Genomic DNA, 280,236 nt, shown 5'->3' on the forward strand with positions numbered 1-280,236 from the left:
ATAACCCATTTTCCTTGATTTTGTCCCTTTTTTCATCATTGCATAATCACAGCCATACTAAATTAAGTCAATATAGCATCATACTTTCGGTTTCAGTCACCCTGGTTGCTGCAAAGGTAGTAAATGGCTGTGGTCTGTGGTCTCCTTTGTTGCCTAAACATAAACCACTGGGTATGAAGTTGCCAAAGCTGCAGTGCACTGTGGTTTGCCTGCTCTTGTGTTCTGTACCTGGCAGCCTGAGATGTGAAAATAGCCCTGGGATTGGGCAGTGAGTTGGATCATAGGCTACAACACAAACTGATATCCACTACATAACCGACAATTCAGAGAAGAACGTGCTGGCTGATTGTTGGCACTGCTGTCAAGAGATGTCAGAGCTTAAATTTAGCCTGATTCCGTAATTTCTGATGACGCAAACTTATCATTTAACAAGTACTACAGAAAATATAATACATGTTTGTCCTTTAAAGTCATTGGGAACACTTTTATATATTGTATAACATTAAACTGGTGTTATGTTAAACATATGTGTGTTGTTATTCGTATTATTATTATTATTTATTTATTTATTTATTTATTTTTTTATTCATTATTTGCTTGTTTTCGCCCCGTCCCTCTCGCACACAAGCCCCTCCCCTTTCGCAAGCCAATCTCGGTATTGGGGGCGTGGCCTGAATAAAACGGGTGCTGAGAGGGAGAACCCATCACAGAATCATGGAGAAGGTCCCTCTGCTCAGAAACGGCGATGATCCGCCAGAGAGGCGAGAGGAAAGCCCCGGCTCGGTGAGTGGCGGTGCGAAGGGGAGCGCGCTGGGTTTTACCGGAGCAGTGTGGAGGGTTTTAGGGCTGAATTCGGGGCGGGGTGAGCGGGCTGACGGGCCGGACTGCTTTGTCTGGGTGAGGGCTGGTGGACAGCAGCGGCTCGGAGGCTCGGAGGGGGGCTAGGGCAGAGGGGGATCTGCGCACTGTGTGTTTACCGGGACATTCCGTCCGGATTGTGTAAATGGGCTGGATTTAGAGCGGCTCTGTCTGAACAGAGAGGGCTGGCGGGCGGGGGTTATTATATTATATAAGCGCAATAACATGTACCGTTACCTTTATACCCGTTATTTCAGACAGACCCCCACCCACCCTGCCCAGCGCTGCTGCTGCTGCTGCTGTAACGGCCTCCAGTTTATCTATAGCTATAAATCTACCCAGCCTTACATTAAACAGTTATCCTGCTACTGACCTAGCCATATTGTGTTTGGATTCAATTACTAGCTAGCAATATGCTAATTATAACATAAGAAATATATATTTTTCTCTTAACTTGCTTTTAATTTGCTTTTTATCTTTACTTATATTAGAATTGATGTCAATGTATTGTTTTAAATGCAGCCGATTATTATATCAATACTATTATGATGTTTGTTGATTAAGATGATAAATTATATAATATATCGAGATTAGTTATGTCATATTACAGTTATTATAACACTGAAATTATAAAGGTTGGCCTGCCATTATAAAAATGTTTTATTGTTTTTGATAATATATTGTCAAAAATATTAATGTAATTTCATGACCATTTTTATGCCACTGATTTAATTTTAATACTTTAATAGTATAATAATGCATCTAAATATTTTTTTTAAAGAACATTGAAATTATAAGAAATAATATTTAAACATTGCAATCAGAACATCCGAAACAAAATAAACCATATAATAAAATAAAACAACCATTTTTAAATAAAGTCTATTTTTTATTTTTTAATATTTACTAATAATTAATATTAATATGCTCGTTTGAGGTTATGACCATATAATGCATTATAACTCGAGAACATAATCATTGTGAGAGTCCTAGCTTTATATATATTAATATTGATATTAATATTATTAGCATAAACTACTATTAGTGCCAGTGTTAGAATTATTAGCATATCATTGGTGGTGGTGTTATTTTGTTTTGCTGTTATTAAGGATCCTATGCATAAGCAGCCTATGGTGAGATTTATGCTGTGTTATCAGGCCTGTTTGCTTCTTCTGAGCCCGCTCAAACATTAATCCAGCTCAGATTGGATTAGGCTCAGTACAGTCACATCAGATGTGGCTGCCAGTTAGCAGAAAGTGATTTGATCCTTCATGAGTGAGGTTTAGAAATGTAGCATTTTATTTTTTCATTTTATAAGGGTTTTAGAAGAATTTCAGCCAAAGCTAACACCATTAACATCCAGTGCGCTAAATTGGAGTCTGTTAAAAAAGGACATTTCTACTCTAACCTTGTCTCAAGTTAAGCAGCCATATGGTTATGTAGGACACTTATATTCTCTCTCTCTCTTCAGGCATAAAGTCTGCATCATGTGATAGTGGATCAGAGGCGGCAGAATGGGGCTGCGGTTGGTGGACAAGGTAAGAAAATATATGCATATAGATGAATTACAGTTTAAGCAAAACAACCGTTGATCTATTGCATAACATTTGCATTTATGACATTTCTCTAACGCCTTTCTCTAGAACTCTACCCACTACACTACAGTACTACATTATACCAACCTCAGTGCACTGAACTTTGGGCAGGAACCCTGTTAAATGTTCTTTGGATGTATTTCAAAAAGTACAATTAAACAAAACCACTTGATTTATATTGTAATACAAAGAATCATATACATATATAATGCCATAAGTTGGTTTCGGCACACCATTATTTCTTTTTCCAGTTTTCTTTTTTAATGGGTAATGATAGCCTGCCTTCACTTTCTGTAATTGGCCTGAAAGTCCAACCCATCAAAAAAGTTGAGGGATTGGTTCAGTTTGGTTTGTACCATGGTCCACTTGAGCCAGACTGAGACCACGTCTTTTGAGTAAACCAGGTTTGTGGTTTGCACCTGCTTGCTTGTTTTGGACCAAACTGACAGTCTGAACCAAACAAGGTAGAATTAAAAATACCCTAAATAATGATTTGTCCTCTATTTGATTCTTTAGGCTGAATGCAGCTGTATTATGTTGTCCATATGACTGAGTGGGAGAGTCTAACAAACAGCAAGATTTGTGGGTGTTTCAGGGTTTGTGGTGACAAACGGTTTAGTTGGCAAGACTGGGCATCACTATGGCAACTTAAACTACCCCCGCATTAGTAGCAGTGCCGGTGTTGTTGGAGACAAGGAAGCGTATCTTAAATGCTAGTTCACTCTTTTGCAAGTGAGTTTTGGCTCTTTGTAATGCTCTGCAGAAAGTGAAATCTTTCGGTACTAGTGCAGCTAGCAATTCTACATGATATGTTGAACAGTGTGTAGAATAATTATTTACTCGTAAAAAACTCAAAATTAGGAGCCATGTATTGTAGTTTTTACAAGTTCTTTTTTTATTTTAGAGATCCACTATGCAATATTTACTAGTAATAATTGACACTATATATATTAACATAACCTTAGTATAATTCTGACTAGTCATATACCACCACTGATTTACATGAACTCTCAGTCTTTCTTATCTATAATCACATTGCTAGTAGAAATTATAATTTCAGACACTTACACTGTAATCCACATATCTGTAAATAAAGTCTGACTAGTTGAATTCTTATTCCAGATATCTTTTATTTGTTTTTCAAATATGTGCAGTTTTAGATCCCTATTGTGTAAAAACAGGGAGACATAGTGTGTTAGGACATTCAAAAAAAGATAAGACATACAGAAGATGGAAGATGCGAGCCTGCCTTTGTACTCCCTTAAAACATATGTATACCCCTTTTTAAGTAGGGTAGAACATTCTAGAATAATCTATAGCTGGTGCTATCATCTGCCTGCCTTATTCATATAACGTGCGATGAAGTCATCTCCGAGTCTAAGGTTTAAAGTTTAAAGATCCTTTCAACCTTCAGAACTTTCCATCTCCTCTTCTTCTGTAAATTGCTTCACACGTACAATTTAAGATGTTTATGCATTAAAACTATCAATGTCTTCTCATAATAGATTGTTTCTTTGTATAGCCTAGTGATGTATTAGTGATTTAAACACAGTAATGCTACTGTTGAGTTCAAACACTAGTAACCTTTATTTTATTTTGAAATATGGAATAAATCTCTTCTTCTTATTCACAGGGGCACCACAGCCAGCGGATGGCGATCTTTGGGGCGGTCTTTATCATCACGACCCTCCTCATCCTCTACAGTTCCAATACTGGCAACGATCTGTATGATTCCTTTAAAGTGGGGGTTTACCACGAAGCCATCAAAACCACAAACCTGAAGAAATGGGCTGGCAAAGAAGGCTATATCCCTGTTTTCAGCAACAAGGTAGGGGTCTAACGTACTGTAAATTATAAAATGTTAACATTACTGTTTTTAGTAACAGTACTGAGAACTGCATATATTTAGGTACTTGTCACTTGGTGACCCTGGAAATGTGTTTGTTTGTGTTTGTCAGAGCATGGCCCTGCATTGTCGCCAGTGTGCACTAGTGATGAGCTCTAGCCATGTGCTAAGCAGCCATGCTGGAGAGGAAATTGACCACTCCGAGTGTGTAATCCGCATGAATGATGCCCCTACCACTGGATTCGAGGCAGACGTGGGGAACCGGACCAGCCTGCGTGTCGTTGCCCACTCCAGCGTATTCCGGGTCATCCGCAAGCCGCAGGAATTCCTCAACCGCTCAGAAAACCTGTCCATCATATTCTGGGGCCCTCCTACCAAAATAGGGCGGGATGCTAAAGGGACACTATACAGACTGATCCAGCGTGTCAGCATGACCTATAGCAACCTTTCCATCTTCACCATCTCTCCAAGCAAGATGCGCAAGTTTGATGCGCTCTTTCAGAAGGAAACTGGTCGAGACAGGTAACATCAGATTCTGACCATCAATGATTGGGTTTAGCAACCACAGGCTAGGTAGGTTGTCCATTTTCTGGGATTAAGGTTAAGACCTGTTAGGTGTCAGATGTGTGCTTCTTCAGTTTTAGAGAAGAACATTTTAATTTGCATTATAATATATGAACAGACGTTGCATCCCACATGCCCTTCAGCAGCACAGGATGACATATTTACTCACCTAGAATGAAGGGGCAAATGTTACCTTATCAGTGTAGCAATGCTTAAATAGCAACCTGAGGTAAACTGGGGATGAGGCAGTGTAGTGCTTCTGTGGACTCCTTAAGTTTAATTCCATAGTGTGCATAATTTATCTACTGTATTATGAACTGCAAAACGATTAAACCATTCTATTGTAAGCCTTTAACCTAGCATTGATTCCCTTCTGTTTTGTGGCTAGCTTTTCTCTCAGGTTTACCAGTAGCTACCTCAGTATGTTGGAGAGAATACTTGGTATAAGCTGTTTGGCTAGTGTTAGCCTAAAGCCTAGCACAGATACCCACTTGCTTCCACAGGTTTAGCTTCCCCGCTTGCTAAATTAGAGGTACTGTACATTTCTAGTGATAATAAAACAGGAAAATCTACAGTGACAGAAGTGCTAGTCTCAGAAAGATGTCTAAAAGTGTCAATATAGACTCCTAAAGTGGGCATTGTATTTTATTATGCTGCAGCTTTAGGGATTTAGCTTTAAAGTTTCTGAAATAAAAACATTCCTGAAGTAGACTGCATGATTATCGTACTGAATGTCTGCTAATTTGTTTCTCTTCTAATTTTAGACAGAAGTCTCAATCCTGGCTTAGCACTGGCTGGTTTACCATGGTGATCTCTATTGAGATATGTGATAACATCAAGGTTTATGGGATGGTGCCGCCAAACTATTGTGGGTAAGAAAAATGTCCTTTTTGTAATTTTGAAGAGTTCATTAGTTTTTATTGATAGTTGTTTAGTTAGCAGAATTTGTTTTGTTGCAGAGTGTAGTTAGCAGAGTTATTACTACTTGTGTAGTTAGCATAGTTATTGCTACTTGTATAGTTAGCAGAGTTGTTGCTATTTGTGTAGTTAGCATAGTTATTGCTACTTGTGTAATTAGCGGAGATGTTGCCATTTGTGTAGTTAGCAGAGTTGTTGCTGTTTATGTAGTTAGTGAAATTACTGCTATTTGTGCAGCTAGTATAGTTGTTAATTATTTTAAAGCTAGCAGAGTTATTGCTATTTGTGTAGTTAAAAATTGTTCCTGTTGATAGGTATTCCTGGTTGTAAAGCAACAGAAAAAAGTAGAGATGTCAGAGAATAGCAGGAATGTAAGTGTAACAGGTAGATTAATCTGTAGTCCAGTTGGAACAAATTGAATGTCATGTTTTTAAGAGATTATCCTAAGGACGAAATCAAAACGGTCAGATGACCGTGTTTTCTGAGCAGCTTCTGCTTTTGAAGCCTGTATTCGTGTAGAGCTGATCTGCTAATGTTTCATGAGGTCATTCGAGGTGATACTGTAACGGAATAGCCGTTGAGATAACAGTAGGGGTTTCCTCCAAGAGCAGCCTGATAAGGGTAAATTAAAACAGTACTGAAATACATTCTAGAGATCATTAAGAATGAGCTTAATGGTTATTTAGTTAGCAGGACTGTCAAGTTTGATAATGTTCAGCAGTGTTGGGTTCAAGTGTGGAGTTCGCTTGAGTTCATTGGAATAGACAGTATTTTTGTGTGTAAAGGTCTTATCAGTCAGGGTAGGGTATTTATTATTTGAATAAATACCATTGAAAGTGTGACAAGGGAAGAAAGCCATGAGTATATTGAGGTACACTTTTTTAAAATAAAAGATGTTTTATCAAATGGTCCTTTGAGCAGTGCCTTACAAGAACCACTTTTCAAATTTTGCTCACCGAACAAAAAATGAAAATTAGAGATGCACCAATTTGAACAATTAAAAAAAGCTTAAAAAATATCCTAAAGGACTACAATATAAATTAAATCATCATTTTTAGACGAACGAAAAATATGTTAAAAAAATGTTCATGCTCTGAGTGTTCCAGTGGGCTAAGCGCTGCCACTATGATCAGGAGATTGCTGGTTTGAGAAAGCACAATTGGCCTTGCTCTCTCTGGATGGGAAGATAGTGTTCTTTCCCCTCATCACTTCCGCAGCACAAGGCTTCTGTGAGCTGGTGTATCGGAACCGAGTTGCTGCGTTTTCCTCCGAGTGCGCTGTGATGCTACTCGACAATGCTGCATCAGCAGCCATTCGAAAAAAGGCGGTGGCTGACTTCAAATGTATCGTAGGAGGCATGTGCTAGTCTTCGCCCTACTGGTGTTGGGGCATTACTAGTGATAGGGGGAGTACGTATGAGTGGGTTGGGTAATTGGCCGTTTAAATTGTGGAGAAAATGGGGAAAAAAAGGTTTCACTCTCTCATATCTCTAAATTAAACATTTGTATTTTGTAGCATCGGTCAAAATGACAATTTAAAGCACATTTATTTTTAGGAATGTATATCCAAGATAGCCAAGACAAAGAATGCATCCTGAGCAACAAAGGAACCTTTCTAGAGTGTGACATTTTAAAATCTGTGTTGTAGGAAGCACCCGCAGCCCAAACGCATGCCGTACCACTACTACAAACCCAGAGGTCCAGATGAGTGTGTGACGTACCTGCAGAACGAGAAGGGACGCAGAGGAAATCATCATCGCTTCATCACAGAGAAACAGGTGTTTGCTCGCTGGGCCAAGCTCTACAACATCACCTTCACACACCCTGCCTGGTGAAAAACCCATCTGACCCAGCCACCAGCCAAGTGAGGAACTGAGACAGCAGTCCAGGCTGTTGAGACTGAGCCAGTGCGGCTTTTGAAAGTGAGATTAATCTAAAAACAGCTGCTGACACACTGATCCGAAACGGCTGAGCCAACAAAAGTGAGCCACCAAGGATCCCAAAAGTGGAGTCCGTTAGAAAGAAGCTGCAGTAGGAAATCTTCAGGAAAGATCTTTACATTCTTGCCTTTTTGTTTAAAAGAATAAAAAGTAAATAGAATTTTTCAAATTAACCTAACTGAACAATCACACATTATTTAGGTTTGATTTCTGATGTTTCTAAACTAACTCCAGTCCCTAAATTGCGATGGGAATTAGTGAAGTTGATTCCACACATTAACGCTCTCAATTCTTACTCAATACCAGAAGTGAAAACTATCAAACCTTAATTTCAGACCTGGAGTCCTAAAAAATATTAAGTATATAACACACTGTTGCTAGAAATGGAATGAACACTGAGGCCTCATGATGATGTAGCTTACTGTGCTACCATCAGATCTTCAGGGACACAACATATCAGCTTATATACTCGACCATAGCAAGTCGATGTAATATCATATAAGAGACACTGTTCAATACAGCCAAAATACAGAGTGCCTGAATATGTGCCTTGTGTTTACATGATAATAACATGTTACTTAAATAATGTTTGCTCAATTACAGAAGTATACTGATATTCAGGTGCGATGAACCTGAGTGATCAATTTCCAATACTTATTTCTGATATTTTCGACAGGATAAATCTTTCAGTAGGATAAAAGTATTCTGGATATTGGTACAATTTGGTTTGGCTATGCTATCTTACACAATCAACTGCAAAATTTACAACCCCTAATCTCCTGTTGAAAAAGATCCTTCCACTAAAGAGCATAAGATCTATTCTAATTTACTCTGATGTGGTGCATCCAGACGATTGTTTTTATCATTGATGGTGGTAATTTTGCAAAAGATGCTAAAAGAAAGACACAGACAGGAGAATTAATTGTACAGTTTCCAAACCCCATATCAAATTCGGTTTTTAAATACAGCCGGTGTACGGGAGATTTGTGTGTTGTGGAATGTTATCCTGACAGGTGGGAGTGAACTTTTGAACGTTACTGTGTGGAATTGAGTTGAGAATTCATAGTTATCAAACCTCTCAAAGTAAGAATGCAGACATAGGATCTTTTTTAGTAAGCACTGAATGGAACTGCACTGTCTGACCTTTGATCAGTGTTCTGACTCGAGAAGTTTGAGAAGTTTGAGTTAACACCCAAATCCCAAATGAGTGGAATCAGAAAATCATCTTTTTGAGATTAACCGGTATTGTTTAGTCACAAAAAGCTTTGTTGATTATTCTGATGCATTTCACTGTATTTAAACTCAATTTCATGTTTGTTCGGTCAACAAAAGAGGTAAATTATGATTAAGGTTTTATGAGATATGAAGAATTTTGCAATAATCAGCAAAGCACGGCTGAGTAAACTTTTATTTTTTTTGTAAAAAAAAAAAAAACAGAAATTATTTAAATGTTATTTAAAAAAAAGAAGAAGATATTTTTAAATATATATTTGAAAATGCCCTTAACTGAAAATGTAAGAACTTAGCAGGCTTCAATAATCATATTCTCATATTCCTTCACCATAAACTAGTCCAGTTAACACACCTTTTGTGTACTTAGGGTAAAGTTTCACTTGTGAGCTTCATCCCAACACACTTGTGCCAATTTTCTACAGCTTCCCAAAAGCACAGCAACCTTACAATCACCGTACCAGACACTGTTCAGGCACAACTATGTGATCTTAGCCCTACTGTGCTCTTCAACTGAAGCAACCCTTATCATTTCAGTGGGGGTTTTGGAGAAGCAGAGACAGTGTGCTATAGACCACGCTTCCTGACAGCACCGGCTTTAAAGCGAGATAAAGCAGGTGCACACAATACGTAGTGTAGGCCAGCTATTAACAACTTGTTGCTGTTGTATCAAAACCTTTTAATTCCCTTTTTCAGACTGTTTTTGCACCGTTTGGAAAACTGTTGCTTAGACTGATCAAAAGAATTGGTCCAGAATTATTTGGTATAATTGGTATAAAGTCTTACAGTAAGACCTGAAAAATGTATTATTAATATTCTATTCTATTTTATAGATGGGATATTTTATATTTTATAAGGCTTGAAAATTCTTCAGTAAGATTTAATTATCAGAATAGAACCTGAAAAGATCTCTGGTAAAGTTAATGTTTAACTTTATCACCTGTAAAATCTGAAGCCTGTTAAATGCCATGTAAAATTACTATTTTAGAGTAAGTCTCTTGTAAAGTTAATCATTTAGGGTAGAACCTGTGAAATCTCCTGTAAAATGCCTATTGTAAAGTAAAGCCTCTACAATCGTAAAGCGCTTATTATAGAGTATATAAAGGCTCAAATAATTTCCTGTGTAGCTTCAAGTTCAGTGTAGGACCTAAATTAACTATACTAAAGTAAGGCCCATAAAGTCCCTCTCTGTAAATTTACTGTTTTAGCAGTAGGGCCTGTAAAGTTAGTATTTATGATTTACTTGTTATTGGCTGATTGACATATATAGAGTTGCAAGGTTTTCGTACAACAGCAGCGACAATACGCCTTCACTGTACACTTGTTTTGCCATCAACAACTCCCCCTAGTTATATCATTAACATGGAACTAAAACCTGACAAGACTCTAGAATTCTGTCTTATCAAGCATTTCTGAATTCTACAATCTAAATTTTTTTGTTGTTGTTGTTTTATTTTGTTTTGCTGTGCCGAGACTGTAATGGATGTTTGTTCCAGATCATCCTGAGAAAGGGGAGAAAGAATGGACATCTAAAAAAGCCAAATATGTGGATTAAGAGTGTTTCCTTCAAATACCAACATATACATTGTTGGAGTGGGTAAAAGCCTTAACTTGGGTTTGCAGTTCCAGATTTTCTTGTATAGTTCCAAAGGCTGCGACTGCCAGCACATTTAGTACATCGATCTTTTAGTTCAGTGCAGCACCTTTGTGCACTCGCCCTGATTGTTATATAGATATATTGCTCATATAGATATATTTAAATATATATAAATATATTATAGATCTATAAATGTCATTATGCTGTCACTTGCTTCAAGTTTTCTCATTGTATAAATGAGGCTGCTTACATGAACACACAAGTTGCTCCAGGCATGCTGTGAGTGGACTACTTTATTTTTGAATGGAGGTTGATAAAGACCTTTTTTTATGGTTCGTTTTCCAATGTGAATGTTAATTTGGATCTATAAACCTGGAGGATTTCCATGGATCTGATTCACTTTGAAATGTCTATCAGACATGATGCGGATGAATATGATTCTTTAGTTTTGCACTGGGGCTGAAAAAATAAGGCTGCTAACAAACAATGAAATCTTACCTTGCCAGGTAAGAAAACTGCATGCCTAAATTATTCCACCCTGGCCTTATGAAGTTGTTTAGTTCTATTTACCAGATTTTCTAACACTGTAACAGTATGTCTTGCACTGGGATGAATGGGAAAACAGTGGATTTGTTCTATACTGGATTTGTTCCAAACTATTAACCAATTAAAACTCCAGAGACTCCAGTGCAGCCTGCCCATCCAGACTCCCCAAGCATGTGTATAAAGAGGCCTTGTCCAAATTCTGTTCCTGCACACTTTCTTTTTGATTGATTTCTAACCTTAAAGTTTCTGTGGTGAATTCACTGTGGATCGAGGCATGTTACATGCTTGTTGACATTCCATCCATCTGGCAACCATGTTCCAACCTCACTCACAAGAGTACACCTTACATCCTATACAGATGGGGGTTGTTCCCAAGCCATCCCCAGATATAATGCTTTATTAATTTACATACTGCTGACATGTTCCAATGACATAAAAATGCTTTACTTTTTAATCAGAACTAATTGTTCGTAAAACACAACAGCAGTCCACTTTAATTCAGTTTCACTGTAAAAAGCAAATAATTTCAACATAAACAAAATGTTTCATTTTGCTTTGAAAAATAAGCCCTCAATTTTTACTTTTGTTTTTTTATGTAAAATGTCAAAAAAGTTAAAATGTGGCCATTTTTAGTAAAAATTGATTTTAAAAAATTGCCAAAAAAGGTGTTTTGTGATATATAAACATGAGTATGTGGAAAAAAAAAGGTGTGCATAACAAAGGTGTTGCAAACAAGCCTCATCAAACTTAGTATTTTAGCACCAAATTAATCACACTGATTATCCTTTTATGTGGAGCTAGTATGAAAAGAAAAAAGTTCAGGAAAGAAGGGAGCAGGGATGGATTCTGGACAAGGCCTGAGGGACATGAATAATGCGTGGAATGTAACATGACTGATATGATGACATCACTTCTTGATTGTGTTCTTGTGCTTGTCACTCTTTAGGAATGTTCTGTACATAATGTGTCTTACAAAGATTATATACCTTTAAAAAAAATCACAGTCTCTTGAATTTTTTGTTCTTGTTTTATTTTTTATGTTTTATGTTTTATTTATCTCACTTGATTGATAGCATAATTTACACAACAGGAAAAGTTCATCTTGTTCTACAATTTTCTTTGACTGTGTCCCAATCTCCAACACGAAGTTTGTAATCGTATATCTTCAGTTTCACATTTGGTCATTGTTTAGCTTGGTCACAGAATCCAGTGGCGATTTTTTGACGCAGTAAGGACAGGGAGATCAATATGGCCTCCTGTGGAGTGGAATAATAAAGAAAAGGTTGTCACAGCTTAAATCACTGGCAGCTCAATAGGCAGAGAGAGGTTCAATTAAGTCTGTAAAGCCTGAAAGTTTCCCTTTCACAATTTGCGACACCAGAATGGAAGACTGGCAGGGAGCCATCTTTGCCCACAATGAGAGTTCTGCATGGTTTCAGGAAAACCTTTACACCTGGCTTCAGATACAGTTCATAGACAGTTCCAAGACCTAAAGAGCACACATTCTTTGTTGAGGCAGAGCTCTGTTCTGTTCTGGCTAAATACCCAGAGACATGTACCACTGTTATCACAAAATCCCCCCCAAAAAAACTGTATCCATATATAAACTATAAGAACTAGGGAGGGAACAGTATAATGTAAAACCCCAATGATACCACGCTGGAAACTAGTGTTGTTCTCCCAGCATGCTAAGCTCCAATGGTGTTGCATTAGCAGTAGCTTCAGAAGAGCAGTGGTAGTGTAGTGAAGTATCATGTACCACTGGCACTACAAATTAAAAAAAGGAGATTCTGAGCTCTCATTGAAATCTGAAATGCTGCACTGGGCAGTTTCATCGCCACCATCTTTAATAGGGCTGTGTAATTACTAGATCTATATGCATCACGATACAGGAAATACAATTCAAATATTGCAACATATTGCAATACTGTAAGCAATGGGATATAATGTGATTGTTTAAATTAAATAGAATTTTAACTTGCAATAGAAGTTAACTTTAACATTAGCCTGTTCATCTCAAAGAGTGATTTTGAAATTTATAATAACTTACTATATAACTTACTATAATTAGCCTTATATTGGGAAGATACTACAGTAAATTATGTAGAGAAGGATCTAATAGAAAAATCTGGATATATTACCATTTGTTAAACTGTATGAAACTGACTGACAGACTTTAACTGCCTCAGGATATTTTGTTGGCCATGATGAGTAAAACTTGTACAGTAAAACAGAACAGTTTCTCTTAGACTAATATTAACCTGTGTACACACCTTATCCACCAGCTAGCTTTGTGGGTCATGTGACTGTACCATACCAGACCTATCAGTGAGCTCAACCTTATATATAATGTTTACTTTTTGCAAAGGACTTGCATATTGGAAGGATTTTTACAGAATTTTAGCCAACAGCTCCCTTGCAATACTACTACCCCCCACTAGGTTAAAAACAACGGTCCTAAAAATGTGGGGATCTTAAATTATGGCTAAATTATCCTTAAACAATTGCAAGAACTACAACTTACTACTCAGCTGAACATAACACAAACTATTAACTACAGCTAGGGCTGAACGATTTTGGAAAATAATCTAATTGCAATTTTTTATCTATAAATTGCGATTTAAAATGCGATTTTTTTTGTCTTCAAGTATTTTTCAACAACAGAAGCAATAAATCAATCTGTTTAATAATAAACAATGTCAGATTTACTTAAAGCACAGATAACAATAAAGCAAAAAAATATTTGCTTTTCCTTTTCATCATTTGTTTTTTTTATAGAAAAATAAATAGATAAATAGCTTTTCCTTTTCACCATTTTTTTAAATTAGGAAAAACAATAGATATACAAAATTTTACTTACTGCTCTCCAGCTAGTAACATCATGAAAAATTACTGTGCAAAAAAACAAAGAGAATCTGCTTTAACCAACTCGTTATTTTCTGTATTTGAAGATGCAGCACTGGTCGTTGGCATTTTAGCCTTGCAAATACCACACGAGGCTTTGTGGTGTTTTTTTAAATGCTGAAAAAGGTTTGTAGTGTTACCTCGCGTCGTAGCAACAGTAGCAAGGCACGTTTAGCACAGTACCTGACGTTGAGCAGCATCTTCTTTTTTAAAGCCAAAGTAATTCTACACAACTGATGTGTTCTGTCGAGCCTGAAGCCATTGTGCAACAAGGGCGTTTTCACACCTGTAGTTCGTTTCTAATGAGTTTGTTTACTTGGAGCGTTTTCTCGCTCTGTTCGGTCTGGTTTCCCATAGGCATAAATGTAAACGCGCCAAAATGCGCATCAATAAACCACGCGAGCAGCCTGTGTCCTCTGATTGGTCAGAGTTGTCTGACACGGGAGTACATTAAATATAAACATACCTGTCAAGTCTCCCGTTTTGGCCGAGAAACTACCGTATTTTACTCCTCTTTCCCGCCGTCCTCCTGTATTAGTATTTTCCCGTAAATTTCCCGTATTTTATTAAAATAATAAAATATATATTATTGAGGAGACAGGGCACTGACCGCTCTGTGTCTCTTAACCAATCGTGGAGCCGGTTCAAGGAGAAAGTCCCGCCTTTCAGGAGAAACAGCCAATCAGCTTGCAAAGGAGGGTCAGTGTGGGGAAGCCCCCCGTCGCTGTGAGTTCAAGCAGCTAGTCAGAGCTGCTGATGTTAAAACATATCTGGATATTCAGCGATTTTTCTTAAAGAAAGGTAACGGTATAGGCTAATCATGGAAACTGTGATGAGATTTTTCTTATAGCTGCTTAAAAATACTCGTCTCCGATACAGCTTGTGAGAGGACCGAAATTATCTGAACTGATCAGGGGTGGAGTGATCAAAAGAAAGAAGTATTAATTAAAAGTTATTAATTGTGTAGGCCCCTTAGGACTAATTTTTACTGATGGAACATATCTGGTCCATGTCCTTTTAGTAAAAGCTCATGATACTATTTTTAGGTCACCAACAGTCATTTTGCAGAATTTGTGCACCCTTTGTTCAATTTTAAATCCATTAAATAAATAAAAAATATATCATATAAAAGAGTGCATTTATGCCAAAAAAAATCTTAACTTTTTTTTAATATCTAGAAAAGGGTTTTTAATTTGGCTGTATTAAAAGAATGACATATGTAGGAATGTCCACAACATTTCAGATTCTGATAATCTAATTGTAGTGTGTAGGTGGTTTACATGTGTCTTAAAATGTAAGGGATACTGAACCTTCGTTGGGCTGGTGGGACGGCTTTAAGCGGACAGAGGAAAATATCCCTTATTTTTAAATCTAAAACTTATATATACGAAAAAAGTAAATACAGCGAGAAGATTTTGTGTTCCAGCGCAAATATCTGTGCTTTAACACTGAACGCTGAAACGCTGCACTTTCAAACACAGTGTTTCTGCATGCAGCGCAGATTTATACATAATAAACAGAGTTACGCAGCTGTGAGCAGTGAATGCAGCGCAGATTTATACATAATAAACAGAGCAGTGAATGCAGCGCGTGCCTGGACACAGTGTTTGTTCACAGCTGTGGTAATTAGCGTTATCTGGCTAATATATCAGTTTAAACTGTGCTTGCTTTATCAGCAGTTTAGCTCAAATAAATGGCTTATATGTAATAGCTGGATCCAAACGAGACCGGATCACGTTCTCACCACAAGCGAACAGCTCCAGAGTTCGTTTGGTACCGGACCGAGACCACCTCCTCTAGCTGGTCTCGGTCCGGTTCTTTTGATCCGCACCCGAGTGCGATTACTGTTTTTACACCTGCTCAATCGAACCGCACTGAAGTTACAAACGGACCAGAGTTCGTTTTAACCGGACCAAATAGTGCTGGTGTGAAAACGCCCAAAAGTGCGCTGTGTTGACTTCACTTCTCCACCTCCCTGCCTTCTGCTCGGGTATGCTCCGCTCGTCCTCGGCTTGGCTCGCTCCCAAGTCACGTGACCAGTCAAATCGCAGCCAGTGCGGTTAGAGAATCGCGTTTTAAAATATCGCGAGATTATCGCAAATGCAATTAATCGTTCAGCCCTAACTACAGCCCAGGATATCCTGTCAGTGTGGGAAAAACCCTCAAGTGTCTGAAAAGCTTCATTGTTCTGGAGTTTGTTAGAGATCTAATCATAGCACCATGTGACTGGACTTCACAGCAGCAGCACTTTCCCAATTAGTTTTACAGAGTGTTCCCTCTCTTATCTGATCCAGATCTTATCCCCCCAGAACTTATCTAATCTGGGGTGGGACAATTTAGCCAGTGCTTTATGCTTCCACTTAACTTTATATAGATTCTGAAACTATAACTGTGTGCTGTCAAGTTCCTTCCAAATATAGAGAATATAACACGCACAGCACCAACCAGTGGTACATCGCCTTACCTCAGTGCGAATGGTGCGGCTGCCCTGGCCTGGGCACGTGTTGAGGTACTGATCAAAGAGCACACTGGGGTCGGTCACTTCCAGATTTGAATCTGCTTCTACACTCGCCTCCAGCCCCTGCAGACCTCCGAACACCACTAGCATGTGCCTGAGAGTAAGAGACCAGGAGAGAATCAACCAACCAAACCATGATCAACCAATCAAACTTCACTTTCATTCAGAGGTACATTAAGTAACTAACTAAGGGGTGTGCCATATCTTATTGTATGCAATATCATAAAACAATTTGATAAACCAAAAATATAAATCCATATTGTGATATCACAATATTCTTAAAAGCAATCCGTTTTGTAGGTTTTGCAGTTTACTGTGTTTACTTTCAGTTGGTTGTTTGCAATTAATACACATCCACTAAACATGCTGCACTTTAGTTCTGTGGTAGTTTTTTTTTTACATTACCAGGGATCTTGCACCATTTAAAAGTCAAATTTAATGCTTTTTAAGACCTTTTTAAGACCACAATAAATATAATTTAAGACCCAAAAATATGTTCTTTGGTAGAAATTAATTTGCTCTACTGGAAATCAAAACGCCGTTAGCGTTACTATGTTATCAATCTCGCTGCTAATGTTAGCTAGCTTGCCGCTAAAATTAGTACTCTTCCAGGTAACTTGACGCTAGCGTTACTATATGAGCTAGCCCTCCGCTAACCTAAGTTCTCTTCCGGTAACATAGCTAACTTGCCGCCAATGTTTTTGTTAGCATGTTAGCTAACGCGCTGCTAATGTTACTATCTTAGCTAGCTCTCCGCTAACCTTCTCTCCCCAGTAATGTAGCTAGATAACTCCCTGCTAAAGTTAGTATGTTAGCTAGCTCACTGCTAATGTTAGCTAGCTCTCCGTCAATCTTACTTCTCTTTCTGGTAATGTAGCTAGATAACTTACTGCTAAAGTTAGTATGTTAGCTAGCTCACCGCTAATGTTGGCTAGCTCTCCGTTAACCTTACTTCTCTTTCTGGTAATGTTAGGTAACTCACAGCTAAAGTTAGCAGGTGCTTTACCACTGAAAATGAAATACCTACAGCAAATTTACAGTAAATTTAAGACGATTTAAGGACCTGCAGGAACCCTGATTTATATTTTTGTTACATTTATTATTTTATATAAAAAAAGGTCTTAAATCAATCTCAAGTTCTGTTTAGAATTGATTAGTTTTACCAGGGAGGTGGGGTAATGTATATTTACTACAGAGCATCAGGAAATGTATGTCCAGTAAGATCGATTCTCGGCATAAATGACTGAGATGGGAGTGGCTATACCCGATTTACCAACTGAATGTAAATCATTTAAAAATCTGCTATTTAAAAACTAAAAGGTTAAGTAATTAAAACCAAGCTTAACCAAGCTAAATCTCTCCTTAATGTGATTTTAAATATTGAATTGCACAGAGCCTACATATTGCCTCAACTAGTTTTATTAAGTTTCTAGTAAAAAGTTGGTCTAACTAAATAATCTTTGTTGGCAAAATTTACAAAATATAGTTGAACCCTAGTTGAGGCGAATATTTTAACCCTTTAGTTGAATGAAGCCTAATGAGCAATTCTGCAGGGGTTTTCACCTGATGTTGGTCATGCTATTTGAATATTGAGTTGGTCCTCCCACCTCTCACTCATCATCAGAGTGTAATAATTCTCCACATGCTGCTGCCTTCTCTTTGGATTTATATACTGTGTGTGTTATAAAATAATTTACTGCCTGGCTTCAGTGTTAAAGGCTATTTGTGTTGATGAGTGTGACTATATGATGGCCAAGTCCAGCTTTTTACATTTGCATTGCTGCAAGCTTATATGATTTACAATACAGCAGATATGTGATGGTCATGAATTCAGTTCCTTACTACTAACTTAAATTGTAGTATTGCACACAGTGTAGGAATCTGATTAATGTAAACGGTCAGTGACAACTTAATTTTTAAATTTTAAAATCAGCAGAACATACACATTTCATAGAAAGAAATTAAATGAAGGCAACCTAAAACTGATTTTTTTAAGTTAGTAAGAATTAATATTTGAAGTTTTTTTATGCATATGAAAAGAAATTATCTGACTAAAGATTCTAGTTAGCACAACTGGTGTGGTTTTCCTTAAAAGTCAAAACAGTAGTGCAGCAAGTTGCCTTGAAATGTTCTGCTTTTTTTCCTTTTTATATTTTCACAGTGTATAATTAATACCAGCTTGGTGGTTTACTGTGACTAAAATAAGTTTTCTCAGTTCAGTAAAAAATCTTGGTATCTGCCAGCTCATCTACTTACTACAGCATGTCTGATAATTACCATTGTTTATAGACATCTTCCAAAGCAAACCAAGAGTAAGTAGATTACAGTAATAAAAAGCTGGAGAGAAGCTGTCTCTCACGGCTGCAGCAAGTCAACCCTGATCACTTACCTGAACTGAGGCAGAGGGGTCAGGTCAGCATTGCTTCCCTTCTCAGATGTCCCAATGGTCAAATCGTAGCCATCTTTAAATGGACACTCTGTCATTACAGCACCTGGGAACCACACACACGCACACATATGATTATGGTGTAAAAAAGAAAGGGTTTGCCCCTTCATGATTTCTTATTTTTTGCATGTTTGTTGCACTCATTTTTTTTTTGGATCATTAAACAAATTAAAATATTAATCAAAGACAGTGGTGTGTTTGGGTCATTATCCTGCTGCAGAACCAAAGTTCATTTCAGCTTGAGGTCACGAACAGATGGTTCTATTCATCACAGCAATTTTTCTAGGTCCTGAAGCAGTAAAACAGCTCCAGACCATCACAATACCACCACCATGTTTTACTGTAGGTATGATGTTCTTTTTCTGAAATGTGGCGTTACCTTTATGCCAAATAAAAAGGGACACAAATGTTCCAAAATGTTCAATATTTGTCTCATCAGTCCACAGAGTATTTTTCCAAAGGTTTTTTGTCTTGGCATTTTGCCATGCGTCATGCATTTTTGCCCAGTCTCTTTGTTACGTTGGAGTCATGAACAATGACCTTAACTGAAGCAAGTATGGTCTACAGTTCTTTGTATGTTGTTGTGGGGTGTAGGTTTGAATTTTTGTTCTCCTTTAACAATAAAACCTTCATTTAAAAACTGCATTTTGTGTTTACTTGTGTTGTCCTTCACTAATATTTACATTTGGTGACCTGAAACACTTTAATGTGACAAACATACAAAAAAAAAAAAGAAATCATGAAGAGGCAAACACTTTTACACCACTCTGTGATCTAAACAGTCATTGAGGGAGAAGCTGAACCACTCATTGCATATAATATATATTTATACAGTCACTGCAGGGAGGAGCTAAATCTCAGACTGAATGTAAGATATATAACCTACATACACTCACTGAGGAGAGGAGCTGAAACATTTGCTTTCTACATTATATGATGTATTCACTCTATGCAGTAATGGGAAGAGCTAAACCACTTACTGTTGTAAGGAAATTTAAAACTATAACCTCATTTAAAACCATACATTTAATTGAACACTGTTTTGAAATATATTTAACTGTGTTCAAACCATGTATGACATAAATATTTTAGATAATTTGCAGCATCCTGACGCCAAGTGTCATCTGCTGATAATAGGAGTCACCTCTGCGACCATTGTTTTGTAGTTTTGAGTAGCTACAGCCTCTGTAGATCTGTATCTGTCTCATACCTTCAGAATAAAGTTCTGATTCTGCTCATCTGTTACACCCTAACATTAGCCATAACCATTTGGTCACGTTTTGTAGGGTTAGGCAGAATTAGGAAGATGTATGGATTGTCCTTGAACGTTCCGTCCCAGAAAGGGGTATACAGATGGTTGTAAGGGAGATGAGAGCCAGAGCATACGTTTAACTTTCAATCTTCTGTATTTGTCTTGTATGTCCAAACACTTTATGTATGTCTTTGTCTATTCCAATAAATGTATTTCTTATTACAATGACTGGTTGGCTCGACTTATGTAATTTTTATCCCAACTCAGTGTCCCCTTTCCTCCACATTGTATATACAGAATGATTATTATATAATCTATACAGTTATTGGGGTGAACCTGAATCCTTGACTGTATATATGATCTACATGGTCATGGGGTGGAGCTTGCAGAGATACAACTAGCTAAAATCTAGCCTAAACACAAGTTGTTGGAGGTTGGCCAGGTGTGCTAAGGGCAAAAGCCATTTTTTATACACTGCCCTCTAGACAAAAAAAAAACTAAAAAACTACAGCTTTTACATTTAAATCCAAAGATAAGGAAATTTAACTCACTGAGGCAGGATGCCAGACGGACACTATAACCCCAGTACTGTCCAGCCTCTGTCCTGGGAACGTGAGGAGCCACCACTACACCCTTATACACCTTACTTTCTGCAATACAAAATGTACAAACACAAACACAGAACATCCTTTTTTGTTAGTAAGGAATTTCTTGTTATTTTTGATTGTTGGTAGGTTACAGGTGAGTTAGGCAGATTGCTATATATAGACATAAACATTGAGTGTCGCTATTATGAGACACTGGCACTCCGTAAGTGGTAAAAATGAAAAGCCACAAATAAGGTAAAGCATGCAATCTTAAAACTGAAATACTGAGTGGGGGAGGGTGATCTAGTATTTTAAAAAATATCACAATATTCCAGGGAATTTTTGCAAAAACACTATTCTTAGGGATATGACACAACACAAAATAATTCCTTAATTTCAAGAATATAATACTACAACAAACAAAAGGAAAATGTTTGTTTAGTATTGTAAAATCAGTTTAAATTTTTGTTCATCTCAAAATTATGTTTTTCTTAGAAAGCAAAGTCCATTAACTTGAAAGAGCAATCCATATGTTGACTCTAAAAAACAAGGTTTTGATATTGGGATATTCCACTGTCTGAATATTCCTAATTAGCATATTACTAATTCTTAATAAGTTAGATCAGTACCAGTAATACTAATACTGAATACCAGACACGTTTTTATTTTTGCAGGTTTCCATTATTTTTGACACTTCTTGCTTAATTTAATAATGAATTAATAATTAAATCGTCTAATGTACTTGTTTTTAAATGTACAAAATAAAATGCTAAATAAAGTTATTTATTGAACACTAAAATTTGCAAAACCATTAAGCAGACATAAATATTAATCTGTATAATATCTTGTCTATTTACTTATTTGTCCTTCTTTGCCAAAAAAGGAGAAAATGAGTGTGTGTGTGTGTGTTTGTGTGTGTACCTGTATTTTGATTCTTAATCATTCGTACAGTGACTCTCAGACCAGGCTGAAGCTGCTTATCAATCTTAACTTCCTGTGCACAAAAAAAACACAAAGAAACATGCAAAAAGGTCACTTCCTGCAAATGTGAGAACTGCCCTTCCCTACCTTCAAAGAACATCAAAGGAGTAAATGAATGGACAGAGCAGTGGTCAGTGGTTGCACTGTTAACACTGTTCTCTTGCTCACCCACAGGCACCCACAGGCACACACCTTTCTCATTCCACAGTTGACAAAAGAGCCTGCTGCTGCTTTACTTGGTCGATCCACCACTACACCCTCTCTAAACTCTGCTTCATCATCAATGCGCATGTGATGGGGGCTGTCCAGAGGATTCAACAAACCTGGAACACAGAGAGAGAGAGTGTTTTATAGCAAAATTAGGGCTGCACATTTTATCGTCTCACAAAGTGCACATGCACAATAGTCACGTCTAAGGATCACATCTGCTAAAAAAACAGTCTTAAACAGGATTGTCAAACATGTACAATAATGATGCTTATAGTAATCTTTAACAAGCCATAGGCGTAGATAGGATTAAAAAAAAAAAAAAAACCACACACACACATTAACCATGATTTTAAACTACAATACATGAGCTGAACAATATATTGTTTTAGCTTTGTCAATGCACAATCTGTGTTTTGACTAACGTGAATAGACACATTACATTTGGCTTGTGTGACATTGCAATCAAATGCAACAGCATTTTTGTTTATCCGAATCCTACATATTATGCAACATTTGTCGTTTCGTTTCATACTGTTTTAAAGGATTAAAGGAGTCATTATAGGGTGGAGGATTGTTCTCTTGGTCTCTAAATTCACAACAACAATAGCTACAGACGTGACTGAAACAGAAAAAACTGTGAAAGCCCATGTCTGAGCAGCAAAGAACAGAAAAGAGCTCTTGACAAGAGAGAGACGTCGCACGCGTGTAACCTTGGGCAAGCCTTTTCCGAATGGTGTGAGCTAAAAACTGACCATAAGTAATACTGGGATGATTTCTATTTTTCTGTGCATGTTTGTGCTTTTACTACAATAATTGTTGTTTGTAAAGATGTTACACATTTTTTATGGATGTGGTCTTTTGCTAGATAGCTAAGTGGCTAGTGAGAATGTTCATTTAGATAGATAGTTAGCTAGCTAGCTGGCTAGGCAGAAATTGGTACAAGATCTAGTTGCGCTAGCAAGCCATAAAACTGTTTTACCATTTTCTCCCGGCCTGTGGGGGCAGCATCATAAAAAAAAAACCCAACCAAGGGTCGCATACCGTGCCTTTAATGTAGTTTTTGTTGAGTTGTCATGAATGCACTATGCAGTAGAAAGTAAGGCTTATCAATTAATTTAAATATAAACCCTTTAAAGTTGTTGGTTATTTTTCTTCCATTACCAAGAGAACAGCCAAGAATAGGCCAAAATAATGACAAAAATGTATAATATTTTACTATTCACTTTTGCAGCCTGGCATAGGTTTTAAAGGTAAACAGGCCATCGCCCCGTCAGAATAAGCCCTGGGTCTTTACAGGATTAAGGCACACACCCCTGTTACAAAAATAAACAATGTAGTACCCACCAGCAAATTGTAGGTCAGGGTGTTTGGGGAAAAACACTTTCCGCAAATACCTACAAATATGTAAAGGGACATAATAATCCACATAGCATTAAAAAGCATCACACATATTATACTGTTATACTGTACTATGAACTGTACGTTTGTAAAGTTAGACTGCATGACTACGTGATTCAGTTTATACACATTATGAGGTTACTCATAACACTTATTTTATATAGTGTGCCTAGTACTCCAGTGGTTCTAAACAGCATTTACTGGATAAACTGTGTTATACACTGCCTGGCCAAAAAAAAAAAGCTGCCACAAAAAAAAAAATTCACATTTTAATATTTCGTTGGACCTCCTTTGGGTTTGTTTGCAGCACATATTCACTGTGGCATTGTTTCAATAAGTGTCTGCAATCTCACAAAATTTATTTCAATCCAGTGTTGCATTCATTTTTTACCAAGATCTTGCAGCATTGATGATGGTAAAGTCTGACCGCTGCCCATCCCAAGACTTCTCTAGCACATCCCAAAGATTCTCAATGAGGTTAAGATCTGGACTCTGTGGTGAACTATCCATGTGTGAAAATGATGATCTCATGCTCCCTGAATCACTCTTTCACAATTCCAGACCCATGAATCCTGACATTGTCATCTTGAAATATTCCTGTGCCATCAGGGATGAAAACAATCCAATGATGGAATAATCTGGTCTATATTCAGTATATTCAGGTAGTCAGCTGACCTCATTCTTTCAGCACAAACTGTTGTTGAACCTAGACCAGAAAAACTGCAGCAAACCCAGATCATTTGCTTGGTTAAATCCAGATGGCGTAGTAGTAGTAGTAGCAGTAGGTTTTTAACGCCGTGCCGACACACTAGGGTCATTTTTTACGGCGGTACTTAAGTCAGTTCTTCAAACTGCGTCATTAAAAAAATATAAATAAATAATAATAATAAAAAATAAATAAATAAATAAAAAATAAATAAATTAAAAAATATATTTATATATATATATATATATATATATATATATATATATATATATATATATATATATATATATATATATATATACACAAAAACAATTATAAAAGATGTTTTATATTTAAAAAAATTAAATATAAATTTATCATTTTTCCAGGTGCTGCAGTTTTAAGCACATTTGGCATCTCACTTTCATTAATCCAGATAGAGACTTTTTTTTTGGCCAGACAGTGTAGAAGCATAACAAAAACAACAAAACATCAAAATGTATCACAAATCATTCCAATGGCAAAAAATCTAAACAACCACATGCCAAAGATCTGATAACATAATTGCAGCGTGCAAGTGGGAAGGACCCGCTTAATGTATGCAAGCGCAGTAGAAATACCAAGCCAATCAAATCTTGTTTTGTTCATTAATTAGTTACAAATTATTAGGGCTGGCCCGAATAGCGTTTTTTGAGCTCCGGATATTCGGCACTGATTCGAAGCGAATATTCGAATATTCGTTTTTAAAAAAAGAGGTAAAAAAAATAAATAAAAAAAAGCAAATCACGGCCCCTTTAATCCACTGAACAATGTTCAATTTGCTCTGACCGACGAGACATATTCACCCCGGATTTTTGGTGTTTTTATCCCCCATATTTTTGTGTTTTCACCCCATATTTTTCTGTGTTTTTAGCCCAGATTTCTTTGTGTTTTCATCCCGGAATTTCTGCTGCCCCACACGCGGCTTATCCGCTGCGTAAGCAGGCTAGGAGGCTGCTGCACGGTTTCTCCGCTGCGCAAGCCAGCCCAGTAAATTGCTGTTTGTGTTTTCACACTTAGGCTATTTGCTTAAAAAAACAAACAAAAAAAACGTTTGTTCAGGAAGTATTTTATATTCTTAAACATTGTTAATTATATTAGAGGACAGTCATTGTAAACTGTACTTGGTCTATTTCGGTTAAAGGATTGTGCAGGGCATATTACTGATTTTGTATTTTTGCACTTGGGCTATAAGCTCAATATTAAATATTTCGTTTGTTTAGAAATTATTTTATATTTTTAAACCATGTTAAATTATATTAGAGTAGAGGAAAGTCATTGTTAATGACGTTATTGTACTTGGTCTATTTCGGTTTAAGCATTGTGCAGGGCATAGCCGTATTACTGATTTTGTATTTTTGCACTTGGGCTATAAGCTCAATATTAAATATTTCGTTTGCTTAGAAATTATTTTATATTTTTAAACCATTTTAAATTATATTAGATAAGAGGAAATTCGTTCAAACATCATTTTTGTAGGCCAGGCTTTTGTAACCGATTTAGCCCCTACTGTTGCCACATTACCCCTTACGTTTTATTATATAAATCAGTTTCGAAGAGCCTGCATTTTTTTTTTTATCATGTATAATAGAGGTCTGCGCGAGACTGATTTTTAAACCCATTTACAGCACAGTGTGAGACTTCATATGGAGGGTGACCCTGTAGTGCAGTGTTAGTGAGGAGGGAACATTCCTAATGAAACAGCAAGCATACATACAGTTAGTGTAGGGAACAGCACTCACTGTGGACACTCCAGATACTGCAGGATTCTGGCCAGCTGAACGCAGGCCTTGCCCTTCTTCCCCACACCTTTAAACTCTCCTTCCACTGTCCTTAAACAAAAACACATACACACAAAATTAATGCAAATACATCACCCACAGAGTCCAGAATAGTAGGGTCTGAGAGACACTGCAAATGCGCAGCTCTGTACCATAACAATGTGTTATTTTACATTATTGTGACAGTTAAAGCACATGATACAGGACAAACCACAGCATCAGCGAAGAAACTGAACTAAAATAAACCTTTGACTTTAAATGAAAGTAAGTGTTAAAATATTTTATTTTAAGTGTGAGCGAAATCAGCAGTTTACTCCTTTCTTAGTGATTATTATTTCATTCTTGGTAAATTGACTTTCCTACATTTGATTATTTGCAACCATTATATCCATTATATTACTTGCTTATGTATTCTACAGTATATTACTTTTATGTGTTTTACTCCTGATGTGAATGTATGTTTAATAAAGACCTTGTGTAAAGCCTAGTCTGGAAAGAACACCTTTTCTGCCTAAAAACAGATAAGAGGCCCACTGATACAGCATCTTTTTCTGAATGTTCAGTACATCATGTGTCTTATAATTTACACCATTACAGTGCAAGTTCTCAATTCCTGTTTTTAGGGGCATGTGTCAGGGCCAAAAGGGGGTGTTCAAGCTCTCTACTCCAGTTGGGGGGGGGGTGGGGGGTGGGTGGGTGGGGCTTAACTTATTTCCATTTTCGGTAACATCTTGCATTAACAGGCAGCTAAAGACAGAAAGACTGCTGCATGTACATGCGTTGCCGCACCCTTTTAAAGATATATAAGTGTCTTGTTGAGAGGAGGAGACAACGTGCTCACTCTTTTTTTGATTCTCAACTTCATTTTCTTGCTTATGCTTTTTCTTTTAATGCTTTGTACAAATAAAGTACCTTTCTTCAGCATCCTTAGTCATTTGTCAATTTCCACAAGTCATTATTGGAGTATTCTTTTGGAATATTCAACATAAAACTTTCACGTAACATCTAAAAACTACTTCCAGATTCTCCCAATGTCAAAATATGAAAACAATTAAAAATTGTAGCATGACTCCACAGAGTGAGTTTTACAAAAAACATTGTAGTTTCCTTTATGTCCATTTTAAATCTAATATGAATTTCATAGCACCAAACCAACCCTCACACAAGGTGGTGGTAGTTCTGCGATAATAAGGCTAGGCAATATGACCTCAAATCAAGATCACGGTTAACTGAACATTTTGACTCAATTACTATTAATAAACTATTATTTTCAGACAAAAGGGACACTGTATTTTTCTTTGGTACAAGCTGCTGAAGTTGCTCAGTTGGTTAGGTGTTAGTGTAGTAATAATGCTGGTAAGGAGACAGAACATGACCACTAAAAAGGAAATCTTTGAGGTCTGTCAATGTTTCAACTCATTTGTGATTAATTGCTGAAGACTATGCAGAAGTATGTAAAAACAAAAATCAGGAAGGTAAGATTTATTTGCGTGCTTACCCTGTGTCCTCCCCCTGCTCGTCGAATATGACCACCTCGTCCACACAGAACACAGTGCAGGCACGTGCGATCTGTCCGGCCAGGTACGTCCGCAGCTCAGGAGACTGTGCATTGTCCAGAACAGAGCCTGGTAGTGCAATACTCACTGTGTACAACCGACCTGTCAGTGACCGCAAAATAAAACGGATCAAAATGCTGACACTCAGATTCATTCATTTTTACACTACTCTCTCTCATAGCGTACATCTATTCCTTAGATTACTTCAATTAGCACACAGTTCAGTTTAAAGGAACAGTGTGAATAAAAATAAAATACCCATGTTGGATCATGGACAGTCCAAAGATATGTTTCTAGACATACCTGGTAAGTAATGTGCCCTTCTTTAGTTTAGAACAGGAGACGCTAGGCTAACGTTGCTAATAAACACAGGGCTTACGACTGTCAGCAAACTATTCTCTATAAACACATAGGCCTACTTAAAATGCATCCAGATTTTTAGACAAAAAGATCTCGGCTCAGAATCTGAATCCACTTTTCCAGAATAGTTCTAGGAAGTGAAATGGATGATAATGCAGTTTGAGTTTCAACTTAACCGTTAAATTAAGTCAAATTTCACATGCTGTTTTGAAATGAAAATTTTGTAAAGTTGCACAGGTTAGAATGGTTATATAATTAATTTAATATTATTTTAATCATGCAGCTCTGGCCTGTGCATTGCACACATGCAAGCTCTCCACTTGTTTACAGCTTTCTGCATGTTTAAAATAAATGCTCTGCATGTCGCGCAATCAGTGCATTGTGCACCTCGCAGGCAGTGATGCTACATCTGCAGTGGTTGTCTTCACATGTAGTGGAGAAAGGAATGTGCTAGCCTTCACCCTCCTTGTGTTGGGGGCATTGCTAATGATACATGTTTTTTTGACACATCTGTGTCAGCAATGGGTGCATTTACCAAATACAAGCCTTTCCATGCTAAAAACAATTTTAGTTTTTTAGTGACATCACAATACCATTGGTTTTCTGCTCTTCTTTAAGCTGCTGCTGCTCTTTCTCCTCTTCCTCCTTCGCCTTGTTGGCTTTCTCCAGCTGACTGATCAGCTTGGCCTCCTTCCATTTCTTCTTCTGTTCTTTGTCTAGTGGTTTAAGACAGGCTGTCATTACAATTACAGGTGCAAGTTACTCTAACATTTTATTAAATACTATCCCTCCTTCATATTGATTTGGAAAATTCTTCTAGATTCCCAATGTTTTACAATGTTCTAAAATAAGTCACTCTGTTCTTAAATAATCTGTCTTGCAGCCTGGGGTGACTTATCAACAGAAATGATCGATTTGTCCAAATTCTTGATTGCATGATGTACGCTGATGTGTCGCAAAGATTGTCACACACAAAGAAAACAGGGGCAGTGTCCAAAACCACACAGTAATACTAAATTATCTAACAATTGGTGAAGCACCAGTAGAAATGTCTTAATTAATGTAGTAAATGAAGTACAGACGTGTGTGTTTTGAAACACAGAAATGCATTTCTTTGTAGAGTAAGTTGTAGCTATACACAAGCCCTTGAAACACAAGCATCCTGGAGCCCTTTCTTCCATGTTAAAAGTAATTTCCGCAGAACTGCTGTAATGATAACGTAACATTGCTACATACACTATCTAACGTTGTTACTGGGCTGTTTTAAAGGTCACTGTTTAATTTATTGTTTCTTTCCAAAAGTGAGAATAGTTTAGGTTAACCACACAGTCAGTTACTACAGTCTGTTAAGCATTTTAATTGTTTTTCTTCCACTACACTGACACTGTTTTACAATTACTGCACTTAAAACAAATGACTCATGACAACAAATGTGGATCAGGGTAACCTAATGTTTTTTTATTTAACTGATTTCACAAGCTTTAATTAGAGTATCACCTTTCATTGACCCCATAAAACCTTAAACAAAAGGTATGATTGTAACTGTTGCTAAATAAATAACAAAAAAGTAATTTAAGTGGAGAGTTTTACATAGTTACATTTTCGTATGGATTTCTATTTAGATAGCCAAACTCCCTGACTGATTCTGTGTCCAAAACTACTACTAGGTAGCCACCGCGTTGTTCTGCTGTCTTATTAGCCTGTGTCTTAGAAAGCCATACCAAGCTTTCACACAAAATCTGAGAGGGGGTTGGATCTCTGCCTGACGGGAGACGGGCGGCAGTGGTGGGTCTTCGTGACGTCACCCGCCAGCCACTTTTTCATCGACCCGGCAGTGTCAGGCACGTACCCGGCAGTACTAAAAACTGTCAGGTAGCTTCCTGACAGTACGCCGGCACTACTAAAAACTGTCAGGGGGCTAGCTGACAGTACGCCGGTGTTCTGGCAGTATTAAAAATTGTCAGGTAGCTTCCTGACTGTACGCGGGCACTATTAAAAACTGTCAGGGAGCTAGCTGACAGTACGCCGGCACTACTAAAAACTGTCAGGGAGCTAGCTGACAGTACGCCGGCAGTATTAAAAATTGTCAGGTAGCTTCCTGACTGTACGCGGGCACTACTAAAAACTGTCAGGGAGCTAGCTGACAGTACGCCGGCAGTTTTAAAAACTGTCAGGGAGCTAGCTGACAGTATGCCGGCAGTTTTAAAAACCGTCCGGGGGCTAGCTGACAGTACGCCGGCAGTACTAAAAACTGTCATGGAGCTTGCTGACAGTAAGACCGGAGTCAAGCTATCCGCGCTTCGGAAATTCTCAGTCAAGTCATCCGCGCTTCGGAAATTCTCAGTCAAGTCATCCGCGCTTTAAATTTAGATGCGCGTATACGTGCGATTTTACGGTAAACAGCCGCGCAGGCGGAGAGCACGCTTAAAAAACACAGAGAACGGGAGACCGACACGTTTGTCTATTATATTAATTCAGACATACATTAAGCCCAGAAACGAGAAAAAACGGATTAAAATAACTCACCTCACTGTATATTTTGTGCAGTACATTATCTATTTGATATAATATCCCATCAGTGTTTAAGAGAGAGAGAGAGAGAGAGAGAGTTTTATATTAATATTACTTTTTTCAATCCATGCTTCAAATTAAATTTCTCATGAGTTTCCCAAAAAACCAAAACAGATCCAGTACCTTGTAAAAGAGTCCATTCTAGACTATCACTTCTGCAAGTGTGGGCAATTTTCACTGTATGGTTTATTTTATATTAATACAAAAATTGTATGCGTGTTTAAAATTAAATTTTTCATGATTTTCCCATAATGCCAAAACTGGTCCACTACCATTTGAAAGAGTACAACATAGGCTGTCACCTCTGCAAGTTTGGGCAAATTTCACTGTATTTTTTATTTTATATTATTATTATTATTATTATTATTATTATTATTGTTTTTTTTATTCATGTTTAAAATTAAATTTCTCATGATTTTCCCATAATGCCAAAATAGATCCACTACCATTTGAAAGAATCTGTCCTATGTCCTTTTTTTATTCATGTTTAAAATTAAATTTCTCATGATTTTCCCATAATGCCAAAATAGATCCACTACCATTTGAAAGAATCTGTCCTATGCTATGACTCCTGCGAGTTTGGGCAAATTTCACTGTTTTGTTTATTTTATATACATTTTATTATTTTTTATTTATACTTAAAATATGTTTTTTTCATGATTTTCCCATAATGCCAAAACAGGTCCACTGCCATTTGAAAGAGTATGTCCTAGGCCATGACTCCTGCGAGTTTGGGCAAATTTCACAGTTTTGTTTATTTTATATTAATTACAAAAATATATAGATATAAACATATATATAGTATATGCATATTTAAAATTAAATTTCTTGTGATTTTCCCATAATGCCAAACCAGGTCCACTACCATTTGAAAGAGTCCATCCTAGGCTATGACTCCTGCAAATTTGGGCAAATTTCACTGTTTTGATTATTTTATATGATTTTTTTTTTTTTATGCTTAAAATGACATTTCTCATGATTTTCCCATAATGCCAAAACAGTTCCATTACCATTTGAACGAGTCTGTCCTAGGCTTTGACTCCTGCAAGTTTGGGCAAATTTCACTGTATTGTTTATTTTATATTAATTTATTTATTTTTTATGCTTAAAATTTAATTTCTCATGATTTTCCCAAAATGCCAAAACAGTTCCACTGTTAGCATTTGATGCCAAAACATAGGCTATCACCTCTGCAAGTTTCGGCAAATTTCACTGTATTGTTTATTTTATATTATTATTATTATTATTATTATTATTATATTCATGTTTAAAATTAAATTTCTCATGATCTCATGATCTCTACAATTTGAAAGAGTCTGTCCTAGGCTATGACTCCTGCAAGTTTGGGAAAAATTCACTGTATTGTTTATTTTATATTATTTATTTATTTTTATTATTCATGCTTAAAATAAAATTTCTCATGATTTTTCCATAATGCCAAAACAGGTCCACTCCCATATGAAAGAGTCCATCCTAGGCTAGCTCCTTGACAGTTTTTAAAACTGCCGGCGTACTGTCAGCAGGCTCCCTGACAGTTTTTAAAACTGCCGACATACTGTCAGGAAGCTCCCTGACAGTTTTTAAAACTGCCGACATACTGTCAGGAAGCTCCCTGACAGTTTTTAAAACTGCCGGCGTACTGTCAGGAAGCTCCCTGACAGTTTTTAATAGTGCCGGCGTACTGTCAGGAAGCTCTCTGACAGTTTTTAATAGTGCCGGCGTACTGTCAGCAAGCCCCCTGGCAGTTTTTAATACTGCCGGCGTACTGTCAGCAAGCTCCCTGGCAGTTTTTAATACCTCCGGCGTACTGTCAGGAAGCTCCCTGACAGTTTTTAGTAGTGCCGGCATACTGTCAGGAAGCTACCTGACAGCTTTTAAAACTGCCGGCATACTGTCAGCAAGCTCCCTGACAGTTTTTAATAGTGCCGGCGTACTGTCAGCAAGCTCCCTGACAGTTTTTAATAGTGCCGGCGTACTGTGAGAAAGCCCCCTACTGTCAGGAAGCTCCCTGGCAGTTTTTAATACTGCCGGCGTACTGTCAGGAAGCTCCCTGACAGTTTTTAAAACTGCCGGCATACTGTCAGCAAGCTCCCTGACAGTTTTTAATACTGCCGGCATACTGTCAGCTAGCTCCCTGACAGTTTTTAATAGTGCCGGCGTACTGTGAGCAAGCCCCCTGACAGTTTTTAGTAGTGCCGGCATACTGTCAGCAAGCTCCCTGACAGTTTTTAATAGTGCCGGCGTACTGTGAGCAAGCCCCCTGACAGTTTTTAGTAGTGCCGGCATACTGTCAGGAAGCTACCTGACAGTTTTTAAAACTGCCGGCATACTGTCAGCAAGCTCCCTGACAGTTTTTAATACTGCCGGCATACTGTCAGCTAGCTCCCTGACAGTTTTTAATAGTGCCGGCGTACTGTGAGCAAGCCCCCTGACAGTTTTTAGTAGTGCCGGCATACTGTCAGCAAGCTCCCTGACAGTTTTTAATAGTGCCGGCGTACTGTCAGGAAGCTCCCTGACAGTTTTTAGTAGTGCCGGCGTACTGTCAGGAAGCTCCCTGACAGTTTTTAAAACTGCCGGCGTACTGTCAGCTAGCCCCCTGACAGTTTTTAGTAGTGCCGGCGTACTGTCAGGAAGCTCCCTGACAGTTTTTAATACTGCCGGCGTACTGTCAGGAAGCTCCCTGACAGTTTTTAAAACTGCCGGCGTACTGTCAGCAAGCCCCCTGTCAGTTTTTAGTACTGCCGGGTACGTGCCTGGCACTGCCGGGTCGATGAAAAAGTGGCTGGCGGGTGACGTCACGCAGACCCACCACTGCCGCCCGTCTCCCGGCAGGCAAAGATCCAACCCCAACTGCAAAATCTAGCTAATGCGGACCTTGCACCTAACGATTTTTATGTAATTTTACTGCTGCAGACAAATTTCCAGAGTTAAAAAAAATCATGAGAGTCTGGCTAGAGTCGAGCTGCAGTCGAGTTGTGGTCATGTCCTCTCGATCGTTGTTGTGAGGTGGTTAGGATTGAAAGTTTTAGTTAGTCTTTTCTTGTCCTGGTGCTCCAATAAAATCTGCTGTGTTTAATATTATCATAAGTCTTGGCTCACACAAAAAGTGACAAACAATGTCAACAACCAATAGGAGAACTACAGAAAGCAAATGATGCACGATCTTTACTTTTTTTTTAGCAAAAAAAAGGGGGTGATGAAGCTCACAGGACGAGTTGAAGACAAAATGTATTCTAATAAAAAATATCAAGATCAAACAGTGTGGTAGAAAAAATAAACTGTTGATGGGACAAAAGTTGCGAGCCTCTGATAAATCACAGTATTGATACATACATTATTTGTAACTTAATATGTAATATGTATTGTAATTACTTAAACTCCACCAGAAGCATGATGGGAAATAAAGAATCTAGATGCAGTCTTGCAGTTGGTGATCCCTTGTCTTGATAAAATCTTAGCCTGCGACTAAAAGGTCTGTGACGAGTCTTTAGATGTAAGAGGGTGTCAGACTTCAGTCTGTTAAAAGTCTTTTCAGAGTCTTTTTAAAGTCGTGTTGTATTTGGACAGCTTAAGCTACGACACTGCACTTCGCTTCAGAGATGGCTTGGTGCCTTCCTGACTAAATAGGGAGCGATGTTAGGATTTAGACACTGAGAACACACAGCCCCACGTGTAGTAATGAAAAGTGTGTGATTCAGGTCCGGTGTTACTTACTTTCAGCTTTTAGCTTCTTCCAGTTGACTTTCTCTTCAGCCTGAAAGATAAAATTATGTTTATATACGCAAAAACATACACAAAGCGACACACTACATATGTATACACACAGCTAATCTAGCTAGTTAACCTAACTAAAGTTAACCTATTAGCTAGTTAGCATTCAAGTGGCCCTGACTGCCTTTCTTCCCACCAGAGCCACTGTTTCTGAATGCATTTTACATGTTTTATAAAACTTTTACAAGTGTAGTTAATGCTGGCTGTGTATTTAAGAGTTATAAGACGATATAAAAGTAAAAGTGTCCAAACCGCGGCTGAGAAGAGCTTCTGTTTCTTCGCAGTGGGACTTTCCGACATTCTGCTGCTGCTCGGGTCTGAGCTTCGTTCAAATGAAACACGTAAAGAAGCAATAATACAGTGCAGCTCTCGTTCACTGTTTAACACACTGATTTTAAAAGAATACTTAATTGTAAATCAATATTTGACCGTATGTGAGGCTATAGGGGTAGTTTTGTTGTGTATCTGTACCTTTACCATGGGACTCTTATTTTATCTCGCTCCGACTGTTTTGCGTGACGCACTTCCTTTTAAGCGGGGCGACGGGCAAAGCAACATCGAGACCCGAAAGTCCGAAACAAAAAAGGAAAAAACGCCCTTTATAACAACAGAAATCAACCAACACACGTTTACAGCCTTTACCTTCTTTCTGAAGACGTGAAAACCACCGCCCAAAATGGTAAGGAGTCGAATATTGTCCTTGTTTGGTGTTTTGAATGTTTGGTGGAGAACTGTTAGCTAAGCTACGCTAAGCTAAGCTAGCTGAAACGTGCTCGGTGTTGTGAGCGGACGAAGCAACGCTGGGTTCCTCACACAAACAGTTATTTATAGCTACATGTTTAGTATAAAACCACACCAGATACGAGCTGGAACTGATATTTTATTAGGAACACTTAAATTTAAGATCTGTGTAGTTAGGCTAACGTTTTGTAGTAGAATTTCTTATTTCTAATACCAATGTAAACTTTAACCACAAACATGACCACATTTTTTACTGTAACTACGCTTCTATAACTAGCTATATTTATCTATTATCCATTTATTTCTTTTCTATTTCTATTTGTATTTTAATAAACTGAAGATATATGTGATGAATAAAGTTTGGTTTTATCTGAAATGTTTAGCTATTATTACTACTACCTATGTAGCTGAGTAGTCACGTTGCCGGGATGACGTAATTCATCAACGTCAATGTTACCTTTGGTTTACATGGACTCTTAATTTCATAAGATTGTAAAGGAAAAAGTCCAATTAAGGATGTAAAATATATATATATATTTTTTGTAAATTCCTGCTGTCAACATGCGATTCTGTTTTATAACCCAGACCACATATTTGTAAGGTACCTGTAGGTACCTGTAAGGTTTATGTAATTATTTGACACTTTAGTTATAACAATGAGATATGTGACTAAGTAAGGCTGTTTACATACAGTAAACAGTTATTTTATTTTGATCTAAAGTACATGGGGTCCTGGCAATATGTTTTTGTACTTATATTTTTTAATTATTATTGAAGGTGAAGTTACAGATTGTTTACCTTTTTATGGCTATACATACACACAGTACCAGTATCTATTTTTTTTTCAGCAGCTTCAGGAGGTAGAGTCACCTGACCGCTTTTCCTTTACCCTGTGCTCCAGCTCATCTTAGTTGGGTTTAGGTCAGGGATTGTGAAGGACAAAAGTTGTTTTGTTTACTAAATAATTCCATATTTAATCTGCAATGTAGATAAACAACAACAATGATGATGATGATAACCCAAATTGTATCCCCTATTTTGGAGCCTCAGCATTTTGTACTAGATTAACAAGAAGTCCTACATCTTCTAGAAATTGCTCAGCATGTAGTGTATTTTAGTAGCTACTTATGTACAGCGTTTTTACACCTCTGTCTTTTGTGCTGACATTTTTTGTTTTGCTGAATGTTTTCTACAGCCACAGAACGAGCACATAGAGTTACACCGCAAGCGCCATGGGTACCGGCTCGACTACCACGAGAAGAAGAGGAAGAAGGAGAGTCGAGAGGCGCATGAGCGCTCGCACAAAGCCAAGAAGCTCATTGGTCTAAAGGCCAAATTGTACCACAAACAGAGACATGCTGAGAAGATTCAGATGAAAAAAACGTGAGTACACTCACTGCTTTGAAAATTTTGCGTGGTCCATCGTACTGATGTTGTCCAAGTCAGAAGTGTGTGTTTGTGAAAACTGATATAAGTGTTCTGTTTTCGTTATGTTTTAAGCATTAAGATGCATGAGAAGAGAAGCACCAAACAGAAAGATGATGAGAAGACTCCTGAGGGAGCTGTACCAGCCTACTTGCTTGACAGAGAGGGGCAGTCTCGTGCTAAGGTTCTCTCCAACATGATTAAACAGAAGAGGAAGGAGAAGGCTGTAAGTTTGGCCCTATCATAAAGCTTCTAGGCTGGTTGTCCGAAAATCTTACATGTCCATCTTACAATTTTTTTTTATTATTATATTTGAGCTTCCAAACTAGGACGCATCTGTTCAAATCTGATTAAAATCGCATTTCTAACAGTCCCAACCTAGCATACTGTGTTTCATTTTTCTAAACATCTTTTAAAAATCTAAGATTTGATCTGAGTCTAGTCTCTGATTAAGTCTTGTTTTTTTTATGTGTTTGTAGGGGAAGTGGGAGGTGCCACTGCCAAAGGTTCGAGCTCAGGGCGAGACTGAGGTTCTGAAAGTCATCCGTACTGGAAAGAGACAGAAGAAGGCTTGGAAGAGAATGGTCACCAAAGTCTGTTTTGTAGGAGATGGCTTCACACGCAAACCGCCCAAATACGAACGTTTTATCAGACCTATGGTAAGACCTTATGCTTATTGTTATTTTAGCAGAATACTGATAAGGACATGCTGGGGACCGCAGTGGATTTTAGCAACATTGGATTTAACACAGGAACCTAAATCTGTGATAATTGTTTGTTAATCTTTGTTCACCATCTCCTGGAATTCATTTGCAGGGTTTAAGGTTCAAGAAAGCTCATGTCACTCATCCAGAGCTTAAGGCCACCTTCTGTCTGCCCATCCTGGGTGTGAAGAAGAACCCCTCCTCACCTCTCTACACCACACTTGGGGTCATCACCAAGGGAACAGTAATCGAAGTCAATGTCAGTGAACTTGGGCTGGTCACACAGGGTGGGAAGGTCATCTGGGGTGAGTGTTTCATTTGTTGAACCTGGAATCCAAAATCTGTAGATCTCCCCCACTGTAAAAATACTGTTCTATACATGTGTAAACTAGCAGCTGACTGTGTTCAATAAATGGAAATAGATTCCAAGAAATTAGGATACCCTGTGAAAAATGTTAAATCTGTACTTTTAAATGATAAATGTTAATTGTAACAATTAGATGGCAAAATATTCAATGTCAAATTTTGTGTGTGTGTGTATATACACACACACACAAAATTTGACATTGAATATTTTGCCATCTAATTGTTACAATTAACATTTATCATTTAAAAGTACAGATTTAACATTTAACACACATATATATATATATATATATATATATATAAAGTAAATTCTGTGTCAGAAGTCCTGGTCTCACCTGCAAACTTTATACTTACCCGGATGTTTTTTTTTCATGGAGTTCCCTAAAAACAATACTTAATGTAACTGAATCGAATAAACCTATTTAAATTACCCGATAGAAGGGGTGGTGCTTGTCAAATGTTGTGATCACACTAAAATATAAGTTTTTATATCCCATACCAACCAGCATGAAGCATCAAACCACAAAGGCTGAAAGACTATTCTAAAATGGGAATCTTTCTGTTGTTTGTGTTTTGCTCCAGGTAAATACGCTCAAGTGACAAACAACCCAGAGAACGACGGCTGCATCAATGCGGTGCTGCTTGTATAACACAACTCTGAACTGTTAAACAAACTGTGCCTGTAAGTGCAACTTGGACTGGACCCAGTAATCAACATTTCTATTGGACATGCTGAAGAATAACATTCCAGCATGTGTGGGAGGAGATGGATAAACGAGCCGATCGCTGCGCCTTGGACAACCAGAGTGGACTGCCAAAAAACATCGTTTGAAGGATTAAACCTAGTCTTAGACTACATTAATGCTTTCTGCTGAAAGTAACATTTAGTCTATGACCAGGTAAAATACTTGTTTTGGCAAATACAGTAACTGTTCCATTTCACACTTAATTCAGCTTATCGCTCCTCTTCAAGTTCTGGGGTGTGAGTGAAATGAAAACCAGTTTCTGTGGTTCTTCAGTTCTGGTGTTTGAGAATCTTGTCATTGTAACCTGTATAAATAAGAGCTTGTGAAATAAAAATTTCACTGTGTGGAATTGTGTTCAGTTAGTTTTATGTGGTGGTGAGAACATGTCTGGTTGCTGATGAAGTTTAACACAGGTTTGTTTTGCTATTAAGTCTACATGAATAGCTTATGCAGTGTACACACTACATAACTGGTAGAGTTACACAAGTACACAACTTATATTGTAATCAGGACTTTTAGTGGTTATTTGCACACTACATGGTGACACACTTGACTAAACTTTTTTCACCAGTTGGAACCCAAGATGAAACACGCACAAGAACTAATGTTTCAAACAACAAAAACATGGGTGAGCGATTTATCTTAATGATTAGTAAATACCCTGAGCTTCCCTACGCTCATATACAGATAGTAGGAGGGAGACCAGAATCAAAGCTTTATTCTGGTGTTGAGAGACAGATACAGATCTATAGAAGCTGTAGCTACACCATACAGCACAACACTGGTTGCAGATGTGATGTATTAAAAAAAACCCTGCCTATATTCAGCAGGTTACGCTTGATGGCAGTAGCAGCACAATGCAACCACAATTAGCTAGTGTCCAGCAGAGGGGAAAGGAGCCCAGCATACTATGTTCAATGTGGAAGTGCCTTGAAAAGGAACCTAAACAAGTTTTGTGTGTGTGTGTGACTCCACCTTCTCCTTGTGTATTGCATGCTCATTGGCTGTAGCTAGGTTTTGCAGAGATGATACTTTTCACACTAACGGAATTAAATTCGCTGGCAGATTTAAATATTAAACCTGCTAGATGTTGATCAGAGGCTTGGGAGGCATCAGTGATAACTTGAAGTGTGTTGTTCAGCAGATTATGTGTAGTGTGTAGGCTTTTGCCACTAATCTCCCAAAACAGTGCAAAAATTGCATATTGTAAACCTGGCATGCATATATATGTCCACTCAGGTCAGATACTGTCCCGGAAATAACTGTGGTCTTTTAATTCCACTGATATAGCACAATAATGCAATTTACTCTCTTATAAAACAAGCTTTTAATTAATAATAGGGAGATGACTTATTTTGGTAAATGGTTTTGTTCTGCCTGTTAAAAATGCAGCACAACTGCTTTTCTTAATGTGGGCTGTTTCTTTTAAATAAAATTTGAAAATGATGAATGCTGTCAAACCGATGAGGTTGATGAAATGAATGAGGAATACTGCACACTACAGGTTTTAGGCTGAATAAGTGGAATTCTTCATTTTCATCAGGATTGAGATTGGCATTAGCAATGCTTTTCACACAGGCTTATCCCCCAACACAGTTCCACCTTTTACATACAACACAAAACATGATCAATGACTGAGTGTTACAGTACCAAAAAAGCAGTGCGGTCAACTTTTTAAGAGTAGTAAGTAGTGCTGCCACAAAAAAGATTGACATTAGCATTCTCCTCCCATTGTATTGAATGTTTTTTTTCCCCCATAACGGTCAAAATCGATTTGCATATAGATGACAATTCAAGCTGTGACTCTACCTTGTGGATTTAACCAGACTTGATATGAAAACATAAAACATTTTACAAATTTAAAGGCATTCTCAGACTCAAAATTTACATTAAGGCATTGTGTTGCAATTTCCATTTACAGATGTAAATACAATACAATTAATGCCAACAATCCTAAAAATCTAAAAAGAATTACTGTTTATCAGCAGTGCACGACAACGCACAACTCCCGGTCATAAAAAATGACCATTTATGGGGTTTTTTTTCGCAATTCATTTACCCTGTTCTAGAGAATGTGATCCCCCCTTTAAAAACAAGGGGTTAAGCTGTCACAATTCTCAATTAATTAACTTTTTCTTAAAAACAGAAGGACCCTTGCGAGTGATTAAAAAGTACCCCCGCTGTATTCCCACCCCACCTTGCCCCTCCATCAGAAGCCAGCCATTTTTCCGGTTTAGAATTAGGTCCAGGCGAAGTTTTGGCTTCTTTAAGAAGGGTCTGTACAAGTGCTGAACATTTCCTGGCAGGCATGGTTCCAACACCCCCCCCTCTTCTGTTCCTTCATCCAAACACAATATGAAACATAAAATGCACAAAAATGGCACATTCCATTTAGGAAAGCAGTAGTGTTAGGCCTGTATTTAAGCCCATCCATTGTAAACCAGTGCAGTCCCACAGAGAAGTTCACACTGTTCCAAAGCATTCAGATGTAGAAGTCCAGTCTGCTGGAGATGACCTTGCAGCCTTGTCTGGCAAACACACGTTCCTCCTTGGGGAAGAAGCTCATGTCCCGAGCCATTTGGTCTACAACATCCATGTCAGGTGTCCGGCCTTTAGCATGCATTTCGGCCATGCCGCACTGAACCACATGTTTGTACTCCAGAGGGAGGAACGGTACAAAGTAGTCCACCAGGTTCTTGTCTATTAAACTTGTGTGCCAGAAACCACCTAAATAAGAAGACAATAGTACAGTGTCAAACATTGTTTGACAAGTTTCCATCTGTTGCAAAGAAATAAGTGAACCAATATATCAGATTGTAGTGAATCGTAGTGTTTACAGACAAATATTTCCTATTTTAGTTGTGTTTACTGAGTGTTTATTGACTAATATGATCTACTTTAGTCTACTAAAGTAGATCATATACAGTGTGGGAAAAAATAGAGACCACTTCAGTTTCTCTGATTTTGCTATTTAAAGATGTATGTTTGGTAAAATGTACATTGTTGTTTTATTCTATAAACTACTGACATTTTTTCCAAATTCCAAAAATAAATTGTCATTTAAAGCATTCATTTGCAGAAAATGAGATGAATGGCTAAATAAAAAAGATGCAGAGCTTTCAGATCTCAAACAATACAAAGAAAACAAGTTCATAGTCAAACTTTTAAGAGTTCAGAAATCAATATTTGATGGAATAACCCTGGTTTTCAATCACAGTTTCCATGCATCTTGGCATGTTCTCCTCAAACAGCTGCTTTTGGATAAATTTATGCCACTCCTGCTGCAAAGATTCAGCTTGGTTTGATGGCTTGTGATCATCCATCTAACACTTGATTATATTCCAGAGGTTTTCGATTTGGTAAAATCAAAGAAAGTCAATATTTTAAAGTGGTCTCTTATTTTTTCCAGACCTGTACGCCATAAACACAGTCAGTAAACACATCTAGAATAGAAAATATTTTTCCATAAACAATGTTTATAAACCAATATTTCCTATTGTAGTTGCGTTTGAGTGTTTATTATGTGTTTATACAGAATATATATAGAAACTATCATTTGTTTCTGTTAAAAGTGATAATCATGCAAAACAATAAAGAGCTGCAACAGTAGAAAGGCCTCAGTATAGAGAAATCATTAATGCATATTTTGTACATACTATTCTTGTTGTTAAAAACAGACAGAGACAGGGCTGTCTCCAGATGCTTCAGCTCGATCTCCTCTCGATCCCTTCCAGCAGTCCAGAAATCTAAAGCCACTTGTACGATATTCTCCCCTCCAGCATTGCTAAGGAGAAACCCATACACACAAATATAAGCAGAGCAAATCACGGAGTTTGTCAATGGCTGCAGACTTTGACATCATTATTCATCAATCTAAACCAAAACACAAAATTGATCCTCAATACTTAAAATTAACTCGAATCAGGACTAAATTGTTTTGAGTCTATCCAAGTTTAGCCCACATTATCACAGCCAAAGTGACGTCACACACCTGAGGAAGATGAAGATGGCTTGTCTGTAGGATACACCATCCAGGGTTTCGTAGTAGTCCAGGTACGGCTTTATGCTGTCAATCAGGCCAGGGTGCATCTTATCCATCTCGTCAAATATGAACATAGATCGAGGGCAGTTGGTCACATTACCCTTTATCCACTGCTGCAGTTGTGTCTGTTCATAAAAAGTAGAGTTAACTTTATGACAAACTTCAAACTTGTACTTCCTGGCCACTTTATTACAAACTCTTACCTTGTACATCCACTCCCTGGCTGCTTTATTAGAAACCCCAACCTTAGACTGTTTCATTTATTCAATGATGAAAAAAAGTAAAAATACAATAACCCGGTTTGATATTTGGCCTTTGGATCGCCAATAGCCCATCTGGTTTCCTTCTATCTTATAGGTCAATTTCTAACCACATGACCAACCCTGACTAGATATTATTTATATGAGTGTGGACTGTTCCTTGGACAGCAGTCACATTAATATGGCAGTACTTACCTTGTATGATTCCAGATGCATCTCATGTGGGAAATGGGCTGTGGCTGTGAACAGGTGCACAAATCCGCTGGACATTCCCTTACGGTAAATGCTCTCTGCAATCAGTTGACTCACAAAGTTCTTTCCCGTGCCGGTCCAGCCATGCAGGGAAAGCACCAGTGGTTTCTTGGGGTTCTCATTGTTCATGAAGCCTGAAACTGCCTTCAGGATGACCCGGGTGGCCACATGCTGTCCAAACAGCTTCGCCTGAAGGTCCACCTCCAGAGCTGTCAAACACATGCACAAACACACAAATTACACTGAATGAATCATGAAAGCTTGTACTGACAGCAATTTTAAGTTGTTTTTAATTTTAACATTATCCTTTCTTATTCTGTATCTTAACAAAGAACAAAAAAAAACTTTACACAATTCAAAAAAAAGAAGCTGACCACAACATTAACACGTTTGAACTGACAAACATTACTGCAAATGATCTGTTAATAATTTATGTTAAAGATTTTTCATGCATTGGTATAAACAGAATGATTATATGTGCATAGGTGTGTACTTTGATCCATGAGAAAGAAAACAATCTTGATGGATCAATGACCAACCCATGTAATAAAACTAATGCCCACAGGTGTTCTCAGACTGCCCTCTTGCTCCTTCACACCACTCCTGTGCTTCTAGTTAGAGTTAAAGGGAAATTTCACCAATGCTAATGCAAACACACGTTTGGAGAAATATTATCCATTCTACATAAAGTAAAAAATATTTTTCACAAACTTGTTGTGAAAGTGTCTTTAAATAGCCTGACACAACATTTTAAACAAATCTTTGTATTGGTGCTTTAAGATAGTAGGTAAAATGCTAAATACACCAATAGTAATAGGGTTCTACTCACCACTATTATAAAGAGGTCCTGTTAATGCACGATAAATTAATTACATCTACATAACCTAGCTACATAGATTACATTTCTTTGATATCGTAAGTGGAAGTATGCATTTTTTTAATTAATAGGAGTAAGAAAAAGAGCATAAAACCACAAAAAGGATGAAGAAATGCGATTATAGAAGCTTCCCTGTTTAACTAAATAAGTCCAGTATACTTAGAATAAGAAATCCAGTCCTAGGGGATAAGTCCTATGGGATAAGTCTAAATACAATATTGAACAGTCTACTGATGAGCATCAGAAAGGATAAAGTAATGTACAGTCATAGTGTTCTGAAGCGAACAGTCACCAAACACAACCATTTCCCCCTCGAATGTCCTTTTTTTGCCACAAAACATTCCGAATACAGATGTATGTTAACTGGTGATTTTAGATATAACGTAAAATGCTAATTAAACCAGTGGTCAAAGGGTTCCTCTCCTCAACACTGTAAAGAGGTCCCAATACGTTTAACCAACTATTAACTATTTACAACTGTTCAGCTTGCTAGGTTACATTTATATTTCCCCCTATGTAAATATGTGCTTTTTCGAAATGTTGAGTGAGCAAAACACAGCATAAACCCGCAGGAAGAAATGTACCTACAGGACCTTCCCTGTTTGGAGTTTCACAACCGGCAAATCGAAAGCTAAATGGAGGTACAGTTAACTGGTTACAGTCAGCAGTGTTCATATATAACCCTCATAATGCTGTTCTAAAATAACCTTTTCCGTTCAATGTTGTCTGTTCATACCGGAGGAGTTGAAGTTAATCCAGTTTCCATCGCAGTTCTCGTACAGGTAGTGGTAGAGCTTCCTTCCAAGCGCTGCGGCTCCCATCCCGGCCACCACCGCCGTGCTGACGGGCTCAAAGGCCCCGACCAGCGCGCTCGTTAACACCACATAGCGCAGTAACGTCGAGCCCGACGCCTTCATTTTTTATCACTTGATTAAGACATAAATACTAAAATATTAAAAACTCGTTTCTTAAACTCTTTCTGCAGCTCCAACTCACCACTGCTACCAACAAGCCTTCCTGATGACGCGCTGTAACGCGACGCGGGAATCAACCAATGAACCGACAACGTCAATTTTCCTGTGACCAGCTCCTCTTTGTGGAATATTTAAATAATAATAATAAAAGTCTAATAATTGTTATTAAATTACTGGGTTAATTTTACAAAATAATATTTTGGTAGTTTTGTTGGCAGCTGAAAAACGTATTCATCCAATGTAATGTGTATTTAAAAACCTCCTCTCTTTGAAAAAAAAAAAAAACATGCTAACAGGCTAACTGATTAGCTGTTAGCCGGACACAGCATTCAGTGAAGAAGTAGTTAGCCGGCTAGCGGTTAGTTAGCCGGCTAGCGGTTAGTTAGCTGTCTGTCTACGCCACCATTATTTATTTAGAAAAAAACTTTGCCGCGAGCTAATGCAAATGTACTATTTAATGTTTTTTTATCCAAGCATTAACAGACATGTTTACGTTTTACTTTTTTCACCAGTTCTCAGTGTTAGCACTAACTAGCTAGCTACCACAGCTAACACAACACACCTGATTCTCCATAATAAAAGTCCTTCATATTGTTAAACTGTGAGAGCAAGAGCAAAGAAAACAGGGATTAAAATATCACCACAATCCCATGACGAAAGAAGAAAAAGATTGCTAGCTAACTTAACTTTAACTAACTAACTAACTAATTAACAAAACTAACCTACGCAGAGCTAGCTATACTAGCTTAACCTACCTGTTCTATTGTAGGTGATCCACTCCGGTCGGCAGCACTCCTGGAAGTAATAAAGGATGTTTTGATACCGGGCCAGAAAACCGGTGACAGCGGCCGCTATGCCCACAGCCAAGCTGGTGGAGATCGGCTCTATCGCCGCAACTATCGTGCAGGTCCAGGCGGAGCAGAGAAGCAGAGCCAGGGTCCATGTCAGCCGCATCGTGTCTACTGAGAGTCCGACAGAGGGCGCGCTGGAAACCCCCCACTTCCCCCTAAAACCGCTGCTTCCTCACAAAAATCCGACCCGATTGTTTTCTTTTAAAAAAATCTTTTCAGGCGGGTCACAGCATCTTTAAGCCGAGAGGTTAAGTGGGTTGTTTATTCACACAGTTCTGTAATCTGACCTCAGGGATGTCGCTGTTGCGAAAAAGGGTTATAGCAGAAATATTTGTGGTGTTTAAAGAGACAGCAGAGTGTCCGAGACTTGTACTGAACGAGAAACTCCCCAAGGCCTTATCTGGGATGACATCACTGCAGTTTCACAGCCTGTCCTATATCTGTGTGCATGTTCAGTTCTGTCTGTCTGTTTGTCTGACGGATCAACTGCAATAGTGGACTTTGGCTTCTGACTTGAGTAGGGTAAAGCTGCAGACCCGGAGACTGCAGTTTTAGGACCGCTGCAGATTCAGGACCGCTGCAGTTCTAGGACCCTACTCTGCCGCCTAGCGACATGAGTGATTATTACACAGTAGGCGGGACCAGCGAGAGAGGGAGTGAGTGGGGTGCAGGTGTATGCTAAAGGCTTTTCTCCTCATAGCTGTTGTCGTCGTCGAATTGTGTGGCACAGTTTGGTGCACGATGGAGTACAGTCGGAATGTGAGTTCGGAATTTGAATCAAGTTTTATAGCCTAAATGTATTAAAATATTCCGATGTTTTGAATTAGATATCAATGTAATCTACACAGGATGTGAGTGTATATGTAGCCTAAATCAATTACAAGCACCTAACACTACTAACACCTTTTGTATCTCTTTCTCTATCTCTTCTTTCTTTCTCTCTCTCTTACAGAAGTCGTTGCGATCCAAGTCCCTGGATAAAAAAAAACAACGTTAATGTGTGAATTTTAATATTTGAATTTTGTTATTATTTCAAATACATTTTATAACCCCAAGTCTTCCTTGTGTCTCTGATATGTGGTTGGGAGTTCTAGGACACATTCTAAGACAAAGTAATATTTAGGTGATGATATTTGGGTGAAATACACATTAAAAGGTGTAATTAGTTAGTTAAATTGGTGATATTTGGGTGAAATAAACATTAAAAATTGCAAGTAGTTAGCTGAATTGGTGATATTTGGGTGAAATAAACATTATAAAGTGTAAATAGCTGAATTGGTGATATTTGGGTGAAATAAACATTATAAAGTGTAATTAGGTGAATTGGTGATATTTGGGTGAAATAAACATTGAAATAAGCCTTTAAGTCATTCATTTCGCTTATGTCGCTAGGCGGCAGAGTAGGGTCCTAGAACTGCAGCGGTCCTGAATCTGCAGCGGTCCTAAAACTGCAGTCTCCGGGTCTGCAGCTTTATACTATTGTCTGACTTTGGCTCATTGCCCAAAAAAGAAGCAAGCCTCACCAATGTCAGAGGTTTAATCATGAAAACCCCAGAGCCAGCATGTTACGAATTATATATATTATATTGAACATAGACATTTTGTGCTGTTCTACACGATAAAATAAAAAAAATATATTTTATTTTGTCCATTGTATCTAACTTATGTTCACACCTAAATCTTTTGTACATTATGTATTTGGAGAATAAAGTTTACTGTTTCAGATATATACTCTAGATGGCGGCAGTGTTCTTTTTTTTACTACAATGTTTTGAAAACTGTTGTGAGAACTTGATTGCATTCAGCAACAGAAGATTAATAAGGTCAGGATGTTGTTGGAAAATCATCACTACACCTCATCTCAGTCGGATAGACATTTTTTTCTTGCAACATACAAACTATGATTAAAACATATATAATTATTTAGTAAACAAAAGTGTTAAACCAGAACATGTTTTATATTTTAGATTCTCAAAGTAGCACCTCTTGCTTAGATGAGAGCTTTACACATCTCAGGCAGCTTTATGAGGTAGAGTCACCAGAAATGGCTTTACGTTAACAGCTGTGCTGAACTTGTCAAGAGTTAATTATCTGAATTTATTGTCCTCTTAATGTGTTTGAGAGCATCAGTTGTGTTGTGAAGAGGTAGAGTTGGTGGTATACAGTGAATAGCCCTATTTGAGCAATTTTCTAATCCGTTTAATGACAAGAATTACTCACCTAAGTAAAGAAAAAAAATTAAGAACTCAAGCGCAGTCGAAATGACCATCAAACACATTATGATTACACTGGCTCTCATCAGGATTACCCCAGGAAAGAAAGACCAAGAGTTCCCTCTGTTTATCAGAGTTACCAGCCTCAGAAACCGCAACTTAACAGTACCCCAGCTGAGAGCCACCTAAATGAAAGAAAACAAATAAAACCTTTGAATGAGAAGGTGCGTCCAAAATTTTGACTTGAACTGTAAAATCACAGTTTAAAATGCACAGGAGAAAAGTGCACCACCTTCTTGACTCCGACTCTCTCTCTCTCTCTGCGCTGTGCTGTAGAGTCTAACGGAGCGCAGTCGTCATTTCCTCTGCTGCCATTTTGCAGTAGGGAATCGTTGTTGAGCGGAGAGCTGAGAGCTGGGTGAGGGTCTGAACAGACTCAGATTAAGGGTTTATTTGACAGCTGTGTCGCTCTTGGACGGACCAGACATTTCATCCTCGACATGTCGGATTTTGACAGCAACCCGTTTGCGGACCCGGACTTCAGCAACCCGTTTCAGGTAAATACAAAAACGGCCGTTTCCCTTCGTATTAGCCACGTTAGCTTAGCTTACTCCCGCTAGCGGGGTACCTGCCTACCCAGCCCTGCTGCTGCAACTGCTGGGCGAGTGTGCGGATTAGCGTGTTATTTTTAATATTTAGATGTGTAATAAATACAGGGTCTAAGGGTGTTTAGTTCTACAGATAAGGTTTTTGTCGCCGAGCTGCATAATTGACAACGTTATATGCGTCCATTTTCTGAGAAAAACAACAACTAACGTTACACTCACTGTAATCTTCGTATCGTGAAGGGAAGAGAGATTGTTTGTGTCAGTGTAGTTTCTGCTTCAGTAACGGTAAAATAAATAATACACACATAATGCTAGCTATTTTTGTTACTAAACCTGGTGACAGCAATTTTTTATTAGTTCCAACACAGTGAGTGTTGCTCAGTAATAATGTTTAGCCCATTGTTTTGTCGTTCTTCTTGTTTTTTAAGTGCTTATGTGGAGAACGAAACGGTCCACCTGTGACAATGCTAACCTAGCTAGCTAACGCTAACATTGTAAACTAAGAGACTCATCAGCTCTCCTCCCTGAAGATATCCTGATTTTCTGACTAGCTAGCGTTAGCTTAGCTTAAGTGCTACAGTCATGTCCACACTTTAGGACACAGCATAAACACATTTTTTTTATTATTAAATTTTTTACATATTTAGCTAAACATATGGACAAATGATCTTCATTTGAGCAGTATTGGGGAAAATGGGGAAATATAACTGAACACATAGCTATAACTGAAGAATCTGTCTTTAATTTTTTAATCTATAAAATGTAGTTAATTACTTAATATTCAAGTGAGTGGACACCATGACCACATTCAGAGAGCTTTCTGAGGCCGTGAGAAAGAAACTTGTAGATTCAGATAAGCCTGGAATAGGGGTGTAACGATGCACTCTGTGTACGATTCGATTTGTTAATGATTTTGTATTCACAATTTGATTATTACACAATATTTGGAATACATTTTGAATAAGAAAACATTAGAAGACTTGGACTTGGAAAAAATTGACCTTCTATAAACTGTCCCTGTTACACTGTGCTGTTTTATTTCTCAATTGATTACTTGTTATTTATGCTTCACTCAAAAATCACTGACAGGCCCTTTGATTATGCCCACTTGTTCTTTGGCCTGCACTAGTGGGACTGCTGTGTTCAAAAAATGAAACTGCATAACAAACATTTCATTATCAGAACATGGAGTCGTATGTTCCAGGGATGCACATCGTCAATTTTATTAAATGAGATGCATCGTGATGCTTTGTTACACCCCTGGAATGGGGTTTAAAATCTCAAATTTTCAAATGATAAGAAACCACCATCCCCTCCTCAAGTCAGGCATTCCTAGCAAATTCAGACCAAGAGACATTCAGACCGCAAGACACATAAGGACATCTCTAGCAATTCTAAAATGTCATCATGGGACTTGCAGGTAGATCTTGCCACAGCTTGTGTCAAAGTACAGCTATGAAATGTGTACAGCTATGAAACATTAGTGGGATTTTTATAGGATGGCTTAATGTTTATGTCCTTATGTGCGTAAGCTTCCTGAAATAATACTTTAGTGCAAAACCAAAGATTTGTCTGTTCAAAGTGCACTGTTCAAGACGTTTTTTTTTTCTTCTTTTTTTTTTTCACAAGTGAGACACATTTTGGTTGGATTCATTATAAAACACTACTAAATATTTGTCAACCCAGTTGTGATAAACAGCAAGATCATTAGTTGAATGTTTTTTTGGAGATGTTTTGAAATTTGATGTTTCTCTCTTTATGACTATGTAATGCATTAGTAACAGTACTCAGTTCTTACTTTAAGACATTCGTGGCTTACAGACCAATTACAGACAGTTGATAATTCTTCTTTTAAACAGTAGAAGAAGAAAAGGAATCAATATTTTCCAGAGATCCGTCTCACCTTTACATGCATGTACAGCTAATGCTGGTGACTCCTGTATCTCTTGTAACTGTAGATTTACCCTCATTCTTAAATAGAACTGAAAGGAAAAAGAGGGGAACCCATCATGCTCATTCTGCTCTGTGATGCAGGTGCATTCAAAGGGAGCCTGGTGATGTTAGGGAGGCAGAGTTTGGCACAGCACCTTAAGAGTCAGCTTGTTGAATTGGTAACATTTTAAAGATGTGAAGTACATATAGGTGACGGATGATGACAGATCCTAGCAAAGTTCTTTGGTCGCTCCTCAACATGTAGTGTAAAACCAAATTAACCGGACTAAATGTACACAATGTAATATATACATGTTATTTAGTTAAGTTTCTAATAGAAATACATTTTGTCTTAGGTCCAGTCACTGTCTGATCTAGCTGGATGTGCAGAAAGAGTAGGGCCTTTAGTGAATGTAGGTTGTGACCCTGATGTTTACACTTAGTGTTTTCATGCATATCGAATGCATGTCTACCTCAGCAATGTTAACTTATCGGGTATGGAGAGCTGATGTAATGAATAACAGCCTAAAATGTCATCAAAGTTCAGCTTTTGTGGAGGTCTGAATGCTGGCCAATAAGCCACAGCTAGACCTGTGTTCATTTTCAGTATTGACATAACATACTACATAAACTAAGAGCTGTCTTTGAGTTGTCATAATTCTGTTAAGAACCATTACCTGTGTGCGCATTCAAATTCTTGGCATTGTGGCTCTGTATAGAGCTGCTGTAAAGTCTTTTAAAGATGTAAATATTAAGTTGATCGATGAGTCAAGGTCTAATATAGAACCACCAGTGTAGTATAGCATGCAGGTAAACTAACAGGATGATGTATCATGAAAGTGTCGTAAGAGTGTTATAATTTTACCAGACTTTCCACTCTATTGTCTGTGATTTTTGAAGGTACATTTTTGTTCTGTTTGCTTTAGTCATTCAGCTTTCTTTTCTGAGGAGAAGTTAAAACACATCTAATAGAATCACATCCAACCCTGAGACAATGCAGATAGCCCTGGACAACAGCAGCTACAGCGCATACAAATTTACAGGCGTTACACCAGGAGGAGGCCATGTTCACTGTGCACACCATAGCAACTCGCCGTAGCAACAAGTAGAGCCTTAGTGATACAGTTTTGGGTAGGAGGATGGGGGTAAGGGAGGGTGGTCTTGAGGGAAGCAAGAAACTAGTGATAAATTTACTAATACAGTCTTTGTGCAATACAAACCATGTGTCACTTCAGCATATCCTTGTTCTAGCCATCTGCTCATTCTGATCACTCTGGCTTGGAAGAAAGGTACAGAACAATAACTTGCAGGTTCTTTTATGGTCTAACTTTTTCAGCAGTTTGCAAATAATAAACTCACCTAAAGTGCTGTCATGTTTAACACAGCTAATCAGAAGACTACACTTAGCTAATTTGATCGCTAATATTCTGTTCGCAACAGAACACACTCTGCCTGACTGGAACTCCACTTATAAATGCTTAGACCAGAATAGCGACTTAACAGATATAACACATTGTGTTTGATTCTGTACAGATACACTGAGCATCACACCGCTCAGTACAGCTGTTTATTACTAACTATCCTGAGTATTGATGATAAAAAATTGAGAATGAAGTTAGTGAACCTAAATGAGGCTCAAGTCACACAATTTTAGAAGATAAAACTTCAGGCCTGCACATAAACCTGGGTGAATGATCTTAACTGAGTGTTCTGAGACACACCTCACAGATGCGTATGTAAGGTTTAGTGGCTTTGCCTTTGATTGGAACAAAGCACATTGCTAAACTTACAACTTCAGAGAGCAGTGTCACATTTTTCTAAGAGTGCTCCCATTCTGTGGGTGTCCAAAAAGCACATAAATGAATTAGCTATTTTGGCTTTAATACCATGATATATGGCATTACTGTTTTAGCGCCCAACTCTAGTAGTAAAGGTGCTATGTAGAACCATTTCTACTATTTCATTTTCTATTTCTATTTCATTTTCATTGTAAACGTTTTGTGAACACTTATGTTTTAATCTACAGTGGGTGGAAGTAGTTTCACCTAAAAACAATATTTTATCAATTTCCTCTAGAGGATCTATATAAGCTGTAAATGTAAGTAGTAACAGCTTTGTTCAGTCTTTAGGAATGAAGAGCCAGAACTTTGTACTGAAAAAGACACTGTTTTACTGCAGTAGACTAGCTCAAACACACAGTAAGCCTTAAATCACGATTTGAATGCTTAATCTAGAATCGGCAGAATAACCTCAAATGTTGTGGATGGCTGGTCTCATTCTCTGTGGCAGGGTAGGATGGCCCTCCCTCTTTCACCCATCACCCAGCTTGATGCTAGGCAGTGTGGGTGTCTGTGTTCTTGTTAAAGATCTGGAAGTTATTGAAGTTATTGTGTTAAACTCCAGTAAGTTTTCTTTACTAAAGGTATTTATTCTGCATGTAACCAAATAACCGTGTTTGGCTGCTTAAATGGTTCTTTATTAAACGAGATTTATTTCCTTTTCTTTGACCCGTATTAGAAATTTATGGCCTGTACTGAAGGTCGAGCTCTAATATCCACGGTTCTCCACTGGACACAAGTCATGTTTAGGCTGAGGGATTATATGATATTTGGGATGAAACAGGAATCATTTCAGTAACAGAATCTGCTCTCCACTCACGTTGCTTTTAGAGTCAGGGGTGACATATGGGTGCATGATGGGGTTTGAGTCTGCAGGTGGTGCAAGGGTTGTGTATGTGTTCGTACAGCTGCTAACAACAGTGTGTTCAATCCAGAGAAGCTGGTGACCATCTGCAAAGAACACATTGGTTCTGGCCTTTGAGACTTTTACTCCTTCCCCTAGACATTCTATTTCTCTATGTCTCTCTCTCACTCATCCCCTCCCCCATTTAAAAGACGGTGTGTTCTGTAAACAGGGTTTTAATCATGGCCTGCCGTCCCCCGGCTCCATCACAACGCCCACGCTGAACCTACTCCTGCGCCACCACCGCACAGGAACCAAGAGACACCAGTGGAAAAGAAGCAGCAGAATCCACACATTCACACACTATCATTACTGTTACATACCAAACAAACATCAGCTGGTTTACATCTAACCAACATCATTTAAGAGTTATTAACATCTAATATTAAGCAAAAGGCGTTAATATCTAGTATCTAGCTAACATCAGATAGCGTTGTTAATGTTCTCATCACCATGAGCTAGTCTAGTTAACTTCTAACTAACATCATCTAACCAATGTCAGCCAGTGTAGTGAACATCTGAACATCACATGAATTATTTAACATTTATCCAACATCATAAACTAGCCAGCATCAGCTACAGTAGCACAATCTGACAGCACCATCGGCAGGAATTAACATTTATCCAACATTTTCTAAAGTAAAAATAATATGTTCAACCTCAGCTGGATTTTTTTAGATGGTAACATCTAACACTGGCTACATGTGACACACATCAGATAGTACCTACTTTAGCTGATGTTGGGTAGATGTTAACCACACTAGCTTGTAGCTGCTCTAGCTGATATAACATGTTATCTGTTAAGAGTTCTTCTCTAAGCATGTTGGTGCTCAAATGGTGCTTTTGACAACCTAATGTAGACGCTCTAGAAAGACTGATTATTGCTATGCGTCAAAGAACCCTATTTAAAGCACTTTTTCCCTAAAGCTTTCACCCTTTTGTTGCTGGTATTATTGAGTGATTGGGGAATCCTACACTATCAGCAATGATGAAGCCCTATTTGGTGTTGTATTCATCAGAGGGTTCCAAGACACTATTTGAAGGATTTTAATAAATTAAGCCTTTAGTTGTGTACTTTTAATTGTCAGAGCTCTGTACTGAATAATTACCTAAAGTATTGTCTTTAAATGTTGTGACTACTGGATGAGTATTGGAAAGCTAAGGAATTTTAAAAGTGACCATTGTTTGAAGCATTTAAACTGCAAATTCCTAAGAACATCCAGTAATACCCTTATGTTGAATTCATGGACTGATAGCCAGTGTAGTACTGTAATTGAGCTACACATGTTTCTTTTTCACAACAATGACTTTTCGAGCCATGACATTTTGCCCCAAATGTGACGGGGTTGGCTCACTCCAGTACACAGAACAGATTTGAAGCAATTTAAACAGAACTTTTCTGGGACACCACAGAACAGATCTCCAAAATGTATCATCTATGAACCATGCTAACTCTCTTCCTGTTTGTTTAAAAACAGCTTTTTCCAAACAAGGATTTTTGGGCTCGTTTTGTTGCGGGAGAATAATTGAGAGGGTTTTCAGGGCTAATATGCTGTAATGGAATTCAGTAACTCTACACTAGAGCTCTGGGTTTGGCTCTCCGGCCGAAGTACCAAACACATCAATAATTCACTGGCCACCGAGCACTTTCTGCTCCAGGCTTTTGAGGCATATTGAGTTCTGTGCTGCCAAATTACAGCAGCCTAACATTTTCATGTGTTAACTGAAAGTGGTCAGGCCACTGTCTGGGATATTGTGTTATTTGCTTCTTGTCATTGGGATCAGGTCCAGTCTTAGCAGTGCTGTCCTGCTGTTTGCACAGATGTAGAGGTTTAGATCGAAGGGGCTGAGCGTGTTTCCTGCACGGCTGTCCGAGCTGTTAGAAACGCTGACTCAGGCGATCCTCATGCTTGTTAGCATTAAGATTAGCATTCCATGTGTTCAGTAGGTGATTGATTCCTTTGGTGCACTTCCTTGGAGCACCTTCACAATACTAAGCAGATACTGAGTTACACATCTCTGCCTGCAAACTAAATGAATATTTGAAAAGCCCCAGCTATACATAAGTTTAAATGTAGGCTACTCATCTTAATCCTCAGTTGGTGTTTTTTTACTATTGTAACTTTAGAAAAAATAAATCTGAATTAAACAAAAAAAAAGTGGTGAAAACGACGTTAACATGCCTGGTAAGCTTAAAGATGAGCAAGATGATGCACACTTGTTTTTTCTCTTTTCTAGAGCATTACTCATGTTTAAGGACCATACCAACTGAAAATTTAAGTAATGCATTAATTTTCATTACTAAACAGTTTAAGAAACACTAATGTTCAAACATTAAAACATTTATATTTCATTTTCATTTAAGAAAATACTTTTTGCACAAACCTTCATATAACTGGCACAACCCAGTCCTTAATGGGGCCTAGTACTACTGTTACTATAAATACTATACTGAGCATGTACTGCTTATGGTGTTGACTGTTTTTAATTAGTACGGTATAATTCAGTTAGTGTAGTAGTATGCAGTGAAAAAATCCATTGCATTCCACTGCAAATAAATATCCTAAATAGCAAGAAAAACACTGTTTCCAATATTTTCGTTTAGGGCTCTACCTGAAACAGACTCGGCCACTAATATGAATATTTGACTATTTATTTGTTTTTTCACTAATTTCACCAATTTCATTATCTTAAAAATCCAATTGTTTAAGTTGCAGTGCTGATTTCCACCACATTAAGGAAGTCAGCAGAGTCACTGAAACTTATATTTTAGCATTTGAACATCAGGAAAAGAAAGGCCTCAAGTGATTAAATTTCAGCTTAATTTAATTACAGACATGTTAGCATGTCTAATCTATTTGTGGAATAATGAGAAACTGCACAAATATATTTAATGTTTAAAATAATCTTGCATAGCCCATTTTATTTAACTTTAAACTAGGGGTGCATTGCTACATTTTTTTCCAGATGAGTACATACAAGTACATGTCTTTTACTTAGAATTAAGCAATCAGGAGCATTATGTAATGTTTAGTTGTAAAGTAGTGCAGTGCAATGCAGTCACTTTATATAAACATTTCTTTTTACTTTTCCAAACAAGCATATGTGTGAGAAATTTCCTGGTTTTAAAATGGTAAGCATTGTGAATTGTAATCTGTTTTATTTTAAAATAGAGCCCTCAACTGCTTGACTTAGATCGAAGAATCTTAGTCAACTGTTCAGTTTTGTCTGATGATTTGACTGGTTAAAATTTAGTGGGCAGCCCAGTTTCATTTCACTGCTTTTTGTGTATTTTGCTTAGAATTTTAAAATGTAAATAACCTACGTTTTTAAAAATACTTGAACAAAACTTTTTAAAACTAGCAGTATGTCTTAGCAGCTGTAACAAGAATAGTATTTGATTACAAGTATGAGAGTTTGATATAAGACACCTAAGACAACTGTTGGGCCCTTGAACAAAACCTTATCCATCTGCTCCAGAAGACACTGCAGCTTAACTGACCCTGTCTTTGTCTGGGCTGGGCTATACAATGAGAGGAATTTATTTTTACTGTTCAAATATGAATAACATTAATGGCACATTAGATCACATTTCATTACATTTATTTTACACTGCTAGTAGCAATCATTGGGGCCCAAGCCCAGTGACTCTCAGTGCTGTTATTGAGCAAGTAGAGCACAAATGATGGGTAACCCTTTTAAGACCGCTCATATTTAAAATAGTCGTAGGGTCTCAAACGAGGTTTGAATTTGCATAGCTGTTGAACCACTATTTTGATTTGAGTGCCCCAGTTTTTATGCTACGTGTTCTTAAGGGAGCATTTGTGCGAGGGTTGGTTTTTGAATTTGTTCACGTTTTTTACTGTACATAAGTTCTTACGTTTGTGTTGTATTTTCATATAGTGTCTCAAGCTAGCTCAAAACACAACACACAGGTTCTCAGCAGTTAGATTTTTCTGTCTTGATTACGCTAAGCTAGCAGGATTTCACTCTGCGTCACACATTTTTGGCTAAGTGAACAAAAAGCTGGCCAATAGCTGCAGCTTTAGCAATGCTGGTTGCATTGTGGCTGCAGAGCGCTTTTGCCGCTGATAGTTGCCGGTTTGCCAGCACTCCTCCAGCACTCTGCAGCTTTCAGTGTCAAAACCACTGAGTAAACAGGTGCTGCTGCAGCCACACTGTGAGCTAGGAGCTCTTGTCAGCAGCACATACAGCTGTGTGTGTGTATGGGTTTGTGTGTGTTTGTGAAAGAGAGAGAATATTGCAGGCAAGCCTGTAACAAAATGTATTTTAAAGACAGTGAATTCTGCCTTCGGAGTTTCGGCCTACGGGTCACCGCAGTCAACCTACTCCTCTTCGTACTGCAAAGTAATGAGCCTTGGAGCTTTAATGAGGAGAGAGAGGGAGAGAGGAAGAAAGGAGAAAACAGAGAGAGAGAGATTGACAGGAGAGCCAGAGCAAGGAGGGGGAGGTCTAGGAAGAATGAAGAAAATAATAATGCATTGGGTGACAGAGGGATGGGAATAAGATGAGTTGGTTCCGTCCACTTATTTCAAGAGTGTGGTCATTTTCACCAGTGCTATAGATGCTTTAAAGGAAGCTTCATCACTCTGAAATTAAAAAATACACATAAATAATTTTAATTAATTGCATATTGTCGAGTTGCCAGGTCTTCTTTATTTGCTGACACCTTGCGGTTTTCTTTCGAAGACAGGCTGCTGTTGCTGTGGATACAGTCACACTCAGTAACTCTGTTCTTTGCCTCAAGCTCATTGAAACTCTTGTGGTTTTGAAGTTCCAGAATTGAAACTCGCTTCTTAAGTGCAGCTAAGGTGGCGATGGTGGTGTAGGGAGGTTCAAGGTGAGTCAAAATCATCCGACACCCTTTTATTTCAAAAACGAAATATGGCAGCTTTCAAGATGGCGGCCATGTTCTGAACATAGCCTCCCTCACCTATTACTTGCTAGGGTATTCGGATATGTTATTTTCCTTTCATTTCTGAAAAGAAAGAGTGTCCTGTGGCCTTTGACTCACCCTGAATATTAACCCTGCATATCAGCAGCTCTCATGCTCTCAGAGAATTTATAAATAGCATAAAACGAGTTTTGTAGTAAGCATGCATAGATATGACTGTTCTGGCCTGTACTTTGCTGTGGCCATCAGTGGCATACATTTTAAACTGCAATAGGCAGCAAAATTGTACTATTAAGAATACTTCCGTTTTCAGGATGAATGTTCGTATACTTGTTTGAAAATTATGATTTAGGATTTAAAGCAGTAGTGTATTGGTTTAAACACTGATGGTTTAACAGATTAGAAAATGTTTTGGATCACCAAAAAAGAAAAACAGCATACAATAATGGATCTGTTTGTAAAAACACAGTATTGATTTTAATAATTAATTTACATATAAAGATTAGTGTCAAGACAGTGGTTTATTTTGCTTGATCGCAGTCTTGTACTCTGTCTTCAGATCCCCTGGTTATGATTGCATAAAAAGTAACATTTTCTTTTATTCAGATTTCATGCTATAATATTGTTTTTCATACTGTGATAGTTTTCCTGTATTTGACTTGAACAACCTTGCTTACAGTGTTGCAATATATTGAAATATATTAAATTGTAACCCCTATATTGTGATATGGACTGCAACGTTCTTACCAATACACCGCTCTTCACCGCTTACATAAAAGGCAGCTGTTCAGTGTGCCTTGTCTCTGCAGCTCTGCATTCAAATTGAAAGTATCTTTAAATGTAAAAAGCAGCAGCAAAATAGTGTTCCACACTATGGTTAGGGTTAAACTTTCGCAATTAATCCAGTTTACCTTACTCAAACTGTGTAATATTGGTGTATAATATTGTGTTTTTATACCATGAGAGTATTCCTAAAATAAGTTTGGAAAAATATCGCTATAAATTGCCTTGTTTACGGTATCGCAATAAATTGTGCTGTTGTCTTATTATTACAGTGTATTGTCTCAATAATGATGCTCACCCTACTACGTAGGCTAGTGTTGCTAACAGCTGCTCACAGTAAAACACATGTATTCCTGAAAAATAAAAGAACTCTTTCTTTTAATAAAAGAAGAGTTCTTTTATTAAAGCCAGTGGTGCTGTATGGAGCCATGACACCTTAAAGAACCACTTGTCACTTTGCCTGGTTTATGTCTTCTGTAAATTGTTGGGATAGAACACTCTTTTGCTTACAGGATACTTGAGATGACTATAAATGAAAATGTTTCCAGTATCATGACTACAAGTTGAGCTTCAGTCCTCTTCCTTCACAATATAATCCTTCTTTAGAAAAGTCAGACTGTATATAAACACTTGAATATAGATCTGAATCTGTTTTCAGAGTGGTGAGGTCACTAGAACACATCAGAGCACAGCCCTCTCTAAACAGTATTAAACCCAGACTTGGCCTTCCATTAAGCTGCATGGAATGTGAAGCCATTCATTCCTTTAATACAGTTTTTACTGGATCAATCAAGTTTCATAATCAGGACACCATCAATCGCAATGCAATGCAAACGTGTGTGATAGTCACATCGCAAGAGATTCAATGTGAAATGTATTTTTTTTTGCTGCTTGATAATGCACATAAATATTCACACTGTTCTGGGTTTAATGACAATATCTACCAGATAAGTATATCTAACTAATACCATAAAGTTATATAAACTGATTTTTGTACCATAATATTTTTTCAAAATAGGTGTGTTTGTAAAAGTCACAGAAATGACTTTTCTATCTTTTGAATCTCCTCTTAGTGTTGTAATGAAGCGGTGTTTGAAAGCAGATCAACAGCTTACAGCAAGATCAAGTCAGGCTAAATTACAGGCACACACTCACAGCTATGACCCCTAAAGAAAGCAGTAGGAGTCTGTATCCTTCCATATACGTAGTGTGTACTTCAGTATATCCTGTAAGCAGCTGAACTGGACCTCAGTGTATTGTAGAATGTGGCCTTGCCTATTTTCTTACCTTCACATAAATAACTGTGTCCATGGTCAGGTGGTTGTAACTGGGTACTTTTTGCTGTTTATATATTGAAGACTCTAAATCATGCACCCCAAATTAGCTGCTTATTAAAATAAATCACCTCTTATTTCTTTTGGGGGACTGGCAGGAAAACAGAGAGTCCAGCTTAGGGGCAAAAGCAGAAAAAAAATCAGAATCTCCATTCTGGAAGGGAGCAGGACTTTTAAACTTTGGAATTAGTTTGAGTGCAGTGATTGTTTTACTGCACTTGATCCAATGTTCTCCATTAATTTTAGCTAGCACCATTAGAGAAAAATACTTTAATGATATTAAAAAAAAAAAACAATAAGGATTATATTTTCTGTAGTAACTCATAACCTCATCTGGATGTATCATCAGATATTAAGGAAACATGTTATGTTAAAGCTTCAGACAGAACGGAACCATATGGTACGTCATGGTAATCTGTGTGGGGTTTAGCCGCACTTCCCCAGTAGCATTTCTACACTCAGAGGGTTTTCACACCTGTAGTTTGTTTCTCTGGTCCGAATCAGTTGATGAGTTTGTTTACTTGGAGCATTTTCTCCATTTGGTTGGTCTGGTTTCACACAGACATAAACCTAAATGCACCAAAATGCGCACCAATAAACCACACAAGCAGGCAATGTCCTCTGATTGATCTGTCTGTCATGGGAGTAGGGTTGCAGCGGTAACCGGTTTCACGGTATACCGTGGTATTAAAATGCACGGTTATCATACCGTGTGTGTTTGCTTATTACCGGTAAAACGCAAGCCAGCGGAGAAAGTCACCCGCGCATGCGCAACTCTGCTCCGCTTCAGCTGCTCAGCACACAGAGGTGAGAACGGCAGAAAGTGCATCAGACTAGAGCTTAGATTCTCTACCCGAACCAGACCTGACCCGGGGACCGACCCGAAATCGGGTCCGTTCGGGCCGAGATTTCCCACCACATTCCTCGGGCCGGGTCGGGTTGGGCTCCAGAAAATAGTCTGAGATGTAGGCATCTGTTTTTTAATTATATATTTTATTTTTAAATAAAGCTCTGGTGTGATAATCACAATGTTAATGCTAAGTAACCAATTATTATTGTTAATGAAAACGAACCAAATAACGAAAACTGAAAGTGAAACTTAACTAACTTATTTATAAGCGCTGTTTTCACTCCCGCAGTTCTACAGCGGGAGGTGTTGTGCCGATTCTGTCCGCGAAGCGGGAGTCGGATTGAGCAGGGAGTCTGATTCGGCATAACAGCGGCAGCGCGGCTGCACCTCGCGGTCCGCGGTGTTAGTTGTAAGCGCTCGCGCTAGCCGCAAAATACGACAGAAAACACTGAGAAACTGCAGAATTATGAATTGGACTAAAATGAGCACGAGGAGATAAAAGAGAACCTTTACCTGTGAGTAGCTCATATCAGAACACGCAAATCTCTCTCTCTCTCTCTCTCTCTCTCTCTCTCTCTCTCTCTGTCTCTCTCTCTCGCACGTGAACTTCTCCGCACTGTGTTTAGCTGTTCTTAAAAATCATTTTTATTAAATAATAGTTCTATGCTTCTATGTTAGTGTTAATTAACATAATTCTGATCATATTTCGCTCATTCAAACAGCCTGAAAACAGACTTGTAATCTTGTAATCAACAAGCTTGTAATCAATGTGGCCGTAGTCACAGCTAAAGGAGGAAATACATCAAACCTGTTCTCCCATCTCCGAGAACACCACCCCGCTGTGCAGCGCAAAATATGTGTTCAGTTTATAATTTTACCTAAATAACCTAAATAAAACTTCTTTGTAGTCGTGCACAACCCATGCGGTAAGCGCCCGCAAAAGCGCTGAGTTATCCGAAATTTGGGCAAGCAGGTACAGGCGTGAAGTGCGTGCTACGATGGATTCACGTGTCCGTGTAAAGGTCCTGGCCGGACTGGATGTGAAAGACGCCATTCATTTACATGCGTTAATTTTCAAATTCTGACGTGCCTGTTTTTCATATGTTGAAGGTTTTAAGGTGTGAAAGCCTTAAAATAGAAATCTCTATTGTGAGGATCATGTCAGAAATAAATCCCCTCTTTCTGCAGTATCTGGTTATATACCAATTTTTTTTATATATATATATATATACACTCTTAATGCCCTTAAGAGTAGTGGAAAAACATGGTTTCCTTCACCTGATGGTGTAGTTTCTACAATAAATAGTTAACTGAACAAAAAAACTTTGTTGTAATTTCTTTAAGGGTCAGTTTAATAATATATGTAACAAACTGTGATACCGTGATAACCGTGATACCGCGGTATTTTCCGAGACGGTTATCATACCGTGAAAATCTCATACCGTTGCAACCCTACATGGGAGTAAATATAAATATACGAAAAAAGTAAATATAGCGAGAAGATATCTATCTTTAACACAGAGCGCTGAAATGCTGTGCTTTCAGACACAGTGTTTGGATGTGTAGTGCAGATGTACACATAGTAAACGGAGTCACACAGCTGTGAGCAGTAAACGCAGCACCGACTGCTCGTGCATGGAGACAGCGTTTGTTTATAGCTGTAGTAATTAGCATTATCTGGCTAATGTATCAGTTTAAACTGCGCCTTATCCGCAGTTTAGCTTAAATAAAAGGACTATATTTAATAGCTCCTAACTATATTTAAAGAAGCACTTAGGATCAGGTTTTCCAGTATAAATTGTTCTTGCCCCTTGATGCTGGAGTGCATGTAATGCAGCTACTTACCTGAAATTAGTTTGACACCATTTACTACACCATTAACATTTTGAAACCTGTGGAGAAAATACCATAGATACCACCTTAAGAGGTTCTGTAGATGAACTGTTTTTTGGCATGTGGAGGTGTTTTGCGTTGTCTTAAAGTTCATCAGTGAATTCTGTATCGCAAAAACTGAACAGCATATCACTCGCCCCTGCTCTGTCCTCCTGAGGAGCTGCATCCAGGTCGAACTCTGGGATTCTAATCAGCCACAGCTGGTGTCGAGTTTCTGTCTTTAGAATCAGGTCATGTTAGATATTCCACACAGACGACAAAACACACTTACTGTAGCTTCAGATATGAGAGGTCACCATGGGTGCATTAAATCTTACTTGCAAATTGGGGTCCGTTGAAAAGCTTTCAGGTTTTGCTGATGATGGAGATGTTCAGAAAAACAAAGTAATGCGCTTTACTGTAGGTCAAGGAATATGTAGACATTTGCCCATCATTTTCTCTAAAGTGAATCTATGTACCCTTGAAATGGAAGGATCGATTGGCTGTGTAGCTAATAATTTAGCCAAACCTCAGAACAGCTCAGATCATATGATGCATATTTTGTGAGTTGTGCAATGACCCTGCAGTTCATTTTTATTAGATGGTGGTACAAACCTCACTAACTGCTGCAGACACCCATTAATGCCAAAAAAAATTGCTTCATGTTCAGCTCACTGACTCTGTTTTTTTTTTAACCATGTCATTTAATTGATGAATGTGTAAAACGTGCCTATTGGAGAGCAGAGTAAAGGCTTTTAACACCATTAACCAGATACCCCTCTTGAGTGTTCACTTATACAGCCCACATAGTAAATATCAGAAATAGCTAATGCTGCCAAATGGCAAATTTAGGAAAGTAATGCCATTCTACGGGAAATTGCCCCTATATGGCCAAATCTGCTAATTCATTGTTTTCCACAAAATCAAGACTATTAAAAAAAAAGTTTATCTTGCTTTTGTTGGGGTAAGTTTCTCTTCTGTCTTTATGGGGATTCTTTTCACTGGGTCTTTGAACATTGCTGTGACAATTAAATGTAATTTAGTGGCAAGTGTATTAGAGTGAGAGCAGAATCTGAGCCTGATGGGCTACAAGTATAGGACCAATAGGTGAATTTTCTAATCAATTAAAGATTCTTTTTTTAAAAGACTAGACACAAACATTTGGACGTATAGTAATTATAGGGATGCTGGATTAAAACCTGTTGGAGTTTGATAGAGTGTGTGTGCGCACGCATATGCACAATTGGTGCATGAAACATTTATTGCTACACAGTGTGAAATATTCATGGTGTCGGGCTGCTGACAGCTAGCCAGCCTCGTTGCGCTTGAACCAGAGATGCCTCAGGTACACAACCCTCTATAGTATTGTGCAAGTAATGGAAAAGGAAGTGTGTGTCTGTCTCTGTGTGTGTGTGTGAGGCCGGCCATGTAGTTTATTGGGTACGGGTCCGGCCACCATAGTATTAATTAGGAGCTCTCACATTTCCTCTTGTTGGGTAATGAACAGTCTTGGTTTTGGAATCAAGAGTCTCCTCGCTCTCTTCCTCCTCGGTCACACACATCCTCGGATTCTTGGTTTCACCTATTTATAGCCGGCGAAAATTATTGGAATCATCCCTTCCCTGCCAGCTGGAAATTACAGCCTGCGTCTCCATCAAATATCCCCTCGCCGCTCAGTAATCAAAACGGGAGAGCGGCCCTGAAACATTTGCTTCTCTCTCTTTACTCTCACTCTCTTTTCACTTTTCTGTTTTATCTCATGCCATTCCTTCCTGTCTGTCGTCCTGCAGGTCTAATCTGATTATGCTTCAGCAGTGTCGGAGGCTAAGGATTAGCTCGTCCAGTATGGGCTGGTGTTGAGTGCAGCTTTCTTCATTGATTCGGGAACACCTGACCTGTAATAGGTTTTTTATTGGCAAAATACAGATTGTGATACAGGGGTTCTGATGCAGTGTATTACAACACTATATTGTGATTTTTAAAACTTACATAGTGTAAAAACGCATAGCGTTATGTGTAAAACTTAAGTACAACAAAAACCAGAGTGCAACATCTCAATTTAGAGATTCAGAGATTAATCCCAAAACTGTCTGAACCACTGCCTTACAATACTGTGTTTTTGAGAATTGGTAAAACATGGTATTGTGATACTTAAATCTTTACCACATAAGCAGATCTCAGTTAAATAAAATGAACCAATTAAAAATTGTAAGTTCAATTAATCAGTTTAAGCAATTGAATATTAAAACATAATTTCGTGAAAGTGTTGCTGTTACTGCCATTCAACCCAAAGAACACTATACGTCGAAAAGTGTTGGCGAAAGCTTTATTATGATGCTGTTTTGCTGCCAGAGGATCTGCACAAATATTTTTAACAAAGACCCTTATTTTGAATAAAAATGTAGGATTGTAACAAAAAAATAACAACAATGGAGTAATGTAACAACAAAAATATCTTACAAAAATAAAGTGCAGCATATCAACTGCAAACAAACAATTAATGGTAAATACAGTAAACAGCAAAATACATAAAAAGCCTGCTTTTAGAAGTATGGAGGTTTTTTTTGTCATGTCAGATTTTTTTTTGCTAAAATATTGCATACGAAACAAAACGATATATGGCACACCCCTACCTCAAACTCACATCAAAGGTGGTTGTGGAATTAATAAAAATAATGCAGGCTAAAAGGTTAATTGGAAAAGGCCTTCCAAATGTCTTAACCTCAAACCTATAGAAAATATGATTAGGTCAATTCTGCCAAAAAGAGGGGTCAGCTATCTAACCAGTATCTATGATGATGGCTAGCATCTAGCAAACTTCTGACCACCGCTTGGCCTTTTTAAGATGTCTGCTTTTTGCTTTTTTATTGTCTGTATCTGATGTGAGATGTTTAAATAGTGATAACACACTTTTTCATGTCTACTTTTAAATCATATAAGGGCTGTATCTTCCGTGAATAATAGGAACATGCACATTCCTCATGGCCAGTTAAGAAAAAAGGCTTTTTCCAGTTCAGGTTGAGCTTAAGCTCTCATGACCATGCCACAATTCACACATGCTACAGTTGGACATAGAAGTGCGAGGCCCTTGTTCTGCTCAGTGTTTACACTTCCGTCTGAGGAGAGGAGCCGGAACTAGGCTGAACAAGGTGCAACCGTTTTGTGATGACAAAGCGAATACTGCTTGCTTGTGGCTTGTCGTGGTTTGGCTGGGTGTCACCAGTTTAAGTATTTGGGATGAGCATTTCTCGTAGTTATGTGAACAAGTTTGGACACCCCATCAAAGCTTTTGTCTTTTTGAATATATTTAACCATATAGTTATCTGATCCTCATATTACGAAATGGAGGTAATATAACTCAAAACATAGAACAGAAATAAATGTCATGCATAATTTGGAAACTCACATTTATTACTATTTAAATGTGTAAAATTACAATGCTATGCAGCCCATCAGCTACACGCCGTCGATAATAGCCATTGAGTTGACTCTGGGCCGGCGAGCGACTGAGCGCGGCTACTCCACCGTGGCGCACTCCGGCCCAGCGAGTGACTGAGCGCAGCTACTTCACCGCAATCTCTGCTTCATGAGAAGGATTTCACACAACACCGCCCACTGTAAAACTGCTCGAGTGGAAACACCGTTTATAAATAAATTAACAAACACGAAAACAAAGGCTATTCTATCTGTAATTTTGTTTGTTTTAGTTAGTTTTATAAACACACAGTGCAGTTTCAGACAGTTTCAGACTGTGCGCTGCGATTACATCATGTGTTTATCCATGTGGAGGCCATGCGGTTGTCTTTGTTTATGCCCGCGCTCCCCTCCTGTTTGTTTTTACTGGCTTGTGTAACATCGCACGTCCCGCGATGTGACTATCGCGCATGCGATGACAATGCTTAAACGATATATCGTGCAGCCCTATTCCACACACACACAGAGAGTGGAGCCTAAGCTTGTGGAGATGTTTTAGCTTGACAACATATTTGAGGCTAATAGGACTTTCTCAAAACTAAACAGCTTTAGAGAACGTTTACAAGGTTTAGAGCAGTCCAGTCCGGATGGATGGAATGCTTTAAAACTGCATTCCACAGCTCTGGTGTGAGAGTATTTCGGCTTTAAGTCAAATTTTAAGCCCAATTTTCGAGCTGAATATTGAGAATGAATATTGTTATCCCAGAGAGATCCTGCCTCAAGCCCCACACATGTTGGTGTTCCATGCTCGTAATTTGTCTGACAGTTACATTAAAAAATACATTTATAGCAAGAGCTATCTGTGTCTTTGATTATATGGACACTCTATAGTGGTGCTTTAAAATGACAATATTATCGTTTATCGCAATCATTTCTGGGACAATATATCGTCCTGTTATTGTGACAAGTGTATCTACACAACTTTGGAAATGGAACATCTCATCCATCTGGCACCCACTATTACTGGATACTATAATATTACTATTACTCACTTACACTCTGATGCCTTTTCATGAACACTGGCCAATGGTCAGCCTCACTCGCACTGTATTAGGGCTGCAACTAATGATTGTTTTTGTAAGTTGACTAATCTGATGATCATTTTTTTAATTAGTCGATTAGTCAGCGATTATTTCTGCCATGTCCTTCTTCTCCAAAAACAACAGAAAAACAGCTGAACATGAGATTTAAAAGGCATTTAAAAGTCCACATGTTTGAACGTGGAGAGTACTGTAGTGTAATACAGTACTTTTAAAATTAACGATTAGTCGACAATGAAATTTGTAGTCGACAAATTTAAATAATCGACATTGTCGATTATATCGACTAATCATTGCACAATGGGGTTCCCATTCCCTGAGATCACATTTCATGATTGTGACTGGGTCGTCTGGTTTGTTCTCGATTGTTGATGTGAGTGGATCAAGATATCAAGAAAGCTCTCCGATGCCTTTAAAAAAAAGGTTGTTAATGCAGAAGAGCCTGCGAAGGCCATTTCACTGTCCACCAACTAAAATATAAGAACTTGTTGGATCTCACTGTGGAAAAAAAGGGCTCCTGTTTAGAACTCCTTTCAGATTCTAAAGAAAAAACGCAGATCAGCCCTAGTTAAGACTTAAATTGAACTTAAATTGGTATGAAGAAGTAAAGCACTGGTTCTAGCTTCTTGTATACTGCTGCCTTTTTTCACAGCAGTGTTTCAGTTCTAACCATGAGGTTCATATTTTGTAAAGCGCCTGTGGAGTACAGTATTAAAATTTCTTTTTATCTTCCACAGGACCCATCAGTGACGCAAGTAACGCGGAATGCCCCCCCTGGCCTGGAGGAGTATAACCCTTTCACAGATACAAAACCGGTGAGTCTTGTGACACCTTTATTTTGGGGTGTATCTCTTTTGGTCAAGACTTAGCAGTTCAACCAAACCAAAGTAGCAGATGTAAAAGTTGCCACGAACAGTGGTCCTTATTGGTTGCAGTGTAAAAAGTCAAGACAGTCTATCTCCACCCATTAAACAAGAAAAAGAAATGGAACCAGTGTTATGCCAAAATCTGTCTCTGCTTTATGTGTACAGTTGTCACACAACAGTATGGGTACACCAGAGTATGCTGGTGATTCCTGTGTTTAGATTACCCCTGGTTAATAAACAAAAATAAAAGGAATCCAAGATGAATGCTACACTCATTCTCTTGTGTGACGTCCCTGGACGGTGCAACCTCTTTTCCCCAGACTTGAGTAAAAGTACATGTGCTCTATCAAAAAGGGGCTTGAGTAGAAGTTCTAGAAGTACAAACAAGCAGAAGTAATAAAGTATTCAACATTTTTTTTACTTAAGTATTGCAAGTATTTTTTTTTAAATGTACTACTTAAGTAAAATAATAGTACATTACTCTTTCGTATAAAACAGTAAAATATTCTAAATAAATACAGATACATCATTTTAGTACTTAAGTACAGTAGTGAAGTAGTTCTACTTCTTTATCATACATTTTTGGTCTGATTCACTTGTACTGGCACAACACCCACTGACTACCACCACTAGTGCTGAAAATGATCCACCACCCAAATAATTGCTGCTCTGTTGTGGTCCTGTGGGGTCCTGACCATTCAGGAACAGGATGAAAAGAGAATAAATAAAGCTATGCATCGCGACATAGGGGATATATTTAAATATATCTCAGTATATTGCTATACAGACACTGTTCTTATTCTAATTATATATCTACTATAGACAGTTTATATCTGTCCATTATTGTTCATTTTACTGGAAATATTGAAATATTGAGATATATGAAGTGCATTATTAGTATCATGACATTTTAGATCATTCTGTTACAATCTGATGAAAAATCTTGTATTTTTTAATATCACACACACACACACACGTTTTTTCAACGTTTTCCAGGTTTTGTCATACACTATCATGCTATATCGCCCACCCCTAATTTATTATATGTGTTTTATGTGAGTCTGTGCTGGATATTTATAGAAGTATGTTTTTGTTTTGTTTTTTGTTTGTTTGTTTTTTTTAGGCGCCACCTGGCTCTGCCCCCAAAGCAATGCCGCCCACTACCAACACACAGCCGGCCATCATGAAGCCCACCGAGGAACCACCGGCTTATTCTCAGTCACAGCAAACACAGGTACACATCCTTTTTCCTGTCTTTATCACACACAAATTAGAGCCTAAAAATAGCATTTCACACACGCACAGATGCACACACACAGATATAAGTCAGACAATTCACTTTTCAGACTTAAAACAGATGATTCCCTCCTCATAACAAATCAGCAGTGTGTGTGAAGACAGCAGTGTGATGGGCAGGGTCTGCCCTCTGGGTCAGAGGGGGAGAAGATTTTCTTAGAAACGAAGGACAAGAGCAGAGCGATGGATAGCTGGCCAGAAAGAGAGAAAGAGCGAGAGGCATGAAACAGAGAATGAAATTGCTGTCTGGGAGCGCTGCCTACAAATTGGCAAGTCTGATTCCGTAGGTGGTTCCTTCAGACAGTGAGGCACAGGATCTGTCGGGCAATCTGGATGAAATGTTGGCCTTTTTAAACAAGGCCTCTGTTTGACTCTGTACTGTAAGTGTTTATCTGGAAGAACAAAAAATACAAACATTGTCAAACCAAGCACACTCAGAATTTAAAAATGTTTACTCGGCAACGCGTCGGCGGAGAGATACAAGTTTAGTGTGAGAAGGCCGTGATGTTATCACGAAATATCATCACGGCTAGATCACTTCTCTCAACCAATCAGATTGTGAACTGTTGTATGTGTATATATATATACATATATATACAGTGAGTCCAAGAAGTATTTGATCCCTTGCTGATTTTCTTTGTTTGCCCACTAATAAAGACACTATCCTTCTGCACTTTTAATGGTAGATATATTCTAACATGGAGAGACAGAATATCAAGACAAAAATCCAGAATATAATTTTAAAGAATATATTTTAATTAATTTGTATTTCAATGAGGAAAATAAGTATTTGATCCCTCTTGCCAAACACACTCAATACTTAGTGGCAAAGCCTTTGTTTGCAAGCACAGCGGTGAGACGTTTGTTGTAGTTAACCACAAGTTTAGCACACACACCAGGGGGAATTTTGGCCCACTCTTCTTTGCAGATCCTCTCTAAATCATGAAGGTTGGTGGGCTGTCGCTTGGCAACTCTGACCTTCAGCTCCCTCCATAGATTTTCGATCGGATTGAGGTCTGGCGACTGGCTGGGCCACTCCATGACCTTAATGTGATTTTTCTTGAGCCAATCCTTTGTTGCCTTTGCTGTATGTTTAGGGTCGTTATCATGTTGGAAGATCCAACCACGGCCCATTTTCAGATCCCTGGCAGAGGGGAGGAGGTTGTCCCTCAGGATTGTGCGGTACATGGCTCCATCCATCTTCCCAGTGATGCGGTGAAGTAGCCCTGTACCCTTGGCAGAGAAACACCCCCAAAACATTATGCTTCCACCTCCATGCTTGACGGTGGGCACAGTGTTCTTGGGATTAAAGGCAGCATTTTTCTTCCTCCACACATGGCGGGTGGAGTTGAGGCCAAAAAGTTCAATTTTGGTCTCGTCTGACCACAAAACCTTCTCCCAATAACTTGGTTCATCTTTCAAATGATCATTGGCATACTTGAGGCGCGCCTCCACATGTGCTCTCTTCAGCAGGGGTACCTTTCGGGCACTGCAGGATGTGAATCCATTGTTGCGCAAAGTGTTGCCAATTGTTTCCTTGCAAACTGTGGTCCCAGCTGCCTTCAGGTCATTTGCTAACTCCTGCCGAGTGGTTGCAGGACGATTTCTGACCGTTCTCTGCATCATTGCCACCCCACGAGGCGAAATCTTCTTTGGAGCACCGGGCCGAGGTCTGTTGATTGTCATGTTATACTCTTTAAACTTTCTGATAATTGCACCAATAGTTGTTACTTTCACATCCAACACCTTACTAATCTTTTTGTAGCCCATTCCAGCTTTGTGAAGGTCAACAATTCTGACTCTGAGGTCCTGTGACAGCTCTTTGGTTTTACCCATGTTGGAGACTTGAAATCTGTGTGATCTGTCTGATTCTGTGGACAGGTGTTTTTCACACAAGTGATTAGTGAGAACAGGTGGCTTCAGGTCAGGTAACAAGTTGATTGGGAGTGTCTAACTGGTCTGTAAAAGCCAGAACTGCTAATGAATACTAAGGGATCAAATACTTATTTCACTCCATGAAATACAAATCAATTAATATATATTCCTTAGATTTATTTTCTGGATTTTCTTTTTAATATTCTGTCTCTCCATGTAAGAATACATCTACCATTAAAAGTATAGAATGATCATGTCTTTATTAGTGGGAAATCAGCAAGGGATCAAATACTTCTTGGACTCACTGTGTGTATATATATATATATATATATATATATATATATATATATATATATATATATATATATATATATATTCAACCCATTGACCTGAACCAACACAGGTTTACCCATTTAGCAGCCACTTAGAAACCTCAAAGCAATGAGAAAACAACTCCGTGTCTCCCAATTAGCAAACACGAACACAGCAACCCTATGGCAACAACTTCAGTTTTCCTAATAATTACCCATCTACAACGTCAAACACCTCAGATACCCTAAAAACCACTCATCAACAACATGACAACCACCTCACATGATTTAGGTGAGACATAGGAAAAGTCACCATAAACCAACAGTCCGGCAACTGTCTGGAAGTGAGAACCTCAAATGCTTTTCTGACATTTTGCGTTTTCTTTAGCTGTGACACTGCTTGCTCATTACTTTATTTGGCGACTCTTCTTCCATACGTGATCTGTTCTCTGTTCTTCTTCTCGGGCACTATGGTCTCTTTTTTTTTTTTTTTTGGCACATTTTGATTCCACTGATGCCTGGAAGTCTAAAGAAGCAGCAACTTACGCAGATTTTGCAGTAGAGGTGGGGTGTTGACTTTATTGAGTAGCATCCCACACATTTTCAATTGGAAATAAGTCTGGAGATGCAGCTGGCTGTGGCATAGTAACTGTGTCTTTTAGGTAAGCTTCTGTGATGGCAGCTGTATGTAACTAGTATGCACCTAACAATTATTTTTATAGATAATTCACGCTATTATTTTTAAAAATAAATTTGAATTAGGTTTAACGGGAGGATTTCTCTATTTAATAGAATTTTATCTTTAGTAGTACTTTAGTTCTACTACATGATTAGTGTACTTCATCAACCACTGGTAAAATTTTTGCTAAATGGCTTGATAATGTTGAATAGCAAACGTTCCAATGTTACATTAAAATAACGACTGCTGTGTAGGAATCATTTTTACCGTAGTTTCTTTAGAAAGTAACTGTTAGCAATGGAACTTTTCAAATGACTACTACTAACAGACACCTGTTACATATGTTAGTAATCTTAAAATAACCCGCACCTCCGTTAATGTCATCAGACTGGTGCTTTGTAACAGAGTGCAGACACCAGAGCAGATTGTTTTTCTGAGATCTGTTGTTGGTGCTTCCTTTGTTAACGTTTAATGTATTTTTTTTTTTTTCATACTTTGGATTTTTAGGTTTTTAACACTTTTATTTTTAAGGAAATAAATGGAATTAAAAAAATGTGTAAGCAAGTGGCAACTATGGATATATTCAAACTTCTGCAATTACATTTAGTAATAGCAAAAAAGAACATAACTTAAAGTTTTAAAGATATTTTATCATTTATCTTTTATAAATAAGTATAAGTAAGTTATAAGTAAGTATAAATAAGTTATAAATAATAGAGCAGTGTGTAACTTACATTTTTAATAGCAGCAAATATTTTTCAAACAAAGATCCTTTTAGTAATGCCCTTAAATCCTTTAAGTGTGTTCACAGTTCATAAGTAAAAGTCAACTTATGTAAGCACCACCAGTGCTTGTGGAGTTTTTTTTTAACCCATTATGTGTTCATCTAAGCTTTATTTTGTATGAGTCTTAAAGATAGATTTCAAATAGTACTCCAGCCGTTACATAGAACACTCTTTCTCTCCTTTCAAATTATGTTAATATCAAAAATAACCTACTGTGAGTGGTTGTTTTACTGATTTTAATAATAATTAAGCTTTTAGAACAAAATAGCGAAGGGGTCACTTCTAAACGGGCATGCGGTTCCAGCTCGGGCACATACTTCCTGCATGGTTGTTGTTTGCAGTGTTCTGGGTTAAACTTGTCTACTGTTATTGGGCTGTAGCGGTAGTCACCCGAAAAAACACAAACTGTGGTTGGTCTTTAGCTTGGTTATTGTGACCTTAAATGACCCTAAACACAATCCATTGCAGTCATGAAAAAAGGAAATAAACCCTTTACTGATGCAGGAGGACTGTCGTTTAAGTAAATGTTAGTAGTCTGTGCATTACTAATAATTACTTATAGTATCAGTTAGTAATTATTTCACACATGGTTACTTGTTTAAGGAAATCCCACACAACCGTTCACTTGTGTACACATACAAAATATTAATTTTGCAATACGCGTCCCTGAAGATCACCTACTGCCATTATAAGTCACTCTATGATAGTCTAGCATATCAACCCGTCATGTTTAATTCCTGTCAATTAATTCCTACTTGGTGCATCTATTTTTTAAATAAAAAGAGTATATGGGGAGAAAAAAATGCCTGCTTGCAAGATAAAATACTGGATCAGTTTTTAGTATCTAAACAATTAGTTTTTAAACAATCAGTAAATTGTTTGTGATGTGCATCGTGGCATATGTTGGACCCCGAAGCCACGAAGGACATATGGAAAGCATGGAGCTGCGGATTGGATGGGATGTTTAATTTAGCATGGCTTTAGGGAGAGGGTCTCGTGAAAAGGGGGACACCATATTCAACACACCAAGGGGGTCAACAAGGGGGCAAACATGCACACAGCCACACAGCCTGACTAACAGGTAATTTCTAGCTGGCAACAGATGACTGTTATGAAGACAACTTGAAGGAGTGTGAATTACAGGACTGTTTATTTTAAGGTGTGTGTGTTCTAAGAGAGAGCCAACTAGAACATAGCTGTGAGGCATTGACAGAAGGCCCAGGGCAGGAACTTGTCATCCAGCCGCTGGCTGAATCACATGACTAGTCATGCCCCACATTGAAGAGTGGGGGATGCTGGGGAGTCCTGATCCGTCAGCTGACCTACTAACACACCTCTGACTTTCTCTCTCTCACACACACACACACACACACACACACATTGTGCTTTGTGGAGAGAATAAGTTATTTTGTTTTTAGAAAATGCCTGGTGTTTATTCAGTTTATTTCAAAGGTGTGTTTCGATTTGGTTCAAATGGTATTCCATAGTGATCCCAGTTTTGGAAGATCATTTAAGTATGAAGCAGCTACTTAGCAATACCGTAGAAAACACATGGGATGCAGTAGAAACCACCTAGCAACACCACAGAAGCCATGTATAAAACTGTTGCAGCTATCATGATCACCTTGCAGCATTATAGCACCACTTGAAATGGCAACCAGTAACAACCATAGCAACCTAGCAGCAATATTGCAACCACAATTAATACCACTGCAACCACCTACCAACTTTTTAGCTGGAATTAAGCAATGCTGTAGCACTCATCTCTGTATGTAGTACTCTAGCAACCAGTTTATAACACTAAAGTATGTTGAACAGCTGACCCATTTAGAGAAATCTAAATGTCTGGTTGAAAAGACAGAAGTCAGCATCAAGAAAAAATACAACACTGTCTAGCAACACCGCAGCACATGTGATACCGTTGCAATATTGCGACACCACAGCATCCACATTGGATGCAATAGAAACCACTTAGCAGCATCGTAGCAACCACTTAGGATACTAAAGCAACCACCTAGCGACAGCACAGCAACCACGAGTGAATCCATTACCATCCACCTAACACCTTAACACCATAGCAACCAATTGATATAAAGTTTAGCAACTGCCGAGCAACACCACAGCAACCAACTGTAATGCCACTGCAGTAATCACTAAAAAACAACTAAAACCTCTCCATTACAACCCTCTAGCAACCATAGCAACTTTATTGCAACATCTTAACAACGACTAAACAAAAGGACCCTGGCTTTTTTTGGCCTGATTGGACGTTCTGAACGAACTCACTGCTGCTCAAGGTTAAACGCAGGCAAAGCTTCATCTCCTGACCTCAGACTCAAACTGCCTGCCAAGAACCTGCATGACCGAGACGACTGGAGCACATTTAGTGTTCCAATCTGTTATGACTCACGATGGGAGACTGAGAGAGAGCGATGAGGGACGGAGGGAGAGCTATAAATGAAAGTGATAGAGAGAGATGGAGAAGTCTTTGGGAGGGTAGGAGTGAGGGAAGACAGAACCATAATGAATATAAAATAATTGGACCTTTTTTTTTTTGGCTTAGTATTGCAGCATATTGTGGACGGGACTAATGATGCAGTGATGCACAGCTGGACGTGACAAGACTGTGCAACCAGCTGTCCCAGTTACTAATTAGATTTGTGTATAAAAAGGGGGTTTTGTATGATTTATCCACTGTAAATATAAACGCAAACTGATCGTAGCATAGCTGTTTGAGCCAAAGCAACAGAAATTATAACTGTTTAGTTATTTATGCATTGTCCATGAAGGGATATATTTGGGTTGAGGTTTGCCTGTTGGGTTAGCAAAGAAGTAAGGCATTGTAATATTGGAATTATATTTGTGTGTGTTCATCTTGAATTGTTCCTCCGTATGCCATCATAACCTCTGAACTTGTCTTGTGTTGTCTGGTACCAATATGTGAAAAGCAATTATGTAAGTTGTGAGAAGGGGCCTCAATGAGCATCAGTCAGCCTTGGGTGCCCATGCCGGGCTGAGCGTTTTTTTTTTTTTATATAATATATATCAATATATCATATGTATATACAATGCTACATGTTTTAAATTTTACACAGTATTTATCGATATAAACAATATTGTCTCATCTTTTCATGTTTTCTTAAAATCTCTATATATTGCCCAACCGTACCCATGACCCTGTTGCTAGTTTACCATTTGTCTTACCTTAGAGCTCTTTTGGTAGGTTCTTGGCACTGCATAACCTGGAAACACCCCACAAGATCTGCCACATGTTTTGAAGATGTTCTTAAACATTCATCGGCCATCACAGTTCACTGTAACGTCACAGTCAAAACGCCTCAGATTCTTATGCTTGCCCAATATTTCTAATTTGAACACAACAGCTTAGTCTGTGATTTTTTTTTGTTATGAATGGATGTACTGTGATTTTCATTTATTTATTTTATTTATTTATTTCTTTTTACTACATTTTACATTTTAAATTTATGTGTGTTGTAGGACCAGGCGCGTGCCCAGGCAGAGTTAATGCGAAGGCAGGAGGAGCTGGAAAGGAAGGCAGCAGAGCTTGACCGCAGAGAAAGGGAGATGCAGTCTCTCAGCGCATCAGGAGGTGAGAACTAGGCTATACAGCACCAATAAGGCCATAGATGTTTGCTTGTAAGCAAATAATGATATGTTTATGTATTGGCAAATTACATTTTTCGATATTCTATTGATTCTCTAAAACACGTTCTCTCGCTTGCTCTCTTTCTCTCTCAGGGAGGAAAAACAACTGGCCACCTCTTCCAGAGAAATTTCCAGTTGGTCCATGTTTCTACCATGACATATCTGTGGACATTCCTGTGGAGTTTCAGAAAACAGTCAAGATAATGTACTACCTGTGGATGTGTAAGTCCCTGCAGTTCATTCAGTTCATTAGTCTTTTTGCCTGTAGCTGAAAAATATACAGTGATATAAAAAAGAAGACCACAGGCACCGTTCTAGTTAAGTGGTGGCCGAAGTGGCAGGCAAGACAAAAAATTCAGTAAAGCAGAGGCAAAGGATGGTGAGAATAGTCAACCCGCTGACCAGCTCCAAATACCTACAACATCATCTTGCTGCAGATGGTGTCGCTGTGCACCGTTCAACTTTTCAGCGCACTTTGCACAAGGAGAGGCCGTATGGGAGAGAAATGCAGAAGAAGACTTTTCTGAAATATAAAAATAAACATACCTTCAATCAGAAACCAGACTCTCAATGGAAGCTATAGGAAGGGTTTAGATGCTGTTATTTCTGCAAAAGAAGGATCTACTAAATATTGATGTAATTTTTTTGTTTTGGTGCCCAAATGTACGCACCTGCCTAATTTTGTTTAAATAATTATTGCACACTTTCTGTAAATCCCATAAACTTCATTTCATTTCTCAAGTATCACTGTGTCCATCTGCTATATGATATATTTAACTGAAATTGCTGATCTGAACATATGATGATTTATAAAAGAAAATCATAAAAATTGCCCAAACTTTGCAGATAAAAGTATCCAACACCACTGAAGCACTTTAATTGTAACTATTTAAATCCACCTGTTATACAACTGTTTGTACTGTGGACCAAGGGTGCCATCATTAAATTGTATCAAGTTTTCTTGTAACAAACAGAAATCTCTGCATTTTATAACATTTCAGTGGGTCCCTCCTAAAGACCAGCTCCAAATTAGATCAGATCTAACTCAATTACCCCTACTGCATACCTTCTTCATTACTAAGCCTAAAATTGACTAGTGTTTTTTTTCTTGTCTCCAGTCTCTGTTTAGCTGAAATAAACAATTAATGGCTCAGTCTTCAAAGACAAGGCTGCAGTCATCTTTGTTGTAATACATTTTTCACTTTCTAATTAGCCAGACAAAGGCATGGCATCCAGACACAAGATTAAGCTCAATCGTCAACAGCACAAAGGCAACCCTCTGTGGAAAATCCTTTTATTTTGCCTCGGATTAATGTCTACTTGAGTGACTTGTTCTCACAGGCCCAGTTCACGGAACCTTTATTAGCAAGATTTCCCTCTGCAGACGGGGACAAGCTCAAGCTTTGTGCTATAGGCCAGTGGTCCCTGGATGCTGAACACACACAGTTAAAGTGGTTCAACCACTCAGAATTACAAAAAAATGTAACAATGTTTCAAAGACACTGATACAAAATATTGGGGCAGTGATGGGAATCAAGGGTTGCCAACAACTACTACTAATACTACACAAGTTTAGCTGAATTGTTTACCTCAGTAAACCTACACGTTATTTGAGATTTGTCACACTAATGATTGTAAAATGGTGTCAAATCTGGAAAAAGGTCAGATCCTGTGTTTAGCTTTCTAGTTGTTTATACATATAGTGAAGCTCTACTATCCCCTTCTTACCCATCAATGTTGTGATGAGTCTGGAATCAACCATTCACTGTGAAAATTTAGCTTAGTCAATTGATCCAGCCTGCTTATTTTAGAAATATCCAGGTGGTCTTGGGAAAACTCTTCATAGACAGTGACTGTAGCAAAAATTTATCCCACACCCCAACGCCTGAATGTAGCTTTGCAGCAAACTCGCCACCTGTGGCATCAGCATGTTGTCTAGAATCCTAGCTAATGTGTACGAATTAGGAATGACTTAAGTGGTAACAAAGGTGTTTTTAATGAAGGCTTTGATTGTACTCTGTGCCACGTTATCTAACATTTGCAGGGCTCTTCAATCTGGCGCCCTTTAAACGAACCCTGAATCAGTGCTGGGTAGTCAAACTACTGAAGACTGGCAAAAAAAAAAAAAGACCTCTTTTTCTTTGGGTGAAGTGGGGAGCAGATGACATATTATTCCCTGATTTCTGTAACACAGCACACTGTTCGGCTTTAGTCATCACATTTAAAGCTGAATTCCACTCTGAGGAGAGTCTTGAAGCATGCTGTGGTCTTGTGCTTGTGTCATGTGACCGAGGGTGACTGGTTTTTGGGAGAGGCTGGGGTGTGAGCTTGTTTGAGTTGAGCTTTTTGTGTTGGAATGGGTGTGACATCTAAGACAGATAGGACAAAAAATGGCAGTATTTTCTTTGTTTTTTTGTGAATACCCATAATAATTAATGCATTTGAATACTTTGCACCATGCAAGTTGGACCACACAGATGTACAAATGCGTACACACAACTTGCTACCATGTTTAATGCCAGATGTGGGTTAGAAGGGCCTCAGCAAGACGAATCTTGTAAAAAGGCTTCCCTGGTCAGTAGTGGCAGATACTCTAAAAACAAAATAAAGCAGGATAACCTTTTTTTTTTAAATACCCTTGTATAGTTAGGTATCTCAGTACTTTTGTTCATATAGTGAAATTTCCTTCATTATCGTCTGTTTCAGGACTGATGTACCGCCTAATGGCTGATTAACTGCTGATTTGGAACATTGTAATCTTGAGTTTATTCAGAAAGCCGCCACATAGGGGTACATATAATGAAACAAAATGCCCTCAGGCAGTTTCCGATAAAACGAACTCGCTCTGTCTCTAAAAACTCATTTACCTAACAACGTTAAAGATTCAGCAGGTCTCTGTTCTGTTCTCTGAGTGTAGTGTGAGCTCTCAGCTGTTCTGTCATTCTGATCACGGTTCACAGCCTGGCATTAAAGCACCAGCTGCCTTTTGATGCACATTTACAATCCTACGCAAGTCACTACCGCAGGTGATTTGTATTGGAGTCTCCTGCAGCTGCTTCTCCTTTCATTTCACCTGTACTAAATAATTTAGCAGCCTTTTCTCTTCTGGGCATCTTGTATTATGGTAATGATGTCAGATGGATAAGGTTTAATTGCATTGTTGGTATTCTTTTTAAATGATTTCCCTACAGAACTGTGCAAAATAAATATCTGAGACCACTCTTATTTACTTATTTTCTAGTCAGAACAGCCATTATGGTCTTCATTTAGCAGGAGATGTTTCTGAGGACATTATACAGAAGGTTAGCATGCATTAACATCTTGTTAAGATTTCACTTGACTACGTAAAAAGCTAGGTGTGAACACCTGGTATGGAAATAGTACGATTGATTGACTATGTATCAGCATTGGCTGATTTCTCTAATTTAGCCAATCCTGCGAGTCAATCATATCATATATTCAAGATTTAAGGATGACCACAGCTCTGTTCTCCTTGAACACAGGACTCAGCAGTTCCTTGTTTAAGCACTAGATGGAATTACAGAGCTGGCAGATGTCTACAGGTACTTTTTATGGTTTGTGCAGGAAAGGCTCAGGTCGACTTTTTATACTGTACTGCATCTAATGTGTCACATGGAGAAAGCAGAGTATAGACCTAACAACAATAACCGGATACCCTCTCCATAGTGCATATTTTAGGCCATACACTGTGGTTAGGACAGTTTTTATTATTACAAAGCAGTAAACAGTGAAGACCACATTTAACCATAACCAAAAGTACAGCAGCAGCAATCGTAAAACTATAAAGGAATCACGTTTAAAATAATGAAGTTTTTGCACTAGATAAGCAGCTTTTTACAGCTCCACAGTTCAGTTTTGTGGCAGAATTCACATACTCTCTCTGCTGGAACTTACAGCATTTACACAGCGTTTTTTTAATGTGTAAAGTTTATACTACCACGATTATAGATGATGCCGAACATTACAGATGTTTTGCATGGTGATGCATTACCATGTTTTCCCAGATTGGTAATTAAAGCATTGTCAGCCCTGGTAAATAGGTTTAAACTTTTGCACAGTTCTGTACATGTATTCAGGTGATTTCATACCAGTAATATATCACACTGAACTGTTGTATGTGTTATTGTTCCCCTGCAGTCCACACAGGGACACTGTTCCTGAACATATTTGGCTGCTTGGCCTGGTTCTGTGTGGATCCTTATCGCGGTGTGGACTTTGGCCTGGCCATGCTGTGGTTTCTGCTTTTCACACCCTGTTCCTTCGTCTGCTGGTACAGACCTCTCTATGGAGCATTCAGGTAAGCACACACACTCCCATTTGTGTTTGCCAGCTTGTAGTAATTTAACAGTTTAAAGATGAAGCAGGTTTACTTAGAGAAGATCAAAGACAATATGCAGAACTAGAAAACAGTATGATAGATCTACAAATATTCAAGTCCTCTCAGATATGCTCCCACGAGCTTGGCTGACCTGGATTTAAACAGTTTATCCAAATGATAATGGCAGATGTGCTCAAGTGCTGTCAGACCAGGTTTGAATATGCCATTTTTACATCACACCACATATGTTTAATAGGATTTAAGTTTTGGCAACTCAAGGGCCGACATTCTCTTGTTCTTTTTTTTTTTTTTTTTTTATTATGTTTTTATTGTCATACAGAATCATACGTCATTATGGGACATTTAAATCTTTGTGTGTGTATGTACGCAGACACACACATTAAATACAAACAGTGGTCATACATTTATGTAAGTCCCCATACTTTAAAAAAATGTTTTGTAACCCCCTTCCCACCCTCAAAGACATTCTCTTGTTCTAAAGCCATTACATTGCTGTTTAACCAGTATCTATCAGCCAATTTTATCTGTTGGCATTTGCATTATATGCAGCTACACTACAGTACACTACTTTCCTCCAATAACGCTAACGGAGGACTCAACACATTACAATACTTAAATTTAAAAATTTAAAAAACAAAATAGCAGGGGTGTGTTGCATTGCCTAAAATCTTTTTTTTTTTAGTCTACCCCGAAACATGACCCTAAAAATGCTTTCTATTATAAACAAATTCTGTTTATTAAATTTAATATCATTTCACCTCTCAAGCTGTGAGCTACACAGACTCCCACTCTCATTTGCCTGCCTCTACAGAGCCTTCAGCTGTGATGTGACAAAGCCAACACATACAAGGATTTTACACAAGACAAATACTGTATTTTTCGGACTATAAGGCGCACCGTATTATAAGACGCACTATCAAAGAACGCCTATTTTCTGCTATTTTTCCATACATAGGGCGCATCGCATTATAAGGCGCGTTAAGTGACACTAGAAAGGGTGCCTATATCAAAGTGAACAGGGGTGGCGCCATGTTTCCCTTCCCCCACCGGGGGTGGTCGCTTGTCGGTGGAGCGTCTCAGTATACAAATCTAGCTATTTCAAAGTCAAACGAGTGCTGGATATTAATCTACACAGATTCCTCTCCTGAAAACTGTTTATTTGGGTGAGTAACGTGCTTCAGTTTATTTACAGTAAGCTTAGATTTCCAGATGTCCACTAAGGCTTGCTGCACCAGCGTTAGCATAGCTATCCGCTAGCACGCTAGCTAGTCACCTAAACTAGTAAAGTTAACCCAAACTTAAACGACAGCGTTACACTGAGTAATCCTGCGTGTTCTGGTAAGACAGTGAGATATTAGCTAGCGATTCGTCCCCCGTAGCTTGTTTTAACACGGTAAACAAGCAGATTACAGGCTGATAAAACTCACCTCTGAGAGAGTTAGCGCTTAGCATCTAGCTAATGCTAGCCAGGCAAAGCAGCACAGACTTACAGGCCGATAACTCACCTCTGAACGGTGAACGCTTAGCGATTATCATCTAACTCTAATAATACTGCTCCAGCAGTATTAAAAGTGCTAAATTTAGAAAATACTGATCTCTGAACAGTGAAAAAGCTAGCTAGCTAAGCGGTTAGCATCTAGCTAATGCTATTGCTGCTCCAGCCTCGGAGCGGCACGGCTCTGCACGGAGTGTGTGTTTACTGCTCCTTACACCTGACGGGTAAAATTTAGATAATACTGATCTCTGAACAGTGAATAAGCTAGCTAATGCTATTTGCTGCTCCAGCCTCGGAGCTGCACGGCTCTGGACTCTGTATAGCACTGAAACTGTATATAACGCTGCACGGAGTGTGTGTTTACTGCTCCTTACAACCTGACGAGTAAAATTTAGATAATACTGATCTCAGTGAATAAGCTAGCTAGCTTAGCGGTTAGCATCTAGCTAATGCTATTGCTGCTCAGCCTCGGAGCTGCACGGCTCTGGACTCTGTATAGCACTGAAACTCTCTATAACGCTGCACGGAGTGTGTGTTTACTGCTCCTTACAACCTGACGAGTAAAATCCATACAAAAGGCGCACCGTATTATAAGACGCACTGTCAATTTTTGTGAAAATTAAAAGTTTTTAAGTGCGCCTTATAGTCCGAAAAATACGGTATACGTGTAATACTAGCCTAGTATGAACAGATTGTATGTTTTTTTTATATATTAACTGCTTATAATATCAATAATATCTCTTCCTCTCTGTTTTTCTCTCTTTCTGCAGGAGTGACAGCTCTTTCCGCTTCTTTGTGTTCTTCTTTGTTTATATCTGCCAGTTCGGAGTGCATGTATTACAGGCCATTGGCATCGCCGGCTGGGGTGCCAGGTGGGAATACCCACACCTGAATGAAAGTTTTACTTTAAATTACAGTTTCTGGAGTAACTTTATTGAAATACACTTATTCATATGATCTGTGTTTGTGTGCAGCGGTTGGATCTCGGCATTGACAGGCTTGAATACGAGCATTCCTGTCGGAATCATAATGATCCTCATCGCTGCTCTCTTCACTGCTTCTGCTGTTATCTCCCTCATCATGTTTAAAAAGGTAAAGCTGTCTATAGATCTCAGTTTTATCTAAAAAAAAATAAGATTTAAAAAAAAAAAAAACTTTTATATCTGCAACTTAAATCAATCAAGTATTTTTTTTATTATTATTATCTGGGACAATTGTTATCTAAGTTTAGCATCCTAATAGCACCAAACTAGGCTTTTCAGTAATTTTATTGACAATACTTCTCTACAGAGACTAGAAAAGCTGTGTGTTTCAGCGTTAAAGAAGCTGAATATATTCATTAGAAGTGGGTGTGCACAAACATTGTTATAGAGTATTATATTTATAGCATTATACATAAAACATTTGTATGTATTCTTGCAGGTCCATGGGCTGTATCGCACCACCGGCGCCAGCTTTGAGAAAGCTCAACAGGAGTTTGCCACTGGTGTCATGTCCAACAAGACAGTCCAGACCGCTGCGGCTAATGCAGCCTCCAATGCTGCCCGAGGAGCCTTTAAAGAGCAGTTCTGATTGGCCCAGAGAGAACAGAGTCCCATTCTCTCCGTCCACGACACTACTCCTACTCCACCCACCCTTTTATTCCTTTTAAAAATACTCACATGACTCGTCAGTCATTCGTAATACCCACCCATTTCTGATGCAGAGGATTCCAGACTCCACCCCCTTTCTTCATTGACTTACTGCACTCCAGTGGCTGACAGAGACTTATTCTTTATTTCTCCTCTCCTCCAGTCTCTCAGCAGGTGGTACACACCTGAGTATGTGAGCTTGAGCATTAGTGTGTGTCGGCAACGTATCTTTTTGCACACACTTGTTTGTGGTGCGAGAGTTCATTATCGTGCATTTGGGCCTTTTTCTGTCATGTTCAAAAAACAAACGAGTCCGAAAAGAGACAAAAAGAGTGCCCTCGCATACATCACATCAGCTCATCCCACCACAATACATGCAACACAACACCTCCTCCCCCATTCCCGCAGGGCTCTCATTGGCTGAGAGGAATGTCCGTGGCGCACTGCGCCCAGTAGGAGATTCCGATGTCGCTCTTGATCTCCGATTCGCCTTACGTTCACGTTCCTTCTTTTCTGCTCTTTCCGTTACCCCTGAAACACCTTTCCTGGCTCTCAGACATGAGCTGATGCTCTTCGGCCTCCTCACAGTCACGTCTGCGGCCGGAATGTTTGTCCGGCCCGGAAAACCCGCAGGTGACCCCCCTCACAGAGTTGCAGGCCTTTTATGCTGTTCCCCTATGCCTGTGTGTGTGTGTATATATAGATCCCTGTATTGCTTACACCAGTGTTTCCAGTTTAGGTCCTGGAGTAGCCCTGTCCAACTGTCCACCTCTTGGATCAGGAAGAGCTGGAAAACACTCAAATGTGCTGGACAGGAATAGTTCAGGACCAGAGTAGGAGAGAGCAAAACAAAACTGGCTTAACATGTATAAGTATATTGGCTGATTTCAAACCTGTGAACGTTTCTGAGCGCCTCCGGCCTTGTTCTTCTTTTTTAAATCAACACAACTTTGGAATGGAACCGTGGGAGGGGGCGGGAGAAGCGCGTGTAATCCTCAGGATATTGCTCGTAAACGTGCATGAGAAGCTTGCTATGTCCGCCTCAGCTGTCCGGTCCAGCTTTACGGGGTACAGGACGCTTGGTGAGAGGAGAGAGGGCCGAAGGGGAGAAAAGCGCGCGTTTCAGTAAATGACACTCTTCGGCACAACGAGATCAAGTAAATTCAATATGCTCGACATATGTGGGTGTGTGTATAGTGTGTGAGTGTATGTATAGTGTGAGTATGTGTGAATAGTGTGTGTGTGAGATAGGGAGAGAAAGGGGAGAATGGTAAAGGAAAGTTCCAGTGTTTTTAAACTAATTTCTGTCTGCTGCATCTGTATAATATATTCAACACATGCTAGATCAGAGCTAGGGTGTTAATTTGTGGAGAGCACATTTTATCATATACAACCCACTAGCTAGTAATCTTACAGTAACCAACCTATCGTTTCAGTTGAGCTCACATTTAGCTCACTAGCTTACGCTTACCACAGTAGTCTAGGGCTACAGTGTTAACTTGAGGTTAGCTAGTGTTTTAACTCATTTAGCTTGTTAGCTCACAATTACAGCAGATGGTCAGGGCTAGGGTTTTAGCATGTTGATTCAGGGCCAGGGTGTTAGCTTGGTTTGCGAATCAGCTCACAGTAACAATATTAGCTAAGGTTTTAGCTTGCTGGCTTAGGGTATTAAACTGTTGTTTATTTACATTTACTATATTCATTCAGAGCTACATGGTTAAAAGGCAGGCTAAGGGCAAAGTATTATCTAGCTCGTCAGCTCTTGGTTACCATGTTAGTCTAGAACCAGGAGGATAGCAGGCTGGCCTAAGGCTAGTGGAAGCTAGATGTTAGCATGTTAGCTCAGTTATTGTGTTACTTTACATTTAGCATGTTAACTTGCAGTTAACGCGTTCCCTCAGTGTTGGTAAAGTTTTTATTGTAATGTTGTTTGAAAACCAGATGCAGCAGGTAGAGCTTATCAGGAAGAGCACTGAAACATCCCTTTAAGTGTCTGAGTGGTTGATTTAGCAGTTAGCATTTAGCGGTTAGCATCACAGAAGCGAGTTCCAGCCATGAAGCGCTATCTGGTCTCTGAAGCTGTTTAAACAGACCTACTTTTGCTCTTTTTTCTTTTCTAAATCCTGAATGGCTGAAACCTTGTAGCCTTGGTGACCGTCACCTAGAAACAGCCAAGTCTCATGATTATGGGATGTAAGCGTATCAAGACTGCTTTAAGCGTGTGGATCCTTTAACTGTTCAGCAGTGCTGTGTGTGTGCGCGCGCGCGCCTGTGTGTTATCCTTATTTTCCTTTTTTTCTGTCTCTTATGTCTTGGAATTTTCTTAGATCAGTTAGCTTCCCATCCTGTTCCCACCTTCCAGTATGTGTGTGCGTGCGTGTATAAGTGTGTGGGTGGGAGACAGAGTGTGTGCGAGTGTACGTGTATGCAAGAGAGATGAGCCACTGCAAGTCGTTCTTCCTTTTATAAATACATTTCAACAAAAATGGCACCTGAATGTTTCTGTTATATATTCATATTTTTTTCGTTTGATTAAAAATAAGGAAAAAAAACAAGAACAGGAATCAACATGGAAAGTTAGACAGATATAATAGATGATATGATGATGTGTGTGAGTGTGTGCGTGCGTGCGTGTTCGTGGCTTTAAGTTGTACATTTTAAATTGGATGACACTAGTAACGTAGTTGAAACTACTGAAGAGAACCTGGCAGCGTTGTTCCAGAACGGAACCCAAGGGATATTTGTATATTTTGTAAAATTGACGAGTGGTTGCCTGTTGTCCTGAATTTCATTGTACTGTACAAATGCACTCTTGTCTCCCCCGCAGTCGCATGTTGAGTAGTTTGAGTTTTGTATATTTATTGTATTAACACCAGAATAAAATTAAAATAAAAAAAATAATGAATAAAAAAAATTCAACTACTTCACCTGCGTTCTGTAGTGTTTCACATAGGATGGAGGGGTTTATGTCAAAGCCCACGGTTCTGCAGTTCTGAATCACAGTGGACTATGATTATTCCATAGAATTGGAATATTCTGCAGCAGCAGAATTGATCACCCGACCTTTACTTGATCAAGCAGCATAAAGTCATTTGCTTAAGACAAAACTAAAGGCAGAAAGACCCACAAACCAGCAACAACTGAAGACTGATGACTGCAGAAAAGGCCCGGCAAAGCATAACAAAGGAGAAAATCCAGTGTTTGTTAAAGTCAATTGGGTTCCAGATTGCAGGCATTCATTGCCTGCAAAGTATTCTGAAGAAAGTATTAAAAATTAACATTTTATTCATTTGTCCAATTACTTTCGAGCCCCCTGAAATGGGAGCGTTGTAGAAAAATGGTTGTACTTCCTAGTAGGACATTTTTGTTCAACGCCTTGAATTAAACCTGAAAGTCTACACTTCAATTACATCTCGTGTTTCATTTGAAATCTAGTTTGGTGGCATGCAGAGCTTAAATTATGAAAATTGTCACTGCCCAAATATTTATGGGCCTAACTGTAGATATCAGTTTCCTTTTCATTTTGTTTCACTTTCATTTCTGAATAATTTGAAATCTAAACTAAAGGCATCTCTTTATATTAGTGCTGCGTGTAGCACCAAGTATCTCTACCTTTTCTATTTTGTAACGCTAACATTTGCTAAATCTGAGCTCTGCTTCACTGCTCTCCTGAGCTGGTGTTTTTGTGTTAGTATGGAAAGGGAGGAAACTGGCCCATGCAAAGGAATGAACAGTGTGATGCTCTTTTAAATAGAAGCAAACCAAATACATCTCAATTACTCCACCTGAATACAGATTAAATAAAGTAAAATCCTGATTGGATGAGAAATACTTATAATACCAATAAAGGTATGCTTAAGATTTAATCACTGTAGAATTAATTGATTGATGTGCTGCTGCATGATCTGGCATATAAAGTATGAGCTGAAAAGAAATATTAACATTTCGCACAAACTGATGTCATGAGGGCACAACTAATGCAATGATTATTAGTCATATAACATCTTTAACAGTGGCCACATAGTTCAGCTATTGTGAAGCTTTTTATTAAATGACAGTTTAATACAGGCCCGGTTCCTTTCAAATGTTTTACACCAGCGCCCTCTAGCGTTTAAATCACCCAGAAGAAATAAAGGCTTTTCCTTCAGTATAAATAATCGCATTAGATGGAGTGACTGAATTCCTAAAGGCACACGAAATATCTAATGTAGAGCAGGATGCAGCTTAATATAATTATCAAGGGCTTTATTTCATGCCTTAGTATATTTTCTTCTGGCCTCAAGTATATTATCTTGTTGCCTCATGGTATTATGTGCCGCCAGTATATTATTACCTTGTGGCCTACATTGATTATATTGTGACCTCAGTATATTGTCTCCTACCATCAATCTATTCTTTTATGGCCTGAGTATACTATTGTGTGCCCTCTTATATTATAGTGTGCCCCCAACAACTTATTTTGTGGCCTCAGTATATTATCTTACTGCCTTAGTTTACAGTGGCTTGCAAAAGTATTCTTACCCTTTTCACCCTTTTCACCTTACAATCACAAGTTTCAATGTATTAAGACTTTAAGTAATATGCCAACACAAAGTAGCTCATAATTGTAAAGTGGCACGAAACGATACATGATTTTCAAAATTTTAAACAAATAAATGTCTAAAATGTGTGATCAAAAGTATTCAGCCTCCTATATCAATACTTGGTAGAGCCACCTATTGCTGCAGTTACAACTGCTTTGCACATCTAGAGACTGAGATTTTTGTCTCATTCAGGTTTGATGAACAGCAATTCATCATCCTATCAACTAAAGAAACGCATCTCCACAGCATGATGCTGCCACCACCATGTTTCACAGTGGGAATGTTGTGTTCAGGGTGAATGAGCAGTTTTACTTTTCTGCCACACACAGTGCCTTGCCATTTAGGTCAAAATGTTCAACCTTGGTCTCATCTGGCCACAGCACCTTCTTCCACATATTTGCTGTGTCCCCTACATGGCTTCTGGACAAATTCTCCCATCTGAGCTGTGGACTTCTGCAGCTCCTCTATAGTGACCATGGGCCTCTTGGCTGCTTCTCTGACCAGTTCTCTCCTTGCTCGATCTGTTTAGGTGGACGATCGTGTCTTTGTACTTTTGCAGTTGTAGAATACTTTTTCCATTTTTGGATGATTGATTGAACAGTGCTCCTTGGGATGCTCAAAGCTTGGTGATTTTTGTACCGTAACCCTGCTTTATCTCTGACTAAGGGCGTTTTCACACCAGCACTATTTGGTCCGGTTAAAACGAACTCTGCTCCGTTTGTAACTTCAGTGCGGTTCGATTGAGAAGGTGTAAACAGTAATCGCACTCGGGTGCGGATCAAAAGAACCGGACCGAGACCAGCTAGAGGAGGTGGTCTCGGTACAGTACCAAACGAACTCTGGAGCGGTTCGCTTTGGTGAGAACGTGATCCGGTCTCGATCCGACCCAGCTATTAAACATAGTCAATTTATTTGAGCTAAACGGCTGATAAGGCGCAGTCTAAACTGATATATTAGCCAGATAAAATAATTACCACTGCTAAGAACAAACGCTGTGTCCATGCGCGGTCTGTGTTGCGTTCATTGCTCACGGCCGTGTAACTCTGTTTAATATGTTTACATCTGCGCTGCACATAGAAACACTGTGTTTAAAAGTGCAACGTTTCAGCGTTCAGTGTAAAAAACACATACATGCGCTGGAACACAGAATCTTCTCGCTATATTTACTTTTTTTTGTAGATGTATATTTACTTCCACGCCAGACCACGCTCTGGCCAATCACAGGACACAGCCTGCTCGCGTGTTTATTGGTGCGCATTTTGGTGCGTTTACATTTATGCCTGTGTGAAACCAGACTAAACAGAGGGAGAAAACGCTCCAAATAAACGAACTCATCAACTGATTCGGACCAGAGAAACGAATCCTGTAGTTCGTTTCTCTGGTCCGAATCAGTTCTCACCAATGCGAACCGCTCCAGAGTTCGTTTGGTACCTGTTCTTTTGATCCGCACCCGAGTGCGATTACTGTTTTCACACCTGCTCAATCGAACCGCACTAAAGTTACAAACGGACCAGGGTTCGTTTTAACCGGACCAAATAGTGCTGGTGTGAAAACGCCCTAAATTACACACAGCTGGACTTTATTAACTGATTAACTAACTTTTAAAGGCAACACACTAAAAACTGCTGGGTTATTTTAACTACTCATCTGCTGGGTTATGAAATGTCTAACCCATTATGAGTTATTTTTATGGGAACTGGGTTATTTTTGGGGGGATTTGGGTTGTTTTTTGTGCAACTCATGTGCTGGGTCAAAATCTGGCAAAATTCATCAACCCAACATGCATCAGTTGACCCAGCAGCTGAGTTGTTTGTGCTTGGACCGTCATCACGTTAACTCCTCCTCCACCATTTCGCGCCCAGACAGGCTCCAAGCTCCTTCAGCAGCTCGCACATGCTCGAGAGAGACTGATCATCTTTGAGGTAAATATTTAATTCACGGTGTCTGTGTTGTGTTACATAGCTAGTGTAAGGACCCCAATTCCCACGTTATCATTAACTATCAACTTTATTTCACTGTAAATAAACTAATTAGGGGGAATACTGCTAACTGGTTTGCTAGCCAGCAGGCTAATTTGCTAGCTCAGCTTAGTTAGCTTAGCTTTTTCGTGTTGGTCTTTGCAAACAACAAAATACGTTCTAAACTGTAAAAAAGCAAAGGTAACAAGTTAAATATTTTTGCAGCTCTCTGTTTTTTTTCCCTTCAACTCACTTCATTCTTGTTCTCCTTTGTGTGCCTGTGTGTGTGCCTTCCTTCCTAACTCTGGCTAGCCTTCTGACAATTTCAAATTAATCTTTTAAAAATTTTCAAATTAATCTATAAAGATATTTAATTTTGATAAAAATACTAAGAAAACATTTAATTTGTCACTTTAGAGTGCCTGCAGTGCAGCGAGGCCTGTGAATTTTCTGTGAATTTACTAAGGTGCTAAGTGTAAGCATGTGACACTGCTTACCTTCTTTAATGCTGTCAGTCCTTCTGCCTGCTCTAAAGTGCGATATTATTGCTATTATAGCTATATATATTTCTTGATTAAAAGAAATCTAATATCAAGTTGTTTATTTTTATTAAGAGGGTTAAACCAAGAAGTGTTAGCTTTTTTTATGTAAAGTAATTTTGGTAATGGAGCTTTTTGTAGCTAATTAACAGAGCAGTAAAGTTTGCGTATAAAAATAACATTTTAGAGAATTATTTTTTTTATTTAATGCCCAGCTCTATACCAACAGTGCATGGCATAGACCTGGTTTATAGACTATAATAAAAATAACCTAGACATTTTCAGTTAATGAATAATCATTTAAGTAATTGCAAATATGATTCTTAGTTTAATATTCTTTATTTAATTTTTTTTCTAGAATAAATCTGCCCTAGTTGTCAGTGCATCATTCTGTTTTGTAAAAATAAATAATAGTGTATGTATTGTTTTCTATTTTTGTTTTTCAGAGGAGGGGATTGATGAGGAAAGTTTTCTTCTTTTAGATGAGGCTACCATCAACCAGTTGATACCAAGAGCTGGACCTAGGCTGAAGTTCCTCCAAAAATTTAGAAACTTTGTACGTAGTTGTTGGCATTGTTATTGTTGGCATTCAGTTATAATAAATTTCAAGGCAGTGCCTTGTAAAAAATACATTATTGTTTAGGTGTTTATTACATGACATATAGTTTATAGCAATTTATTTCATGAAGGGGTGTTAGAATTAATCTGTAATTTCTGTTAATTTCACCAACCATTTGGATAGATAACTGAACAAATGTATCGCTGGTGAAACAACCCAGAATTTAAATAATTTGACCCAGTATTTGGGTAGAAAAAATAAATAAATTACATAGTTGAAACAACAAATAATTTTAATTAATTTGACCCAGCATTTGGGTAGAAAAATAACAAATTATGTAGTTGAAACAACCCAGTATTTTAATTACTTTGACCCAGCATTTGGGTAGAGTATATAACAAATATGTGTAGTTGAAATTACCTTAATTTGCAGTTAATTTGACCCAGCATTTGGGTAGTATATTTTAACTCGACTGCTGGGTTAAAATGGGTCAACCCATCTTGCTGGGTCAAATTAACTACTGCTGGGCTGGTGCTATAATAACCCAGCGGTTGGGTTGAAAATAACCCATATTGGGTTATTTTTAGCCCAACTGTTTTTAGAGTGAAATGATTAAGCTGATCTTTATGTTGGTCTATCACTTAAAATCTCAATAAAATACGTTTAAATTTGTGGTTGTGAGGTGACAACATGTAACAAAGGGGTATGAAGTATATTTATATATCATTACTGAACATACTATTTTGTTGGTGTCAATATTATCTTCTGGCCCCAATATGTTATTGTGAGTCTCGATAATCTATGTTATAGCTTTACCGTATTGTCTTATTATCTCAGTATATTATTTCAAGTAATTAGCATGTTGTTTCGCGTTTTTAAGGCAAAACTTACCTGCCCCACCTGCAATCTGCCTGTAAACACTAGAGGGAGCCAAAAGCAACGACAAGCACACAGCCAGAAAATTTATAAAAAAAACGATATATATATATATATATATATATATATATATATATATATATATATATATATATATATATATATATATATATATATATATATATATATATATATATATCTTATGTCACTGCTTATATAGATAAATAATCGCTTTTGCGTGTTTCTCTCTTCTTGTTTTTTTATATGAAATATTCTGAATATAACATTAGAAGACTAGTAAATTAATTGCTCGGGTTGAAAAGGCGGAAAGCTGGTTATAAGCTTTATCGAGTCACCGCGTTTGTGAGTTGTAAGCTCATTAGCTAAATTTGGCGAGACGCATGGAAAGATCTGGAAATCACTCAGATTCCACAGATTCTTCTGAACTTTTTTTATTGAACATAAGACCATAACAACAACAACGACGTTCTTACAACAACATTAATTGATATAAAAGTTAATACAACAAATCTGGCTCTTCTGAACTTGGACACTACTGTTGAGTTTTAGTTTATGTAACAAACCCCTAAATTAAAATTAAAACTTACACATTAAGAACTGCGGGTTATTTAGAACTGCAGTTGTATAAAAATATATACGGATTGCTAAATGAATAGAAAGGTAGACTCCTTTTCTATGACAGTTTTCTAGAACGTGTAGTTTCGCGCATGCGCTCTTAGAGGTTCCGGCTATTTTAAGTGAGTCGGCTCATTTTGTTCATTTTACTAACACGAGTCAACTCTTTCAGCTTCCAAATAACATCTTCATTCAGCAGCACTGTCAGTTATTCTTCTGAATTACACATGTTACCGACATTCCTTTGTCCCCTACGTTCCTACAGAAAACTGCTTCCTCTGTGCGAGCTGAACTCCTCGACTCTACCCTAACGAGCTTAGAGTCGATTCAAAGAGCCGAAGCGAATGTGAACGACACATCCCTCACACAAGGTCATTCCCATGTGCGCCGCAGTTTGTAGTCCATTCCTGCGGTCGCTGCTCCACAGCCGCTGGTAGGCTGACAAAGTGCTGATTTACAGAGCAGGTTATTAAACATTAAAATCCAGGTTTACGATGGCGAGAGGAAGCCGAAGCCGCTCTTCAGCACCAGCAAGGTAAACCGACTATTTTTTTTTTTTTACCTCAGTTTAATAAGTATTTACACAACATTGGGTTACTGAGTTAGCGGCTAACTTGCCCTGCGTTACTTAAGTGTCCTCCTACAGAAGCGCATATTTACCTATAAACGATATATTTTATATTGTTATAGTTTAAACCCCCTTATTAGACAGGCTGACCCTTAAAATTAAGGTAGAATAACATTATTCAGAGAAGAAATCTGTTCATTGGTTATTTTAAGCGTTCCACAAATTAGATTAATAATTCCCTCCGTTTAACAAATCATTCTCTATTTTTACAAATTCATTCCCTTAGTTAAAAAAATTGTTTTCTTGGCAAAAGTATGTTTTTCATGTGGAAATGAGATCCATTGCTTTGTTATGAGTAAGCTAAGAGTGGTCTTCCTGCATAATAGCAAGGAAGCAAATGAAAAAACATGATTTTATTAAGTTTGCAAAAGAATGAAAGAATATCTTGCACATATACATGTTTATTTATGACCCACATGTCATTGTATTGGATGTAGGTACACCTTGTAGCTTTATATAAAAATAAATAAATAAATAAATAGATAAAAAAGGTATGTTACCTGTGGGCAACCCTATGTCACAGAGGATTAACAATCTGTTCCCTCACTAAATTGTTTCTGTAATTTAGTATATCTTTCTTAAAGTTTGTTAAAAGCATCCACTCTAAACTGAGAATTTTTTTCAAATGTAATATTTTTCTACCATGATACAATAACCACGGGCGGATTAGGCCTACTCAGTTGACAACTCAAAGTTTTACATTTCTTACTAGCTTTGAAGAATGTGTTAGTCGTTATCATTTTCTGAACATCGAGATTTTGCTGTGGCTTATCTCAAAAGGGTTTATTTCCCTTTTTTAATGTCCAGATTCAAAGGTCACTGACTAGGCTTAGGGTGGCTCAGACAGTCAGTCTCATCCTGTTGTGGTCAGACTTAAACGTGACAGTGCTGTAATTAGCCTAAGGTCAACTGGACACACAGTTTTCCAGGTGTCTGCCTTCTGACCCAGTGATTCTGATGTAATCTGACCTGCAGTTCTGATGTAAGCTGCATACAACAGAAGTTTGAGTCTTCCTTTCTCTCTGTTTGTTTTTAGTGCCCCATCCCAGTCTTACACGCCAGCCCCAGCTCCCCCTCCTCCGGCGGCCCTGGCCCCCGTGCAGGCTCAGCCCAAGCAGCCGGGCCTCATGGCCCAGATGGCCACCACAGCAGCCGGAGTGGCAGTAGGTTCGGCCGTCGGACATGTGGTGGGTGGTGCTCTTACAGGAGCATTCAGTGGAGGCAGCAGCAGCTCAGAGGCGCCCAAACAGGCACCTGCGTATCAGGTGAGGGAGCAGGCTAGCTCAGAGGTGTACTTTAGTTTTCACCAGAGTTTAATTGTTTGCCTGGTTTAAGCTTTCAGTTAGTGATAATCTCTCTCTGCTACTTTCTGTTCATTTTTTAGGAAGCCCCTAGGGCTGCTCCATCCCAGGCCGGTCCGTGTCTGTTTGAGGTGAGGCAGTTCCTTGACTGTGCTACCAATCAGACAGACCTCAGCTTGTGCGAAGGCTTTAATGAGGCTCTGAAACAGTGCAAATACTCACACGGTAAGATTTCAGTCATCCTTTAGTAAGTCATGGCATTTCTGTCAACCAACATTAATGTTTGAACCACCTAACCTACTGAGCCTGCATTCACATTACCAGGCAACAGAGTGACAAGCAACCAACAATTTCTAATGAGAGTATTTGATTTGTTGCCACGATTCAGCTACAAGCGACACAGCAACAGAGTAACAAATCAGATTAACTGTCAACTATGAATTATGCAAATTAATTATGCAGCAGTAAAGCAACATTCAAAACCAATTGGCCCAACAAATTCGAGGTGAGGTGAGCGACTTGTTGCCTGCCAGTTGCCTGGCCTGAACTACATTTTACAGGTTTCAAGAACTCTTAAAGCGAGTTTCCAAATCAGTCCTGAAACCAAAGAAACAGTCATTAAGAGGGCAGAGGTTTAATTATTGGTGGTGCTACAGCCAAACCGGACCAGGAGTTCCAGAGAGTATAACTGTCCTCGCTCTTTCTGGATGGGCAGGATGACCCTTTTGTGGTTTGGAAAATGCGCATGTTGCTAGCCTTCACCTTCCAAGTTCTGGTAATATCTTGTGATTGAGGGGGGGAGGGTGGGAATGGAAAACTTTAAAGGTTATTTTACACCAAAAATGTTTCTGAATAAGTTTTTGTTTTTTAAGGCAGGATTAAATTCCATAAAGAGACTGTTCTTCTCTGATAACAGCTTGATGGAGGGCTTTTTCACAACTGAAAGTCCAAGCTCCAAAAAGTTAAAGCATCAAAATTTGTGTTTTGTTTCGTTGCATACATTTGATTCAGTTTTTCTGTTTTCATTTAGCCTTCATACTGCATTTTGCTACGTTCTGTAATCATCACGTATTTCAGACAGTGAAATGTTTACAATTTAGATTACAAAAAAATATTGACCGCAGATTTGTACTATATATTTTTATTTATATTTATAATTAGTAAGAGATACAGGTATCTACAGTACGGTTGCCACCTGGTTCATCCCTTGTATTCATACTGTGTAGTGCAGATTTCTACGGTGGCCGAGAAAGCCCAGCGCAGTGCAAATTGAAAAGCGCTGCAAAAGCACAAAACACATCCATCAAAATTACAACACAGGCGCAGCAAACAGAAAAACGCGCTGCAAATAGAAAAACGCGCTGCAAATAGAAAAACGCGCTGCAAATAGAAAAACGCGCTGCAAATAGAAAAACGCGCTGCAAATAGAACCACAACACAACGGAAGTGAGTCACAACACAACGGAATTTTCCCGGGGGACCTTAAAAAATGCTGTACCAGCTGTATACAAAGGACAATAAGTGGCAAACAAGCTTCTGAAAAGTAAGTTATGTTTATTACCTGTGATTACCACGGTTGTGTGCATATTATTAAAAGTTCTGCTTCACAAAACGCCTTGTTTGCCACTTATTGTCCTTTGTACACATAGTGAAGTCCGAGACGTTACTGAAGACGCAGCTTAGCTGGTACAGTATCTTTTAAGGTCCCCCGGGAAAATTCCGTTGTGTTGTGACTCACTTCCGTTGTGTTGTGGTTCTATTTGCAGCGCGTTTTTCTATTTGCAGCGCGTTTTTCTATTTGCTGCGCCTGTGTTGTAATTTTGATGGATGTGTTTTGTGCTTTTGCAGCGCTTTTCAATTTGCACTGCGTTGGGCTTTCTCGGCCACCGTAGATTTCAGCACTTCATTGATTCCTTTATTTTGGCTATAGCCTGCCTCAACTTCCTGGTCTGAAAATCTGCACCAACAAAGAGTGTTTTAACTGTCTGTGCACACAAACTGGACCATGCCCTTTGCTCCAAACTAATTGTAGTTGTTTGGTCTGGACGAAGGTTTGATGCTTTCATCACACAATCTTGATTTTGACCAATCTGAAAAAGTCTGAAGGCCTGGCCAAACAAGGCAGTTGTGAAAGCACCCTAGTCACATTTAAACAGATCTGCAGTCCGTTTTTAAATATGATGTAAAACAGTTTCGTTAGAAAACAAAAGTAAAGTAAATCGATATTGCTGCTAGAAGGGGACTGTACGACTGAACTGAGTCAGCAGCATTGTGTACTGGACATACTTTCGATTGTTTGATAAGGTTTAGTGTCTGAAATGATTTGTCAAACCTCTATGGTTTTCCAGCCTTTTTTGCACTCAGCATTTTTGGCTTATGGTTTCGTCAGCGTTTTTGCTCTTGGACACAAGATGTTCTTTAGTCAGCCATAATTGATTTCATTTAACATGTTGAGATGACTCAGGTTAGTCTTAAAAATGTCTTAGAATGTGCATGTCTTAGTTTTCTTCATGTCCTTTCTATTTTTTTATTGTAGGTGTTTCATCTCTGGTGTGATGGGCAAGACAGCAAGAGCACTTTGAATGAAGACTTTACTTTAGACAGCTGCGATATCTGTTCACAATGTCTAGATCCCTCCAGCACTCAACCAGCTTCAGTTTGGTTTGTCAGAATGAATGTTTCCAATTGGGTGCGTGATTTGTATGCGAGATGTGTAAAATAAACAAGCTGCTATTTAACCTTTTACTGTCTTTTCATTTGTAATTTAATTTTTTTTTTCTGATAAAAGACAGCGTGTGTAGTTTACCCTCTTTATGTTATACAGATTATATATGTAAATAGCACTATTTTTTTTTTAAATGAAGTTTTTGTGATGTCATAAAAACAAATTGGTCACAACTATATTTGCATATATAAGCTTGGCTCTGGCTTTTTACATTGATTCACAGCTATTCACAGGAATGAAGAGATACATAATATATATATACTTCGTCCAGCCAGTCTTGCACCCACTAGAACTCACTTAAACTCATGTTGCCTTGCCATGAGCACGCTGGACAGTGTTCGACCTAAAAAGCTAACACCTCATAAGTTATACAGGTGTGGACCTTCCCAAGCCTTCTCCTGAGGTTACTCTTAACGATCAATTAACATATTGCTATCCAATGACTTTTTTGCATGTAATTTATCATAAAGGGCAAAGGCAACATAATATGGACCCTAATTTAAAACAAAGACATATGAATTGTTAAAGGTTACTGGTTATTTTGTCCCATATCTAATTGACACATCAGTTCCATCCTCTTGCATTTCTCAGCTACATATGAAATGTCTTTTACTTTGAAACAGCATTCTATAATGCACTACCATTAACCACCACTAATCAATGAATATGAGGCAATGTTAAATAAAAGTTGTTAAAAGGTATTTTTCTTTTACCAAGATTAGGATATGTAACATAACCATAATTATTTTTTTATGCAATGTTCTTTGCTATCTGGATCTTGCTTGCTTGTGTGTATACAGTGCCAGACGTTACTGGGTACACATTACACAAATATTTAGCATTATAATATTCTTAATAGTATTAATATATCATTTTTAAACTTAAGAAATTGGTTTACAGGAGGCATAACTTTGTTAGAGACTTCTTTTAGTTTTTAATATTTAGATTCAGAAAAAAACTTTTTTTTTTGCTTAGTTTACTTACTATAGAATTAAGACTGCAAATGCAGAATAAATAACTTAACCTAACAGACACCCTTTTAATGAATATTTGTGGCTATGCATAGATAGATAGATAGATAGATAGATAGATAGATAGATAGATAGATAGATAGATAGATAGATAGACAGACATTGGTATCGTCATCTGACATCCACGTTTTCACACGACGACCAATCACAACTGCCACAGAACAGGCGTTGCTCTCTCTCGACCAATGAACGGAGCGGGTGGGCGGGGCCTCGCATAAACACTCCAGATAGACAGGAAGCAGTCCACATTTCCCAGAGAAGAAACAATCATGCCGTTCGTTGAATTAAATACTAATTTACCTGCTAGAAGATTCTCTGAGGAGTTTCTGAAAAAGCTGACCTCCACCACAGCATCGGCTCTCGGAAAACCAGAAGATGTGAGTATTGTAAGACAGTAAAAGCTGAGGGATATAAGTTAATGGTGTGGTTGGAAAAGCTAACTAGCATTCTTTGACCTTAGCTGTATCTTAAATGGCTCCTTGTACACTAAATAGTGCCCTAGGTGAAAGTTATGTGTACTCGTTGGTGTCGGGCTGAATCCCTTAATTCACATGTAATCTGCCTCGTTGGGGTGCGTTATAGGTAACTCTGTCACACAGAGTTATAGGTTATCCGACCTACATCACTAGTTATGAAGACATTTTCTGAAGCCTGAGACTTTTTTTACACAGTGACTGTAGTTAGAAAACAATGACGCTGTGATTTTATTGACATTTATCAACATTGTATACAAATTAAGCGTAAATTGTCCAATTTTATTGTATTTCCAAACGTGTGCAATCAGACTCTGTGCAGTTGAGACCAGGGTACCTGCTGTTCGTAAGTTAACGCGTAGGCTTGTTGTAACATGAGTGTTTACTAAAATCTGATTTAAGCATTAAATCAAAACTAAATATTTACACCAAACTCTGTGCAGGAATAAACTGTTACTTACCCATGAAAGCCAACATATGGCTTGTTTGAAGCCTCGGGCAGGATGAAAAAATCACTTTCGCCACTCGGTGTTGGTCTGGTTGAATACAGGCTATTTCTGTAAGATAACAGTCGCCACCAAAAAGAAGATCCCACACACTAACATTTAGTTGGACTGCATTTAGCTTTACATTCTGCAATGTCACAAGATATATTTCAATCCAGTAGACTCTGTGGTAAACAATCTATGTGTGAAAATGATGATCTTATGCTCTCTAAACCACTCTTTCACAATTCCATCCCCATGAATCCTGACATTGTAATCTTGGAATATGACCGTGCCATTAGGGAAGAAAAAAACCTATTGATGGAATAACACATATAGAGAAACTATATACTATAGCTACTAGTTTGTGTGGTGCAACCTGTTTGGTTTAGTACTCTTAAATAGAGCTATCGCACAACTGGTGCAACCCGCCCCAGAGGCGTCTCCAGACTCGCATAATCGTTTTAAACAGTATACATGACACATTCACAATACATTAACGAGAGCTTGCTGAGGCACAGTACAAATATTTCCATGTCTAACTACACTGAACGTAGCTGTCTGGCAAACAGGTAATTAGTAATTTTGTGTCTGAGACACAATTTAATGCACAAGTGCCAGATTCAAATGTAAAAATAAATGAACACAAACATTTAGATACAAAGTTTTTGCCTGACTCTGACAATATATCTACATTTTAAACTTAGATTTAATTTTCACAATTTAGCAACTAGAATCTCTCTTTTACTCACTTGGACCTAAAAATAAGATTTGTTTGAGCCATTTAAGATTCTGCCCTAGGCAAAGAACAGATTAAAATAAAACACAAATTAAAATCAATGGGTCAAAAGTAATGTCATTATTTTCAAAGATGTATTAGCTGTTTTATCTACACCAGCTGCACCGCAGTTGCCTCATATGCTCCATGATTAGCTTACACTTTTATTAGCTAGTTTAGCCTGTTTATGTTTTTGGCTATTCTCTTGTCCTACAGCGGATGATTGTTCAGGTAAATCCTGACCTCCCACTCTTCGTTTTTGGCTCCAGCGCACCTTGTGTCATTCTTTCTGTGGCTGGAATCGGAGTGACTGACACAGCTGAGAAGAACCGTGACAATAGTGCAAAAATCTTCCCTTTTCTCACCCAGGAGCTTGGACTTTCTGAGGACCGGTAAGTCAAGGGTCAAGAGTTGGAGGCTGGTGGTTCCCAGGAAACCCCACACTGTTTCTTTTGTCATCTTTGTCTTTGTCAGTTCACAGGAAAAGTAAAGGTCAAGTTAAGGACTAAAAAATCTAAACAAACTAAACAAACCTTTCAGAAATAACTGTTTTTGAAAGATCAGACCCACCCAATTGACTGGAAAAGACCTTCAGAAAGATTTATTATAGGAGTGGTTGTGCACTGTTCCACTGTGCAGTGACACCTGCACAAGTATTAGTAGTTACAAAACAAAAATCGCCTATATCTTCAACATAAATGAACATTTCTCATATGTTTTAGAAGTCCTGTAGATCGATTAGTGTTAAAAAGAGCTTTTTGAACACAGTGATATGAATAACACCTCTTTAACTGTCTAACTGATCCTGCTTTAGGCTTATGTTGCTGCCACTTGAAAATAAATGTGAATGGGCTTCTACAGTAGGATAATGATCCTAAACACAAGCAAGCTGAGCCTATCCTATCCACTATCCTATGACTTATCAAACATCTGTGGATAGACCTCGAAAAAGCAGTGCAGGAAGATGGCCCAAGGGGGCCCAAATCATTGCTTTGGGGCCTTTCCATTTGTTGTTATTTTACAACTATAAAAAACAACAATGTCTTTCTGCCCTTTCTGTTTGTGTGTGTGTGTGTGTGTGTGTGTGTGTGTGTGTAGTGTTGTTATCAGGTTCAGCCCACTGGAGGCCTGGCAGGTGGGGAAGAAAGGAACAGTTGTGACCTTCCTGTAAGAAAAAGCAAACACTGTGGCACCCTAGGACACACAGGAATCGTTTTATCACCATGGAACACTCCTATTGGCCAAAATCAGGGTTTAAAATGTAACTTTAGATAATGACTCTCTCTCTGCGCTTCAAATTACTATTGTATAACAATTAGTTATGTTAGTCTTATACATGTTTTATTAATAGTTGGAAATGTTCAGCAGTTTAATTAAATCACAGGTAATTTTTTGCATTCATCATAGGTGATGGTGTATGTCTTATTTTCTAGATTATTTCTGTCTAAATTAAATAATCTCTAATGATCTTGGCATTTCTAAATCAAAGGACCTTTAACACTTCCCCTTATGTTCAGTTGTAAGGAAGGTTTCCAGGACCCATGTTCATCCATGTTTATCAACATTTAGTGTAATCTAACTCTTGTGTAATGTAACTCTTAACCCTTTACAGATAATGGTTTGTTAATGAAAATAAATAAAATAATGAAAAAACTATTTTTTTGTTGTATAATTTTGCCCTGTAAAGAATATTTTGTCACTATTTATACCCAGCCGAAAATATTTCATGCTTAAGAATACTAACATATTTCAAAATGTTTAGACTTTTTTCTAGTAATAGTAATAAACTCAATCCTAGACTGTTGTGCCAATGGAGAATCAGAACAGCCTAAAATCTAGGCCTAGGTTTAACATCTGTCTGAGAACATGGATATATCCACACAAACACACACACACACACAATCTTTATTGTTGTGAATAAATGTATCACTGTGTGATGTTAAGATAAAACGGCTTGCCAAAATGTATTTGCGGTGTACTTTCACAAAGGTGACAGTCTTAACTATTAACAGAGCATCTCGCTTTACTTCCATATTTCACTGTGGGGTATTCGATTTTTTATGGTAAAGTAATTGTGGCTAGTATTAGAGGAGAAATGTGGCTAATCAGAGATAGTCAGGTTTTATATTTATTGCTGCAGCTAGTGTGATTTTATAACCTGTTCATTCACATGTTTCCATGACACAGCATTTATTATCTTAATAAATTATATGTTATTGTATGTCACTTCTTGTTAGTCCAAAAGGATCAGTACATTAATATTTTGTATACTTAACGTGCCAAGCCCACACTATTAAGATTAATATATAGTAAACACTTTGAGCAGTGGTGGTTATTCCTTGTCCTGGAGATCTCCCACCCTGAAGGCAAGGTAATTAAGATCTTTACAGGGATGAGAACATTATAGACTCAGATCTAACTGTGTTGGATCTGAAATCTCCAGGGTGGCAGATCTCCAGGGCCAGGAATATGCAGCTGTTATAGTATTAGTGTGTAGTATGTAAATATGACACAACCTCAGTAAGCAGTGTGTAATTTCAATAGCAACCAGAAAGTGGCGCCATTTGACAGTTTACACAAGAAAATCTCTTCTCTGTGATTGTGCATTTATAATTGTAAAAAGTGATTAATTGAACATTCTAGGGTGAAAATAGGAAAAATTAACATCTGTGTTCAGCACCAAATTATTCTGCTATTTTGGCGTGTCTGAAAACAGTGTTGAATTTTCAGTACACTTTAGGTTAACAATCCCACAAAGCATCACTACAGGTAGTGTACACATGCCCTAGAAAACATGGAATACCCACAAGTCATTGTGGGGACTGGTTTGTTGCTTGGTGTGCAGATTTTGTAAGGAGGAGCAAATGCACAATCTGTTGTCACACAGTAATTAACTTGCACATATAACACCATGTCCAAAATCATTCACTACATAGGAATTCTGTTTCTTATAGACTTGAAAGCAGGGATGTATAAAGTACTTGAGTAAAAGTACAAGTGCTCTATCAAAAAGTGACTTGAGTAGAAGTTCAAGTTTATATAAGCTCCACAACGGAAGTACTAAAAGTATTACTTTTTTGTACTTAAGTATTGCAGGTAGTTTTTTTAAAATGTCCTGCTCAAGTACTGAAAGTAAAAGTAAAGTACGGTTATGTAGTTATTACAGAAAGCAGTGGAAAGTTCTCAGAGTAGAACACAGATTGGGAGCAGATGGGATCATATTTAAAATACCAGCTTAAATACTGGATAAATCTAGTCAATGGCGCGTTTAAGGTTACTAGCAAGCTATAAAATGTACACACAGTGCTAAATATCAGTATACCACTCCTGACATGCCAATTGATCTACAAACCAAAGTAATAACCCTCAGTATACTCCTCCCTCTTCCTGACACTGCATATGACTTACAACACACAGTAATAAACCATAGTATACTGCTTCTTAACCTATGACATATAGAAATTAAGAATTGAAACGGTCAGTGTGTAGTTTAGAGAGAAACACAATGTAGAAATGAGAAGGCAAATGGTTTATGAATTGTAAGTGGTTGTATAATCCAAAACATATTAAAGTATGATTTGTGGAAAATAATGCAAAACAGTTTCTAGAGTGTATTTACATAATTTATCCCTTCCCAGCTGGCCACCAACGTCCAATGGACTTAGTTGAATGTTGTTTGAATGTTGGTCATGACGTCAAATTACAAATATTTTACGCCAGGATAACGTCTAATAGTGTTACGTGCCTGCAGGGTTTGTATAGTGCATGCTTATAAATGCATAGTTTTTTAAATGCACAAGTTGTAGAAAAAATTGCAACAATTATGTACATAACAATGCAAAGGTTCTGTCAAGAATGTAATATCCATCTCTCTAAATAGTTTAATTCAATGTGTATGTGTGTGTGTGTGTGTTTTAACAGCAGCTTCATGTTACTCCATCTGCATTGCACATAACTATCTCTCATATTTTATCTCTCTCTTGAGATGTAGCTCACCTAATTTAACTTTTTAGTAAATGGCCTGCAATAGAATTATGAAGATATATGAAAATGTCTTTTCAGTAGACTGAGATATTTGCCCAAAAATATATTGAACTTAAATGGGATGTGGCTTTCTGAAATTAATTGTATACAATCAATAACAATATATATATATATATATATATATATATATTCTGTACTCACTGTGCTCATTGATAAGCGAAGAGACAGGCGAACTACTTCTGGCCAATCACAGGTCCGGGGGCGGAGCTACTGGCAGTCAGCCAATCCCAGTCTCTGCCTGGGTAAACACTACCAGAAGCTCAGGGTGCAGGAGGCTCAGTTTTTCGTAACGGCTAACTGAAGGAGAGGCTGGAAAATGGGGCTCGAAATTTATCTGGATCTTTTTTCACAGCCGTGTCGCTCGGTTTACATCTTCGCCAAGAAGAACAACATTCCGTTTGAGTTTAAGAAGATTTCCCTGATGGCAGGTGGGCTAAGCAGACCTTCACTTTCTGACTTTTGTCGCAGTTTTTAGACTTTGTGCATCAGGGTTCGTGTAGAGAACAGTCTGAGGAACAGGGCATTTGGGCTCTACTTCCATATTTTACTGTGAGAAGTTTGAATTGTTGTGGTAAAGTAAATCTTTATTGCTGGAGCTAGTGTGATTTATAGCCAGTGTATTCCCTCATTAAGGTGACTCACAATTTGTTATCCTAATAAAATAGTATACCAGATATTGTGTTTGTTTATGTAATCTGGCAATAAGTCTTTTTTCTTTGTGCAGCATAAAAAGTTTTGAACCCCACTTTAAAAGTTGCACTGTGACGGTTGAGCACGTTACATTACAGTCACAATAGATTACATAACTAATTGAGCACCATTGTATGGTATGGTAACCTGAAAATTGTAATAGAAATAGGAAACATACGCTTATTATTTAGTCCTCATTTAATTGTATACACAGTTTTTTAGTGTTGTAACTTTTGTTTCAAAGTTGTTTTTAGAAGAACTGATTCTGAACTGATGTTTCTGAAAACTGACTGACTGCATTTAATCCTCAGGTGAGCATTATAATGAAGATTTTGGAAAGGTCAGTGCTTGGAGAAAAGTACCTGCGATCAAAGACGGAGACTTTTGCCTGTGTGAAAGGTGATATTTCATCTAGATGTAAATGTATTTAAATTTCTGAATGCAGTTGAACAGAGAAAAAACATTCAAATAAGATTAGAACTCATGATTTATTACCCAGTTAATTAAAGGTGCAGTAAATATTTTTTTAATAATGGGACTGTGTGTATCTATTTTAGTCTCTATTTGATTTTTTTCCTTAGACACCCTAATATCAGCTGTGTGGGCTCCTGTACCATTTTTTAATCTCCACTTACTCTTAAAGAATTAAACAAGCAGTTCTTTTTTTACTGTGCTTTATAGCTAATATATGTCAAAAAGTGAATTTCCTAATTGAATGCCATATTCCAAATACAATCAAAGCTAAATTACTTTGTTTACACAAGTTTAGCATGAGTATGCTTGGCTTTACCTATTGTTTATTAGATAGGTGAGTTCCTGTATATATGTTTGGTTTTAGTGACACTCCAGTAAAAAAATGAACGTGTTTGCCTTGATTTCATTGGAGTAACTTTCTCTATGGAAAGCTTTCTGTTAGATTCCAGATGATTTTATCATCAACTTAAGCTTAATGTATGGATGTAGCACCATCTTGCCAGAAAACACAGTGCATTCACTATAAAGAGTGTCTGCAAACATTTGGACATATAGTCGTGACTTGCATTGTCTTCTGCACTGTTCATCTGGTCACTGGTGTTGAGACACAATGTAACGTGTTCTTCAAGGCTAAGAATTCGCTATTGTTGTTCTTACAGTGTTGCCATTATGATGTACTTGGTGGAGAAGTACAACACCCCTGATAACTGGTATCCAGCTGACTTGCAGAAGAGAGCGAGGGTGAATGAATATCTGTCCTGGCAGCATTCAGCAATGCGCCCCCATGGAAGCAAGATGTTCTGGTTAAAGGTGAGAGGTGCTCTGCAAGGTCACAGTTAAAGTTCTTCAATTTTTCTTGCTTTTTAATGTGATCATCATAACAGAGTTCAAAGCAGAATAAGAATATGTTATGTCATTATTACAATCATGATTCAGCAGCATGTGTGTATGTTGGCAGCTCATGATTCCAAAGGTCATGGGTGTAGAGGTTCCTCAGGAGAAGATGGATGCAGCCATAGAGGATCTGAATGGCTCCCTGAAGCTCATTGAGGAGAACTTCCTTCAGGACAAACCATTCATTGCAGGAGACCAAATCTCACTGGCTGACCTGGTCGCTATTGTGGAAATGATGCAGGTACTTTGGAAGACTGATGCTTTTGCAGAATTTTCAGTGTTTATTCAAAAGGTTCAACCTGATCACTGAATGAGGTTTGTTCCACTGATTAGCACTGCTGCTAATTTGTCTTCTGTTTCTGTAGCCGGTGGGTGCAGGTTTGGATGTGTTTGAGAAACGGCCCAAACTGAGTGCGTGGAGGGACCGTGTTCGGGACGCTATTGGCAGTGAGCTTTTTGACGAAGCCCACCAGGGCATCCTCTCAGCTCAGGAAATGGCTAAAACGATGGATGGCAGCAAACTGCAGCACTTTAAACCCAAGATCCTCAAAACGTTCCTGTGAAGATCCGACATAAACCATTTCTATCTAAAATCTACTTGTCAACATTGTGTAATCTGATGATGACTGGCATGTTATAAAAGAAAAACTCAAATAAAATGTACAATACAAACGTTTACTATCGAGTAAAATGAGTAATTCACTCAGATTTACTTTTCAGCCCTCTTCAGTTGTTATTAATAAAATCTACTTAACAATTTACACTTGATTTGTTTTGTTCTTTCTGTGCTTTTGTGTAATCAATTTCCTTTTATTGCAAATGTATAATTTAAAGCAACTAAATTGTACATGATGTGATTTTTCATGAAAACAAAATGCTTTTAAAATAATAAAAATATTGAATCAAACAATTAACAGTTGTTAACAAAAAGTAAAAAAAAATTCACAAAGAGAAATATTAATTTTAATTCTTATTGTGCTCTTTAATATATGGACATTTATAAATTTTCAGTTCAGTGCTATTAAAGATTATTATGTAAGATATACTGGGATGTTTTCTTGGGCCTCTCTTTTGTCTCGAATTTCACATTCTTGTACTCTTATCAACCTCCATCTTACACACCATGGACTTTGTAGAAAGCTCTCCCATGGGACAGAGTTGTGCTGTGTGGGCGTTTTCTTCTACATAAGGAATGTCAGTGTGATTTTTAACCCACTTCCTGCAGCCAAGCCCTCACAGTGAGGTTTACATCTGCTTGGCACGAATGGAGTGCAAAATTACATTTGTGATTTCTGTTTGTTTTGCTGAGGCACATGATCAGCCAAGAGCTTAACTGAAGAAAACCGTCCAAAAGAACAGCTCCTATTACATGTTACACCAAGTATTTTGGGTAGGTTTTCTCTGATAGTGGTGCAACTGTAACAGAGTTGGAATTAACAGTTAATATAATTAATGAGCTTCACCAAAATTGCTCTATTATTATAAAAATGGGTTAAAATGTGTAAAAATGTAATTTTTTTGTAAAAGTTTATATTTTTGTAAAAAGGTTAAAAATATTTTTGGGAGCTTTTCATGTCTTGCTTTGATGTCCCTCTGCTGCTGCCGTACCTCCATCAGACAGTGAGAGCTCTGAGATGGATGGTGCGTAGCTGCAGTAGTTCATCTCTAAAATAGATATTTTTAAAATCTATATCTAGTTTAAAACTAAAAAAAAATGTATAGCTTTATAAAAATATCTAGTGCTTTATTCATTGTATTGTTTTGATAAGAAATGCTAACTTTATCGATTTATTGTCTAGACGTGCTCCGCACATGCGGGCTGCGTTAAGTCATGCTTTCAATAGTAAAATGTGAATTCAGCTAATTTCTTCTTATTTTATTTTTTACAACCTCAGTGTGTTACACCTGCAGAAGTACGTTGCGAGATATGAAAATTTATTTGGTTTAAAATCTGTTTCAGAATAAAGAGAGTGGAAAGCAGTCCTTGTGTGAGACTCATTCAATGGCCAAACAGTGGTCGTTACACGACACTGAGAAGAAATATGTCTGGAACTGAAGCAAACTAGTCTCAGTTCAAGCTCTCTTCACTTCTGCAAAGATATCTGGATTGCTTCTTCTGAAGAAAAAATCTTGATGGAATTCTTAAAAGCATACTCCATTGTTTTATTAACCTAAAACTTATTCAGCTATAGCTGCAGCACATTTGACTGCACTCAGGAAAGTTCCCTTGCGGCAAAAGTTGATTCATAGCCTTATTGAGATAGGGTTGAATCTCTGGATTTTGTTCATCACCACTCAAGTGATTAGAACAAGAAAAGCTGTATTTACTCTGGCTAGGTGGTGTAGTCCAACAAATTAGGTTCCCAGATCTCAGAAACCTGGGAAGGAGGCCAAGTGGCCCCACTAGACCAGCTCAGCTGGCCATCAGCAAAACGCAGTAGAACTATCTCACATTGTCAAAAATGGAGTAACTGCAATTTTTTTTTTTTTAACATGGAGATGCTTGTCAACCACATCTGCCCAAATGTGAGGACTGTCCAAAAGGTGGACAAGGATGTCCCTCAGTTCTTTAGGCAAAGAATGGGTCAGACAGTGTATTTACGCACAATCAGTTCTATTTCATGCCTCCTGACCGCCAGAGGGCGGCTTAGCCTAGTGGATATTCCCTTGGGCACAGCAATGGACCGAGCAATTATACCAAAAAAAGCATGTGACCCACCCCTACAAGGGGCCGTCACACCCACCTATCTTCCTCTTTTTCCTCTCGCGCTTGGACCGTTCACAGCTCACGGAGCTGCAGAATTCTGCCCTCACGAGCTGTTTCGTTATTGGATTTACTGGATTCTACTGGATTTCGGATTTATTCGTTTTCACTCCTGAGAACTAGCGTGGCCCGGGCGGTGAGTATTGCGGTGACCCCGCTTGCCCGGGTTCGCTGAGTGTTAGTGCACCTTACCTGCACTCGCTCGCCACGGCCTACTGCATCGCTGGTCCAATAACCGCGTGCGTATTACTCCCGTCCGCCGTGGATCCTCTGTGTGCACCGCCTGCTATGGAGCCTATTGCCTGTCGAGCGTGCTTCGCGCCGCTGCAGCCAGACGACCCGCACACCCTGTGCCCCTCCTGCCTCGGGGTCTCTCACCTCCGTGAAGCTCTGTCTGACCCTTGCGTGCATTGTGCGACAATTCCCTTCGCCTCACGCCAACACCGGCTTGCGTCCGTCCTTATTAACGACGACGCCATGCTCTCCTCCTCGGGTTCCTCGATGGTGAAAACAGGAACTAAGCGCTCTTCTTCGCGACCTGCGGACGAGCCAGCACCAAAAAGGAAGGCAGGTGCTCTACGTTCACGCCTGGACCGCTTGGAAGCTCTCGTTACTCAGCTTCAGAGTCACCAGCTGCCCGCTGCCCTCCAGCTCGGCGCTGAGACCGCCGACTCCGAGCCCGTGGAGGATGATGATGATTTACTCTCCACTGCAGCCACGGATAGCCTCTTTACTTCAGGCAATGCTGCTGACTACACTGGGCGGGCTGTTTCCCTCCCACGATCGCCCCTCTCTGCAGCGGGCTCTCCTCTCGGCTCCGGCTCGGTTGTGGATGATGGAAGTGCGTTGGAGGACACTTCTCCCCTCCCAACTATGGTTCGCGCTACTCTGGCTCGGCTTGGCTCCGCTCCAGCACAGCCTAATCCCAGCTCCAGTGCTTACTTTAAGCTAACCGCGGCGGATAGCCCCGCTCTCATTCCTCCTTGCAGCGCATTTGTGGGAGAGCTCCAGTCAGCCTTTTTGGCTGCAGCTTCGCGATCTCGACCTTCTTCCCTGGCTCGGTCGTTTTGGAACATGTCCGACGCGGCTCAGTACGGACTGGATCGTATCCCTCCAGTGGAGCCTTCGGTCGCCTCCCTGGTTGTTTCTCCTGACGAAGCGCTGCGTTCTGATGTCCGATGCCCAAGCAAGGCATGCAGACGCACTGATGAAGGTATCGCTAAAGCATACAATCACGCAGCGCGCATTGGCCGGCTGGATAATACTATTTCTCATCTCCTTTTGGAAATGGAGTCTTCACCTCAGCTGGTAGATATGCCTTCTGCCTTTAGAGGTGCTCTGCAGACTGTTCTACATGGAATGGGATTCCTGACACAGGAGTTAGGCAGTCTTATGGCTAGCCTTGTGAGATTACGCCGTCATTTGTGGCTTTCTCAAGCGCCGTTGTCTGATGCGTGCAGAACCGCGCTCCGGGATCTCCCGTTAATGCCCGGACAGTTATTCGGACCGGCGGCCACAGAGGCTTTGGAGCGCCGAGCTCGTATGACCGAGACGCGACAGCAGCAGCCGAAATCACACGGCTCTGAGCGTGTGTTTACACGCCCGCGTTCAGTTCTTCCACAGGCTCGCTCTGATCAGATCAGGCGTATGCCAACTCAGGCGAATAGGCGATCTCCCCCTCGGATCTCTGGACACTTTCGCCGCCCTCCAGCTCCCCCTCGGCGCCCCCCCGCTGGAACGAAAGGACCGCGCGCTTCGCGCTGACAAGCAGGGGCAGCCAGTGGTTGTTTTCACGGACTCTCAGCTGGCTGCGTGGTCCGTAGCTTCCACGGATCGCTGGGTTCTTTCGACCCTGAGTTACGGGTATCGGCTCCAGTTCAGGAGTCGACCCCCGCGAGTCGCACGTTTGATTCAGACACGTGTAAAAAGTTCAGTTCATGTAAACACTCTTCAGGAGGAAATATGTGCTCTTATTGCAAAACGTGCCATAGAGGAGGTGAAATGTCCCGTGTTTTTTCAGGGACACTGCTCCAAATATTTTCTAGTGCCGAAAAAAGACGGCGGCTTCCGCCCGATTCTGGATTTGAGGGGGATGAACCGACACCTCAAACGATTCACTTTCAAAATGATTCGTCCCGTGGATGTGCTCCAGGTGATTCAGCCAAACGAGTGGTTCACCACTCTGGATTTAAAGGACGCATATTTCCACATTCCCATAGCAGCTGTACACAGGCGTTTTCTCCGCTTTGCCTTTCAGAACCGAACTTATCAGTACCGGGTTCTTCCGTTCGGGCTTTCGCTAGCTCCGAGGGTCTTTACCAGATGCATGGCGGCGGCGTTATCTCCGCTGACTCGCGCTGGAATGAAGATCTTGCCGTACCTGGACGACTGGCTGATCTGTTCACTCTCGCGGGAGCAAGCGATGGCAGATCTCAAAGTGTTGCGATCTCACGTAGCAGGGCTGGGGCTTTCCATCAACCTGGAGAAAAGCTCCCTCTGCCCGAGTCAGTCTGTTCAGTTCATAGGCATGAACTTAGACTCGCGAGCAATGAAAGCATCTCTGACGACACAGCGTGTGGTGAGTATTCTGGGATTACTCTCCAGAGTTCACGTGGGCCGCTGCGTCCGCTACAGTCACCTGTTACGTCTGCTGGGAATGTTCACAGCGGCTGTGTGCATTTTGCCGCTCGGTTTGCTGGAACTGCGACCGTTTCAGATCTGGATGAATCATTTGGGGCTCGATCCGATCCGTCACAAACACAGGCTGGTGCTGATCGATCAGGGGTGCGAGGAGGCTCTCGCCCCGTGGAGGCGCCGCTCTTTTCTCATGGCGGGGGTACCGCTGGGGGTCGTGGCATCACGTCGGGAAATAATCACCACCGACGCATCTCTCACGGGTTGGGGTGCTGTATGGCAACGCAGCGCTGTGCAGGGTTCTTGGAGTTTTCACCGAGCCCAGGACCACATAAACCTCCTCGAGCTGAGAGCGGTTTATTTGGCACTCCAGCATTTTCTGCCACAACTCCAGGGTCGTCATGTTCTTGTACGTTCAGACAATATGACAGTTGTTTACAACATAAACCACCAAGGTTGTACTCGTTCCCTGCCTGCTCTGCGTCTGGCACGCAGCATCCTCACCTGGGCAAATCACAGGCTGGCATCGCTGCGGGCGATTCATCTTGCTGGGACCCTCAATCTGACTGCGGATTTTCTCTCAAGGCAGAGGTTGGACCCGGGCGAGTGGTGTTTACACCCGGATGTGGTGCGTCAAATATGGGATCGTTATGCCATGGCTGCGGTCGATCTTTTTGCGAGTGCGACCACCACACACTGCCAGCGATGGTTCTCTCGCATGGACGAAGAGAGAGCGATGGGGACGGACGCGTTGGCACACGAATGGCCACGCTGCCTTTTATATGCCTTTCCCCCAATTCCGCTTCTTTTGAGCGTCCTGCTCCGAATTCAACAGTGCAGACACAGTGTCCTGCTGGTAGCTCCACAGTGGCCTGCCAGACCCTGGTTTCCTCTGCTTCACTGCCTACTCAGCAGCGAGCCCTGGCCACTTCCTGTGAGGAGGGACCTTCTCTCACAGATGGGGGGGCGACTGTGGCACCCGTGTCCGGAACGCCTCCAGCTCTGGGTGTGGCCTCTGGGCCCCCTGATGTTTTAATGGCTTGTTCTGCCTCTGTGAAATACACTGTGGAGAATGCCAGAGCTCAGTCTACCCGTCTCTTATATGGTAACCGTTGGAAGCTGTTTTCTGATTGGTGCACTAAGTTCAGGGTTTCTCCTGTGCACTGTGATATTCCTGTAGTGCTGGATTTCCTCCAGCATCTGTTTGATGCGGGTAGGGCACCTTCCACATTGAAAGTTTATGTCGCTGCCATATCGGCCCGTCATGTGGACATTAATGGATCATCCTTAGGTTCTCACAAACTGATCTGTGGCTTTCTTAAGGGTGCTAGGCGCCTAAGGCCTGTCAGGACCCCGCGCTGCCCTCAGTGGGATTTACTTTGTGTTTTAAGCCTCTTAAAGTGTGCTCCCTTTGAACCTCTATCACAAGCGGGTGTTAAATGGGTTTCACTCAAAACTGCCTTTCTCTTAGCTGTTGCCTCAGCAAGACGTGTCAGTGAGCTGCATGCACTTTCAGTTAGTGCTGCTTGTTTACGTTGGTGGCCTGATTGTTCCGGTGTCACATTGTGGCCTAATCCTGTGTTTCTGCCAAAGGTTCTGGAATCATCTTTTGTTAACCAGTCTATTGCTCTGTCTGCGTTTCAGGACGAGCTTGTGGATCAGCCTTCAGTTCTGTGCCCTGTTCGTGCACTCAGGCAATATGTTTCAGCTACGGAACCTCTTCGTTCCACTGATCAACTTTTTGTGTGTTTTGGTGGCCGCACAGTGGGTGGGCCGCTCTCTAAACAGGGTCTCTCACACTGGGTGGTAAGAGTCATCAGGATGGCGTATGATGCAGCTGGTATCACATTACCTGCATCTGTGACATGCCACTCCACTCGTGCAGTTTCCACATCCTGGGCGGTACTTCGGGGTGTTCCCCTGTCAGAGGTGTGCTCAGCCGCGACCTGGTCGTCTCCTTGCACTTTTTCGAGGTTCTACCGGCTGAATGTGGCTGCGCAAATGGATCTGGCCTCATCCGTGCTCTCAGCCAAGAATCTGCCATTGGATGTGCTGCCCTCGTGACAAAGTTGGTATGCGTCATCCACTAGGCTAAGCCGCCCTCTGGCGGTCAGGAGGCATGAAATAGAACGCTAGTTACGAATGTAACTGTGGTTCTATGAATGCTGGATGACCGCCAGAGTCTGTCGTCACTCGGTCAGTCCGCGGGTTGCGCGAGAAGTTGTTCCGAGGAAGATAGGTGGGTGTGACGGCCCCTTGTAGGGGTGGGTCACATGCTTTTTTTGGTATAATTGCTCGGTCCATTGCTGTGCCCAAGGGAATATCCACTAGGCTAAGCCGCCCTCTGGCGGTCATCCAGCATTCATAGAACCACAGTTACATTCGTAACTAGCGTTATCCTGTCTAAATCAGATTTCTGCCTTTCTCCATATTTGCAGCAATATACAATTCTGTAATACTGCGATTATGTTAAATTATTCTCAAATATACTGTTAAATATGTACTGTTTTTAAGGGATTTAAGAAGGAATACCCAGTCAGTTTTAGGATGTAAACCCATGAAAGTCTGATTGCTGGATTTGACTTTTCTTACTATTAGGTTACCAACCAGTACTGCATATTTGAGTGAAATCAAGCTAAATACAGAGACCTTGGCCTGAATATTGCTACAATGGTGGTGGTCGGTGTGAAATTTATGCCACACAGCTAGGAAACTGCAATCTCTCCCTCTAGCCAATGTCAATTTTAGTCCCAGGGCAAAGACAACCTCAGACAAACTGAGGTGAGCTTTTCCTTTTTTACATTTACAGAATACAAAATTGGCTATTTCACACTCAATGTATGTACTCCTGCTTCTTTATCATTTGTATAGTTTCTTGTTTCTTACAGCTGTGATGTTGCTTGGGAAAATAATATTTATTCATTTGTGGTTTTGTGGCTGTATTGCAAGCAAATCTCAAGGCATATAAATACAGACAATGGTTAATCAGCCTCATCATGAGTCATAACCTGCAGAGCAGGTCTATCAGTCTTGTGCAAAAATGTCTCATATTCAACAATATCTGTAATGATATATATAATTAACTGAAAGGTCTTGGCAGTTTTCAGACTGTTCTAGCAGTTTCATTACACAGGTCAGTCTGCACAAGGATCAGCCTATATCGGGGGGTGTTTACTGTTTGTACTTAAGTATTGTAATTAGTTTTTTCTAAAATGTACTACTCAAGTACTGAAAGTAAAAGTACATTACTGTGGTATGTAGTTATTACAGAAAGCAGTGGAAAGTTCTCAGAGTAAAAGGCAGAATGGGAGCAGCGAGGTCTTCTTATAAGCTCAGCTTGATCATTTGATTCACTCAATGATGAGGAGCTTCATCAAACCTGGTGAGAGTGCAGAGCATCTACCACTCTGGCTTCAGTGATAGTGTGGGTTTGAAAAGATTTGTACATAATCATAATTATAACTGTAATGATGCAGCACACAAAAATATGTAAAAAGTAAAAGTGAAAAGTAAGAAATAAGTAATACTCCAGGAAATACAGATACAGCATTTTAGTACTTAAGTACAGTAGAGAAGTAGTTACTACTCAATTTCTATACATTTTTGCTTGTAGGCCACATCTGAGCATTGTTCCCAGCCAAAATCAAATATTTACTAATCACATTTAAAGTAAGCTTAAATACTTAATAAATATAGTCAATGGCACCTTTAAGGTTTCTAGCAACCTGTAAAATCTACAGACAGAGTGCTAAATATCAGTATACCACTCCTGACATGCCAATTGACCTACGAACCAAAGTAATAACCCTCAGTATACTCCTCCCTCCTCCTGACACTGCATATGACTTACAACACACAGTAATAAACCATAGTATACTGCTTCTTAACCTATGACATATAGAAATGAAGAATTGAAACGGTCAGTGTGTAGTTTAGAGAGGAACACAATGTAGAAATGAGAAGGCAAATGGTTTATGAATTATAACGGGTTGTATAATCCAAAACGTATTAAAGAAGGATTCTAGAGTGTATTTGCATAATGTATCCCTTTGTTTAGTGCATGCTTATAAATGCATAGCTTTTTAAATACACAAGATTCAGAATAATTGGAAACAATTATGTACATAACAACAATGTAATACTGTAACAATGTAATATTCATCTCTAGATATAGTTTAATTTAGTGTGGGTTTTTTTTCCTTTTTTTTTTTTTTTTTACAGCAGCTTCATGTTACTCCATCTGCATTGCACATATTTATCTCTAATATTTCACCTATGTCTGAGATGTAGCTCAGCTGAATTAACTTTTTAGTTAATGGTCCGAAATAGAATCATGAAGATATTTATAGGGGGCGGAGCTACTGGCAGCCAGCCAATCCCAGTCTCTGCCTGGGTAAACACTACCAGAGGCTCAGGGTGCAGGAGGCTCAGTTTTTCGTGACGGCTGACGGAAGAAGACGCTGGAAAATGGGGCTCGAAATTTATCTGGATCTTTTTTCGCAGCCGTGTCGCTCGGTTTACATCTTCGCCAAGAAGAACAACATTCCGTTTGAGTTTAAGAAGATTTCGCTGATGGCAGGTGAGCTGAGCAAAGCTTCAATTTCTAAACTTTATCGCAGTTTTTAGACTTTGTGCATCAGGGTTCGTGTAGAGAACAGTCTGAGGAACAGGGCATTTGGGTTCTACTTCCATATTTTACTGTGAGAAGTTTGAATTGTTGTGGTAAAATAAATGTGGCCAGACTTGCAGCTGGAGCTAGTGTGATTTATAGCCAGTGTATTCCCTCATTAAGGTGACTCACAATTTGTTATCCTAATAAAATAGTATATGAGATTTTGTGTCTGCTTATTTAATCAGGTAATAAGTCTTTTTTCTTTGTGCAGCATAAAAAGTTTTGAACCCCACCTTAAATGTTCCACAGTGACGGTTATGCACGTTACATTACAGTCACGTTAGATTACGTAACTAATTGAGCACCATTGTATGGTCTACCCTATACATTGGAATAAAAAATACGAAACATAAATCTTATTATTTAGTCCTCGTTTCATTGTAAACACAGTTTTACAGTGTTGTAACTTTTGTTCTCAAAGTTGTTTTTAGAAGAACTGATTCTGAACTGATGTTTCTGAAAAATGATTGTGCATTTAATCCTCAGGTGAGCATTATAATGAAGATTTTGGAAAGGTCAGTGCTTGGAGAAAAGTACCTGCGATCAAAGACGGAGACTTTTGCCTGTGTGAAAGGTGATAATTCATCTAGATGTAAATGTATTTATTTAAAATATTTCTGAATGCAGTTGAACAGAGAAAATGCAAGTAAGATTGAAATAAGATTATAACTCATGACTCGTTATCCAGTTAATTAAAGGTACGATAAACTGTTTTTACTTACTCGTAAAGAATTAAACATTTTGACTTTGCCTTTTAGTTAATATATGTAAAAGAGTGAATTTTCTAACACTTTGCATAAGGTTAGCATGAACAAGCAAGGCAATACAACACAAATTGTACTTTTATTAAGATTTCAACATGGAGAGAGTGTCAATAGCAAATTGTGCATTAATTAGGTTTTCAACTGACTCAATCCCCAACCCCCCTATTCCCCTTTACACTGATAACGTTGCAGAAGGTAGTTGATGGTCATGCGTCCCTCACATTCTCCTCCTTAAACGCCAACCATTTCTCCCCCTGCTGTGTTCAAATCAGTTTCTACTGTATGTAAAGTCCTACTAAAATGTCGTAGACAGTCAGACAGGGAAGTCAGATGGACTGAGAGAGACCAACAACCAGCTAAGCTGTGCCCGTGTAGATTTTCTGTCTGCACGAGAATAAACTCAAGTCAACTCTGAAACTGTCTTATGACTCCTGAATCTGACTCCTGATTCCTGAAGGCTGTATTTCTAATAGTATTAAGAAAGTGTTTGTCTTGTTTTCATTGAAGTAACTGTCTAAATGGCCTGGTAGAAAGCTTTCTGTTAGATTCCAGAATATTTCATCATCAACATCATCATCATCCCAAAAGAATGGATGGAGCACCATCTTTCCAGAGAACACCGTGCATTTGGACATATAGTAAACGTAGTGCTATATACTGACTTGTACTGTCTCCTGCACTGAATCTGCACTTGTGTAGATGCGTCGTCAGCGTCCTGTCATTGAATTCCGGGAGATTATATGTGACTCGCGGGCATCAGGGAGCCGCTACCGAAATGCGGGAGACTCCCGCGGCTTCAGGGAGACTTGGTTTGTCTGCACAATGTAACATGTTCTTCTTGTTCTTGTTCTTGCAGTGTTGCCATTATGATGTACTTGGTGGAGAAGTACAACACCCCTGATAACTGGTATCCAGCTGACTTGCAGAAGAGAGCACGGGTGAATGAATATCTGTCCTGGCAGCATTCAGCAATTCGCATTCATGGAGGCAAAATGTTATGGTTAAAGGTGAGAGGTGCTCTGCAAGGTCATAGTTAAGGTTCTTCATCCTTTTCTTGCTTTCTAATGTGATCATCATAACAGAGTTCAAAGCAGAATAAGAATATGTTATGTCATTATTACAATCATGATTCAGCAGCATGTGTGTATGTTGGCAGCTCATGATTCCAAAGGTCATGGGTGTAGAGGTTCCTCAGGAGAAGATGGATGCAGCCATAGAGGATCTGAATGGCTCCCTGAAGCTCATTGAGGAGAATTTCCTTCAGGACAGACCATTCATTGCAGGAGACCAAATCTCACTGGCTGACCTGGTCGCTATTGTGGAAATGATGCAGGTACTTGGCAGACAGATGCTTTCCAGGATTTTTTGTGTTTTTTACAGTAGGTTTGTTCTACTCATTAGCACTGCTGCCAATTTGTCTCCTGTTCTGTTTTTGTAGCCGGTGGGTGCAGGTTTGGATGTGTTTGAGACACGGCCCAAACTGAGTGCGTGGAGGGACCGTGTTCGGGACGCTATCGGCAGTGAGCTTTTTGACGAAGCCCACCAGGGCATCCTCTCAGCTCAGGAAATGGCTAAAAAGATGGATGGCAGCAAACTGCAGCACTTTAAACCCAGGATTCTCAAAATGTTCCTTTGAAGATCCAACATAAAGCATGTAATCTGATGATGACTGGCATATATATAAAAGAAATGTATATTATAAAAGAAAAAATAAAATAAAATAAACAATATACATGTTTACTATTAATTAAAATTAGTCATCCACTTAGATTTACTTTTAGTCCTCTTCATTGTTTCATGTGTTTACAATAAATCCACTTAACAATTAACAATTGTTAACAAAAAAAGTTAACTTTTTTACTCGGAGAGAAAAAATGTTTTCATTCTTAAAAAATTGTCTTTGTGCGATAAACATGCGCTCGGTGTGACTCAAGTTTCTACCTGTTCTTGTTTTTCCACTAATTTTTGGGCTCCCTATCTCCTTATAAGACCTTGTTTCCCGGCTGTATCCCAATTCTCTAGCTGACCAGTGGTAGTGTTTTGGACCACAATCTTGACGACACAGGTTCGATCTGCACGAGGAGTGGTGTGTTTATTTATTTATTTTTTCCTTTCTACCTGGGTTTACCTACATCATTTTCCAAAAACTGATTTTTTTTTGTGGCCCGCCACCTAATGGCTTGGAAAATGTCTGGCCTGCAGCCAAAACTAATTGCTGACCCCAGCTTCAGAGTAATATGGGGAGAGAGTATGGCCAGTTGTGTTCTGCTTTATTTCTGTTCGTTTTGCTGAGGCATATGGAGAGCTAGGAGCTTAACTGAAGAACAGCATCCAAAAGAACAGCTCCTATTAGATGTTACACCAAGTATTTTGGGTAAGTTTGCTCCGATAGTGGTGCAACAGTAAGAAGCAAACTAGTCTCAGTTCTAGCTCTCTAAATTTCTGCAAAGATATCTGGATTGTTTCTTCTGAAAAAAAATCTTGATGGAATTTTTAGAAGCGTACTCAAGTGTTTTTTTAACCTAAAATTTATTCAGCTATAGCATCAGCACATTAGACTGCACTCAAGAAAGAAATAAGTTCCCTTACAGCAAAAGTTGCTTCATAACCGTATTGAGATAGGGTTGAATCTCTGGATTTTGTTCATCACCACTCAAGTGAATAGAACAAAAAAGCTGTATTTACTCTGGCTAGGTGGTACAGTTCAACAAATTAGGTTTCCAGATCTCAGAAACCTCGGAAGGAGGCCAAGTGGCCCAACTAGACCAGCTCAGCTGGCCATCAGCAAAACACAGTAGATAGTGCAAAGAACTACAGGGGTTAGACAATGACACTGAAACACCTGGTTTTAGACCACAATAATTTATATATTATAATAATAATTTCCAGACGGACAGTTCTGGTGGAAACAACAGAGAGCTGCACATTGAATTCTGCCGTGGTTTTATGTTTTTTGGATACAATTCGGGTGGGCACCCGTACATCCCCTTCAGGCAGCTTCCTCTTGCGTCCACAGTGAATCCTGTTGGATGTGGTTTGTCCTTCTTAGTGTAAGCCGACATTACCCTAGATACCGTGGCTCTTGATACATCCCAAAGACTTGCTGTTTTGGTCACAGATGCGCCAGCAAGACGTGCACCAACAATTTGTCCTCTTTTGAACTCTGGTATGTCACACATAATGTTGTTTGCATTGCAATATTTAGAGGAAAACTTTGCTCTTACCCTGCTAATTAAACCTTCACACTCTGCTCTTACTGGTGCAATGTGCATTTAATGTAGATTGGCCACCAGGCTGCTCCAATTTAGCCCAATTTTAAACCTCCCACACAAAAATGACAGGTGTTCCAGTTTTACTGTTCAACCACTGAATCTCACACTGTGTCAAAAATGGAGATAGATGATTTTTCAGTAACTGCAATTTGTTTTTTTAAATATGGAGATGCTTGTCAACCACATCAGCCTAAATGTTAGGACTGTCCAAAAAGTGGACAAGTATGCCCCTTAGTTCTTCAGGCAAACCAAACAGGTTACCAACACAGCTAGGAAACTGCAATCTCTCCCTCTAGCCAATGTCACTTTTAGTACCAGGGCAAAGAAAACCTCAGACAAACTCCTGCTTTTTTATCATTTGGTATTGTTTCTTGTTTTCTACAGCTATAATGTTGCTTGGAGAAATACTATTTATTCATTTGTGGTTTTGTGGCTGTATTGCAAGGAAATCCCAAGGCATATAAATAGATGTTGGCCAAAACCACAGACAATGGTTAATCAGCCTCATCATGAGTCATAACCTGCAGAGCAGGCCTATCAGTCTTGTGCAAAAATGTCTTATATTCAACAATATCTGTAATGATATATATAATTAACTGAAAGGTCTTGGCAGTTTTCAGACTGTTCAGAGGTTTCACTACACAGGTCAGTCTACACAAGGATCAGCCTGTATCGGGGGCAAATATGAGAGGATAGAATTGACAACAAGGCTTGTGGACATGAGCATGACGTGGGTAAAGTGGGCAGTGTGGGTATTAAAAATGAAAGCTGTGCAGTATTGTCACAAATGCAGTGGCTGCCAGCCTACACTCAGCATTGCTATTGAATTGTTTCCTCGCCAGCTTCTGGCTTTGCCCAGCACCACAATTAAGGCATTAGCAGCACGTCACTGGCTTTTACCCAGCATCGCTGCCACACGGTTAGCACTGCTAATAGCATTGCTACCATCCAATTAGCATTTCCTTTTTTTTTTTTAGCATCGCTGCTGTGGTGTTAGCATCACCATCACAGCATTAACCTCAACCAGCATAGCTTCCCTGGCTACCCCTCCAGTTTGTAAGGCATTAGTCGCAAGGCATGTTCATCAGGATCCTTCACATCTAAAAACTAGCCTAACTATATGACCTATTGTACATCTCAAGGCTCTGGGAGCATCGTATTGTTAAAATGTGATTTCAATTATATGCCTCTGGTGGTCTAAAAAAAAAGCTAGCTTTGCTTGTTTTTTCCAGTTTGATTAATATAGTCAGAAGTGTTGTCTTAAAGGAGCAGTCAGTATAAAATGAGAGCAAACATGTGAATTAATTACAGCAGTCCACTTTCAAAACACAGGAGAAAGTTGTCTACCCCGCCCACCCCTCCACAAAGCCAAGCTGAACCTACATGAACGAGTGCAATAATTTATACCATGTCAAGCATCATTACAAAACAGGTCATGTGGATTTTATGTAACTTTGTCTGCAGTTAGCTAGCTAGCTTTATGCACCGCTAGCTACCTAAACCTAAGCCAGATCTGTTATACCATAAAAAATCATACTGCAAAAAGACACACCCTAAAGTTGGAACTACTACTTTACAGATGCCATTAATATAGCTACGGCTTAGTTTACTTTAGTTCTGCAGCCTGATCTAGATCTCAGTTATGATGTGCCCTCATTAGTGTGCGCTCAGTATCGTTCAAAATATAATCACATTCTTAGCTAGACTGAGCCAATATAGAGTCTTGGTTTCTGTCAAATATTTTTGGCATACTCGTCACTGGGATAGTAATCAGGTACCACACGCCTGCTCCTCTGCTGTGACTGATTGCACAGTTCTAGTAATGAAATACTGTCTTTAGCTCTGCTGACAACTATGACAGCGTTTTAGGGCCACTTTAAAAACTAAATAAAAAGAGTTCACTACAAGAATAAAGTTGTAATATTACAAAATTAAAGTCGAGAATAAAAACTATATCACTGCAGCCCAAGCAGTTAGAACTACATTCCCCTAAAAAAAATACTACGAATTTATTCTCGGAATATTACAACTTTAATCTTGTAATATTACCACTTTACTTTTGAAGTGAACTGTTTTTATTTTGTGCCCATAAAAAAAAACTGTCGTAGGCAACAGATGACAGAACTTGGAACATTGCATGTCGATCATTTTATAATTTACTACAAAAAATATTGTTCCTTTAGGTAACATGGTTATAATTAAAAAATAACATGATTATGAATAAAATATATGAACATGTCTCCTGTTTTTTTTTCAGCCCTAGCCATTAAACAAAGAAAGCAGTACTTCCAGGTAAGTTATATTGCATGTGGTAGTATTCACCATATAAAAACAGCCAGCTGATGTTGTTGTAATGCTAACAGCTGGCCGGCGCGAGGCTGCTTCCTGTATAGGTGTGTTTACTGGGAAACGTCAGGCCACAGTCACTCTCCCTTGTGTCTCATTAACGTGTGACGAGCTGAGAGTGAATCAGGTAGAAGCGCACAACAGAAATGGAGACACTGTAGCGGAGAAAAACTGCCTCAAAGGAGCAGGAAACACGATGGCGGCGTCTGATAAGAACTGCTGCGTTTCCCTCACGCGGTGTTTCTTTGACTACTCCACTCCGAAAACTCTGGTGATCCGGAGCAAAACTGTGGGGGCAATAAACCGCCTCTGTCAGGCTCTAGTCATAGCCTATATCATAGGGTAAGTGATTATTAAAAGCGTTTAATTCACTTTCTTTTCTTTTTTTAACCAGGCATTAACCCTCCATGCTTTAGCTGTGTTTTGATTTTTTTTTTAGAGGTGATGATCTGATAAATATATTTCCTAGAAACAGTGAGTGGTCACATCAACTTAGTTTATTTACTTAAACGTCTGTTTTAACAGATTAGTACTTAGTACTTTTAAAATAAAAACTTCAAACTAAAAATATATATGTGAGAAAAGTATGTTTATTTATAATCAGGATATTTACTCATTCCATTTTATGGGGGATCGTTTTCAGGTTCAGTTTATGACTACTTTTAATCTACACATTTTAGATACTGGATGTACACTTAGAAATCAACTTAAAACTAATTATTGCTTTATTTACCATGTTTTTAAAAGCACGTGTAAGTCTACATGTCTAAAAGTTCAGTTTTTTACGCTGCACTAAGAGTTTTTGAGCCTCAAACCTTTTACTTTTTACTTTTACCTTTATTGTTTAAATATAAATAGATGTAAACAATTATTAAGTTAATTTATTGCATGCATATTTAAACGTTGTACAAGTAGCAGTAAAATAAATACTTTCTGGTACTTCTGTCTGGTCACATGATAGTCACATGTTGAGAACATTAATATCATCCTGTATTAAGGATGATAAAATTATGATATTTTAATATGTAAATCAAACATTGATACTATATAATAATATTGATGTTTCATGATATGGAAGTGTGTAAATAAGATCAAAGCAAAATAAAAATAAATATACATACATACATATCCCCCCCACCCACACACACATTAGGATTGCAGTGGAAGTGTGTAAATTAAGTGTTACAAAGGTTAAAGATGCCTACATCTGTATCAGGTGTGAGGTACTATGACATGCAGCATGTAATAAGACAGGAAATAGAACAATGTCCCATGACTTTTGCCATGTCTCATGGCAGCTAAAATATGCTGCACTGCCTTCACTTGAATTTTAGTGTAATAATTTTTCCCACAAGCTTAAGGTTATTTTTTTTCTTACTCCAGACCACTTTCCAAATAAGCCTACAGTGGTTTATGTTTGCGGCATAGCATACCATGTACTGCAGAGTCATCATTCTGAGGCCTCCCAACTTTCACGTACATCTCTTTTGCATTGAAGCTGTTCATTAAATTAGTTCTCATCACATCTTGAACTGAAAGGACACATGTGAACAAGTCCCCACACCCCAACAGTGACTGTATCAAACTAGACCACTCCTGCCAGGAAAGTAACCTATGTGCTGTCCTGGTGTTTAACCCACAATAACCATGCCATACCTCTGAATTAAAGGTTTTATTCTTTTAGTTTGTTAGGTTATCTTGTTACAGAAAATCTTTCAGCCCATTGAAACAATATGCATTATTTGATGTATGAACATCTCATTTTGGAGGGCTACTGCTAGAATTTTTAAGAGTTTGATTTATTTCAGTCAACGTTTATAGATAAGTATAGTCTATAGATATATAGAGTGAGTGCTGCAGTGCTTTTTTTTTCTAAACTAACTAATTTTCTAGGAGTTGATAGACAAATACTGACCTTCTTGTAGGCTTTGCGAGCAGTCAACTGAAAATGTATTGTGAGGTAATTGTACCCTGCATTCGACATATAGAGATAGGTGGGGGCTTAGTAAGGAATATGTGGCCAGGTTGCCCATGTGGACAACTTTACCTCCCGTCTCTACTGTACAAACAAGGTGCAGCTTTAATTTCTGATTTTTTTTTTTTTTTTACTGAAAACAACGCAATGAGAGTGAATGGGTTATACTGTCCACTTTTGTTTACAGTCTGTGAGCGAGTCCTATGGTGCGAGATACAGCATAGAAAGTTTTTTTTAGAGATCACAAGATTTGAGAAGATTGTATGATCATTAAGGCATGCAATTAGTCTATGTTAATTGGAAAATACATGTAAAACTTGTGTAAAAAAAAAAAAGTCTCAAATACATTATAAAGTAGTTCTGAAATAACGGTCTAGTAATTTTTGTGCAGGTATGTTTGTGTCTGGAAGAAAGGTTACCAGGACACGGACACAGTCATCAGCTCAGTCACCACCAAGGTGAAAGGCATTGCTCTGACCAACACCTCTGACTTGGGCACGAGGATTTGGGACGTGGCCGACTACATCATCCCCCCTCAGGTACCCTCCCGATATAAGGAGGAGAAGGTACAAGCAAGAGTGATTAAACCCCACCAAAACAACCCTTCCCACCATGGTGCATGGTCAGCATTTATCAGGATGCTTGCTCACCAACTTAAAATGGGTTATGGGCACATGGGTTATTTGGTGTTTATCACATGTATATAAGGGGTGTTTTCAAAGGGGACAGTGACTAGTGTTGTCTAGGCTGCACAGTTTGGACAGTATACTAGTATTTTGCAGTGTACACAAAATTAACCTTAAAATGGGTATAGCTCTGGGAGCTGTGAGGCTAACAAAAGGTTACGAAGAGACTATAGTCCTTCTATTTCTCTGCATACATGATCTTGTGGAGTATTGACCAAGACCAGGGTGAAATGAGGATAATCACAGAGCAAGTATTATTAGGTTCGTAGGTCATTCTTAGCACTGAAGTGACGCTGAAAACGGTGGTGTTGTGTTAGTGTGTGTTGTGCTGGTATGAGTGGATCAGACACAGCAGTGCTGCTGAAGTTTTTAAACACTCTGTCCTACTCTGCACACTATTCCCAGTATTGACAGTGAGGTGTGTAAATACTCCAGCAGCACTACTGTGTCTGATCCACTTGTACCAACACACAACACACCACCACCATGAAAATGTCACTGCAGTGCTGAAAATTACCTTTTACCTGTTATATACACACTGTATGTGCTCAGAATGGTTTGATGTGGTTTAAGGTACTATTTGCCGTGAACTGAAATGAAAACCACCTCTTCTCAAAATCCTGGATGCTCAAGCTGGATGTGGGTTAGGTGTACTGAGAGATGTACAGAGGAAAAGTATGTAAACTTCTTGTAATTTCATGTGTTTCTGCATAAATGTCATAAAATGTGATCTGATCTTCATCCAAGTCAATGGAATAAAAACATGTAATGTGCCTAAAATAATAACACAAAAAAAGTATGATAATTCATGTCTTCTACTAAGAACAACCATAAAAACCTTTAAGTGTGTAAAGTAGGAAAAGTATGTGGTCCCTTGTATTAATGACCTTAAAAAAAGCTAATATGTGTCAAGTGGCTAACTAATTAGTGGAGTCTTGCTAGTTTTGAGGTGTGGACAGGAGCTACTTTGACTGATAAATACCACTCTAACTTTGAGTTTGCTCTGCACAAGTTGGATATGTGCTTGTGAACTATGTCTCATATTACCAAGTATATCAAAAAATGTAGAGGTGTCTGTATGTCACTTGGAACTCCAGCAACCAGCTATGGATTCCAAGGGTTCACTTAATATTTCCACTACCACTTTAATTGTTTTAATGCAAAATATTTTTTTGTGTAAATATTTTAGGCACATTATATTTGTCAATATGGGTTAACTTAAATAGAGATCTGATCACATTTTATGACGCATTTATGCAGAAAACCATAAAATTCCAAAAGTTTCACATACTTTTTGACACTGTATATGAATGTGTGTAGTTTTGTATAAATTGGCTTACCAATGTTTGCTACCAACATTAGCCTCATAGCTCCTGCACTAAACAGTGTACACTGTATTTCTCCTCTGAAGCTTGTACCTGCTGCCACTTGTTTGTCTGGTTTGCCTGTCTCACACAGAGATAAGAAAGAAACAAAACAACTTTATCTGTTTGGTTTGTCTTAAGCTGTAGATGGGCATGTATCATTGTTTCTGCTTAAATTAACGTGTCTAATGTATTTGCTTTTGGATTTGGTTTGAGCAGTAAAAGCTGCAGTCTGTAGTCTGTGATCTGAATGTGGTCTTGTTGACTAACTCAGTGTGTTCTCCCCTGTTTTAACAATAGGAGGAGAACTCATTCTTTGTACTCACAAACCTGAACATCACACCAAACCAAACACAGTCACACTGTCCTGAGGTGAGTTCGCCATGCCTTTTATAAGCTCTGTATACCTTGTTGCTCCACCATATCCATCTTATTGACTTCAGACTTTCGGCGAATCCATTGACTAAGTAATAATAAATAAACAGCAGCAATATAAAATGGTCATTAGAGGGGGTCACAAAAGCTGGAAGAACATGTGAATGCTTTAGCTTCAGTGGTCCCTACTAAACAAATCAGCTCAAGACCAGCTGGTCATTCTAGTTAATGAACTAGCTTACTACTGCATGGTATATGTATATATTTTTTCCCAGATGACCAGCTGGTCTTAAGCTGGACATTTTTTTAGCAGGGGCATCTGTTGTTGAAAGGCGGTAAATTTAAAACATCCTCCCACACATTCATTTGACTGCTCTTACTCTTTTGTGGAGGGAAAATCAACACCAAAGCATTCTTATTCTGTTCTAAAGTTTCAATGAAATAGATGCGTCAGCGAGTAGTGAGGCTCTGAAGTTAACCCTCAGGCCATCTTACTTAACAGCCTTACAAACCACCCACTGTATTCTCTTACTCAGAAACTTATAGCTGCGTTTCCCCTTCACGAAAGGTAAGAGCATACACATGGACATTTGGATGCATATTTTAAATTCAGCTCCATAGAAGTAGCTATTATTCCTTGGAAAGTGATGAATTTTAGTTATATGAAGCCCCTGAATAGCTGTAAATAATGTTTAAAATACTTTTAGAAATTTACTTTCAAAATGAGTGTTTACCATTCTGTGTTAAATGACCGAAAATTCAAACCCAAAGAAATCGACCCATTTTTAAAATGTATTTATTTATATACTATTTATTGACTACCTTCGTCTACACTCTTAGGTTTAGAGTGGTTCCACCTCCCAGACTACCCAGCTATGTGCAGATTTGTGGTCACAAACAGACCACTAATGAATGACTAGATAATAGATCATGCAAACAGGTCATGTTCAATTTAACTATGTGCTACATACTGCACACCATCAAAAGAAGGGGTTTCTAATAAAGTGGCCAGGCATTGATTGTATATAACTGAGCGGCAAATAGCAGATGGGTGGAGACCAAAATCACTTAGTGAGCCTCTGTGTTTGCCCCCAGAGAATTGACCAAAGGCATTATAGTTGTGCAAGAGCAGAGTGGAGAGCAGCCTAAAGAACTCCTGGCATTTGACTTGGCACGCCTCCTTGCTTCCTTTCTCAGAGGAAGTGAGGCCGTTTTCAGGGGGACTGGCTCATTCTGCTTCTCCAGTTATCTCACCTCTCTCAGATTTGCTGACCACTGCACTGTACAGGAAGCTGGTTTGTGTCAGATATGTAATTGCTGCATATGGATGTTTGCTGATTAGTCACAAGAGGGTGTGTGTTAAACTTTTTTACAGGGGTGTTGGGCACAACATAAAGTGGCATGAACTCTCCATGATTAAATGGCTGCATGATTTAAATTCTGGCAAATTTAATGCACCAATGTTTAGTGAGTATTTTTTATATTTTTTTAAACTGAGGAGCTGTTTCAAGACTTCCAAGTGACACATACATCTAAAGGCCTATTCACACCAAATGTGTTTTTTTTTTTTTTTTGAAACCATATCCAAAATAACAAATTTATTACGTGACACCAAAAACTCTGTCTAAGTTTTAAAAGATGTGACTTTTTTAACTCCTTGCTTTGTTATCTATGCTCCTCACTTGTCATTTCAAGGCAGCACAAAAAATGTTGTGCTCTAACAGTGGCGAACAAACTGCTAGTCAGTCGATGGAATCCTCCACATCATATCTCAAGACATCTCAAGATGTGAACTCTTGATATATTTTGGATGGAGCTGTCAGTTGCCCCTATGCATGCCATCAAATCAGAAAGTGTCAATGACTGCAAGGATGCACTCCAAGCGGAGTGGAGACATTATTAATCTCTTTTTAATGGCTTGTGTGGAAAACATTTAATAAAAGCATTATTTTTTTCTTGGTGTACTGTCCCCAAATGTGTGTATATTGTTTTGCGTGATGATCCATCCACAAACACAGGAAAGGGGAGGAAGTTGTTTAATGGAAAGGGGAAGGTGGAGGACAGGGTTGTTTGCTTCTATATTATATGGATATATTTTGAAAATAATTCCACACCAAAACTAATAAAACAACTATTTACAAAAGAAGGTGTGACTTTAAATACATGCCTTACATTCTGTGCTCTGTAAAATGGTCTAGAGACTGCATAAATCTCTATACATTCCATGTAATTTCCACCGTCCTTCTCCTTTTCAGGTCAGCCATGTATTTATTTATTTTTTTTTACTTGTGAGTTTATATAGTCAGCGTGTTGATTGTCAAAAAAACTCTACTCCGAATCAGCTGTTTTGCTGCTGTCTTCATGCTCATTTGTCAACAGAGCTCGGATTGCTCAGACTGATTTTAATGCAGTGCAACACAAAAAATTAAGCATGCTCAGTATAATGCTTGTAAAAGTAGCGTCTTTATAATGCGACTTAAGATGCCGAGGCAAGTGTTCCTGTCCCTGTCCCTATCATCAGTATGCACGGCCATTAGTGTGTGACATCAACACACACTAGGCAGTTTAATGCTTTTTTGTAATCAGTTATTATAATTACGTCAATGAGTCACCTAAGCCCTGTGTGCAACCGTAGTTTGGCGCACTTCAACGTAATGTAATTTGTCTGTGTCTTCAGAATCCTGGACCTGAATCCTCATGCTCTTCAGACCAGGACTGCAAGAAGGGATTCCGCAACGGCCGACTTAGTGGTATGTTCAAGCCTTGACCGTTTTATGTGATCCTGCTTGTTCGTTTACTCCAAGTTACTGTACAAAATGTTAATTTATCTCACATGGTTTCCTTTCCAACTTCAAGGTGTGCGGACAGGCAGGTGTGTACATTTCTCGGAGAGGATTAAGACGTGCGAGGTGTTGGCCTGGTGTCCTCTGGAGAAATATGACGAACCTCCAGAGTAAGCATCTGTCCTTAATCTGTACCTTATCACATAATGCTATATTTAAGCTTTAAACATGCTCCTTGTTTCTTAAGCTATTGTGATTTTATTTCTCCTTCAGTCCTCCGATGCTGGCAGAAGCAGAGAACTTCACAGTTCTGATAAAGAACAGCGTCCGGTACCCCAAGTTCAACTTCAGCAGGTGAGGTCACAATGCTGTTTCTGACAACACCTGAGTGTGTTTACGTGCACTTCATAATCTGGTTATTGCAGACAATTGTGGATTTTTTTGACAACCTTAGGTATTCAGATCATATAGGATAATCAGAAAGAATTTACATGAGTCAAGCAGTAATTAGGTTATTGCTTTGCAACCTGCTAATAAACTCACAGAATACGACATGACCTAAACCCTAAATCATTTAAAACTCTGCTGCTTTTTTAGCACATTGGGTTGCAATATAAACAAATCAGACAGAAAATAAAGATTCTTTAAATCCTTCAGTTTTATGGTCGCGTTAAAAGTGTTTTGTGGGTGTTGTGTTAAACATTGTTTCCATTTTTGCAGTACTGGGGTCTGTTTTTATGCATGCACAGCCTGAGAAATCTGAGCATACTCTGAATTAAAGTATATGGACTGAGAAATGCGACTACTGACCTAAAATCCTGCTCTCCTTATCAGATTTCTTAATCAAATTAAAACATTTTAAAAACTTACTATGAGCTAAAAAATAAAAAATGTGTTATACATCGACTACTGGAATAATCAGATAACTACTTAAGTAAACCAATTCTGAGAATATTGAAGGCATGTAAACACATTCATTATCTGAGAAAAGAAGCTTTAAGCAAATATGACATTTCGTTTCCTTATTATCTTTTTTGCAGACGAAACATCTTGCCCCATATAAACAGCACCTACTTGTCTAAGTGCGTGTTCAGCCGTGATACGGATCCAGACTGTCCAATCTTCAGGCTCAGAGACATCGTGGCTGAGGCTGGAGAGGACTTTCAGGCTATGGCAGTGCATGTAAGAGGCCGCATGAATTGACACCTGAACTGGAGTAGAACTTGTTTCTAACTACAGAAAATGAAGTTAAAAGCACTGATTATCTGATTCCAGTGGAAACTGTTCAAGAGGTGGATGCACATGTATTAGGCAGTAAGTGAACGGTCAGTGAGGGGTACGGTGGGATTGCAGGTCCTGCATGTGGGGTAATGGGTTTAATTCCTGCCCTGGTCACTGTATGGTCAGAGCATCTCTAGAGCATTATCTTTGTAGTAGGCAGTGGTCAGTTCCTAAATTCAATTGCTGTTCTGTTGAGTTGCGCTATTTGTCAATATATGTTACTTAGTGGTTCTGTACATTCTGTTAGCACAGATCGACAGAACACCAGCAAGAAGGTAATTTGACAAGATCTACTGAGGGTCATGGAGGACCCCACTCACAATTTATAGCACCTAAAGTATTTGTTGTGAACATCCAAAGGTGTTCAGATACCACCTGACTTTTGCTTTAAATGAAATGCTTACACTGCTGATTTTCTAAAGCCACATGAAGAGGCATCACCTTTTACACAGTGAATCATTGCAGGATTAGGGTTAAAGAATAACCCTGACTTTTTGGCAGGTAGTCTAATGTTTCACTTATTTGTCAAAGTGATTCCGAGGCATTCTGAATGACCGTTTGAGAATGCTGCACAGATAGAAGCTTCATTAGATTTTTGCAGAAGTTGAAAGCTGCAGGGTGGACATAAATGTTGTGTAAATCCATGTCTGTCATGGCGGAAGTGCCTGATTGTGTTTGCTGTGGATGTTGGTCTTTGAACGTTGGTGTATCTGGGCCCTTTACAGCTGTATCATGTTGTAATTTGATAATTAGCAGCTTGTTAAAATCTCTAATGCTGCATTACTGGCCTGTAATTTGGTATTTGATTTCTTATGTATTGTAACCATTGTTATTTTTGAAGATCTATCTTTTCTGCATTCAGAGCCTGAGTTTACTCCCTCTGTCCATGACTAAGCTATTTTCTTAACTGCGCTGCAAACACTGTAATCTTGGCAAGTGAGAAGCTCATGTCAACATTGACCCAACCCACAGATCAGAACAAATCATAGCTAAAGAGGCTTAAAAAAGTTTTTAAAAAGAAAGTTAGTTTTGTGTTTTGTGTACAGATTTTATCCTTAAATATATAAAAACTTAATGATAAAAGATTAATTTGAGTAAAGGATCTTTGGTAGTAACATTATCTGGTTGTTTTGGTTAAGTTTATAGAATTGTGAAAGCTGAGCACCCTTCATCAAATTACATTGGAGGTGACAATAAGTGGGGCCCCAAGCATTGAGTGCTATTATGTAGGGTAGTTCACAATAGCACTCAGTAATGTTGTGTAAATATGTTTAGATATGACCTGTATTTGCCTTGTTTCAGAATGAATTTGTATTTAACATTTTTGTATGTAAAAACAAACTGGTTTTGTTTATGAACATTATATTTTTCACTGCCTATGTGTTTTTATTTCTAAAAAAGGTATTTTCATAATATAAAGTGTGTGTGTGTGTGTGTGTGTGTGTGTGTGTGGTTCCACAGGGGGGAGTGATGGGTGTCCAGATCCGCTGGGACTGTGACCTGGACATGCCTGCAAACTGGTGCGTCCCACGCTACACATTCCGCAGACTTGACAACAAGGATCCAGAAAACAACGTGGCTCCAGGATATAACTTCAGGTGGAGTTTTCTGTTGTTCAGAGAGTAATTATATCACAGCAAAAATAAGGATTACACTGTTTCAGGAGTGTAAAAGCTTTTTTTTTTTACTGAATAGAATTTCATGAAAATCACCCTTGAACACTAAGCTTCCATTATTTAAATGTATTGCAACATAATTAAACATACTCTAACCTAACAAGAGACATGAACTCTAAACCTTCATTCTAATGTTCATCTGAAATATTTGCAGGTTTGCAAAGTATTACAAAAGCAGTAATGGTGAAGAGATCAGAACTTTGATTAAAGGATACGGCATCCGCTTCGACATCATGGTGTTTGGAAAGGTGAGTCTTTCTATTGAACCATAGGAACCAAAAAAAAAAACTATCTAGAAACATCCTAGCAATCAAATGTCTTAACAATCACCACATTTTTATTTTTATTTATGTAAAGCACTTGTTTTAATGTGCTATAGAAATGCATTTTACTTGCTTACACACTTACTGTACCTAGCAACACTTGCAACCATTAGAACCACATAAGCAACCACTTAAGGAAAAAGTTACATGATCAGTTAAATTTTTGTTAATGATATCTAGAAATATACACATTTAAAATGTTGACTCAGAAGATTGCAAAATATTCACCATGACCTATAATAAGACACTAAAATTAAGAGGGTCTCTAATCATAATCTAATTTGAATGTCTTAATTGTGTTTTTTGTAAATAAAGTTTACTTTATTAACTGCAGGCAGGAAAATTCAATGTTGTACCAACACTCCTGAACATAGGTGCTGGCCTGGGTCTCATGGGGTTGGTAAGTGTTGCTTTTAAAAGAAGAAGTAGAAATCCACAGCAGACCATATTTTGCAGACATAACAGTAAAACTCCAATGCTAATGTACAGGGAAACATGAAGAAAAAGTAACTCTGACTCTTTTTGTGGTTCTACAGGTCACTGTGGTGTGTGATTGGTTTGTCCTTGTTTTCATGAGAAAACGACATCTTTACAGAGAGCGTAAATACTCTTATGTGGATGACTTTCAGTTGGTACGTTTTTTTTTTTTTAACATATGCTTCTTCTGTATACTATTTGTCCAAAATTTTGTAGCCACCCATCCAATGTTTCTTTTGAAATTAGGGGTTTTAAACAGGAGTACAGTAAATATTGCCACATTTTTTATTTACATTTGCAACTTAATTACCTTTTGCTATGAGAGAATAAGAGTGGTCAGGTACTAGGGTTGCAATGATAACCGATTTTGCTTCCCTTTTCCACTTCGGGTAATCCTTAAGGTGGTTTCACATTGCACACAGTGGCCACACTACTGTACGCTGACCCCCATTGCATTCAGTTGTTTCTTCAGTGCCAGAGCTGTTAAGCTTTTCCCTGCCAAAAACCACACCTCCATATCTCAACTTGGGTAAACAGGAAACGTGTGACGTGAGCTCATGTGACCCTGGAAGATTTGTAGTTCAAACAACAGAAAACGTGGGCAAAGAAAAATGGCTTTAGTCACAGCTATTGTTGCCTCACTCAAAAACAAACATCATAAAAAATAAAAATAAAATATATCTACCTAATCTGAAATTAGCAGCATGGAATTATTTTTGATAACCCCCTTAATAAAGTGGTTCATAGACACAGTTAATAACTATCAGCAAGTAATCCAGCTCAGAAAAAGTTACCATTGCATCTAACATGCTTTGAGGCCTGCTAAGGCCAGCACTTAGTATTGCACCCAACACGCTCCTCTGTCTGTTAGCATAGCAGCTGATTTCCCTACCCTAATCAGCACTTGACCTGTTGTCAACTATCAGTAATTAATCCAGCTCAGAAAAACAGCTAAAACCCCTTGTTTCTTGTTCCCTTGTAGTCTGTTAATTATTAATACTATTTTTCTATATTGTTCTGGCACCTCATCCCAGAACTATTGGGTTGCACTCCCGTTCTATCAATCATTCTAGAGATCACATTTCCATTGTTCCAAAGCTCAGTAATCTTGATGGCTTAAAATACCCAAGCCTATGCTCAGTGTTTGACATGGTGACCATAGGCTCATGTCTGACCAGCCTTGTTGTGTTCCTGTTCTATTGCCCAATGCTTTTCTCATTATTTATTTAAGCTATGTGTGTGTATATCATCTCTATATGTCTATGTCTTATCTCTATATCTCTATGATGCTTTTGGACATAAAGTGCTTGTCATAGATTTTAACATTTTACTGTTTTTTTTTTTTGTTTTTTTTTCTGTTAGCTGTCTAATGAGGTCCCATAGAGGTCTGAAGATTTTGGGAAATACACCTGCACTGACTGACCCTGTTAATCCTTTGCTGATTGCACTGAATTGTGCACTGATACTTTTTGTATTTAAACTACTTTTAGGGAAAATGAACGGAACAATAAATCAATTGAAATTATTCATAATATTGGTCATATTTGTATCTGTATCAAATTGATTTACTACAATAAATCCATAAGTAAGGTATTTCAGTAGGTATTAGGTAGTGAATCGTCCTAATGTTGGACATCCAAGCTTTATTTAGGCTACGTTCACATTACAAGCCTTATTGATTAATTCAGATTTTTGTCTTAGATCTTTTCTTGAATGATTTGTTGTATTTGTGAGATGACTTTGTATTAGAGCAAGAAAATCTGAACCTTTACACTGACGTGCCACATTGTGGGACAGGAACTAGTATTGTACCATGGAAGCATAAGAAGTCTGCTCTGATTTGTGGGACATGTATGTGCCACAAATCAGCTCCTGCATTGAATGTGGGTGAATGTGAGCCCCCTATTATGCTAGTACATATAACAATGTGTGAATTGAGGAAAGTTAAATGCCCCCACAACTTCAGAATTAAAATGTCCCATCCTTCCTACACCCCCTGTCAGACCTCACTCGAACTTGATGGTGTCTTGCCATCAACATGCTGGCTAGGGTACAACCTCACCCACAAGATACCACCTCACAACTGGGCATTTCCAGCTCTCACCTGAGGTAACATTTCAGGAAAAATATACATGCTGCTATCCCATGACTTTGGGGATGCCAGTGTAGAAGACAAACAGCTGAGTCAAATCAGTATGAGTAGATAAAAAAGCCCACCAGCTTGCTTTTGTTTTTTTTTTGTTTTTTTTTGCAGCTACAACTGGCAATACTGTGACAAAAGAACTGTGCATGAATACAAGCAAATAGATCTGAATGTGTGAAATTCACATTCATACATAATGTTTAGTATATATCAGATCTAGGACCACATTTCAAAACAACTCACATCTGAATGGATAGGGATTGACATGTTCCCACAGCCCTGAAAAAAACAATCAAATCTGTGTCACATTAATGCAAAAAATCTAAATTAAGCCTTCAACCCTTCAGCATGTTAATGTGAACACAGACTTGATAAAGGTCTTATTACAAGCCACAAGTAACCCTCATGGAAATACTGAAGTTGTATAACTTTTTAAATGTCCTACCTAATATTAGATGTTGAGAACAATTCTAAAGGAAAACACCCTTGTTAAAATCACCCTTGTTAATCTCAGGTCAATGACACATTAAGACTAAATAACTGCTAAGGGTATACATTTTTAATCCTGGGGTAAAAGTTCAATTTCAATTTTGTTACATTGCTTCACAGAACAAAGTTCCAAAACTTCTGTTGGGTAAGGAAACAAAACTGAAATGTATCAAGACTATGTATCAGTGTTCTCTCTGGAGGAGGAAAAATGACCTAAAACCTGATGCCTGGCTGTAAGTAAACTGTCCAACAGAACAATGATTGTTTTCATCAGAAGGTTGGGGAGATTGCTGAGTGGCCTTCACTGTTCCCTGACTTATTACAATGTTTTATGAAATCTGAAGAATACCATTGTGGTACATAAACCCAAGAATATTAATGAACTGACTTCCAGAAACCCTCTATTAGAAATGGTTATGATTCCTCAGGAACACTGGTAAGTCATATTAACTTTAGCCTCTCTTTTCCCCAAAACACAGCCTTACATTCACTGTGTAAATTCCAAGTTGGCTAAATATATATACATGAGACTTGAGTATCTTTGCTTAAATAAGTTTATGATTACAATGGCCCTACTGAGGTAAATATATAATGAAAATAGCATAGCTATGAGGTGGCTAACTATGTGAGTAAAATATTAGGCTGAAGTAAATGTATGATCATTAGCGCCGCTAAAGTAAGTTTATGATTAGAATAGCAAAGCTGAAGTAAATATATTTTATGACTAAAATTCTGTTCAGCTAAAACACTTTTCTGTGCATCCCTAATTGCAACATGATTTGCAATGTATCAGAGTAGTATAAAATGCAACAAAATGTCCTAATGGTAATTCACCCTACTTTTTCTTTCAGTTTGTGATGCATCCATAGAACTTAAAACCACTTCTGCAATAAGTCCTGATGTGTTACTAATTGGTCACTACACTTCACCACAACTTCCTTTTTCTGATTTATAGTTTTGTTTTTCCACAGTGTACTTTTGACTTTGCTCAGACTGTCATCCCAAATCAGGTTTTTGGCGTATCCAGAGTGTACTTGGATTGATCTGTGTTAGTCTTCATAGCAAACAAAAACATATAGTCACATTTTTGTAAATCAGATCCAAACCACATTTGGAGGTGTTTTAATATGTGAATACAATCAGGATTATACAGATGCATCTTAATCTGGACAAATGATCTTTTGCCTCACTTGCAGCTCGACCAACATTAATTATGTCAAATCCAGTCAGTGTTGCAGCTTTCCACACCAAACCTTATAGATATTTAGGAGAATTTCAGATCTACTTGTATTAATTAGTTAATTTGGTTAGGTTAGATACAAAATATCTTTATCAATAAAAAAACTATATTATACAATGGAAACACATACCCTGGATATTCTCTCTCTCTCAACTACATTTGCAGACATGTTTGGAGCAGATTAACATGAACATAATGGCACCAAGTATGATTTCAGGCACAGGCTAATGGGGCATAAAGCCCACTGAGAAGTTGGGAGGTGATCATCCAACACCCTGACCTCACTGTGGCTCTTATTGCTTAATGCGGGGAATGGACATTAAAGAAAATTACTCTGCATGAACATTGTTTTTTACTCATTTTGTGATAACAGTGTGTAATCTTCACAGCAACCAGCACGGGGCACCACTTCACCGGTTACACAAAAGCACAGCAGGGATAAAAATCCGCATTCACAGATAATCTGATATTTTTAGTAAACAAATATTTAATATGACACTGTGGGAATAGTTGCCATTGTATATTTGAGAAATTGTGTTTCCTAACTGGGTCCTACTAATGCTAACTCTATTTTGATTATGGAGAACAGTGTCAAAGTTGAAGATACACATGTACAGTACCAGTCCAAAGTTTAGAAACACCTCTTTTGCTAAAACCACATTGTTGAAAATATTGGAATTCTAAGCTTACTGTAAATAAACTGAAGCACTTTACTCACCCAAATACACAGTTTTCAGGAGAGAAATCTGTGAAGATTAATATCCAGAGCTCGTTTGACTTTGAAAGAAAATGTTTTTCAGTTTTGTTTTACTTTGGAGCTTCCCCCATCTTCCTCATTAGATGGGAAACATGACGACACCCCTGTTCCTTACTATTGACACTTAAAATGCACCTTATAGTCCGTAAAATACACAGGAATAGATGCAGACAAAAATTGTTACACAAACCAGAATATGTTTAATACTTCAGATTCTTCTGAGTAGCCACATATAGCGTTGATGACACTTGCACAATTTTCCCATTTTCTTGGTATTTCCCCAAATGTTTCTAAACGAGAGTAAAAAATAGAATCTTGCTCATTGCCACACCTTTATACCCTTTAAACGAGATCACAGCATATTTGTGGAGAAAAATAAAACACCTTGCATTGCTTTATTATGCATTGCTCATAATTAGCATTTGTGAAAATGATAGTTGATCTCGAAAAAGGATCTCGAAAAATGAAGGATCTCGAAAAAGCCCTAGGTTTGCTATTTGGGATCATTTTGAACTTTAAAACAAGGAAAGTGCCTGATTGCCCAGCAGATGTCACTGTGGTTGGTGAATATCCAATTGAGCACTGGATCACTTGCCAATAAGGCGCGTTTTTTCTACTGTAGTGTGTGATGATTAGAGGTGTGCGGATCGATCCAAATATCGATAATATCGATACCAACGCTGGTATTGGTATTGAGCAATACTCGTGTAAAAATATCGATATTCAAGCTTTTTTTCTCTGCCGAACGCACTGACTGCTTCGCACGAGATTCACCACAGTCTACTCTCTGGTCTCTTGTTGTTGCACATGCGTCACATGGCTCAGCAAAGCCAGCCAAACCGCCATGCAGGTAGGCTCAGCCTGGCCCCGCCCACTCAGCGCTCTCCTCGAGTCGACACGCCTCTACCTCAGGAGATTTGTGTTGAGTGATATTTTTTTACACTCTGTTTATTTAAGAAAAACTTGCATTTGAATTGCACTGAAAGGAAGACAATTCCTTATTTTTTATTGTTTTTCCAAATGACAATTCTATTAAAAAAAAGAAACAAAGAACTAGAAAAGATGTCTAGTGAGGGGAGAATTTTTATTTTATTTTTTTATTTTATATTTAAACTTTGTTTTGTTACTGTTCCATTGTTTCTAAACAAAAAATGTTGATTGTGATACTAAAGTATTTTGTTATCACTTACAATGTTTGGTGAAATTATATCCTAGGTTTTTGGATCATTTGGATCTATAAAGCTTAAATATTAAAAAGTATTGGTATCAGTATCGATATCGGCAATACTGGCCCTGCGTTTACTTGGTATCGGATCGATACCAAAATTCCCGGTATCGCCCACCTCTAGTGATGATCTCTTTTAATTTCTTCACTGTGCTTTACATACACCACAGCGAAGAGACTGGCCAACCACTTTTGTGAATATCAGAGCCGTGAGCTAACAGCCAATCAGTTTAGGAAGCGGAGCTACAGGCAGCCAATCGTATTTTCCTTTGGGGAAAACACAGAGAGGCTGAGGGAAGGCTGGGAGCGGCTCAGTTCTTCATAACTCCTTTGTGAAGAGGGGCTGGAAAATGGGGCTGGAAATTTATTTGGATCTGGTTTCGCAGCCGTGTCGCGCTGTTTACCTGTTTGTCAGAGCGGCCAGCATTCCGTTTGAGTTTAAGAAGATTTCCCTGATGGCAGGTGGGCAGAGCAGAGCTTTACTTTTCTAGCGAAGTTTTTAGACTTTTAGCCCAGACTTTCCATTAGCCAGTGTTAGTGTGGGGAGAAGTGCAGCATCTCAGTCTTGCTGCAGTATTTCACAGAGCGGTGTCTGGATTTTTATGGTAAAGTTAATTATTATATATGGGTCATGGAAGCAGTGTTTGATCTGGATTTTAATGCTATGATTTATAACCGGTTCAGTCACTCATTAGCGTGACTCAGCATTTTTATCTTACATAAACCTCCAAAATCAAATGAAACATAGACTTGTTGGTCAGTAGTTGGATTTTTTTTTCACCTGGAGGACGAGCTTTCAACAGCATATTAAAACTAAATAAAAAGACATCTACTGAATTATTGTGTCGTCTGAAATTAAGGGTATAAAATCCTGACTTTTTTGTAGTAAATGTCTAGAGAAGCCTTTCTACTTTGAGCACTACATTTAGGACACTGGTCTAAGGATTTGATAGTATTCAGGGACAAGAACATTAGTTAGGTCAGGATGTTAGTTGATCATATCCCCCTCCCCCACCTTATCCCCAGCTCATCCCAAACTCAACCCAAACTTCCCATCATATCCCCAGCTCATCCCAAACTCATCATATCCCCAGCTCCAACCCAACTCCCCATCATATCCCCAGCTTATCCCAAACTCCCCATCATATCCCCAGCTTATCCCAAACTCCCCATCATATCCCCAGCTCATCCCAAACTCATCATATCCCCAGCTCCAACCCAACTCCCCATCATATCCCCAGCTTATCCCAAACTCCCCATCATATCCCCAGCTTATCCCAAACTCCCCATCATATCCCCAGCTTATCCCAAACTCCCCATCATATCCCCAGCTCATCCCAAACTCCCCATCATATCCCCAGCTCATCCCAAACTCCCCATCGTATTTCCAGCTCATCCCAAACTCTCCAGCTCATCCCGAACTCTGCAGCTCATCCCAAACTCCGCTTCTTATCCACAACTCATCCCAAACTCATACCAAACTCCCCATCATATGCCCAGCTCATCCTGGACTCCCCAGCTCATCTCAAATATGGGTGCAACGAAAATAACAGAATGCATTCATTAGTATGTTAGTATGTTAATTAGTATTAATAAGTGTCCACATTCTTTTGGACAAATATTCAATTATTTGTTCCACCTTAAATGCTGAAGAGTAAAATGACTGTATTTATGATATATTATGATTTCTCCTGGCATTGCTGCACTGTTAATAGTGCACTATTTGGTGAGACCAAAAATAAGAACAGTAAGCATAAGCATAAGGGTCTATCACACTACTCACTGTCTTCTTATCCACACCCTGGCTACTTTTTAAATACTGAATCAGTTATACAAATATTACTCCTGATTGAAAAAAAACATTTAATGGGTTGCCCAGGATCTTAGTGAAATTCTTAAACTTCACAAACCCCATTGCATAGCCGCACAGTTAATTCACAGTGTGCTGGACAACTGTTCCTCCAGTTAGTAAGAAATGCAGGAAAAGACCTTTTACTCCTAAAGCTAATGAACTCTGGAACAACAACTTACAATCCTTATAAAGTGTCTCCCAAGCTCAAGCTGGTGCAGTTGGTTTACCAACTTAGCTTTGAACAGTATAGGGATTTTTTCTGTATACATTTGATGGTAAACAACCTGTCGAAGCTAGTCAACCAAGCTACTCATAGAGCTTGTTAACCAACATTTAATGTACTGATGGATGAGTTAGTGCATTTCTAATGAAAATATATTATATTCTGGTCTATATGCTACCTACATTTTAACTTACTGGTTTTCCAGTATAGGGTATGTTTCTTTCCATCCACTTTAACCATCATATACCAGTTTAGATAATCTAAATCAAGCCCTATCTCTGGACCCCCCCCCCCCCCCCCCCTGTTTTTATATTGTCTTGCTCTGGATCCTGGTGTTAATTTTCACAGCCCATGTCCATGTAGTTATTAAGGCCAATGTTTTTCATCCTTTGGGCTTTGGTCCCCCAGTCACTTACTATATATTTTCTTAATATAAAATTCCATCCAATATATAAAGATATTTAAACAAATATAATTTACAATGTGAAAAAAGACTTATATTTAGGTCAAGCTTATTGATTGGTCTGGCACAGTGCTGTAACATGACCCATAAAGCAAGCTGGTGGATTAGCAAGATAGTTGTGTTTCTGTTTTATACGGTGTAGGTGTATAAGAGTTTTACACATATTAAACAAATAAATAAAAACAACAAATGAATCACAATGAAAGATCAAATTCAAACGTTAATTCTTGGGCTGTGGGTTGGGGAAAAAACGTTGTGAAATAATAAATATTACAAAACAGGTTAGGTTAGGATTCAATAAAAAACAGTATATTGTGATACTGGAAGCAAGGCACTTACTTAGGTACTAAAAGAAACATTATCTACAGACCCACAGAGTAAAAAATTAAATCAATACAGAATTACTAAACAAAATATTGAAATGGTTCAATTTGTCTATATAGTTTAGTAGGCTTCATTGATTGTTGAGCTGTATTTTTTTGTATTTGGTACTTTCATTTTTTTTCTTTGAGCCGTAGAACATTTTTTGGTGGGAAACCCCTGTTTTGGCCTGAAAGGACTTTACACCAGTTTAATCCCCTCTCACACTAATACTGAACAAAAACGCCTATTCACATCTTCATAACTCAAGACCTGCTTTTACATTCACCAGGGTTTTTTCATTATTTCATTCTACTTCACTGTGACCTTTGTGACCTAAACCTAAATAAAGCTGAAATATTTTATCCTCAGGTGAGCAACACAGTGAAGATTTCAGCAAGATCAACATTCTGAAGAAAGTCCCCGCAATTAGAGATGGAGACTTCTGCTTGGCAGAAAGGTAGTGTTTTATCGAGATGCAAATGTTTTTATTTTTTTTTCATCTGCATGCACTTACACAGATTAAAGGTGTAATAAATAATTTCTTCCCTGAACTCCACTTTTATCAACTATGCAAGTTTTTGTATGATTTAAACTCATCCATGTTTTCCACATTATTTTTAAAAACAGGGGATTTTGGCCTCCCATCCATGTGAAAACGTTATTTTGGTGACTGAAAACAGAACAATTCTACACAGTTCTACAAATAGCACTAGGGTTTTGCATGTTGATATATGGATAAGTATAAATACTGCTCTATTACAAATGTATAATACTCTGTTTAGATTTAGATTCATATTCATTTTGTGACTTACATAGTACACAACATGTATTGTATTGTGTATTTTGGATGAAACCTTTGTGTTTACTTGCTTTGTGCATTGTTGATGTCTCTCTTCATGAGGTAGTATTACCTCATACATGGCTAACATGCTCATCCGAGCAGTTTGTGGATGTCTGTTTAGAAAAGCAAAGATGTTCAAACATGTAGGAAGGGATTCTCTGATAAAAATATTTGAATAAAGTTTGGAGTGGCTCAGCGAACAAAGACTAACAATATGACTTGAGGATTGTAAGTTTAATCCTGGTTTCTGCTACTTCCATGGTAAAAGTCAAAGACTGACCATTCTGTCTCTGGGTAGGTAGTCCTTTCTTCTTATCACTGACTGTTTTTGCGAGCTGATATATTTATATGGGCTCTGATCTAATTATCTGCCTTGATTAAAAGCAGTCCAGGACAAAACTTTACATATATTTTTAGCTTGAGTAAGTGGGGCTGAATTGTTGTTGGCTGGAAAAGACATTAGATTTTTGTGACATTAAAAAAAACAAGAATTCCAAAATGGTATGAGCTTTAAACGGGTGTTTTCACACTTGTTCCGATTAAATCAGTTTATGGGGTTGGAAAAAGTTTGGAATGCATTATATGCCACTATAGAACGCTTGGTATGTAGAGTTACATAATAGCATGTATTGTCTCTTGAACTATTCCTCTAGTCAGTTTGTGAGGAAATCACTGTCATTAAGACACAATTTACTACTGTTTCTTCTGCAGCGTTGCCATTATGATCTACTTGGCGGAGAAGTACAACACCCCTGATAACTGGTATCCCGCTGACCTGCAGAAGAGGGCACGGGTGAATGAATTTCTGTCCTGGCAGCATACAGCCATACGTCCCCATGGTGGCAGGATGCTCTGGCTAAAGGTGAGAGGTCCTCGGCAAGGATACAGTCAAGTTTTACTGTGACCAATGAGTGATTAAAGTAAGATTTCTTATATTTCTGTGTTTTCTTTTTTTAAGAATAATCTCGAATTGTGAAGCAATAAATCGGCAAGTGTGTTTTTTTCAGGTCATGATTCCAAAGGTCATGGGTGTGGAGGTTCCTCAGGAGAAGATGGATGCAGCTTTAGAGGATTTGGACAGCTCTCTGAAGCTGTTTGACGAGAAGTTCCTTCAGGACAGGCCTTTCATTGCTGGAGACCAAATCTCACTGGCTGACCTGTTTGCTGTTGTGGCAATCATGCAGGTACTCAGTGGACTTATTTATTCATATGCCAGATTTTAAGGTGGAGTTCATTGTACATTTTTTTTGCATGTTCAACTCAAAAAGGTTGGTTGACTGAGTCATGAATGCTTTATGTTTTTATACTGACAGCTCAGTTCCTCAGGTACCGCATGCCTTTAGTGATAGTTATAATAATCAAAACTGTGGAGCTTATTGTGTTGTCAGCAATGTTTGCTATCTCTGCTGATACCCACTGTACTGGGCTGAGTGCTTAAGTTTATTTACTCTTAAGTTTATTAGGTACTCTTAATTGTATCCCAGTTAGAGGTGTGCCGTATTGTATCATATGCAATAATATCATATAATACCCTGAAATATCGTGCCGTATCACCACCCCTAATTATCACAACAGGGTACTACTTTTTTGCTGTTTTTAACAAAAGAAAAATTTACACTGTTCTCTTTTTTATTATATATCTACTACAGGCAGATTATATCTGTCCAGTATCATTTATTTTACTTCAGTCCTGGATATATGGAGATATTTGGAGTGCTTTATTAATATCATGACATTCTGGATCATTGACTTCTCTTACAAATCTGATAAAATTCCTGTATTTTTTAACATCTCAGTTAGGGGTGTGCCATATCATATCGTATTCATAAAAAAAAAATCTTAATTTTGTTGCAGTAGTGTATTCCTAAAATATATATATATTTTTATTCAATGTTTTATTACAAAATCAAGTGCATCGTTATCGCAAAATACCATGAAATATCGTGATATCATTTCAGGCCCATACCACTCCTAATCCAAGTAGTACTAGCTTTGCTTTTTTAACAAAGCTAGTAAATTACATTCTACAAATTTCTGTTTGCAACATTTATTTAGCTTTCAGAACAGATTTCAACACTGGCTTGAGCATGAGATGTAAATTGCCATCTAGCATCTCACAAATGCCTCTATAGTTCTAGTTCTAATTACGATATTACTTAAATTTGTCCTACTATCATGAAAAAAAAAATGAATACAAAAATGTTCAATTACAGCACTTTTCATGGCAATTTTAATGCCAATGTAGTTTTGAGCATTATAGAGATACTCTGCTTATCTTGGATCTAGTTCCCTGTGTCTTCGTGCTCACTGTACGGCTTATCCTCATTAAAAGGTTTGCTACACTAATTAGTGCTGCCACTAATTTGTCTCCCATTCTGTTTCTCTAGCCGGTTGGTGCAGGTGTGGATGTGTTCGAGACAAGGCCCAAATTGAGTGCCTGGAAGGATCGCGTTCGGGACGCTGTGGGCAGTGAGCTGTTTGATGAAGCCCACCAGGGCATCCTCTCAGCCCAGGAAGTGGCTAAAAGCATGGATGGCAACAAAATGCAGCACTTCAAAGCCAGAATCCTTAGAACATACCTGTGAAGATCCAACATAAAGCTGTTCTAACCAATAGCTACTGACCATCACTGTGTAATCTGATCATGAGTGGGATGTTATGAAAGGCAGAATTTCTAAAATTAACAGTGCAAATCTTGGATATACTTTACTGACTCAACATGTTCTCATAAACTTCACTTTTAAAACGAATGTTTTTTAATGAGGTATGTGAGTTTGGACAGCCAAGGTATAATGAACTTTATGTGCACTTTCTTTAGGTGTACTGTATAGGTTTGATCCTAGTTAGGGTATAAGTTTTCTTTTTATACTATGTATAGGTTTTATGTTTCTGTTCCTGCACGGACATGCCATGTCATAGGAGAGGAACTAGTATTTTGTCCCATGACGTTTACCATGTTTTGTGGAAGCTCGATAATGCTGCACTGACTTGTGAGGAATGTGCATGTCAAACCTGCTGCATTGAATGATTTCTGCCAGTAACTTGTCCATTGTTAATTTGCAAATACAATTGTAGCCAGAAGCTGCTGGTCACAATCATTATGCAGTACACTGTGGGTGCTATGGACTAATGGATTACCAATAAATGTGTAATTATGGATTAAGGAAGGTTTAATATACCACCCAACTGGCACCTACTACCAGTCCAGAATTTAAACTCACTCACAAGATAACACCTTACATTTAATATAGGTGTGGGCATTTCCACACGTCAAGATCAGTTGTCTGTTGTCCCATGACTTCTGGCATGTTATTGTGCATTTCTTTGTTTAACTGTGTTGTAAAATGTTCCTGGGATCCCAGATCAGAGCTAATAAAGATACTGTGTAAGGTCTGCACGATTCCAGTGTTTTCTTGAGCCACTCATTTTAAAAATAAAATTTTAAATACTTGTACTTTTATCAACATCCATCTCAATGAGCCAACACACCATGGGTTTTGCAGCATTGTTCCTGAAAGTTTTCTACCACTTCCAGAGGAAAGAGCTGTGCACTGTGTGGGCGTTTTTTTCTCCACAAGAAATATTTGTCTGATTTTTGGCCTATTTCCAGCAATCACAGTGACGTTTACATCTGCTTGGCACGAATAGAGAGCAAAATCACGCAACTGTAATTTCTGCTCATGTGGTTTGTTGAGTCACCTTACTTTGCCTATTACACCAAGTAGTTTTCTGATTTTGTTAAAAATGATGGTGTGTCCCTAAAAATATGACTAAAACTAAAACATTTTATGGCTTTGTTTAGACTGCTGACATCTCTGTTGAGATGACTTTCCATACTGTTATTTTCAAGTGATCAAATGTCTGTAAATCACAAATCAATCCAGCGTGTGTGGCTTTGGAAACGAAATGGATGTCTGTAACTAACCCATGGCATTCTTCATGGACCCATGCACTTCTATCACTCTGGGTTTGATGAGGTAGATTTGTAATGCTAAGTGATGCCAAAGACAAATTGAAATCAGATTTGAGTGTCCAGACTAAGACACATTTGTACTAATCCAATTCTAATCACATTTTAAACCACCTTCAAATCTTGAGCTGACTTGCATAATTTGGCTTTTATGTGTTTTTGTCTGTCCAGAATATTAAAAATCTAGATAAAATCTATATACATATGAAAGATCAGATTTGGTCTGAAAGCCTCAGACCAAGTTTAATAATGACTTCTGCATGCCATGTTGTGCCCCCAGAAAAGAGGCCCATGATTCTTTACTGTGATTAATCAACACATAACCATATAGAAGGAGAAGTGTGTGGGACATGAAGAGGCCCAACATTGTTCAACAGAACACAGCTTACTGTTAGCTATACTGTGTTCATTACGATAAGCCGGTCAAACAATGGAAGTTAATATACAGATGACTTGGTAAAAACTGTATTTGTTGTGTTTTAAGCACCACACCAATAAAGAGCTCACATGTGAGGACTGTCCACTAGGTCAACTCTATCCCAGCTCTTCTCCTTTTGGGCCGGTTGGATGGACTGAGCTTAACTTATCTGCCTACCAGCATAAACCACTATTTTCGGAACCCTCTAACTTCTGTTCATCCATTTTTGTACACCATCTAATTGAATAAGGTGCAAATCTAAACCTTACCTGATTGTCCCACTTCTACCAATCAGCAGATCTTTTCTAAAAAATTCCATTGAAGTGCTCTATTTTTTTTAACAGTATGCCTTTTTTAGTTGGTTTTAATAAATAGAATTATGTAACTGTGCAATTAGAAGTTTATTATTATTACTTTGTAGTTGTGGTTAGTGCTTTGATTTTGCCATGTTATCTCAAGCATTTGACAAAGGTGTACATTTCCAAGACTGGGGGAAAAACACTAGTTATTGTTATCATTGCTCTAAACAAACAAACAAAAAATAACACTTTTGTAGTGTCTTTTTAAAAGAATGTTTTCTAAGATAAAAAGAAAAAAACTTGAGCTTAAAAAAACAATTGGTGCAGACAACTGGACAGTTGGCAAGGCCTGCAGGGGGTTCCAGGTCAGTAAATATCTATACAGTCAGTGGTCCGATTAGGGTACAAATCAGTGGTGGGTTTGGGCTGATAAAAGTGAATATTTTAAAATACAAAAATGCTTTCCCCACAGAGAAAACAATTCCCTGATTTTCATATATTGGCATGTTGCTATAAATATTTAGCTACATCTATCAGCTGGTATATAAATGCAATTATTCAACAAACTGGTAGATCTATTAAAGGAAGAATAGTAGAAGATGTTTGTTGTCTTTTGGCTAATTTTAACAGTTAAAATAAAAAAAAGTTTTTAAACTTTTTAAAATTATCTTATTTTATACATTACATTTTACATGAACTAAAAGTGCCACACATTCTTAAAAATATGTATACTTTGTGGAAAGACTTGAAAACCATAAACTAAACATTTTTTCATAATTTGTTATTTGTCTGTTATGGACAATGATATGACGCAATGTATTAACATTACGTTCTTTATACACAAGTATAAATTCTGTAAAATAGCTTCTAGTTGAGATATGTTTATTCGTCTCATAACCCATAAACAACACCAAAAACATTTTAGTAATGAACAGTGTTCTTAAATGTTATGTTTATTATTTTTAACATTGTAAACTTATGTATATTTGTCCCGTCTTCGCATTTATTTTAACATTTTCTTTTTCAGGTTGAACCTCACCCCCCAGCAGAATAAGCTGTGGGCCCTACTTCAGAACTGGAACACATGGGTATAACAGGTAGGTATTACAGGTATTAAGTGTTACAGGTAAGTATTAAAGGTTAGTATTACAGGTAAGTATTACAGGTAAGTATTACAGGTAGTTATAACAGGTAAATATTACAGGTAAGTATTACAGTACTGCTGATGATGAGCAGTTACATTGGCCTCATCACAGTTAGTCTCTAGACATTTTTAAGGCAAAGTCTCTTGTTTCCAGTAAAATCTTAACAGAAGTAACTGAGATCCCTGCTAGTTAAAAAACAGCTCAAATCCAAGTTTGGCCATGCATTGGCCACATATATTCAGCCTAACGAAATTCTAGTGGAGTTCAGAAGTGATGTTAGAGGTGATTTTAGAGGTGAGTGTTTATAGTGGTAACAGCGCCGCTAGCCGGTAGTTCGGTATCACCGCTTCCCTTCCGCAGTTTCTCCTCAGTACACGATGGCCGCCGCCTTGAGGGGAAGCCTTGTATCATTGGCCAAGGTGAGTGCTGACTTTCAGCCATGTGAACAGACTGTGAATCATAGTCTTTCTTACTGTTTTAGAGAGAAAACTGACATTAACTTCAGCTCTCTCTGACACATTCCAGTTTACTAGATGGTTATAGAGACTAATGCCCGGAGTTTACATCACTGTTACTGAACAGCATTAGCTAACTAAAGCTAACGGGGCGAGCTAACTGAGAAACATAGTAACGATACAGAAAGCTCTGACTGGAGGTTATGATAAACGTAATTTATTCTGACAGTCCGCTCGGGTCAGCTAGTTATCCTGCTAGCTTATGTTTCTGGAGCTATGTTTGTGATCATTGTTCTCAGATAAAGCAGGACAGACTCTGGGGCTGACTTAGCCGGCGAGCTAACGGGTGCCACACGTTTATTGTAGCAAGTAGACGAAAAGCTAACTACCCAAATAATTTAGATTAGTTTAGGTGGCTTATCTTATTGTAGCTCTTTGTGTTTAGCTATTTATGTTAAAGTGAAGATCCCCACTGTAAATAGTACTACAGTATGATTATAGGTTTTACTTAATACCTCCACTTGTGTTTGCCCAAAGTATTTAAGAATTTAAAGGAAATAAAGCTATCAGGATATATTTTGGCTCCAATGTTCTAACAAGACATTTAAAGCTTAATCAACTAATTTCAGGTAAAACATCTTGAGTGTTATCTTTGTGTTAAAAGCAGGATTTCTCATCTTCCTGTCTAATGTTAACATATTGTCAACTAACTCTTCTGACACTGATTCGTATTAAAATATTATAAGCACTAAAGGCAAACAATTTCCATTAGCTATAAATAAGTTTTTCCCAACATTGATTTGCAACTAATTGTATGCTATTCCCTGTTTAGTGTGCTTAATTAGTGCTTCTTTCTTTTACTTTTTAGCATAATGTAGTAAAATAAAAAGAAACTTGGTAATGAAGTGAATTTAAACTGACAAGTCACTCAAAATTTAACTAGATTCACATTTATTTCTTTACAACAGCGGTAGTACCATACACTGGACTAACACTGATTTTGGTATCTTTTGAAAAGGAAAACAATAATTAGAAAAGGTGTGACAGTAAATTTCAGAGTATAAATGATAATCTTTAAGATTAAGATGAAAATTGGACAATTAAAAAGTTTGTACAGAGCACGAAAGTAAAATAAAATACTTTTTATCTTGCTAAATTACAGATCAGATACACTGATCATTAGGGATCTTTCTTGTTTTTTTTTTCTTAGTTTAGGTCTGTATTTGTCCTATTTGTAATGGCACATTTTTTTCAAAATGTTTTGCTTTGTCCTTGAAGCTTTCCTAAAATGATACTCTAGTCTCTGTGATATGATCTTCAGGGCAACATTCTCTATAGAATACAGGTCTGTCAACAAGTTCTTGACATCTGTTAAGCGTTGATACGGCTGAAAGACGTTCCTTTCATTTTTTTATCGCTTTTACAACAGGCAGTGACAAGAATTCACCCCTTCTGACTTTATTCTTACATGTGGTAACGGCATAACCATGCTTAACTTCTGGACAGTTACCCAAAAGTAACAGTATGTTGATGCCTGCCTTGTGTATGTTGAATATAGAGTCAGAGTAGTAAGACCTAAAAGTTAACTAGAATTATAACCTTTGTTCTGTTGACCCCCACAGGGCCTGAGTGGTGCCAGGTTACAGCCGCTCTGTGTCCGCTCGCTGAGCCTGACCTCCAGTCGTAATGCCTTGGAATCTCCTCCAGCGCGAGCTGACAGCACCTTCAAGGTCACCATGGTACCAGGTGATGGGGTTGGACCTGAGCTCATGACTGCTGTCAAAGAGGTTTTTAAGGTAGGCCAGACTTACCTGTATTCCATAAAACATCCTCACTCTGTTCTGCCATGTATAGTCTCAGGGCATGGCAGAGCAGATTTATCTGGAAGTCCACTGCCCTCAGCTTTTGAGGTAAAATTCTGAAATGTTTATATTTGGTAGTAGTTTTGCTTTCTTTCTGGTGCAAAAAGACTGCCAACCTCTTTATGTTTACTACAAATATGCTACGCCTAAATATTATTTTTAATTGTTGCCTTTCCAGTATTGTGCATAGTTCATTACAGCACTTCAGGTTCCATAAAACATGGCAGGAAACCTCTGGTTCTGGAAAGGAGCTTTCCAGATTTAACTTGCTTGTTAATTTATAGTTTTGTAGGTGCACAGAAAGCAGTGATTTAAAATCAGCTGTCCTATCTTTCATATGTAGATTTCAGTGCCAGTACAGAAGTGGAGGAATGCTGATGCTAGGTAGATGTTAGACCTGACATTGCAGATCTGCAGCTATTGCTCTGAAGACCACTTTTTCATTTTATGTCACATTATATAATATATGATAAGTCCTGGTCTTTAGACCTTGTCTTTTACCCCCTCTATTTATGCCAGTGGCTCATGATCTCTCGCTGTTTCTCCTTAGGCTGGTGATGTTCCTGTGGAGTTTGAGGAATTTCATCTGAGCGAGGTGCAAAACATGGCCAGTGAGGAGAAACTGAATGAGGTCCTTGGCTCCATGAAAAACAACAGGGTTGCCATTAAGGGTAAATATTATGAGGAGCTTATTTCTGCTCCTCGTTATGGGGTATATTGTTTATTCTGTAGCCATGTATTGCAGCTCTTGTGCTGTTCTAAGTTTTTTAGTACTGGTTCAGAATAAGCTACAGCCTACACACAGGATATACACACCTTTTCTAAATGCAGGACTTGGACCCAATCCCAATTTCTCATTAATACCCCTACACTTTGTATCACCCTTCAAAAAATATTTATAATTTTATATATATAGATAATTTATTTATGCATTTTTATATATTATTTTACTGTTATTTTACTGTGAAAATCTAATACCCTTGTAGCCATGTCTAATCTAATTAGGTTTATCATCAGTAGATGGGTGAAGTCCTTGTAATAGCCAAGTGGTGTGCTAATTTTGTGTTTCATTTGAATACAGGAAAGATCCATACTCCAATGGAGTACAAGGGAGAACTGGCATCCTATGAGATGAGGCTGAGGTCTGTATTTAATCACAACACATGATTTTTCTCCCATAGAAACGCATTGTAACAGCTTTTATATTGTAAAAGTTTTTTATATTCTCTTTGATAAAAACAATGGTAAAAACAATGTTTTATCAACACAGTGTGTTGAAAAAATAATGTGACTAATTATTATCATGCTGCAGATGTTTTGTTAAATTTTTTGTAGGCTTGTGAGATTTAGTTTTGAAAATTTGTTGTGTTATTTTAGGAGAAAACTGGACCTTTTTGCCAACGTGGTGCATGTGAACAGCCTGCCTGGTTACAGCACACGCCACAATAATCTGGACTTGGTCATTATTCGTGAACAGACGGAGGGGGAATACAGTTCACTGGAGCATGAGGTATCTACCCGAGAATATTAAATTCCTGTATATTTTCCTAACTCAAAATAAATATAAGTTTTTTTTATAAAGAAGATGCTGAGTGAATTATGGCAGATGTAAAATTTTGTTTAACAAAAAATAATAAAGCACATTTGCAGGTAATAATGTATAAATTTGACTGTAGGTTTTCAACATCCAGCAGCACACCTGATTCCACTTGTTTAATAAGATTTAAACAACTGATGAAGATTGGACAGTCCTGTTCAACAATAAACAAATACATAAAAATGAATAATAATGTGTTGCTAATGATTTACAGAGTGTGGCAGGAGTAGTGGAGTGCCTGAAGATCATTACCAGGGAAAAATCCCGCCGCATCGCCAAGTTTGCCTTCGACTACGCCACCAAAAAGGGCCGCAGCAAAGTTACAGCCGTACACAAAGCCAACATCATGTGAGTTTGACTTACCAGAAAGCATGCTAATATAAATACCACATGCAGACTTGTATAGATTTGTGTAAAGAACTTGTCCAGGGTTCATCAATTTTGCACATGCTCTAGGTTTTACAAGTTTTGGAAGTCTATTTTGGCTTCTTTTCTGCAGCATTCAATTTAATGGGTTTGTCAGACACCTTAGTTGCAATATTGGGAATTAGAGACTAATTTTCAAAAACAAGCAATTTCTCTTTTGACCAATAAAGTAATACTACAACAGTGGAAGCATTATTAGCATCCATAGAAACATGGATCAAAGATTTTGCTTATGTGCTTCATAAGGAACAGCTACAATTAATTGTAACCCATAGAACAGAGATTTTAGCTAAAATATGGCAGACAATACAGGGCCATATAGAGGAAAGATAACTGTATTGTCCCCACCCATCGTGCAAATGTATCTCTCTATCCGAACAATGCAATATTAATTGCTGAGATTGCTGCCAACATATGTAAAGAATGTTTGAGTGCATGAATCAGTTTAAGGTTTTTACTTGGTCTGCATATATGTTATGCATATACGTTATATGTTATATGAATTTATTTTTTCTTACATGCGTCACAATTTTGCTCAATTAATTACCTACATAATGTATCTGGGCTGTATTTGGGTTAGGGTTAGGGTTCCGCTTTAGTACTTTTATATTCTGAAGTGAAGATAATAAACCTAAAAAAGCTGTGTAACTGTTGCTGTCTAGACGTTTAGTCAGATTTTGGATGTTTTTGGATGTTTTTAATGTGCTGCTTTCTCACTGATCTCAACAGGAAACTGGGCGATGGACTTTTTCTGCAGAGCTGTGCAGAGGTTGCTGAACTTTATCCCAAAATCAAATACGAGAACATCATCATTGATAACTGCTGTATGCAGGTACACATCACATCCATGATATCCAGACATTATCATCAGTATCATCATCATTTACTTTGTATTACCTCCTAATTTTAGTTGAGACTAACTTCATTTTCAATTGCTTTGATGTTTAGCTGGTCCAGAACCCGTACCAGTTTGACGTTCTGGTGATGCCCAACCTTTATGGCAACATCATCGATAATCTAGCAGCTGGTCTGGTTGGTGGAGCCGGTGTGGTACCTGGAGAGAGCTACAGTGCGGAATATGCTGTGTTTGAGACGGTTAGTAGCTTTAAGACTTTAAATGCTGCAAAGGCACTGCAATGTTCTAGTCTAGTCTGGAAGATCAGTATTGGAGCAGAATTATGCGTGCTTTAAAGGATCTGGAGAAAACATAAATTCACATTTGAGCTCTTTTGAGTAATTGTAGGTTCTTTGATGTATTTATTAAAATGTTTATTATAATATTATGTAATAAATGTAATATTTATTCTTTTGTTGACATTAAGTAAATTGTTCCTGCCCCACTTTCATATAAATTAATTAAATGCATAGTGAATACAGCTTTCAAGTGGTGCAAGTGCCAGTGTTGGGCCAATCATCATGAGATGAGGCTTTTCATAGAGCTAGGCGATATGGGTAAAAACAAATATATAAAAGTAAGTGTGGGCGTTTCTCCTTTAAAGATCAGTGTTTAGTTCAGTAGTAAAGCTTCATGCTGCTGCTGTTTAATAGCATGTATGTTGGGTTAAGTGAGGGAAAGAGGCAGGTTGAAAATGAGAACAAGGAGGCAAGCTCATGGCGCTCATTAGAACACAGCATAGTCTATATTGGTATAAATTATATTGTCTTATATCATGTAAGAAAATATATTGATATTTTATAAAAATCTCAATATTCCACCCAGACCTAGCCTGATATCTATTTTTGCGATATATTGTCCCAGGTATTAGAGCTGACATTTAGAGCTGAAAACCCCCACATACATAAAGGTCCACATAACAGCCCATTTAAATTAATGGGCTATCCTTGCTACATAAAAGGAAATAGGCAATATCAATGAATGAAGTCATGTTCATATAGTGTAAGGTACGCCAACTTCACACTGGGTACTCTTTCAACATGTTTAGATATTTGTAATGTTAAGATGCTTTAGGGAACTGGGCGTAGGTTTTTTTTTTTTTTTTTTAAATATAGAAGTTTTTATCACCTTAATGTTCTCTTTGTCTCACCATCAGGGGGCCAGGCATCCATTTGCTCAGGCTGTAGGAAGAAACATCGCTAATCCCACCGCTATGCTTCTTAGTGCTGCGAACATGCTTCGCCATCTCAAGTGAGTTCATTCTTATTCTGCATTATACAGAACACCATGTAAACACTGGTCCAGCTTTACATTGTTGACATTGCTCTTTAATTACATTTATTGAGGCATTTACTGTGTCTTTCTTTGTCTTCATACTGCAGTCTGGAGTATCATTCCAACATGGTGTCTGAAGCAGTGAAGAGAGTCATAAAACAGGGCAAGGTAAGATTACAGCTTTCTCTGTGTATTTTAGAGCACACATATAATTACTGTCATGCAAAGATCATTGGGGGGGACAATTTAATATTTTCCCATTTTTAACTTTTGAATGTAATGCAAACCAGGAAATTTCAATAATGAATGGTACAATAGAAATGCTCTGAAAATTTTACATTAGTTTCCATTCAAATGTTAAGAAGTTTCCCCTTCTTTTTTTATTGTTTTGTGTGACAGTATGAATTAAAATTCACTCTATGTTACACTGAAAGGGGTCTAACAAGCTGTGTGTGTGTGTTTGTGTGTGTGTGTGTTTGTGTGTGTGTTTGTGTGTGTGTTTGTGTGTGTGTTTGTGTGTGTTTGTGTGTGTTTGTGTGTGTTTGTGTGTGTTTGTGTGTGTTTGTGTGTGTTTGTGTTGCATCTCATGAGCAAAAATGTATGTTGGGTTGGTGAATGTTTAGTATGGACTGTGCATGTGAAGCCATCTTATTCTGAAAAGCGAGGTCACTTCTTTATTAACTGACTAACAGTTGGGAAATAACTTATTTCAGAATGCTCTTATTGCCTTTCCAGTTACAGATCTTTGTGATCACTTTTAGAACTCTAAATTTATAATTAACTAATCAATTTACTCCAGTCTGTTGAAAGGCTGTTTATTGCCTGTTTGAGATGAACTGACATCACCTTACCTAACCCTTACCTAACATGTAAGATATAGGTTCTCAAGATTCAAATGCAGAATCAAATTTCTGGCTAGTTCTAAAAATATCTACATATTACTGAACTGTATTAATGTGTACATAATGAAAATTATAGCTGAGTTCAAAACAGATTATATACAGGTGCTGGTCAACGAATTAGAATAATTTGAAATAGTGCAATCATGAAATTCTTTGAATGCATTTTTTGTGCAGAAAGCAAATCAGGTGTTCACCGCACCTGTCCTACTCGTTAGACTAATCACAGAACTCGTTACCTGGAAAAATTTGCTCAGCTGAGCTTTCCAAAAGGCCCATTTAGGCCATTTAACTGTGACACTGTTGTTTTATTGAATTAGAATAATGGAGAAACCGTTTCATTGAATTAGAATAAATGCTCGAATTTTTGTTTTCTGTGAAGAGTGTTCACTGTGCAGTATAAAGTCAGGGTTGAGTAGAATTTCTAAGTTGTAAAATCAATCATGGGTAAGCAGCGCAACCTCTCAACCGGAATAGTGGCTCAAATTCAAGCCCTTCGCCAACAAGGCTTGACCCAAACTAAAATTGCTGAGCAGCTCGGCATCAGCCAGTCTTCCGTCTGCAAAGCTCTCAAGAAAAACTGCAGCAAGCGCACCAACTGTTCCGGCGTCCGAAAAACTTCTGCTCGCGACAACAAGCAGCTGAGAAAGATCGCAGTCAGCAACCGGTTCAAGTCCACTTCCGAGCTCACCGACTTGTGGAACAAGCAGACCGGCGCTGACGTCTCCAGATCAACCACTTACCGTCGTCTGCGCGAACTCGGCTTCAAATCTCGCGTTCCAGCAGTAAAACCGATGCTGAACAAGAAACAAATGGAGAAACGGCTGAAGTGGGCCAAAGAACACGGCGAGTGGACTGCTGAAGACTGGCAGAAAGTGGTCTTCAGTGACGAATCACGCTTCTGCATCTCCTTCGGTGACCAAGGTCCTCGTGTCTGGCGTCGTGGTGGCGAAACCTACAACCACGAGTGCGTGAAAAGATCCGTCAAGTTTCCCCAGAGCGTTATGGATGTATGTATGCATGTCCGCTCGAGGTGTAGGGAAACTCTGCTTCCTCAAGAAGACGGTCAATGCTGCCGTATATCAAGATGTTCTGGAAACCTTCCTGATTCCGACTGTTGAGGAACAGTTCGGCGAAGAAGACTTCATATTTCAACAGGATCTTGCACCGGCTCATGCGGCAAAGTCGACCAAAGATTGGTTCACTAAAAAACAGCTTGAAGTTTTGGCATGGCCGGCCAACTCGCCTGACCTCAATGTCATTGAAAACCTTTGGGCCATCGTCAAGCGGAAAATTCGCGACAGAAAGCCTACTACGCTGGACCAACTGAAGCAGAACATCGCCACTGCCTGGGAAGCTGTGAGTGCGGAAACTTGCAACAAGCTGGTCAAATCGATGCCGCGGAGACTTCAGGCAGTCATACAAGCCAAGGGGGCAGCCACAAAATACTGAGAAAGTGATGATTGTAATTATAATAAAAATTATTCTAATTCAATGAAACGGTTTCTCCATTATTCTAATTCAATAAAACAACAGTGTCACAGTTAAATGGCCTAAATGGGCCTTTTGGAAAGCTCAGCTGAGCAAATGTTTTTCCAGGTAACGAGTTCTGTGATTAGTCTAACGAGTAGGACAGGTGCGGTGAACACCTGATTTGCTTTCTGCACAAAAAATGCATTCAAAGAATTTCATGATTGCACTATTTCAAATTATTCTAATTCGTTGACCAGCACCTGTATATAGTTTTATAATTGTAAAATAATGGAGTAAAGGAACATGTGTACTAACTAAACTTGAATAGAATAAGGCTTTGGTTTGAAAAAGTTTGAGAGCAATAAGTAATAAAGAATTAGGTATATGTATATCTGTCTCACAATTGCACCAAACTAAGATGTCCAAAGTGTATTTATCTGCTTACAACTGTAATGCTAAGCTAAATGCCTTTTTACAAAAAGTGTATTGTCAAGCTTGATGGCTAACCCTGTGAGCTTAATTCTTTTTGGCTGTTTTGTACTCTTGCAAATCAGTTCTAATAAAGTTGATCCAAATTATTGTTAAACCTAATTATGTTCAGCTAAGTGTGTTCGCAAGCGGTGAGGACTGTTGGCAAGCTCTTTATCAGATCTGGGAGTGTGACCTGGATTTTTTTTTTCCTGTCTTGGTTGCGCTTTCTGCTTTAAAGCTTCAGATAACAGCTTGAGAATGAGCTGGGCCTGCACACAATGAGTTACCATCATTGTCTTTTTCAGTTAATATAAGGTGGTGAACCTTTTTGGGATGTGGAGTTGTCCTTTCCCCTCAAAATCAGTGTGTGTCTGTGTGTGTGTCTCTGTGTGTGTGTGTGTCTCAGGTGCGGACGCGAGACCTTGGTGGTTACAGCACTACTGGTGACTTTGTCCGTGCTGTTGTGGCCAATTTGCGTCATCGGCCTGTTTACTGAGGATCCCCTGTGTGACACCCATCTCATCCCTCCCCATCTCTGTGCTTTGCCCAGGCACCGCCCTCTCTTTCTTTTCTTTTTCCCAAACAGGCTGTTTACTTTAGCCTTTTCCGATCGGGGCTGAATTCACAAACGCAAAAAACGAAAGCAAATCTAAGTGTATTTGTTTACACTGCTTTGCTGCCCATGCTGTCTCAAACATTAGTGGTCATGTTTGGCTTTACATTTTTTCAGTAGGATTCACAGCTTCGGTAAAGTTTATAACTCCAATACACATCAAACGCCAGTAGCACTGCAGTTTCTGTTATGCTAGCCTCTTTTCACTGTATTATTATCTTTCTGTAATTTTACTGTAGGTGAGTTATTCAGCCTGCTAACTGCCAAATAAGCTCCTCATCTTTGGAGCTTCACTCACATTGCCTTGGCCTAAACCTCTTAACACTAAATCTCAGTGTGTATCACTGTACTCTGACATGTTAGCGTGCTAATCTCTAGAATATCTTGTCAGATTATTAGAGCTGGATGCAGTTAAGGTATGCTATGTTCTATTTTTCTTATATTTTGGAGCTGGGAATGGCTTCCCACTTAAGTTGACTGTATTCCAATTAAACATTCTGATAAATCACTTTAGCATACTGATTTAGTGAACAAAAAAAAGATGAAAGTGATAGACAGTATACTAGTACTGATTTTACTACTGCTGATGTTTAACACATGAGCCAGTTGGATTTTGAATTTGGGCTTGGTAAGGCTTTCCTGATTTTATGATTTGTGGGGCCTTTCAGTTCAAATTACTTGGAACTTGGAGGTTCCAGCATCCCAATTTAAATAATTTGCAGCATTATATCATGCCACTGTCCCAGCCATTATAAAAAGTAGTTTTATATTACAATGTTTGATGCTCTACCATGGCAAGCATATGACATGACAAAATTATATTTCATACATCTATTTCACATGCCCAACTCTCAAGGCAACACAAACCGCTAACCGCTAACGTCAGCTTTGCCATTAAAGTTGTTTTTGAAACATGTTTAGACAACAGCAAATGGCTCTCCTAGAAATCTTTGTCTTAAAGTCTTATATTTGTGTTCTGTGAATCCAGCTCCTCTTTTTATTTAGCTTTTTCCTAATTTTTCTTTTGTTTGCTTCTTCGAGTCACTTTCCCTCACTCTGGCCTTTGCTCTGCGCACAGATTTCTTCTAGTTTCTGTCTTGATCTTCTGGCTTCCATCTATTGCTCTCTGCAGTGCTCTTTCTATTCTACTCTGTTCCTTGGCTTATACCTCTACAAAAAAAAAATCACTTTATAACTATTTAAAAGGCCCTGTGCCATCTGGCCCTGTGTGGCTGGGTTTTTTCTTAAAAACTGGTCTCTGATATCATACTTCTGCTGCTGCTGGTGATTGTCTTCCACTGTTATGACCGAAGGTTTAAGGACACCTGCTCATCCGACAGTTCTTTTGACCCATTCACGCCGTCCATCATCTCTGCTTTGCTTGTTTTTTCTTTACTTGATGTTGAAGAAGATTTCATTGCATTTCTCCCCACGCAAACATCAGTGAAGTCAGATACTTACATTGGATGATGAGTTCTGTCACTCCAGCTTATCTTGAAGATATTGAAGGGAGCATCATCTGCATCACTTCGGACAGCACAGCTCCACAGCTTTTCAGCCTAATGCTGGAGGCTCTGCATTTTTTATCTTCCACTCTTTGGCTAAATGTTGGACACCTACTCACCCCCCAAAAAACATCAGATGTTGGATTTGATTGCATTCATCCCCACAAACCACAAGTTCTGATGTTTGATGATCAATTCTGCAACTCTTCCCAAAACTCCATCTGTATCACTCTTCTGTTATCTCTCATCTTAAGATTGTGCAGTTTCCACTAGCAGTATTTAGAGATGTCACTGTCTGATTACCTGAGAAGACAGTGTTTCTGGACCCATTTGTGATTGGATCCCCTGGCCTAGTGATTAGGCCAAGCCTGCAGGTCCTCCACATTTCACTTATCTGATTCACCTCAAAGAACACAAATGGCTTGGTCATCAAAAACTAAAATGAGTCCGCCTATAAACCGTTAAAGACTTTTATTATCAGTGACTGTGATAAATGTACATTTGATTTTTGACTTGTTTTTCATTATGTTCAGTTTGTTTTCAGTGGTTCTTGGATTGTGCACTGTAAATTAATTCAGTCTATAACTGACCTGATTTTTCCTAACAGCCATGATGTCAGACCAGATAATAAATATTAAATGAAATGTTTCAGAGTCTGAGCATGTTTAAAGTGCACCAGCTGCATTTTACAAAAGGTATTGAAAAAATGGACTAATGTAAACCCAGTACAGAATAAACTGGACTAAAAACAATCTTTTTAAATATAAAAAAGTATATATAACTTTTTTTTTATTCTTCCCAATGGAAGGCCAATTACCTAATCCCTGTTTGTCTGAATTACCCCATCACCTCACCCACAGATAGTTGGGTGAAGACCAGCACATAACTCCTCCGACACATTTATAGTCAGCCACGGCCTTTTTTTCGATCTGCTACTGATGTAGCATCACTGAGTAGTCTGCATGCTCGGGAGAAAGCATGGATCCTCAAATCCCTGTGTTTAATACACACATACAGTAAAACTTGTAGACCAATATTATTAAGGGTATACAACAACTATTGTAAACATACATAACTTAAACAAATGCTTATTACAAACTGTGTCCACTGTCATAAAGACTGTTTATGTCAACTTTGGTGTTTAGTTGACGTAAGCATTATGTCAAGTGACAGATTTTCCATGACAGTGTTTAGTCCTGAAATTTCATTGGTTGTTGTAATTTTTTGAGGTGATTTGACATGTTATGACAACGGACTTTGTAGTACAATGCACAAGGTTGGACTGGGAACCAAATTCAGACCTAGTCTTTTTCTAGACCATATTATATAGCTGTACTGTGATATAATATTTATTATTAATAGATTTTCTCAAATGGTTTTATTTGTGGGGCTGTTACTTAAGCAGTTCAACAGCTCATCAGCCGGTCAGCACACAGTAGCAGCAACGCTAGCATCTCTATTGCCTGAAACCTGTATACTTTAGAAAAATGGGAATAAACAAGCATTTTTTTAATTAGGAAAATCCAGGACAAGTAGAAGTCATTTATTTAAATTTAGCTTTTTCCATCATTCCTCTTAAATTGTGTTGTGTTTTTTTTTATATATCACGGGAAACAAGAAGTGGGCAGGCTCTCCGTAGACCAGCTCTGATTCCATGCCTATATCATTTGTTCACAATATATTAGGGTGCATTGTGGGACAGTTGCAGTAAACTTAATATTTGACACTATATTTTTGGTAAATGTTACAAAAGGGTGGAACACCAAATCAGTGCAATAAATAGCAGTCAGGGTACAGTAGTCAAAGTAATGTGGAGGTTGTTTTGGAGAGAGTTGTTTAGATATTGTGTGCGTGAGGAATGGCGGCTGTTGCGTGAGAATGTGAGATTAAAGCTAACTGAGTGAAAGACATTTCTGCATATAATACATAGTGTTTATTTAAAGGGTCACACAGTCTGTATACAGTGTTTAGTGTGTATAATCATTGTTTGTCTCTTGCCTCAGGTTCGTACAGCTGATCTCGGAGGCTATGCTACGAGCGCTGAATTCACCAGAGCAGTCATTTCTAATCTCTCTGCCTGAAGAATTACAGCACTGAATTCTCACCAACTTACTCTACTCTCCACACCTGCTGAGCAAACCGTCCACCGAGTGCTTACAGTTCTCATTCTTACTAATTCAAATCAAATCCTGAACACCAAGAAAGAATTTCGGCCTCTATTTATTTACTGTACTATATGTTTGTGCTGTATTTGTGTTTTCATTGCTATTTATTTTTATTCATGTATGTATGAATAAACTCTAATGCTTGAACTGGTGTTTTGTCTGTTATTGATACTATTGATTATTTATGTATTTTTAAAACATTTTTTTACAAATAAACTCTGTTTAGTGGATGATTGCAAGGACAATGGAAAAAAATATTTTATATTATTATTTTATTATTGTTCATTTAAAAAATAGTGTCAGGGTGGGGCTGTATTGTTTTACTGTCTCTAAAATGATAAATTATCTCAGCTTTTTCAATCATGCAGTATCAGGTTTTGACCACTAGATATATAAATTGTTTATAAATCCAAATAACAATTATCACACTTGTCCACCAGATGGTGCTGTTTATTTAGCTCATTTGTTATCAGATTTAACCACCAGGTGACTCCAGGAAGAAGGTTGAGAAATCAAGGAGAGGAGAGGAGTTGAGGAGAGAAGGAGCAGTAGCTGGGGAAATGGGACAGCTGATCCCTTTTAATAGGATGTTGACTACTAAAAAACTGAGCCAATCAAAGCACTTGTTTTTAGCTCCTTTAACACTGCACAGCCAATCACAGCTGCCGCAAACAGTCAGCAAATATATGATTATCCTATTATATGTGGATGTTTAAACTCCTGGGCTGCGTCCAGAAATTTTTGCTACTCCTCCTCTCCTACTCCTCCTCTCCTACCCCGGAAGAAGGTGGAGGAATGGAGGGAAGGAGCTGTAATTGTGGAAATGGGACAGCTGATTCCTTTTAGATAGGATGTTGACTACCGATGAACTGAGCCACTCACAATGCTCACTTTCGGCACATGCTAGATACTGCGCAGCCAATCACAGCTTCTGGATAGAGCTCTCCATACAACATGTTACATGTATAATCATTAATATAGTTTTACTGAACATACAGATTATCTAAACTAAAAATTATATTACTGCTTTACTGGCTGTTTAATTACACATGACATATGACGTATATTTGGGCGTTGCCTTCTCCATTTCCGCATGCTCTGTGGGCGTGGATGCAGTGGTGTCATTTGAAAATCCCTAAAAGTCTTCTGGAGTAGAATGCTCTCATGTATCCTCCGTTGGAAGCCTACTACAGGTGGATTTTAAGCGGCTTCTTTTGTCTCCTACGGTATTCGGACAGGCGGCAAGATGGCGTCACAAAATCAATTTCTGGGTCATGGAGGAGAGGAGGAGGATCGGTAGGAAAAAGGAGACACTTTTGGGGTTTCTGGACGCAGTCCTGTTGATTGCAGAGAAAATTCTAGTTCTAAAATTATGTTATAATTAAATTCGACCACAAGAAGGGGCTCTTTATTTAGCCCATTAGTCATAAATCAATTTGTCCACCAGATGGCGCTGTTTATTTATCCTATTAATCATTATTAAAATTCTCCACCAGATGGCGCTGTTTATTTTTTCCATTATTCATAATTCAATTTATCCACCAGATGGCGCTGTTTATTTATCCTATTAATCATTATTAAAATTCTCCACCAGATGGCGCTGTTTATTTATCCTATTAGTCATAATTAATTTGTCCACCAGATGGCGCTGTTTATTTATCCTATTAGTCATAATTAATTTGTCCACCAGATGGCGCTGTTTCTCATTTAAGTTATCAGTCATAATTCAATTTGTTCCCCAGATGGCGCTGTTTATTTATCCTATTAGTCATAATTAATTTTCCACCAGATGGCGCTGTTTCTCATTTAGTTATCAGTCATAAATCAATTTGTCCACCAGATGGCGCTGTTTATTTATCCCATTAATCATTATTAAATTCGTCCACCAGATGGCGCTGTTTATTTATTCCATTAATCACTATTACAATTTTCCACCAGATGGCGCTGTTTATTTAGCCCATTAGTCATAATTCAATTTGTCCACCAGATGGCGCTGTTTATTTATCCTATTAATCATTATTAAAATTCTCCACCAGATGGCGCTGTTTATTTATTCCATTAATCACTATTACAATTTTCCACCAGATGGCGCTGTTTATTTAGCCCATTAGTCATAAATCAATTTGTCCACCAGATGGCGCTGTTTATTTATCCTATTAATCATTATTAAAATTCTCCACCAGATGGCGCTGTTTATTTATTCCATTAATCACTATTACAATTTTCCACCAGATGGCGCTGTTTATTTATCCCATTAGTCCTTATTTAATTTGACCACCAGATGAAATTATCTTACATTTTCATTTGTAACATTAAATTTTATAATATTTAGCTGATTTATTAGTCAATGATGCTTATTGTGTATTTTGTTCTACCACAAAATTAGAAATTTATGTAGCACAGATTTGAGAGCTTATCACGTGTGGTCTGAGTAGATGGCGCAATTTATGTCTTGTTTTTAGCTTTTCTTCTGTTTTTATTATTGTTTATTGTCTTTTTTGTCCCTTTAAGGTGATGTTCATTATTTCAAATGTTATTTTCATTTTTCACCATCTAATGGTACTTTTCTTATTCAATATATACATATTATCAAATATTGTTAATTTATGTGACATGATAATTTATTAAATGCTCTTATTAATTAATTTTTAGAATTCACCGCCTGATGTGTCTTAATTTGATCATTTTATTATTTGATCATCCATTAAATTTTTATTTACCCCTAGTTCACCATCATCAAATTCCCCAGAAGGCGTTGTTTAGTTAGCCCCTTTTCTGCATCGTCAGATTTTATTACTAGATGTATGTTTATTATTTAGTAAATATTTTCATAATCAGACTTTTTTTTATTTATTTTTATAATCATAAATTCACCAGCAGGTGTATCATATATATATATATATATTTTTTTTTTTCATGTCATGTTTTCTATGTGATTAATCTGATTAAATGTTTATTATCAGATTTTACCACTAGATTCTTGTTTATTTAATAAAGAAGTAAATAATCATCCGACCATATTTATTTATCGGATTGGCTAACTTATTAAATGATTCTGTTCTTTCATTATTACATTTCACCAACAGGCGGCGCTGCGTCCCCGCGCCGCTCCCGGTGGGCGGGGCTTCGTCCCGGGAATCCGGCGCTTCCCACCTCGGAGCCACAACATGGCGGAGTAGGAGAGGCGCCACCGCGCCCGGAGAACAGCGAACAAACCGCGGGATAAAGAGCTGCCAGCGCGGCGGAGAGGACAGGAGAGCGGCCTCGGCGGAGCAGGAGACCCTGGAGGAGGAAAACCTGGAGCTTTTCGGCGCTTGTTTGGAGATGTAAATCGGACAGGAGCGCTAGTTTGTTGCTCCACTCCGCGTCGGGCCCCCGCACCCCGAACACGGGCTTCAGAACCCGGGGTGTGGAGTCAGGGGCGGCCGGGGGAGCGGGAAAACCGGGGAGAGCTGGAGAAGCGAAGACCCGTGAGGACTTATCTCCACATAAACTGCCTGAACAGCGCGCTGAGAGCGTGGGAAGGTGAGTTGAGGGGGGTTTAGACCAAGTATCTTCACCAAGATAAAGTTCTGTGGAGGAACAAGCCTCGGTTTTCTGAAGCCTGATCGATGGGGCGCATTCTTTCGCTCAGCCTCGCAGCCTAGTTAGGCTCCCTAAATAGTCTGTGTACAGAAGAAAGGAGGGGAGCGAGGATGTGGTGGGACGGTGGTGGGGGGTTATGTAACACTGGAGCAGCCGTGTGCTGTCTTGTTGGGAAGTAGAGGAAGGCTGGAGTGGCTGGGAGGGAAAAGTAAGGGGGGAGGAGGGGAAGAAAGACCCGGCCTAGGGTTTAGGGTGGTAGTGTACAATGCAGCTGCGCTGAAACAATAGGAGTCCAGTGAGTTCGCCCTGCACCAGCCTGAGAGAAAAGTACACATATTGATCAGCGCTTTGTTGGATGCGTGGTTTTTGCTGTGTGTGTGTGTGTGTGTGTGTGTGGTTAGTCAGGGGAGGGGGCTTGGCCTGGCCGGCAGTGGGTGAATTAGGGAGGGTTGGGGGGCTTTGTGTAACACTAGTCTAGCCATAAGGTCGATCCCACTTCCCAAGTAGCTACAACAGAAATACTGTGTCCATCCTGCAGCAGATCAGCGGTGTGTGTACTGATTACAGCCCTTATACCTTTTATATTGTGAACCTCTGAATACAGTTGTATGTGAGTCAGGTTAACTCGTGGAGTATTTTAGAACTCATATTCTGTAGGTTCGTTTTATGTAAAATTTTCTCTCAGATTCCCAAGCAATGTAATAAAACCCCAGTCCAGACCAAAACACCTCATATAACCCATAGCATTAGTAGGCGGAGCTAAACTGCTGTAGGCTGAAAAGTATGTAATGTATATTTTTTTGTTATGAGGTCACAACAACTGTGAAAACAGAATAGGGTAAATTAAAGCATGAGTTGTAGGTATCATTGATTCAGGAATGCACTGAATATTCAGCAACTGAAATTATTAATTTAAAAAGACCCTACACTGTCAGGGGTCTGCCAAATAAATAAAAAGACTGAATAATTTGTGCTAAACAATAACATTTCTATAAAAAACAATAAAAAGGCTTTTTCAATTTATGATATGGTGAAAAGGTGGCAAAATGAATAAAAACCCACATAAGACTGTACTTGGGGAGTCAGTTAAATTTTTGTTTCCATTCATCCCTAATATAATTCTGTACATGGACTAGGGATGAAGTTTTATATGTGTTTACATGCCATAATTAACTGCACATTTCAGAGGATTCCTTGTCTAATAGGCGAAGAACTGAGGGATGTTTCTATTGTGGATCCCCATGTTTGTGTAAAACCCTCTAAAAATAAAAGTAAGTTTCTTTGAAGGGCAGATTACCTGTATTATATGGATGGGTAATGATGGTAAATAATGTTTGTTTATTTGAAGTTAAAATGCTTTCTTTGGGGGCTGTTTTCTGCACAACACCTTGTATGTATACTTTCACCGTGAATGTATTTTAAAGCTATACATTAGGTCACAGTCTTTGCAAAGCTTTAATAAAACAGCATGTCAGGCTTCTGACATATTAGATACTTAGTTTGTTTTTTAATGAAATCTACGTGGATGAGTGTTTGTGGCCGAGGCTGTTTGAAATGTGTTCTAGCTTCCCAGCATAACTGATAGCTTTCTTCAGACTCACAAAGGCCAGTGCGAGTGTGAGCATGTGCACTCAAGCCTCCAGCACTTGCTCCACATTCCCCTTAAAATTCCACCATGATACAGTAGTACCTTTAAAAAGCTCCTCCCACTTTCCACATACATCATTAGAGGTGAGCTTTACCTCTGATTTAACCTGCCCTGAAGTATCCGCAGTGGTGTTTCCAGTTTGTCAGAGGCTTCACCCTTTTTTAAACTTGCGTAGGCATAAGCAGTGGATTTCCTGTTAGCTGGATTCTGCATTATCTAGAACAAATGCACATTTTAAACAGCCTATGCTAAAGCATTCATGTAAAGTGAATTAGTTTTTCAAAATGTCCTACCCCCTTTAACATGTGTCATAAGAAGGTGGGATTTCTTAAGAACTAGCCTGCTAATAGCAAATAAGTTAGTGTTGGTTTATTGCTGCAGTTCAGTGTCATCACTTAAATGGGCTGCATTTCATATACTTGTAGAGTCTTTATAGTTAGTTCAATTGCCTTTCTAGTTGTTTTTAAGCGCTACCAAACATCATGTATTGGGGATCATTTGCTGTTACAAAAAGGGCTACATCTAACATTTTGAATGGAAATGGATTGAATACAGATGGAAAATTACTTTAAATATGGAGCCGCAGCAACTCAGCATATGGGTGCATAATATGGGCAAAAATGATCGATTTGATAATGCTGATGAATGTAATGATGTAAAACAATAAAAAAAAGAAGGACCTAGGCCTGTCACAATAATTGCAATATCGATTTATCGAACAATAAATAAATATGATCTCAATAATTTTTGTTAATCGTGATAATATCTATATTGTGTTTATTTGTATGTTTGTTTACATATATAACAGTGAACAATATTTTAGCCAGTCATGCTGCTCCATAAACACAGTGTGGACTAAAATATAGTATATAGTATACTATAATTAAGTATATACTTCCCAAACTAATTGTAATAAATTGTTAATTCAATTTTGCTGTCGTTAAAAAAGGGTGTTTTTTATGCTATTCTCTTAACATTATGTCAGTGGCCCTTAATAGTCTTAAAATTACAAAAATATTGTGTATCGCAATAATTTCTGGGACAATATATCGTCCACAAAATATTCTTATTGTGACAGGCCTAGAAGGACCCTAAACTTGTTTAATTTTATTTCAGCTTTCAGCTCTTGACTTGGCTGCTTTAATTATTCCCAGGATAAGAAATTGTTTGTGTGCACATGATACAATGGACTGGAAACAGACTGAGGTAGAGGTCCATAGAAACACAAAAGTGTGCAGTGTGAAGGGCTCCCTCTGTTGCGGTACACTGGTAGTTTTAGTTTGCTGTTACTCACAATGTTATTAAAGCTCTTACAGTGCATTTATAATGAGTCTTAATCATATTGACGTTAAATATACGATTTCTCTTATAGCCCAAGATGTAGCTCTTCAAGGCATGAGCTTTTTTTATTGTTACTGAACATTTAGGATGACACATGCTGAACTGAATTGTATGGTCAGCCAAGTGACTCACTGGTAAATTGGTGTGAAATGCAGCTTGCTGCAGGTTTAATTACTTGGAGTATGAATCTTGATCATGACGATGTTGCCCTGGGCCAAGCTCAGCAAGCAAGCTCAACCCTAACGCCCCAGGTGTGATTTCACACACTCTGAGAGCCTGCCCCTGCACAGAGCCTGCTGGATCATGTCTGCCTGTTTCTTGTTGGTTTGAAATTAGGCCATGACTCTTGCTGAAATAAGTGTGCTAATTAACCTTTATGACCTGCATATTAAAAACACCACACAGGGTCAAGGACATCTTAGAATTGGAACATCTTAGTGGAGGGGGAGCAGCGTATTCTGTTATGATGGTCTTCATCCTGCAATGCTTTAGGGATTGTGAGCTCAGATCCATGGATTAGGAGCTCAGAGAAATTAAGGGCTGGGCTGTGTATTGGCAAGAAATTGGCAATATAATATGTATTATAATACAGGGTTTACAATTACATTGTGATGATGTAAGCAAAGCAATATGTTGCAAATTATTTAAAAGTTATTTGTTTAAATCAGATTTTAGAAAAACTCTGGTAGTGTTGAAAAAACACTAAGGGATATAAAATATACGGAAAAAAACAAACAAAAAAACTCTTTTTTAAAATCCAATTAGAAAAGTCTAAATGACAGTACAAACTGTCAGAGTTTAAACACAACGCATATTGTCAAGGCTGCCTCCCTAACTCTAAAGCGCTGCTGGACACCATACAGTCCTTCTGTGGAATTGCAGCCGTTTCTACACAATTCCTCCTTTTTCAAAGGCTAGTAAGTAATTGGAAAGACTTGTAAGCAGTTGTATGGTCAGTGTCCAGTGGGCGATGGTCAGTCAATAAAGCTCAATATCCACAGTGTGTCCAATTTTTTGTTTAGTTCCCCTTTAATGAGTGCGTTTAGCATTCATTTCATACTTCTAATTTGTATCCGTTGCTGACACAGATGTGCAAATGTACACACACAGCTTGTAGGGCCCTATGATTTTGATCATGGACTGAATCAGGAAATTGAGAAATAAAAGTGGAATTCGGGTCACGCAGTACACACGGAAATACACAAAATGAGAGAAATTAGAGTCTCTGTTTACCATAAGTCTCAGATGTGCATGTATATAGCTGGCTATCTATTTAAATGTCGTAGACTACCTTTCTGTACACAAGCATTGCAAAACTAAAACAGTCTTAACTGAAAATTCAGGGTACGACAGTATTCATGTGCTACATTTAAGTAATTAATGCCTTGAGCTGATTTTTTTTGTATTATGTTATAGTATATTATAATATTTTATGATTTTAGAAGCATGAGCATATTGTTGTGGGTATTCCCACATTTCATCATGTTGAATGGTACACCCTAAGGCTAACTGGGTACTGCTTCCTCCCCCTTGTGAAGAAACTAAACTACAGTTGTTCAGGTGCATTAAATTAAGGATTTAAGAACATTATTAAAATGATCTTTGTTTGGAAAAAGAGGTTTGCTGCAATCAGACAATTTAAGCTACAAATTTAATTAATTCGCAATTATAAAATATATGCCCTATAATATTTTTTACCACTTTCATTTGTTTTTTTGCTACTTCTAAATAAAACTGCAGAAGTTTCCATACATAAAAAGTTTGCTCTTTTATTCTAAAATAAAACTCTGGAGCCGATAAACATGAATCTTTTGGCTGGGGGGGTATAAAGGCATCCAATGTCTTGATTTCTCTGACATCTTTGATGTTGAATGCAATCAGATCCTCACAGCAATGTTTTATAAACTCGTAAAAAGGCTTTCTGTGTGTGTGTTTAAAACACTTTATTTAGGAAAAACAGTGAATGAGGCCAATACTTTTGTCCATATCATTTCTATTCTGTGGTCTTTTCTTAAGAACAGATGCTTTTCTTTCTCATTTTTTGTTAAGAGTGTATGATTGGTCATTAGATCCTGCTGGGTCATTGTTTAGTATCTGATACATTAGATACCATTAGTTTGCATAGACACTGAAATAATCATGTGGATACTAACCCAAAGAAGTATTTGGTTTAAATAAGTGTATTGTCCAACATTACCCATTTTATGTTTATAAAGTGCACTTTTGTTGTTCCAAATATGGCTAGTTTGTCTCCTAGGTGTTGAAAATGAGATTCCTTCTGTTTGTAGCACCACCTTAATCGATTTAATAGGGAGAGTTTTTCCAACACTTGTCAGTTGTGGTATGGTGCATAAAATGTATGAAGCAAAAAAAGCACGCTGATAAATATTGATATTGTATGAACGTATTGTTTCACTGATAAAATATTAGTGAAACAATTTGGTTAAAATCTAAACATTGTTTTTAGTAGGATAGCATAGGAGTGTAAGAAATCATTGGTACAATAAATGTTGATATAATACACTATAATATTTTGTGCACATGATGGTGGTTTTCTATTATGATATATGATTTCACATTGGGAGCTATATATAGGCTTGCTTAAAGTATCACAGTGTATCAAAATGAGTTGTAACCCCTATTTTGTCAGTTCTAGTGTAAAAGCACAATCATTTAATTTGTCATGTATAGGGTAGTGAACTTTTCATTATTAAAGATAGTTCTACACTGAGGCAGAATGTAAAAATGTTTCAATATGTCAACTAAAATAATTCATAATTTGTAAACCAGACTGACATTGTGGCTTATTCACTTTAATAGGCTCTTCTCAATAAATGAACACAGTGTGGGCAGCATCATGGTCAGCAAAAACGATTAAGGACATGTCTGTAAATTGTACACTGAGTCAATAATGTAATTATGATGAGAGGCCTTGTGCTGAGTGTACGGGAGACCAGCTGATGGAGAGGGTGGATCTACTTATACAGGTACCCAATGAAATGCACACCCATGTTATCACCTATCGCATCTGTTATCATTTAAATCATTCAAATCCAGGCTTGTTCTTAAGCTGGGTGGCCTATGTGCCGTAATCAACACTGAAATTGCCTGAGCAGATTCAGCACAATCCAATCGATTGCTTTAGTCTGATCGCATCAGCTAGAACTCTGTGTGATCGGCTTGTCATGTCTGCACTCGTCCTACCCAGAACCTCTATTAGGTTACAAAACTCTTTTTGTCTGGAGGCCCAAGATGTGGAGGCACTGTTCCCTTCACATATACTGCCATCAGCTCTCTTTCTCTCTCTCTCTCTCTCTCTCTCTCTCTCTCTATATATATATATATATATATATATAAGATAAAGATAATTGTTTAGTGTGGCATACAAAAATTTGGATGCTCCTGGTCTGAATGTGAGTCTGTAATTAGGTAAGCGTGTAAATGAGGAGCTGATTACAAAAATACATGTTTCCGATTCACAAGGTCTCAATTAGGAATTCAGTGATAATTACAGGGTTTGTTCAAATATAGGGCTGGGGCGACGCATCGACATAATCGACGTCATCGATTACAAAAATACATCGATTTGCATAACGTGCGTTGGCGCGTCGTAAACATGGCGGCGCCCGTGGAGAGCATTAGAGGTTAGATCGGGCCCAAAAATTCCAACTGGCTGTTTTCGGGCTGTTTTAATGAGCGAAATATGATCAGAATTATGTTAATTAACACGGTAACATAGAAGCATAGAACTATTATTTAATTAAAATGATTTTTAAGAACAGCTAAACACAGTTCTGCAAGTCAAACGCAGAGGAGTTCACGTGCGAGAGAGAGAGAGAGAGAGAGAGAGAGAGATTTGCTTGTTCTACTCACAGGTGAAGGTTCTCTTTGATCTCCTCGTGCTCATATTCTAGTCCCATTCATAATTCTGCAGCTCCCTCAGTGTTTTCTGCCGTATTTTGCGGCTAGCGCGAGCGCTTACAACTGACACCGCGGACCGCGAGGTGCCGCCGCGTTTGTGCCGAATCCGACTCTCTGCTGAATCTGACTCCCGCTTCGCGGACAGAATCGGCACAACACCCCCGCTGTAGAACTGCGGTAGTGAAAACAGCGCTTATAAATAAATTAGTTTAGTTTCACTTTCAGTTTTCGTTATTTTTTTTTAAATTAAAATATAATTAAAAAACAGACGCCTACATCTCGGACTATTTTCTGGAGCCCGGGTCGGATTTACGGGCGGGCCTCGGGTCATGTCGGGTTCGGGCAGAGAATCTAAGCTCTAGAGAGCTTGGACTCCGGAGAGCAATCTCCAGCTACAAAAAAACGCCAGCGGGCATCTAAAGTTTGGGAGCATTTCACGCAAAAGGGCAACAATGTGGTCCTCTGCCATACGTGCAAAAGGAGCACTTGAAGCGCAAACATCCAGGAGCACTATGTCAACAGGGTCACACAGTAAGTTACCGTTTACATCAGGGTCTCCGCGGGTGTCCTTAAAAAGACTTAAGGCTGTCTACCAAAGGTTTTAAACCTGCCACAGGCAGAAATTATACATTTTTGGTTTATATTTGTGCATGGCATTTCGCAGTTTCCAGAAACAGTAGCATTATTCATAAGTTCAGGTGTTTAGCTAAGCTAGCTGCCTTAAGTTATTTTAGCTAGCGCCGTCGGCGCTGCGGTGTTACACCGTTTTCTGTCACCGTCGGAATTTTGTGACCAGTGCTCACGGTTATGAGCGTTCATTGGCAAAACGGAAGCTTTCTATACCTACACCTTACCCTCAGCCCTAAACTGAACCGTTTTGGCCAGTCGGGGTAAACATTAGAAACGAACACGTTTCGAATCGGCCAGTGCACCGGTCTGCTGAGAACTACTTGCCAGTGGTCACAAAATCTAGCGGTCACAGAAAACAACACACGGTTGTGGTGTATGGGAGCTTATCCATTTTTAGCGTTATAGATCTAAACAACGTGCTGTACATGTAAGTGATTATAAGTGTGGGGTTTGGTTTAGTAGGCTTGTGTTGTTGTTGTTGTTGTTATTATATATAAATATAGTAATTTATCGTTTGCTTTAAAACGTAAAATAATTATTTAAATATGTTTCTCAATGAATAGATTAGTCGACTAATCGAAAAAAATAATCGTTAGAATAATCGTTTAAAAAATAATCGTTAGGGACAGCCCTATTCAAATATGAAAGGTGGAAGAGAACTTTGTTGTAATTGTACAAGGAGCACTCAACCTACCTCATCATTAAAAATATTACATAAACATTACGATGAGACAGTGGCGAAGAGAGAGGCAAAATTTAAGGGTTAACTTTATCTAGCAATCAGTGCCATATCTTTACAACTAACGCTGTGTCTGAGCAAGAGCCACCTCCGTGAGCAGGAACTGAAATTCTGTCTTTCTTCAGAGACCACTAATTCAGTAAAATAAAGCAGGGCTATACAGAAACACCGGATCACTTTTTTTTTTTTTCACAAAAACGGCTCACGTGGCATTCATACATACTAGAGACCACAACTAGACATTTTAAAATGAATGAAAAAATGATGGAATGCGACCTTTTAATGTGTCCGTAACACAGTAGCAATGTATTTAATGTAAAGATACTCTTGGCTATGATTTATACACAATTCCATCCAACTTGAAAAAGGCTTAAATTTTTGTTTTACTCTGAATCTAACGGTCACCTCATTTAAGGTGGACCTAAACATTAAGTAGTGGCATTACTAAACAGCATGTCTTGGAACTGATGATCGAAAACTGCTGGCTGCAGCCAGCTTTCTGGCTCTGCAGATGGATGACACTGACTACTTTAAAATAGGCTATTTTTAAAGATCTGTTACCTTCATTGATATACAATCATTTTAAATGAAGATTAATTTGAATTTAAAACCCATCCCTAGCCAGTATGGGCAATTTATTTTTCCACTTCATCAATTGAATGTCTTTTCAAAAAATGTCAGGCTTTTTTCTGATTTTACTTTATTAAATTAATCTTTTCCACATCTGCAAATATCCTGATTTAAACATCTGCTCAATGCAGTGTTACAGTGAATATTTTAATCTAACACTTCTTAAATATGTTGTGATGTACGTCCTGAGTAGCATACTCTTGTGTGTCCTTTGTTGATGGATATTATGTTTTTTTTTTATCTTTTGTCTCCAAGAGTATTTTGACCATCAGCAGGTAGCAAGCAGCAACCTTTAGGTCTTTGGATGCACCCAGAGTTTTTATACAGCTTTGAAATCTTTTAAAGTGATGACTGATCATCACCAAACCTAACCAGCTGATGTAGATCTGAGAATTTGGTCATGTTATCCAAGAGCTCAAACCTCTTGTTGTGCCCAAACTATTGCATGCCACTCTCTGTTGCCCAGGTTGCAACTGGGTGCTACATTTGTTTTTGGTTGCGTTAAGCTTGTTGACATTTTTATGCAACACCATTGTAGGAAAGCACTAAGATACTGTGGAAGTGTGGGTGGTTCCTGACGTCCATGGGCACGTGCCTCTTGTGGTGGATTTAGCAACAGTTGTCACATTTATGAATCATGTATTTGACCACATGGACGTGTGGTAATGCATTTGTGTGTGTTTAGTGGCAAATTTGGAGGAAAGCTGGTGTCTTTCTAATTATAGACACAAACTGTGGTATTTGGCCTGTGCAGCAAGGCCTTAACATTTAGCTTATAATCATTATGAATACTATGGTCCTTGTTCTCACAACCCAGTAATCATTTCATTACATAGTTAAGCAGGGTTTTCAGTGTCTTGGTTTTGATGTGAGTATTGTGGATGTGAGAATGTCAGAGACCCAATTCTGTGTCTAATTTCTAGTTATAAGGGTAAGAGCCTGGAATCTTCACCCTAAAAAAAGGGACAGCCCTTCGAAAACCGAGTATTTAAAAATACATACATAAATAAAGAACACTGCTTCATTACCAGGCTGTGCTCTGTAGAGTGACCTTGCCAGTCGGTTGTGATACAAGAGGAATGGTAAAGTTCAGCATTCGAGATTGATTGACAATGGAATGCCCAGCCTCCTGCCTTTATCCTGCTACATCCCACTTTAGGACCCGCCTAGGTGTCATCAAGTTTCACTGCTGCTTCGACAGACAGGTGAAATGCAGACTTTGTGTTAAATTGGTGGACATCCCCAACATGGGGAAGGCAGCAGTTGTCATATGCGGGGGGAAAGGCTCTAACAGTTATGCTTGGCTGTGTTAAAGCTGTGATGCTAACAGACACAGCAGCGGTACTCTGCTGGGTTAAAATAGGTTAGTTATTTTTTGTTTGAGCATTTGCTGTTTAATATATGTAAATTATGTGTAGGTTACTCTGATCCTGCGTTATCAATAACATATTCGCATTTAGTCAGTATAGGCATTATTGCCGCACAATACTGGCCAACTTAACATTGATTTTATTTTATCAGTAAACTATCCAACATGTCATAATATTATTAATGCAATTTGTAAATCCTAATTTTACTAAACACTCTTGTCACTGAATGCAATCAAATCCCCACCACAATGCTTCAAAATATAGTAAAAATTGGAAGCAATGGTGTGTCTACTGCTGTTTGTTCTTTTTTTTGTGATTATCTGCTGAGGCTGATCAACCCTGTTTTGAATACTAAACAGCTCCGTGTGACAGTGGGAATAATGGTAGTCTATCATGCTCTCAGATCAGCTTGCTTGTCTTGGTCAGGACCGTTTCTGCTCTGCTTCATTTGAAACCCTGTGACATCACCCTCCGCTGTGCTGGTCTTCCTGTCACGACCCGTGGCAGATATCTCCAGCATCCGGCCCGTCTCCTCTGTACACCATGTCTCTGAAGAGGGCCTGTGGAAGCTCCTTCCTGAGCGAGTCGTTATCCAATTACAGATTTAGGCAGGATAAGCTGGTGGGCCGGTGGTGAGCGGGTGTGGTCTTCCTAAGCGCCGTGAGCTAAGCCACGGTCACAGGAGACACTGTGTCATTGGGCCAGAGCCTCATTCCACAGTGATGTCCATTGACGTCTCATTGAGGTGGACAGGGATGAAAACAAACCAGTAACACATACCTATGTGGCATAGTTAGCAGTGACTCAGCTTTGTATCTGGATATTGATGGGAACTGTGGAATGGTCTGACTAGCATACTAAATAGTAGGGCTGCAACTAATGACTATTTAAGTAGGCAACAAATATTTTTTGTCATGTCCTCTATTTGTACTAACTACTGGTGAAGCTCCTGATCAATGCATGTTTTATTGCACTTTATTGACTGTTAAATGTATAGGGCCATAGACCAGTTGTGCAGTTTATTTTGATAGTTTGACATTAATATATTAACCTAAAAATGATCAGCAATTATAGGAAACCTTCTCACAGGCTGGTTGTTATTTTCAAAAGATTCAAGGATACTTCAGTTGAGAATATTAACAGATTATATATAGTGGGCAGAATACAGTATTTCCCCTAACACTTAGCCAGCTACTTTAACTAACATTTGTAACGTTAATAAAGGAGTTATCCATATTTAAACTCACCTTCTCATGCTTTCTGCAGTAGTTTAACCACCACAGGTAATATAGAAGTCAGTGTTCAAACTGTGCAATGAGCAGAACTGTAGTTATTTCAACATATTCAGAAAAGACAGACTAGAGTGTTGTGGAGTCAGATGTAATTTGTTTGTGTTTACTGTAGGCGCGTCTTTCTCTACCGCCCTCTCTCCCACTCTACTAGTCCCACCCACACTGAAATCTCACTGGCCAAATTAACTTAAGGGGAGGCCAATCAGGATGCTCTATTTCTTACTATTTGCCCCCTTTTTTCTTTACGTGCGCTCTCTTTCTCTCGCTCACTTGCTCATTCTTCATTACACATTAACTTCCGCAGCTACAATTTTTGTAGTTGACATTGTGAGAGATGAGAGTGACCAGATAGATGGAACCGTGGCTGGATTAGCTCCACTTGATTCAGACACCTAAAAGGTGGCGGTGAGGTATTATTAAGGATGAGCAAGTTGAACCTTTTTGAGTTGAAGATGGACTCAAAATCCATTCCCAAACCTACTTCCAGTTTTTAGAAGTCACATTCTTCAAGCGGTGCTACAGAAATCTTCAGCATCTTTTAGGTAGACCATGATTTTTAATGCAGTACAATTCTCCATCGCCTGCATTGAAGTACTCTGCTGCATGGTTAGCCAGTAAAGGTTTTAAAAAGAAAGAAATAACGACATGACCTCCTTGACCAAAACCCTATTGAGAACTTGTGGACCCTTCCTAAACAGGAGATTTACAGTGAAGGAAAACAGTACACCTCTCTGAACAGTGTCTACAAGGCTGTGGTTGGATCTGCACAAAGGGATTAAAGTCAAAGGATTAAAAAAAAAACGACTGACTCAGAAATGTTTTATTAGAAAAAAACAAGTGAAAATAAACAAGTGAAATGGGAAGATTTTTGTTTTTCATTTAGTTGCATAATAATTCTTAACACTAATACTTGCCTTCTGAGAAAGCAAAAACCTTTCTTTTTTAATTGTGCAGGTTTGAGGTTTATCATTATTTTGGGTTAATGGAGAGCATTGCATTTGTTCAATAATAAAATGAATTCTGAAAACTTAAAAAAATTGTGCACACAGTGGTAGAGCCCTCTTGAGCAGATAAATGGGCACTTGTTGACACCATGCCTACTGGCATACATGGGCAAGTGGGGCTGTGAAGCAGTGGAACTGTGTTCTCTGGAATGATGGTGCTTCCTCCTTTTTTTTGCTGAGGTAGTTAGTGATAAGGTGGGGTGGTGTTCATCCAATAACCTGACCTTACAAAGTATCTTTTTTTATTCACGCAGTGAATCAGCTGGTGTCCCAACAGCTTTGCCTTTAAAGTGTATCTACACTGTTTCAGCCTGCCACTGTTTAGCTTTACACATTGGCTTACAAGATCTCAGGAATTTAATCTTAAATAGTATGGGTCGTTTAACAGTTGTTTGCTGTGTTGTGCTGCTCAAAGAGTTGTTCTTAATTCAGGTTCTCATGAGAGGGAAAGATGCTTTTGCTGAAAGAATCCTTCTTAATTTCCCTCTGGACTGAATGAGGTGTACAGTGATTGGCTCAGAGGAGTGAACTGGTTGTTAAGCTGTATGCTAACTGGGAGAAAGTCGACCAATCACAACTGTAGTTCTATTGAGGTTGTAAGGCTGCAAGCTCTGGTCAAGGTTCTGCGGGTTGCTGTATGAATGAAGGCTTGGCGTGGGGGCATGTTGTCGATCGGACATGAAGCAGGGGCTGCAGGAAGCTGAGAAGACGTGTGTGTGCAGCCAGCGGCCTGCTGTGTGTGTGTGTTTGTGTGTGTGTGTGTAAAAGGGAGTATAATTCGTAGTCTGTGTGTGCAGTGGGCTGCAGCAGTGTCCGCTCACCAGCCTGGGCTGGTCTGAGCAAAATGAAGACTTGAATTGAGAGAGTTTTCTCTCTCTCTTGCACTCCCACTCTCTCTCTTACACAGTAAAAGCCCCCGAGACAACACACAAATGTATTAATAAACTATGAATGGGGGCAGATAGACAGTTACCCATTATAACTCCCAGCATGGCACCCTCAGTTGACCGAAGAGGGCAGTGTGAGTAAAGCTCATCGGCTGATAGAAGACAAGCTTCTCCTCAGTCTAAGGACCAGGTGCATTGCAATAAATAAATAAATAAAAAAACTCTGTACTCTGAGGTCTATATCTAACCTAGTTTAGGACTTGCTGATTTCCATGTCTGAAACTTATTTTTGCCAGGTTTAAGAGAAGCTTGATTCCACGCTGTCATAGCTGCCACGTCAACTCAGTTTAGCATCTACGATAAAAGTATATCGTCTACGATCTTCACTCTAACTAGTACTGAAATCCTAAGTTAATTTTCTGCATCAGACATGACCATACCTGACAAAAATCCTTCATCTATGAAAATGGCTCAACTGGCACTGCATATATTGCACTTTATTATTCTGGTGCGTTTATTTTGTATCACTATACGTTTGTCACATTATATTATTATTTTGTACAGAATCAGATTCTTGGTAAGTTACTGTTACAAAAACAAATATAATATTGTATTATGGTCTTACAGACCTTTCTACGCATTTGTTACGCATTTTGACCTCATAGTGTGCTTGTACGGTTCCATGTTCTGAGGTTAATGACCTCGCATTTCACCAGTTTCAGTCATGTTGCCACAAAGATCTGCACACCGCCACGACTCTCCTAGCTTTGCGCTTTACTCGGAGAGCGAATTAAGGTTGAGAATTATGAGTTTGTGTGTGAGTGTGTTTGTATCCCATTACATTGTTGCACATGTCCGGTTAGCAATGACACTAATCTAGAAAACTACCCATGGAGCTATTCCTGCTTTTTATCCATACTTATTTTTGTTAACTTTCGAAACAGCTGTGTTGAAGATGCTCTCTCTTATGCTTACGCTCACACACAGCTGATGGCGCAGGTTGTTGAAGGATGAATATGAAGCTACACTATAACTATTTCTATATTCTATTAAAGCTCTGTTAGCTTTAGTGCTCAGTATCTTAGCACATTAAAATACTGGTATTTAGAAAGCATTAAAACTTCTCTTAAGATATTATAATACAGTAAATAATAATCTAGTCTGCCTAAAAAAATTATAAAAAAGTTATTATTAATCACAGAATATTGTTAAATTACGTATTGTTAAATAACATCACTAATATAATGATTGTGGTGCTGGTGGTTGCAGGTGTTATATTTTGTCGCTCCTGCTGATGCCAGTACTGCATACCGCATTATGAGTCCATTTGGTCAACGTAGAAGAAGGCCACCATACAGTAAGCTAGTTAGTTTGCCAGCTCCATTTATCTTAATGGAGTCCTCTAGCATGGAGCAGGAGAAGAGCGTAATTCAACCCTCCCTGTCGCTAAAAGTCAGTGTTTGGGCACAGTTTGGATTTTACGGGGAAGAGAGTGCTTAACATGAGCACAATTGTTTGCAAGCAGGCGCCATCACCCAAGATGGCGGCACGTTAACACGCAGCGGCCGCTCCGGGTCCGTTAAATGGTGCTTTTGTGTTACTATTTGTCGTTTTTTCCGTTTATTTCCTGCAAATATGTGCATCGGAACACCCGTGCACATGTTCTACCACCGCCAGACCCTGCTACAGTGGAGAAATCAGCCAGAAAACACGCTACCGGACGAGGTTCTGCAGACGTTACTTGAGCTTAGCCTGCTAAGAGACCCAGGCCGCCAGCCCGCGGTGTTTCCTGACGCCGGAGCCCAGCGGAAGTGCCATCGCAAGCGGTGCGAGTGTAAGCGTAAGCGCGGAAAGAGAGCCGGGATCTAAAGGCTAGTCCTAGCCGGCCGGCTATACCATCGCTCTTTCTGGCAAACGTCTGTTCCCTTGACAATAAACTGGACTACATACGACTCCAGCGAACAACCCAGTGTGAGTTCAGAGACTGCTGTGCTTTGGTTTTTGTGGAATCGTGGCTGAACGACAACATTCCGGACAGCGCCATTCAGCTAGCCGGGCTAACCGCGTTCAGAGCGGATAGGAGCGCGGCTCTATCCGGGAAGACCCGCGGTGGAGGCGTGTGTGTTTACATCAACACGGAATGGTGTAACAACGCTGTGACTGTCGCCAAACACTGCTCTCCGCTGGTGGAGTTCCTGATAGTCAAGTGCAGACCTTTTTATTTAGTACGGGAGTTCTCCGCCGTGCTAATAGCTGCTGTCTACATCCCACCCAGCGCTAGCATTGGTGCTAATGCTAAAGAGGCTCTGTGTGAACTCTATCGGTCTATCAGCGATCTGCAAAACAAACACCCAGACGGACTGTTTATTATCGCCGGAGATTTCAACCACGCAAATCTCAAGTCAGTGCTCCCTAAATTCCATCAACATGTGGACTTTGCAACGAGAGGAGCGAGCGCGCTGGATCTTGTTTACACAAACATCCCCAGCGCGTACCGGGCGGAGCCCCGCCCCCACCTCGCTTTCTCGGACCACATGTGTGTTTGGCTGACTCCAACATACACACCACTCATCAGACGCTCCAGACCAGTTCAGAGGCAGGTGAAAACCTGGCCGGCAGGCTCCATCTCTGCCCTTCAGGACTGTTTTGAGTGCACTGCATGGGACATGTTTAGGGAGGCTGCTACTGAAGGCGATTCTGTTGATTTGGAGGAGTATGCAGCATCAGTCACTGGCTACATCAGCAAGTGTATTGATGTCACTGTCTCCAAGACCATCACTACACGCCCAAACCAGAAGCCTTGGATGACTGCTGAGGTACGTGCGCTGCTGAGGACCCGCGACTCCGCCTTCAGAGTGGGTGACAAGGTGGCCCTGAGGAAAGCGAGAGCCGACCTGTCAAGAGCCATCAGAGAGGCAAAGCGCGCACACGCCCAGAGAATCCACAGCCACTTCAAGGACACGGGTGACGCGCGGCGCATGTGGCAGGGCATCCAGGCAATCACCAACTACAGGACAATGCCACCGTCCTGTGAACGTGATGCCTCCCTCCCTGATGCCCTGAACAACTTTTATGCACGGTTTGAGGCACAAAACAACATGATGGTGAGAAAGACCATGCCCAAGCCGGACGAGCAGGTGTTGTGCCTGACTGCAGTGGATGTGAGGAACACTCTGCGCAGAGTCAACCCACGAAAAGCTGCAGGACCAGACAACATCCTCGGCAGAGTGCTCAGGGAGTGCGAAGACCAGCTGACAGATGTTCTCACGGACATCTTCAACATCTCCCTGTGCAGCGCCACTGTCCCAACATGCCTCAAGTCCACCACCATCGTTCCCGTGCCGAAGAAGTCCACAGTGTCCTGCCTCAATGACTACAGTCCCGTTGCACTTACACCCATCATCATGAAGTGCTTCGAGAGGCTAGTCATGAGGAACATCAAGACACGACTGCCCTCTTCACTGGACCCCCTGCAGTTTGCGTATCGTCCCAATCGCTCCACGGACGATGCCATCACCACCACCCTTCATCTCTCCCTCACCCACCTGGAGAAGAAGGACACTTACGTCAGAATGCTGTTTATAGACTTCAGTTCAGCATTCAATACCATCATCCCACAGAACCTCATCAGGAAGCTAAGCTCGCTCGGCCTCAACACCCCCCTCTGCAACTGGATCCTGGACTTTCTGACGGGGAGACCCCAGTCAGTCCGGTTCGGGGGCAGCACCTCCAGCACCATCACACTGAACACTGGGGCCCCCCAGGGCAGTGTCCTGAGTCCTCTGCTGTTCACCCTGCTGACTCATGACTGTGCTGCAAAACACAGTTCTAACAGCTTTATCAAGTTCGCCGATGATACAACCGTGCTGGGTCTCATCACCAAAGGCGAGGAGTCAGCATACAGAGAGGAGGTGCAGCGGCTGACAGACTGGTGTACAGTCAACAACCTTCACCTGAATGTGGACAAGACAAAGGAAATGGTTGTTGACTTCAGGAGAGCACAACACACCCACTCTCCACTCAACATCAACGGGTCCTCTGTGGAGATTGTTAAGAGCACCAAGTTCCTTGGTGTCCACTTAGCAGATAACCTCACCTGGACCCTGAACACCAGCTCTACAGCCAAGAAAGCCCAGCAGCGTCTCTACTTCCTCCGGAAGCTGAGAAAGGCCCGTCTCCCTCCACCCATCCTCACACTCTTCTATAGAGGGACCATTGAGAGCATCCTGAGCAGCTGCATCACTGCCTGGTTTGGGACCTGCACCGTCTCTGACCGCAAGACCCTCCAGCGTATTGTGAGGACAGCTGAGAGGATCATCGGCGTCTCTCTCCCCTCCATCACGGACATTTACACCACCCGCAGCATCCGCAAAGCAACCAGCATTGTGAATGACCCCACTCATCCCTCACACGAACTGTTCTCCCTCCTGCCTTCGGGAAGAAGGTACCGCAGCATCCGGTCCAGCACGACCAGATTCTGCAACAGCTTCTACCCCCAAGCCATCAGACTCCTCAACTGCAGAGACTGAACTGATGGTTTTCTGTACATGCACACACACTCTTACCCCACTTACCCCAGAAAATGGAAAGCACTAAAAACCCTACTACCTCACTGGACTCTATTGCACACTGTGTAATAGAGGTAATTACTACCTCACTGGTCTTTTTTGCACACTTTTTGCACACTGCATAATTTGCACACTGTCTTGTTATTTATTATTCTTTGTCTGTATTGTGTTGTATTGTCTGTCTGCACTTTTGTACTGTTGCACTATTGTTCTGTCTACACTGTGTTTATGTGCACCATGGTCCCTGGAGGAACGTTGTTTCGTTTCACTGTGTACTCTGTATATAGCTGAAATGACAATAAAAACCACTTTGACTTTGACTTTGACTTTGACTAAAATGAAACTGAGTCCCGTCGGAAATACGTCAATCACCCTGTGGCCAAAAGCAGCAGACCAGCAAACTCTAGAGAAATTATACAAACTTCATGCTGTAAACATTTCCGACTCCATCGCTGCTAATTCAAAAAGGATTTACGACCATGCAGCTCAGTCAAAGGCGAGGGGTTTAAGTTTATGGTTAATACTCTGGACCCAAGGTACGTTTTACTTTTGCATAGCTTTTTTGCGATAAAGCAGTGCCACAACTCTACAGTAAAACAAAAAATACAGTGGGAGAAGCTCTGATTAATGCCTATAGACTAGCACTAACGTGCGACTCCTGCACCCAGTCGTATATTTAATATTTAAGGTTCTGTGTGTTTAATATTTATGGTTAAGTTTTGAAAATGTAGCCACGATGCAATAAGGTTAAAAAGACTGACGTCTGTGGCTATCAGGATTTCAAGCTACACCAGACTGCTCTTTTACTTCACTTTCACTTTAGCTATGCTGTACCAGCAACAGCAAACCCGCCTTTTAGCGCGCTTTTCGGACAAGGTTGGGCGAGTTTCGTTAGAGCGGGGTGTGGCAAACCCCCTCATTCACACTTTCTCTGTCTGCAGACCTTGGGGGCGTTACTCACGGCTTTAAAAGACAGTCTGGTGGCGCTGATTTCCTATGTCGCCCGCAGCTGTACGGAATTTAGAGTCCTATTTCGTCACACACTCGCGGAGGCGTCAGCTGTTGTGTGAAGACCTACGCGGGTAAAGACCTGCGAGTCTACCTGCACGAGTCCACCGAGCAAGGACACCGACAAGGCAGCCCGTCTTACTGCCTCCTAAAATGTGCTTAAACTAAATGTAAAAATTGTTCCTGAATCGAATCCAAAAAATCGTGATCCAAAAAAATCGGAATTGAATCGAATGACCAGACATTAAGAGATTTGCACCCGTATTGCAGAAGCTGTTTGTGAGAAGGCAATATCCCGACTCGTGACTCCATGGTTGGGTTAGATTTGCTGCTACACTTGCATTGGAAACCCCCTTCCTCAGAATCAGTGGCCGTGCTGCTATCTCCGCAGGCCATGTTGTTGCCCAGATGTAGCCGCTGGTTCCTCTGGAACATTGAATTTTGCACTAGCTCTGATCTCTGATCAGCTTTTGCGTGGTGTTCAGTTCTGCTGAGGGGCCTCATCAGCAGAGCCGTTTCCAGAAGGCTCTGTGATGTTGAACAATGCACCTGTTGAAGGCCAGGCAGGTTCATAATTGAGTTTGAATAGTTGTTGTATTGTGTATTGTGTTGTGAGAGAGAGGAACTGGGGAGGAACGTGGCAGTCCTGTGACTACTGGCTGATTTCACCCTGATTAGGTTTTGGCTCCAGGCAAAGAGAGAAGGATATGTGTGTGTGTGTGTGTCTGTGTGTGTTTCTGTAAGTGTGAAGGAGAAAACAGTATTACTCTGTGTTTGTGAATGTCCTGCATGTGCTACCCAAGCTGTTCTGAAGGCCTTACGCTTTTGGTGGATGTCTCACTAATGTAGATGCCAGTATTACTTACTGGTGTCACTCAATTATTTCTAAATACAGTTTAAAATCCAGACTAAAACTCTGATGCAACCTAGTATTCACACTGTCCTTTCTTTCTGGATGCAGTAGCACCTGATCTGGCAGTTGAAAACCAGTAGTGTGGGGTTCGCATCTAGTAACCTTTAGTGTCCCCCACTTAATGTGTGGAAGATATTCGCTTCCGGTGCCTTGTATAGGGTTGCATGATTGGTTTATTTTGTAACATGCTTCTTTTACTTAATGTGTTGCATCCTATCCTAATAAACCCACATTTTCACAGGACTGGCTCAAGGTTATTGTAATAAGATCAGCTTTGTGAAGTGGTTGTATGTTCTGAAGCTTGTCTTGTTATTGCCTGCATGGATAATCATCTCATATCAGAACTGCTGCTTGTTTAGAGGAGCTCCTGTGCAGTGAAATGCCAAGTGTCCCAAAATTTGTTTCTTGACACTTGAGTGTTTGCTGTTTTGTATTATTTTACTTGAATACAAGCAGAAAACAGTGTTCATGATCTCCTCCCTTTAACGTGTCCAGCATTGGACCTGGGTGGAACTTTCGGTTCTGATCCTGAAGAACCTGAAAAACACCCTGTTCTGTACATTTTGTGGTTTCCTGCTGCCTCAGCTCAGGAAGGTCTTGCTAATTGGCATTTTGACTGGAACAGGTTTGTTGGGCACTGGGTAAAAACTCAAAATTGGAGGGCAGGGTGTCCTCTAACATCAGGAACAACTAGCCTAGAATCCCTGATTCATGGTGACGTTCCATGAAACTGCATTTCAGTAAAAGTATTTGTAGTTTCATTACTTTTTTTTGGATGTGGGTATTTTTCAGCTGGGCATTTCATTTCCTGTCTTTTGTAGGATGCAGGAGGACAGATACTTCAGGCAGTGGCCTGCTGAACATCCGTTGTGGACTGAAAAACAGTGCCGGAGGGTATCCTCTTGAGCAGTTTCAAGTTTAGTACCGGGCTTAATTTGAGTCAGGAAAACCATTTTCAGAAGGTCACTTCCAGGGCGTATGTTGGGCCTTTGTCCGGGACTAATTTAGCTGTCAAAAAACGTATTCTACAGGTATTATACAGTGGTATAGTAATCAGGAGTGGGAATATTACATTGCAATACAGTTATATCCATAAATGTTTAGAAATGTGATAGATTTTTCACTACCTTAGTGAATCCAAGCATGACTGAAATTTAGAATTTTAGCATTAATCCTATGTTCTGCCCCCCTCAAGCTACTGGTAATGGAAGAGCTTTGCCTGAGCTCTGCTAGATTCTACCTAAAGCGTTGCTTACAAATGCAACCCTATTGGGGTTGAGCAAGCTTGAAGGAGAATGCTAGCTTTCTAGAGAACCTGAACTGGAGGTGACTACTTATGCCCAAGGTTTTCAAATTTGTGCCTTGATTTTTAAATCCAGTAGCTGGATTTTGTTTATGTTGGAAGTTGAGTGAATAGTAAATGTAATTGATTGACCACATAGTGTCACACCTAGAGTTGGCTATTGTTTTTAAATTTTCAATACTAATACCGGTACGGTACCTTGAATTCAGTACCGATAACCAAACGGTACTATTTGTTGATGTCTTTTTCTAAATTGCAATCAAAAATACAAAAAACAATATTCTCACACAACAGATTTATCATTCAAAAATGAGTTTTAAATGCTGGTATTTTCCTGACTTATTGTGAGGGGACAGGAATAATGCCGTAGTGTGGTTTAGGTCTGGCAGCCTAGATAATTTTTACTGTATTATAATACAAAGCAGCAAACAATTGTATTATATATTTTTTTTAAATGTGCGAGTGAGAGAGAGACAGTACGAGTGCCTGAGAGATTTCAGAGCATTGGCGGTGTGTGGACAATTCAAATGATTTGCGTTTCTGTGCATGCTCTCTGCTTGTGTGTGCCAGGGTGCTGTGGCGGTTGTTTTTACCTCGCTGCGTGCACTCTCCGCATTTGGCAAGTTTATGCACTTTTCATGCAAAGTAACAAAAACAGGCACCACTTCTACTCTGTAGGACCGAGACATTTTGGTTGGTGCCTTTTTGGTATAGAATTTCCATACCCAGCTCTAGTCCCACCTCTGAAGGATTTGTTTCTAGTCTGGAAACTAGAGTTGAGGTCCAGATTTGAATGCTTCCATCTTGGGCGGCCATCTGTACTCCTAGAGAAACCCCTGCCCTGCACATTTTAGAGTTAACCCTTCTCTTAACAGACCACAATCTCTCCTTCTTAACCCAACCCAACCCAACGCCCACACGGGAAGCTGAAATTTCTCACAACAGGAACTGTTTGAGCAAGACTCTTAACGTTTCTGCTTCTGCAGTAGTGCCCTGTCATGGTGAAGAGGAGCTCTATTCTCTTATCACCTCAAAAGTGCCTCCCTAATGACAATTGTATGTAATTCTCACCCTTTCGCCTGTTCTGTCTCAGCTGGGTCATTTAAGTACAACCAGAGGTGCGATGTGATTGTTCGGTGGTGTCCATGAGCAACCAGAAACCACATTGAGAGATCTGACCACATCATAATTTGAAACTGTGGTGGGTAGCACCGTTATGATCTATTGTGGGTTTTTGTTTGTCTTAACCATTGAATTATACAGAAAATATGACAAATTAGCTGAATTCTCTCTTAATTCACTGTAGCAATGTTTGGTATTGTAACATGAACTGCTGTTCTAGCTGTGCTTTAACTCATTTAAGCCAGCAACCCGAGAGTGAATGTTGCAGATGGATCTTTATGTAGCTTGCTGGATTAGACTGTGTTAACTGGCCATAAATCAGCATTGATAAACAGCTCAACAAAGCAAGTGACCCCAAACACACTCGATCCCAAGAAACGAGTCGTGTGTTAATGCTGCATGCACGCATTAAGAATGCCCATTCTGCAGTCTATAGTGAGCCTGGGGAGTAACAGCATAACTTACATCCAGATCTTTTTAACCCAATTGCGATCCTTTCGAAAAATATGTGATCAGATCGGGGACATCCCTAGTATAGTCCCAAGTTGTTTAGTACTTGGTGCACTTTTATTAATTTGCCGTAATCAGCAAAACCCATTGGTAAGTGAGATTAGTGAGCCGTTTAGAAGTTGATGTAATGTTAAAAAAAAGATTTAAAGACTTAAATTGTTGGGTATGATGTAAAGTGCTAATTAACATATTTGTGACATTACCACAAGGGGAAGTAAAAAAAATATATAAAATTATGTTTAAAATATTACATTATTGCAAAGATAATGGTGCAAGATAGTAAAAAGACAGTCTGTACTGTTATTATACTCCACCCACCCTACGGTCTACTTTTAAGACTGTAAGAACTTTAAATTTAAACAATTTTAATATTGCATTGATTAAAGCAACATATTGCCATATATTGAATTATAAAGGGGGCATATCACACAGTTTTTGTCAATACACAGCCCTATTCACCACATCATATTTACATGCCACCTAGTGTTGCATACCAGCCCTTTACAGTTTCTTACTATTTTTTAAATATGTCTAGCGACAACGTTGCTATATATAGTAACAAGTTGGCAACACTCAAGGTTTTACAGACATTAATGTGGTCTGGATCACTTAAAATCTCCACTTTCCAGTTTCTCCAGATCTGCTGGTGATTTGGCTTTTAGCAGCAGGTTGTTGTTGTTTATGGATTGGTAAAGCAGTAGAAGTGTGTTTTGTAATGTTAGACCGGTTAAAGCGCGGATTAGCCGGTCTGATCCGTTGCTACTGTCTCTCTGTGGCGGCTGCTGAGAGCCCTCGGGAGCTTCCTTCATCTCTACACACACTGATGAGTGACAGAAGGTCTGAATTACAGTGAATGAAGCCTGATATGGCCTGCAGATTAGGACAGCGATTATCACAGGCCAGTGAGTGAGACAGCTCTGAGAGAACCCTGAAGCGCTGAGGGGATTACAGCAGAGATTGAGAGTCATCCCAACATCTCAACACACACACACATTCTGATCCTGTCTGTTTAAAGTGAAACAGGCAATCCCTCAGACAAAGAAAAAAACAATGGAAATGTTTGTGTGTGTGTGTGTGTCTCCATTATGAGGCATAGTCATGAGGCTGTCAATGGATCATGTGTAGGGTGTTGGAGAAAGGAAGTAGTCTGTCCTCCTCAACCAGCTCATTATAAACCATTTTGACATAAACCTTCCATTTTCACAGGCTTTCACAGTATGTTTTAGGTCATTATCCATCACTACTGTAACACACTGGCCTATTGGTTTTCAAGTATTTGAAAAAAAAGTAAAGAGATGTGCCTGTCAGAATTGAAATGCTACTTATATCAGCAGCACATCTTCAGTAAACACCAGTTAACTGGTTCCATTAGCAGCTTCACCATGTTTGACAGATGCACCGATTTGCTTTAAATCACAAACACTTTCCTACTGCAACTTCAGTTGAATTTCTGCCAGTTTTATCAGGCTATTCCAGTGTCTTGAATTATTTCAATTTGTGAATACACCACCCATTTGATGTAGACATTGATATGCTTGCATTTTAAAAGAGTTTTCTTACTTCAGAGCTGAAAATTTACAAAATCATTTTTGTCTTTCCTTTGTTTTTACATACAGATTTTCCCTTAATATCTAAATGTATTCACCTGCACTCTCAAACCCTACTACTTTAGTTGTATAAAAAATATTGTTCTGGCCACTCAAAGTGTGCATTTTCTCTGCTAGGTGTGAAATGAGGAATCACGTGGAATCATCTCCCACAATTTTTGATCTTTCATTTATAAGAAAATAATTGTAATTGTATGCAAACTGTATGGTGGGCCTCTGTACTTCTAGACATTATATTGTATTAAATTGAAAAAAGCTAAAATATTACTCAAGTGTTTGATGAAAAGGTCTGCATGTTAAACTGTGTGTCCTGCACTGACTTGTTTCCTCATAAATCTCCACTGGAAATAAATGGGGCGAGTTGTCTCACGTTAGTGGTGCCTTTTAGGTTAGCAGTTAGCTAATACGTCCGTTTTAGCAGAACATGCCTGAAGGGCTGAACAAATTAAGAATTCCTTGCTGAGGCAATCCTGTGATATTCATTCTCTCTGTTTTTTTCTCTCTCTGTAGGTGATCATTGTGCGAATGAGTGAGTGATGCAGACAGCTTTTTTCCAGGTAAGTGGGTGCCCTCCTAGTAAAACTTTGTATACAACTGATGATGTGTTAGGCTAAGCCAATGAAAGCTAGCATGGAATGGAAGGAGCATGGCATAAGGCCCTGTATTCGGTCTAAAGCGCTGCTACAACGAGTAGGAGGTCGCAGGTGCGAACCTTGCCGTCAGGCTTCCTGTGCTCAGGGGGAGCACAATTGGCCCTGCTCCCTCTGGGTGGGGAGATGGCGCTCTCTCCCCACACCACTACAAGGTGATGTCTGCAGCACAGGGCATCTGTGAACTGATGTTTTAGAATCGAGCCACTGCGCTTTCCTCCAAGCACGCTGGCTGCTTGGCAATTAGCTCAAAAAGAAGCAATTGGCTGAGTTAATGGCTGATGTTTGATAACAGGTGGGTGCTGCTGTGTTGGTTAGATTAGTAGGGTCTGTGGTTTGATATAAGTGGATTTTGGCTGTAGTTCACTCCAGTCTTTAGTTATTGACCTCGGATGCTTAATGTTAGCTAACAGCCTATTATCAGTAAGGATTGGAGAGTGATAGTTTGGATGTTGTTACTGTGTTGTTTGATATGATGTGTGTATGATGTCTGTACATTACTCTGGTCTTCAGTTATGAAGATAAGAACACCAGCATCAGGATAGGGAGCCGGTCACTGCTGCTTTAGATTTTCTAATTAGGTATTTATTTGGTATGTATATGGTAGGTATTTATCTGTATTCATTGTTATATTTGAATTCTGCTTTTATTCCTCAATTCTGTGATTCCATTCGAGTTTTCCGCATCGCGAAAATGATGGGGCCGTGCCTCCTTCACCTGCATCAACACCTTTTGGACCTTATATTCAGAGTTCCCATATACAGGTGCTGGTCAACGAATTAGAATAATTTGAAATAGTGCAATCATGAAATTCTTTGAATGCATTTTTTGTGCAGAAAGCAAATCAGGTGTTTACCGCACCTGTCCTACTCGTTAGACTAATCACAGAACTCGTTACCTGGAAAAAAATTTGCTCAGCTGAGCTTTCCAAAAGGCCCATTTAGGCCATTTAACTGTGACACTGTTGTTTTATTGAATTAGAATAATGGAGAAACCTTTCATTGAATTTGAATAATTTTTATTATAATTACAATCATCACTTTCTCAGTATTTTGTGGCTGCCCCCTTGGCTTGTATGACTGCCTGAAGTCTCCGCGGCATCGATTTGACCAGCTTGTCGCAAGTTTCCGCACTCACAGCTTCCCAGGCAGTGGCGATGTTCTGCTTCAGTTGGTCCAGCGTAGTAGGCTTTCTGTCGCGAATTTTCCGCTTGACGATGGCCCAAAGGTTTTCAATGACATTGAGGTCAGACGAGTTGGCCGGCCATGCCAAAACTTCAAGCTGTTTTTTAGTGAACCAATCTTTGGTCGACTTTGCCGCATGAGCCGGTGCAAGATCCTGTTGAAATATGAAGTTTTCTTCGCCGAACTGTTCCTCAACAGTCGGAATCAGGAACGTTTCCAGAACATCTTGATATACGGCAGCATTGACAGTCTTCTTGAGGAAGCAGAGTCTCCCTACACCTCGAGCGGACATGCATCCCCAGACCATAACGCTCTGGGGAAACTTGACGGATCTTTTCACGCACTCGTGGTTGTAGGTTTCGCCACCACGACGCCAGACACGAGGACCTTGGTCACCGAAGGAGATGCAGAAGCGTGATTCGTCATTGAAGACCACTTTCTGCCAGTCTTCAGCAGTCCACTCGTCGTGTTCTTTGGCCCACTTCAGCCGTTTCTCCATTTGTTTCTTGTTCAGCATCGGTTTTACTGCTGGAACGCGAGATTTAAAGCGAGTTCGCGCAGACGACGGTAAGTGGTTGATCTGGAGACGTCAGCGCCGGTCTGCTTGTTCCACAAGTCGGTGAGCTCGGAAGTGGACTTGAACCGGTTGCTGACTGCGATCTTTCTCAGCTGCTTGTTGTCGCGAGCAGAAGTTTTTCGGACGCCGGAACAGTTGGTGCGCTTGCTGCAGTTTTTCTTGAGAGCTTTGCAGACGGAAGACTGGCTGATGCCGAGCTGCTCAGCAATTTTAGTTTGGGTCAAGCCTTGTTGGCGAAGGGCTTGAATTTGAGCCACTATTCCAGTTGAGAGGTCGCGCTGCTTACCCATGATTGATTTTACAACTTAGAAATTCTACTCAACCCTGACTTTATACTGCACAGTGAACACTCTTCACAGAAAACAAAAATTCGAGCATTTATTCTAATTCAATGAAACGGTTTCTCCATTATTCTAATTCAATAAAACAACAGTGTCACAGTTAAATGGCCTAAATGGGCCTTTTGGAAAGCTCAGCTGAGCAAATTTTTTTCCAGGTAACGAGTTCTGTGATTAGTCTAACGAGTAGGACAGGTGCGGTGAACATCTGATTTGCTTTCTGCACAAAAAATGCATTCAAAGAATTTCATGATTGCACTATTTCAAATTATTCTAATTCTTTGACCAGCACCTGTACAGCTACCAAATGCAAATGAGCTTTTGGTGTTTGCTCTGTGCATACGTTATGGTGCTAATAGGTTTATCTGCTATAAGGAGTCCTGTTCTATTGGCAGTGTGTCTCAACAGGGACTCAAACTTTGAGTGCATTTGCACGTCTGACACCAATGGCTGTAACTAGGGCTGGGCGATATATTAAGTTTTTCAGAATTATCAGTATATTTTTCTATGATATATGAGGCGAGACAAAATTGTTTATATGGATATACACATATATGTTGCATTGTGATTGGGTCTAACAGTTCACCCTTCTCTTCAATACGAAGAGAACAATACGATACATAGACGAAAGATCTTTCCATCTCCAGAATAATATATAACTCATGATAACTACAGCTGAATATTAATAAAAGTGCCTGTATAAAATGCAGTACATGTAATTTTGTCTCAGAAGTGTCTTTTTGTTACATTGACATCATTACATTGAGATGAACAAATATCAGAATGGTCCTGCATTTGGCTCCATCCATCTTCCCATCAATTTTAACCATCTTTCCTGTCCCTGCTGAAGAAAAGCAGGCCCAAACCATGATGCTGCCACCACCGTGTTTCACAGTGGGGATTGTGTGTTCAGGACGATGGGCTGTGTTGTTTTTACGGCAAACATAACATTTTGCATTGTGGAAAAAAAGTTAGATTTTGGTTTCATCTGACCAGAGCACCTTCTTCCACATGTTTGGTGTGTCTCCCAGGTGGCTTGTGGCCAAACTTTAAACGAGACTTTTTATGGATATCTTTGAGAAATGGCTTTCTTCTTGCCACTCTTCCATAAAGGCCAGATTTGTGCAGTGTACAACAGATTGTTGTCCTATGGACAGAGTCTCCCACCTCAGCTGTAGATCTATCCATTTCATCCAGAGTGATCATTGGCCTCTTGACTGCATCTCTGATCAGTTTTATTCTTGTTTGAGCTGAAAGTTTAGAGGGACGGCCGGGTCTTGGTAGATTTGCAGTGGTCTGATACTCCTTCCATTTCAGTATGATCGCTTGCGCAGTGCTCCTTTTGGCATTCAAATCCAGCTTTAAACTTCTCTACAACAGTATCTCAGACTTGACTGGTGTGTTCCTTGATCTTCATGATGCTCTCTGCACTTTAAACAGAACTCTGAGATTATCACAGAGCAGGTGCATTTATACAGATCGTACTGGACATTTTAAAACATCTTTTTTATCTAAAGCAGTTAATGCCCCATTTTACACAGACTTATTTTTCTCTTCATCAAAGAGACGTTTTTACAGGTATTTACTATTTACTCTATAAACAGTAAATCCAGTGTTTGCTAGCAGCATTATTCTAGCATCTTAGCATCAAGCACACATCAGATACCATCAGGGTCTCTTTTAGCGTTAATGGAACAGTTTAGCAGTGTGTTACAAATGTTGAGGAGATGCCTGTGCTTTTGTTTTAGGTTCCTAACAATCTGTTTCTGACAACATCCAGTGTTGTATTAGAGTTGGATTCTGCTGATTAGCAGCTGTTGCAGTTGTTTGGGCAAGCTTACTAAGTACAACAATTACAGTGATGACTGTGCTCTTGCTGGCCTCCTTAATTTGTGGAGTTGGGTATCCTGCAGACTGTTGTGGCTTCTAAACCTGATGTTGTCACGGTGGGCTGTGCTGCTGTGGTCTAAAGCTCTGACGTTTTACCCTGACATTTGCCTTGGTTGAGTCTGCTGTAGCTGCCCATTATTTGTTTGTAAGATGTGGAACACTGGTTTTCAGATAAGTCCAGTATGGTCCTGACTTTTCTCCATCCCAATTTATTACACAAAGTTTTAAAAAGGGCAACCATCTGGGCGTCCCTGAGGGCTGTTCTCTCCCAATGACTTACTCTAATTTATTAAGTTTTAGAATGTTTTCTTTTATTCACTGTGTTGTAGATCTATTCAGTTTTAAAAAAGGCCTGAAACCACATTGTTGCACAATGCTGTCCCTATTCATACTGTCTACAATGCTTTTCCCAATTCACACAATTCTAGCTTACCTTAATTTTCAAGAATGCTTTTCCTCATTCTCTATTTACATTGTTAAAATCCGGCTAATAAGCAGATCTGTGTCGCCATACCGCGAACTAAACAAATGAGCCTGAAGATTGCAGCAAAGAAGAGAAGTTTATGTTCAGATCAAAAATATAATATGTATATTCTAGAGCAAAGCTGAAAGCCTGGGTGATGATGTATGTTACACAGCCCTTTATCTAGCCAAGTTTGTATTGCCAATTTTGTCCAGGTGATTCCTAGTCTGCTCATCTGACACAAAAAAACATGCTATAACTGCTCTCACTGCGCTCGTGTGGAAGAGGATATTAAAGACAGCAGAAAAAAGGAGCAGAGAGCCGATAAATAAACTGAAATAGTGAATGTTTAGAAAAACTGTGTATTGTCTGGTCCATATTGAATTACCTTTATTATTGTTTTATATGGTTCTAAAATACTTACCCTTACTGATATTTTGTGCTCTTTAGGAACATTTTCCCCCTACTGTCATTCTGGACCATCTACCCTTACTGACATTTTTTTTGCACTATTCTAGAATGCCCCCATATCACAATAATTTGTCAGTCTCTGTCGGTCTGTCTGTCCGTCTGTCCTTTTAAAATAGTTTTCTCTTTCTCTCTGTCTCGTTCTCTCTCTCTCTCTCTCTCTCTCTCTCTCTCTCGTTCTCTCTCTCTCTCTCTCTCTCTCTCTCTCTCTCTCTCTCTCAGGGCAGTATGGGTTTGTGTCCTCTGCTCCTGATTTTTGCTGTGGCCTTCGTGGCCCTCAGCTTGGCCCAGGAAACACCCAAGCCCTCAGGTAAGTCACTTGTTTTTACACTTTTTTTTAAATTAAATATAGGTAGTTCTTCTGTGACTCCAGAGCTGCATATTTACAGTAGTATATTTACCGCTGCATATTTATACACCTCTCCTGGCCTCACTCTTTCTCGTCACCCCTCACTTACAGGTCATGTCACAACCACCAAACCTACAGCTCCTCCTCCTACGTCATCCAGAGTCACCAACATCACACATGAACTCTCCACAGTCCTTTCTGCTCTGCTTACCACAAGAGGAATCGTGGAAAAAGCAGGACAGGAGGTTCTCACAGGCTCCCCAACGCCTACCCCTGCTGTAGCTCCAACGACTATGCCTGCGCCTGTGGAGCCTCCACCTGCAGAGCCTGGCCCCACTCCTGCGCCTCCAGAGCCCACCTCAATAAGTCCTGGCGAAGAGGATGAGAAGGAAGTCACTCCCATGGATCATACCACACTCCAACCTGTCTTTCCCACACTCTTACCCACTGATACTGGAACAGAGTTTTATACCACAGATGGTACAGACCCTGATCTGGACCCTACACCTGAATTGTCCACTAAGCACCCTGGGATCAATACCACACCAGGTATGGTGCACGTTTGTATATTACATTTTCAGTGGAAATGAATATTTTGAGCTAATTTAACTTTTAGCATTAGGGGTGGGAATCACAGGGCTTTTTTCTGTCTCACAGTACTCCACCCACAGTAACAATATCACTATAATTTGACTCTGTGATACTCAGTATATTGCAAGGCAGATCTGTTACTTTATGGTATCTGTGTTACTAAAGAGGATAAAATACTCCTAGTAATTAAATACCAGGAATTATGGTTTTGTTGGTGTAAATTTTTCAGAATTTGACAACCAATATTCTGCAATATAAGAAGTGGACTTTATTAGTGGTTCTGACCAGTTCTCTGCTTTATTTTACAGGTGGAGATGAAGATAAGGAAGGTAGGGCTGTGCATCTTTTGTTATAGATTATGGGTGTTTAAACCTAAGGCTTTGTTTGCTGTAAGATGCTTCCTGTGGGGATTTCGCATTATAAAGTAGCCAGTCCTAGTTAAAGACCCAATCCTTTTTATCATTTGTACCTCTGCTCCTTGTTTTTGAGTGGCACATTTTCTTTTGTATTTGAGTGGCAATGGCTAAAATCATCCCTCTAAGAAATGGGACAACTGCAAAAACACAATAAAAATATAGCCGCAAGCGGCAATCATCGGGTTCAAGCACCAACTTGCACAATGGTGCCTACTGGAGCATTGAATGGTGATGTGTAAGAAGGTCTAATATGATTGGAGATGCCCTGTCACATTTAGAAATTATCAAGTTTTTCACCTGTTATTAATGTTGAGCAGAGGCCTTTCAACCTGATCAGTGCTTAAATTCACATGTAAATCTAGTGAACTTTGTAGGATATTCATTAAGTGAGTTAGAACTAGTCAAAAGGTGTCTACATGTTATTGGTATTGATCAGGTGGCTTCAACCAGAATGTTCACAAAGTGGTATTCAGATTGACCTTTGAACCTTTGCAGAACAAGCTGAAATGTTTGACCAAACAAGTTTAAATTAACACAAAGGAGTGAATGTTCTGATATGACATGTAATTACAAAGTTATTATAAATCTAGTTCTGAATTAAATGGCGCTTCATCAAGCACCAACTAGCACAATGGTGCCTACTAGAGCATAGGATGGTGATGTGTAAGAAGGTCTAACACAATTGGAGACATTCTGTCACATTTAAAATGATCAAAAGTCTTTCACCTGTTACTAATGTTGAGGACGGGCACAAAGGAGTGAATGTTCTGATATGACATGTAATTACAAAGTTATTCTAAATCTAGTTCTGTATTAAATGGCGCTTCATCAGAGTGATATTGTACAGAGGTCTTTAACATTGTGAGATTACAGCAAATACTGCAGAGTTACAGCAATTTAGGTTAGAAATTCCAAGGACGCACAGATTGCTTGATGCCTGGAGAGTATTGTATGTGAAATTTTCACAAATGTTTTTAATGAACATTTACCTAGAGACTCTACAGTGTGCAGCAAGACTGAAATGGAGGTGATAGGCCAAATATCCAGAGAGTAGTTTCAATATAGCTATTTTCAAACAATTAGCAATTATGAATGAACAAAGCACTTTTTAAACATAGTTGTATTGAGAAATTTGTCAGAGCCACTGTACTAAATATGGCAAAAACAATTAGATGTCAAAATAGTACAGCATGATTGACATATACTCGTTTTTTTGGAACAGCGCCCCCCAGTGGGCGGATTGTTTCAGCACTTTGCAGGTCACTACAGTGTCTCCACCTGAACATAACTGCCAAATATCATCCAGATTGGGCAACATTCAGCCTGCCAAAATGTCTGCTGAATGCTGATTGGCTGATGGTGTTCAGCCATGTTGATTGATTAAGTTGCCCTTTGAACATCCTTTAGAGGCTGTATGATAGATTCTGCATGCAAAGTTTCAACTTGCTAGGTTGCACGGTTGCTGAGAAACAGTGCTCCAAATTTACCTCTTGAAGTGAATGGGGCATATATCCGGAAGGACTAATTTGCATATGGCGGCCATATTGTTTACATATTTCTACTTTTTCTTAATGAATATTGAAGCGCATGCTCTCACGAGTGTTTTGATACCAAACATGCCAGGATTGGTCAAAATTCCTAGGACTAGTTTGCAAAAGTAGGTTTTGCATATTATGCAAATTAGCACAAAATCTATATAGACGGAAGTGCATGGTCCAAATTGGAAAGTTGTTGGTATTGACCCAAGGAATCCATCAAAAAAAGAATTTTGAATGTAGGTCTTATGGTTTTTGAGTTATTGAGAAAATTGTGAAAAATGAATTTCCTTGTTTATAGCGCCACCACTTGACCAATCGGTGCCATTTTTGTTGCACTGATCCTACATCTACCTACCAAGTTTCATTTCTCTATGACTTACGGTTTAGGCTGCACAACTGTTTTTACAGGAGAAAAAGAATAATAATAATAATAAGAAGAAGAAGAAGAAGAAGAAGAAGAAAAATCTTAGCAAAAACAATAGGGTTCTACGCACCTTCGGTGCTTGAACCCTAAATATATTATATTTGTCAAAAAAAAAACAAAAAAAAAAACACTGCTTCATAAGCAGGCTCCAGTAGGTGATCCTGCTAATCCTTATAGTTCAGCAACCTTGCTACTGAGCATAAGTTACATTTAGAGCATCATACCTCTTAAATACTAAAGGTCATTGTGATGAGACAATTTTTATCATCCACCATTCTTTGTGATTAGTTAGCTTCTTGTTTAAATGTTCCCGTTTCACCTTAAATTCAGGAGCTTTAGGAGACAGGAGAGTACAACTGCTGCACCATTTAAGGTGGAACAGGAAATTTAAGTAGCTTGTTATCTAGCTATGAAGATGCACATCTATTATCTATTTACTATTTATTAATGCTTGTTATGGAGAAAAGTGCCATAAGCCATTAGAGGTGTGAATAGATGCTAATATCAGGAGACGAGATGAGACATGATACTGAGTTCACGAGAACGAGACAAGATTTAAAAATATATTTGTTTAAGAAAACGTCAAAAATGAAAAATGGCTTAAAAACTAGAATTTTATTTGACAAAATCATATAACGCAAACTTAACAGGCTGGTTTCTCTCACACATTGATTTTATAAGAAATAGAAATAAGATTATAAAAATAAAAATAAAACCTTTCTAGGTCTTATACAGTGCAGACAATAAGTGCAAACCACAACCAATCATATTAAGACTATGGTTTGTGTTTTTTTCTCCTAAATTTCTTGTAATTTAACTATGCATAAACATAACCAGTCATATTAAGACTACGCTTGAAGTGCAAACAGAGACAGAACATTTTTTTAAATACACTACAGAGCTAAGGGTTTAGTACAACTGCCTATAAAAGTCACGTGCAGGATTTACTTACAGTATTTGCATATGGTTTGTGTCTTGTTGGTCACTCTGTTACCGTTTATTGTTTCCACTGGAAAACCAAAATGCAGCCAGACATCCAATTTAAAAGTAGCAGAAGCATCTTCTATGGTAATTCCCGAATTCTCCTCTTCTGCTGAGAGCTGCTCTCACTGCTCAGCCACCACACTCGCTGCTATCACCACTGTGTTGCCAGATCCCTCTTAAAAAGTCCACGCTAAACTTTTTTTTTTCCTCGTGAGACAGGTTTAAGCTTGACGAGAAATATCGGCCACGAGATCTCATCACACCCCTATAAGCCATTAAACCTACATTAAACTAGAATAATGCAGAATAGTAATTCTGTGGGTTTCTTTGATATGTTGTGCTGTGATTTCTGATTAGTCTCCACTTGGAATGTGCCTCAGAAAAATCTCTGCCGTGTAGCCCTAATACTTTACTCAAGTCCAGTATCCTAGCTACTGGTTAACTAGTGAACATTAGGTCACCGTAATGAAAGGGGAAAGGTAGTGCAGCTGTTAATTTTTTTTTTTAATTCCTCTGTGGTTTGTTGGTTGAACAACAAAGAGTAAATCTCAGCACTCTGTTTTGAGTGTGCCTTTCAAAGATCTCTGTTTAAAGAGCCATGTTTTCGTGACACTTCCCCCTATCCCTTTAGTCTAACAAGAATTGGGACTCCCAACCCCTAAACATGCACACACAAAATAGAGGGGTATGCCTAAGTGGTAAGGCCAAGGGGTAAAACGGGATTGGGACCAAGGTTAACAGTCTTCCACCACATAGACTTCCTCTCTGTTATGAATAAATATTAATGTATTGTTATTTATTTATTATTTTTTTATTAATTATGGTTAATTTTTTTCCATTGCGCACACAGAAGCATGGTTTAGTGTGTGTTTGTTTCCATGATTTTGCTGGTTCTTTTTGGACACACCTGATCTTTCTAATCCCCAGATGACACAGCAATCATCGCCGTTATGGTGGCCTTATCATCTTTGCTGGTGATAGTCTTCATCATCATCGTCCTCTACATGCTCAGGTCAGACTGCAACACACACACACACACACACAGGCACATGCAGCTACATATACAGTAACTGACCAGATCAATACAGAATCAAATTTGCATTAGGCTACCTTTTCTTCCCCTGAACATAGTTTCCCCCTGTCAGCATTTTGCTGAAGTATCTCAAAATATTGAAAAATGAACAAAAATTTGGTGATTGAGTTGAATCTAAATGTTTTAAAATAATGAGTAATTTTATCAGAATTCGGACTAAAGGTCTCAATTATAAAGACCTAAAGTATCTAAAATTGTACTTAGGATTTAAAAGTATAGAAATTTTTTTCTACTATTTTCTACACTTAAGTTTTCACAAATATGCACTTCTGTAGTGTCTTTAAATACATGTTTTCTTTGAATGTTTGACTGAATATCTAATAGAGTAATGAGTTATTTTCCTGATAATTTCAAATGTCTTAAAAGGGACATTATATCAGAAGTGACAGTATCTGTACAGCATACAGAGATATCCGTGCAAGAGAACATTGTGTACACACACACACACACACACACACACACTTTGTTGAAGCCCAGCACTCCATTCATCCTCTAGCCCACAGTAGCAGCGGGGGGCTGGCACTCTGGGCTTGTTGCCATGGTTCTGATTATGTTTTTTTATTGTGCTGTTCTGCGGCAGGTTTAAGAAATACAAGCAGGCAGGAAGCCACTCCAACTCCTTCAGACTGACCAATGGCAGGACGGAAGATACAGGTGCCAGAAAGGGGTCTAAAGGGGCTAAAAGGGTGGGGTTTGGGGAGGTGGGAAAATGTTTATTAAACAGCACCTTCTGCTCCTTTTCTGCTGCCCTTAATACAGCTGTACTGTAGTGCCCACTACTGTCCAGTCTGTTGGCCTGTCAGATAAAATAGATAGATTGTGTCAGATAATAAATATATATTCTTGTTATGGAGAAATAAGAAATGCTCTTGCATTTTTAAATCAATATTTATTTTCTAATTGTGCATTCTTTTCTCTTTCTCCCTTAATTTCTTTTTCCTCACTCTATTTTTTCTGTTCTCTCTCTCGGACATTCATTCTTCTGCTCTCTCTCTTCTCACTTTTTCTCTCTCTCTTTTACTTTGTCTCTCTCTCTCTTTCTCTCTCACGATCTTGTTTTTTAATGTACTTTCTTTCCTTACATTCTGTCCATTTTGTGTCTGTACTTTCTCCTCATTTTCTTTACAAACCTCTTTCGCACATCTCTTGTACTTTTTCGCTCTCTATTTCTCTCACTCATTCTCTTCTCAATTTCTTTATAATTATTTTTCACTGCTCCCTTTTCCTCATGTACTGCTCCTCACTTTGTGTATTTTCACTCTCTCCCCTATCCTTCTCACTCTTTTACTCTCTTGTGCTCATCATTTTCTCTTCTTTCCCTTTTTTCCTCTCTTCCCTCTCTCCCCTATCCTCCTCCCATTCCTTCCCTCTTTTCCTCAACTCCTCCCTTCCTGTTGAACTTCACAGAACTTCAGAGTGTGCCGCTATTGGCCCGCTCCCCGAGCACAAACAGGAAGTACCCGCCTCTTCCTGTCGACAAGCTGGAGGAGGAAATGAATCGTCGCATGGCAGATGACAATAAACTCTTCCGGGAGGAATTCAATGTAGGCACACTAACTCTCTCTCGCTCATACTCACACACTCACACACATTCTCACTCACTCACTCTTACCCTGTGATCATATGTGACTCTTCGGCCCTACATTGTCCTCTGGTTTACGTATTTGTTACTTGCTCATTTGCATCAGCAGCTCCACGCCCCACATTCTCTACCAGAACACCTGCTCTAATTAGAACTGAACTGATTCGTATTAACTGTACTGATTCAGCTTCAAGCAAAATAAGCAACATGGTACTGCTAGTAAGACCTGAATGGGATTTATCAGACTCTAGATTGGTGGTGCACTGTTCTACTGCAGCTACAGCAACTCCTACACTAATATGGCCTTCATGAAAGAGTCATTAGATTAAAACCCTTACCAAATCCTTACAACAAATCATCTAAAGAAACATCTAAAACCACCAACATGTTTTGGGAATAAGTCCTGTCATTATATTAGATGGTTTACAATCACTGTTGTTTAGTACAGTGTTGTATTGGTGATTCTTTTGTGAAATCTGATTGGTTTACTGTATTCTCTCTGTTCAGGCTCTGCCTGTGTGCCCCATCCAAGCCTCATGCGATGCTGCCTCGAAGGAGGAGAACAAGGAGAAGAACCGTTACGTCAACATCCTTCCCTGTGAGTGGGCCACATACACACACATGCGCACACACACACACACACACTTATATGTGTAATTCATTCAGCCATAACATTAAAAGAACCCCCTCATACACTGTTCTTCACTTTTCCAGATTTTTACATACACTGCCTAATATGTCATTTTGTTAGAAAGCATTTGTTTCTCGCTCTTTTTGAAATGCAATAGGTCACTCCGAGTTGCATATGGATGCTGCACATGAAACTGTTCCTCTACCCCCATTGCCTGCATTGCCTGGTCTTATCCCTGTGGAGATGTATTGACTAAAGAATAGCAATCAAGCATGAACTTATTGGCTTCATGCCAGATGTTTGCTACAGGGGTATAAAGCTGACCAGCATTGAGCTGTGGAGCAGTGGAACTGTGTTCCCTAGAATTATGATGCACAATCAAATGCTTTTGTAATGAGTTGGGGGTTTTGGTGGAGCTCTTGTCACTGGATGTAAATAATTCAGCTCCGAAGTCTAGTATATACTTTTTAAATACCTTTATTTTTGAGGAAACAATGAAGGAATGAGGAGAAACATGTCAATACTTTGTCGATTTATTATATAATTATGTATCTGTCTATATGTGTCTATATATAATGTGTGTCAATAATAATAGAAGCAATCTTTCCCTCTTTTTCAGATGATCACTCCAGAGTGCACCTCTCCTCTCTGGAGGGTGTTCCCGATTCCGATTTCATCAACGCCTCCTACATTAATGTGAGTGAGTTAGTGAGTGAGCAGGCCTGTTCTTGCACATCAGAGACCTCTAATCTGGGAGACCTCATTTTATCTCTCTCTTTTTTTTCACTCTCTCTCTTTAACAGGGTTATCAGGAGAAGAACAAATTCATAGCTGCCCAAGGTAAAACGAAAGAACCCAAATTACATGATTCTTTTTAACGCTAAATAATTAGCCCTATTTTAAACACTGTCTTCTATTTTAGTGGTTCCCACCACTGGTCTTCGAGGCCTCCATATTTTTGTGGTTTCCTCTTGTAACGCACCACCTTTAATTTTCACAGTGCTTGATAATAAGCTGATTATCTAGATCAGGTCTGTGGGGATCATGGAACACATTAAGATCCACAGGGCAGGTGGTCATCTAGGACCAGGCTGGGAACTGCTGTTCTTAAAAGAGCAGTATTGGATTCACTTTGGGACTTTGTTTGTGTTTGTGCTTTAGGGCCAAAAGAGGAGACGGTAAATGACTTCTGGAGAATGATCTGGGAGCAAAACACTGCCACCATTGTAATGGTAACCAACTTGAAGGAGAGAAAAGAGGTATGTTAGCATACAAGGATCAAATCCGTGCTAATTAGGATGCTTCTGCTTGATTCCAAGCATTAGAAGAGACTGTACTGCTTAAATAAATGTATGATTAAAATAGCACTTTACTGAAGTAAATTTATGACTTAAGTTGCACTCCTAATTTAGCTATGTAAAGGGATGGCTGAAATAAAGTAATTATTAAAGTAGCACTGCTGAGGTAAAAATGTTGTTCTTGTTTGCTTGTCTGCTGGGATAAAAGTGTTCATTAAATATTTTTAAATAGTAAAACACGTGTACACAAGCCAAGTCATACAAGCCAAAATTCACTTGCGGGACTGTCAGTTTAGTTTATTTCTGCAATTACAGAAATTAGTAATTGATTCAAACAGGTTCTGGAGTGCTTTGTAACGACAGCAGCAGTTATAATTAGGTGTGAACAGCTTAATGAAGCTGATCTTAAGGTTTGGCCATTGTAAAAACCTGTCAAAAGTTTTTAAAAATCAGATACAGTCCGAACAAAATATGTGATTTTCGCTGTGTGAAAATGTATTAGCTGTTTGATGTACTAAGGAATTGAGTTTAGTTTGCAAAGGCCTATTTTATCATTATCCAGAAGTCATACAGATGTATAGACCTAAGACTGTAATCTAAAGTACAAATATGGAATATAAGTAGCTTAAACATAATGTCTGAACAGTATTCACAAGAATGGTGAAACATGAATACAATCAGCTGAAATACTTGGCATGCTTGACACAAATAAAAAACAATGAACAAACTCTGCAGATGCAGCAATTCCATCGAAATTAACACAGAATGACTCGCCATGTGATTAAGACGATTGTGTGTGTGTGTGTGTGTGTGTTGCAGTGTAAATGTGCGCAGTACTGGCCGGACCAGGGTTGCTGGACATACGGGAACATTCGCGTTTCGGTAGAGGACGTGATGGTGCTGGTGGACTACACAATTCGCAAGTTCTGCATTCAGCAGGTACAGTAGTCACCAGAAAAATTTTTCTGAAACTCTAGACCATCCCAAAAATACCGGATTTAGGTACCTTTCAGTTACCACAGTGAATATAGTTCCTCTAGTCCACAGTCCAGTGCTGGGGGTCTTTGAAGCCATCTAGTCCATGCTATAGATTTTTCTTGGGTGTTCAAGTAAGTGGATCACAATGGCCAGATCCAAAGAGCTCTCAGAAAGGGTGTAGATGTAGAGTCTGGGAAGGCACTAACAAAGAAGGCACTAAAAAAAAGCCATTTTACTGTCAACCTACAGTAGGTCACGATTAATACAACTGCCAACCTGAAGCAGTTGACTAGAGCAGACCACAATGTGTGTAAAGATGTCCTTAACAATCCGAAAATGTTCTCACAGCAGCTCTTACCATAGCCAGTGTTAAAAAACAGCATCTACTGTCAAAAACAAACTGCACAAGTTTGATAAGGTATGTAAGGAGCAAACAAGAACGCAACAAGCATCAAAATGTATCTGTTCCAAGCTCATTATTCTTTTAAGTTATAGACTATATACTATTCCTGTAAGAGCTGATTTGACAGGTTAGTACACAAAATATGTGTTGAAGCATTGTAATGACAATAGACCTCACTGTAGGTTTATTCTTACATAGTAATCTGCTCTCTTGTTTTCTAATATTCCTGTAGACGAGAGTAGCTCCTCCCTTTCCATTTCACATTGCATTGTGGAATAATAGTTTCCGTTGTAGTTTCCATTTCCATCACAAAAACCAACCAGTTCTAGGAGTACTTTGTATGGGACCAAATATAATTTGACACTTATCTTTAGTTCATACTTAATACTCCAAAACTAGTTAGCATTAGTTATAAGGACACAATTGGAACATGCATCTACAAGCTTCTTTCTGTGGATCTGGTCTTGGTGTTGACCGATTTTTTTGCTCAGATTGGATTTGGCTACCTTGATGGTTCACATTCACAAATGTAAGTGAGCTGTATCTTTGTGTAATCGAAACTGATCTGATCCTGTAACACCTCACATGCACACATTGATGAATGAATAAGCGTCGCTTTCTTCACCACCAACAAAAACGTAATATTTGGGAGACGACGCGTATCTTCTTTAAGGAAAATGGAAGCACTTGGTCAGGTGAAAAGAGGTGAAAAGAGACAGCAGGTTTACTTTTGCTGTTTCTGCACAGCTGCACAAAGAGATGTGTGAGTACCATAGAGAAGCACGTAGCGCATGAAAAAGACGCATGAATTCCGATTTGACCGTTCACATTCATGTCCCATGTCCATGGATCAGATACGTACCTGATTTAAGATCACATATGAAAATGATTTGGGACGTTTACACAGCCATGAAAAAATCTGAGTTGAGTCACTTCAGCCTGGTAATGTAATTGTAGCCTTATTTACTTTATTGATCTTAACACATCACATATATTGATGCTAAACTCTTCTGTCTTTTAGGTGGGGGATGTATCTGGGAAGAAGCCACAGAGGCTTGTCACCCAATTCCATTTTACCAGCTGGCCGGACTTCGGTGTTCCTTTCACACCCATCGGCATGCTCAAGTTCCTCAAGAAGGTCAAAACATGTAACCCGCAGTACGCCGGGCCCATTGTGGTGCACTGCAGGTAAAGATTTTGAAAATGTACAGATGTAGCATCAGTTCATTTTTTTCCCCAGTTTTGCTTTTATTGCCACAGGTCCATAGTGGCTTACAACAGGTAAATCCTCCTCCTCCTCCTCCTGACAGTAGCCATGGGAGATGAGTTCATCACACTGTCAATAGTGTACCTGTATTAGTTAAAGCTTTAATGAGATTAGAAAGTTTACCTCTAATTTGCGTACATCTCCTGACATTTCCGAATTGTTTACACAACTGAAGCTTTCTTTCGAAGGCAGTGCATTTTGGTGCTCTCTGGTTCTGAACCAAAACATGTCAAAGTGTGAAAGATGCTGCTTTCCACAGCCTGACCCAAAGGTCAAAAAATTGGTCTCACCAAAAAAAAAGTGCTATCTGCTCAAATAAATAGTTTGAAGTGTGAAAGCCTTTTATATATATATATATATATATATATATATATATATATATATATATATATATATATATATATATATATATATATATATATATATAAAGGTTTAGACCTTCAAACCAATTAGAGAAAGTTGAGGCAGGCTATTGTCTCCTATTAAACAATAGAAGAAGAAAAAAAGAACTGTCCAAAATCTGTCAGCTCTTTGCATTCATGCTCATCATGCAGCAGTACAGGCTCAGCAGATTACTACTTGTGATTCCTTTGTCTACTTTAGATTAACCCTTATTTATAAAACCGAAATAAAAGGAATCCGAAGGTAATCTGTCTGCTGTGTTTTCTACATATTCTGGCAGGAAGGTAAAATTTGGCACGCCTGGAAAGGCAACCTGCTGAACTGACAACATTCTAAAAGCCAATCAGTGTCACGTTTGGACATGCAGCCCACATAGGAAATGATGGCAGGGCATAATAAAGTTCTTATTCTACTTACTCAAATGCAGTGTGAAACCAAAACTAACCAGACCAAATTTGTTCAATTTAATAAACACATTAACTGTGGTCCGGACTCTGGTCTGGACGTTCAGTCTATAACACCACCATGTGGCAAAATGATAAATTGCACATTTCAGTGTCAGCTGATTAGGCTTTTTTTAGGTTTATTTAGAATCAAAAATACATATTAATTTGAATACTTATTAATTTGAGTGTTTAGTTACTTTTTGTTGGTTAACTGATGATACAACTAGCAACTTTGCAAAGCTCTGATTGGTTAAATGTAGGCATCACAGGTTAGCACTCAGTAGTTGGGGCATGCAGTTGAGCTTAATTCAAATAGCTTTATTTACGCAGCTTTGAGAGATCCAGCAATTTTATGCAGTTTGTACAAACAGGCTAGAATGAGTAAGATGGAGCATATTTTGCCCCTGCAGATCCATCACTTTTTATTTATCTCTGAGTAGCTAACAGAAGTGAAAGGCTGCTTGCTTTGGGGCACTTCTGTGGAAAATATCATTGCTCTGGCGCTGCTAATCATTAGACTGTATTAAAACGGTATCACTGTTTAACTCTTCTTAGTCAACAGCTGCTAGCCTTGGGACAGTTCTGTAGCATTAAAACGTTTCAAACACTTGTGCAACTAACATTAACCATTGGCTGCTTACCTCAGAACGTGTCTATAACATTAGCCAAAACATTAGCCAAAGCTAATGCTGCTAGCTTTAAGATACTTACACACCATTAAAACTGCTATAGCATGATTTGCTCGTTTGTATTGCATTAAAGTTTGCGCTGGTATTTGTACTGTTTTACTGCTGTGTAGCTATTATTAGCCAAAGGCTGCTAGATTTTGGACACTTTATAGGATTCCATTTTAGAGTTTTAGTTTTAGACAGGTGTAGCACTTTGATACTTTTCATAAACAAAATTGTCTTTCTTTCTCCTTCTCACTCTTTTTCTCACAGTGCGGGAGTGGGCAGGACAGGGACCTTCATCGTCATTGATGCAATGTTGGACATGATGGGGGCCGAGAGGAAGGTGGATGTGTTTGGCTTCGTTACGCGGATCAGAGCACAGCGCTGCCAGATGGTTCAGACAGACGTCAGTTTCGTTTTTTTGCTGCCTTTTTCATGCAGGGATTTGTAAATGTTAGGCTTTTTTGGATGCACTGTTTTTAGACATTGTTTTTATATTGCTGAAGATAATACACGTTAAATTCATAAAATTATTCTGTTTAGAGCATGAATCTGGAACCATATGTCCCTGTTAGCTAAGCATTTTATAAGAACAGCATCGGTTCAAGCTTTTGGACTAGGGGTGCCTAATCCTGGTCTTGCAGAGTGTAGTTTTAACACTGATTTAATACTAAGACCGTCGTCAATTAAGGAATATCTGAATATCACAGCTAGTTGTGTTAGCTCAGAGCTGTTCCTGGTGGTAGAATTGGGCACTCCTGTCACAGTTCTGTTGATGCATGCATACGGGGATTGTGAGCATGTGATATGTAAATATGCAATTGCATCTTCTACTGCATACTTTACGTCATTGTATTTCATACCAGTAGAATTAATGGCAACTCTTTTCATGAATGTATGTCTATTAAACTCTTTAAACACACACATTATGCATTCATAAGGCGTTTTAAACATGGATATACATATTTATAAAAATGTATAACACATATGGACATGTTTATTATGCACTATGAATAGTGATCAAAATGCATAGTCGTTGTTTATAACATGTTATAACATGTTCAATACTAAGAACCTGCCTACTTAAAAACACACACTGATCCATGCTCAAAAAAAAATGTAACCACTCAGGAATTATACTTATGTTTTATATTAGTAGATCATAATATATATTGTGTTTGTTGTACACTCTACGTATATCAATAATGAGAATAAATTAATAGTGAAGGATCTATGATATTTAAACCGAAATGTGTAACATATTACAAGCACAGCTTAGAAATGCATTATAATTCATTGTTGTTATTATTATGTTTATAGAGTCTAATTGACATTGTTACATTCTAGTAGAAACTGTTGGAGAATTTATTTATTTATGTATTTATTATTTTTCTAGAAGGATTTTTTTAACATTAGTAAATAGTTTTATTTATTACTGTAGGGTTACAAGCACAAAAAAATACTACAATGCACAGACTTTTTTTTTTTTAATTTTCAACCATTTATACAATTCCAATAGTATCTTGCATCTCTCATTCGAATACCTCTTAATCTTCACATGATCACACCCCTCTTTTTCTATATCCCTCTCACCAACAGATGCAGTACGTGTTCATATTCCAGGCCCTGTTGGAGCACTACCTGTACGGGGACACAGAGCTTGAGGTGACTTCTCTGGAGTCTCACCTGGCCAAACTCTACGCCCCCTTACCTGGGGCTGGCTGTGGTGGCCTAGAGGCAGAATTCAAGGTGGGTCCTGATGACCACAGAATAGTACACAAGGTTCTCTATTTAAATTGTTCTGTCACTTAGAATCTTAATATTAATGCACTACTTTAACCTAGGCCACAAATCCGTAGAAGGTAGACATTTGATTGACAATTTTCATGTATATTAAAAGAACAGATACATTATTTTGAAAACTTAGGAAACTTTACGCTGCCCTCTGGTGGAGTATAGAGTTAATGCTTCTCTTGTTTTTTTTTACAAGGAAGCATATAGAATTAAAACATCAAAAGTCATAAAAGACTCATCATAACTAAGCAAGAGGGTGGAACTATCATGGTTCGGTGCAGTTTTGGCGTCTTGCTATTATTGATGGTTACACTGATATGGCAAAAATCATACACACTTACCTGTGTATCGGGAATAGAAATCATAACCACCTGCAGTGGACAGCGCAATGGGTAGTACTGATCGTGATCAGTGGTGTTTGGTTGAAATTGTCTCTACAAACAAACAAGTGAGTCTTTTTAGGTTCAGTGGGACACAACACTTGTCCTTGTGACCTTTGCCATGTCGATGTTAAAGCATTACTTGGACGCTATAGAGCAGGGATCATCTTTCTCTCTCTTTTACTCCTTTCCACAGAAACTCACCTCCATAAAGATCCAGAATGATAAAATGAGAACAGGGAATCTTCCAGCGAACATGAAGAAGAATCGTGTGCTGCAGATCATTCCATGTATGCTGTTTGTGTATATTTTATTCCTGACTTTTGATTAGCAAACTATATCATTTTGATCTCACACTCACCTCTGTTCCCCTCCTCTTGTGCTTCTTCTACCTCTCTTTCAGACGAGTTTAACAGAGTGATCATCCCTGTTAAGCGTGGCGAGGAGAACACAGACTATGTCAACGCCTCCTTTATTGATGTAAGTCTGAGTTTGTATGTAATTGTGATGTGACCCCAGTAGTGCTGGGCGATAAAACGATATCGATAGTTATCGAGGAAACTATATATCGCGATAAGTCGGGGCGAGAAATTCGATAAACTAAATTTTCTATTTCCCGTTTAAGTAGCGTTGTGAAAAGGCGCAGCACGAGATCAGGCAGCACGCTGAACTGCTGCTCAGCCCAGTACAACCCCTCCCCTCCCCTCTCCACCATCCCCCTCCGCCCCACCCCCCGAGCCCCTCCACTCTGAACTCCTCACATAGCGGCTCCTTCTCTCCCATTTACTGGATAAACTTCATTTACAGGTGCTGGTCAACGAATTAGAATAATTTGAAATAGTGCAATCATGAAATTCTTTGAATGCATTTTTTGTGCAGAAAGCAAATCAGGTGTTCACCGCACCTGTCCTACTCGTTAGACTAATCACAGAACTCGTTACCTGGAAAAAATTTGCTTAGCTGAGCTTTCCAAAAGGCCCATTTAGGCCATTTAACTGTGACACTGTTGTGTTATTGAATTAGAATAATGGAGAAACCGTTTCATTGAATTAGAATAAATGCTCGAAATTTTGTTTTCTGTGAAGAGTGTTCACTGTGCAGTATAAAGTCAGGGTTGAGTAGAATTTCTAAGTTGTAAAATCAATCATGGGTAAGCAGCGTGACCTCTCAACCGGAATAGTGGCTCAAATTCAAGCCCTTCGCCAACAAGGCTTGACCCAAACTAAAATTGCTGAGCAGCTCGGCATCAGCCAGTCTTCCGTCTGCAAAGCTCTCAAGAAAAACTGCAGCAAGCGCACCAACTGTTCCGGCGTCCGAAAAACTTCTGCTCGCGACAACAAGCAGCTGAGAAAGATCGCAGTCAGCAACCGGTTCAAGTCCACTTCCGAGCTCACCGACTTGTGGAACAAGCAGACCGGCGCTGACGTCTCCAGATCAACCACTTACCGTCGTCTGCGCAAACTCGGCTTCAAATCTCGCGTTCCAGCAGTAAAACCGATGCTGAACAAGAAACAAATGGAGAAACGGCTGAAGTGGGCCAAAGAACATGGCGAGTGGACTGCTGAAGACTGGCAGAAAGTGGTCTTCAGTGACTAATCACGCTTCTGCATCTCCTTCGGTGACCAAGGTCCTCGTGTCTGGCGTCGTGGTGGCGAAACCTACAACCACGAGTGCGTGAAAAGATCCGTCAAGTTTCCCCAGAGCGTTATGGTCTGGGGATGCATGTCCGCTCGAGGTGTAGGGAAACTCTGCTTCCTCAAGAAGACTGTCAATGCTGCCGTATATCAAGATGTTCTGGAAACGTTCCTGATTCCGACTGTTGAGGAACAGTTCGGCGAAGAAGACTTCATATTTCAACAGGATCTTGCACCGGCTCATGCGGCAAAGTCGACCAAAGATTGGTTCACTAAAAAACAGCTTGAAGTTTTGGCATGGCCGGCCAACTCGCCTTACCTCAATGTCATTGAAAACCTTTGGGCCATCGTCAAGCGGAAAATTCGCGACAGAAAGCCTACTACGCTGGACCAACTGAAGCAGAACATCGCCACTGCCTGGGAAGCTGTGAGTGCGGAAACTTGCGACAAGCTGGTCAAATCGATGCCGCGGAGACCTCAGGCAGTCATACAAGCCAAGGGGGCAGCCACAAAATACGGAGAAAGTGATGATTGTAATTATAATAAAAATTATTCTAATTCAATGAAACGGTTTCTCCATTATTCTAATTCAATAAAACAACAGTGTCACAGTTAAATGGCCTAAATGGGCCTTTTGGAAAGCTCAGCTGAGCAAATTTTTTTCCAGGTAACGAGTTCTGTGATTAGTCTAACGAGTAGGACAGGTGCGGTGAACACCTGATTTGCTTTCTGCACAAAAAATGCATTCAAAGAATTTCATGATTGCACTATTTCAAATTATTCTAATTCGTTGACCAGCACCTGTATACTATTCAGCGGCGCTACACTGGAAAACTCACCTTTTAAATATGAGGCATGCGTCTCCAAGATATTTAGAGAGGTGAGCTTGTTCAGATTTCTGAAGGCAGGTAAACGCTGCTCTGTTTGCTGCTAGTTAGATTAGCTTGTCTCCAGTTTAAAGTTAGCGATGTTTAGGTGTAAAAGGGATCTGTGCAATCTGTCATCATTAGCTAAGATGCTTTCACTGCTTTTTACATTCTAATAAACTAATGGGTAACGCACGTTAGCCGTGTTAATCCACGTTTCGTGTAAATTAAGGTTAACTTCAGCACGAGTGAGGGGTTAGTATATAAACACACAGAAAGGAAGCACTTTCCATCTTTTTTCCTAACTCTCACTGTTTCTGTTAGAAAACCCTGAGGGCAGCATTCTCCTCTGTCTTTGTGTTTTATAGTTTTTAACAGATAGAGAGTCTGTTATGCTGGATATTTTACTAAATACAGAAGATTATATAATCTGTCTAGCTGTATTTGAACTGAGCTAAACATTGCTGTTACTGAACTGGAGTTTTAAATACACTTTAGTAATGTAAGTCTAGTCTACTGAAAGCCAGTAATGTTAGTATAAATCTGTACTGCGGTAGAAGTGGATCATTTCAGAAACTTGACTTTATTCCTCCCACCTCCATTATAGGCCACTTTTTTTTTTAAATATTTAAATGTTAGCTTAATTTAAATGAAAAAAAACTAAAGGCTCTTATTTAAAAAAAAACATAAGCAGTAAATTATCTAAAATTACAACAAATAGAAAATAGAAAAACAGTAAAACATATGTAATACATACTTTTTATATGACCAAAATTAAACTAGACTGAAATCTGACTAAAACTAATAATATCCGATAGACTAAAATGTAACTAAAACTATTATACATTTTAGTGAAAAGACTAAGACTGTATCAAAATCACCTGTCAAAATGAACACTGTGATATACTCTTGTATTTTGCTTTATGTAGTTGCCTGCATTCAGGGAGGGGAATGATCTTTTGATTAAATATAATTTTATAAAAATAAATAAAGTGTTATTGCAATTTAAATTAAACAGACATATAATGTAAAGGGTCTTACATATTTTTTAGTTTATATATTTGTCCCCTTTTTAAAATTAATTTAAAAGCTGTACCCACCTGGCAAGATGTTAACATCCTAGTGTCTGTCCACAAGGCTCTGAGCCTGCTAGTGATTTTGTCCATAACTCCCTTATTCTGTCACTTCTGAGTAAAAATAGAAACCTTTAAGTGTAACAGAAAGTGATTTGATTTATATCGTGATACATATCGATATCGGCTGATATGAAAAACTATATCGTAATAAGATTTTTTTCCATATCGCCCAGCCCTAGACCCCAGGCTGTATTTGATGTTCATACAGCTTTGTTGTATTTCACAGCTTGTGGTTAAGATTGGAAGCTTCATACTCTGAGGCAGTGGTTTTCAGACCAGGGTGTCCGCACATCCCTAAAAAGTCATGAATTCATGTTTTTAGTCTGATGAGGGGTCTAGTGGACCACTGTCACTATGACCTGGGATTCCCTGGTTGAATCCCGGTTTGAATGCCTGGCAATAGGCATGGTGCCACTAGGTTCAAGCTGTGTGTGCACTTTTAGTGTTGGTCCCTGAAGAACACATATTTGGACACCAAACATGTCTTGGCTGGTTGGCTACATCTGGGGTAGGTTAAAAACATTGCCACACAATTTATTTTTTTGAAGAAGTAGTCTACAAACGACTCACTTTGGACCACAGACCACACATGGTGTTCTGGTTCTGGAGGCTTTTGGAAGGATTGGAGGAAGTTCATTTTTCGGTATTGAGATCATTTGCCCAGCCGTGTAGAAGATGGTAGATGATAAACACGTGTATGTGCATTTGTCTCAGTGAGTGAGCGTCTGAGAGAGCAGGACATGTTCTGTTTTCAGGATTGATCAGTCCTTCCCTGCAGCTGTATTATGGACCATCTGCTGCCCATCTCCACCCACGTTTCGGTGGATTTTGGCACGTTTGGTGTCCCAGCAGGGCTGTAGTGAAACACACTGATTACTGCTCATGTAATAAGAACCAGACTCTAAGCTCAGTCAGGCCAGTGTTTGCGAAGATGTCCCACACTTTTGGTCGTTCCAGGAGTGCTTTGTTTTATTGTTGTAGAGACTGCAGTTCCAGAACATCCCATCGGCCGTGTGTTATGTATAGACTTGTTTTGTATCTAAATGTTTCTTCTAAAGTCAGGGGTACTCATAAAGAGTTGTACTTTGCTCCAGAAACAGCCTTAGCTCTAATGTGAAGGCTTTACTTTAGAAACTCTGGAACATGGATGCAAGGATTTGGGTGCAACCCAAAACAATCAAACATGTGACCCGAGAGAGAAGGTGGACAGAGGTGGTCTCTGTCCAGTTCTAAATGAATTTTGAAGCCATTTAATGGATTAAGTGGTTAGTAGTGATGTGTATTGGCAAGGACTGGGCTATATGATATGCATCAAAATATAGGTGTTATTCCATATATTACAACGTATTGCTATACTGTAAGCCACACAATATATTGTGATTAATGTCTAAAAATGTATTTAAACATACTATATATTAAATATATTAAATGTGAGTAAAAGAAAAGATTGCTATTCATCCAATCATAACAGTGGGATCTTATGACCGAAAACAACAGGGCTCTCTAGTGGGTTTAAACACAACACTAAAGGAACACAGACAATCTTTTAAGACAATTTATTTTAAAAAACGAAACTGAGATTTTATGAATCAATACAGCCGGAAACACGAATGTTTTGCAGTACTTAGATATATCCATATTTTCTTACTTTCCTAATGGCCAGAGCATAATCTGCCAGAGCATAATCTGCCCAGTTAAACAGCTCTAAAGCCTATTATATTGAACAGATTGGTACTGCTGCTAAGACCAAATGCCAGCTCTGCTGTTGCTCCATGTTAAACTGTAGAGAAATCCACACCAATCCAGAACACAGTACCTTCTTTCTGTATTTACTTTCTTGCTTCCAGCCCAAACAGGTCTGACCAATAAGCAGAGAGAACATCCTCACATGGTTTGAAATGGTTATGAAATGAAGAGCTAATTCATGCTTAAACTATAAACATTATATAAATAAAAACCCAAAAACAGGTTTAAAAATAAAAATGAATAAATCAACCTTTTTTTTAATGTTTAAAAGTTTTCCTGCTAAGTTTTTTCGGCTTGCAGGCTGCTGTGATAAATGAGACTGGTATCACCTTTTTGTCTGCTTATTTTATTTTTATTGCATTATATTATGTGCTAATATGAACACAAATTAGACCAGGATAACATGTGATAAATGTATCAATGTATAGTGTTAGGAGCCAAAGCAGCTGAACTTGAACTACAAGTATAAACACACCCTAGCTCTACCACTACAGCTTATTCAACAGGTACTTGATAAAGTTTGACAGTTGCACATTCCAATGCTGGGGGCTGTGTAACTCCTTAAGTTTGTGCTGGGCATCAGGTTCGGTGGTGATGTGGGACTCTGTTTTACCCTATAGAAAAATGTTCTTTTAGCAGTGCTGATTACATAATACATTATGTAGCAATGTATGAAGTAACAAATGCAGTTATTGGGAAACATTATAGAGCATAAATGTTGATGGCTTGTGTGTGTGTGTGTGTGTAGGGCTACAGGCAAAAAGACTCGTACATGGCAAGCCAGGGACCATTGCAGCACACCATTGAAGACTTCTGGAGAATGATCTGGGAGTGGAGGAGCTGCTCTATCGTCATGCTAACAGAGCTGGAGGAGAGAGGACAGGTGCCTACCTTTCTGGAAGTTTTTATAATTTATATAACTTCTGAGAAGGTTTTTGCAGGAGCTCACCTCTGTTTAAAGCTCTCTTTTTTTTTTTGTTTGAAGACCAAGAATGATTGCTTATCAATATCAACAACCACTCTATATCTCTCTCTCTCGTTGTCTCTCACTCTGTAGGAGAAGTGTGCTCAGTATTGGTCCAGTGATGGCGTGATGGTGTGTGGTGACTTGTCCATTGAGCTGAAGAGAGAGGATGAGTGTGAAAGCTACACTGTGAGAGACTTGCTTGTCACCAACAACAGAGTGAGTACACACACTATCACACAGCACATCCCATGACTTCTTGTTTTTCTCCTACTGCTGGAATAGCTGGTAACACATATACAGCTTCCTCTGCAGTGAGGACATAACTGCCCTATAATCATGTGAGACAATTATGCCAAAGGGATTTTATGTCACACATAATGTTAATGTCTTATCCTCTCTCTCCAGGAGAATAAGGCTCGGGCAGTTCGCCAGTTCCACTTCCACGGCTGGCCGGAGGTGGGCATCCCCACAGATGGCAAAGGAATGATCAACATCATTGCTGCTGTCCAGAAGCAGCAGCAGCAGTCTGGAAACCACCCAATCACTGTGCACTGCAGGTGAGACACGCCCACATCCACTCCACCAGTTAGAATAACCTAGTTACTCCATTACTTGAAACCACTGACTCACTGTTTCCTGTAGATGAGTCACGCCCACTAAACCAATTAGAAACACCCTGTAAAACTGAATGTGAACTATGGTCACTCCACTGTACTTGTTAGAACAACTTGTGCAATGCAGTTGAGCCTCGTCTATCCCAGCATTTGGATCCACCCAAAAACTGTGCATGGTCTGGAAGTCACGCCCTTTCCACTAATCAGAACCACCCAATTAGTGTGGGCTGAGCCAGGCCCCATTGCAACAACCAGTCACTGTGTGCTGGAGGTGAGCCACGCCCACTTCACAACTTAGTATGAGACAATCAATGTGCACTGCAGGTGAGTCACATTTACTCAGTCATGTGGAACTGCTGTGCATAGTTGCTTGAGTCATGACCAATTTACTAGTTAAAACACAACATCTCAACTACTTGGAACCCCCCAGTCACTGCGGACTGCATATTAGTCAACCCTGGTCCAATCCATGTGTTTAAAACAACCAATTACTGTCAATAGCCTACACCACGCCCACTCCATCATTTAAAACAATGTATTACTATTAACTATGTGTAAAACATGCCCACTTCGCAATTATTTTAACGAAATTTAAGGAAAAATAAGAAATAAGGCCTTGTGTTTATTTTAATTTACCTATCTTTTTAAATGTGTGTGGTTTTTCAGCGCCGGGGCGGGTCGTACAGGGACGTTCTGTGCTCTGAGTACGGTTCTGGAGCGAGTCAAAGCAGAAGGCATTCTGGATGTCTTTCAGACAGTAAAGAGCCTCAGACTACAGAGACCCCACATGGTGCAGACACTGGTGAGTTGTTTAAAGATACTTACATACGTTCACATGCATAATCAGAACACTACACTGTACAATATTGCCCACACTACACCAGTTAAACTCACCCAAGCCAAGCCCAAACCCAGTTGCAGCTGCAAAGTTACTGTGCACTGCAGGAGCATGTGTCCATTCTGAATTGGGCTGCAAAATGACTTGAAATCAAATCGTATTTCTCATATATAGTTGCCATACTGGATATATAAGGTTTTGTGTGTCAGGAGGAGTTGCAGGTTTATTCTATACCAGGGCTGTCCAGTATCCAAACACAAAGGGCCGTTGTGACTGCAGGTTTTCATTCCAGCCAAGGAGAAGCACACGTGATCTGTTTGTAGACTAATTGAACAAATGTAAACCTGATCACAAATACCTTCATCCACAAAAGCCTTTTTGCAGATTCGGTTTGACACACTTGTTCTATGCTAAATTCTATTAATTTATCACTTGTTAATGCTTGTCTTTGTAATCCCAAATGCAGGAGCAGTACGAGTTCTGCTACAAAGTGGTCCAGGAATACATTGATGCCTTCTCCGACTACGCCAACTTTAAGTAGGGACCCTTTGGAGGAAACAAGTAGGGATCCTACAGAGGGAAAGACTTTTTTCTCTCTCTCTTACGCAAAGTCAATCATACACACATTCAGCACTGTGGTGGAAAAGAGGTCTGGCTGTAATAATGGAAAAGGGAACAGAACCAGCAGGACCGATTAAGGACAAAAGAGAGATGCCATTCTTTTCTGTCGGACAAGGACAAAAAGAGAAAAAAACAGAAATGCCTTCTTGAGTATTTTGTAATATTGGTCTTGTTAATATGTTTCTCTTTCTTTTTCCCACCAGTGTAAATACACATACCATGTCAGATTTTTTGTTTTGTTTATAGAAGCAGTTCTGGCTGCAGTGTGACTTTTTTTCCTTATATAGTTTACTGATATATATATATATATATATATATATATATATATATATATATATATATATATATATATATATATATATGAAAATATGAGACTCCTAATGGGTTTGAGTTGAACAGTGGGACCTTCGGGGATTTTTCTTTTTTTTTCCTTTTCCAGGTGTGAGATTCTAACCGTTTCTATCTCTGCAATTGAGTGACGGACCATTTTACCACTCTATTGTGTTTGATGGCCGCTTTTGGCGTCCAAGTGACAGCACACACAACACATACATGCACACACTTGTGTAAACCACATAGCATAAATGCAGGCAGCATTTATTTAGTATTTCATTGCATTTTAAATTTTGAGGAATTATGCTGGAGAGAATGGGACTGTTCATTTTGTATTTTGTATATTGTTTGGATCTTTAGCTGTGAAGCTTTGGAGAAATGGAGAAGGCCCAGATTTCTCTCCCAGTTGTCAGCACTAGTGCCATCGAAAGGTGCATCTCATGCCAAGGTAACCAATGAAACAAGCTCATTAGCTGAGAAGTGACTCCCGTAAAATCCAGAAGCTTCTGCAGAGATCCATAAGTATGTGTTGAAAAGCGCAAGCGCGACACCAGTGAGGGTAAAATGTTACCCATGCTAATGAACATTAGAATGAAAGAACAACCAGTTAAAACAGTCTTACCTGTGTAATGCTCACTGGCTTTTGCTAATTAGCATTACACAAGGTAATGCTAATTGCCATTCATTCCTCGTTAGCAATATTTACAGTCCACTGAGCCAATCAAAGAGTTACTCATCGTTGTTTGCTTGTGTACTTGTTTACCTGTTTGTCTGCAGTCAGCCCTGTCACGATACTTACATTACCGACTTACCGTACAATATAGAATTTTTGCTGATATTAATATCACCAGTTGTGTTTACTTGCATGTTTGCTTAAGCCTGGTTTACACTTCTGCATTGAGTCAAGGCGTTGTCTACAGCATAGCCTGCACAAGTGCTATGCAGCATTTTAACAGATTTCTACTTCTGCGTTCATACGTTCATGTGTCTGTGACTGTTGCTCTCCAGTTTTAATTGTAAAGGTGTGGGCGGGAACACAAGGCTTAGCAGGCCAATCGCAGCTGCTGTCGTGTAGGCCGATTTGTAGTTACATTTCTGTCCCCAAAAAAAATTATGGTGACAGGCATATCCGTAACCTTAGCCAAACCTTCATCGTGAATGAGAAGAGAATTTTGAACAGAATGACGGACAGCGCATAATCGATTGTTGACTTTTGGAATGCTTACACAGTGGTGCCCTGTGACCAGACCAGTTTTGACTTGTTTCATTCATTAATTTGATTAGAACTCCTGGTCAGTGCTGTATGTAAATGCCCATAGACATTACACAGTGCAGAGTTTGCATGTTAGTAATAAGTGGGATTGTGGGAGGGCAGTGGTTATAGTCAGACAGATTTATTCATTCCATATTGGCAGTATATGTATGTTTTTCTTTTTTTTTAACCCCTCTTTCTTTTTTTTCTTCTAAATACAGGGTGTTTTAAAACAGTTTAATTTAGGGGTCTTTTATGTAAGAGGAAAATTTGTCCAAATATAAATATATTTATATATATATATTTTTGCTTTATAAACACAAACACTAACAGAGCTGGCAATGCTGTGTAAATGTGTGTGGGGGGGGGGGGCTTCAAAGTTGCTGACTTATATGACTGGACAGAAAACTGTGCCAACACTTGCCCTCACTAGTCACTACACCCCCTTCAAGTTTCCCACATAGCCACTTGTTGTAGCAGGCTCTGCCCCCTCACACACTTGAGTGGGGCTAGGTCCCATCGCAATGCTCCAAAGTCCTTGGACCGGTCTACTCAGCAAGTGCCTCATCACTTCACCGCTTGACGCTTCGCTGTTTGCTGTATGATTTTCTTTTTTTGCCTGTTTACAAACTTTTATCTTTCCCTATTTTTGCAGGAAATATTTGCAGGAGCTCACAATTACAGTTCAGCTTTAACGTGATGGTTTGTGCAAGATGATTTCTACCTTACCCCAAACTAGTTTGTTTAACATCATTTTTGTTTTGTTGTTGTTTCTCTGGGGCTGAGAGGCTAATATGGCCAACATAGCCAAAGCTAATATAAAACATTAGCTTTGACATGGCAAATCTATACAGGAGACAAAACCCTAACTTTCTATAAACTTTTTTGGTGCATCCATCATGACATTCTGACACACCATAATTAACTGATGTTCTGCTTTCTGTTGTTAGATGGAGGTAACACCCAACTTTTCTCAGTTTTTTAAAAGAAAATTAAATGTTCATAATTATTTCTACCTCTACATTTTACACTTCCCAAATTAGTTTGTTAATAATTGTATACTTACAGAAGTATCAAACTGTGTAAAAATGATTAAACTAATTATTACTAGACATTTTAGATTTATTATAATTTTCCTTGCCAGATTACGTTGTTTTTGCTGCATATACTCCAATACGCATTATGCACAGTAGAATCACAGCTTATTTGGGAAAGTTGGAATTCCTGTACATTATGTACATTTCATACTTTGCCAAACACACTTTAAAGCTGATTTGTGTTCACTGTACTGAAATGTTTTTGTAGCTGTTTTTAATCTCTATTATTTGTCCAACTTCGTTACTCAGTTTCTTTCCTCAAATGTTCCACACTATACTCAGACCAGTCCACTGACCCAACATCTGCCGTAAAGTGCTGCCAGCTTTAGAGCTTTCCAAAATTACAACCGAAGCCCCATTAGCTACAGGTCTGATGCAGCACGATGTGTGATGGGTAAAATACTCCACTGGAAGGACCCGGGCACTAAACCTCTCCCATAAATCCCAAACGAAGCTCTTATTTGAATATTTGAGAATCCCACTGGTGGACTTTTAAACCCCCTGCACACGGTCCAGTCCCATACAGTAGTGCTTAACCTAATCGCTATTGAACAGCAGTCTGAAGCAATCAATAAAGCACCTGCCCATTGACTTACTATAAACCAGTTTCAAGTCAGTGGCTTTTCCTGTTCTGCTTGATTGTTGCTGGTGGTCATCGATTGTTATTGATAGATCGTAATGGGGCAAATTTACCCCCACTTCTCCAAACAAGTTACGTTATTTTAAAACTTTTTTCTCCCCATGTTTTTTTTTAACCCCTCATACATCATCCTTTCACTTCTTCATCCCTTGTGCTTTCTAAAACTCCCTTTACTCCCTTCTGTACATAACATTATTTATATTTCATTCCTCTCCTCCTATGCCTTGCATTTTTTTATGACAATTGTATATGAAACTGTACTGGGACCATTTCGAAATGTATTAGTTTTTTTTTCATATTTTAAATTTGGTATTATTGTCTTAAAATCCTATTTTTTATTTTGCATCTGTTTTTTTCTAGTGTTTTGTTATTCAAAATTTGAATATATGTGTATATATAATTATATATATTATAAAAATTATATATAATTATATAATGCCAAATGGCCTTTCTAAGCAAGAAACTGTTCAAACCTAATAAAAGTGCTTGAGATTTTATACCTGGCTTCCATTTGGTGTGAATTTACTGCTTGTTTCTGTTATATTGGTGACCTAAGTGAGGGGAACTTGAATGTCCTCGGGTAATACATTTGTATTATAGATACCTTACTACAAAATAAAAGTACTGAAAAACACAAAAGTGTATTAAATCATTATGATTTACAATGTTTACATTTCATGCAAACTAGAGATTCAGTGAAATGAAAATAGCAAACAAAACATAAGGCTACATGAAGGCTGAATACCAAATGATTTAGCTTTAATTTATTTTAGCTAGTTAGCTGGGTATCTTAGCTAATGTTACTAACCTATCCCTGTACAGCTTATAATAAATTGGCCTTTTCACTTATTTGTCTGAACACAAAGCATTGTTCTTTTAAATTGTCAGCTACATTTGGTTGCCAGATATTCAGTGCATCCATAATCTAAACCTTTGAACATTTTCTATTTTATCTGATATATTTTTTAATATCTGTTTTTAAAAAATTATAAAGTAATAAAACTTCAGTTACAGAAGGGCACCTGTTGATGGTGGTGATGGTTGATCTTTTTTCTGAAATTATAATGAAATACTTAGTTTAATAACTGAGACCTCTTATATAGTAAAAACAGACAAAAGTGTAATATATTCTAAACAAACTCATTCCTGGCCATCATTTTAAACATGTCTGTATTGCAAATTTTATATAAAAAAATATTACATTTTAAAATTTCAGTTAAGAGTCCCCCATTAAAGACTGTGTCCAGAAATATCTTGCAGCCCCCGCTCCCTCCCTCCTGGCTCATTTCGTCCACTCTTTGGCTGTCAGAGAGAATAATTAGCCTGTCATCTAGACCGCGGTCAGTGCAGAGAGGTTAATCCCTGCTTTCTGAAGGAGCGTCAGGAGGAAAAGCCTCGTAATTCCGTGATGAAGGAATGCTGATTAGTTTCTCTCTGCTGTTGTCAACAGAGGCCCTCGATTGACATTAAAGCTCATTCAGGGATCTCTTTATTACCCAAACCTTAAAATGTACGAAGTGGACAAAGGTAGTAAAGAATTTTAGTAGTAACTGTATTCAGCAACAAGAGCATTGTGCATTTTCTGCTGGTGCCTACATTACGAAAGAGAAGGAACCTGCAAGTAAATATTAAAATAATAGAGCTGAAGTGCTCAAAAACTCAAATTAAAAATAGCAACCATCCTCTTGACCAGGCCTATCCATAACCTTAGCCAAACTTAAAGCCGAATATGTTTAGAGTTGGAGCGTTTTCCAGCTACATCAGGTGTTCTGCTGTTTTTTTCTCTGTAAAAGTAAACCTTCACAGTGAATGAGAACAGAATATTAAACAGAATGACGGACAGCGCATAATCGATTGTTGACTTCTGGAAAGCTTAAACAGTGGTGCCCTGTGACCAGACCAGTTCTGACTGGTTCCATTCATTGATTTGAGTAGAACTTCTGGTCAGTGCTGTATGTAAACGCCCATAGACATTACTCAGTGCGTTGTTTTGCTAAAGAGCAAAAAAAACTGACCTGCGTATTTCTTTTTTCTTCAGTAAACAGGTTTTAGGCAGCAACAATGCAAGAGCTTTGCTGGAGTTACAGCCAGAGAGTGTGTTAAAAGGTTTATATCTGGAGTTTAAAATTATGTCTGTCGGGTTAAAACGTTTGATATTGTACTTTGTTGAGAAAAAGGGTAAACAGTTTCAGTCGCAAAAAAAAGATCTAACTTTTTCATAAATTTTTGTTCAACTGCTTTTAAGGAACCTATTAATTTTGGACTCACTCAGCAGCGCCCCCTGGTGGTCAAATAAACCTGGAGAATATTCTTAAATGGGTGTTTTCCGCTTTATAAGAGAATCTCTTTGGCAAATTAAAAGCTAAGTGTCGTTCTTCTGCAGGTGACATTATTATAGTGGTTTACAACATTTCCATGTACATTTCAGGGCTTTTTCAGATCCCACCTGTCACGGAAGTTCATGAAGTCTCGTAAATTTTAAATACAAAATCCCGGAAATCATTTTTAAAGAGAAGGAGAGAGAAAACGGTACGAGAGGAACACACACACACAGTGAGAGAGTGACACAGAGCATCCTGATCCATGCTTAGTGGACCAATGAGGTTTTAGTGTGGGTGGGACTTGCAGCATGTGAGAGAACAGGAGAGAAAGCCCCACACAGTGTCATGCAGCACTGTGACAGAATGTTCATTAAACACTAAAAAATCAAACACATTTGACTCCACTCTATATATACTTTATAGTCTGTGTTTGCTGGATGGGGTGAAATAATGACAAATAAATGATTAATTACTGCAGCGCGTGTTGAGGTGTATATACCTACTACATTTTTCACACTATAAGGTACACTTAAAATCCTTTAATTTTTCCCAAAAATCATCAGTATGCCTTTTAATCAGGTGCACCTTATGTACTAATTTTACCAGTCAGGTTGTAAGGAGCAGTAAAGCCACTCTGTTGAAGTACAGCGTGATACAGGAGTTAGTTCTCCAGCACTAAGACTGGAGCAATTTTAGCCTTAGCTGCAAACTACATTATGTGCTAGCTATTTTGTCATTCAGAGGTGAGTATTATCAACCTGATGCCTGCTGCTAACCCTGGCTAGCACTGCTGGAGCAGCATTTGCGTTACGTACTAACCGTGCTAAGCGCTAGCTCTTTGCCATTCAGAGGTGAGTATTATTTGCCTGTAGCCTGCTGCTAACCTGGGCTAGCACTGCTGAAGCAGGACTAGCATTTGCCGCTAGCTCTTTTGCCGTTCAGAGGTGAGTATACAGACCACAGCTATAGATACAGCCACACCCAGCTTTAGTGGAAATCTGGAAAGTTTACTGTAAATAAATAGCTATAGCTAATAGTGCTTTATCCACCCAACAATACATTAACTTTAAGCGCTGGTTTGTTTACTTAGCTTAGCTTTATAGATCTCGCAGCTGGGTGGCGAATTAGAAAGAAAACATGGCAACACCCCTGTTCCTTACTTGTGTTGCATAATGCACTTTATAATCCGGTGCACCTTATGTGTGAAAATAGACCAGGAAATAGATGTTTATGAATCGTGTGCCTTATAATCCAGTGCACCTAATAGTGCAAAAAATACGGTATGTTATATTATATAGTCAATACCGATTGCTCTGCTCCACAGGGTCCTTAAATCAAATACTAATCTGCTCTTTGTAAAAAAAAAAAAAAATTGTGACTATAGACAAGGGTCAGCATGGACACTGTGACCAACTGCACTGTCCCATATGCACCAGGGGGCACTGCTGTTGATTAAAGTGTTTTTATTCTTTAATGTTCTTTCCGATTCTATTCAGATGATGCAGGATTTTTTGTGATTTCAGTATTTTACTGACTCTTTCATCAGACATCCTTAATCAGACTAAACTTCTAAAGACAAAGATGTTTCTCAGACGTCTGCAGTGATGCACGGTGGAGGGTGAATCACAGACTGGGGTGTCAGGGTGATCAGGGTGGGAGCGTGAGCAGATTAGTTCAAACAGAAACACCCTGAGTGTTTAAACACGGCCTGAGTGACAGGAACTCAATCAGCGTCTTACACATTACGAATTAATCAGACAACCCTTACCTTACACACACACATACACATGACACACAAGTGTTTGCCCTCTTTCTTGTCTTCTCTAGGTCAGTGTGTCCTTCTCAGAGGTCAACAGGTAACGAACAAGTGCAGTAGAGAGGAAATGAGGGAGGCACAGCTTTGCAGTATGATTTGAAATCTTGTCTATATCAAACATTGATAAGACACCTCACACAACAGCTATCCCAGATAACACGCCCATGTGGGACCTGTTTAATTAGCCCAACTGGGCACAAAAAACTTTTGTCTATAGATTTCCTTTTCACCCCACATATGGATGCCAGTTGTGGATTTCAGTAACAGAACCAGAATGTGTTCAAAATTGCCCCCATATGGGTTGTACTCTGTGCACGGGCCCTCGATGCCCACCTAGAACCCACCTAGACCCACCTCACTTAATTATGTTACATTGCAAAACAACAAGTCCTTTTTTAAGTTTCACGTCTTTGGTCATGAGTTTAAGTCAAGTTTGTAAAACATAAAAGTCTCATGTCTCTGGTTGCAATGAGCCTTTTATTATCTGTTGCTGTCCAGTTTTTTAAGATAACTGTACAGCCATGTCTTATAAATCTAAGAATTTACTGTATTATAAACAATGTGGAAAATCAATTTGTTTGTAAATTATAGTAATAAGATATGGATTATGGATAAATTTGCAGTCTGCGCTTATTTTGTTGGTGCCGTCTCGTTTAAAGTTCTTATACCTAAACGTTATTATAAAAAGGTACAGCAGCAGCTGTTGTTATTTTAAATTATGGCAAGAACTATTCAATTAAGAAAAAGTTACTTAAAAAACGTGCAGTCACACTGACCATCAAAAACATTATGATGAAACTGGCTCTCACCAGGACCACACCAGACCAAAAGTTACCTAAGTTCATCATATTTACCAGCCTCAGAAACCGCAATTTAACAGCAGCCCACATAAGAGTATTTTGGTTTGTTTAACACTTATTGAATACGAATGTGTGTCCAAACATTTAACTTGTACTGTATGTTTAAAAAGTGTGTATTGTGGTGTGAAAATGTATTTGCCCCCCTACAGATTTCTTGTGTTTTTGTATTTTTTGCATTTTAAAATTTTTTTAGAATGTCAAACAAACTTTAATATCAGACAAATATAACATGAGTAAATATAAAAAAGCACTTTTTAAATGATACCCGCAATTCTTGAAAAAGCATGCTCTATTTATTGCATCTTTTTGCACATTTTCTGAACCGTGCCAGACCCCATAGCTATATTTGTGTGGCAGTCCAAAAATTATTTTTTGTTTCTCACATTATATTTATTACTCATAGACCAAGATTCTCTTTGACTCACAGCTGTGGAAAACCACACACATTCACATGTCACTCATTATCCATGTGTGTGTGTGTGTGTGAGAAAAAGGGTTGTGACAGGTTGGGTCGGTGTCCCTCAGGGTTCAGGAGTGTTTGTAGATGATAATTGGAATTGAGCTGATGTTACGCACTTAGACCCTGTCCCAGCGGAAACCCCCCGAGAGAGAGAGTGTGTGTGTGTGTGTGTGTGAGAGAGAGTGAGATGGATTATAAATAAGGAGGAAGAGGATGGAGAAGGTTTCAGTAAAGAAGTGGTGGGTTTTCCTCAGCTGCTCCATCACTGGTTCCAGTAGAAGGCTGCTGGCAGAAGGTACCGACTCAACACTACAGACTCTGCAGAACAGCAGATTTCAGAGGAACCAAATAGAAAACACCTGCCCAGGAGAACCGGTAAGATTTATAACTCTAATCTCTCTAACCCTGTGCTCTGTAGTGTCACTCCTGTTACAGGCTTTACTGTGCACTGTGAAGCTAAAAATGATAAATATAGTGTCTGAGTATATAATAAAATATATTTTTATATAATAATAACAATTATAATTAAAACAATAATTGCAGATATTATTATTATTATTATGCTCAGGGTTTAATATTGAAGATGACCACTTTAAAGATGCATTGACAGTCGTGTACATAAATATAGTTGTGACAAAAGTGTATTGAATTAAACTGAGTTAAGTTGAACTGAATTTAACACTATGGTGTGTGTGTGTTACAACAGTTCTCATTCTTTTTTACTTTCTGTTTTTTTATTTCATGTTCTAACTTTCAGTTCTCAAGTATTTTTTCTATCTTTCTCTCATTATTTTACACTTTCTTTCTTTCTTTCTTTCATCTTGCTGTTTTTGTTTATTTATCTAATACATCTCTTTTACTCTTCTTTTGTTTATTACTCACACTTTCTCTCTCATCTCTTAATTCTTTTATCACTCTCATTCTCACATCCTCTCATCTCTCTCACATATGCACACATCTTTCTCTTCTCCTTGCCCTCACACACACTCACATCCTCTATCTACTCTCATCTCTCTCTCACATATGCATACATCTTTCTCTTCTCTCTCACTCTCCCTCTCTTACACACACAGACATCCTTACTCGCCCTTCTCTTTTATTCTCAATATCTGTTTTATATCTGTTTTAATACCTGTTTTATCTGTGATTCTCACATGTTTTCTCTCTTATATCTCTCTCCTTATGTCTGTCTGTCTGTCTCTCCCTCACTCTCTGTGTAGTGATGGTGAGTGTGTGTAGGCTGTTGCTGGTGGCGGCTCTGCTGCTGTGTTTGGGAGTGCAGCTGTCTGTCTCTCAGCACTGGTCTCACGGCTGGTACCCCGGAGGAAAGAGAGAGATCGACCCCTACAGTTCACCAGAGGTATCAAAACCACACAAAACACACACAGAAACTGACCAGTGTCGAATTAAGAGAATTACACTGCCTGGCCAAAAAAAAGTCGCCACCAAAAAAAAAAAAAACATTTTTGGACCGCCTTTAGCTTTGATTATGGGACGCATTCACTGTGGCATTGTTTCAATAAGCTTCTGCAATGTCACAACATTTATTTCAATCCAGTCTTGCATTGATGATGGTAGAGTCTGATCTCTGCACAAAGTCTTCTTCAGCACATCCCAAATATTCTTAATGAGGTTAAGATCTGGACTCTGTGGTGAACAATCCATGTGTGAAAATGTTGATCTCATGATCCCTGATTCACTCTTTCACAATTCCAGCACCATGAATCCTGGCATTGTCATCTTAAAATATGCTCGTGTCATCAGGGAAGAAAAAATCCATTGATGGAATAACCTGGTCTATATTCAGTATATTTTTTTGGCCAGGCACTTATATAGTGGATGCACAACGTATGTTGCTACTAATGAAGTGGCCAGTGAGTGTAGCACAAGGAAGAAGGTGCTTCTAATGAAGTGGCCTGTGATTGGAAGCACATACGAGTATTCTAATAAAGTGTCTCTTGTCTAAGGCGCTGCCACTATGAGCAGGAGGTCGCAGGTTCGAACCCCCGCTCATGCAGCTTTGCCATCAAGCTGCCGGCGTCAGAGGGAGCAAAATTGGCCCTGCTCCCTCTGGGTGGGTAGATGGCGCTCTCTCCCCATAACACTCCTAGGGTAATGTCTGCAGCACAGGGCGTCTGTGAGCTGATGTACCGGAGCCGAGCCACTGTGCTTTCCTCCAAGCGCGCTGGCTGCTCGGTAATGCTGCATCAGCAGCAGCTCGAAAAGAAGCGGTGGCTGACTTCACATGTATCGGAGGTAGCATGTGTTAGTCTTCGCCCTCCTGGTGTGTTGTGGCATTACTAGTGATAGGGGGAGTCCTAATGAGTGGGTTGGGTAATTGGCCGTGTAAATTGGGGATAAAAATGGGAAAAATTAGAAAAAAAAAAAAAAAAAAAAAAGTGTCTCTTGTTGTGTGCTTGGGCTTGGCAGGTGTCAGAAGAAATTAAACTGTGTGGAGCAGGAGAATGCAGTTATCTGAGACCTCTGAGAACCAACATCCTGAAGAGCATCCTGGTGAGAACTTGTCTGAACATGACTCTTAGCACTAAGCTTTCAGTTTGGACCGAAAAATCAACACTTCATATCTACATCATGCTAATTTCTTCTAGCACCATGTAGTAGTACATTTGATTGGCACCAAGTACCTAAACAGATGCTGCTTTAAATAGAGCTGGATATTGTTTTTGATATATATTTTTTTCCTCCACAGCTGGATGCCCTCATGAGGGAGCTTCAAAAAAGGAAGTGATGTCACATTGCTGGGACAACCTTCTCCCTTGTTGTGCTACATTTATGTTGTTGCTGATTCTTAACCCTTTTTCTTTTTGTGCAAATCAATTCTGTTTGTGTGTCATGTGACTTTTAGCACTTCAATAAAATCTTTATTTTGGTATATTGTCTTTCCATGAAGTGAACAAAATAGATGCATTTCATAAACACTAGCAAGTATGTTCAAGGATTTGGAACAGGTCATAAAGAAACAATGCTAACTGACCTTTTACACTGACATGCCCAAAGTCATGGGACAGAATTGAGTAATAAGTTGCTTGTATGTTCAAAAGGAAAATTCTAGCCAAACACTGCCAGTCACAATCAGTACCACTCTCTGTGTTGTTCACTGTGGGTGGTAATGCCTTTTATAATGTATTCCTGACACAGACGGTACACTGTGGTTTAATGTTAAACACTCCCATGGCTTTAGAAATGGAATATTCCATCCATCTGACCCTCACTCTGAGGCCTTGCTCTAACTACGATAAATCACATTGCTTTGCCATGAGTTCGTTGGCCAGACAGCACCTCATAATTTATATTTAAATTTAATTTAAATATATTACATTTATTTTATTTATATTTATAAATTTATATTTTATTAATTTACTTCTACAGCTAGTGGCGAGAGATCATCATTGTTTTAAAAGTCAATGTGGAAAGTTTTGAGAGTTTTGAGTTTTAAAGATCCACTATGTCTTGAATTTCCACAGCCATACCACTAGATGGCAATATTATACTGATTCAGTAACTCTTAAATCTCAGTTAATTGTCTTTATCCAACGGTGGCCACTGATGTACTTAAATGGCTGCAACAATATGTTTTCTAATATAGATTAGAATGTTTGGCTTGTGAATGTTATCTTTAAAATTTGCCAAATATGAACAAATAAAGCCGTACGTTTCAGCTGCAGCCGACTGTTGACTTGTTTGATTACCAATATAATTTGGTTATCAATGGTCTATAAGGAGTTTAATGTGTTCTTCCTGTGTCTTTTTGGGCTTCCTTCCATCTCTCGAAAACATTCATGTTAAACTATCCACTAGTAAGGGTGGGCGATATGGCCCTAAAATAATATCACAATATTTCATGATATTTTCATGATAATGATACTTTTGGCGATATGACAAAACACTGAATTAAAAAAAAATATATAAAGAATACACTACTGCAACAAAATGAATATTAAATTGCATTATTGCATACGATTTAATATGGCACACCCCTAACTGAGGTATTAAAAAAATAAGATTTTTATCAGATCGTAACAGAAGTCAATGATCCAGATTCCAGAATGTGATCAAATGTTCACTCCAAATATCTCCATATATCCAGGATTAAAGTAAAAGGAATGATACTGAACAGATATAATCTGTCTCTAGTAAATATATAATGGGAAATGAGAAATCAGATACACATTCTACTTTTGCTAAGAGCAGCAAAAAAGTAGTGCCTTGATTTGATAATTAGGGGTGTTTGATATGGCACAACATTTTAGGGTATAATATCATTCACAATATTCAAAAATGTTGGCAATACAGTACAATTTGGTACACCCCTACCCACTAGTATGAGTGTGTGTTTTTGGTTACCTGCAATTGATCAGTGAACTGTGCAAAGAGGGTCAAAAGAGTCCAGGTGAGCTTTAGACCTCATTAGGTGAGCCTGAGATAAAAGTAGATAATGGCAATCATAACCTAGAAGACATTTTAAAATAACAACTCTTTTAAAAAACTAAAGTCTTACCCTGTCTCACATCTAAATTTAATCTGTTCTTATTCTACAAAGACAAAATCTTGCAAGTTCATTATTTACAAAACTCTGCTATATATTATGCATGATTTTATTGGAAGACGAGAAAAGACTTGGCATCCTGACCCTTTCACACCAACATGAAGAGCCTAGAGAGCTACACCGTTGATGTGCAGAGAATACAGCGTCTGTATCAAGGAATAACAGCTAATATTCATTTACAGAAAGGTAAATACTATAAACCTAGTGTGATATGTTACTTAAAACTCTATGACTATAGGACTATGATTTATTACGACACATATAACTGCTTTGATTACAGGTAATCACTTGCACTCACAATATTTCCAATAAACAGCCCTCCTTTTTCTGTTCCAGCTGTGAATCAGCAGCTTATTATTAAACCTACTGGCTCAGTATTAGAAGTGCAAACTCAAAAGTTCAGTATTAGAAGTACAAACAACTCAGCTACATAAAAGCTCAGTATATAGTCGAAGTATGGTTGACTTAAAGAGATACTAAACTATATTATATAACACTATATTTGTTTCATTAATAACTGAAATTTCCTTTGACCTAATGAAACATACAGTCCTACTTACAATTTTTATAAACATATTCAGACCTTTAAAAACGTTTCTATTGTGGTAATTTCCACCTCTGCAGCACCCTCACACGGTCAACTGTCTATAGGCGTGGATGATGTGACTGTGTACTTGGGTACGCAGACACTTTACTCCAAATAAAACAAACGTTACCTTGTTTATTGGAGAAGTGTGCAGTAAAGCGTCAGTGCCCCACAACCCTTAACAGAACCGCAAGCAGGCAGAAAGTGTCCTCGCTCTAAGCCAGAGGAATTCTGAATAAGGTAACGTCCTCTCTTCAAGCATGAGTGAGCTGATTTCTACATGCTGTAGAACTCTCCAAAACTTCTCAGAACTCGTCTGCTCCTCACACACTCTCTCACGCATCCCGTCTCTCCAAGTCCCACCCCCAGAGTGCCACCATTGGCTAATTACAGCGCTTAAGCCAATTAGCTAAAAGTAAATCTAACCTACAAACCTTACAAAGCACATGTTGAGATAGTACACTCAACCTGACTTTGCGCGTGAGCTCTGCTCCTATAGAAACAGAAATCTATGACTTTTACAAAAGAGGGCATTTTATGATTTTTTGATTCATGTGTTTTCTTATGAACTACAAACACATTTTTACTAGGCCAAATTAACATAGCTAGCAATGAGCCTACTACAAGCATACCATGCCACAATCATACCCCTAACATGCCACGCCCATCTTACTATCACTGCTGTGGTGAGAATGGCATACAACCAAGACGAAGTGGTAGAGGGACTAAAAATCTAAAAACTTAGGTGTCTGAAACAGTATTTGGAACTTCCTCTTCCAAGACCGCATTCTCATCTCAGTATCAAACAAACAACTGAGTATATCACTAGCCTGAATGATTAAAGACCAGTCAACTTAACATTAAAGTAAGTTGATTAAGAAGTATTAAAGACCTTTGAGCAGGTTTCCTGGCCCAACTCCAAGGTAAATACTTTCTTCATTCTCTACAGTGTCCCTACAAAGCAAACAATGTTGGTGGAATATGAGTGGAACCTGTTCTAACCGTTGATTTAAACTTGTATCTATTAGTATTTTGACACCCCCAATGTTCAGCCGTCACTGACACTAAAAAAGACAAACAAACAAAGATACGTACATGTACATGCCACTTACTCCCTTACCTTACCTTAAATACTGATGCACATCACAGATGTGATCTTTAAACTATTGGTGTTCTGCTTTCTCAGAACATTAGTGGCTCCTCCTCTATGACGCATAATTTGTTTTTAATCAGGGGGCACAACATGCATTTGGCTCAGCAATTACTAATCAGAAGTTCTCCCCCTGGAGTGCCTATCCGATGTGTGGTGTTCCAAATAGACTTTCCCATTTACACCCAGTAACTGCACATCTTGCTGGTAATATCACTCTAGCATCAAGGCCAACAATTAGTCTGAACATCTGTCAATATTGTCTGAACAAACAAAAAGTGCTAAAGACAACCAAAGCAACCATCCAGACATCCCTCTTCTCCCATAACCCACGAGATTCTTTCATGTATTGATAGTGGCTCTCTGATGGTTGCAAATCATAGAAAATTACCCAGAAATCCGGATGTTGTATATCTGGTTCACACTTTTTTAAAGCACCTGATCAAGAGAGAGAGAGAGAGTGAGTGACAGGTGTGGCATGAGTGTGACACAGAAAGCCTTTTGATTGGTCTTTTGTATTCAGTAGACCTATCACTCATATTAGATAAGCAGAGAGGCAGCTGCTAAAACACCATGGTCTTATCCCACACTTGTTTTATATTGATGTATCAGTGTTTGGCCACCAGGTGTCATTCTAAACTTTTGTTCTCTTTCAGTCTAGATGTAGCAGAAGATTCTAGCAAGAATAAAGAATTCCTATGAAACTATGATAGATGACTCTGACTATACTCCTTATATTGATGCAAAAACTCTCAGCAAGGAGCCTGCTGCTCTATTAAAATGGATTTCATCAATTTGTTTAGTTCCATTCTTCCTCTTTACATCTGTTGCATAACCATGAGTATGATGAGAACTTTCCCAACAGTCTTTAAAAGACACTTCTTCCTCTTTCTGCAAACAGTCCCATTCTTCTGCTCTGCTCTTGGACTGCTCTTCATTTCTGTCATCACCTATTGTTCTCATGAATCCCAACCCAACTGAACACTCTTTTGAAAAATGACATCTGTGGACACGTCCCTATTTTAGAGGGAACCATCAGGAAAAGTCATTGCTCTCATATCATGATAAGATCATGCAGAGCAAATTGTGGAATGAAAAAATCATTAGAACTCATTTGAACTTTATATGACCGTGGTGTTGTGGTAAATCGCGCAGCGCTTGCTGCAGAGCTTCTGAACTGGATGAGCTGCGTGAACTTTTACATGCTTAATCTAAAAAGCCTTTTTCTGGACGCTTCATTCAAAAGTTACATAGTGCAATCAATGTCAGTGGTGCTATTCTCTATATTACAGTCAAAACAGCATCATCAAAATGTTAAAGCTGTTGGTAGCAATGCTACATAGTGTGGCTTTAACATACTGTCTGCAAAACTATTTTGCTTTCTTCAAACTTATCTACACCATCTGTCTTTCTGTGGTTTCAGTTCAGCACTCTTCTCTACAGCTAACCTTTCAGGGGGTGAATCAGAGGTCATTATCAATATTATCTGGGGTTTCAGACACTGTTTCAGTTTCTTCTTTAGCATCTGCTTAAACTTTTTAGACTTTGTCTCCCCTGGTGTTAGTGTAAAAAGCCTGAAAATGTTGTATTTCTAAGTTTATTCTCAACAACGTAATTGCAAGATTAGTGCTAATTTAAGATCTCTTGAAAGAGGTCCATTGCCTTAAAATGCTTAAAAATAAATTTGATGGAAGTATAGTTTAAATATTTGACCATATTTCAATTAAAAGGCTATTTACCAAAAAATAGTCCAAATATGCCTGAGGACTTTTATTATGAAGCCCAAAATGGTGGGTTAGCCATACTAACTGGTGATGCCAATTTAATAGCACATGTTTAATAGTCTCTGTGGACTGCTATGGTATGTGGATCATGGCTATAATCATGGCAGTCTATAATTATTGACCTCAGAACACGGGAATGCAGCTAGTGGCTCAATGCTAGATAACAGCTGAACTCAGCAGTAAGGACTGGAGCGAGTTAGCCCCGATGCTAACTGTTTTACAAGACTAAATGATTTCTCCTATATTAGAATGATATTACTGTGCTGGATAAATAGAATATGTTATGCTGCTTGATTTTATATGAAATGTGTATGATGTTTGTACATGGCTCTGGTCTTCAGTTATGGAACTGAACATCAGATTTGGCCAGTGGGCAAATCATCATCAATATTTTCTTTCTGTAATTATTTAATCAAAATGAATATGTTCATTTGACAGTCTTAATATGAACACATTTACTGAACATTATACTGAACATGGTTAAAATGGTAACAGACATGACACAACATTAGATTAGTGTATTGAATTACACATGGGTTGTTAAACATAGTGTATGGATTAGTTAAGTAAAAAATAGTAATAATCAGTAATGATGTCTGTTGTAGTCATGTTTACAGTTTTTTTAACAGTTCAGTATTTTTAAATATTAACTCAATAAGTAAACCTTTAAGCATTTTTTTACTCTGTGAGAGAGTTCATGTTTAACTCAAATTGGGAGCTGTAATTCACTCTGAATGGGTAAGTGTTTTCATTGAAAAAAGTTAAAGATCAGCTTACTTTAACTCTGCCCTTGAGTCTGTTTGATGGTCACACATAAAAACTTATTTGAATTAAACTTACAAGGAGTTTATTCCAAAAGGCAGAATTTGCTGTGTATGTTGGAACAGCATCTCAAGCACCTTTTTTTGTGTACTTACACGTACTTGTGCAACACCCCAACCCACTAGTTTTGAAATCCGACCACATTTGGTCACTGGAGATGTGCTTGAAACACATGCAAAGTCAGCGATATATGTCTATATGTCTAGCAGTCCATTTCTGACCAGATCTCTGGAGACAGATGTTTGGCAGGGCTGAACACTGGAGTAACACAACACCCCAATGTGCTACACCCATGTAATAATATGCCTCCAAATACATTTGATTAGCATTCTGTTTTGACAGGTAATAACTTGCATTTGCAAGATATGCACAGATATGCAAATACACAGGCACGCATGCACACACACACGTACACACACACAGTTTGCCTTCTATCGTTACATAAGGACTCTGGAGCATACAATAAATATTAATATATTGGCCAGGTGTGGATTACAGGGGTATAAAGACCCCTCAGTATTGAGTTGGAACTGTTCTCTGGAATGATGGTGCTCCATCCAGTAATTTTGGTATGAGTTAGAGATGATTCGCAGTTGTGATCACCCAACAACCTGACCTCACTAATGTTCGTGTTCCTGAATGCAATCAAATCCTCCATTCTAGTTTTCAAATACCCACAATATCTATATCTATACACTACACCAGGGGTCGGCAGTAAGTTTTGGCCGCGGGCCAGGGGCCTCATGTACTAAGACTTGCGTGGACTTCCTACTAAAATGTTCCGTACGCTCAGATCTGAAAAGTTCCGTACGCACAAAAAAATCCGGATTTATCAAACCGTGCGTAGGCAGAATTCCACGTACTTTCTCTTAGTACATCACAATCAACTTGAAATCAAGCGCAAATGCACGAAAGCATCACACTTGCCACGACTCCTCCCTCAATTACGCAGAGTATAATGTTATATTATTATTATTATTATTATTATTAATAATATTATTATTATTATTATTATTATTAATAATAATAATAATAATAATAATATATACGCATAGCGTATAATTACCCATGTTTTAAGTTTTATTATTCTAAGATAAATGCTTTCATTTAAATGCTTTAAATGAGTTGCCTACCAAAAAGACACACGTCACGCACTCAGCTTGTTTTCTTATGCTCTTGGAAATCTAAAACTGCTTATAAGCCAGTCATCATCATGGGCCAAAAAAACATAATGGTCACGGAAAATGCGCGCTCAATGAATTCGGCCATTAGCAGTATTTTCCAGTAATGCCAACGCTGCATCTCCAACAACTCCAGCGCAAACCTGATCTAGGCTAAGTGGAAACACGTTAAACGATTATTTCTGTAAGACAATGAAACTGTCTGATTAATTTACTTTATTTTACCCAATAATGCTTACTTCAATGTGTGCATGAAGGATATCTTAATAGTTGTAATTTCAATGCATCGCCTCTAAGTGTCGCCAAATGACAAAAACACAATACATACGCACAAAAAAAAGGCGTACGCCCAAAACAAAACTTCCGTGGGGGAACGCACTTTCACACGTTCAAGTCAAATTTAGTACATCAGACCGTGAGCGTGAAATATGGCGTACGCAATGTTTTTGTGCGTACGCACCTTTAGTACATGAGGCCCCAGGTGTTTTCCAAGCCATTACTTGGCGGGCCACAAAAAAATGAACCCAGGAAAGGAAAAAATAAATAAACAAACACACTGCTCCTCACGCGGTGCATTTATAGTATCGCTGCTACGGCTACTGCAGGGAAAAAACACCTTATAAGGAGATAGGAGCCCGAGAACGAGTGGAAACGCCCAGCGCCAGAGAGAGACGGGAAGGAGTAAAAAACTAAAGTTCGCCAGAGAAGCGTTTTTTTTTTTTTGTCATTTTAGTTCAAACAACCTCACGGGCCAGATGTTTCACTCTTGCGGGCCACATCTAGCCCGCGGGCCGCCTATTGCCGACCTCTGCACTACACTGTACCTAAATGCCAGAAAATAAAACTAAGATACTTAAATGCAAGATTGGTGCTACTAGATTAGTGCTCTGTTAAATGTGGAGGTGTCCAGTCTGTGTATGAAAACAGAGAGAAACTCTGCCATTCAGTCACCCAAAGGAAGTTTGTTCCACCACCTCAGAGGCAGGACAAAAATTAATCCAAGAGCTTTTCTTCCATGTATCCCGAGAGATGGTGGGTCAAGTTAAGCCATGCTTGAAGCACCATGAGCTCTTTGCACAGATCAGGTTTTGGCCATTGCCATCACCCCACCAACATTCTCACGTGGGGCTGACATGGGGTGAATGCGGGCTGGGAAGTTCTTAAATAAGATGGCCAAATGGACTAGTAGATTTTTAGATAAATGCCAGTTGTTTAGTTTATAGAGATGTCAGTGATGAATAACCACTGAATTAACCAACATTACACAATAATAGTTTGAATTAAGGCCCATGTGTTTGTTACATTGTATAAATTTGGTCCTGTTAGTTTTGGTTTCACAGTGCAGGTTAGTGAACACACTGAAGATCTTTACTACGTCCTTTCATCATTACCTGCGTGGGGTGCAGTTTCCTATACTTGACACTCATCCATTTATAGAATGTTGTTAGTTTCTACCTGCCCGCCAGTATAAGACACAAAAAGATTCCCTTCGAAATGCATGCACTTCTTTTTGTAAATAGGCATGAATTTACAGTTAAAGTAAATAAAGGAATCACCAGCATATTCTGTTGTACCGACACTGCTGCATGAAGCAGGAGAATCAACACTGGTTCTTTTTCTTTCTTGTAATTGCTCTTAAAATCTGACTTATTTAGGAAAGTGTTTTTACACTGCAGTTGAACTGGACCCTGGTTCAGTTCATTTAGACTGAAACCATCTCTTTTGTTCTAATAAAATGTTAGTTGTTGAGTTCGGACTGTAGTTAGCGGCATCTTTCACATCTGCTATTTATTCATACTGAAAGGTCTGAAAGTTCAAACAAACAAGGGAGATGTGGAGGAACCTACAGAAGTGTGTACAGAATCATATTGTAAGAAGAACGCACACACTAATTGCCTCCTTAAAGCAGTTCAAAAACAAACACACATTCTAATCTAGACAGGATGTTCTCTAACAACACTAACACAAACACAGTTCTAATGTGTTTAAAATGGTTCAACATTGAGATTGAGGAGACATACACAAACTCTTTCTCTCTGTCTCTCTCTCACAGTCTGTCTATATCTCTCTCTTAGAATCTTTGTGCCCTCCCACACCCTCCAAAAGTACACACAGGGCCAGGGGTTTAGCAGCGTTGGGGTTTAGATGAGTCTCAGTGCAGTTTCTAAGACACTAGGCCCTTTATTACACTTCTCATCATATGTATACAGCAGCACTAAACACACACACACACACACACAAGGAAGCATGTCCATATTGCAAAATTACACAGCAGCATTCCATATTCCAAAATCTTGTATTTCCATTTTTACAATTATTTCCTTACTCATTCACAGAAAACCCACACATGGATAATTTAAGTATGTAAACAGACAGTATGTGGACAGACAGATATATTCGGATGTGGTTGGACAGATGTTTACTCCACACTCCCCCTGAAGACTGAAGGTATCTTTGTTTTTAGGTGTGGCTAAGATCAACAATCAACTCACAGTAAGAACAAGCCAAGCCAAAGTACTGCCTCCAAACATGGTGGAGTTTTTTAGACAGTTTTAGTAACTATAACTAAAACCATTACCTCAAATCAAGTCATGCCAGGTTTATTGTCACATAACGTAAGTACAATTGTACAGGAGAGTAAAAAAATCAGACTGAATTATTACACTGTAATTAATGTACAAGGTATAATGTTAAACTATGAATACATGACATGCGTATAGGTCAGAACTGAATCTGGATATATGTAATGTGTCTAACAGCACAAAACTGTTAATGAGCTTGGTTGCGCCTGGCTTTCCCCGACTCTATCACACTCACTCTCTCTTTCACTTACACACACACACACACACACACTCTCTCTCTCACCCTCACACACACACACTGCTTTTGCTCCAAGGCTGAGTTTCCTGTAATCTCTTACGCAAGCCGACCTCCAGCGAGACCCATGCAAAGGCCCAAACAGGGCCAGCAGATCACAATAAAACACTGCATGAGACTGTGCATGATTGCTGTTAACAAACAGACTGTTGGGAAAATAGCCATACACCATATTCATACGATACTCATTTGCATGGCTGGTACAGTGTGTGCCCACAAATCAGTTCACCAGGTGTGCACCCAACCAAAGAAGGCCCCCTCCATGTTGTTTATGCCCATATTTATGATAGTGTGTCAAAGCGGATTTTGGGCTTCTTAAAAAATGGCCTCTATCACATTCTGTGATAAATAAAAAGAACCCTGTACGTTTAATTCTGTGTACATTTTCCTCCTGAACATCACTGGATCCTCTGAATTATGAGATTGTTTAAGAGTAGTAATAAGAAAAATGCTAGCTTTAAGCTAATGCTACAGTGCACTTCACAGCTCACAGCACAGCAACTGAGAAAACAAGCAAGACGGCGGAGAAATAACACTGGCTGTAAAACTCCGGTTGTATCACGTTTTGGATTCTGTCAGTCTGTCAGTATAACCAGGGTGGTTGACCAGTATAATTAGAGCTAATACTGATATAACACCACCTGTTTTCGCTCAATAGTAAAGCTACAGTAAACCAAGTTCTGGAGTAATGTGCTGCTTGTTTTAGTGATTTCCTGTTAACACATCTAGCTCATCTCAGTGAGGGCAGTTAGTTCACTGGTTGGATCACTTGGGCTATAATATGCTGTAAAAAAAAACGACCAGAGTTTGCTTGTGCTGTGACATCTGTTCAGTACGCTGTGGTATTAGCTAAAAGCTAGCATTATTCTTATTACGACTCTCTAATTACGATCTCGTAATTCAGAGCATCCAATGTTGTTCAGGAGAAAAATGTACACAGAATAAAACCTATAGGATCTGGACATATTTATTTACCACAGAATGTAATGGAGGCGAGTTTTTGAAAAGTTTAAACAGCTTAAAAGTTTAAGCAGCTTAAACACGGAACCCTAAATATGGCCATAGAAGGACTAGAGAATGACGCATGACTGCAGTGGTCCATAACACTTACTGGCCTCTTCAGCAGACACACCTACTGCCTTGTGATTCCACTCACTGGCTGCTTTATTAGAAACACCTGCTCCCTTGTGCCTCCACTCACTGTCTACTTTAGCAGGATCTCTACCTTGATCTTTCACCATCTCTGATTCCTTTACAGTAAATTATTTAGTACCCTTTGCAAAATGTTTTAAAACTACTAATTCTGTTACTATTATTAAATAGCTAGTATGGACTGTTCAGCATATACAATTTTCATTATTCAGAAACAAGCATGAACTATTATACACCGTTCACTATGTAACTCGTATCTACTCTTATCTAGTATCCACTATGAATCATTCAATGATCACTATGCATTGCTCACTTTTCATTAAGAATTATTTAGTAACCACTACGCATTACTCAGTATTCACTATAATTTTTCATTAACTCATATCATTAATTCATTATGAATTATTTCAGTATGTACTATGAGTTACACAATGCCCACTAATTATTATTCAGTTTACAGTATGAATTATTTCAGTACTTACTATGATTTATACAATGTCCACTAATATTAATTCAGTATTCACTATCAATTATTCAGTAAAGACTATGAATTATTTCACTATGTACTATAAGCTACACAATGGCCACTAATAATTACTAGCAACCCTGAATAATTAAGAAATTACTAATTATTATATTTTATTATATACACGCCTGGAAATTTTGGAATTACAGCTTGTCACTGGGGACATAATTCCACTTATTCCTTTGCACTTGTCATTTATGGCTAGTTTAAAACATTGAGGATTACATAGAAAAATATACTTCAGTCTATCAGCTTCCCCTTCAGTTCATGGTCCAGCAGCCAGATGCATCCTCAGAGTGTCGGTTAGTGGTTTAATGTGAACATACACTGGAATATCCTGTATTTTCTGAATGGAAATGTTCTTGAACTCAGTGCTCAGACTATGTTCTTAGCATGCTACTCTGCCTATAAGGCTTCTCCTGCTGCATATATCAGGTTACAGGCAGCAGAACTATTTTGCACAGCAGAGAACATTTGCCAAGGCTGACCAATGCTCCAAACTATTTACTAGCCCAGACCTGCCAGTAGCGGCACACACCATGGAACAAATGTTCAGTGCTCACCATTACTAGATGGGCCTGCATACTCACAGAAATTAAAACCAGTACAGGGTTGTGGCAGCCAGTCATTTTGGTTTTGAAGAAACAAGAATTCATGATTTAAGTTGTGTTTCTAAATATACAGAAAGAAAACGAGTTCTGCTGGTGTGTGGAGTCATTTCTTGCAGTAAATAATCAATTTTTTATTTATTTTATTTTTTTGACGAACTCAATGCAAGGGTTTGTGATGAGGTTTGAATTATGGTTCTACATTTAAATGCAAAATTTTCTATGTGGTTCTATTTAGTGCAAACACTATTTTGTGTTTTGCAACAATATAAATTTTTTTTTGTTACTATTTAGAACCAAAAATGTAAAGCACTTATATACAAGGGGGCTGTCCTTGAACAGTTAAAGTTAAGTAATTTGAGTGTTACTTACACGCTAATGGAAATGAGACAATTTTAAGAACCATATACAAGATGTCTTTGTATATACAGAACTAATAATTCAAATTGTTTACAGTTCTCCGTATTCTACATACAGAGTTCTGTTTTATAGTTTTTTGACTCATTGGTGGAACCATTTTGAGTTATGTAAAACAATTGTACAAATTCATCCTTAATAATGAAAAATCAAGTTGTGGTTTTAAATTTACTAAACAAAACTTTGCTGTCCACTGTTGGTGGAAAAGCCTTCCATTATGCATTCCTGATACACACATGACACTGTGGATTGAGGAATGTTAAAGTCTTCTTCAAAACTTACGTCTACACTCACTATCAGGCCTCAGCGGAACTCCAATTATTCATTATGCATTGCCATGAGCACGCTGGCCAGTGTTTTGCCTCACTCACAAGATAACACCATACAACTTAGCCAAGTGTGGCTATTCCAGAGGTACCACTCATCAATTGAAATAGTACAATCCTGTGATTTCTGGCATGTCAGTATAGTACTGAAAATAGTTCTCTATAATTATAATAACAGTAGAACCTTTTATGCTAAAGGAAAATTTAGGATTAAACCCAATGTTTGTGTGGGTGTGATGCTTGTTAACCAGCAAACCAGTGTTGTTTTACTGCTTGTTAGCCAGCATGCAAGTAATCCCAATATAGCACAATGTGCTTTATACTGGTAAACAGCTAATTGCTACAAGTTAACACCAGACTGTAAATGATATCCTAAATGATTACATGTAGAAATGGTAAGTAAGTGGCTTGCATTTTATTGAGGGACACGCCTTGCATTTTTTCGCACTTTCTGACTTAACAGCTGCCGCTGACAATAAACTTGAAAGAGTTTTCAGCAAATATAGAACTAGATGCTCAAATTAGAATAGCTTACCAGCTAGCATGTGAGACAAATAAAGTGTACAGTGTTAAATACTTGAGGGCATGTTTAGGGAATATTATATAAGGGTCAAATTTCTGGATGGTTATCTTTCTCTCTGACTGCCACCACAGCTGTAATGCTAGGCAACATTAGCTGAGCATGTTTGCTAGTTTAAGCTAGTAGATTAGCTTGCTGCTTGTGTGTGTTATGAGGTGTTTTTGTTAGGTGGTAACTGGGGCTGCTAAGCTGTGAAGCTGTGAGGAGACACCTCAAAATGAGAATCAGAGTTCAGCGGCTGGTCTCTAAGTGAGTAATAAAGTGTGTGTGTGTGTGTGTGTGTGTATGTGAGCACATGCGTTCCTGAATTATGCTTAACAAAGTACATTCAGGAGTGAGACTGGACCACACCCTGTTTAAAATATGTATAAAAATTGTATCTGATTAATTACACCAATACTCTGTGATAAACTGTGATTAATCGAACTTGTCTTTAGGATGCAAGTTTTTCTAGTGTATGTTTTAATGTAAATTAAAGAATGAATGTAAGCTATGTAAAATGCAATTATATTTATATTAGTTTTGTCAATTAAAATACTAGAACATATAAAGCTAAGGGGAAATAAGACAAACGTGGGGCACTGGAATAAAGAATACATGGCAAATTGGGTAGAGGAAACTTTTTTTTAACTTTATGGTAAATATCTCAGGCGCACCACACTGGCAGCAGGACATATCAGCCGAGTGAGTAGTAGGTGTGAAGTTCAGTTGCGCACACACCCCTGCACTGTGTGTATACGGGTGAGTGCGTTACCGCTTCACTGTTAACAGCCCTAGTTTTAACAGGTTTAAAGAAGCAATCAGTAGGAAATAAGAGTGAGCGTGTGAAATTGCTACAGCAGTCCAATTTCAAAACACAGAAGAGTGTTAAAATCACATTCTTAACCAAATTAAGTCAATATAGAGTCTAGCTTTCGGATTCTGAAGTATATTTTTGGCATACTCCTCACTGCTGAGGTAGTAATCAGATACCACACATCTGCTCCTCCGCTGTGACTGACTGCAGTTCAGTTATCAGTTCATGTGTAGCATGACTGCGTTAGTCAGCATAGTCCAGATCATTTTAACTAGCTAACCTTACTAACCTAACTTAGCTATCTCCGGTATCCTCTGCCTAGTTATCCAAGGGTCACACAGACCACAGATATGAATACCAACACTTGAATCTTTTAATTAATTAAATTACCCGTCCATAGTAAGCAAACCTAGAGGATGTGATAAATAATCGGTTGTGATAAATTACCTGGCTAAAGTAGCTTAACTACCTGTTCAGGAGAAAAGTAACTGCTCAGCATCTCTCTTGTAGTCTTTCTACAGCTCGAAGGTTTCTCCATCCGTGGAACTCACTACCAATATTTACTCCGGTATTTTTCTATATTTGGTCAATAACCTTTTTCGACATATGTCGAAGCATTTTAGGCTGTGTAGCAGACAAGATTTGCTGACTAGCTTCCATGGTAGCAGCTCTGCTGTTGTGATTTTAAACTTGATAACCTGGGGAACGTATGGTGGGGAATGAGCAGCAGGTGGAGTTAGAGACCACACCCACACAGATTTCCATGATGTACTGCACAGCTTTATCAATAAACTACTGGCTTAGCTCTGCTGACAAGATATGACAGTGCTTGAACTTTGCATTACACATGCTGATCATTTTATCATTTACTATGAAACAAAAATTCGGTACCAATTTAAAATAAGACTACCTCTATAAAGTGTTTATAAATGGTTTACAATTAGTTTATTAATGGTTACTAATTAGGTTGTAAATGCCTTAAAAATAATTAATAATCAGTTATAACACATACGTAGAAAGGGCAACAAAGACCTGTTGTTTATAAATGACTCAAAGAGTTAGTGGTGGAATGATTTAACTTGGGAGTTAAATGATTAATCTAATGTTGACTGATGGAGAATATGGAGATGGAGAAGCAAGTTGAGTTAGATGGAGAAGAAAAAGTAAGTTGAGTATCTAACAAGATCTGGTCTTTGTTGCCCTTTCTACATAGGTGTTATAACTGATTATCATTTTAAGGCATTTACAACCTAATTAGTAACCATTAATAAACTAATTGTAAACCCTTCATAAAGGTAGTCTTATTTTAAAGTGGTACAAAAAATCTTATTTGTCCTTTAATATTTTTTAGTAAATTTCTTGAGAAACATTTAGCAGGTTGTTCTACCATTTCTTAGAATTGTGTGCAAAGAAGTGAAGCCAAAAAATGCATGATAAATTGATTCTATGTGCAAAGAAAACCAGCAATTTTTAGGGAATATTATATGTGGGAAAATCTTCTGGATGGTTATCTTTCTCTCCGACTGTCACCACAGCTCTAACGCTACGCAACATTGGCTAAGCGTGCTTGGTAGTTACAGCTAGTGGATTAGCTTACTGCTTGTGTGTGGGTAGGTTTCCCTTTAGCAGAACAGATGGTCTTCAGTTGGGGCTGCCAGGCTGTGAAACTCCTTAGCAGGAAACACCTCAAAATGAGAAGCAGTCTGAGAGTTCAGCTGCTGGTCTCTAAGTGAGTAATATGTGTGTGTGTGTGTGTGTGTGTGTGTGTGTGTGTGTGTGTGAGAGAGAGAAAGCACATGCTTCTGGAGAACTGCAGTTAATTTAGTACATCTGACTAATTTCCCAAAGTTACTGAATTACGCTCTAAACATGATCATATGTTTTAGATAAGAGCAGGACTGAGCTTCTAGTCAACAGCGTACATTCAGGAGCGAGACTGGAGGAGCTGGTTGACCAGCTTTACCAGCTTAAGCTGTGTTTTGGAACCTGGTAACTGGTTTCTAGCTGGTAACTGGTTCATAGCTGGTCAGAACATCTAAAACCAGCTACCAGTTACCAGATGCAAACCAGCTACAAGCTGGTTTTAGATGTTCTGACCAGCTATACACCAGTTACCAGGTAGAAACCAGTTACCAGATGCAAACCAGCTACAAGCTGGTTTTAGATGTTCTGACCAGCTATACACCAGTTACCAGGTAGAAACCAGTTACCAGGTACAAACCAGCTACAAGCTGGTTTAAGATGTTCTGATCAGCTAGCTATACACCAGTTACCAGGTACAAACCAGCTACAAGCTGGTTTTAGATGTTCTGACCAGCTATACACCAGTTACCAGGTAGAAACCAGTTACCAGGTACAAACCAGCTACAAGCTGGTTTTAGATGTTCTGACCAGCTATAACCCAATTACCAGCTATGAACCAGTTACCAGGTACAGACCAGCTACAAGCTGGTTTTAGATGTTCTGACCAGCTATGAACCAGTTACCAGGTAGAAACCAGTTACCAGGTGCAAACCTGCTACAAGCTGGTTTTACATGTTCTGACCAGCTATAACCCAATTACCAGCTATGAACCAGTTACCAGGTTCCAAAACACACCTTAAGCTGGTATGAGCTGTTTTTTCCAGTAGGGTTGACATCATTGTTCTACCATTTCTTAGAATTGTGTGCAAAGAAGTGAAGCCAAAAATGCATGATAAATTGATTCTATGTGCAAAGAAAACCAGCAATTTTTAGGGAATATTATATGTGGGAAAATCTTCTGGATGGTTATCTTTCTCTCCGACTGTCACCACAGCTCTAACGCTACGCAACATTGGCTAAGCGTGCTTGGTAGTTACAGCTAGTGGATTAGCTTACTGCTTGTGTGTGGGTAGGTTTCCCTTTAGCAGAACAGATGGTCTTCAGTTGGGGCTGCCAGGCTGTGAAACTCCTTAGCAGGAGACACCTCAAAATGAGAAGCAGTCTGAGAGTTCAGCTGCTGGTCTCTAAGTGAGTAATATGTGTGTTTGTGTGTGTGTGTGTGTGTGTGTGTGTGAGAGAGAGAAAGCACATGCTTCTGGAGAACTGCAGTTAATTTAGTACATCTGACTAATTTCCCAAAGTTACTGAATTACGCTCTAAACATGATCATATGTTTTAGATAAGAGCAGGACTGAGCTTCTAGTCAACAGCGTACATTCAGGAGCGAGACTGGAGGAGCTGGTTGACCAGCTTTACCAGCTTAAGCTGTGTTTTGGAACCTGGTAACTGGTTTCTAGCTGGTAACTGGTTCATAGCTGGTCAGAACATCTAAAACCAGCTACCAGTTACCAGGTACAGACCAGCTACAAGCTGGTTTTAGATGTTCTGACCAGCTATACACCAGTTACCAGGTAGAAACCAGTTACCAGATGCACACCAGCTACAAGCTGTTTTTAGATGTTCTGACCAGCTATACACCAGTTACCAGGTAGAAACCAGTTACCAGATGCAAACCAGCTACAAGCTGGTTTTAGATGTTCTGACCAGCTATACACCAGTTACCAGGTAGAAACCAGTTACCAGGTACAGACCAGCTACAAGCTGGTTTAAGATGTTCTGATCAGCTAGCTATACACCAGTTACCAGGTACAAACCAGCTACAAGCTGGTTTTACATGTTCTGACCAGCTATACACCAGTTACCAGGTAGAAACCAGTTACCAGGTACAAACCAGCTACAAGCTGGTTTTAGATGTTCTGACCAGCTATAACCCAATTACCAGCTATGAACCAGTTACCAGGTACAGACCAGCTACAAGCTGGTTTAAGATGTTCTGATCAGCTAGCTATACACCAGTTACCAGGTACAAACCAGTTACCAGGTACAAACCAGCTACAAGCTGGTTTTAGATGTTCTGACCAGCTATAACCCAATTACCAGCTATGAACCAGTTACCAGGTACAGACCAGCTACAAGCTGGTTTAAGATGTTCTGATCAGCTAGCTATACACCAGTTACCAGGTACAAACCAGCTACAAGCTGGTTTTAGATGTTCTGACCAGCTATACACCAGTTACCAGGTAGAAACCAGTTACCAGGTACAAACCAGCTACAAGCTGGTTTTAGATGTTCTGACCAGCTATAACCCAATTACCAGCTATGAACCAGTTACCAGGTTCCAAAACACACCTTAAGCTGGTATGAGCTGTTTTTTCCAGTAGGGTTGACATCAAACCCAACATTTTCTTGATGTCAAGCTCTAACGTTGGACAGATATTGGGTTTTGGTCACCAAGCTCATGACTAAATATTGGTTTTCTACATGAATATAATGTTTGCAATATGATGTTTGAAAAGTGTTGAATTTACTTATCATTGTGACTTTAACCCAATAACAAGTGAAAACGGTTGTTACTATTGCATGTCAAATTGACATTGGCATTTAACTTGATACTGAATTGTGACGCTCCAAAGCTAACATAAACAGCTAAAATCTTGAATTTGTATTTTGTATATTTAAATAAAATTTACCTTACCTTTGACACATTTTAAAATATTTAATTCATAAATGATATATATATATATATATATATATATATATATATATATATATATATATATATATATATATATATATATATATATATTACTAACACATTTATAAATTCTGAACTTGTGAGGCGGTGTGACCTGCTTTAGAAAATCATGCATTTTAAAAAACAAGATTTACAGATTTGTATACATTTTCAGATCCATACATTGAAATGTATCTACCAGATGTTTCAGTTTTTAATAAAATATATTTGAATTTATGGATCTGAATTTGTTAAATTTGCCAACTTATGGATCTGATTTTTTAAAATCTGAGAATAGTAACATCAAATTGCAATACCTTACGAGTTCAAAACACAAAAAAGCATTCTTAAATTAATAATATAAAATAAAGTTTAAAAAAAGTAAGATTCATGTAATTTAAATATATAAAATGCAGATTTAAATGAACTTTATAGATGCCACGTCCTGTGTTTAACCAGATATCAGTTTATCAATGTTGGTGTCCAGCAGGTATGACTGCAGGTATTCCTATTTGATTTTAGAAAGCTCTGTGCTTCATCATTTAAATCCACGGATGTTTGTATCCAAGAAAATTAATGAGAAACAATTAGCAGATTAATCTTACCATGTCTTAGAATTGTGAGTAGAAAAGTGAAATCAATGTGGATTAATTCTGTGCGAGAGAAAACCAGCGATATGAGCCCTTCTCCCAAACAAGCCTAGAGTTGGTTTTATTTGGGACAATAGTGTATTGTATATGGCTGCCTGTAGGTTACCTACCAAGCCATACTACAACCCTGTGAGTTCTTCATAAATAAGAAGGGGCTACTTTTTTGAAACATGGCACATGTCCAGCTTTGGTTCATGCGGTCGATGGCCAACAGGCCTCAGAAATGAAAGGGCATTTTGTTTGAGCCGGGGGGCCGCTGCCTTTCCTCAGAGAGACTGTAATGAGCTCTGCAGTGACACGCATAGAGACTTGAAGAAACTGAAGAGAGCAGGGCCAAGATTTTACAGATATTAATACAAAATACTGTAGTTTACATGTGTTTCTATTTCTATAGGTTCTTTTAGCTGTTTGTCCACTAGGAAAACTTTACAAACTTTACAAGTATAGCATGTTCAGAAAGATTGCTTCTTTAGACTTACCCATATGATTTTTTAAATGTTGGTATTTGATGTCTCAGGAAACATATTTGAGATTATTTAGTTTAGAGATCAATTTTGTCATAGATGTTTCTCCTAAAATTGCTTAGGAGGACATAATGGGACATAAGACATGAGATCTCATCTAGATTTTGCTCTCAGTGAAGTTTCTGTGTTCTTAACCTGACAATTCAGAGTTGTTCTATTTCAGTTTGAGTCTTGTGTATGACCTATTGTTTTGTATTTGGACCTGGTAATGGATTTGCATGTGCTATGTTTGCCTGCCTGTCCTGAATGCGAGTTTCTCTGCACATGTATCCTGCCTCATCTCCTTCATTACAATTTTACTCCACATTCTTTCCTTAAGAATGAACAGCAGTTACTCTGTAAAGCAACGAAAAAGCTAGAAAATCATTCAGAAGTAAAGAAGTAAAACTAAACTAAAGAACTAAAGCTTTGTAACCATAATTACACACATTTAATTCAATCAACACAAACATCTGTTTGTAAAGAACTCTGTTCAATTCTGTGCTGGTCTTGGACTGATTGTTGGATAACCCTTTTTCCTTTTTTGTGATAATTAAAACCAGATAAATCAAAACAGTAGAGCTACAGTATTCCTAGATTGGCTCATTGGCAGTATGTGCATTAAAGTGACCAGCACTTGTTGTCCCAAAAAATGTCTTCACAGGTGAAGCAAACCAAACAAACCAAACATTCAACATGTGTCCTTACTGTTTTACACTGAAACATAGTCTTTGCTAGCTTATACTGCCTCATTACTGCTGTTCACTTAGAAATTGCTTCACTGTTCTGGCAAGATGTTGTCCCCTTCTTAACGGACCACACACACACCCTTATTTTCAGAAATATTTTAACCCCATTATCTCACCACCATACACATATTTGTTGTATTTCACTGTATTGGTTCTTCTCACGATGTGTCCTTAATAAAAGAGCTTCAGTTCCTAGTTCTTGTAAAATGTGAAATCATATTTTTGTTGCATGTGCAGCTGTTAAGGTGAATAAATTGGCCCAAATAAAGTTAATTTCATCATAAAACTAGAAAGGCTGTAAGTCTTTGGATGAGAAATGTCTTTATAAATTGATTGTTATTATAGTGGCAAATATTAGCACAGTGTGAGACTTCATTGAGATCTATGCTAAACTTTAAGAGGAGACACATGTGAGATTACTGAGCTCTTTATCTCAGGAGACACATTTAAGTAACAGCAGATTAAAGTGTCGTAAAGTATAAAAAAAAGCAAATAAAAAAAATCCAGTGCTATATATTTTTCTTTTGCTTGTATTTAATTGCAGACAGTTTGTCAAGTTAAGTTCCCTGAGCCTCCAATAGATTTAAGCTTTGTTGGGTCGGGGCAATTTAGGATGTGTATTAACATAAGAAAAACACTAAATAATGAGGTGATAAGGTAAGTGTATTCATGATTTGGTACTAAAGCAGTATTAAAAGCCCAGGACTTTGACAGGTAAAACTAGGCAGTAAATCTCCAGTTTGTGACAATATGTGAAAACATGATTAAATTATTTCAAAGGATTTGCACATTTCTTCATATACAGTGCAAAAACCTGTATAATTAGTCAAAGAATTTAGGAATTTAGTGCATAAAAGGATTTAATCATGTCCAGAAGCACTATCAAATATATCAGAGTTAGCAGAAATATCAGGTTCTTCATTTTTTCTGGACGAAATACACAGTGAGCTCTACACCACTTTTTATTATTAGTCTAGTAGTACAAATGTCAGGGTTTGTCATTGTGTGGGGTTGCGTCAGTACATTTCTATTCAGTATCTATTCAGTTTTGATGCTGTTCATTGATATCTTGGAGCAGCATTTTATATTCATCTTTTACACTGCTTTCCATGCATTTTCAACAAGACAATACAAAACTAATTTCTGCACATTTTATAAAGGCATAGCTGTGGAAGAAGTCCTGACCTGTCCCAAATAAGTTCGCCGATGATACAACCGTGCTGGGTCTCATCACCAAAGGCGACGAGTCAGCATACAGAGAGGAGGTGCAACGGCTGACAGACTGGTGTACAGTCAACAACCTTCACCTGAATGTGGACAAGACAAAGGAAATGGTTGTTGACTTCAGGAGAGCACAACACACCCACTCTCCACTCGACATCAACGGGTCCTCTGTGGAGATTGTTAAGAGCACCAAGTTCCTTGGTGTCCACTTAGCAGATAACCTCACCTGGACCCTGAACACCAGCTCTACAGCCAAGAAAGCCCAGCAGCGTCTCTACTTCCTCCGGAAGCCTCCACCCATCCTCACACTCTTCTATAGAGGGACCATTGAGAGCATCCTGAGCAGCTGCATCACTGCCTGGTTTGGGACCTGCACCGTCTCTGACCGCAAGACCCTCCAGCGTATTGTGAGGACAGCTGAGAGGATCATCGGCGTCTCTCTCCCCTCCATCACGGACATTTACACCACCCGCAGCATCCGCAAAGCAACCAGCATTGTGAATGACCCCACCCATCCTTCACACGAACTGTTCTCCCTCCTGCCTTCGGGAAGAAGGTACCGCAGCATCCGGTCCAGCACGACCAGATTCTGCAACAGCTTCTACCCCCAAGCCATCAGACTCCTCAACTGCAGAGACTGAACTGATGGTTTTTCTGTACATGCACACACTGTCAGTCTTACCCCACTTACCCCAGAAAATGGAAAGCACTAAAAAACCCTACTACCTCACTGGACTCTGCGTAATAGAGGTAATTACTACCTCACTGGTCTTTTTTGCACACTGCAAAATGTGCACACTGTCTTGTTATTTATTATTCTTTGTCTGTATGGTGTTGTATTGTCTGTCTGCACTTTTGTACTGTTGCACTTTTGTTCTGTCTACACTGTGTTTATGTGCACCATGGTCCCTGGAGGAACGTTGTTTCGTTTCACTGTGTACTCTGTATATAGCTGAAATGACAATAAAAACCACTTTGACTTTGACAGTGAATGTACGTAGAATTTTAAAACAGTGACAGATTGGGACAGAATAACACCTTAACCTACAACAATGTTATATTTTGTTAGTAATTGTTGTATTAAGTAATTTACTTAACTTCACTCAATTAAATGTTGATGCTTTGCAATAATAACACTGTGCATCCTTGTTTCTATGACCTAAACTAAAGTCTCATGCTGCTTGCCATTTTTTCACAAAAACACTCTGATCCTTAAAGCTGCAATGAGAATATTTTAAAGCCATAGCTGCTAAGTGGTATGCAATACAAACACACACACACACCTTTAGTCCAGGAGATAATTTGCATGCCAATGTCAACAACTCAGCAAAGACAAAAATAATATTCAAACAAAGGGACAAAGCATTGCAGTTTTCAAAGGCTTTAGATCCCTACACCATATATCAAGATCAATTTAATAACTTAGTCAAATATACTTAAAAAACAACGAGGCACAGCCTAGCATGGGTGAAAATGTAACTTAGGCATTTGATGTAGTTTAAAAAAAGTCTTTATTGTAGTTCAGACAGAGGGTAGTTGAAAAGAGAAGGCTCCTTAAAGTGTTTAGATCTGATTGACACATAACATAAATCAAGTTCAGGCCTCATTTACTTGTATATGATGACGTGGTACATAAATTCTTTGTTATTGCTTTGGCTGTCTAGATTGGGGCACTCTTAAACAGTTAACAGCGGTCTAGATCGCTAAAGGTGTTCTGACATAAACTTGTACTCAAAAGTTTACATACCTCGGCAGAATTTTTCCTTTTTGGCCTTTTTTTCAGAGAAAATGATTGATAACACAAAAAAAATCCATTCATTTGTAGTGGTTGGGTGGAGCCATTTACTGTAAAAAAAACTGTGTTTTATCTTTTTAAATCTTAATGACAATCAAAAACATCCAAATGTCCCTGATCAAAAGTTCACATACCATGATGATTTTGGCCTAAAGTTTACACAAGTTTACACAAATGGGCATCTCTCATCCAGCCACTGACATTTCTGGATTTCAAGCAAAAGAATTGTTAATCTACAGGACAAGTAGTTTAACTGTATAAAACAGGAAAGGGATACAAAAAGTCATCCAAGGAATTGATAATGTCAGTCAGCATTTTTCAAACTGTGATTAACAAATGACAATCAGGGGCTCTGTAAAAAACAAACCACAGTAAGCCCAACAAAAATTCGGCCACAATTGCCAGTAAAATTGTTCGGGATGCAAAGAAAAACCCATCAGCTAAAAAAACAGGACTGTTTGAAAACTAGTGGTGTGGCTGTTTCAAGATGCACAGTAAAAAGGCACTTGAAGAAAATGGGCTGCATGGTCGAGTCACCAGAAGAAAGCCATTACTGTGCAAATGCCTCAAAGTATCTCGCCTCCAATACGCCAAACAGCCCAGAGACAAACCTCAAAACTTCTGGAACAAAGAGTGGAGTGATAAAACCAAAATCAAATATTTTGGACACAATCATAACCGTTACATTTGGCGAGGTGTCAAAAAGGCCTATGAGAAAACGAACACCATTCCTACTAAAAAGCATGGAGGTGGATTGCTGATGTTTTGGGGATGTATGAGCTACAAAGGCACAGAAAACTTGGTTAAAGTTGAAGAAAAGAAGAATGCAGCACTTTATCTGCAAATACTGGAGAAACATTTGCACTCATCAACCCAAAAGGACAGGCCATCTCAGTCTCTTGACCTTAATATCATCGAGCCGCTCTGGGGAGATCTCAAGTGCGCAGTTCATACAAGACAGTTTGGGTTATCTTTAATATTCTCTGATGAAAAGGCAAAGAAAGCAAAAAACTGTAGTTCTTTGGAAGTTGCAACAGTGATGCTGTAATGTTTGAGTAACTGGAACTCTTGACACTCAACAGAGTGCAGTTCAAACATTCAAACGATGGAAAACAACAAACTATATCCACCTTTTTGCTGAACTTCACTTTTATTTTACTAAACTTAAGCTTTATATTATTTTATTTGACAAAAATCAAGTGTGGTTCCAGCACCAAGCAGCACTTGAAAGACTGTAAAAAATGTGTAATTAATAAATCTATTTACCTTCTCAAAATGTGACCTTGTGATTTCAAACCTACAGTAAAATATATGTGTACATATCGTTCTATTAACCGTTGGTTTGACATAATAAGGTCACACTTTGAGAAAGGTAAATATACTTATTAATTACTTCTCTTGCCCTATATTTTTCTTAAGGTCCCTTAAGTGCCGCTCTGTGCTGGAGAGTAACACAAGAGCATAGCGACATTGTGCCTCAATCTTGGTCAAATATTATCATATAAATTAAGTTAAGTTTTACTAATATAAAGGAGAAGTTTTAGTTTGTTGTTTCCTATCATTTGAAAATTAACTGTTAGTTGACAAAACGGTGGTAAGTTGCAGGGGGCAGCAGATTTTTGGACACTAAAAAAAGGGTTGCATTAAAAGTAAAAAAAATTAAGAAGAACTGACCTAGATCCAGGGGTTGCAATTTTTGCCACAGTGGCTACTGTGGTATCATTGGGGGGTGTTGGGTGGATGCTATACAGATTTTTGGTGTTCTTGGGTGTTCCTTTTAATGCAATTCCATTGCATTGTATTTCATATGCTTAATATGGTGTTCCTATGTGGTGTTTTTGGTGGTTGCTTGTGTGGGTGGTGAAATAGGTGGCTATTAGTGTATACCACATGGTTGATACAGTCCTGCCAAATGGGTATAATTGTTTTTTAAGGGTTTTTAATGGTTGCTGGTTGGTGTGGAAGGGTGTCCTGTCCCTGAAACGCCTCACATGTGCACATTGATACGTGTATAAATGTCCCCTTCTTCACCAACAACAAAAACAGCTGGTCTGAAGTACATGCTCAGGTTGAGGAAGTGAAAAAAGACCAGGCCGCTTGCCTTTGCTGTTTTTTCAGCTTTAGCTGAGAGAGAAGCATGTAGCGCATGCGTAAAAGCAAAAAAAGCATGAATTCTGATTTGACTGTTCACATTCATGTCGCATGTCCATGGATCGAATACTAATCCGATTTAGGGCCACACATGAAAGTAAAAAAAAAAATGGGCATGTTCACACAGCCATGAACAAATAAGATCTGAGCCACATTGAGCAAAATTGATCAGTCATTTGATCAGTCAATTGATTAGTCATTTCAGCCTAACTTACCTAATAGATGCTCTCATAAAAGTGCTTGCATTTGTTGCTAACATGTTCCTATGTAGCCTCTAATGTATACCAGGGGGTTGCTTGAGTATAATGGCTATTTGAGGTGATTGCTAAGGGTGTTGTTTCTAATGTGTTGTTCCTAATGTGCTCCAGGTGGTCTGTATATTTTACTAAGTGGATTATTTTTTAATGTTACACATAAAACTATTTAGTTTTTCTTTTTCTGTGGCTCGTGGCTGGTCATCCCCCCATGGGGTCAGACCTGGCGCGCGGTGACTAGTTGTAAACACCTTGATAAAGCTACATCAGCACGCGCGCCCTGCTCAGAGGTGGGCGCTGTGTCTCGCGCTGCTCAAAGCCAGCGCACACGGAAACCTCCAGGTCTTATTACAGAGCGCGCGCGAGTGTGTGTGTGTGTGTTTTTCTCTACAGGAGTTAGCCCCTCCCTCTCTCCGCGCGCTTCAGTGTGTTACACTGTTACACACGCATCAGCCGTGAGGAGCTCGAGCGCAGGAGCGAGAGGAGCACTGGACTGGACCTCCCGCTCTCAGGTAAATTCAGCTATTTTTACTGGTAAAAGAAACGACATGTTGCTAAATGTGTATTTAGAAGGTCAGAACTTTTGCTCCTCCTCCAGCAGAAGTGACCTCCACTGCTTTGTTTGGTCGTTCAGTAGCCTGGGCTTTAAAATAGACCCCTATAATTCAGTGGAAGTGACCGGACTGTATTATCTGTTCTGTAGAGGTGTGCCAAAAAATCGATTCACATAAGAATCTTGATTCTCATTTACTACGATTCAGAATCGATTTAAAATGTCCCAAAATCGATTCTGAGGGGCGGGTTTTAGACTGATTTTGGGCTGGGTATTTTTGTTGGACCTGGCAACCCTGGGGATAGCGCTTGTCCCTTCAAACGGAGATCTTCCAGACACACACAGAGCGTAGGTGTTTGAGAATCACCGGTAAACTGGCAGAACAAGCACTATATTACATTAGATTAACGTGTAGTTTCAATGTTTTATGGCAGAATGCTTCATAACAAGCATAAAAAAGATCGCTAGTAGTTAGTTTCAGTAACTGTTAGCTAGCTAACTAGCTAACTTTCCAGTTCCACCTTAAATAACGCTACAGGTGGCAGCGGGCTGCAGCATTTAAGGCGGAACGGAAAAATACAATAAGCTAATCAGAGCTAATTTCAGCTCCTCATCACAGAGGAATTAAGGAATGGACCATATGAATTAATTTCTCCACCTCCTGCCCCCTTTCTGAAGAAATACAACGACCTTAAAGTTAACTAGTTAATCAGCAGCTGCTCCTGAACTTTAGCGCTTCACTGCTATCATCACATCAGCCCAGCAGCGTCACCTACACACCACCGCTAGTAGCCTGGTAATAAAGCAGTGTTATTTATTATTTATTTATTGTTCATTAACGTCATTGTGATATCCCAGTGATTCCTCTGTCACTGAGGACCCACATTCCTGCACATTTTATTGTTTTTGTAACACATTACTTGCTCCAGGACCAGTGTATATTATGGAGGGTTTTTTTTCAATAAGATTCATAAGCCAGAAGCAGAAATTTTTATAATTCAAATCGTTTTGAATCAAAAATCGATTTTGAATCGAATCGTGGCCCCCAAAATCGGAATCGAATCGAATCGTGAGATAGTAAACGATTCCCACCCCTACTGTTCTGTAACTGTGATTTTCTCATTTATGCCGTGATGTAGATGTTTCCTGACCCCTGTGTGTGATGTTCTGAAGAGGGGGTCATGTCAGCGCTCACGAGCTTCTGATGGATTTTTGTGGGGCGAGGGAGCGGCAGTGGAGCAAGGTAAGTCTAAAAATGACCTAAGAGGCATTGGGTTAAAGTGTGGGGGCTCATGTGCGAGGTTTGGCTTTGTATTCAAACTCTTACCTGTAGTAAAAGTTTTCCGTTTAAGACAAATCCAAGTCTGAAACTGAGACATATACAGTATTAACTGCTAGCTGTCCAAATGCATTGGTCTTTTATAAAATGTGTGGCTATTGTTATTTTTAATATTGTACTACTTTTGAACGTAAATATTATAATAAGATAACAAATAACATCATAACTTACTGAAATACATTTGTACATATCTTGCCGCGGGTATCGCCAAGTTTGGTTTGAGTCAGCACTTCTTACTGCTCTCCTTTTGTCTCACTGGTTCCACACTTCCCCAAATGTTTTCTTTCTGACTCAACTTCAAACTTACCATTACATTTGTTATAGCCTTTCACTCTTTCCTCTTTTCAAATCATCTTAATTAAAATAGTCATTCAAAAGTTGGAATAGCAGTGTAGTAAATACGATTTTGAAATAAAATAATCAAATGATTAAAATTACACAAAAATATCACATTTAATTTATTAGAGAACATAAGAACGTTCTATATAGGAATCCAAATGTGGACCACCTGATAAATCACAACCAAATAAAATTAACTGGATTTTATGACAAGATAACAATAATATGTTGTCAATTAATACATAAAGATAAATACTTTCTTTTTTCACACAACTACAACTGAAGGCAAAACAATCAATTACAAATACTATCAATACCAAGAAATGCCTGATTTAAAATAATGCAGACCAGATATAAGTCTGACCAAAAATACCATAAAAACCAACTTAGATCTGATTTAAAATATTATCAATACCAATACAAGTCTAATTACAAACATTATTAAAAGCAAGACAAAACTCTGAATGTAAAAATATCTATACCAAAGAATCTACATACAAATACTATTTAGGTCATTAAAAACCTAAACAGGTCTGACCTCAAATACCATCCAATCTAAGTATAAATACTATTGAAAGTACACCTAGGTACACTGGAGTATACAAATACTATATTTAAACACAAGCAAAAAAAAATCTGATTTTGAATACTATTAACGTCAAAATGAATCTTATTATAAATTCAGACTATGAAGACTGAGTTTAAAAAACTATTAATATTAAGACAAGTCTAAGTACATATACTATCAAGTCTAAGATAATTCTGAAGACTAATAAATGCTAATAAATCCAGTACAAATCTGAGTAAAGTGACTCTAAAGTTTAATACATGTCAGATCACAATACTACTGAGACCAAGGCAGGTCTCCAAGTAATCCAAATACCTTTAATACAAAGTCAAGTTAAAGTATGTGAACTATCCAAGACAAAAGAAAAAGGAATGCCTTGAATCTGATTTTGAATACAAAAGCTTCTGACACAACAAAAGCTATGTCTGATACAGCCACAAAGATCTGTTAAGTTAAAAGGGGACAAAGTTAAAAACAACTCATGTGTGGTCAACGTTTTTGACACCTTTTCTTTCCTTCCTTTTTCAGAATGAGAAGATGTGTTGGTCACCGTAAGCTTAAAAGGATTTTACTTTGCTTCTTTTTTTCTGTGCTATTAATTTTTTGTCTAACAATCAGATATGTTAATAAAGTTCCGGAGCCCAGCCCACCACAGAGAAGACCACGGCTTACTGAGCAGCATGGCATCAGCTGCTCGGACATCTACGACATGGACCCTGTGGCGGTGGGCAAATCTCTATCTCTCAGAAGAAAAGCCGTTCCCATGTTGGAGGATGAGGATATCGCGAATGCCACCTTGGACTGCCCCCGCTACATGGCATCCAGGGGCTTTCATAGCATTAGGACATCTCAAATAGAGCGTGAGTTTCCTCTTGCCTACTCCCTGGTGGTCCACAAAGAGGCGGCCATGGTGGAGCGCATCCTGTGGGCCATCTATGTACCTCACAACTCCTACTGCATCCATTACGACCTGAAGTCTTCTCCAGAGTTCATGGCTGCCATGCAAGGGCTGGCCCTCTGCCTGCCCAACGTCTTCATCGCATCCAAACTTGAGAGGGTGCAGTACGCTAGCATCACACGCCTCCGTGCTGACCTCAACTGTCTCTCAGACCTCATGGAGTCTAAAGTCAAGTGGAGGTACGTCATCAATCTGTGCGGCCAGGACTTCCCGTTGCGCTCCAATGTGGAATTGGTGGAAGAGCTGAAGGCTCTGAAAGGTGCCAGCATGTTGGAGACGGCACGTCCTAGCCCATTAAAGAAGCGGCGCTTCAGTTTTAGCTACACCCTGAAGGATGTCGGGTCTCAGTACCTCCAACATCCCATGAAAACAGACCAGGCCAAGTCTCCACCACCTCATAAGCTTGAGATGTTTGTAGGCAGTGCCTACTTCACACTGTCTCGGGAGTTTGTTAGCTTTGTTCAGTGGAGTCCCATGGTAAAAGACTTTCTGTCCTGGTCAGAGGATACATACTCACCGGATGAGCATTTCTGGGCGACTTTGATTCGGGTGCCGGGCGTTCCGGGAGAGTTGAGTCGCTCGGACCCAGATGTGTCAGACCTGGCGAGCAGAACACGCTTAGTGAAATGGCAGTACCTGGAAGGGAAGCTTTATCCTGCGTGTACTGGGGTGCATATACGTAGCGTGTGCATTTATGGTGCTGGCGAGCTCCGGTGGCTCCTGAACGATGGTCACTGGTTTGCCAATAAGCTGGACCCAAGGGTGGACCCAGTGCTGGTTGAGTGTCTAGAAGAGAAGCTGGCAGAGAGACAGAGAACAATGTCTGTATTGCACTGAGTTATACAAATTGTTGTCTTTCATTCTGGTTGGACAATAGCTTTAATACAGGGTCCTTTTAAAGATGTGCCTTAGTTAATTAATTTAATTCAATTTTAGTTTTTTATTATAAGTATGACAACTTGTGTCATGGTTAGTATTGGAAATAGCCTATCTATGATTCGTCCACAGATGCTTTCTTTCATTGAGCCTGTTGCCAGGTTTGCCAAGCTTTGCAGAAAACTGCGAACAGTCAATTCAAAATGACTACAGTACAGTAGTGTGTGTAGTGATATACATAACATCCAATTCACAGGAATAAATCTGAAAATTTGAAGAGAACCTAAATTTTGTAAAAGTTCTTGAAAGAATCCTTAAATTCTATAAACCTTTAAAAGTTGGCTTTGAATGAAGCTTCAGTAAAACTCTTAAAAGTTCTCCTCTCGTTTTTCAAACTTATTTCTTTAGAAAAAAATTCTCTGTAGATAAGAGATGTTAGTCTGGAGAACCTTTGAAAAGTTAAGATGTCCTCCAATTAAGGTCAAATAGTTAAAAAAAACTTAATCTGATATGAATTTTTACTTTAACCTGTCTATTTTTCAGCTGTGTATATTGAAAAAATATTTCCTGTAACTGACAAATGTTAGTATAAAGAAAATGTATGTAAAAAGTTAAAAGAATCTCCACTCAACATAAACGCTTTAGTAAGAAATCTTAATTTGGACTAGAAGTTTTTGTCTTTATTTGAACATTTGAAAGGTTCTTCTCTCTCACGTGTCTTTTATTTGGACATGGTTTCTTTAAGAAACTAGTTTCTATAAATAAGAGATTTGCTGGTCTCAATAGCCTTTGGAAAGTATAAAGGACTGAGATATAATGTAACAGTTCTCGTAATAGTAGCTTTGCATTAATTGACAGTTCTTTAGTATAAAATTGGGCTTTATATTGGTCTAATATTTTAGTAAGAACTCTTAATTTGGAATTTCATTTTTGTTTTATTTGAAGGTATTTCAAATATTTCACTATTTCCAATTCTGACATGGAGAAAAACATTTAAGAAGGCAAACATATTGAGACATAAAGTAACTGTTCTAGTTAAAGCCTAGTTTTGTTCTAGTACAAGCCTGTATATATATATGTATATATATATATATATATATATATATATATATATATATATATATACATATATATATATATATATATATATATATATATATATATTATAAATATAATATATTTGCAATATTACAGCACAGAAAAGAAAATGTCTTCTGTCTCTCACTTGTGACTGGTGGGCTTGGAATGACTTTAAATGTAGCCTTCCAGTTGTTTAAACTACAATTTCACAAAATCTCTCAATAAGATGGAATCAAAACATAATATTTTACAGATTGAGGAAATGTTTGAGCTGTATATCTGTGCATTATACTAAAGATTTTAACAAAAACATCAAGACTGCCAGTCAGTTTCTGAATTCCAGAGGGTTAAAGAGCTACTAAAAACCTAAAACTAATATTTTTCCGTTAATAGCTGAAATGTGTTCCTTAGAAATAATGAAATATACCAGTCCTGCTTAGATTTTTTTTAAAACATTAAAAAATTCCTTAAAAAAACTCTTTTATTGTGGTCATTTCCTCCTCTGCAGCGCCCTTTCATGTTTAAGTGTGCTATAGGCGAGGGTGATGTGTCCGTATACTTTGATACGAAGACACTCAAAATATTCGGATTAGTCAATCCATAATACCGTCCCCTGCTGACATCCAACCATCTGGGTCTCTCTATCAGAAGAAGCTGCTGCTGCTCAGCCAATCAGCTCTTCCTCCTGCCCTGCCTCTAAACCAATACATCACCCAATGCCTCTCCCAGACTACCCCTCCCATTATTAGCCTTTTTCAAATTTAAGCTGAGGGTTGAGTCAGCAAATATCAGGGGATTTAGTGCTCCTTTAATAGGTTCTTCAGACTTGTGTCTCTATGGCAGTCAGGGTTCTTTAGGGTTCCAGTTTTGGTTTCTACATGGCTTTGATGAAGGAACCCTTTGTGGCAGCTTTATTTCAGAATTATAAAAGTGTACATGTGTTAGCCTCACAGAAATGGAAATCACACTGTAAATATTAATGTTTGACAAAAACAGAATTGTACAGCATTCTATAAAACTTGTCCAATATCACAACAGCAGCTACAAAATAATTAATTTGTGGGCGGAGCCTGTGTAAGTCAGCTGTAAGAAATCCCAGTGTAACACATGGAAAATCCCAGAATCCCAGTAGGGTTTATGTTGCCTGTCTGTGCCCTGTGTCCTGGATACAGGAACATAGCTGCACCCAGACTCAACAGTGTCTCCACGGATCATGCGCTGACAACGTAATTTGGTCCATGACTAAACTGTGCCTGCTTTCCAGACTGACCGAACTGGTCTGGACACTGGATTTAACACCATATGCTGTGAAATCTAAGACACAATTCTTTTTATATATTTAATTAAAGGTTAGCTGAAGTACTCTGACTCTGGTGGTTTATGGGGCATGCAGCACAAAAATGTGAACTCGGGTCACCTGGCAGGAAGAGGAAACTCAGGCCACAGCACATTCTCAGCATCTGTGTTATTTTAGACCCTGTGTTGTTACCTCTAGGACACATGACTGACAATAAAATCAGAATTGTGTTCGGTGGATAAAAATGGCCCCCTTTTTTAAGGTTTGCATTTTAAGCTTTAAAAGATTCATCACTCTCACACATTCCCTTCAAACATGCTTCTGTATAGAACAATTTTAGATTTTCCTTTAGTATTTAGACACTTTCAGAAGTTTAACTATTCTCCAACTAAGGTTAATCTTGAATAGGTTTGTCACATTCACATCTCACATCTCTTTTTCAGCTGTTGTTTCTTGGGTAACACTTTTCTATAAATAAGATGTGTGAAGCGTGATATTAAATAAATATTATACATTGAAAAAAATCAAGTTTTATCTGGCCTACACACTTTGCTTTATATGAAGGTTTTTTTAAGCTTTAAGCATTCCTTTTAGGTTATCATTTTCTGTAAAAATATTATCAAGATTAAAGGTGACGTATCGTGACGTGAAGGTTTCAGGAACATACATTACCACAGACTATCCGGTTTAACCAGCCCATGTTCACTCAGCCTTGTCATTCCCTCTCAGGAGAATCTCAGACAACATCTTAAATTTCTTAATTAGCTAGAGCTTAGTCCATTAGATAGTATGAACCCCCAAAGTGGTAAAGGATCAGGCAAACAATGCTGTTGATTCAGCAGAAATCATTGATGGAGGCTACTTAAAAATCTTGAAAATGTGAAAATCAGAACATTCAAATTTGTGGGCTTTAGATCGCAAAATACTCCTTCTGTAATTCTGATATGTAGCAATATATGCACATATATTACAAATGCTTTTATCCTTGTGATAAAATACAATATAAGTATTGAGATACTTGTTCCTTCATTGTTTCTTTTGAAATCAAAAATAGTTTTTTTGATGAAGTAAAAATCTCTAATTTCTAGTCAAGGCTTGATACCTTATTTTGTTATTTTTAGCATTGCTGTGAGGATTTGATTGTATTCAAGGATAAGAATGATATTGTGAGTTGGAAAAAGCAACAATATTCCACAGCTCAGTGCTGGTGAGTTTATTCTACTCAAGGCCAAAACATTGCTAATAGGCAGGCTAAAGGCTAAATGGCTAACAAAAACAAAAATAAGGGTGTTAAACTGTGGTTTAAAACAAATGCTTTTGGACTGACAGCAATTATTTACATTTTAATAACATTATTTTAAGTTTCCTAAAAAACAACTACAAAAAGACAGCTGTAAAGAAATGTTTGCATGGCTAGCTGATTAACACTCTGATTATCGTGCTTATCTTGTGAGGTTACACATTTATTTTTTATTACACAAGCTGAGGTTAAATGTCAATGTCTTTGTAAAACTAACATAGGTGTTGAAATAGGTTTTTATAATATTTATATAAGTATATGTTGACTGTTAAGAGGCTCGTGCACATGTCATGTTGCTTTCTGAAGGTTACTTTTCAGGAAAGGGCTAGCAAAACTATCCCTCACAAAACAAAAAGCACCATGGTGACTCTCAGAAACAAAAAGTTTTTTTTTTACCCCACTTACTAAGGTCTTGGGTAGTGACACTAACATGCATGTTTTTGTTTTAGGACATATGTCTGAGAAATATAAAAATGTCAGTGCTATTATTTATAATTTCTTTTAAAAATTACAACATTTAAGTCATTTTGCACTGCCCTGCTGAAAACATACCCTATACTAGTAAGGTTGGTGATACTTGTAGACCAGCTGGTCAAGCTTGACCTACCCATTTTTATCAGATCAACAAAATGTTTCTATTGAGTTTGATAGATTAGTTTAGTTAACCAATGGACATATGGACTTTCCATATGATCCCAGGAGGAATGAATGTGTCATATCAGAAGAAATAGAATAATTTAGATTAAAATTAGACACAAAAACTGATATGCACAGATGACAGGAATGGTACTTTTATTTTAAACACCCCTTTTCAGATAAGAAAATAAAACTGTTGGGATTTTGCATATTTTTTGCATGTTCCTAGCACAGCTGCATTTCTCATTTTCTTGGCAGAATGACCAAAGCATTCAACATAACAGCATAAGAAGTGCTGCTTGGTGATAATATATATTATTTACGTTACTTTTTTTCAAAAGTTAATCCTCGAAGGAGCAATTTCTGTGGCAAGCAATGGCACTCACTATATGTCCAAATATTTGTGGAAACACTGTCTAATGAATGCATACATCTACTTTAAGTTGCTCCCATTGCTAAAGGGCTATAAAAAAGGGCGTAATTTTTTTTATGTATCTGGTTATGTTTGCATGCAAACATCCTTATTGGATTTCTAAATCAGATTTAAAGGCCTCAATATAAAAACACAATATGCAGTTTTTTGTGAACATGTGGAAAATCAGAAAATCTGATTATAATTCATTATCATTCATGTAAACACGCTCATTGATTCAAGCATTAAATCATTTTTTTTCAGTTCCATGCATCAAAACAGCCTACCATCACCATTCAGGTTCTGGTGAGTCGAGTCAAGTAGTTTTATTGTCAATACTGCATATGTACAGGACATACAGAGAATTGAAATTACGTTACTCTTCTTCCCAAATTTAACAGCAAGTACAGATAATAGATATAATAAAAGAGAGAATGGGAGAAACTATATGTGTAACGCTGTGTGAAGGACTGGACGAGGAGAGCGGACGCTAACGCAAGTATCATTTATTAAAGGACAGAAAACAAAACATAAATCAAACAGAAACAAGAGACTAACTAACAAGCAGGATTTAACACAGCCGTGACAGACGTATACACGCACAAGAACCGACAGAAACACTAATGACAAAGATCCTTAAATATACACACAAGGCGGGAAGGAGAACAGGTAACACCTGGGGACTGACTAATGAGGGGCGGAGCTACAAATGGACACAGGTGAGTGGAAAAACACTGACAGAACACAGGGGCACGGGTCACGTGGGACAACACAGGCACGAGGACAGACAGGAAACAGGGCCAGGCGTGACAGAAGCCTCCCCCTAAATGCACAGCTCCCGAGGCGCGTAAAAACGAACCCCGGGGGCTGGCGGCGGGGAGAGGCCGGGGAAAACACGAGACGAAACCGGGGACTGAAACGGAGACAGGACAGAGGACAGAGACTGGACGAAAGACTGAGACTGGACGGGAGCCTGAGACTGGACGGGGAACTGGACAGGAGACTGAGACTGGACAGGGTTCTGGACACTAGACAGGGATGCAGACAGGACAGGACTGGACAGGGGAACAGGGACAAAAACATTAACTGGGACAGAAACTAGCACAGTGACGGGGACAGGAACTGAGACACAACTGGAAAAGAGTACTGGGACGCAGACAGAAACTGGAACTAAAACAGGAACAGACACAGGTACAAACACAAACATAGACGGAAGCCCAGGGCTGGGAAAAGTCAATGTCTGAGGGGCCAGCCTGGGCAGAGTTCGAGGGGCTGGAGCAGGAGACCTCGCTGGCTTAGGGACACAGGGCCTAGGGCCAAACTTTGGTCTCGAAGCAGGTACAGAGTCAGAGGCGGACGGAGCCGCGGGTACAGGGTCAGGGACAGTGGGTACCACATTGGTGGCAGGCACTGCTGGTGCTGAAGCAGACACGGAGGCTTGAACAGCTGGAGCAGACACGGAGGCTTGAGCAGCTTCAGCAGACGCGGAGGCTGGTGCAGCTTGAGCAGGCGCGGCGGCTGGTGCAGCTTGAGCAGGCGCGGCGGCGGGTGCAGCTTGAGCAGGCGCGGCGGCGGGTGCAGCTTGAGCAGGCGCGGCGGCGGGTGCAGCTTGAGCAGGCGCGGCGGCGGGTGCAGCTTGAGCAGGCGCGGCGGCGGGTGCAGCTTGAGCAGGCGCGGCGGCCGCTAACACCAGGACTGGAGCAGTAGGCGAGGCTGTAAAGACCGGACCGGAGCTTGCTTCTGGATCAGGAGTCGCAGAGCTGGAATCCGGCCGGGCTGGAGAGCTGGAAGTAGGTGGGGCTTGAGAGCGCGGTGGAGCTAGCAGGCTAGCTAGCTTAGCCGGAGCTTCAGAGAGCGGCTTCTCGGAGCGCGGATGAGCCACGGGAATCACACAGCGTAGCGTCCCATCCGCTGGCTTCACGGAGTGCGCCGTCTCAGCCGCGAGAGTCGAGGAGCGCGGATGAGCCACGGGAGTCACGGAGCGTGGCGTCCCATCCACGGGCCTCACGGAGCGCGGCGTGGAAACAAGAGGCGGCCAGTAAACAGGTGCGGGATCAGGCAGCGGAAGGCGGGTTGGTGTGGAGAAAGGCTCCTCGTCCTCGGAGCTGCTGGGAGCACAGCCAAGAAAGTCCCACGGCTCCCGGGTAGCCTGGCCTCCTCTGTAAAGAGCACCGAGGCTAACCGCACCAACCCGTATCGCCCCCCCAAAATTTTCTCCGCTCCGAAAATCCTCCACCGGAGAAAGGGAGCGCTGAGAGCGCCGCCGCCCACCTCCTCTCCTCCGGCGCCGGGAAGTGGAGGAGTTTTCAGCCGCATACTCCTCCTGAACGCCGCGAGAGAAGGGAGTGGGTCGGAAAGCCAGCCTGGATCCATAAAAAGGATTACTTGCAGCGTCCATAATTAAGGTCGGTTCTTCTGTAACGCTGTGTGAAGGACTGGACGAGGAGAGCGGACGCTAACGCAAGTATCATTTATTAAAGGACAGAAAACAAAACATAAATCAAACAGAAACAAGAGACTAACTAACAAGCAGGATTTAACACAGCCGTGACAGACGTATACACGCACAAGAACCGACAGAAACACTAATGACAAAGATCCTTAAATATACACACAAGGCGGGAAGGAGAACAGGTAACACCTGGGGACTGACTAATGAGGGGCGGAGCTACAAATGGACACAGGTGAGTGGAAAAACACTGACAGAACACAGGGGCACGGGTCACGTGGGACAACACAGGCACGAGGACAGACAGGAAACAGGGCCAGGCGTGACAATATGTACAATACAGCAGGGACACAAATAGACATACATGAGACAGAAACACGGTGCAGTAGTGATGGGGGTGAAATAAAATATATAAATAGAAATAAAAAGAAATAAGATATATAATATAAAAGAGTGGGAGACACTATATGTACAATACAACAGAACACAATAGACATATGTAAGACGGAAGACAATAGTGCAATATTGATGGTGATTGAGATGGAATGACAGTATAACTAGAACCCGTATAACAGTAGTGCAAATATGGTATAGCTTAAAATAGCTTGACGCTGGTAAAGTCGTTTATTAAGGGTTTTGATATGTTACGATTCATTAGCATCTATCAAAAGCATTTTCCACAGTCCTGCCAGGCTGATGAAAAAACCTTGGGGGATTTGGGTTTCTCAAATGTGTCTGTGTTCTTCTGAAATGTTCTCAAACTGCGGTACCAGTAAGGTAGGAGCAGTTGGCTTTAGGTCTTTAGGGAAATTAACTTCAGTTTTTTTACAATTAGAATAATGGTGCAACATTGCCATGCTTGTGAAACCTTCCCCACGTGTCATAAAGACTAAAACAATTCCTGAAATATACTACTAATCTGTGGAGCACAATACTTTAGTGTGCCCACATATTCCGTACAGCCCAGGTGTGTTAGAATCGTGTGTACATTCTAATCCTTTAGTAACCAAACCAGAATTACAGTCATTAACCACATTTACACCCTTTTTTTGGACAGAGGACGGGATCATGATGCTTGTTATTAATGCAGTGCCACCTGGGCAGTTTATCCATAGGTCTTCTAGCGAGTAATCTATCCAGAGTAATCTGCTAAAGGTGCTGAGGATCTTACTGTAAAATGGTGTGTTTAAAAGCTGTATTCAAGTGAGATCTGCTACAATCACTTACTTACACGAGCAGTGCACAAACAGCTGGGCTTCAGCCTGCACTACTACAGAAGGGTCAACTTAAGAATGGCATTAATTATATTAATTAACTATGGTTGTGCAAATACAATGATAGTTATTGCTGGCAATAATAATAAACCCTTAACCTGATAAATGTGCAAAGTTTAACAAGTTAATTTTATGATGCCTTTGTTACGCTCAACGCCTACAGTTCAGAAGATGGTTTTGAACTGTCAGTGAGTCAGTTTATCTTATTTTGTGTCTGTTTTATTGTTGTTTGATGTAATGATCACATCGTCAGAACATGCTGGTTCAGGACACACAGAGGAAGCTGAAATGGGTTTAGTGGGAAAAGTCAGTAAACATTGGTAAATCAATAGTTTCCACTTTCTGATTGAGTCCTGTGCTGTTCTAGTTGCACTGTGCAGTTTGGGGGCAGTTTTTTCAGGAGTTTCGTTATGACATAGGCCTTCATTCAGTTCTTACAACCTCCTCCAGGACAGATGATGTTATCCTCTGCTTCTCCGGATCAAACAAACCAGGTTTGACCACACAACAGATTGATTTAATTATGATTCTGAACCCTCTATGACATGGCGTTTCCCTCAGTCAACAAAACACTTTTGTTGATTATTACACTCTCCCTTTGTTTATATGTTTATATTTTACAGCATATTCTGACTACTTTGTCCTCATTTGCTCCTTAAAACAGGGATTTTTATATTTGTTGCCTCAGGGCAACATTATGCCGTTAGATCAGACATGAATGGTGCTGATGAACGATGACCTCAAAGCTTCCAAAAAGTTAGCCACTTTTTCCTCACCAAATAAGTCATGTTATAGAGGGTTAAGCATTTTTTTTGCTCATGGGCTCCCCCTACAGTAAGGAAGTGTAATTCCTACATTAAAGCCCAATTTATACTTCTGTGTTGAACCTACAGTGTAGCCTACGCATTGCTGTGTACCCTACGCCGTAGCCTACTCCGTCAAATTACGGTGTGGGCTATGGCTATGGGATAGCGGTATGTAAATTGATTGTTAAGTAATACTACGGGAGAAGGTTGGGCAAATTCCCCCTCTGTGTAAGTTGTGAGGTGTTGTCTTGTGAGTAATGCTGAATACTGAGGTCCAACAGTGGATATACTGTATATAAATGTACTGTTACATCCTATTCTTTAGAAAATTTAATACAAGGACCACTATTGGATCCACAAAAAGTACTGGGACAATCCTACTATAGACCTCAGTTGATCTTTGTTTTTTGAAAATCGTCATTTCACTGACATGTTTTTTATATGTGTGTGAAAAGAGCCAAAGTTCTAACACAGAATATGTGGCATTTCAAAGCATCAGCTGGTATGATCTTTAAATAGTCCATTACAGAGTGGAGATCTGTTATTGTTTTACACTCTGGTTTTCTAGGTATGGAACACACAAGGCTGTAGTTTTGACATTCTTCTAAAAATGCAATGAGTATATACAGACAGGTAAATATCAGTGATATGTTTCATAGATGGAGACAGCTTAGAGCCCAGAAGGACTACAAGACAGATGTTGATCTAGCTAATTTTCTCCTGAACAGGTAAGTGCTGAGCTTGAGCTAATGTTAGATGGCATTAAAGTTATTTTAAAAGTTCTAAAACATGTCTTATGCTTGTTTGTGTAGGAACAGTATCCTTAGCTTGGCAACCCATGTGAGCTTCACATTTGAAAACTCTGTGGTAGCTATTTTACACAGTTTCTGTCATAACTTACATAATGTTCCTTATAAAACCCATACTTAAAAAAATCCCAGAGACGGTGTTTGTGGGAGGATGCAGGACACACTTAGGCATGACAACTGATGTGGAAACAGGAAGCAGGAAGAAGCCCTTTTATTCTTCACTGTGCAGATAAAGCTGCATCAAAAGAACAGTTTCCATGGCTGTGCAAAGAATCCTGCAGACAATGTCCATATTATTACAGTTGTTATAAAGATTTCTGTGCTTTGACAGCAAACCTATCTCCCAGAATATCTCTAGCATACCTGCAAGGGGTCCAAGCACCAAATGTTTGCATTGATTTGCATCAATTATGGTGCAGACAAATCTGTAAGGCCTATAGACTTGAAACTTGGTCAACAGGAAGTACTCCTGAGCAGCGTTTAACATTTAGACCCATACCTGCTGCACCAGGGGTGTCAAACCCAAACACAGAAGAACATACTGATCCCCTAAATACAATAACAGCTTTGTGACTTTTATGATTTCCTGTCTGGACTTATGCCAAAGCATGATCACATTGTTATTATTATCAGAGCATTTTTGCATTCACACCTGCTCTTCTGATAAAGCACTGGTGAAGGTTTCAAAGGGATGACAAATCACGTGAGCTCACAGTCACATGTGAGAAGGTTTCTTGTTTCCGGGCTGGTGTGTTGAGTAATGATATGTTAGGTGAGATGCAGTCTTTAGGTTCATTCAGAACAGGTTTTGGAATTCATCATTATTCTTCAAAGAGCTGTTCCTGAATAAGCATAGTGCATTAGGTTCATAGGCCAACTCAGAGTGTTGGTAAACCACAGGTTGCCAGTGATTTCTTGTGCATAATCAACATCCTGGGCAGTCTTTTTTAGTACAAGCAGTACCAAAGTGATAATAGATTAGTTTAGATTAATTTTTTTCTCAGAAGAAAATACAATTGCTGTAAGAAATACTGAACTCAGAGCTGTTCAGAACGGTTCACTTGTTAACTCATTCACTATAAAGCACTGTCTCTCTCTCCCTCTGTCTAACTCTCACGAACTCACACTGTCTCTCCCTCTGTCTAACTCTCACTAACTCGCGCTGTCTCTCCCTCTGTCTAACTCTCACTAACTCGCGCTGTCTCTCCCTCTGTCTAACTCTTACTAACTCGCACTGTCTTTTCCTCTGTCTAACTATCACTAACTCATGCTGTCTCTCCTTCTGTCTAACTCTTACTAACTCGCACTGTCTTTTCCTCTGTCTAACTATCACTAACTCATGCTGTCTCTCCCTCTAACTCTCACTAACTTGTACTGTCTTTCCCTCTGTCTTACTCTCAGTAACTCGCGCTGTCTCTCCCTCTGTCTTACTCTCACTAACTTGCACTGTCTCTCCCTCTGTCTAACTCTCAATAACTCCCGCTGTCTCTTCCTCTGTCTAACTCTCACTAACTCGCGCTGTCTCTCCCTCTGTCTAACTCGCGCTGTCTCTTCCTCTGTCTAACTCTCACTAACTTGTACTGTCTTTCCCTCTAACTCTCGCTAACTCCGCTGTCTCTTCCTCTGTCTAACTCTCACTAACTTGTACTGTCTTTCCCTCTAACTCTCGCTAACTCGCGCTGTCTCTCCCTCTGTCTAACTCTCACTAACTTGTACTGTCTTTCCCTCTAACTCTCGCTAACTCGCGCTGTCTCTCCCTCTGTCTAACTCTCACTAACTTGTACTGTCTTTCCCTCTAACTCTCGCTAACTCGCGCTGTCTCTCCCTCTGTCTAACTCTCACTAACTCGCGCTGTCTCTCCCTCTGTCTAACTCTCACTAACTCGCGCTAACTAACACTGTCTCTCGCTAACTCGTGCTGTCTCTCCCTCTCTTTAACTCTCTCTAACTTGCACTGTCTCTAACTCACGCTGTCTCTCTTTCTCTAACTCTCGCCAACTCACTATCTGCCCTCTCTTTAACTCTCTCTAACTCTAGCTAACTCACTATCTCTACCTCTCTTTAACTCTCTCTCTAACTCGCGCTGTCTCTCCCTCTCTCTAACTCGCGCTTACAATTTAGAAAAAGGTATAGAAAAATATTGTTTGGGTATCGATACCAAATTCAAAGTATTGTTTCGGTACTGGTATCTAAAATTTTGAAACGATACTCAACCCTTTGACTGACACACTAGAAATTACCCCATCAGTCATGAAAGAACATCTTCAGAAATCATTATCTATAAACACATTTCACAGTGCAGTCCACAAATATAAAGGTTAAATTTGTATATTTTTCAACAGCTGGAACTAAAAGAAATTTAGCTGAAACATAAAAGTGTTTGTAATCTGAAATTTTGCCAAAGGATGAGTTACTCAGCTCTGATTCTGTGAGGTGTCTAAACTTTTACACAGGCTTCTCCAATTTAACTGTAATTTGACTCCTCTGCCTACAGTGTATGCTTTTGTTTAACCCAGTAGATGACCTCCTCTGCTCCTCTGAGTTCATCTAGGCTTCTGTAAGGTCCTGTGATTTGTAAAAGTGCTCACCTTTCTGATTTAGCACATGTTGGCAGTGTGTGTATGTAAATGTGGGTGTGTGCGCGGAGGTGGAGGATACATTTCTCTTCTTTATCTCTGTGTGTTTGTTCTAACAGGTGTGGTGAATTCATGACGAAGCACTTAAGACGCAAACAGGACACAGTGTTACGTATGTGTGTGTGTGTGTGTGTGTGTGTGTGTTTGTATCGGTGTGTATGTAAGTGTGTGTGTGTGCGTATGTATGCTGTGACATAAAAGTAAATGTACCCAACAGTTGATACTCAGAACACACTGGAGCTCTCAAACACTCAGTCAAGAGCTGAAAAACTCAATACATGACTTAAAGACATTCTGGTATCTAATCAATGTTGAAAATATTACATCTTTACAGGAACACAGGGCTGAAATCTCGTAAGGCAATTACAGAGCATCATGGTTTGGCTTGTTTTGTCTCATTTATTAACAGATGGTAGAGGAGGTTGTCAGGTCTTTTAAACAGACCAGGCCACTTGACTTGTTAACTGTAATTACCTGTTTGTGATCAGCATCTGATTTTCTCTGTATACACATACACAGATGTATGCATGCGCACATTTACAGTTATATCCTGACAAATAAATGAATAGTAGTAAGTATAGCTAACATTTCTAATTCTGCGTTCCTTCTAACAATATTTTAAAAATAGTTATAATATTATAGAATGCATGCCAAATGTCTTGTATGTCATGAACATTACTTTTATATTTAAAAAAATAATGCTTATAAGCTTATAGCTTATTTTAAAAACTAATGTCAAATTTGCATATTTCTAGAAATCATGTAAAGAATGGTTATTTTAAGACATGCAAACTATTTCACATATTTAAAAAAGATTTTCTTTGTTTAAAATAGTTTAAAATAGAAGTTTTTCGCTCTTTTTAAAGACAGAAAACTTATAATATTTAAAAATAAATAATGATTATATAATTATTATAATAGCTATGTATTATTTTATTATATATTTAATTCATTCAAAGTACAAGCCCTGTTTCCAAAAAAAATAGACACTTGTGTAGGTAAATGTAATAAAAAAAATGATCTCATAGACCCATATTTTATTTACAATAGAACATAAAAGACACATCAAATGATGAAAGTTGGTCATCTTGGAATGTCATGAACATTTACTCATTTACAACTTGATAACAGCAACGTATTTTAGAAAAGAGGCAATAAAAAGTAAATGGTACCAATAAAACAAATAAAACAAACTGTGGCACAAGCAATTTACCGCTAACTCACATAAAAAGAGCATTGAGCAAAGGGTCACCAATCAGCAAAAAAAACCTGAATCTAAATACTGTGTGACCATATCAGAAAATGTTCCTCAACATATAATTACATATTTAAAAAAAAGACACATAGATATACACTAATCATTGTTGTTGTTGTTTTTTACCTTTATACGCATGTCAATTAATGGTGCAGGAAATGTTTCTTCATTTACAAACAATGCAAATAATTCAGATTGTTTGAAGATGTGTTTCAGAAATATGCAGATAATTTAGCCTATTTCATGAAACAAATGTAGATCATTTAGATGTTATTAAATAAATAATAATAAACTATCAATATATTAAACAACTTAAAAGAAGTACAACTGTCTAGAAAATATATTATACATTAATCTACAAAATGTATGTATAATAATTATAATAATATATAATAATTATATAGCATAATATTTGTAGAGTGAATATTGGCTTGCATTGTCTTAAAATGATAGGAAAGCCCTTTTTTGATGTAAAGAGTCACAGGATAATATTCAGGATAAGCCTCAGAGATCTCCACTGATAAAAGCAAATCTCGATAATTAGTATAGAGTATTTCTGCAAAAGGCTAAAAATGGGCAATGATGGATGTACACATAGGTATAGTGGCTTGTCATCACCTGGTATGGAAATGTGGGGGTGCTGGGTAAAAATAAAGAGACACCAAGGCTATGAATAAGGCTTATTATAGATGGACACCTTGGATAAAATGTATGAATTCGTAAAGTTTACAGTGCAGCCAACCCTTACCATACCTGTCAAGTCTCCCGTTTTGGCCGGGAAACTACCGTATTTTACTTCTCTTTCCCGCCGTCCTCCCGTATTAGTATTTTCCCGTAAATTTCCCGTATTATATTAAAATAAAATAAAACGTTATTATTGAGGAGACAGGGCACTGACCGCTCTGTGTCTCTTAACCAATCGTGGTGCCGGTTCAAGGAGAAAGTCCCGCCTTTCAGGAGAAACAGCCAATCAGCTTGCTGGTTTTGCGGAGCTCGAAGGAGGGTCAGTGTGGGGAAGACCCCCGCCCCCCGCTGTGAGTTCAGGCAGCTAGTCGGAGCTGCTGATGTTAAAACAGATCTGGATATACAGCGATTTTTCTAAAAGAAAGGTAACAGTAGGCTAATCATGTAAACTGTGATGAGATTTTACTGATAGCTGCTTAAAAATACTCGTCTCCGAAATAAAACACACAGATTAAACCTTTTAAAAAATTAAAAATTACAGTTTGTGAGCTTAACTAGAAATGTGGAGAGGACCGAAATTAACTGAATTGATCAGGGGTGGAGTGATCAAAAGAAATAAGTATTAATTAAAAATGATTAATTGTGTAGACCCCTTAGGACAATTTTTTACTGATGGAATATATCTGGTCCATGTCCTTTTTGCTCATGATACTATTTTTAGGTCACCAACAGTCATTTTGCAGAATATATCATATAAAAGAGTGCATTTATCCCAAAAAAGACATGAAATCTTAACTTTTTTTAAATATCTAGAAAAGGAATGTCCACAACATTTCAGTGTCAACAAAGGTAGGCCTATCAGATTCTGATAATCTAATTGTAGTCTGTAAGTGGTTCACAGGTGGTTATTTGAGATTTTTTGTATACCTGTCTTAAAATGTAAGGGATACTGAACCTTTGTTGGGCTGGTGGGACGGCTTTAAGCGGACGGAGGAAAATATCGCTTATTTTTTCATCTAAAACTTGACAGGTATGATCCTTACTAATATGTCCTTTGTGAAAGAGTCAACAAACAAAAACTTTCCTGTAGCCAGCTTTAGAAGGACAAAAGTTTTCTAAGGAACATCTAAACAATTCTGGTGCAGATAAAAAATATAAAAAAAGTAATGTGGGCTGATACAGTTAAAATAACTTTTTTGGGTGCAGAATTTTATAAAAAAAAAAAACACCTTTCCAACTGTTAAGCACGGGGTGGATGAATCAGCATCCTGTGGTAAGCGTTTTGCAGTCAGTATCCTGTGAGCACTTATTAAAGACTGGAGGATGGCTAACACAAACTGTGCAGCAACAGATGGGCTTCTGTTTCTGACTTCTATAAGGTGCGGCAGCTAGATAGGACTGTCTAATAGTCAGTAGACAGTAATAATAGACAATAAGTGGACAGAGTGTTTAAAACCCCAAGAATAATTTCTGAGAATAAGCTACCACCCTAATAATACCTGCTCTGAGGTGGTCCTGTGGGGATCTGACTTCTGAACAACAGGGTGAAAGAAGGTAAATTGTCAGTATATGGTACAGTACTATTAACAATAAAAAAATATATATGCACAGACAATACTGATCAGTCAGGATCTGTCACTGCAGTAGAGCAGAAAAGCAATGGAAACCTTTATGCAAACCCAACCCCTCAAACAAAAGCATCATGGGAGTCCAAGCTCCTGTTTGAACAAGTCTCATTGACTCATCACTTCTTTATTATGTGTTTTACACACTATTACCCATGCGCTGCCCCCCACCCCTTGTAACTGCATGAGAGTGTGTGTATCTGTGTCGGCTGATGCCCGGTAGAGGAAAACCAGAGGAATGTGGTAAAGGATATCCTGTCATACACTCACACACACACACACACACACACACATTGATCTGTTTTCCTGTAGCTTATCTGAGGTCAAGTCTGAGGTATGAGTATTTTCTGAACATCTGGTTAATTCAGACCACCATCTTTTACACCATGCTATATAAAATGTGACTGGTGTTTCTAAAAAAGTGGCCAGTGAAAGGAAGCACAAAGTAGTAGGTGTTTCTAATAAAGTGGCCAGTGAGTGGAAACACAAGGTTAAAATAAGGGGAATCCAAATACAGTGGCTGAGTCTAATAAAGTCCCTTAGTGAGAGTTGGATGTGACTTTGACAGGCCATGGTGAAGAAAACAATGAACAGCTCTGTTAGGGTAGTGTTGGGCTGGTGTGTAGGCAGTACTGAAACGACCTTATGGCCACAGTTCTATCTGACATGACCTCTATGATGTCTAGACCCGGTGCAGTTTCACTGGGCAGATCAGGCCTGACCTTCAGAACGCAGCAGATATTTCATTGTTGTTTCCTCCTCA

General features: G+C 38.9%; 16 protein-coding genes and 1 long non-coding RNA gene across 21 annotated transcripts; 15 read left to right on the plus strand and 2 right to left on the minus strand.

The window, feature by feature from the left end:
* Positions 1–642: 642 nt before the first annotated feature.
* Positions 643–9,154, plus strand: st6galnac6 (ST6 (alpha-N-acetyl-neuraminyl-2,3-beta-galactosyl-1,3)-N-acetylgalactosaminide alpha-2,6-sialyltransferase 6). Its single transcript, XM_007256548.4, has 6 exons — positions 643–783; positions 2,330–2,396; positions 4,087–4,281; positions 4,412–4,821; positions 5,628–5,735; positions 7,429–9,154. Exons 2-6 carry the CDS (start codon positions 2,373–2,375, stop codon positions 7,613–7,615), a joined length of 924 nt encoding a protein of 307 aa, XP_007256610.1. The 5' UTR covers positions 643–783; positions 2,330–2,372; the 3' UTR covers positions 7,616–9,154.
* Positions 9,155–11,790: 2,636 nt separating this feature from the next.
* On the minus strand, positions 11,791–34,636 carry spout1 (SPOUT domain containing methyltransferase 1). Its single transcript, XM_007256549.4, has 12 exons — positions 34,405–34,636; positions 34,096–34,135; positions 28,404–28,526; positions 27,393–27,552; positions 25,856–25,945; positions 23,336–23,385; positions 21,974–22,104; positions 21,722–21,794; positions 20,765–20,863; positions 18,905–19,007; positions 16,462–16,609; positions 11,791–12,349 (listed from the first exon to the last, which is right to left on the minus strand). The coding sequence occupies exons 1-12, from the start codon at positions 34,450–34,452 to the stop codon at positions 12,275–12,277; spliced, it is 1,140 nt and encodes a 379-aa protein (XP_007256611.2). The 5' UTR covers positions 34,453–34,636; the 3' UTR covers positions 11,791–12,274.
* A 42-nt stretch (positions 34,637–34,678) lies between these two features.
* On the plus strand, positions 34,679–38,483 carry nsa2 (NSA2 ribosome biogenesis homolog (S. cerevisiae)). Its single transcript, XM_007256550.4, has 6 exons — positions 34,679–34,831; positions 36,089–36,276; positions 36,394–36,544; positions 36,798–36,977; positions 37,135–37,327; positions 37,971–38,483. Exons 1-6 carry the CDS (start codon positions 34,829–34,831, stop codon positions 38,036–38,038), a joined length of 783 nt encoding a protein of 260 aa, XP_007256612.3. The 5' UTR covers positions 34,679–34,828; the 3' UTR covers positions 38,039–38,483.
* Positions 38,484–38,832: 349 nt separating this feature from the next.
* Positions 38,833–45,881, minus strand: tor1 (torsin family 1). Of its 3 annotated transcripts, XM_015607683.3 has the most exons (6): positions 45,295–45,376; positions 44,302–44,491; positions 42,632–42,897; positions 42,126–42,301; positions 41,791–41,918; positions 38,833–40,861 (listed from the first exon to the last, which is right to left on the minus strand). In XM_015607683.3, exons 2-6 carry the CDS (start codon positions 44,480–44,482, stop codon positions 40,617–40,619), a joined length of 996 nt encoding a protein of 331 aa, XP_015463169.1. In that variant the 5' UTR covers positions 44,483–44,491; positions 45,295–45,376; the 3' UTR covers positions 38,833–40,616. The 3 variants fall into 3 exon arrangements, with proteins under 3 accessions (XP_015463169.1, XP_007256608.3, XP_007256609.1); XM_007256546.4 differs by lacking the exon at positions 44,302–44,491 and having other exon boundaries at positions 45,295–45,881; XM_007256547.4 differs by lacking the exon at positions 45,295–45,376 and having other exon boundaries at positions 44,302–45,236.
* A 2,075-nt stretch (positions 45,882–47,956) lies between these two features.
* On the plus strand, positions 47,957–87,044 carry scamp1 (secretory carrier membrane protein 1). The gene is made up of 9 exons (XM_007256545.4): positions 47,957–48,160; positions 67,891–67,968; positions 69,143–69,253; positions 76,464–76,575; positions 76,725–76,853; positions 80,790–80,949; positions 83,257–83,358; positions 83,461–83,578; positions 83,909–87,044. The coding sequence occupies exons 1-9, from the start codon at positions 48,104–48,106 to the stop codon at positions 84,056–84,058; spliced, it is 1,017 nt and encodes a 338-aa protein (XP_007256607.1). The 5' UTR covers positions 47,957–48,103; the 3' UTR covers positions 84,059–87,044.
* A 3,262-nt stretch (positions 87,045–90,306) lies between these two features.
* Positions 90,307–91,827, plus strand: LOC125782451 (uncharacterized). Its single transcript, XR_007425138.1, has 2 exons — positions 90,307–90,622; positions 91,644–91,827. It is a non-coding gene; the product is annotated as an uncharacterized LOC125782451 (long non-coding RNA).
* Positions 91,828–93,641: 1,814 nt separating this feature from the next.
* Positions 93,642–97,940, plus strand: chchd10 (coiled-coil-helix-coiled-coil-helix domain containing 10). The gene is made up of 4 exons (XM_007256543.4): positions 93,642–93,803; positions 94,933–95,161; positions 95,281–95,422; positions 97,734–97,940. Exons 1-4 carry the CDS (start codon positions 93,763–93,765, stop codon positions 97,751–97,753), a joined length of 432 nt encoding a protein of 143 aa, XP_007256605.1. The 5' UTR covers positions 93,642–93,762; the 3' UTR covers positions 97,754–97,940.
* A 1,222-nt stretch (positions 97,941–99,162) lies between these two features.
* ddt (D-dopachrome tautomerase) lies at positions 99,163–102,345 on the plus strand. Its single transcript, XM_007256544.3, has 3 exons — positions 99,163–99,330; positions 100,906–101,081; positions 101,788–102,345. Exons 1-3 carry the CDS (start codon positions 99,223–99,225, stop codon positions 101,858–101,860), a joined length of 357 nt encoding a protein of 118 aa, XP_007256606.2. The 5' UTR covers positions 99,163–99,222; the 3' UTR covers positions 101,861–102,345.
* A 2,651-nt stretch (positions 102,346–104,996) lies between these two features.
* Positions 104,997–107,550, plus strand: LOC103042430 (glutathione S-transferase theta-3). Its single transcript, XM_022676382.2, has 5 exons — positions 104,997–105,161; positions 105,735–105,822; positions 106,557–106,707; positions 106,856–107,032; positions 107,157–107,550. Exons 1-5 carry the CDS (start codon positions 105,050–105,052, stop codon positions 107,352–107,354), a joined length of 726 nt encoding a protein of 241 aa, XP_022532103.1. The 5' UTR covers positions 104,997–105,049; the 3' UTR covers positions 107,355–107,550.
* A 1,795-nt stretch (positions 107,551–109,345) lies between these two features.
* On the plus strand, positions 109,346–113,589 carry LOC125782477 (uncharacterized). Its single transcript, XM_049466679.1, has 3 exons — positions 109,346–109,375; positions 109,679–111,214; positions 111,267–113,589. Exons 1-3 carry the CDS (start codon positions 109,346–109,348, stop codon positions 113,223–113,225), a joined length of 3,525 nt encoding a protein of 1,174 aa, XP_049322636.1. The 3' UTR covers positions 113,226–113,589.
* Positions 113,590–116,593: 3,004 nt separating this feature from the next.
* On the plus strand, positions 116,594–119,393 carry LOC103042111 (glutathione S-transferase theta-1). The gene is made up of 5 exons (XM_049466406.1): positions 116,594–116,768; positions 117,348–117,435; positions 118,482–118,632; positions 118,782–118,958; positions 119,064–119,393. Exons 1-5 carry the CDS (start codon positions 116,657–116,659, stop codon positions 119,259–119,261), a joined length of 726 nt encoding a protein of 241 aa, XP_049322363.1. The 5' UTR covers positions 116,594–116,656; the 3' UTR covers positions 119,262–119,393.
* A 3,905-nt stretch (positions 119,394–123,298) lies between these two features.
* p2rx4a (purinergic receptor P2X, ligand-gated ion channel, 4a) lies at positions 123,299–135,715 on the plus strand. The gene is made up of 12 exons (XM_007256541.4): positions 123,299–123,585; positions 125,610–125,757; positions 127,569–127,640; positions 130,321–130,393; positions 130,500–130,596; positions 130,700–130,780; positions 131,467–131,608; positions 133,169–133,305; positions 133,538–133,631; positions 134,041–134,106; positions 134,243–134,338; positions 135,546–135,715. The coding sequence occupies exons 1-12, from the start codon at positions 123,440–123,442 to the stop codon at positions 135,564–135,566; spliced, it is 1,173 nt and encodes a 390-aa protein (XP_007256603.2). The 5' UTR covers positions 123,299–123,439; the 3' UTR covers positions 135,567–135,715.
* A 4,572-nt stretch (positions 135,716–140,287) lies between these two features.
* On the plus strand, positions 140,288–147,172 carry LOC103023854 (glutathione S-transferase theta-1). Its single transcript, XM_007256539.4, has 5 exons — positions 140,288–140,499; positions 143,308–143,395; positions 144,491–144,641; positions 144,787–144,963; positions 146,167–147,172. Exons 1-5 carry the CDS (start codon positions 140,388–140,390, stop codon positions 146,362–146,364), a joined length of 726 nt encoding a protein of 241 aa, XP_007256601.3. The 5' UTR covers positions 140,288–140,387; the 3' UTR covers positions 146,365–147,172.
* Positions 147,173–149,890: 2,718 nt separating this feature from the next.
* Positions 149,891–163,394, plus strand: idh3b (isocitrate dehydrogenase (NAD(+)) 3 non-catalytic subunit beta). Of its 3 annotated transcripts, XR_455388.3 has the most exons (12): positions 149,891–150,030; positions 151,689–151,862; positions 152,479–152,599; positions 153,010–153,070; positions 153,306–153,438; positions 153,740–153,873; positions 154,681–154,783; positions 154,900–155,046; positions 156,003–156,097; positions 156,229–156,289; positions 159,371–159,514; positions 163,086–163,394. XR_455388.3 is itself a non-coding variant. In XM_007256537.3 (11 exons), the coding sequence occupies exons 1-11, from the start codon at positions 149,989–149,991 to the stop codon at positions 163,161–163,163; spliced, it is 1,149 nt and encodes a 382-aa protein (XP_007256599.3). In that variant the 5' UTR covers positions 149,891–149,988; the 3' UTR covers positions 163,164–163,394. The 3 variants fall into 3 exon arrangements, 2 of the variants coding, with proteins under 2 accessions (XP_007256599.3, XP_007256598.3); XM_007256537.3 differs by lacking the exon at positions 159,371–159,514; XM_007256536.3 differs by lacking the exon at positions 163,086–163,394 and having other exon boundaries at positions 159,371–161,726.
* A 2,994-nt stretch (positions 163,395–166,388) lies between these two features.
* ptpra (protein tyrosine phosphatase receptor type A) lies at positions 166,389–224,383 on the plus strand. Its single transcript, XM_007256538.4, has 23 exons — positions 166,389–166,772; positions 191,836–191,882; positions 197,118–197,205; positions 197,356–197,793; positions 198,144–198,164; positions 202,125–202,209; positions 202,871–202,944; positions 203,698–203,834; positions 204,380–204,470; positions 205,123–205,199; positions 205,307–205,343; positions 205,665–205,762; positions 206,621–206,740; positions 208,204–208,370; positions 210,239–210,374; positions 211,568–211,717; positions 212,339–212,432; positions 212,546–212,622; positions 218,273–218,407; positions 218,582–218,707; positions 218,897–219,048; positions 219,772–219,907; positions 220,410–224,383. Exons 2-23 carry the CDS (start codon positions 191,862–191,864, stop codon positions 220,482–220,484), a joined length of 2,535 nt encoding a protein of 844 aa, XP_007256600.3. The 5' UTR covers positions 166,389–166,772; positions 191,836–191,861; the 3' UTR covers positions 220,485–224,383.
* Positions 224,384–229,116: 4,733 nt separating this feature from the next.
* gnrh2 (gonadotropin-releasing hormone 2) lies at positions 229,117–232,236 on the plus strand. The gene is made up of 4 exons (XM_007256535.4): positions 229,117–229,718; positions 230,564–230,703; positions 231,774–231,857; positions 232,054–232,236. Exons 2-4 carry the CDS (start codon positions 230,566–230,568, stop codon positions 232,090–232,092), a joined length of 261 nt encoding a protein of 86 aa, XP_007256597.1. The 5' UTR covers positions 229,117–229,718; positions 230,564–230,565; the 3' UTR covers positions 232,093–232,236.
* Positions 232,237–258,930: 26,694 nt separating this feature from the next.
* Positions 258,931–264,312, plus strand: gcnt4b.2 (glucosaminyl (N-acetyl) transferase 4b, tandem duplicate 2). The gene is made up of 3 exons (XM_007256533.4): positions 258,931–259,090; positions 260,271–260,374; positions 261,906–264,312. Exon 3 carries the CDS (start codon positions 261,907–261,909, stop codon positions 263,170–263,172), a length of 1,266 nt encoding a protein of 421 aa, XP_007256595.3. The 5' UTR covers positions 258,931–259,090; positions 260,271–260,374; position 261,906; the 3' UTR covers positions 263,173–264,312.
* The last annotated feature ends 15,924 nt before the right edge of the window (positions 264,313–280,236 follow it).

Source organism: Astyanax mexicanus, chromosome 17, assembly GCF_023375975.1.
Source record: "Astyanax mexicanus isolate ESR-SI-001 chromosome 17, AstMex3_surface, whole genome shotgun sequence".
In the NCBI taxonomy this organism is placed as follows: Eukaryota; Metazoa; Chordata; class Actinopteri; order Characiformes; family Acestrorhamphidae; genus Astyanax; species Astyanax mexicanus.

Excerpts from the sequence above, each read along its gene's own strand:
- gcnt4b.2 (XM_007256533.4), top strand. The coding sequence starts at position 261,907 with ATGAGAAGATGTGTTGGTCACCGTAAGCTTAAAAGGATTTTACTTTGC.
- LOC103042111 (XM_049466406.1), top strand. The coding sequence starts at position 116,657 with ATGGGGCTCGAAATTTATCTGGATCTTTTTTCGCAGCCGTGTCGCTCG. Across the intron at positions 117,436-118,481 it reads GACTTTTGCCTGTGTGAAAG|TGTTGCCATTATGATGTACT; the intron begins GTGATAATTCAT and ends TTGTTCTTGCAG. Across the intron at positions 118,959-119,063 it reads CTATTGTGGAAATGATGCAG|CCGGTGGGTGCAGGTTTGGA; the intron begins GTACTTGGCAGA and ends CTGTTTTTGTAG.
- LOC125782477 (XM_049466679.1), top strand. The coding sequence starts at position 109,346 with ATGTCCCTCAGTTCTTTAGGCAAAGAATGG. Across the intron at positions 109,376-109,678 it reads GTTCTTTAGGCAAAGAATGG|CGTGGCCCGGGCGGTGAGTA; the intron begins GTCAGACAGTGT and ends CCTGAGAACTAG. Across the intron at positions 111,215-111,266 it reads TCAGGCGTATGCCAACTCAG|CTCCCCCTCGGCGCCCCCCC; the intron begins GCGAATAGGCGA and ends GCCGCCCTCCAG.
- scamp1 (XM_007256545.4), top strand. The coding sequence starts at position 48,104 with ATGTCGGATTTTGACAGCAACCCGTTTGCGGACCCGGACTTCAGCAAC. Across the intron at positions 48,161-67,890 it reads ACTTCAGCAACCCGTTTCAG|GACCCATCAGTGACGCAAGT; the intron begins GTAAATACAAAA and ends TATCTTCCACAG. Across the intron at positions 76,576-76,724 it reads GTCTCTCAGCGCATCAGGAG|GGAGGAAAAACAACTGGCCA; the intron begins GTGAGAACTAGG and ends TTTCTCTCTCAG.
- spout1 (XM_007256549.4), bottom strand. The coding sequence starts at position 34,452 with ATGTCGGAAAGTCCCACTGCGAAGAAACAGAAGCTCTTCTCAGCCGCG. Across the intron at positions 27,553-28,403 it reads AGAAGAGCAGAAAACCAATG|GTCGGTTGTACACAGTGAGT; the intron begins GTATTGTGATGT and ends GGTCACTGACAG. Across the intron at positions 12,350-16,461 it reads GCCGCACCATTCGCACTGAG|GAGGCCATATTGATCTCCCT; the intron begins GTAAGGCGATGT and ends TCCACTCCACAG.
- gnrh2 (XM_007256535.4), top strand. The coding sequence starts at position 230,566 with ATGGTGAGTGTGTGTAGGCTGTTGCTGGTGGCGGCTCTGCTGCTGTGT. Across the intron at positions 230,704-231,773 it reads ACCCCTACAGTTCACCAGAG|GTGTCAGAAGAAATTAAACT; the intron begins GTATCAAAACCA and ends TGGGCTTGGCAG. Across the intron at positions 231,858-232,053 it reads ACATCCTGAAGAGCATCCTG|CTGGATGCCCTCATGAGGGA; the intron begins GTGAGAACTTGT and ends TTTCCTCCACAG.
- tor1 (XM_007256546.4), bottom strand. The coding sequence starts at position 45,493 with ATGCGGCTGACATGGACCCTGGCTCTGCTTCTCTGCTCCGCCTGGACC. Across the intron at positions 41,919-42,125 it reads GCCATCTTCATCTTCCTCAG|CAATGCTGGAGGGGAGAATA; the intron begins GTGTGTGACGTC and ends GTTTCTCCTTAG. Across the intron at positions 40,862-41,790 it reads TGTTTTTAACAACAAGAATA|GTGGTTTCTGGCACACAAGT; the intron begins GTATGTACAAAA and ends CTTCTTATTTAG.
- p2rx4a (XM_007256541.4), top strand. The coding sequence starts at position 123,440 with ATGGCGGCGTCTGATAAGAACTGCTGCGTTTCCCTCACGCGGTGTTTC. Across the intron at positions 125,758-127,568 it reads ACTACATCATCCCCCCTCAG|GAGGAGAACTCATTCTTTGT; the intron begins GTACCCTCCCGA and ends TTTTAACAATAG. Across the intron at positions 127,641-130,320 it reads CACAGTCACACTGTCCTGAG|AATCCTGGACCTGAATCCTC; the intron begins GTGAGTTCGCCA and ends CTGTGTCTTCAG.
- ptpra (XM_007256538.4), top strand. The coding sequence starts at position 191,862 with ATGCAGACAGCTTTTTTCCAG. Across the intron at positions 191,883-197,117 it reads TGCAGACAGCTTTTTTCCAG|GGCAGTATGGGTTTGTGTCC; the intron begins GTAAGTGGGTGC and ends TCTCTCTCTCAG. Across the intron at positions 218,408-218,581 it reads AGCTGGAGGAGAGAGGACAG|GAGAAGTGTGCTCAGTATTG; the intron begins GTGCCTACCTTT and ends CTCACTCTGTAG.
- chchd10 (XM_007256543.4), top strand. The coding sequence starts at position 93,763 with ATGGCGAGAGGAAGCCGAAGCCGCTCTTCAGCACCAGCAAG. Across the intron at positions 93,804-94,932 it reads CGCTCTTCAGCACCAGCAAG|TGCCCCATCCCAGTCTTACA; the intron begins GTAAACCGACTA and ends GTTTGTTTTTAG. Across the intron at positions 95,162-95,280 it reads AACAGGCACCTGCGTATCAG|GAAGCCCCTAGGGCTGCTCC; the intron begins GTGAGGGAGCAG and ends TTCATTTTTTAG.
- LOC103023854 (XM_007256539.4), top strand. The coding sequence starts at position 140,388 with ATGGGGCTGGAAATTTATTTGGATCTGGTTTCGCAGCCGTGTCGCGCT. Across the intron at positions 140,500-143,307 it reads GAAGATTTCCCTGATGGCAG|GTGAGCAACACAGTGAAGAT; the intron begins GTGGGCAGAGCA and ends TTTTATCCTCAG. Across the intron at positions 144,642-144,786 it reads GCAGGATGCTCTGGCTAAAG|GTCATGATTCCAAAGGTCAT; the intron begins GTGAGAGGTCCT and ends TGTTTTTTTCAG.
- ddt (XM_007256544.3), top strand. The coding sequence starts at position 99,223 with ATGCCGTTCGTTGAATTAAATACTAATTTACCTGCTAGAAGATTCTCT. Across the intron at positions 99,331-100,905 it reads CTCTCGGAAAACCAGAAGAT|CGGATGATTGTTCAGGTAAA; the intron begins GTGAGTATTGTA and ends CTTGTCCTACAG. Across the intron at positions 101,082-101,787 it reads CTTGGACTTTCTGAGGACCG|TGTTGTTATCAGGTTCAGCC; the intron begins GTAAGTCAAGGG and ends GTGTGTGTGTAG.
- st6galnac6 (XM_007256548.4), top strand. The coding sequence starts at position 2,373 with ATGGGGCTGCGGTTGGTGGACAAG. Across the intron at positions 2,397-4,086 it reads GGCTGCGGTTGGTGGACAAG|GGGCACCACAGCCAGCGGAT; the intron begins GTAAGAAAATAT and ends TCTTATTCACAG. Across the intron at positions 4,822-5,627 it reads AAGGAAACTGGTCGAGACAG|ACAGAAGTCTCAATCCTGGC; the intron begins GTAACATCAGAT and ends TTCTAATTTTAG.
- LOC103042430 (XM_022676382.2), top strand. The coding sequence starts at position 105,050 with ATGGGGCTCGAAATTTATCTGGATCTTTTTTCACAGCCGTGTCGCTCG. Across the intron at positions 105,823-106,556 it reads GACTTTTGCCTGTGTGAAAG|TGTTGCCATTATGATGTACT; the intron begins GTGATATTTCAT and ends TTGTTCTTACAG. Across the intron at positions 107,033-107,156 it reads CTATTGTGGAAATGATGCAG|CCGGTGGGTGCAGGTTTGGA; the intron begins GTACTTTGGAAG and ends CTGTTTCTGTAG.
- nsa2 (XM_007256550.4), top strand. Across the intron at positions 36,277-36,393 it reads AAGATTCAGATGAAAAAAAC|CATTAAGATGCATGAGAAGA; the intron begins GTGAGTACACTC and ends TTATGTTTTAAG. Across the intron at positions 36,978-37,134 it reads AACGTTTTATCAGACCTATG|GGTTTAAGGTTCAAGAAAGC; the intron begins GTAAGACCTTAT and ends ATTCATTTGCAG.
- idh3b (XM_007256536.3), top strand. The coding sequence starts at position 149,989 with ATGGCCGCCGCCTTGAGGGGAAGCCTTGTATCATTGGCCAAG. Across the intron at positions 152,600-153,009 it reads CAACAGGGTTGCCATTAAGG|GAAAGATCCATACTCCAATG; the intron begins GTAAATATTATG and ends ATTTGAATACAG. Across the intron at positions 153,071-153,305 it reads TCCTATGAGATGAGGCTGAG|GAGAAAACTGGACCTTTTTG; the intron begins GTCTGTATTTAA and ends GTGTTATTTTAG.